Genomic DNA, 288358 nt, shown 5'->3' on the forward strand with positions numbered 1-288358 from the left:
GTGTACCTACCCTGGCAACCACTCTCCTGTGCCCCCAGGTCACCGTTACACGAACCAGTTCTAGGCACCTCACTGTACACTTCCCTACTTCAGACTGCTCACTGTCCCCTCCCACCAGGCTGTCTAGTCCCCTGGACTGGCTCCGCCCTCTAGGTGGCCATCCCTTTGGTGTCTGACTAGCCAATTACCCCTGGTATGGAGTGTCAACTGGTATTTTGGCGTGTGCAAATGTCACTGGCACTGGTGTTCCAGGTCCCTGGGGGTAGGCTCTGCATCCTGATGAGGATGAAGTACCTAATAGTGCCCTGAGTGGCTCAGGGGCGCTACAGTAGTATCTCCTTTGCAAAGTATCACAGCTTGTAAATGCTTTTTATAGCCAACCATTTTTTGTTTGAAGGATTTTTAGCCATTCTTCCTTGGAAAAGTCATCCATTTCTGTGAGATTCCTGGTTCGTCTTGCATGTACTGCTTTTTTGAGGTCTAGCCACATATTTTCAAATCAGGATATCAGGACACTGTGAGAATCATTGTAAAACTTTGAGCTTGCACCTTTTGAGGTAGTCTATTGTGGGTTTTGACGTGTGTTTAGGATCATTATCCATTTGTAGAAGCCAACCTCTTTTCAACTAAAGTTTGGGTTTTTTTTGTTTTTATACAGCTGGTGTTATGTTTGCATCTTGAATTTATTGAAGTTGAATTTAATCCATTTTTTCCCCCTACCCATGAAATGTTCCCAGTGTCGTTTGCTGCAACACAACCCCAAAGCATGATTGATCCATTTCCATGCCTAATGGATGGCAACTAGTGATGGACTAACCCGCAGATATCTGGAATCTGTGGGCCCAACCAGATTATAAAAAAAAAAAAAGTCTAAGTGTAAGGGGACTCAAATATTGTATTTTAAAATGGTTTTAAAATGGGATAGGGGGATTGCGCCAGGTGCATTATACTTACTGAGTCTTCCGCACGTCGATAACACTACTTTCAGGGCTACTCATTACCCTCATACATAGTCACTGCTTCCAAGGCCCACCGGCAGGCCCGGTGTCTGTTTGCAGTCAGAATGTGCCACCACCCAGTGTGACAATGTGTCTGACTGCCTAGAAACATACACGCTGTCTGCAGACCTATAGGGGTGTAAAAATAAATGAAAAAATTGGCGGAGGGTACCCATGATACCCATGCACAGATAAAGCATATGGCTACAGGCTGGAGCCCCCAGCCGTGTGCTTAGCTTGGCTGTGTATCGAAATAAGAGGGAACCCATACGGCTTTTCTTTAATTAAATAATTAACAAAAATAGTGTGCGGTCCCCCCCCAATTTTGATACTTAGCCATGATGAAGCCAACAGCTGGGGGCTGATATTCTCAGGCTAAAGTGACCTATGGTTATTGCGCCCCACCAGCCTAAAAATAGCAACATGCAGCCTCCTAGATTGTCGAATCTATTAGATGCGACAATGCCAGCATTTTTGTCATGCTCACGCTGATTGCCCTGGTGCGTGGATAATCAGAGTAATTATAAGGGTTTAATGACAACTCCCAGATGCCACTAAACCCTAGATCAGAAATGGGAGGAGTCGGAGATCCCCCCCCCATTGCTAATACTATAAGTGAACAGAAATAAACACAAATATAGAAGAACTCTCCCTTTATTTGAAATAATATGCAGAAAAACACCATCTTTCTCCAATTTATTCACCCCAAACATCCAGTTCTGATGTAGTACAAGCAAGGACCTACTACGATCCAGGCTTTACTACATACTGTGGTCACATTGCACGTGCACATTAGAAAACATGACCGCTCTCTGTTGCTTCAGGCAGAGACTGACTGAGCCGCAGCTGTGAGCGGTGACATCACTCAGTTTATCTGTGGCTGTGGTGACAGCTGTAAAATCCCACAGTAGTTCAACTGTGACCGCAAGTAAACTGACCCCAAGTAACCTCATTGAACTCAATGACCTTACCTTAAGTGACCGGAGTTCACAGCACTGCACCTCCTGGGAGAAAACGGTGGGGGTTTTTTTACCAAGAGATGCAGATTTGGTACTGAAATTTATACTCCATATTCCTAATCTGCATCTGTGCCGCCCCCATGCTAGCAGTCGAGCTGCTCGGATCCGGGTTCTCAGTGGCTCGAGGGTCTCCAGACCCGGGGGTTGTGCGGCCACTCAAATGAAGGGGGTTATTTACAAGGGATTTTATAGAGTTCGTTACGCCACCCGTGGTATGTGGTAATTAGGAGTATCACCGCTGCAGTTGGGAGTACCCGGTGATGATGGAATGGGGCAGCCAGGTGTTGTGACCCTCCACGGGTAGGGGGGATACCACGGGGCTCGGTGATCGAAGGTGAGTGCGTTGGATTCAAGGGGGTCACTGTGGTACTCACTCAGTCCATTAAGCTGACACCGACAACTGGTTAACAAGTCTCTGGACACCGCTGCCACTGAGGGGAGCTTAATTCGGGTCCCGTCCCCAATGGTGCTGCCTGGTGATACGTGACCTGCCTCCAGGGACTGTTTACTTCTTTGGTGGTCCTGGTAGTGTGAAACTTGCAGGTCTCGCTCCCCACTAAGGCTAAGTGTTGGAGCTTGCTCTCAGAGCTCACGCTTGGGATTTTCTGGACCGTTTTGAATTGGAAAGTCCTATCACCCTCGTTGCGCTAATGCCCTAATTTTGGAGCAGGTGGGAATGGATCTTAAAGACTCCGTTCTCCTCAGGTGAATTATCGGGTTGCCTGAAGATACTCCCCGACCTAGGGTCCACGTACCTCGTCGTGCCTTGGTCCCAGCCCGGTGATGGTGCAAGGCCACCGGCTGTCCTTCTCGACAGATCCGTGCCCCTTGCCACGATCCCCTGCGACCGGGAGTCCAGTTCCTCTAGGCCCATACCACCGTCTGCCACCTAGATTGCTTCCCAGGAGCCCAGCTCATGACCTCCTCTTACTTTCACTTCTCAGACCCAACTCTCTTCTCTTGACACTCCTGACCTCCCCTCTCCAACACTCCCAGGTGGGCGACTCTATTCCACTCAAGCTGTCCACTGGTGTGTTTGGTGGGTGTGGTGCAGGGTGTATCTAGGGTTTGATTAGCTGATGTAGGCAACACCATGTAGTTAGGTGTTATGATCCGGAACCATGAAAGACCACCATAATTCATTAGTAAAAGGTGACAAGAGCATTGGCAACTAATCTGGCCGCCATCCCCTTACTAACCATCAACACTAGAAGTAGCCGAGGGGTGAACTAACATCCTATGCACCGCGAACCCAGCCGGAGAACTAGCTATCCTGAAGGAGGGAAAGATGAATAACTCTCTGCCTCAGAAAATAAACAAAGAATAGCAAGCCCCCCCACATTCAAAGACTGCAGTGATATAGGAAAACACAATACACAGATGATAGGATTAGCAAAAGGTGAGGCCCCCACTGACTAAAATAGGAAAGGACAGGAAAGGGGCTGATGGTGGCTAGAGAAAAACCCTGCAAAATTCCAAATTCCTGATAGTACAAAAAGGCCCTCAGATCGCACGATCTGCACTCCATCCTATACCAGGCGCTCTTGTCATACCAATGAACAGAAAACAAGAATCATTACAAATTCAAAAAGCCACAAACACATGGACTTATAGGAGCAATACTCCAAACATAACTGCAGGGAGTTTCCCAGCTGAGCAACTGCAAGGGAAGATCCCTGCATGCAAATAAACTGAAAACAACCACAGCAAAAGACAAACTCAGATAAGAGTAAAATAACCAAACAACAAATAAAGAGCAAAGCACTTATCTGGGATAGATGTGGTGTGGAGCAGAATGAAGCAGGCTGGTGAACAAAGAACAACTGACATGTGGCATAGCCTGCTATCAGACCAGGATTTAAATAAGCAGAGAGTTAGCAACGGAAACGCCCATTGCTCAACACACCTGGTCTATGTCCAAACCATTCCTGGCCACAAGAGGGAGCCTCCCAGCAGCCAAAGCATAACTAACATTCACAACAGTTAGGGACCCTAAACCAAGAAGGAGGTGGATACTGCACAGGAGGGCAGATTGTGCAATACCCTGTGACGACCTAATAGTCCAGGGGCGTCACACATCTTCTGGTCCAAATCTTAGTTTGGGACCACAGTATTGTCCTCAATAGTCCAACTCTGCCTCCATTTGAACCTATAGCCTTTTTAGACTTGAACAGACTATCATGGAAAGCTGCTTTTTTAGTAGACATTACAATAGCTAGGAAGGTCGGTGAACTTCAGGCCCTTTCTATCTAAAAATTCTGAAAGATAGAATTATTTTTCGCTTGGATCCATCATGATGATCATCCATCATTCCTGCTTAAAATGGCACCAAAATTCCACAGGTCTCTGGAAATTATTCTCCCTTTCTTTTGCCAAAATCCAGCAAATTACAAGAGAAAGAGACTTGGGGTACTTTACACGATGCGATATCTGTATCGATATCCCCGTCGGTTGTGCGTCACGTCAAATCGCTACCCGTGTCGCACAACATCGACAACACCCATCACACGCACTTACCTGCCTAGCGACGTCGCTGTGACCGGCGAACCGCCTCTTTTCTAAGGGGGTGGTTCATTCGTCATCATAGCGACGTCACTAAGTGGCCGCCCAATAGTAGACGAGGGGCGGAGATGAGCGGGCTGAACATCCCACCCACCTCCTTCCTTCCTCATTGCCGGTGGTTCGCAGGTGTGGTGAGTTTCCTCGTTCCTGCGGTGTCACACACAGCGATGTGTGCTGCCGCAGGAACGACGAATAACCTCGTTACTCACCAGACAACGATATTTGGTGTTTGGACGACCTCTCCAAAACCAATGATTTTTTATCACTTTTGATTTTTATTTTTTTATTTTTTTACCCTTTTTTATCTCTAAATTTGGGGTGCGTCTTATGAAGCGAAAAATACGGTATATGTTTTATTCTAGTTCTTTTCTTTTTAAATCTTTATTATTTGGTGTCCATTCTATTTTTTTAAGGATTTTTAATAAAGGTTACATTTTATCTACCCCTTAATTTTTCAGTCAATTGTAAATATAACTTAATACTATTCTCTGATACTATTGGGAAAAAATAGAATAGAAAATTGACCCAAATGCTAGTTGTTTGTTTGTTTTTTTATTTTACTACTCTCAAAAAAACCCTCTATTTTTGGGGGACTGGGTTCATCATCTTTCAAGTCAAAAAATATTGCATTAGCTGAGTACAGCTGCAACCTAAAACCAAAGTCCCTTGTCAGGGCTACATCTATTCTTTTCCCTAGTAATACTTTAAAGTTTGCAGGCATATATCATCTACCTAATTTAATATGCACAAGGTTTGCGGTAAGGGTGGGGGAAGTGATCATGCAGCTGATGGTGCATTCAGGGGCTGAGGTTGTGGGCCAGTTGAAACTGCGCCTTATGCGGAAGCACAAGAAACTCGCTTATCCACAAGACCGATCTTCCACAAGTTCTTCCTTCTAATTTTTGCCAGCCCTTAGGCTACGTGCGCACGTTGCGTACTAGCCCTGCAGAAATTTCTGCAGCGATCTGAAGAGCACACGTGCGCTTCAAATCGCTGCAGAAAATGTCCGTAGAAAAAAAAAAAAGCCGATTCCATGCGCTCTGCCTGCAGCTCCTGCCATAGACTGAGCAGGAGCTGCCGGCAAAGCGCACGGAAGAAGTGACATGTCACTTCTTAGAACGCAGCGCTTCGGGCAGCAGCCGAAGCGCTGCGCTCTAAGACGCCACGTGCGCACGTCTCCTGCATAATCTTCATAGATTATGCAGGGGACGCAGGACGCATGCAGTTACGCTGCGCTACAAAGCGCAGCGTAACTGCATGTATTTACGCAACGTGCGCACATAGCCTTACACACAGAGCATAGGCTGTACTTGTCTAGGAAGGAATCCGACTCTTTAATAATGGGAAAAAATTATTCTGAGCTTTTTTTCTACATGTCTTCCAAGGTGTATTGGAGTACCTCTTTCTAATTTTTGGCTGCCTCTGAACACAGTGCTTAGGCTTTAATAGTTTAGGAGTCCTACTCCTTAATAATTGAAACCTTTGTTTTTATTCTGAGGCTCTCCTCTGTGTCTCCTTCTAATTTTTGCCAGCCCTTCCACACAATGCATAAGCTTTAGGAGTCTAGGAGTCCCACTACCTAACAATTTTAATAGAATGTGTATGAGGCCCTTCTTTATGCCTAATATCGGGTGTATCGGAGTCCCTCATCCTTCTAATTTTTGGCATTTCAGAGTCACTTCTTCATAAATTGAACAGGATGTGTCTGACCATGTCCCACACACCACATGCCCAGATAAGGTAGTATAATGTTACACCCTTCAGGAGTCACCGGTAAATATAATTGTATTTTCATTTTCTCCTTTACTATATCATCTACTGTAGTCATAGGCAACGATTAAACATGGTGAGAGAAGTCTTATTAATGCTATGTTCACATTTCTTTGCAGTATTTTTTCATGAGTTTCATGCAAATTTAAAAGCTAAGCGATTTCTTAAATGTAATGCATACAGTTGTTTTTTATTTCTGACTGAAATGGATAACTGCTGGGCTTTTGAAGCAACTTGTTAATTCTTTCAGTGTTTTTGCAGCTATTTTGCACTTTTTTTTCACCATTGAAAGCAATGCGTGCGCAAAAAGGCAGCAAAAACGCTATGTGTGAACATAGCCTAAGGGGTGTAAGAGGCGGGAGTTTTTTTCTCTTTTTTTTATTTTGCCTTATATAAAAGTCATTATATAGTAAAGAATGTTTCCGAACATTTTTTTCCTGTAGCAGATTTTATCTTCGTTTATTTATATTTTATTGTAAGTCTGTAAAAGTGGTGTAATACTCTGGCAACATTGTTCCCAGCAGCAACCTGGGAGTCCGAGATGCATCCAGGTGTCTTCCCCATGCTGTTCCCATTCTAGTTGAGTGGTTTCCACTTATTTCAGTGTTTTTCCTGCTCCCTGAGCCCTCCTGGGGAGGGGGATCTTCCAGAAAAATGCTTGAGTTTCCCATTGACCTCCATTATTCTTGCTACTTAAATGGAGTCCATCCGAGCGTCCAACCTGCTCAATTTAAGTATCAAGCACTTGAACATTTTAGTGCTCACTCATCACTAATACATCTCTCCATTACTAGCCCCTGGGCTAGTTCCCTGCTGACATTTACAGTTGACATCAACCCCCCAAAATATTACCCCTATTGCCAGCGCACCAGGGCAATCAGAAAAATCCAGGGAAAGAAACCGAACTGGCACAAACTCCTGAATGTCCTTTTATAAAACATTGAGCTCAAAACTGGATCCCATATTCTAGATGTGGCATTACAATTAATGTATAGAGGGATAACAATACATTGGTATCGCAGGATTTTATCTCTGTTTCTGGTACAGGTGTCAGGGTGTTTTCTACAGGTGTCCTTGGAGACTATTTTTTGCCACTCTACCATAAAGGCTAGTAGTTGTCAAGTGTACAGATTCTCCCACCTAAATTGTGGATTTCTGCAGGGACATACTAAAAAGAATGATGAAAAGGAATAAATAAAAAGAATGAGGGTAATAACTTGTTAGGTGTATATTATGTAGATGTATAAAAGGTTTCTTAGGCAAGTTACACATGGAATGATCATGAAATATCTGTAGATAATAGGAAAATGAATGCATATGGCATATAACCAGGTGTATATTATGTTACCTGAGCATTATAGGTGTGGAATGATCATGAAATATCTGTAGATTACAGAAGAATGAACGCATATGGCATATAACCAGGTGTATATTAAGGTACCTGAGCATTATAGGTGTGGAATGATTATGAAATATCTGTAGAAAATAGGAGAATGAATGCATATGGCATATAACCAGGTGTATATTATGTTACCTGAGCATTATAGGTGTGGAATGATTATGAAATATCTGTAGAAAATAGGAGAATGAATGCATATGGCATATAACCAGGTGTATATTATGTTACCTGAGCATTATAGGTGTGGAATGATTATGAAATATCTGTAGATAATAGGAGAATGAACGCATATGGCATATAACCAGGTGTATATTAAGGTACCTGAGCATTATAGGTGTGGAATGATTATGAAATATCTGTAGAAAATAGGAGAATGAATGCATATGGCATATAACCAGGTGTATATTATGTTACCTGAGCATTATAGGTGTGGAATGATTATGAAATATCTGTAGATAATAGGAGAATGAACGCATATGGCATATAACCAGGTGTATATTAAGGTACCTGAGCATTATAGGTGTGGAATGATTATGAAATATCTGTAGATAATAGGAAAGTGAACGCATATGGCATATAACCAGGTGTATATTATGTTACCTGAGCATTATAGGTGTGGAATGATCATAAAATATCTGTAGATAATAGGAGAATGAATGCATATGGCATATAACCAGGTGTATATTATGTTACCTGAGCATTATAGGTGTGGAATGATCATGAAATATCTGTAGATTACAGGAGAATGAATGCATATGGCATATAACCAGGTGTATATTATGTTACCTGAGCATTATAGGTGTGCAATGATCTCGAAATATCTGTAGATAATAGGAGAATGAACGCATATGGCATATAACCAGGTGTATATTATGTTACCTGAGCATTATAGGTGTGGAATGATTATGAAATATATGTAGATAATAGGAGAATGAATGCATATGGCATATAACCAGGTGTATATTATGTTACCTGAGCATTATAGGTGTGGAATGATCTCGAAATATCTGCAGATAATAGGAAAATGAACGCATATGGCATATAACCAGGTGTATATTATGTTACCAGAGCATTATAGGTGTGGAATGATAATAAAATATCTGTAGATAATAGGAAAATGAACACATATGGCATATAACCAGGTGTATATTATGTTACCTGAGCATTATAGGTGTGGAATGATCATGAAATATCTGTAGATTACAGGAGAATGAACGCATATGGCATATAACCAGGTGTATATTAAGGTACCTGAGCATTATAGGTGTGGAATGATTATGAAATATCTGTAGAAAATAGGAGAATGAATGCATATGGCATATAACCAGGTGTATATTATGTTACCTGAGCATTATAGGTGTGGAATGATTATGAAATATCTGTAGATAATAGGAAAGTGAATGCATATGCCATATAACCAGGTGTATATTATGTTACCTGAGCATTATAGGTGTGGAATGATCATAAAATATCTGTAGATAATAGGAGAATGAATGCATATGGCATATAACCAGGTGTATATTATGTTACCTGAGCATTATAGGTGTGGAATGATCATGAAATATCTGTAGATTACAGGAGAATGAATGCATATGGCATATAACCAGGTGTATATTATGTTACCTGAGCATTATAGGTGTGGAATGATCATGAAATATGTGTAGATAATAGGAGAATGAACGCATATGGCATATAACCAGGTGTATATTATGTTACCTGAGCATTATAGGTGTGGAATGATTATGAAATATATGTAGATAATAAGAGAATGAATGCATATGGCATATAACCAGGTGTATATTATGTTACCTGAGCATTATAGGTGTGGAATGATCTCGAAATATCTGTAGATAATAGGAAAATGAACGCATATGGCATATAACCAGGTGTATATTATGTTACCTGAGCATTATAGGTGTGGAATGATCATGAAATATCTGTAGATTACAGGAGAATGAATGTATATGACTTATAACCAGGTGTATATTATGTTACCTGAGCATTATAGGTGTGGAATGATTATGAAATATATGTAGATAATAGGAGAATGAATGCATATGGCATATAACCAGGTGTATATTATGTTACCTGAGCATTATAGGTGTGGAATGATCTCGAAATATCTGTAGATAATAGGAAAATGAACGCATATGGCATATAACCAGGTGTATATTATGTTACCTGAGCATTATAGGTGTGGAATGATCATGAAATATCTGTAGATTACAGGAGAATGAATGTATATGACTTATAACCAGGTGTATATTATGTTACCTGAGCATTATAGGTGTGGAATGATTATGAAATATATGTAGATAATAGGAAAATAAACGCATATGGCATATAACCAGGTGTATATTATGTTACCTGAGCATTATAGGTGTGGAATGATTATGAAATATATGTAGATAATAGGAGAATGAATGCATATGGCATATAACCAGGTGTATATTATGTTACCTGAGCATTATAGGTGTGGAATGATCTCGAAATATCTGTAGATAATAGGAAAATGAACGCATATGGCATATAACCAGGTGTATATTATGTTACCTGAGCATTATAGGTGTGGAATGATCATGAAATATCTGTAGATTACAGGAGAATGAATGCATATGACTTATAACCAGGTGTATATTATGTTACCTGAGCATTATAGGTGTGGAATGATCATAAAATATCTGTAGATAATAGGAAAATGAACACATATGGCATATAACCAGGTGTATATTATGTTACCTGAGCATTATAGGTGTGGAATGATCTCGAAATATCTGTAGATAATAGGAAAATGAACGCATATGGCATATAACCAGGTGTATATTATGTTACCTGAGCATTATAGGTGTGGAATGATCATGAAATATCTGTAGATTACAGGAGAATGAATGCATATGACTTATAACCAGGTGTATATTATGTTACCTGAGCATTATAGGTGTGGAATGATTATGAAATATATGTAGATAATAGGAAAATAAACGCATATGGCATATAACCAGGTGTATATTATGTTACCTGAGCATTATAGGTGTGGAATGATTATGAAATATCTGTAGATAATAGGAGAATGAATGCATATGGCATATAACCAGGTGTATATTATGTTACCTGAGCATTATAGGTGTGGAATGATTATGAAATATATGTAGATAATAGGAAAATGAATGCTTATGGCATATAACCAGGTGTATATTATGTTACCTGAGCATTATAGGTGTGGAATGATTATGAAATATATGTAGATAATAGGAGAATGAATGCATATGGCATATAACCAGGCGTATATTATGTTACCTGAGCATTATAGGTGTGGAATGATCTAGAAATATCTGTAGATAATAGGAAAATGAACGCATATGGCATATAACCAGGTGTATATTATGTTACCTGAGCATTATAGGTGTGGAATGATCATAAAATATCTGTAGATAATAGGAAAATGAACACATATGGCATATAACCAGGTGTATATTATGTTACCTGAGCATTATAGGTGTGGAATGATTATGAAATATCTGTAGATAATAGGAGAATGAACGCATATGGCATATAACCAGGTGTATATTAAGGTACCTGAGCATTATAGGTGTGGAATGATTATGAAATATCTGTAGATAATAGGAAAGTGAATGCATATGCCATATAACCAGGTGTATATTATGTTACCTGAGCATTATAGGTGTGGAATGATCATAAAATATCTGTAGATAATAGGAGAATGAATGCATATGGCATATAACCAGGTGTATATTATGTTACCTGAGCATTATAGGTGTGGAATGATCATGAAATATCTGTAGATAATAGGAGAATGAATGCATATGGCATATAACCAGGTGTATATTATGTTACCTGAGCATTATAGGTGTGGAATGATCTCGAAATATCTGTAGATAATAGGAGAATGAACGCATATGGCATATAACCAGGTGTATATTATGTTACCTGAGCATTATAGGTGTGGAATGATCTCGAAATATCTGTAGATAATAGGAAAATGAACGCATATGGCATATAACCAGGTGTATATTATGTTACCTGAGCATTATATGTGTGGAATGATCATGAAATGTCTGTAGATAATAGGAGAATGAATGCATATAGCATATAACCAGGTGTATATTATATTACCTGAGCATTATAGGTGTGGAATGATCATGAAATATCTGTAGATAATAGGAGAATGAACGCATATGCCATATAGCCATGTGTATATTATGTTACCTGAGCATTATAGGTGTGGAATGATCATGAAATATTTGTAGATAATAGGAAAATGAATGCATATGGCATATAACCAGGTGTATATTAAGGTACCTGAGCATTATAGGTGTGGAATGATCATGAAATATCTGTAGATAATAGGAGAATGAACGCATATGCCATATAACCAGGTGTATATTATGTTACCTGAGCATTATAGGTGTGGAATGATCAGGAAATATTTGTAGATAATAGGAAAATGAATGCATATGGCATATAACCAGGTGTATATTAAGGTACCTGAGCATTATAGGTGTGGAATGATCATGAAATATCTGTAGATAATAGGAAAATGAATGCATATGGCATATAACCAGGTGTATATTATGTTACCTGAGCATTATAGGTGTGGAATAATCATGAAATATCTGTAGATAATACGAAAATGAATGCATATGGTATATAACCAGGTGTATATTATGTTACCTGAGCATTACAGGTGTGGAATGATCATGAAATATCTGTAGATAATAGGAGAATGAACCGGCTACGGAGGAGAGGGGGAGAGAAATCCCACCTTCTCCTCCTCCGTGCCAGCCCGCCCCTCCTGAGAGCCTGCCTGCCCCCTGCAGCTGTGGTCTGCTGGCACAGTCAGACCTCAGATGCATGCACACTAGCATGATACTCGGCTCCTGCTGTGCTGCCAGTGCGAGCCGAGTGTCATGCGAGCATCCCAGTAGTGCCCCGTGTGGCTCCAGCCTCTCTCTCTCACACTCACACTCACTGACTCTTTCACTCACTCTCACCCACTCACCGATCACCGGCGCTGCGCTGCACGGCTGTCACATTGCTGGAGGCTTCTCCTGATTTGAAAATGCCGGCCGCCCATTATTCAATCTCGTATTCCCTGCTTTCCCCGCCCACCGGCGCCTATTATTGGTTGCAGTCAGACACGCCCCCACGCTGAGTGACAGTTGTCTCACTGCAACCAAATCACAGCCGCCGGTGGGTCTATATCTTGCAGTAAAATAAATAAATAATTAAAAAAAAACTGCATGCGGTCCCCACCAATTTTGATACCAGTCAGGGTAAAGCCACATGGCTGAAGGCTGGTATTCTCAGGATGGGGAGCTCCACGTTATGGGGAGCCCCCCAGCCTAACAATATCAGCCAGCTGCCGCCCGCAATTGCCGCATCCATTAGATGCGACAGTCCCAGGACTCTACCCGGCTCATATCGAATTACCCTGGTGCACTGGTAATCGGGGTAATAAGAGGTTAATCATGGCAGGCAGCTATGAGACACTCCTAAAAATTAACCTGTAAGTGAAAGTAAATATACACATACACCCAAGAAAATACTTTATTTGGAATAAAGGACAAAAAAACACCCTCTTTCACCATTTTATTAAAATCCCCAAATACCCCTCCAGGTCCGACGTAATCCACAGAGGTCCCGCGACGCTTTCAGCTCTGCTACATGAAGCTGACAGGAGCAGCAGTAGGACACCGCCGCTCTTTATTAGCTCCACACAGCAACTGAGGGAGTCACGCTGTCACCGGTGACGTCACTGAGGTAGTGCCGGGGTGTGTGCGGGGATGATGCGTGCAGGAGTGCCGGGGTGTGTGCGGGGATGATGCGTGCGTGCTGGAGTGCCAGGGTGTGTGCGGGGATGATGCGTGCGGGAGTGCCGGGGTGTGTGCGGGGATGATGGGTGCGGGAGTGCCGGGGTGTGTGCGGGGATGATGCGTGCGTGCTGGAGTGCCAGGGTGTGTGCGGGGATGATGCGTGCGGGAGTGCCAGGGTGTGTGCGGGGATGATGGGTGCGGGAGTGCCGGGGTGTGTGCGGGGATGATGCGTGCGGGAGTGCCGGGGTGTGTGCGGGGATGATGCGTGCGGGAGTGCCAGGGTGTGTGCGGTGATGACGGGGTCTCTCCCTCTCTCTCAGCTTTAAAAAAAAAAAATACGGATCCGTTTTTTACTGGATCCGTCGCATCACTTTTTACACACTCTGACACGGATCCATTGCATCAGGCACAAACCAGATTGTGCCGGATTGCAAAAAACTGATGTGTGAAAGCAACCTAAGGGGTACTTTGCACACTACGACATCGCAAGCCGATGTTGCGATGCCGAGCGCGATAGTCCCCGCCCCCGTCGTAGCTGCAATATCATTGTGATAGCTGCCGTAGCGAATATTATCGCTACAGCTGCTTCACATGCACTCGCCTGCCGTGCGACGTCGCTCTGGCCGGTGAACCGCCTCCTTATTAAGGGGGCGGGTCGTGCGGCGTCACTGCGACGTCACACGGCAGGCGGCCAATAGGAGCGGAGGGGCGGAGATGAGCGGGATGTAAACATCCCGCCCACCTCCTTCCTTCCGCATAGCCGACGGGAGCCGCGGTGACGCAGGTAGATGTTCCTCGCTCTTGCGACTTCACACACAGCGATGTGTGCTGCCGCAGGAACGAGGAACAACATTGGACCGTCGCGTCACCGTAATTATGGAATTCGCCGACGCTGCACCGATGATACAATTACGACGCTTTTGCGCTTGTTAATCGTATCATCTAGGATTTACACATTACGATGTCGAGAGCGACGCAGGAAGTGCGTCACTTTCAACATTACCCCACCGACATCGCACCTGCGATGTCGTAGTGTGCAAAGCCCACCTAAGGCTGGTTTCACATCACAATTTTTTCCTGTCTGTGGGGATGCTATTTTTTGCAGGGCCCCATGGACAGGAAAGGACACCATCAGATGTGACCTCCAGATGCCATTTCTGTATCCGTGTTCGTGATTTTCTCGGATCGGGACACAGAAAGGCCGAGCCTACAAAGCGCAGGCAAGCGGGGCACTTTCACTCCCGCAATGTACATACATACACTATATACATACATTATATACATACATTGCAGGAGTGAAGCAAGTGATAAAAATAAAAAAAAGAAATCCTCACCTCTTCGGCGTGTGTCCTGCGATGCGCTACATCTATTCCGAGCTTAAGGACCTGGCGGGGCTACCCAATCAGCTGATCGGTCACATGAACGCATTTTGTGATCATTCCACACCTATAATAGTATCATAGTATCATAGTTTTAAGGTTGAAGGGGGACTCTAAGGGCGGCTTTGCACGTTGCGATATCGCAGGTGCGATGTAAGTGGGGTCAAATCGAAAGTGACGCACATCCGGCGTCACTTTCGACATCGTAGTGTGTAAATGCTAGATGATACGATGAACGAGCGCAAAAGCGTCGTTATCGTATCATCGGTGCAGGGTCCGACATTTCCATAATGCCGGTGCCGCGACAGGTACCATGTAGTTCCTCATTCCTGTGGCAGCACACATCGCTGTGTATGAAGCCGCAGGAGCGAGGAACATCTCCTTACCTGCCGCCGGCGGCTATGCGGAAGGAAGGAGGTGGTTGGCATGTTTACATCTTGCTCGTCTCCGCCCCTCTGCCGCTATTGGCCGCCTGCCGTGTGACGTCGCTATGACGCCGCACGACCCGCCCCCTTAGGAAGGAGGCGGGTCACCGGCCAGAGCGACGGTCGCAGGGCAGGTGAGTGCATGTGAAGCTGGCGTAGCGAAAATGTTCGCTACACCAGCTATCACAAGACATCGCACCTGCGATGGGGGCGGGGACTATCGCGTGCGACATCGCAGCATCGGCTTGCGATGTCGCAACGTGGAAAGCCCGTCTAAGGCGGGCTTTGCACGCTGCGACATCGGTAACAATGTGTTACCGATGCAGCAGCGATAGTCCCGCCCCCATCGCAGGTGCGATATCTAGTGATAGCTGCCGTAGTGAATATTATCGCTACGGCAGCGTCACATGCACTCACCTGCCCTGCGACTTCGCTCTGGCCGGCGACCCGCCTCCTTCCTAAGGGGGTGGGTCGTGCGGCGTCACAGCGACGTCACACGGCAGGCGACCAATAGAAGCGGAGGGGCGGAGATGAGCAGGATGTAAACATCCCGCCCACCTCCGTCCTTCTGCATTGCAGCCTGGACGCAGGTAGGAGATGTTCCTCGCTCCTGCGACGTCATACACAGCGATGTGTGCTGCTGCAGGAACGAGGAACAACATCGTACCTGTCGCTGCACCGGCATTATGGAAATGTAGGACACTGCACCGATGATACGATAACGATGCTTTTGCGCTCGTTAATCGTATCCAAAAGGATTTGCACACTGCGATATCGACTGCGATGCCGGATGTGCGTCACTTTCGATTTGACCCCATCGACATCGCACCTGCGATATCGTAACGTGCAAAGCCGCCCTAAGTCCATCTAGTTCAACCCGTAGCCTAACATATTGATCCAGAGGAAGGCAAAATAAACCCAATGTGGCAAACAAGTTCCAATGGGGAAAAAATTCCTTCCTTCGTCCACATCCGGCAATCAGACTAGTTCCCTGGATCAACACCCTGTCATAAAATCTAATATACATAACTGGTAATATTACATTACAAGAAAGGCGTCCAGGCTCTGCTTAAATGTTAGTAGTGAATCACTCATTACAACATCATGCGGCAGAGAGGTCCATAGTCTCACTGCTCGTACAGTAAAGAATCCTCGTCTGTGATTATGATTAAACCTTCTTTCCTCAAGACGTAGCGGATGCCCCCGTGTTCCAGTCGCAGGCCTAGGTGTAAAAAGATCTTTGGAAAGGTCTCTGTACTGTCCCCTCATATATTTATACATTGTGATTAGATCCCCCCTAAGCCTTCGTTTTTCCTGTCTTGGTATTGCAGCCCCCCCATTCCTCTAATAATCTTGGTGGTCTTCTCTGCACCCTCTCCAGTTCAGCTATGTCCTTCTTATATATCGGTGACCAGAATTGTACACAGTATATAAGTGCGGTCGCACTAGTGACTTGTACAGGGGTAGAAGTATATTTTTTTCATGAACACTTATACCTCTTTTAATACATTCCATTATTTTATTAGCCCTGGCAGCAGCTGCCTGACACTGGCCACTAAAGTAAAGTTTACCATCCCCCCATACACCCAAGTCTTTTTCTGTCTGTTTTACCCAGTGTGCTACAATTAAGTACATAATCATAAATGTTATTTCCTCTACCCAAGTGCATGACCTTACATTTATCTACATTAAACTTCAATTGCCACTTCTCAGCCCAATCCTCCAATTTACATAAATCTCCCTGTAATATCAAATTATCCTCCTCTGTATTGATTACCCTGCAGAGTTTAGTATCATCTGCAAATATTGAAATTCTACTCTGCATGCCCCCAACAAGGTCATTAATAAGTATGTTGAAAAGTGGGCCCAATACTGACCCTTGTGGTACCCCACTATGAACTGAGACACAGTCCGAGTACGTACCATTAATAACCACCCTTTATTTCCTATCACTGAGCCAGTTTTTAACCCAGTTACACATATTTTCCCCTATCCCCATTATTCTCATTTTATGTACCAACCTTTTGTGTGGCACCGTATCAAAAGCTTTTGAAAAGTCCATATACACAACATCCACTGCATTTCCCTGGTCCAGGCTTGAACTTACCTCTTCATAGAAGCTGATCAAATTAGTTTGACAGGATCGATCCCTCATAAACCCATGTTGATACTCTGTCATAAGGTTATTTTTCTTGAGATACTCCAGTATAGCATCTCTCAAGAAACCCTCAAGGATTTTACCAACCGTAGAGGTTAAACTTACCGGCCTATAGTTTCCCGGCTCAGTTTTTGTCCCCTTTTTGAATATTGGCACCACATTTGCTATGCGCCAGTCCTGCGGTACCGACCCGGTTATTAAGGAATCTGTGAAGATTAAAAATAATGGTCTATCTATCACAGAACTCAATTCCTGTAGTACTCTGGGGTGTATGCCATCCGGGCCCGGAGATTTGTCACCCTTAGTGATTTCGAGGCGGCGGCGTACTTCCTGCTGGGTTAAACAGGTAATACTCAAGGGTGAATTTATGGTACCACTGGTCATGTCATCTGCCATGGCATTTTCTTGTATAAAAACCGTAGAAAAAAGTCATTCAGCAGGTTGGCTTTACCCCCATCCCCCTCCACCATTTCACCAAGACTATTTTTAAGGGGGCCAAGACTATCGCTTTTCAGTTTTTTAATGCTCAGGTAACCTAATATACACATTGTTATATGCCATATGTGTTCATTTTCCTATTGTCTACAGATATTTCATGATTATTCCACACCTATAATGCTCAGGTAACATAATATACACCTGGTTATATACCATATGCATTCATTTTCCTATTTTCTACATATATTTCATGATCATTCCACACCTATGATGCTCAGGTAACATAATATACACCTGGTTATATGTCATATGCGTTCATTCTCCTATTATCTATAGATATTTCATAATCATTCCACACCTATAATGCTCAGGTAACATAAAATACACCTGGTTATATACCATATGCATTCATTCTCCTGTAATCTACAGATATTTCATAATCATTCCACACCTATAATGCTCAGGTAAAATAATATACACCTGGTTATATAACATATGCATTCATTCTCCTATTATCTACAGACATTTCATGATCATTCCACACCTATAATGCTCAGGTAACATAATATACACCTGGTTATATGGCATATGCGTTCATTTTCCTATTATCTATAGATATTTCATGATCATTCCACACCTATAATGCTCAGGTAACATAATATACACCTGGTTATATGCCATATGCGTTCATTCTCCTATTATCTACAGATATTTCATGATCATTCCACACCTATAATGCTCAGGTAACATAATATACACCTGGTTATATGCCATATGCATTCATTCTCCTATTATCTACAGATATTTCATAATCATTCCACACCTATAATGCTCAGGTAACATAATATACACCTGGTTATATGCCATATGCATTCATTCTCCTATTATCTACAGATATTTCATAATCATTCCACACCTATAATGCTCAGGTAACATAATATACACCTGGTTATATGCCATATGCGTTCATTCTCCTATTATCTACAGATATTTCATAATCATTCCACACCTATAATGCTCAGGTAACATAATATACACCTGGTTATATGCCATATGTGTTCATTCTCCTATTATCTACAGATATTTCATGATCATTCCAGACCTATAATGCTCAGGTAACATAATATACACCTTGTTATATGCCATATGCGTTCATTTTCCTATTATCTACAGACATTTCATGATCATTCCACACCTATAATGCTCAGGTAACATAATATACACCTTGTTATATGCCATATTTGTTCATTCTCCTATTATCTACAGATATTTCATGATCATTCCACACCTATAATGCTCAGGTAACATAATATACACCTGGTTATATGCCATATGCGTTCATTCTCCTATTATCTACAGATATTTCATGATCATTCCACACCTATAATGCTCAGGTAACATAATATACACCTGGTTATATGCCATATGCGTTCATTCTCCTATTATCTACAGATATTTCATGATCATTCCACACCTATAATGCTCAGGTAACATAATATACACCTGGTTATATGCCATATGCGTTCATTCTCCTATTATCTACAGATATTTCATGATCATTCCACACCTATAATGCTCAGGTAACATAATATACACCTGGTTATATGCCATATGCATTCATTCTCCTATTATCTACAGATATTTCATAATCATTCCACACCTATAATGCTCAGGTAACATAATATACACCTGGTTATATGCCATATGCATTCATTCTCCTATTATCTACAGATATTTCATAATCATTCCACACCTATAATGCTCAGGTAACATAATATACACCTGGTTATATGCCATATGCGTTCATTCTCCTATTATCTACAGATATTTCATAATCATTCCACACCTATAATGCTCAGGTAACATAATATACACCTGGTTATATGCCATATGTGTTCATTCTCCTATTATCTACAGATATTTCATGATCATTCCAGACCTATAATGCTCAGGTAACATAATATACACCTTGTTATATGCCATATGCGTTCATTTTCCTATTATCTACAGACATTTCATGATCATTCCACACCTATAATGCTCAGGTAACATAATATACACCTTGTTATATGCCATATTTGTTCATTCTCCTATTATCTACAGATATTTCATGATCATTCCACACCTATAATGCTCAGGTAACATAATACACACCTGGTTATATGCCATATGCGCTCATTTTCCTATTATCTACAGATATTTCATGATCATTCCACACCTATAATGCTCAGGTAACATAATATACACCTGGTTATATGCCATATGCGTTCATTCTCCTATTATCTACAGACATTTCATGATCATTCCACACCTATAATGCTCAGGTAACATAATATACACCTGGTTATATGCCATATTTGTTCATTCTCCTATTATCTACAGATATTTCATGATCATTCCACACCTATAATGCTCAGGTAACATAATATACACCTGGTTATATGCCATATGCGCTCATTTTCCTATTATCTACAGACATTTCATGATCATTCCACACCTATAATGCTCAGGTAATATAATATACACCTGGTTATATGCCATATGCGTTCATTCTCCTATTATCTACAGATATTTCATGATCATTCCACACCTATAATGCTCAGGTAACATAATATACACCTGGTTATATGCCATATGCGTTCATTCTCCTATTATCTACAGATATTTCATGATCATTCCACACCTATAATGCTCAGGTAACATAATATACACCTGGTTATATGCCATATGTGTTCACTCTATTATCTATAGATATTTCATAATCATTCCACACCTATAATGCTCAGGTAACATAATATACACCTGGTTATATGCCATATTTGTTCATTCTCCTATTATCTACAGATATTTCATGATCATTCCACACCTATAATGCTCAGGTAACATAATATACACCTGGTTATATGCCATATGCGCTCATTTTCCTATTATCTACAGACATTTCATGATCATTCCACACCTATAATGCTCAGGTAATATAATATACACCTGGTTATATGCCATATGCGTTCATTCTCCTATTATCTACAGATATTTCATGATCATTCCACACCTATAATGCTCAGGTAACATAATATACACCTGGTTATATGCCATATGCGTTCATTCTCCTATTATCTACAGATATTTCATGATCATTCCACACCTATAATGCTCAGGTAACATAATATACACCTGGTTATATGCCATATGTGTTCACTCTATTATCTATAGATATTTCATAATCATTCCACACCTATAATGCTCAGGTAACATAATATACACCTGGTTATATGCCATATGCGTTCATTCTCCTATTATCTACAGATATTTCATGATCATTCCACACCTATAATGCTCAGGTAACATAATATACACCTGGTTATATGCCATATGCGTTCATTCTCCTATTATCTACAGATATTTCATGATCATTCCACACCTATAATGCTCAGGTAACATAATATACACCTGGTTATATGCCATATGTGTTCATTCTCCTATTATCTACAGATATTTCATGATCATTCCACACCTATAATGCTCAGGTAACATAATATACACCTGGTTATATGCCATATGCGTTCATTCTCCTATTATCTACAGATATTTCATGATCATTCCATGTCTAATTTGCCCAAGAAACCTTTAATACAGCTACATAATATACACCTAATATGTTATTATCTTCATTCTTTTTATTTATTCCTTTTCATCATTCTTTTTAGTATGTCCCATTTCTGCAGGCAGCTCCTGCAGTGACCATGGGTCTCTTGGTTGCTTCTCTAATTAGTGCTCTTTTGCTTGATATGTCAGTTTAGGTGGAAGTCCATGTCTTGGCAGGCTTGAAGTTGTCATACTCCTTCTATTTGTGGATTAGGGATTGAACAGTGTTCCATGAAATGTTCAGTGCCTGGGCTATTTTTAAATTGTCTCTCCAGTAAAGGAGACAAACTCTAGCACAGCGCCACCTATTGGAAGTAGCGATCCTAAAAGTCACAAGTGGATTTTTAACAATCCTTTGCAATATGACTCAGGATATATAAGCCAGATCAGAATCCCAATTTGCAGACACGGTGTTTCGGGGTGCTTGCCCCTCGTCAGTGCAAAGTATGGGGGTTTCTGATCTGGCTCATGAGAACGCTATGTGGGGACCACGGGGAAACACTATTCTCCTTAAGGAGACTTTGCAAGCCAGTCTGGCTGCCAAGTAAGGGGACTTATAACTGCCACGCCCCTCTAAGAAATATTCAAATTGTCTCTCCAGTAAAGGAGACAAACTCTAGCACAGCGCCACCTATTGAAAGTAGCGATCCTTTTAATAACTTAAAGGGAACCTGTCACCTAGAATATGCATTCTGACCTATCAGCAGACGCATGTGTGCCCTAATTACACCTCCCTACCCTTCCTTGTGTTGTAAAATTGTATAATATGAAAGTAATAAACGTTTTATTACCTTCATATTTCATATGTAAATAGCAGGGAATGTGGTCACAGGGGCGGCACGGTGGCTCAGTGGTTAGCACTGCAGCCTTGCAGCGCTGGGATCCTGGGTTCAAATCCCACCAAGGACACCATCTGCAAGGAGTTTGTATGTTCTGCCCGTGTTTGCGTGGGTTTCCTCAGGGCACTCAGATTTCCTCCCACACTCCAAAGACATACAAATGGAATTTAGATTGTGAACCCCAATGGGACAGTGTTCCTGATGTATGTAAAGCGCTGCGGAATATGTTAGCGCTATATAAAAATAAAGATTTGATTTGATTTTTTGACAGGGGCGGCGCCTTGCCCTATGGACGTCTGCATACTGTCCGTGGTATCACGCCCCTGTGGGCGTGATTCCATGGAGCAAAGTCTCCGTCACTCATTCTATCCTGCGCTCATTGCAGCAGGCTTCTCTTCCGGGTCAGAACGCATATTCTAGGTGACAGGTTCCCTTTAACTCTGCTTTATTCTTTTCTACATCTTTATCCCTGACCTGCCTGCAGTGCTCCTTGGTTTTCATGATGGTGTTTAATCCATAATGTCCTCTAACAAACCTCTGAGACCTTAACAGAATAGTTGTAGTTATACTGAGAATAAATTATACGCAGATGGTCTCAAGTTACTAATTAGGTAATTTCTGGAGACAATTGCTCACTCGGGATTTTATTCAGGGGTATCAGACTACAGGGGGCTGAATATAAATGCACATCACAATTTTCAGATCTATATTTGTAAAATGTTTAGAAAACCACATCCAATTTTGCTTACACTTTGCAAAAACTTGCTACTTTGTGTTGAAAGATCACATAAAATTCCAATAAAATACCTTTTAAGTTTGTGGGTGTAACGTGGAAAAGTTAGAGGTATGAATATTTTTTCAAGGCACTACATGTGTTTGTAAAACGTATTGGGGAAACATATTAGAATCCGCATTTGTAACAGACGCACAACCAGCTGAAGTAGACGCTGTGATCGGCCTCTGCGACCATGATCGTTACGCTCCTACCTATGACCCACATGCCCATTTAGAGGACTGAGGAGGGTTGATCCTACTGACAGATTCTCTTTAATCAATATCTCACTGAATATATGAACAATTTCTAAAATTTTGACAAGACTTCGTTTCATAGAACATTCTTTTAATCTATAAAATGAAAGTAAAAATATAAATTTTTCATTACAAATATTTTTAGCGATGTTGCTGTGTGTGACATCCAGCAACAACCTGGCCCCTGCTGTGAGGTCGCTGGTTGTTGCTGAATGTCCTGGGCCATTTTTTAGTTGTTGCTGTCCCGCTGTGAAGCACACATCGCTGTGTGTGACAGCGACAGAGCAACAACTAAATGTGTCCGACTTCTGCGGACGCTGGTAACCACGGTAAACATCGGGTAACCAAGAAGCCCTTTCCTTGGTTACCCGATATTTACCTTCCTTACCAGCCTCTGCCGCTCTCACGCTGTCAGTGCCGGCTCCCTGCACACATAGCCAGACTACACATCGGGTAATTAACCCGATGTGTACTCTGGCTAGGAGTGCAGGGAGCCAGCGATAAGCGGTGTGCGCTAGTAACCAAGGTAAATATCGGGTTGGTTACCCGATATTTACCTTAGTTACTAAGCGCAGCATTGCTTCCACGCGTCGCTGCTGGCTGGGGGCTGGTCACTGGTTGCTGGTGAGATCTGTCTGTGTGACAGCTCACCAGCAACCCATGTAGCGATGCTCCAGCGATCCCTGCCAGGTCAGGTTGCTGGTGGGATCGCTGGACTGTCGCTTAGTGTGACGGTACTTTTAGATTCTGGATGCCTCTTCAGATTTCCAGAGTAGAATAAAGCAACTGGATATGGATATACCGTATGAAAATTGATATAACAGCTTGGTAATCCACCAAGTATTAAATACGCCTAAAATATAACTTTTAATAAATATGAGATAAAATGGAGGACCAGACATACATATATAGCGCGATTGCGCCTAAAAATTGTCACAGTTGTGATATCCTATATCATAAGTATTAGGAAAATACTATCACAGACAATAATAGCTAGTAGGCAATAGAATAATCGGCATTGAATAACCCTCATTTAAGTAATGGATGGAGGGAGAAAAAGGCAACAATCTCACCCGTCTTCACTTCATTAGGGGTGAGTGTTCCTCAGCCGCAGAAGGTATAGGAAACGGAGTTGCCACATTAATAAGATCCTGTGGCTTCCACATGTGTTCCACGGGTTCCCTTACAAACAACTCCGATGTCATAACATGGAAACTTTTTCCTTTTCTCAACGCGTTTCAATAAATCATCAGGAGAATTAGAAAAGAAATGTGGTGTCTTTTCAGTGAAACCGGCATATCCGCCGCAAGGTTCAGACACCCATCCAAAGCCACATTGATATGTCACTCATAGGACCGGCACATCAGCCACTATATGGGTCCAAAGAAAACCAAATGAGTCTCTAAGAGCAAAAGCAAACGGCCTCACAACATCAGATAATATCAGTTCGGATGGCCAAATACAGTTTGCGTACTTACCAAGGTCCCGACACGTGGCACTAACTGGTACTATGCCACCGTGCCGAGCGCCGGCGTAAGGTTTAAATAGCAGAGCATTACCGCTCTGAAAACAGGCGTGTGACGTCACATCCGTCCCACGGGTGCCCGCCCACTTCCTGCGGGTCATCCCGTATTGAGACGCATGTGACCCAGGATAGAGTCCTGGAACGCAGGACGCTCCGCGCATGCGCAGATGAACGGCCGCTGCCTCTTACAGTGCAGCAGGCGCATCAGCCTGCTGTCGTCATGTACGGGAATCTTGACAGAGCAAACATTCCACAAAATCATGCCCCGAGACACACTGTCCCAGGTTTAGCAGATGATCCAGATTAGATATGGCCATGCCATTATGGTAAAGCGGACAATTTTGAGACAACAATTTATGTATTGTGGTCCAGATGGACTAGGAAGGGGAGGGGGAGGGGGGGGGGGGGTGTTGATGGGAACTTAGCGACTTAGCGACTCTAGACATCCAACTAAAAGAGCAAACGGAGGTTACCAGAAAATTTGTAAACGAGAGTGAATTTGTGGCCAAAGAGACGGCTTTACAAAACACTATTGAGAAACACCAATACCATCTAAAAGAAAAAAAGCACAAATTTTATGTGAGGGACAAACAAGACTTCCGTGATAATAAAGCATATTTTTTCCCAATAAATAGATTCAATAAACCGAGTGATACTGAAGGGACCTCGACGGATACGGAAGCCTCAGATACAGAGGGTGGTAGCCGTAACCGTAAAAACAAAAATAGAGGTAGAGGGAGATATCAGAACAGAGGTGGCCATAACCCAGGTCATTTTTTAGATCAGGGCCACTACCTGCGGAGCAAAAAGACCCCCCCGAACCTGTTCCCACAAACAGATCAAACCAGATAATTAATCTGTCTAGTAAAACTTTGTCCGCCCCAGCTATGACGGTCCTAAGCAAAGGACTCTCGTTCGTTCCTACCACGGACTTTAATTTGTTTGAGGCGGTCAAAGACTTGAATCTATTTGTTAGAAAACTAAAATGGAAAAAACATTTTTCACTTGAAAATAAAAAAGTCGCTAGAGAAATGGGGATACCTGAGGATATTCTTGAGGATGTGAGGTTTCTATTTAATCTGTCCGACCTGGACCCGAATTCGGTGGGAAAAGGCCCCTTCACTGACCTTAAATTGAAAAGTAAAAAGATGCCACCTATCACCAGTGATGTCAATTCTATTGACATTTTTTCCAACCTAGTGACTAGGGATCTTGAATCCCTTATGAGGAAACATAGGAGAAAATTTAATCTCAGTAAGTCTGAAATGGACTCCCTGATGGATTTGGAAGGGGATGATGATATAGTCATTAAGGAATCTGACAAGGGGGGAAATGTTGTACTAATGGACACATGTAAATATAAGACCCTATGTTTAGATATACTTAAAGATACAGATAATTATGAAAAACTTAATGGCAACCCCACCATCAGCTACACAAAGCAACTACGAGTAATTCTTGATAGAGCATTGGAAAGCAACCTTATAGTCAAGTCTGAGTTTGAGTTTTTGTTACCAACTTCCCCAATTACTCCAACCTTCTATTGTCTCCCAAAAATTCATAAGGGTCTTCATCCCCTACGTGGGAGACCTATAGTTTCTGGAATCGGCAGCATTACCCAGAATGTGGGGATCTATGTTGATAGGGTATTGAGACCTTTTGTGCTAGCCCTTGGATCATACTTACGCGACGCCACGGACCTTTTGAAAAAACTGGAGGGCGTGGTGCTGGATGATGAGACTCTACTTGTGAGCATTGACAATAAGTTAAGTGAAGAGTACATAGTTACATATATACCATTATGATAAATATGGATTAGACAATTACTTGCTGGACATTCGCTGGAAGACACGAGAGAAAGAGAAGAAAAGAGGCGAACAAGGTCCAATATATGTATAAAAAATATTTATTTATAACAATTTAATCCGAACAAAAGTTCATTCTAGAGCAGCGAATGAGGGCACAAAGTAGAATTAAGTGGTGAACAAATGTCAAAAAAACCTGCAGAAATCACACCTATCATTATGAATAGAAGGAGGGATATAGCAAGGGACTACAATACACATATATAGCTATAGTGACAGTGTCATGTAGCATAACACATAGAGATAAGCCATATACCAAAACGATTGACAGTGGCCACTCACATGTGAAATATAATGTTATCCCAATTAGAAGTTACATATGCATCCCCCATGCACTTAAGCCGCTGAAACATAACAGGGAACCCAGTAAGGACTCACCCAAAAAGTGGGCAAATACCCGCAACCACACACATACACGGCATGCAGTGCAACTTCCATTGGAAAAATCAAATCCTTCATAAACTAAGCAGCCATACAGCTAAATAGTAGAAGGGAGCCCACTCAGGACTCACACACTAGTTAGTCCATACTAATATGATAGGTAGTCAAACGAGTAGCACCCATGCGTAATCTGATGTTATCCCAGTTGGAAGCTGCATACAACACTCCCATGTATTTTAAGCCACTGAGCAATAATAGGGAGCCAAATAAGGACTCACCAAAAAATAGGCCAAGTACCAACAATATTAATTATGGCAACCATACATATACGTGGCATATAATACAACTCACAATGGGAAACACACATATATATAAGCCTCGTGTGCTAGACAGCTAACCAGTGGTGAAAAGCCCAGTTAGGGACTAATCCGTAAGAAATAGAACATGGACTGACAATAGAAATTGCATATATAGCGTTACACAGAATATAAAGTGCACATATATCCCTCATATCCTTCATAAACTAGAACAGCAAAAGAGCTGAATAATAGTGGGGAGCACAACCAGGACTCACCCACTAATACATCCTCACTAATATGGTGGAAAATCCAGAATATGACATAGCAATGGACATATCAGAGCAGCTGACTAGACACGTAGCAGGATTGCTGCAGGAAACAGCCCGCAGCTGAATAGTAATGGGGAGCACAATCAGGACTCACCCACTAATACATCCTTACTCATATGGTGGAAATTCAAAATATGATATAGCGATGAACATACCAAAGCAGCTGACTGCCCCGTGACGAAGGTTTTCGAAACGGCCGTCGGGCTGTCTCCTGCAGCAAACCTGCCACGTGTCTAGTCAGCTGCTTTGGTATGTTCATCGCTATATCATATGTCATATGGACTAACTAGTGTGTGAGTCCTGAGTGGGCTCCCTTCTACTATTTAGCTGTATGGCTGCTTAGTTTATGAAGGATTTGATTTTTCCAATGGAAGTTGCACTGCATGCCGTGTATGTGTGTGGTTGCGGGTATTTGCCCACTTTTTGGGTGAGTCCTTACTGGGTTCCCTGTTATGTTTCAGCGGCTTAAATGCATGGGGGATGCATATGTAACTTCTAATTGGGATAACATTATATTTCACATGTGAGTGGCCACTGTCAATCGTTTTGGTATATGGCTTATCTCTATGTGTTATGCTACATGACACTGTCACTATAGCTATATATGTGTATTGTAGTCCCTTGCTATATCCCTCCTTCTATTCATAATGATAGGTGTGATTTCTGCAGGTTTTTTTGACATTTGTTCACCACTTAATTCTACTTTGTGCCCTCATTCGCTGCTCTAGAATGAACTTTTGTTCGGATTAAATTGTTATAAATAAATATTTTTTATACATATATTGGACCTTGTTCGCCTCTTTTCTTCTCTTTCTCTTGTGAGCATTGACGTTGAAGCACTCTATTCATCTATAAAACATCAAGATGGTTTGAGGGCAGTTGAATACTTCCTCAGAAGTAGAGGCAGACAGTATGATGGTCACAATGGCTTTATTTTGGAATTGTTGGAATTTGGCCTTAAATGTAACACCTTTACTTTTGGGGGCTCCTTCTTCCACCAGCTCAGGGGTACAGCGATGGGGAGCCCCAGTGCCCCGTCGTATGCTAATCTTACCCTGGGCTGGTGGGAGGAGACTATTATTTTTGGAGAGGACTCACCTGTCTCAACAGACAAGATACTCCTTTGGTGTCGTTTTATAGACGATGTGTTCCTATTGTGGAGGGGCAGTGAGTCCGAACTCAGGGACATGGTTGAAATGCTTAACATCAATGACCTTGGCCTCAAGTTCACATTCGAATGGAACAAAGATAGACTCCCGTTCCTCGATGTGCTGATTGAAAGGGGTATGGATGGTCAGATCAGGACCAGTACATACCGTAAACCGACAGCAACAAACTCTCTTTTGAGGTGGGAGAGTGGCCACCCCAAGAGTCAAAAGAAGGGGATTCCTAAGGGTCAATTTTTGAGACTCAGAAGGAATTGCTCAGAGACCCCCCTCTTCTTGGAACAGGCGGCAGACCTGAATGTGAGACTGAAACAGAGAGGGTACCCAGAGGGCGTCATCAACCAAGCCTTTTGTGAAGCTAGTACTAGAAATAGAACATCCCTGTTAAATCCGGCCCCACAAAACAGCTCGAAGGAAGAGGTAGTACGCTTCATCACTACCTATAATAATGGAGCTGAGGACTTCCGTAAAATTCTTAATAAACATTGGCCAATTCTTGGGATGGACAATGACATTGCACCCATTCTAACACCGCTCCCCACCATTACCTTTAAAAAGGCGCGTTCATTAGGCGATAGGTTGGTGCATAGCCATTTCATCCCCAAAAACTCCTCTTGGATCCGAAGTGACATAAAAGGCTGCTACAAATGCAGCGGTTGCATAGCATGTGGCTCAATAAAAACAGGGAAAAAATTCCATTCTGTTGTGACCGGCAGGGACTATACCATCAAGCACTTTATCAACTGTAGATCAAAAGGTGTTGTGTATAAAGCTACCTGCACATGCCCAAAAGAATATGTGGGAAAAACTAAAAGAGAGTTTAGGCGTAGAGTGGGGGAACACCTAAGGGACATTCGTCACAAAATTGATACTCCACTGGCAAGGCATATCGCTGAAAAACATAATGGTGACCCCAACTCCGTCTATTTCCAAGGAATTGATCTGGTACCACAACCCATGAGAGGGGGAGACTGGGACAATTTGATTCTGAAACAAGAGACGAGATGGATCTTCTGGCTCAGGACAGTGAGACCCCTGGGCCTAAATGAGATGCTATCCTTTGCACCCTTTGTGTAACTTAACAATAGGGTGAGCTTTCTGGTAGGGCTATACGACGGCCGAGTGGGGGCACCAACCACCGTACTCTTGAGGGTGCCGACCCCCACATGATAGGTAGGCGTAAGATCAGAAAATAGGGCTAAATGTACATGGTGATGGGTCTCTTTGTTTCCCATCCGTTTGGGTCCAGTTTTCTCCTCAATTGTTCCTGACCAGATCTCCCCTCTGGGTGCTCTAAATATTTCTCCAGGTCCCCTCTTCCCATCAACACCCCCCCCCCTCCCTCTCCCCTTCCTAGTCCATCTGGACCACAATACATAAATTGTTGTCTCAAAATTGTCCGCTTTACCATAATGGCATGGCCATATCTAATCTGGATCATCTGCTAAACCTGGGACAGTGTGTCTCGGGGCATGATTTTGTGGAATGTTTGCTCTGTCAAGATTCCCGTACATGACGACAGCAGGCTGATGCGCCTGCTGCACTGTAAGAGGCAGCGGCCGTTCATCTGCGCATGCGCGGAGCGTCCTGCGTTCCAGGACTCTATCCTGGGTCACATGCGTCTCAATACGGGATGACCCGCAGGAAGTGGGCGGGCACCCGTGGGACGGATGTGACGTCACACGCCTGTTTTCAGAGCGGTAATGCTCTGCTATTTAAACCTTACGCCGGCGCTCGGCACGGTGGCATAGTACCAGTTAGTGCCACGTGTCGGGACCTTGGTAAGTACGCAAACTGTATTTGGCCATCCGAACTGATATTATCTGATGTTGTGAGGCCGTTTGCTTTTGCTCTTAGAGACTCATTTGGTTTTCTTTGGACCCATATAGTGGCTGATGTGCCGGTCCTATGAGTGACATATCAATGTGGCTTTGGATGGGTGTCTGAACCTTGCGGCGGATATGCCGGTTTCACTGAAAAGACACCACATTTCTTTTCTAATTCTCCTGATGATTTATTGAAACGCGTTGAGAAAAGGAAAAAGTTTCCATGTTATGACATCGGAGTTGTTTGTAAGGGAACCCGTGGAACACATGTGGAAGCCACAGGATCTTATTAATGTGGCAACTCCGTTTCCTATACCTTCTGCGGCTGAGGAACACTCACCCCTAATGAAGTGAAGACGGGTGAGATTGTTGCCTTTTTCTCCCTCCATCCATTACTTAAATGAGGGTTATTCAATGCCGATTATTCTATTGCCTACTAGCTATTATTGTCTGTGATAGTATTTTCCTAATACTTATGATATAGGATATCACAACTGTGACAATTTTTAGGCGCAATCGCGCTATATATGTATGTCTGGTCCTCTTCAGATTTCCCCATTGGTGTTTTGAAATGTTTTCCTGAGTCTAGACTAACTTGATGGGCTCATTGTCAACATGTTCACATAGCCTTAAAGAACCCATAACCTTTCCATAGTCTGATGTGTATTTAGGTGTCTTAACAACTAACATTGGCCAAAACCCCTGATTATTGATGGCTTCAGACAACAGTTCAATGTGAATGGGTGGCCCTGACTCATAGTTGTCAGGGTAGATAAGGATTCGTCTTGTCTGATTTCAGACTACAGATTCTTTTATCTATAAGATCTAACCTGAGAATTCAAGCAGGGGTTGTCTCATAGTGAACAAGTGTATATCAGAATCGGGCAAGATAGTTGCCAACTGAACAAACAGACTGTTAAGGCCCAGTCACACTAAACAACTTACTAGCGACCCCAACAACGATACAACCTGATAGGGATCACTGGTAAGTTGCTAGGAGGTCGCTGGTGAGATGTCACACTAAGCGACACTCCAGCGATCCCACCAGCAACATGACCTGGCAGGGATCGCTGGAGCATCGCTACATGAGGAAGCATGCTGCGCTTGGTAACTAAGGTAAATATCAGGTAACCAACTCGATATTTACCTTGATTACCAGCGCACACCACTTAGCGCTGGCTCCCTGCACACCTTGCCACAGTACACATCGGGTTAATTACCCGATGTGTACTCTGCTACGTGTGCAGGCAGCAGGGAGCCGGCTTCTGTGGATGCTGGTAACCACGGTAAACATCAGGTGACCACGAAGCCCTTCCCTTGGTTACCTGATATTTACCTTCGTTACCAGAGTCCGCCACTCTCACACTGCCAGTGCCGGCTCCCTGTTCCCTGCACTCCTAGCCACAGTACACATCGGGTTAATTACCAGATGTGTAGTCTGGCTATGTGTGCAGGGAGCCGGCACTGACAGCGTGAGAGCGGCGGACGCTGGTAACGAAGGTAAATATCGGGTAACCAAGGAAAGGGCTTCTTGGTTACCCGATATTTACATTGGTTACCAGCGTCCGCAGAAGCCGGCTCCCTGCACATTCAGTTGTTGCTCTCTCGCTGTCACACACAGCGATGTGCGCTTCACAGCGGGAGAGCAACATTTAAAAAATGGTCCAGGACATTCAGCAACAACCAGAGATCTCACAGCAGGGGCCAGGTTGTTGCTGGATGTCACACACAGCAACATCGCTAGCAAGTTGTGCCTCAGCAGCGATGTTGCTAGCGATGTTGCTTAGTGTGACGTGGCCTTTATTTAAAGTATGTGGATGTTTTAGTCAAACATTTGTTCAGCTGGCACATATGAATTCTTCCAGTCTTTGAGTTGTCCATGTGTGCAACGGACAGCATACTGATCTCCCACCCTGAATTGCACATTCAACTATATTGGCATTGCAGATGACCATACAGTTGAAAACCATGATGAAAGAGGGAGCATTCCACTCCACCCTCTATCATTCTCCCTTGGCTCCTGAGATCTGATGTCTCAGCGCAGCGGGAGCGATGATGTCACTACTGCGTGCCCATTGTCCCTAGATGTGCAGAACTGCAGGATGGAGACCAGAGCAGTGGGGGACAGAGAAGAGGTACTTATTTATTTTTTTTTAAAAAATTAGCAAGTACACTGATGACTAAACGACTATAGGGTGTGCATTATAATATATGGACAACTATGCAATGCATTATAATATATGGAGGACTATGGAGGAGCAATAAACTATATGAAGGACTATAGGGTACCTTATATTATATGGAGGACTATGGGGTGTGCATTATAATATATGGAGGACTTTGCGGTACATTATAATACATGAAGGACTATCGGGGTGCATTATATGATGGTGAGAACTATGGGAGCTACCTTGTAGTATATTGAGCACTATGTGGTGCATTATAATATATGGAGGACTATGGGGAGTGCATTATAATATATGGAGGACTAGAAGGGTGCATTATAATATTTGAAGCACTATGGGGAGTGCATTATAATATATGGAGGACTATGGGGTTGCATTGTATCATATGGAGGACTATGGGGCTACCTTTTACGATATGGAGGACTTTGGGAACTACCTTATAATATATGGAAGACTATTTGATGCATTATAATATATGGAGGATTATAGGATGCATTATAATATGTGAAGGACTATGGGGAGAAAATGATAATATATGAAGGACTATACGATGCATGACAATATATGGAGGACTAAGGGGGTGCAGTATACTATATGTAAGATTATGGAGCTGAATTATAATATATGGAAAACTATAGGAATGCATTATACTATATGGAGGCCTATATGGAGTGCATTATAATATATGTAGGACTATGGGGTGTGCATTATAATAAATGTCGGACTTTGGAGAGTGCTTTATAATTGAGGACTATGGGGTGCATTGTAATATATGTTGGACAATTGGGGATGCATTATATGATATTGAGGACTATGGGGGTACATTCTACAATATGGAGGACTATTGGGGGTACATTTTATGATATGGAGGACTTTCCCTGCTTTCCAATATATGGAGGACTATGGCCATGCATTATAACATTTGGAAGACTATGGGGAGAGCTTTATAATATATGGAGGACTATAAGGAATATATAATAATATATGGAGGACCATGGAGGGTATATTATACTAGAAGGTGGCCCGATTCTACGCATCGGGTATTCTAGAATTTACGTATTGTGTAGTTAATGTATGATTTTTGTTATATTATATATAGATATATATATATAGATGTTGTGTGTAGTTAAGAAGTGTTTGTGTAGGGCGCTGTTCTGGGTGTTGTCTGGGTGTGGCGGGGGGTGAGAGCGGTGTTGTATGTGTGTTGCGTGTGTTGCGTTGTTTGTGGAGCGCTGTGTGTCTGTAGCGTTGTGTGTGTGTGTGTGTGTGTTGCGCGGTTTGTGTGGGTGTGGTGTGTTTTGGGGGGAGGTATGTTTTGTGCAATGTGTGTGTGTTGCGTGGTATGTGCGTATATTTATGTATGCCGCGGTGTTTGTGTGTTGGGTGTTGTGTGTGTGCAGCGTTGTCTGTGTGTGTGGGTGTCTGTGTAGGGCGGTGTTTGTGGTTCCCAGTGTGTGTGGTGTGTTGTGTGTGTGTTGGGGGGAGGTGTGCACCTCCCATCCTGCTCCATCCGCCATGCTGCGCACTCCCAAACGTACTCCATCCGCCATGCTGCGCACTCCCAAACGTGCTCCATCCGCCATGCTGTGCACTCCCAAACGTGGTCCATCCGCCATGCTGCACACTCCCAAACGTGCTCCATCCCCCATGCTGTGCACTCCCCATCGTGCTCCATCCCCCATGCTGCACCAGCATCAGCCGCTCTGCCCCCAGCATCAGCCTCTCTCCTCCCAGCATCAGCCTCTCTCCTCCCAGCATCAGCCTCTCTCCTCCCAGCATCAGCCTCTCTCCTCCCAGCATCAGCCTCTCTCCTCCCAGAATCAGCCTCTCTCCTCCCAGCATCAGCCTCTCTCCTCCCAGCATCAGCCTCTCTGTCCCCAGCATCAGCCTCTCTCCTCCCAGCCTCAGCCTCCCCCAGCATCAGCCTCTCTTCTCTCAGCCTCCCCCCTCCCAGCCTCCCTCCTCCCAGCCTCCCCCAGCATCAGCCTCTCTCCTCCCAGCCTCCCCCAGCATCAGCCTCCCCCAGCATCAGCCTCTCTCCTTCCAGCCTCCCCCAGCATCAGCCTCCCCCAGCATCAGCCTCTCTCCTCCCAGCCTCCCTCCTCCCAGCCTTCCCCAGCATCAGCCTCCACCTCCCAGACTCCCTCAGCATCAGCCTCCCCCAGCATCAGCCTCTCTCCTTCCAGCCTCCCCCAGCATCAGCCTCCCCCAGCATCAGCCTCTCTCCTTCCAGCCTCCCCCAGCATCAGCCTCACCCAGCATCAGCCTCTCTCCTCCCAGCCTCCCTCCTCCCAGCCTCCCCCAGCATCAGCCTCCCCCAGCATCAGCCTTTCTCCTTCCAGCCTCCCCCAGCATCAGCCTCCCCCAGCATCAGCCTCCCCCAGCATCAGCCTCCGCCTCCCAGCCTCCCCCAGCATCAGCCTCTCTCCTCCCAGCCTCCTCCAGCATCAGCCTCTCTCCTCCCAGCCTCCCCTAGCATCAGCCTCCCCCTCCCAGCCTCCCCCAGCATCAGCCTCCCCCAGCATCAGCCTCTCTCCTCCCAGCCTCCCCCAGCATGAGCCTCCCCCTCCCAGCCTCCCCCAGCATCAGCCTTTTTCCTTCCAGCCTCCCCCAGCATCAGCCTCCCCCAGCATCAGCCTCTCTCATCCCAGCCACCCCCAGCATCAGCCTCTCTCCTCCCAGCCTCCCCCAGCATCAGCCTCCCCCAGCATCAGCCTCTCTCCTCCCAGCCTCCCCCAGCATGAGCCTCCCCCAGCATCAGCCTTTTTCCTTCCAGCCTCCCCCAGCATCAGCCTCCCCCAGCATCAGCCTCTCTCATCCCAGCCACCCCCAGCATCAGCCTCTCTCCTCCCAGCCTCCCCCAGCATCAGCCTCCCCCAGCATCAGCCTACACCCTCCCAGCCTCCCCCAACATCAGCCTCCCCCAGCATCAGCCTCTCTCCTTCCAGCCTCCCCCAGCATCAGCCTCCCCCAGCATCAGCCTCTCTCATCCCAGCCACCCCCAGCATCAGCCTCCCCCAGCATCAGCCTCTCTCCTCCCAGCCTCCCCCAGCATCAGCCTCCCCCAGCATCAGCCTACACCCTCCCAGCCTCCCCCAACATCAGCCTCCCCCTCCCAGCCTTCCCCAGGATCAGGCTCTCTCCTCCCAGCCTCCTCCAGCACGCCCTGCTCCTCTGCCGACACTCACAGATCCGATCGCATACACTCACACACACACAAACACCCACCCGATCGCATACACTCACACCCACCCGATCGCATACACTCACACCCACCCGATCGCATACACTCACACCCACCCGATCGCATACACTCACACCCACCCGATCGCATACACTCACACCCACCCGATCGCATACACTCACACCCACCCGATCGCATACACTCACACACACACACATTGACGATATTGCACATACGCGCTCACTCACAACATCCGGAGATACCACATGCTTCTGGCCATGTGATCCTCCGGCAGGTCCTGGAAGCTCACAGCACAGTATCGCGGCCGAGAAGCAAGCGATATCTCCGGATGCTGTGAGTGTGTGGATGCGATCTGATGTGTGTGTGAGGTGTGTGTGAGAGTGAGTGTGATCTGATGTGTGTGTGTGTGTGTCTTTTGTTATGTGTGTGCGTGTGGATGTTCCGCCCCTGCAGGACCTTGATGCGCTGGTAACTATGCTACCATGGTTACCAGCGCATCCCGTCCCCCACTCGCACGGGAGCCCACACCAGCATACGGCGGCAAACCCCAGCAATGCGAGGGTTTCTGTCGGCTGGGTTGGCGGCGTATGCTGGTGTGGGCTCCCGGGGGTACAGTACTCACCTGGGAGTCGTGTCTTCGTGTCAGTTCGGGGGATGCGTGCGGGGGGTGGGGCCAGAGCCAGCGTGCATTGCGTGAGGGGGGCTGGGCGTGGCCGAGTTGCCAATACGTGCAGGGTGCCGGGGCGAGAGGCCAATCCGTGTGGGGGGCGGAGCCTGTGCGAGCGGCCGGCCAATCCATGTGGGGGGGAGCCAGGGCGAGCGACCAATCCATGCGGAGGGGCGGGGCCATAGCGAGGCCAGCGGCCAATCCGCTTTGTGTCACCGTAAGGACACAATTTTGGAGCAAGACAGACAGATAGAATAAGGCAATTATATATATAGATGATGTGGAGGACAATTGGGACTACCTTATAATATATGGGGTACTATGTGCTGTATTTTAATATTCGGAGGACTATGGGGTGCATTATAATATATGGAGCACTATGTGGGTACATAATATATGGAGCATTATGGGCTGTGCAGTATACGATATGAACAACTATGGGAGGGTGCATTATAATATTTAGAGGACTATGGGAGGGTGCATTATAATATAGGGAGGACTATAGTTAGTGCATTATAATATTTGGAGGACTATGGAGGTGCACTAGAAGATATGTAGGACTATGGGGGTGCATTATGATATATGGACGATTATGGGGAGTGCATTACTGTAACACCCATGCCAGCATCCCTGCACTGTCCTGACCCCCTCACCCGGTGAGAATGCCATCCGCTCAACTTCCTAGCTGCCAATCAGTGACTGCCCCATCCTTGGTCCACGCGGCTGTCTCTGAGCATGCACACACCACACAGGCTTCCTGGGACTGCCCAAAGGGTGCACATGCGGATGTGCCGCCCCCGTGTCAGCAGCCGGGCTGCTCGGATCCGGATCCGCGGTGGCTTGAGGGGTGTCCGGACCTGGGGTTCGTGCAGCCACTCAAATGAAGGGGGTATTTACAGGGGATAGTGTTTAGAGTTTGTGATGCCACCTGTGGTATGTGGTAATGTGGAGTACCACTACTGCAATTGGGAGTACCCGGGGGCGATGGAGTGGGCAGCCAGCTGTTAGAACCCTCCACGGGTAGGGAGAATGCCCCGGGACTCGGTGATGGTGTCTGGGAAGTGCCGTTGGGTGCGAAGTGGGTCACTTTTGTACTCTCTGTCCAGTAAACTGACACCGACAACTGGATAAACCAAAGTTCTGGATACCGCTGCCGCTGAGGTTAGTTAGTTTGGGTCCCGTCCCCAATGGTGCTGCCTGGTGATCTGTGACCTTCCTCCTGGCACTAAATTTACTTCTCTGTTGGTCCCGGTAGTATGGAACTAGTTGGGTCCCGCTCCTCAGTATGGCTAACTGTGGGAGCCTGCTCTCAGGGTTCACACTTGGGATTTTCTGGACCGGTTTTGTGGAAAGTCCTATCCCCCTCGTTGCACTAGTACCCCAATTTTGGAGCTGGTGGAGAGCGGATCTTGAAGGCTCCGTTCTCGTTGGGGAAATTGTCAGGTTGCCTGAAGCTACTCCCCGACCTAGGGTCCATGTACCCCGTCATGCCCTCGTCCCAGCCCGGTGATGGTACAAAGCCACCGGCTGTCCTCCTCGACAGTTCCGTGCCCCTTATCACGATCCCCTGCGACCGGGGGTCCAGCTCCTACTAGGTCCAGACCACCATCTGCTACCTAGGTGTCTCCAAGGAGCCCGGCTCCTGACCTCCTCTTTCCTTCACTTCCAACACTCTACTTTCCTTCTGCTGACACTTCTGACCTCCCCTTTACCAACCCCCTAAGTGGGCGACCCTATTCCACTCAGGTCAGCCACTGGTGTGTTTGGTGGGTGTGGTGTAGAGTGTACCTAGGATTTTATTTAATCAGCTGATGTAGGCAACACCATGTAGTTAGGGACCCACAACCAAAAAGGAGGCGGATATTGCATGGGAGGGCAGATTGTGCAATACCTTGTGACGACCCGATAGTCCAGGGCCGTCACACGGACACACCCCTATTCTGACATAGCCAGCACGCTCTGACCTGGAAGTGCCTCTCAGGTCAGCTGTGAGGTATAAGGTATTTAAGGCATCTTGCCCTTAAGGGACGTGTTTAGGCAACAACTTGGTTGCGTTGCTAGTTCTAAGGTCTTCAGTGTTGCTGTTGTTACTGAGCTATTTTCTGCTGCTAACACCTAAGCCACACAGCATGAAAATTGGTGCTAGTGGAGTGTGATAAAAAATCGCATTCCACTCGGACCAATATTAACCTATGTGTCAGCATGCTGCGACTGTAATGCGATCCTGTTTTCTCTCGCACCTATTCAAGTCTATGGGGCGAGAAAAAAAATCGCACTGCACTCGCCGTACACCGGTGTACCGTGAGTGCAGGGCGAGAATGGCAATAGTTGGCTACGGAGGAAAGAGGGAGATAAATCCTTCCCTCCCTGCCTCAGAGCCGGCCTACCCCCAGCAGCTGAGGTCCGCTTGCACTATAGGACCTCAGTCGCAGGAACATTTGCATGACCCTCGGCTCTGCTGTACTGCCAGCGTGAGCCAAGTGTCATGCGAGGGAATCGCAGCAATCCCCGTGTGGCCCCAGCCTAATAGATTAGCTTCATACAGGTATCTTCTAACTGTCACAGTACTCACAGGTAACTTGAGACTGTCTTTGATCATCCTGGAGCTGATCATTGGCTGAGCCTTTGCCATTCTGGCTATTCTTCTATCCATTCGAATGGTCGACTTCCGTTTTCTTCCATGTCTCTGTTTTTGCTTTCCATTTTAAAGCATAATGCTATGTGCGCACTAAAAAGTGCCTTTTTCTTAAGAAAAAAACAGACCCTCTTAAAGAATCCCACACCCGCAGTAAAAAACCGCAACAAAATCCGCATTTTGCCGCGGATTTTGTGCGGATTTACCGGAGATTTTTCGCAAGTTGGTGCCTGCGGATTTTTACCATTTATCTATGGCAAAAACCACAGGTAAGGAAAAGAAGTGACATGCTCATTAATTCCACAGTGGAAAATCTGCGGGTAAATCGATAAGATTTGCTGGGGGATGACTGCAGCAATGTTAGACACATTTTCTACAGCAAATCAGCGGCAAAATCCTTGGTAAATCCGCAGCGTGAGCACAGGGCCTGAGGAGTCATTTTAACTGAACAGCACATCATTGGCTTCACTTCTTTTATAAGTTTTACCCCTCCAATCAACTTTTTGATCAAAGTACGCTGTTCTTCTGAACAACGGCTTGAATGACCCATATTTCTCAAGCTTTCAAGGAGAAATGCATGTACAACATGTGCTGGCTTCACCCTTAAATAAGGGCCAACTGATTCACCCATGATTCGTCACAGAATGACTGATCTCACTCCTTTTAACTCCACACTACTATTATATTGAACACCCCCACTTTCAATTAATTATTCAAATATACAGAGACTCAAAAACCTGCAGCTCATGAATGCCGAGTCTGGTGATTTTCTAAGAATCTTTTACACCAATTGGTAAATTGTTTGACATGTGGAAATATAAGCTATACCAAAATCAGTGAATAATCTGGTTAGTCATATTGGACTGCTATTATTTTGAACACTTTTGTACAAGTAAAGAGGTGTGGGGGCCATTATACTGTATGTAGGCCCATTATACTGCATGGAGGTCTGTGTGGGGCTCCCAGTTGAGGATCATACTGTGTTGGGGGGGTCACCATAATACCATAATTTATCACAGTAGTTGAAGGGGGAGAGTAAGGTCTTCATACTGTGCATTTACAGGGCATTGTAGAGGAATTCACTGTGGGGGTATCATACAGTGTGGCACTTTTCTTGGCATCATACTTTATGGGTGCAATTAACGGGGAATCTAGGGGCTTCAATAGGAGAAAAAGTACTTTGTAAGTGCTGCACAATTGTGACATATGCTGCTCTTATGTGACCCAGCTGAATATTGTGGGGTTTTTTATTTTTATTTTTTTTTTTGGGGGCTATTAGAAATGTTCCTATGAAACTCTATGATTTCTATGTTTCTATGTGCGCCACTGAACAGGACTACTCCTCCTATTATCCTCCTCTCCCCCAGGACTCCTCCTCTTCTTATCCTCCTCTCCCCCCAGGACTACTCCACCTAATATCCTCCTCTCCCCCCAGGACTACTTCTATTGTACTCCTCTCACCCCACGACTACTCCACCTATTATCCTCCTCTCCCCCCAGGACTACTCCTCCTATTATACTCCTCTCACCCCAGGACTACTCCACCTATTATCCTCCTCTCACCCCAGGACTACTCCTCCTATTATACTCCTCTCCCCCCAGGACTACTCCTCCTATTATACTCCTCTCCCCCCAGGACTACTCCTCTTATTATCCTCCTCTCCCCCCAGGACTACTCCTCCTATTATACTCCTCTCCCCCAGGACTACTCCTCCTATTATACTCCTCTCCCCCCAGGACTACTCCTCCTATTATACTCCTCTCCCCCCAGGACTACTTCTATTATACTCCTCTCACCCCAGGACTACTCCTCCTATTATCCTGCTCTCCCCACAGGACTACTCCTCCTATTGTCCTCCTCTCCCCCCAGGACTACTCCTCCTATTATCCTCCTCTCCCCCCAGGACTACTCCTCCTATTAGACTACTCTCCCCCCAGGACTACTCCTCCTATTATCCTCCTCTCCCCCCAGGACTACTCCACCTATTATCCTCCTCTCCCCCCAGGACTACTCCTCCTATTATACTCCTCTCCCCCCAGGACTACTCCTCCTATTATCCTCCTCTCCCCCCAGGACTACTCCTCCTATTATACTCCTCACCTCCAGGACTACTCCTCCTATTATACTCCTCTCCCCCAGGACTACTCCTCCTATTATACTCCTCTCCCCCAGGACTACTCCTCCTATTATACTCCTCTCCCCCCAGGACTACTCCTCCTATTATACTCCTCTCCCCCCAGGACGACTACTCCTATTATCCTCCTCTCCCCCCAGGACTACTCCCCCTATTATACTCCTCTCCCCAGGACTACTCCCCCTATTATACTCCTCACCTCCAGGAGTATTCCTACTATTATACTCCTCTCCCTCCAAGACTATTCCTCCTATTATACTCCTCTCCCTCCAAGACTACTCCTCCAACACACACACACTGCACAAAACATACCTCCCCCAAAAACACACACACACCCACACAAACCGTGCACCACATACAGCACCCCACACACACACAATGCTGCAGACACACAGCGCTTTACAAACAATACAACACACAAACAACACCGCTCTCACACACCCCCACCCAGACAACACCCAGAACATTTACAGCGCCCTACACAAATACTTGGCAACTACAGACAACATCTATATATATATCTATATCTATATCTATTATACTCCTCTCCCCCCAGGACTACTTCTATTATACTCCTCTCACCCCAGGACTACTCCTCCTCCTATTATCCTTCTTTCTCCCCAGGACTACTCCTCCTATTATCCTGCTCTCCCCACAGGACTACTCCTCCTATTGTCCTCCTCTCCCCCCAGGACTACTCCTCCTATTATCCTGCTCTCCCCACAGGACTACTCCTCCTATTGTCCTCCTCTCCCCCCAGGACTACTCCTCCTATTATCCTCCTCTCCCCCAGGACTACTCCTCCTATTAGACTACTCTCCCCCCAGGACTACTCCTCCTATTATCCTCCTCTCCCCCCAGGACTACTCCACCTATTATCCTCCTCTCCCCCCAGGACTACTCCTCCTATTATACTCCTCTCCCCCCAGGACTACTCCTCCTATTATCCTCCTCTCCCCCCAGGACTACTCCTCCTATTATACTCCTCATCTCCAGGACTACTCCTCCTATTATACTCCTCTCCCCCAGGACTACTCCTCCTATTATACTCCCCTCCCCCCAGGACTCCTCCTCCTATTATCCTGCTCTCCCCCCAGGACTACTCTTCCTATTATACTCCTCACCTCCAGGACTACTCCTCTTATTATCCTCCTCTCCCCCCAGGACTACTCCTCCTATTATACTCCTCTCCCCCAGGACTACTCCTCCTATTATACTCCTCTCCCCCCAGGACTACTCCTCCTATTATACTCCTCTCCCCCCAGGACTACTTCTATTATACTCCTCTCACCCCAGGACTACTCCTCCTATTATCCTCCTTTCTCCCCAGGACTACTACTCCTATTATCCTGCTCTCCCCACAGGACTACTCCTCCTATTGTCCTCCTCTCCCCCCAGGACTACTCCTCCTATTATCCTCCTCTCCCCCCAGGACTACTCCTCCTATTAGACTACTCTCCCCCCCAGGACTACTCCTCCTATTATACTCCTCTCCCCCCAGGACTACTCCTATTATACTCCTCTCCCCCCAGGACTACTCCTATTATCCTCCTCTCCCCCCAGGACTACTCCTCCTATTATCCTCCTCTCCCCCCAGGACTACTCCTCCTATTATACTCCTCACCTCCAGGACTACTCCTCCTATTATACTCCTCTCCCCCAGGACTACTCCTCCTATTATACTCCCCTCCCCCCAGGACTCCTCCTCCTATTATCCTGCTCTCCCCCCAGGACTACTCTTCCTATTATACTCCTCACCTCCAGGACTACTCCTCCTATTATACTCCTCTCCCCCCAGGACTACTCCTCCTATTATACTCCTCACCTCCAGGACTACTCCTATTATACTCCTCTCCCCCAGGACTACTCCTCCTATTATACTCCTCTCCCCCAGGACTACTCCTCCTATTATACTCCTCTCCCCCCAGGACTACTCCTCCTATTATACTCCTCTCCCCCCAAGACGACTACTCCTATTATCCTCCTCTCCCCCCAGGACTACTCCCCCTATTATACTCCTCTCCCCAGGACTACTCCCCCTATTATACTCCTCACCTCCAAGACTATTCCTCCTATTATACTCCTCTCCCTCCAAGACTACTCCTCCAACACACACACACTGCACAAAACATACCTCCCCCAAAAACACACACACACCCACACAAACCGTGCACCACATACAGCACCCCACACACACACAATGCTGCAGACCCACAGCGCTTTACAAACAATACAACACACAAACAACACCGCTCTCACACACCCCCACCCAGACAACACCCAGAACATTTACAGCGCCCTACACAAATACTTGGCAACTACAGACAACATCTATATATATATCTATATATCTATATATCTATATATATATATATATATATATATAATGTATATATATCTATATATATATATATGTATATATATCTATATATATATATATATGTATATATATGTATATATATATATATATATATATATATATATATATATATATATATATATAGATATATATATATATATAAAACAAAAATCATACATTAACTACACAATAAATTCTAGAATACCCAATGCGTTAGAATCGGGCCACCTTCTAGTATATAATAATATATATACAATAATATATATAAACCTTGGTTTAAGAGTAACTTGGTTTGAGAGCGTTTTGCAAGACAAGCAGAGCTTTTTAAAAATTTGTAACTTAGTTTAAGAGCAATGCTTTGCAATAAGAGCAAATTCCCACTGTGTACACTTCCGATTCCATCCTTTCACTGCGCTCTGACCCACTCTGGAGGTAACCGTCTGTACATATGTACATATATAACCGAGTCTCTGGCGCGGCTGTAACTGCTTCCAGGCCGCTGTATACTGTATACAGTATACCATTGCACAGTACAGTATCTACTATATAGCATATCTATCAATTTGCATTTGTGGATACAATATTGTACTCTTTTTTCGGCTGACCAGCACAGCACATTATTTGTACTGTACCTCTCGCACACCAACAATTCTATTGGAAGCTAATCTGCAGTTTAATTTGTTTTATATGTTTTTTACTGTCCATTATTTTGTATTAGTGTACTGTAATATTTTTATATTAATACAGTGCATTATTTTGTTTTACTGTAATAAGTTTGTTTAAATACTGTAAATATTTTTGGATTGTGGAACGAATTGTCTGCGTTTCAATTATTTCCTATGGGAAAATTTGATATAAGAGTAACTTGGTTTAAGAGCACACTCCCGGAACCAATTATACTCGTAATCCAAGGTTCCACTGTATATATATATATATAATATAAAATGTGTGTGGAGGGGTAGGGGGTTGCAGGATTTCATATATATTTTTGGGAACTGAGACACCAATAGGTTTTATTCAAAAAGTCACCTAACCCCCCCCCAAAAAAACCAAAAGACCCCTAATATTTCAGAATTTCTGAGGATTAAGTGTGAGTATCTGCGCCCCCTTAATGAACAACACATGGAGAGTACAAGACTGCTGCGAACAGTTTTAATCACGCCTGCAAAAGTGTCAAATAAAGGAAATAGTCTGCAAATAATACTTCTGCGTAAACAAATAGCTCTGCCACTTGGGTCAAAACACAGGTAAATTAAAACTATTAAGCACTTCAGGAAAAGTGCCAAGGTAAAATATATATATATATATATATATATATATATATAATATTATATTATATATATATATATATATATATATATATATATATATATATATATATATATAATATTATAGAATTATACTTCAACCAAGGGGGGCACTCACTGTGACCATACATACCCTATAGTTATATCCAATGAAAACCAGAGGTTAGAAGCAGGGAGACTCTGTCTTGGGGTAGGTTACAGATAGTTTGCTTGAAAAAAATCAGTTATGGAGTGCTCAGAGATTAGTAGGTCCACTTTATGTTGCGCCAACCTCTGCAACCATTCCTTGGTGCAGGCGGGCTACTGTAAGGGTCTATCCCAGCACAGCAGAGCGGTCCCCCAGCTGAAAAAGAAACAAGCCGTTTCGATACTCGTTGGATTGGCCCCTGGAGGCCATCATAATCGGTGGTGACGTCACCCATCCTGCTCTTGTGCGATCTGTCCAGCGCCTTGCTGTGTTTGGGATGCCGACGGCCGAGGTGTCCAGCAGTAGCAGCAGCATCGCACCTAACAGACCGGGGGACCGCTCTGCTGTGCTGGGATAGTGAACAATCTGTAACTAGCCCAAGTCTGAGTCTCCCTGCTTCTAACCTCCGGTTTTCATTGGATATAACTATAGGTTACGTATGGTCACAGTGAGTGCCCCCCTTGGTTGAAGTATATACAGTTAGGTCCAGAAATATTTGGACAGTGACACAAGTTTTGTTATTTTAGCTGATACAAAAACATGTTCAGAAATACAATTATATATATAATATGGGCTGAAAGTGCACACTCCCAGCTGCAATATGAGAGTTTTCACATCCAAATCGGAGAAAGGGTTTAGGAATCATAGCTCTGTAATGCATAGCCTCCTCTTTTTAAAGGGACCAAAAGTAATTGGACAAGGGACTCTAAGGGCTGCAATTAACTCTGAAGGCGTCTCCCTCGTTAACCTGTAATCAATGAAAGTAGTTAAAAGGTCTGGGGTTGATTACAGGTGTGTGGTTTTGCATTTGGAAGCTGTTGCTGTGACCAGACAACATGCGGTCTAAGGAACTCTCAGTTGAGGTGAAGCAGAACATCCTGAGGCTGAAAAAAAAGAAAAAATCCATCAGAGAGATAGCAGACATGCTTGGAGTAGCAAAATCAACAGTCGGGTACATTCTGAGAAAAAAGGAATTGACTGGTGAGCTTGGGAACTCAAAAAGGCCTGGGCGTCCACGGATGACAACAGTGGTGGATGATCGCCGCATACTTTCTTTGGTGAAGAAGAACCCGTTCACAACATCAACTGAAGTCCAGAACACTCTCAGTGAAGTAGGTGTATCTGTCTCTAAGTCAACAGTAAAGAGAAGACTCCATGAAAGTAAATACAATGGGTTCACATCTAGATGCAAACCATTCATCAATTCCAAAAATAGACAGGCCAGAGTTAAATTTGCTGAAAAACACCTCATGAAGCCAGCTCAGTTCTGGAATAGTATTCTATGGACAGATGAGACAAAGATCAACCTGTACCAGAATGATGGGAAGAAAAAAGTTTGGAGAAGAAAGGAACGGCACATGATCCAACGCACACCACATCCTCTGTAAAACATGGTGGAGGCAACGTGATGGCATGGGCATGCATGGCTTTCAATGGCACTGGGTCACTTGTGTTTATTGATGACATAACAGCAGACAAGAGTAGCCGGATGAATTCTGAAGTGTACCGGGATATACTTTCAGCCCAGATTCAGCCAAATGCCGCAAAGTTGATCGGACGGCGCTTCATAGTACAGATGGACAATGACCCCAAGCATACAACCAAAGCTACCCAGGAGTTCATGAGTGCTAAAAAGTGGAACATTCTGCAATGGCCAAGTCAATCACCAGATCTTAACCCAATTGAGCATGCATTTCACTTGCTCAAATCCAGACTTAAGACGGAAAGACCCACAAACAAGCAAGACCTGAAGGCTGCGGCTGTAAAGGCCTGGCAAAGCATTAAGAAGGAGGAAACCCAGCGTTTGGTGATGTCCATGGGTTCCAGACTTAAGGCAGTGATTGCCTCCAAAGGATTCACAACAAAATATTGAAAATAAAAATATTTTGTTTTGGGTTTGGTTTATTTGTCCAATTACTTTTGACCTCCTAAAATGTGGAGTGTTTGTAAAGAAATGTGTACAATTCCTACAATTTCTATCAGATATTTTTGTTCAAACCTTCAAATTAAACGTTACAATCTGCACTTGAATTCTGTTGTAGAGGTTTCATTTCAAATCCAATGTGGTGGCATGCAGAGCCCAACTCGCGAAAATTGTGTCACTGTCCAAATATTTCTGGACCTAACTGTACTGTATGTTACCTTGGCACTTTTACTGTCGTGCTTAATTGTTTTAATTTACCTGTGTTTTGACCCCAGTGGCAGAGTTATTTGCGCAGCAGTATTAATCTTACTGCTCCCTAATATTTCAGACTCCGATTGAAGTTTGCTGCAATAGAAAACACCGCTATGTAATGACATAACGTGACTTTTTGCAATGAAGAATCATTTTTACATTGCTCTAGTTTGTAATAGTTGTAACACAGGATCATTATAATTGATTTTCAAAAAAATGTACTAAAACATTATTAACTAGTATATCTATAACCAATTCAGCCACTTTAAGTTTTCTTTGCATGGAGATAGGTGAGTACGGAGCAGTGGGGGAATGGAGGAGAGAGGTGAGCACAGAGCAGCAGTGGAATGAGGAGAGAGAAATGAGTACTTTTTGTTTTATTTGTGTTTTTTTTTTATAAATCAGTGAGTACATAGTGGCCAGAGACCAGGCGGCGCTGCATGATACATGGAGGCCTGGGGGGTTGCATGATACAAGGAGGCCTGGGGGGCTGGCTACATTATACATGGCGGCCTGGTTATACATGGAGGTCTGTGGGGCTGCATTATACATGGAGGCCTGGAGGGACTGCATTATACATGGAGGCCTAGGGGACTGCATTATATATGAAGGCCTAAGGGGCTGCATTATACATGGAGGTCTATGGGGCTGCATAATAAACAGGACGCGGACACCCTATACATGGACTATAGGGGTGCATTATACATAGAGGCCTGGAGGGGCTGCATTATACATGGAGGCCTGGGGGGGCTGCATTATACACGGAGGTCTATGGGATGCATTACACAACTTGAAGGACACCTTATACATGGAATATAGGAGTGCATTATACATGGAGGTGTATGGGGCTGCATAATACAATATGAAGGTTTATGGGGCTGCATTATAATACATATAGGACTATGGGGGCTTCATTATAATATATGGAGGACTATAGAGGCTACCTTATACATGGACTATGGGGTTGAATTCTAAAACATGGGGTGCATTACAATATATGGAGTACTATGGGGCGCATTATAATATATGGAGAACTATGGGAAATTCATTATAATAATTGGTGGGCTATTAGGGCTACTTTATACATGGAGGACTATGGGGTGAATTATAATACATGGAGAACTATGGAGGTGCATTCCAATATATGTAGGGTTATGTGGGACCCTTTACACTATATGTAAGGCTATGCGGTGGCCATTATAGTATTTGGAGAACTATATACGAGGGGGGACAAAGATACAAGCATGGGATGGGAATGTTTTGTGCTGAGGGGAAAAAGGCTCTTTCCCTCAGCACCCAGCTTTCCCATGTTTTGCTATACATCTCTCAGCACCCAGCTTTCCCATGCTCTGATATGGGGAAGCTGGGTGCTGAGGACAAGATGGATATCAGAACATAGGAAAGCTGGGTGCTGATTTCAGATCATGGGAAACCTGGGTTATGTGGGTAAGAGCCAAGTGTCCGCGTCATTATCCCGTACCCAGGGCCGGCGTCAGCACGCGGCATACCTGGGCAAATGCCGGGGCCCTGGAGAGCCGGGGGGCCCACTCGGCCTCGTCAGTTCTGGTGCCCCTTGGCCGGGGCCCCCTCGCCTTAGTTCTGCTGCCCCCGGGCCGAGTTCCGGGGTTACGCAGTCCTCGCCAGGAATCTGCAGCACCGTCCCTTTAAGGCGCGCAGACTTCCTGGTTTGAACTTCATCTGTGGGCGGAGCTACCGACCGGCCTGCTCAGTCCCACAGATGAAGGAGTTGCAGTGCCAGCCAGCGACCCCCAGCACAGCTCTTCTCTCCGGCGCTGTGTGGGCCCCCTCTCCACCATGACCTGAGCGGTATGTGCCCTCCCCGCCCCTGATTTATGTGCCCTGGTGAGCTGTATGGGCTTCTCCCCCCTGGAGCTGTGTGTGGGCCCCCCAGAGCCGCGCGTGTGGGCCCCTCAGAGCCACGTGTGTGTCTGTATGTAGCAGAGCTATGTGTGTATGTATGTAGCAGAGCTATGTGTATGTATGTAGCAGATTCATGTATGTATGTAGCAGAGCTATGTATGTAACAGAGCTATGTGTGCATGTATGTAGCAGAGCTATGCGTGTATGTAGCAGAGCTATGTGTGTATGTATGCAGCAGAGCTATGTGTATGTATGTAGCAGATTCATGTATGTATGTAGCAGAGCTGTGTGTGTGTGTATGTATGTAGCAGAGCTATGTATGTAACAGAGCTATGTGTGCATGTATGTAGCAGAGCTATGCGTGTATGTAGCAGAGCTATGTGTGTATGTATGTAGCAGAGCTCTGTGTATGTATGTAGCAGATTTATGTATGTAGCAGAGCTATGTGTGTATGTATGTAGCAGAGCTATGTATGTAGCAGAGCTATGTATGTAACAGAGCTATGTGTGTATGTATGTAGCAGAGCTATGCATGTATGTAGCAGAGCTATGCGTGTATGTAGCAGAGCTATGTGTGTATGTATGTAGCAGAGCTATGTGTATGTATGTAGCAGATTTATGTATGTAGCAGAGCTATGTGTGTATGTATGTAGCAGAGCTATGTATGTAGCAGAGCTATGTATGTAGCAGAGCTATGTATGTAGCAGAGCTATGTGTGTATGTATGCAGCAGAGCTATGTATGTAACAGAGCTATGTGTGTATGTATGTAGCAGAGCTATGCGTGTATGTAGCAGACCTATGCGTGTATGTAGCAGAGCTATGCGTGTATGTAGCAGAGCTATGTGTGTATGTATGCAGCAGAGCTATGTGTTTGTATGTAGCAGATTCATGTATGTATGTAGCAGAGCTATGTGTGTATGTATGTAGCAGACCTATGCGTGTATGTAGCAGAGCTATGTGTGTATGTATGCAGCAGAGCTATGTGTTTGTATGTAGCAGATTCATGTATGTATGTAGCAGAGCTATGTGTGCATGTATGTAGCAGAGCTATGCGTGTATGTAGCAGAGTTATGTGTGTATGTATGTAGCAGAGCTATGTGTGTATGTATGCAGCAGAGCTATGTATGTAACAGAGCTATGTGTGTATGTATGTAGCAGAGCTATGCATGTATGTAGCAGAGCTATGCGTGTATGTAGCAGAGCTATGTGTGTATGTATGTAGCAGAGCTATGCATGTAGCAGAGCTATGTATGTAGCAGAGCTATGTGTGTATGTATGCAGCAGAGCTATATATGTAACAGAGCTATGTGTGTATGTATGTAGCAGAGCTATGCGTGTATGTAGCAGAGCTATGCGTGTATGTAGCAGAGCTATGCATGTATGTAGCAGAGCTATGTGTGTATGTAGCAGAGCTATGTGTGTATGTATGTAGCAGAGCTATGTGTATGTATGTAGCAGATTCATGTATGTATGTAGCAGAGCTATGTGTGTATGTATGTAGCAGAGCTATGTGTGTATGTATGTAGTAGATTTATGTATGTATGTAGCAGAGCTATGTGTGTATGTATGTAGCAGAGCTATGTGTGTATGTATGCAGCAGAGCTATGTGTGTATGTATGCAGCAGAGCTATGTGTGTATGTATGCAGCAGAGCTGTGTGTGCCTGTATGTATGTATCTAGCAGAGTTGTGTTGTGTGTGTCTGTATGCATGTATGATGTGTATCTATGTATGTCAGTGTATATGACTGTATAGATGTGTCAGTTCTATATGTATTTTTGTGAGTTTGTCTTTAAATATGTATATGTATGTGTACGTATGTGTGTGTCTGCGTGTGGATGGGGCCCACTGGGACTCTTCCGCCCGGGGCCCACAAAAACCTGGAGCCGGCCCTGCCCGTACCCCAAGTGTCGGTGTACGTGGGGCAGGTCCAAACTTTGCACCGGGCCCATCAAACTCTAGTGACTCCATTGTATGAATCCCTAAGGCACAAATAAAATCAGCCCCAAAATTTGGGGATATGTAAACTTTGGAACATGGCAATCTGTGTTATTCCACCCACTTTGATCACTAAAGTTAATGTGCAATATTCCAAAGTAACAATTGGCGTTTTGCAGGACTACTAATGTTTTACTAAAACTATTTATGCCTTACAAATACTACTGGGGTAGGGAAAATTTAAGAGAACAACTCAGTCTCGAGCTTTCCCTTCTAACTCACACATTGCAGGGCCTGAAGTGTCATGTGTTACGTCTCTGTTTTGTGTCCCTAGTATCCCTGTATTATACATTTGTGTAGAGACATGACAGTCCATACAAGACGTCTTGGCCTTCCCTTATGGTCTCAACAGGCCACATTCCTAGCCTGATGTCCATGAGGAGAAGATGCACTTTATCTATGCGGAGTGGAGTGGTTCTACAGAGCATGCAGTGAGAATGAGTGGGAGGTCTGAGTGCTGCCTGGAAAACCAAGGCTGGCATAATGGAACCTGGAGACCAGGAAATTGACAAAATGTAACAAAATATAAAACTATATTTGTTGGACCAACAGCATGCCGTACTGCACACAGGCCTTTCTCAAGTGGTAGAAGCAGAAGTACAGAAAAGGTACTTGGGGAACATTTGGGGGCAAGGGGGTCATTTAGAATGAGATTAAAAAAAAACTTATTTTTTTTAATAAAAAAAAGAAATCAATTTGTGAACACCCTTTAACTCTATTGAGCCCAGATTGATACAAATCAGTAAGTAGGTATATTTGCTGTCAATGCATCTATGCTGCGTAGGCCAAACAACGACTTAAAGATTTGGAGCTATGGCTGCCGCTGGTTGCTTTCATATTTGTGGCTGGCTTTAGACATGATGCTTTAATACAAGCCAAAGCTCCCGTACAGACGCCGTAAAATGGTTTTCTATTCTCTTGTAAACTAAAGTGCTTCAGAGAAATCCCATTTGCCTTATGAAGAATGTCTTCTACTTTAGCATTATCAATCAGACAAGGAATACGTAGTCTCCGGAGCTCTGCAGCAATTCTGTGCCGAGACATTTCATCAGCCTGGGATATATGTAGACGTATAAAACTATATATGTATATAAATATTTTTAGCATCCACAACATCGGATGAAATTATTCATGGAAGTTCCATTTTGTTCCCTATCATTTTATGTTTTAATTTCCTTTCTTATGCGTATAAAATCTACAGTGTGCAATATCCCTGCATAAAGAAGACTACAATGGCTTCCTAACGTCATTTCTATGGTATTGAGGATATAAAATGCAGGATTTAAGCACATGATCCCCTTAGTGTATCTGTTTAACGGTTAACACTTTCCTTTGTTCGTAAACTTAAGGATTTGGTTAAAAGCATAATTGCATTCTTCCGTCCTCCCTGTGAAGTTGGAAATCGGTTTGAGTGCTGTTCGTGTCATTTATCCATCAGCACTCAGTCCATTTAATCCAGGCCTCTCAGCTGTACAGACCACAGCCCCTGTTGTGAGTGATCGGCCTGCTTCACTGCTCCCAGCTTCTCCTGTCACATCACATTTGCATAAAAGAGGACGGATAACCAAATTTGAGCACACAAATGAAAATGCTAAGCGCTGAGCCTGTCACAGTTGTTGTTCAACTAATTGTGAAAAATTTGATTTGCTGGCTCTTCGCTGTTTATCATGTAGACCCCTTTTCAAATTTGCCTTGGTTTCTGCTTCCGAACATGTAGCTTTTAAACTCTATGCCGTAGCAGCCCACCCAGGGGATTACTTACCTCACCTACCAGCTTTTAATGTTGGCTCGTCTACTTGACTAAATTAGGCCACCATGGCAAACAAACACATAATTAAAACTCGAAAAAAGGCAAGTGCACTTGCACATTGTAAATTGATTTTCCTGTTTTCACTCCTATGCGCTGTCATATTTTACAATTTGATAATGTAACGTTCGCATGAACCATCTGTGTGGGTTACATAGCACACAATAAAATTGTCATTTCCATATTCCTTTCCATTGCACAAATTAGTATTTTCAGAGGTGCACTAAAGTCTAAGTTCACAGCGCAGCACAATGGAGTTTTGCTGTGTTAAATTTCCGCTGTAATGAGGCCCATAGATTATATATACTTTGTTGTTTTTTTTTTTCCTTCTGTGTGACGGCTTTAGAAACCACGTCGTATTGCCAGCTAGTTAAATATTTATGGCTTCTAATCTAAAGGATAGATTGAAAGGTTTACATTGTTTTCATGATTATCGTTAATTGATCCCTGATTATGTGCTCTGTCTATTGTATGTATGAATTGTGGAATTAAGGACTGCACAATGTATTTTGTAGGATATCATTCACTTGCAGTAATTTAAAGGAGATGTTTGTGGCCAGTACTGAATAATGCAGAATATCCGCTCACATGCTAATAAAAGGAGGCATTTGGTGATTTACCACGTGTTTAGTATGCTGTTCATACTGTATTTAAGGGTGGACTGGACCCAGCCTTGGACTTGTGACTCATTGTAACCTGAACAATAATGTGACTTAACTTGTCCCTCCCATGCTTCTTCCCAGTCCTTTTTTAAAACATAATTTAGCAGCTTTCTCCACATTTTGGTAGTTGCTTGTCATTGAACTTGGCTTTTTTTCTTCAGTACCATACACCCTCTTAATTCATTGTAATGTAGGAGTGACCCACCACTTCATTCAACTCCATCTGGCCATGATGTTACAGCCAGATCGTGACACTTCATCCTATGGTTTCTCTGGTTCTTCTGAGCTACAGAGGCAAGTTCGGGCATCGACGAGCTGTGGGCTCATTCATGATCAGGGTAGCAAGAGTTAACCTCTGCTAGACTGCTTGTTACATCTGGTAACACATGTTGTTGTAAACCTATCACATTGCCTCCCGTCCTACTTAAGATGGTGGAATCTGTCCTCTCACGCTGGCTATAGCTTATTGCTGTGTTGCTCTCTGTGCTGTTGTGTCCCAGTCCTACTGTTGAAAATATTGCTTTTTGGTTGGTGGTGTTGTGGAATTCTCCCATTGTCTTGTAGTTTCCCCCCGGCTCTTATTTTCCTCCGAGCTCTTATTGTCTAATACCTCAGTGTGTGTGTATGTGTATATGTGTGTGTATGTGTGTGTGGAGGGATAGAGTTCTGGTTTTCACTGTTTGTGTGCCGCCCCTACAGTGGTAGAACTGCTCGGATCTGGGGGTCGCTGTGGCTCGAGGGTCTCCGGACCCAGGGGGCTTGCGCTAACTCAAATGTAAAGGGGACTATTTACAGGGGATAACAGTTCGTGACGCCACCCGTGGTTCGCGGTAAGGGGAGTACCCCCGCTGCCGATGGGAGTGCTCTGGGGAGATGGAGTGGGGCAGCCAGATGATGTTCCATCCACAGGTAAGGGAGGCCCCGGGACTCTGGATGGTGAGGCAGGTTTGAGAGGTTGGGAGGAAGGGAGCAGGATACTCACTGCTGGTAGTCGTTGTGCTGGATGATGTTTTGTAAAGTCATTACACACACACGCTGCAGGTGAACCAAAAGTCCCAGTGCACCACTGCTGCTTGGCAAGGGGGAGCACGTCCAGTTATCCGCTCCCAATAGTATTGCTTTGCTGTGTCCCAAACTATGAGGGATACTACTTCACTTTTCCTGGGAGCTCCAACCCCCAGTTTCCTCTCCCTTTGAGAGTTTCTACTCCACTTCCTCTCCCTTTGCTTCCCTAGAGCCGACTGCTCTGTCACCTCCCACCAGTCTGCCTGACCCCTAGGTGGGCGGCCCTTTCTCCGCTAGACCTACCCACTGGTTTGTCTGTCCAGTCCTGGTGTGAGTGTGGATTGGGATTTGAATGCAGTTGGTAGCAATGCCATAGGGTGGAACCTGGAACCAAGGGAGGGTAGGCCCTGCATCCCTTGGACGGGGTGCAGTTCCCTGTGGCACCCTGACATGCTCAGGGGCGCCACATTTGTCTATATCTGTTGGCTTTTTCACTCTTGTCCCAACCCTCCCCTGGGGTTAAGGGGACGGGGGGTATAAGATCAAGGCTGGTCAGGAGCAATGCCAGGAAGGCAGCTCAGACATCCTCACCTTCAGTGGTAACTCTGAGACCAGGGACAGCTAGGGTTTCCTAGCCTGAGAGCCATTCTCGGAGCCCCTATGCCCCACTTTCTCCCCATTCACCGTGACATCCTAGCATTGGAAATCTTGTTTCTCTTGACAAGAATATACTTTTTCTAAATTTAATTTGAGCATTACTCATTGATTAGTTAATGGTTGCTAAAACTAAAAAAAAAACTGATTGTAACACCAACCAAAGACCATGCAAGAGTAGCTCTGTGTCTGATAAAAAAAAAACCCCAGCCCGTCATCACCATATATGAGGTTGTAAACAGGCGGCCATGTAACCAATAGTATGCAACATGCATATTTTCAATCACATTTCAATTAGACTGTATCTGGCCTAGCTCAACACACACTTGCATTGAGCAAGGCCATGCTCATCTAGTTGGCCTATGACCGTATGTATGCAAATCCCATACTTGCAGTCATACGTCCTCCTGGTGGAAGCACAGCATTCAGTGTCAGTGATTTGAGGTTTCACAAGTCTGCAGTCACATAAAGTGACTTGAAGTGGAGGGCCAGACAGCCCCTTTAAATCCATGCTCATTCTAGGCTTTTCATTAAAGTGGGTGGTCCTAATCAGTGATTAACAGCTTTTACTGTATAAGTATGACATACAGAGATAATGGTTGATCACTGAGTAGGACCACCCACTTGACTCCAAAGCCTAGAATGAACAGAGATTTACAAGAATAAAATACATGTTATACTGAATATTTTCCAATAAGCCTATATACTGTATATTAATGTGCTCATCTTCTCCTCCTCTGTAATGTACTGCCTGTAGATTGGACTGCGTTTTTGATGTCACCAGTTTTCTTTAAAAATAAGTGTATCTCCATGCAATACATTTTAAATGACTAGTAAAGCACTAAATTACTGTAGCTACTGTTAAACCATGTGATTGACAGTGTTGGTCAGATGACTGATGGATGTGACATCAGATGAGCAAGCGTGCTAGCTACTGCACATTACTTGATCAAGCATCAGGGTGTTTGGGCACGACTCAAATACTGGGTATAATAGAAGTCAATGGAAAATTTGAGCATTTTAAAACTCTGAATGCTCTGAATGCTGAAGAGTGGGGGTATTTATAGGGGATAGTGTTAGAGTTCGTGACGCCACCTGTGGTATGTGGTAATGTGGAGAACCACCGCTGCATTTGGGAGTACCCGGAGGTGCTGGAGTGGGGAAGCCAGGTGTTAGAACCCTCCACGGGTACAGGGAATGCTCCGAGACTCTGTGATGGTGTCCGGGAAGTGCCGTGGGGAGTGAAGGGGTCACTTGCATACTCAGTCAGTCAGTCCATAAAGCTGACACCGACAACCAGATAAACCAAAGCTCTGGATACCGCTGCCGCTGAGGAGATCTAGTTCGGGTCCCGTCCCCAATAGTGCTGCCTGGTGATCCGTGACCTGCCTCCTGGCACTAAATTTTTTTCTCTGTTGGTCCCGGTAGTATGGAACTTGCCGGGTCCTGCTCCCCACTAAGGGTAAGTGTGGGAGCTTGCTCTCAGGGTTCACGCTTGGGATTTTCTGGACCGTTTGAGTGGAAAGTCCTATCCCCCTCGTTGCGCTAGTACCCCCATTTTGGAGCGGATGGAGAGCGGATCTTGAAGGCTCCGTTCTCGTCGGGTAAATTGTCAGGTTGCCTGAAGCTACTCCCTGACCTAGGGTCCACGTACTCCATCGTGTCCTGGTCCTACCTAGATAGCTTCCTAGGAGCCCTGCTCCTGACCTCCTCTCTCCTTCGCTGCCAACACACTCTCTCTCCTGACACTCCTGACCTCCCCTAACAAACACCCCAAGTAGGTGACCCTATTCCACTCAGGCCGTCCACTGGTGTGCTTGGTGGGTGTGGTGCAGAGTGACCTAGGATTTAATTAGCTGATGGAGGCAACACCATGTAGTTGGGGACCCATAACCAAGAAGGAGGTGAATATTGCATGGGAGGGCAGATTGTGCAATACCCTGTGATGACCTGGTAGTCCAGGGGCACCACAATGGCGTCTGTGTTCTGGGATAAGGAGGGCATACTGCTAGTGGACTACCTTCAAAAGGGTTGCACCATCAATGCAAGGTATTACATTACACTTTTGGACCAATTGAAGGCAGCTCTAAAGGCCAAAAGGTGCGGCAAGCTGTCCAAAGGAATTTTGTTCCTGCAAGACAACGCCTCCGCTCACACTGCACAAGCGACCATGGCAAAACTGCAGAGTTGGGCTTCCAGCTGGTTGACCACCCACCTTATTCACCAGATCTCCCTCCGACTATCATCTGTTTCCAAACTTGAAGAATCACCTCAAGTTTACCAAATTTCACACTATTTTTAATGCAATGGCTGCTACAGATACCTGCTTTGAGGCACAATCGAAATCCTTCTTGTTGCTAGGCTTGAACTTGGAATACCTATGTAAGAAGTGTTTTGACATCAGTGGAGAGTGTGTGGAATAAATGTAAAGTTTCATCATCCTATCTCGTTTCTTTCTGGGTAAAGCCAAAGACTCATCAGCAGTCCCTCGTATTAACTGGTGTTTTCCTGTATTGCATTTGTATATAATTTATTATATGCTTCCATCTTCATTACATGTGCTAGTATTATGTAGTGTATTACGCATAGTTTTGTTAGTGAATAATAAACTTATATTTTATTAGTACAACAAAGTGTCTTGAGTCTGTGTGTATATGGGATACATCAGGTAGATAGGACAAAATAGTACAAAGCAGTAATAGTAACAGAGAAATTATACCCTTTGTATACTGTATTTTTCGGACTATAAGACGCACTTTTTCCCCAAAACATTTTGGGGGAAAGTGGGGGGTGCATCTTATAGTCCGATGGCTGCGGTGCGGTGGTGGAGGAGCAGGTCATCAGAGACAAGAGCAGGCTGTAGCAGCACTACCCTGACCACGTGGGCCCGCTCATTTGATATGCACGCCCATCATCCCGCGCATCATCTCTCAGCCCTGAAGCCGGCGCTGACAGGTGACCGGGATGATGGGTGGGGAATGCGCGCATACTAAAGAGCTGGCCCGCGTGATCACCCCTGGCAACTACAGCCTGGAGTGATCATGTGCGGCTGTATTCACTGCTCCCCGCGCATCATCATCAGCGCAGGGGGCAGGGAATAAGTACGGTATACTCATCATTTCCCTGCAGCATCGCGGTGTTCTCCTGTCTGTGTGCCAGCTGATATGTGTAGAGAGCGGTGAGCACAGGGATGACGGCATCGCTGTACACACGGCTCCACACAGGTCAGCTGGCACAGAGAGGAAGCGAGCGATGCTGCGTGGAGTGAGGAGAGGTGAGTATACAGCAAGAGTCCTCCAGCTGTTACCGCAAATCCGGCCGCGGCTGAAGTGACCGCGAGATCCGTGGTGACTTCAGTCAGGTGATGTGCAGTGACAGCCGGAGTCACCGCTGATCCCGGAGGCTCACTTCACTTGTAGCCTGACCCTCACAGAGAGCGGTCATGTTCTATGGCTGCTCTCTGTGATTATCAGATGTAGCAGAGCTGGATGCGTTTTGGGACATCGTGTGGATTACATCGGACCTGGGTGTTTTAGGGGTTAATAAAGTGGTGAAAAAGGGTTTTTTTTGTCTTTTAGTTCAAATAAAGGATTTATTTATGTGTTTGTGTTTATTTACTTTTACTACAGTTTAGTAGTGAGGGGATCTAAGCTAGGACTTAGGGCCGCGTCACACGCTGTGATATATCGGGCGATATGTCGTCGGGGTCACGGATTCCGTGACGCACATCCGGCATCGTTAGAGATATCATCGTGTGTGACAGCTACGAACGACTGTAAACGAGCAAAAATACTCACCTTATCGTTGCTCATTGACACGTCGTTCATTTTCATAAAGTCGTTCCTCTTTCTGCGCGCCGGTTGTTCGTCGTTCCCGTGGCAGCACACATCACTCCTTGTGACACCCCGGGAACAACACACAGCTTACCTGCGTCCCGCCGGCAATGTGGAAGGAAGGAGGTGGGCGGGATGTTAAGTCCTGCTCATCTCTGCCCCTCCGCTTCTATTGGGCGGCCGCTGTGTGACGTCGCAGTGACGCCGAACGTCTCTCCCCCTTCAGGAAGAGGATGTTCGCCGCCCACAGCGAGGTCGTTCGGGACGTAAGTACGTGTGACTGGGGTAAACGACTTGGTGCACCACGGGCAACAGATTGCCTGTGACTCACAAATGATGGGGGCGGGTGCGATTGCTCATGTGATCGCACGATATATCGTCCCGTGTAACGCCGCCCTTAGTGGCAGCTATGGGCTGCTGCCATTAACTCCTTATTACCCCAATTGCCACCGTATCAGGGCAATCTGGATGAGCTGGGAAAAGTCCCAGTACTGTCGCATCTAATGGATGTGGCAATTCTGGGCGACTGCTGGCTGATATTTTTAGGCTTGGGGGGCTCCCAATAACGTGAGTCTCTCCAGCCTGAGAATAACAGCCCCCAGCTGTGAGACTTTATCTTGGCTGGTTATCAAAATTGGGGAACCGCACACCGTTTTTTTTTTTTCACATTACCCCCATACCGTGTCAGCAGCAGATCCTTGTCCCATAACAGTGTGTCATGACCACATTTTTTGCTTAAAAATTTTATTTTCCTCCTCTAAAACCAGGGTGCGTCTTATTGTCCGGTGCGTCTTATAGTCCTAAAAATACGGTAGTATTTTTGTTGTGTGGGAATTGCCTGTCGTTTTACCCAAGGCAGGTTGGTTATTCCCCCTGTATAAAAAAAAAGAGATATTTCCTTATAACCCTTTTACAGTAAGTAATTATTTTTTATTTCCCTACCAATACAATTTCATATAATGTCAGGAAACCCTTTTAATTCATTACAAATGATTGCTATAATGCTTTAAAGTCTAACCAGCCCTTATTGTGTTTTGTACCTAATTGTATGTTTAAAAAAAGCAATTATAAGCCCTGTTTTTAATATGCTATTTAACCTTTTGACTAGTTGATGGGGTATTAGTTCCACGGACTAGTGGGTTCTCTGATCCTGTTATCATGCCTCTGTTGGAGTAATATGATTTGCAAAAGTCAGCATCATCAACAGCTCTTGGTAAATATTGCACATGCGCATGGCTTTCTTCATAACATCATTGTGCCTCTGAAGCCATGTGTAAGCGTCCCGATTTCATAGAGGTGCACTGCACATGTCCTTTTGCTTGTCCATAGGTTGGGTGTACTATTGAAGCTCAGCCTCATTTATTTCAACATGTCTGACCTTCAGTTCTCATCTAGGGGAACACCATTATGGGTCTACATAGCACAATATACAAGTGCATCTCAATAAATTAGAATATCATCAAAAAGTTAATTTCAGTAATTCAATACAAAAAGGAAACGCATATATTATATAGAGTCATTAAAAACAGAGTGATCAATTTCAAGTGTTTATTTCTGTTAATGTTGTTGTTTATGGCTTACAGCCAATGAAAACCCAAAAGTCATTATCTCAGAAAATTAGTAAAATTAACCACAGCACACTTACAAAGGCTTCCTAAGCATTTAACCCCTTCACGACCATGGACGGATCTTTCCGTCATGGATCGTGTCCCGGTAATCCCCGCCCCCTGCCGCGGGCAGGCGGCGTGGATCGGCACACATATCAGCTGTTTTCAACAGCTGACATGTGTGCCTACATGTTCCGAGTGGAATCGCATTCCACCCGGAACATTAACCCCTTAGATCTCGCTGCCAAAGTCTGGCAGCGAGATCTATATGCGCGCGGCCATCTTTTTTTCTTACCGCCGCCCCCTCCGGACGTCACGTGAGTGATCACGTGACGTTCGGTGGTTGCCATCGTAGCACAGGGTCATGTGATGACGCCTGGTGCTAAGAAGTTTCACTTTCATTCTTCCTCGGCACGGAGCAGAGGAAGAAAGAAAGTGACTGAATCTGCTGATTACAGCGGTATAGCTGTGATCAGCAGATAGCGATCAGCAATCGGATTGCTGATCGCTATAGCCCCCTAGGGGGACTAGTAAAATAAAATAAAAAAAGTAAAAAAAAGTTTTAAAAAATTAAAAAAAAAACAAAAAACCTAAAAGTTCAAATCACCCCCCTTTCCCCCCATTGAAAATTAAAGGGTTAAAAAATAAATAAATATACACATATTTGGTATCGCCGCGTTCAGAAATGCCCGATCTATCAAAATATAAAATCAATTAATCTGATTGGTAAACGGCGTAGTGGCAAAAAAATTCCAAACGCCAAAATTACGTTTTTTGGTCGCCGCAAGTTTTACGCAAAATGCAATAACAGGCGATCAAAACGTAGCATCTGCGCAAAAATGCTACCATTAGAAACATCAGCTCGAGACGCAAAAAATAAGCCGTCACTGAGCCATAGATCCCAAAAAATAAGAACGCTACGTGTTTTGGAAAATGGCGCAAAATGTGCACCACTTTTATTGGACAAACTTGTGAATTGTTTTTAACCCCTTAGATACAAGTAAACCTATACATGTTTGGTGTCTACAAACTCGTACCGACCTCAGGTATCATACCCACACATCAGTTTTACCATATAGTGAACACCGTGAATAAAACATCCCAAAAACTATTGTGCCATCACACTTTTTTTGCAATTTTTCCACACTTGGAATTTTTTTGCTGCTTTCCAGTACACCATATGGTAAAACTTATGGTTTCATTTAAAAGTACAACTTGTCCCGCAAAAAACAAGCCCTCATATGGCAAGATTGACGGAAAAATAAATAAGTTACGGCTCTCGGAAGAAGGGGAGCAAAAAACAAAAACGCAAAAACGGAAAGTGCCCCGGGGCTGAAGGGGTTAAAATGGTCCCTTAGTCTTGTTCAGTAGGCTACACAATCATGGGGAAGACTGCTGACTTGACAGATGTCCAGAAGGCAGTCATTGACACACTCCACAAGGAGAATAAGCCACAAATGTCAATGCTAAAGAAGCTGGCTTTTCACAGAGTACTGTATCCAAGCATATTAATGGAAAGTTTAGTGGAAGGAAAAAGTCTGGTAGAAAAAGGAGCACAAGCAACCGGGATAACCACAGCCTTGATAGGATTGTTAAGAAAAGGCCATTCAAAAATTGGGGGAGATTCTCAAGGAGTGGACTGCTGCTGGAGTCAGTGCTTCAAGAGCCAGCACACACAGACGTATCCAGGACATGGGCTACAACTGTCTCCTTCCTTGTGTCAAGCCACTCATGACCAATATACAATGCCACAAGCGTCTTACCTGGACCAAGGAGACAAAAAACTGAACTATTGTCCAAGGTGTTGTTTTCAGATGAAAGTCAATTTTGCATTTCATTTGGAAATCAAGGTCCTAGAGTCTGGAGGAAGAGTGGAGAGGCCACAATCCAAGCTGCTTGAGGTCTAGTGTGAAGTTTCCATAATCAGTGATGGTTTGAAAAACCATGTCATCTGCTGGTGTAGGTCCACTGTGTTTTATCAAGACCAAAGTCAGCACAGCTGTCTGCCAGGAAATTTTAGAGCACTTCATGCTTCACTCTGCTGACAAGCTTTTTTGAGGTGAAAATTTCATTTTCCAGCAGGACTTGGCACCTTGCCACACTGCCAAAAGTACCAATACCTGGTCTAATGACCACAGTATGACTGTGCTTGATTGGACAGCAAACTCGCCTGACCTAAACCCCATAAAGAATCTATGGGGTATTGTCAAGACGAAGATGAGAGACCCCAGACCCAACAATACAGATGAGCTGAAGCCTGCTATCAAAGCAACCTGGGCTTCCATAACACCTCAGCAGTGCCACAGGCTGATCGCCTCCATGCCACGCCGCATTGATGCAGTAATTCATTAAGAGCCCCGACCAATTATTGAGTGCATATACTGTACATACATAGGCTAACATTTCTGAGGTTAAAATCATTTTTTCAGTTTGTCTTTTTTAATATTCTAATTTTCTGAGATAATGACTTTTGGGTTTTCATTGGCTGTAAGCCATAATCAACATTAACAGAAATAAACACATGAAATAGATCACTCTGTTTGTAATGACTCTATATAATATATGCATTTCCCTTTTTGTATTGAATTACTGAAATAAATTAACTTTTTGATGATATTTATATTGAGATACACTTGCATCTTTCAAGGAGGAACACTGACAAAGTTTTCAAATGAGATCTCACTGCTCTCCAGATATGAAACTATATTAAACATGGCAAAACAATGGCAGAACAATGAACAGGTCAGTGCAATGGGCTTAATATATTACTACAATACATACATACTTAAAAGTTTCCTTAGGGTTTGTGTAAAAAAAGAAAAAATATCAAGCCTGTTACATTACTGTTTTTAAAAGACTGTGACACAAGGGATCTATATAATTGTTTGATGTTTCATGTAAGAGTCGTCTTCAATTATTCACACTAAGTAGAAGTGAGGCTGGGTACACTGGCCGCATTTACTAACAAGTGGAGGCACCATAACGTGTCTTCTTCTGGGACTGCATTTTAAATGTGGGTCTTATTTCTCCTATTATTTTCCCATCTTTCCTCTCCCTGGTATTGAAAGTTACATCCAGTACAAATGTTCTTCGTTCGTACAGAGATGTACACATCTACCACTGATTGTAAGACAGTTCTTCTTTCTGCAGTGACACGATTCCTTACAATGGAGCACAGTATAATACTGACTGTACTAAAGACTGGCTCATGTCAAGCATGTATTTACAATGCTACTAGGATATGGGGAGCAGAATTCACCATTGTCGGTGCCAAATATAGAGCACGCAGTCATTACACATGGCTACAGTTCAAAGCTGCAGTTTACAGCACATTGCTTTCAAACTGTGGTGAGTTCATCATTCTTTTTGTGCTTTTTTAAGTGAAATTTGGATTTTAGCCATTTTTATTATTGCACTGACATTATTATGATTTTTGGTTTATTTTTTATTTTTTTTTAGTCTTCTGAACTTTTAGAATTTACTTCACAATGAGACATTGATTACGTTATACAGATGTCATGGGATAACTATTTATTTGTGACATCAAAATGTTGCAAAGTAATCTTTAGAAGACCGAATGTCCACACTGATTCACATTGGGCAGAACACTACTCAGACAACACAGGGTTAGGGAACCACACATTGATAAGACTTTATTGTTGTTGGGTAGTGAAGTTCTATAATCCTCCAGCTGGAATCATGGATCCTAAGCTGAAGTCCTGTAAAATGATAATCGTGACATAAGCAGCTGCTTTTATATCCCTCATTTCTCATTTCAGTGTATTGTGTCTTACAGGAATGGTGACAGCTGTTCCCTCATTGGTCACTAGTTCAATCTGACTGCACAATTGTCCTGTGAATGATGTAGTCAAAGGGGTCTGAGACAATCTGCAATTCTGCAAAACACTTAGAAGTTCAATGCTGAACACAGCTCTAGACAATTTCTTTGATTGGTCTAGTTTCCAAAATGGGATCACTTGTGTGGGAATTTCTGCTGTTTGGGCATTTTAGGATCTCTGCAAATGCGACATGGTGCTCCCAATCTATTTCAGACAAATTTGTGTTCCAAAATTCAAATGTTTCTCCCTCCCTTCCAAGCCTTTCCATTTGTGCAAACAGATGTTTCTGACCACATGTTGAGTATCAGGGTTCTCAGACAAAACTGGGTAACAAACTGTGGGGTACCTACAGGGTGAAAATCTTTCCTCACAGCAGTTTTGGAGTATTTGAGGGGTGCGGTTTTTAAAATCATATCACTTTTAAGGAATTTCCAATATATGGGCCCCTCAAATTCCATTTAAATTAGAATAGGTACCTAACTAAACAGGTTTTGTAAATTTCTTGAAAAAATGAGAAATTGCTGCTAAAAAAAGTTTGTTTAAAAGAACTTAGAGTGGTTGATACCTTTTAATGGCTAACTGAAAAGATGGTAACAATACCATCAGTTAGCCATTAAAAGGTGTCAACCACTGAGGACTCTCAGTTCTTTTAAACAAACTTTCTTTTATCTCTACTGGCTAAAGCTGGTGTCACACATAACGACGACGACAACGACGTCGCTGCAACGTCACCATATTCTGTGACGTAGCAGCGACCATAGATGATCGTTAGTAAGCTGTCAAACATGTTATAAAAAGCAGCGACGGAGCAGCGATCAAGCGACGTCGACGGTCGTTGTGTGGTTTCAGACGTAGCGTAGCGTCCCTGCTGCGGTGTCAAACACAAGGATTATCAGCTTATCAGCATGGCGCAGCGGGATAGCAGCGATCAAAAAATGACCTGGAGCATTCAGGAGCGAGCAGCGATTTCGCAGCAGGGGTCTGATCGTTGTTATGTGTCACACACAGCGACGTCGCTGTTGAGGTCGCTGCAACGTCACAGAATATGGTGACGTTGCAGCGACGTCGTTGTCGTCGTCGTTATGTGTGACACCAGCTTTACACGGTACAAAGATATATTTTACCTGTATCAAATTGCTGCTAAACATTTAACTCCTAGCATGCTAAAATGACATTTTAAAAACAATACAGAAGTAAAGAAGACGTATGGGAAATGTTATCTATGAAATATTTTATACAGCATGACTAACTGGTTTAAAGATATAAAAATTGAAAGTTTGAAAATGGCGAAATTGTTGCCCAAATTCCGATATTTTCAAAATAAACTTAAAAAATATCAACCTAAATTTACCACTACCATAAAGTACAAAGCGTCATGAAAAAAACATTCTCAAAATCACTGGGATTCATTGAAGCATTACAGAGTTATCACCATATAAAGTAATACTGATCAGATATAAAAAAAAATTGTATGGCCAAAGGCCAAATTTGTCTCAATCACTAAAGGGTTAAAATGTAATTATTTGAATTGTTTATTACTTTTTAGTAATTTTATTGGAATAAAAATAACCTATAGAGATACATTATATATAGCAGTGTATTTCTATGTACCAGCATATTCTGCTTGTGGAGCCAGAGGCTTCAAGTACACAAAATTCTTCCAGTGATTTCTCCAGAGCCTATGGCTCAAGATTAACCTCTTAACAACCGCAGGCAGTAATAGTATGTCCCTGCGGTCATCGCTGATATTGTTAGGCTGGGGGGCTCCCCATAACGTGGGGCTCCCCATCCTGAGAATACCAGCCTTCAGCCGTATGGCTTTATCTGGCTGGTATTAAAATTGGGGGGACCGCACGCCATTTTTTTTAATTATTTGTTTATTAATTTTACTGCACAGTATAGACACACCCACCGGCTGCTGTGATTGGGTGCAGTGAGACAGCTGTCACTCAGCGTGGGGGGCGTGTCTGTCTGCAACCAATCACAGGCGCCTGTGGGTGGGGAAAGCAGGGAATACGAGATTGATTAATGAGCGGCCAGCATATTCAAAGTAATTGTTGCCCCGTATTCTCTGCACAGCTGTTCCTCGCCGCGCTGGTGATCGGGGAGCGGTAAGTATGAGAGAGGTATGCTCACTTCAGTCACTCGGGGGATTAGCGGTCACTGGTAAATTCTTCACAGGTGACCGCTAATCAGTACGCGGCACACAGACAGAGCCGCGGCATGACAATGAAGTCGGGTGAAGTTCAACCGAGTTCATTCTCATCGCACAACTCTGTCTGCTGTCAGCCAACATGTATCAACGACATTGTGCGACACACAAACGGACATTCCACACGGACATTCCGCGTACACATACACGGGCATTTTACACACAAACACGGACATTTTACACGTACACACGGCTCGCATACGCCATCACACGGATACCATACGTACCGGAGAAACGCCCCAAAGAAACGGAACACGGACCCGAAAAACAGACCGTAAGACACGCACTTTTTTTTGCGGAAGTGTGTTTTAGGCCTCATATAGACTGCACGGGAAGTAGCGTCTTCCCCCATGCAGTGCTGCTGATGTAGCAGAGCTGCATGGGTTGAAGGAGAAAGAAGAGAGAAGAGCAGGATCAAGGAGGGATGATGGGGAGTAATAAACATGGAGTCTCTAAAGTGTCTGTGTATTTATTTCTATTAAAGTATTTTTTCTCTGTGTGGTGTGTTTTTTTTTAACCCTTTTATTGGAGATTCTTAATGGCCGGGTCAAACTTGCCTGACATTAAGAATCTCTGACTTAATACTAGCTTTGTTTTACTAGCTAGTATTAACTCATAATTACCCAGCGAGCCACCGTTACCAGGGCAGCTGGAAGAGTTGGATACAGCGCCAGATGATGGCGTTTCTATGAAAGTGCCATTTTCTGGGGCGGCTGCAGACTGCAATTCACAGCAGAGGCACCCAGAAAGCCCGGGCTAACCTGTGCTGTGAATTACAATCCCCAGCTGCCTAGTTGTACCCGGCTGGACACAAAAATGGAGCAAATTCATGAAATAATTAAAAAAAGGGCTTCCTTATATTTTTAGTTCCCAGCCGGGTACAAATAGGCAGCTGGGGGTTGGGGGCAGCCGTACCTGCCTGCTGTAGAAGGCTAACATACAAAAATATTGTGACGCTCACGTCATTTTTTTTAGTTTTTTGGCAAAAAAAATTAAAAATGCTCCCCTGGATTTTCCATTGCCAGTGAAGGTAACACCAAGCAGTGGTGGTTTGCAGCCAGTAGCTGCTTGGATTACTCTCAGCTAGCAATACAAAAAATGCAGCTGGAGCCCATATATATTTTTTCTGAATTATTTATCTAAATAACTAAAAAAAAAAAAAATGGGCTTCCCTGTATTTTGATTGCCTAACGTCACAGTACTGTAAAAATAAATCATTAAAAAAATGACGTAGCGCTGCGCGGTATTTTTGATTCTCAGCGCAGATAAAGCAGACAGCTACGGGATGCCACCCCCTTCTGCCTGGCATTACCTTGGCTGGCAATCAAAATACAGGGAAGCCCATTAATTTGTTTTATTTAAAAAAATAGTTTAAAAAAAATGACATGGGGTCCCCCCATTTTTGATAGCCAGCTAGGATAAAGCAGACGGCTGTAGCCTGAAAATCACAGCTGGCAGCTTTACCGTGGTTGGTGATCCAATGTGGAGGTCACAGTTTGTGATTTCATGGCATCTATCAGATACCCGACATCACAAACTGTCAGTACTAACAAAAGAAATAGACAAAAAAAAAGTGTATTTGAAAAAACACTCCCCAAAACATTCCCTCTTTCACCAATTAATTGTAAGAAAAAAAAATAAGGGGGTCCCACGATGACTCTGGACCATCTAGAATATGGGGGGGACACGCTCAGGGAACGTATCCCCCATTTTCTAGGCGTGCAGACCCTCCATGTGAGGAGTGTGGGTGCAATGAATCTGCACCCACTCGCCCTGGGTCCACAGCAGCAGAGTCCATGTCGTAACTGTTGCTACCAAAGCTGCAATGCCCTGCTCATGAGATAAGGGCATGCCTAATCAAGAGAACTATTCTACATTTCCAAATATTGGTATTTGCTGATATTATTGCTACTTCACCTACTATATATTGGGGATAGGATCTTGGAGATGGAATACCCCTTTAAGTCCAGTTATCCAGCTGAATGAATATTAAACAACCTCGTGAGCAGGGTACTGCAGTAGCTTACAGATGCATGGTTACCGCCACTCACTGGGACTGAAGACAGGAAGCTGAGCTGACAGCTGCTCTGTGCATGCAGCAGCGTCTATTGTGAAGGAGGGGGCTGCGGGGGATCAACGCTGGACAGGTACCGTGGGACACCGGGGAACACCGGTGTGGTTATAGGGGGTGACCTGGCAGGGCTTGGGGAGGAGTTTTCTGTCGCATGTGTCATGGCACATGCGACAGAAATCAGAGGAGTAGGGTGAATGCGGCTGGCGCTCTGCTGTGCGCGCGGCCATCTTAGATTTACGGGAGGGGGTAGGGGGGGGGCACTTTAGCGACACCGGGGGACCGGGGAGGAGATTTATCTCCCATCTGAGATGTTTTTTCATGCCAGATGGGAGATAAATAATTTTTTACTGGCACTGTCATTTACTGTAATGTGCTCATCGGTATACGGTGTATACCGGTGATCACGTGAGCGGGGACCGGAAAAACCGGCCTGAATCATGATCTCCAGGGTCTCAGCTACCCCCTGAAACCCTGGAGATTTTATGATGCTGGGGGGCACTATTCACTTATTTCTGCCTGCTGTTTATAAATGGCAGATCAGAATAAGGCTACATTCACTCGACCGATCCGTTTTTCGGTCCACAAAAAACGGTCTGTTTTTTTCACGGGTGCATCCGTGTGGCATCCGTTTCCTTTCCATATACCGTCCGTATGTCATCCGTTTGTCATCTGTGTGCCTTCCATTTTTTTGCGTACTGCAAAAAAACTGAAGGAGGGAAAATACATAAATTTACCCAGGATCCATAGCTTCAACCTACATGAGGCGGTCACATGTTCACTCCAGTGCCATTTTCTACTGCTTTTCACAGCGTAGAGTGCTCTGGTGATTTTCCTGTGCTTGTACACTACATATCAGTCTTTTCTGTCATTATAATGGCAGAAAGACACATAATGTCCCACTCTCCTGCATTTTGTAATTTTGCACCCTTTGGTGCCTTTCATGTGGCACTAAGGGGTGCTTACCCTTGCATTTAGCCAAAAAAAAAATACATTTAAAAAAAAAAAATGACGTGGGGTTCCCCCTATTGATAGCCAGCTAGGGTAAAGCAGACAGCTGCAGCCTGCAGACCACAGCTGGCAGCTTCACCTTGGCTGGTAATCTAAAACTGAGGGCACCCCACGCTGTTATTTTAAATTAAATAATTAAAAAAAAACCAAAAACACGTGGGGGTCCCCCCAAAATTGGATCACCAGCCAAGGTAAAGCGGACAGCTGGGGTCTGATATTCTCAGACTATGGAGGTCCATGGTTATTGGACTTACCCCAGCCTAAAAATAGCAGGCCGCAGCCGCCCCAGAAGTGGCGCATCCATTAGATGCGCCAATCCTGGTGCTTCGCTCCAGCTCATCCCGTTACCCTGGTGCGTTGGCAAACGAGGTAATATATGGGGTTAATACCAGATGTGTAATGTCACCTGGCATCAAGCCCTGGGATTCGCGATGTCAGGCGTCTATCAGATATGTGACATCACCAACCCAGTCAGTAATAAAAAAATTTATAAACATTTTTATTTGAAAGAACACTCCCCAAAACATTCCCTCTTTCACCAATTTATTAGAAAGAAAAACAAATCCAGGTCTGGTGTAATCCAAGGGGTTCCCATGACGATCCATACCATGGTCAATGTCCCAGACAATGAAGAACAGCATGTTCCATATTGGCTGGGAGAGCAATGCAGTGACCTGAGCTAACATCAATAGGTCAGCCCAGGTCACTGCAGGGCATGACAAGTGCTGCTGTCAGGAGGATAGCGAGGTACATTACCTGCGGTGATCGCTGCACTCCTGATAGCAGAGCTGTCACTGCAGGGCATGACAAGTGCTGCTGTCAGGAGGATAGCGAGGTACATTACCTGCGGTGATCGCTGCACTCCTGATAGCAGAGCTGTCACTGAGTTCAATGACCGCCGCCTTCACAACCGAGTATCGGGGGAGCTTGTGACGTCATCGCTAGTCACAGTCTCGGGTCGGCAGCGAGAGGAAATGTGACAAGTGGAGCCATGGAGGACAGTGACAGCGCTGACGTCGGGAGGGCAGAACTTCATCACTGCAGATAAGGCTAGGTTCACATTTCCATTGTTTTTCATCAGTCACATGCGTTGCTTGTGGGTGGGTGGAGCCGAGTGGGGCCATGTGTGTGGCCGGCGGAGTGTGAGGTGGGTGGAGCCAAGCGGGGCCATGTGTGCAGCAGGCGGAGTGCGAGGTGGGTGGAGCCGAGTGGGGCCATGTGTGCGGGCGGCGGAGTGCGAGGTGGGTGGAGCCGAGCGGGGCCATGTGGCGCTGAGGACGTCAGTGCCGGGGACTGCATGGCTGGGGACATGTGTGTGAGTGTGTGTGTGTACATGCCGAGTGCAGGAAGGGGTGGAGCCGAGCGGGGAAGTGTCGGCTCCCTGCCCACGTAGCCAGGGTAAATATTGGGTTACTAACCCTTGGTTACCAGCTTACCGCAGGCTGCCAGCGATGGCTCCCTGCACACTGTAGCTGTAAAAAGCCACGCTTTTGGTGATCGAACCATTCTCGAACGTAACTCGAGCTGTCGAGCTTTTAGCAAAAAGCTCAAGTTCGAGTTCGATCTCGAGCACCCCCCAAAATCACTCGAACATGAAACTGGCAACCCTCGCACAACTCTACTTGTAACGCTAAGGCTATGTTCACACTGGGCGTTTTTGCAGCATTTTTGCGGCGTTTTTTAGCTGCAGAGCAAATCCATGCTAATAAAACACTGCTTTTTACAGTCCCTGCAAAGTCTATGAGATTTCTGAAATCTCATGCACACATACACAAACACGTCAGGATTTTGTCCGGACGGTTTTGTGAAATACCTCCGGTTTTGCTGCATTCTGAAAAGAATGAGCATGTCAATTATTTTTAGCGCTTTTGCTACGGTTTTCACATTAGTGCCAGGTGGACTCACAGATACCCTGCGAGTCCACCTGTCACTAGATACCCAGAATTGATCCAAGGGATCTGGCCGGCACTTAGATGGTGCTGGGGATTGGGGGATTGGAGCAGGCGTGCTATATTTACTGAATCCCCGGCTCCCGCGGCTCCTCCACTTCCCCATTCATTCCATATTCACTGCTTTCATCTGTGATTGGTTGCAGTCAGACGCGCCCCCAGCATCTGACTGCAGCCAATCACGGGCCCGGTCTGCGGGTTTATACAGAGAATGAGTAAGCCGCTCATTCAGCGGGGACCTTACTCAGACTCTTACCAGTCACATGTATCGCCAGCTGTGACCGGGAATCACCTGAGTGCAGTGACCGCTGATCGTGCGGCTCATTCATTCTCTGGAGCTCATAGCAGGCGGTCCTGTTCTATGGCTGCTGGCTGCGATCTTCAGCGATGTATCTGCGATGTAGCAGAATTGAATCACTGTGGGACCTCATGTGGATTACTTCGGATCTGTAAGGGTGAATATGGGGTTAATAAAGTGGTGAAAGAGGTGGCTTTTTGTATTTCATGTCAAATAAAGATTTTTTTCAGTATTTGTGCTTATTCCTGTTCACATTACAGATTGGTGATAGGGGTGTCTCATAGACACCTGCCATTACCAATCTAGGGCTTATTCGCAGCTATGAGCTGCGAATAACCCCTTATTACCCCGATTGCTACCACAACAGGGCAATTCAGGAAGAGCTGGGTAAAGTTCTGGGATTGTCACATCTAATGCGACAATCCTGGGCGGCTGCAGGCTGATATTTTTAGGCTGTGTGTCTCTAGCCTGAGAATACCAGCCCCCAGCTGTGGACTTTATCTTGGCTGGGTATCAATATATGGGGGGGACTGCACACTGGTTTTTTTTTTTTAATTTATTTAAATAATTAACAACTAGCATGGAGTCCCACTTATTTTGATACCTAGCCAAGATAAAGCCCACAGCGGGGAGCTGCAGCCTGTAGCTGTAGGTTTCATCTGTCCTGGGTATCAAAATATGGGGGACCCTACATAATTTTTTATTTTTTTACTGTATGATAGACCGGCAGACTCCAATGGAGGGGGGGCAGGGGAAGCAATGAATATGCATGAGGCTAATGAGCGGCACCAGAAGTAGGAGGGTCCGTGGTAGTAGGTATGGATGAGCTTAGAATGTATGGGCTCCTTCCAGGTTAGTGGGTGTGACCAGCTGGGTTAGGGGGAGTGAACAGCTTGGCTAGTGAGTTTGGAGATGTTTTCTCCCTGCCACTACAATCGTGCTTTGCCTCCCTGCCCTCCATGTGATAGGGGCCTGTTGAAGACGTCACACCTGGAAGGAGCCCATACATTGCTTTAATTTTTTTTTCTTTATACCTTTCTGTTTTGACTACCCGAGTGCCAGATCCAGGTCAATCTCGGCCCTGCACTGCACTTGGGTACTCTTGAACCCTTGCTGGTGTGACACCCTGACAAAATCAGGGTGTCACAGATGACTGCACCCCTCTTCTAGGTGCAGGAGTCCCTCCTCTTTGGTCCTCCATCAAAATCCCCATCCTGGTGCACAACATCAGCCAGAACAGGCTAGTCACCCTCCCAAGACAATAGGGACACACCAGTGGGTGGGGCCAAGCGGATGGCAACGCCCACCTAGGGGTTATGAGGTGTAATGGGAGGGGTCAGAGTGAGTTTCAGTTAGTGTCAGTTGGAGTCAGAGAGTGACAGTTGACAGGGGTTGGAGCTCCTGTGCTGACAGAAGACTAGGTGGCAGTTAGTGGACAAGGCCACAGGCGACGGAGATCTGGTCGTGGGAGACCTTAAGTGGACCAGGGCAAGGTTGTAGCCCGCCGGTGCCGACAGCGGGAATCCGGTCCGGAGTCGTACACAGACAGGTTACCTGGACCCTAAGGCGAGGAGTAGCTGCAAGCCCCTTTCCAATTATCCAGCCGGTGACAAGATTTCAGGTCTTGTCCCACAGGAGGCCCAGATAGAGCGAGACGGAATCCCAACGAGGGGGATAGGGCTCCGCAATTGCCTGCTAAGATCCCACTGGTCAGTTCTCGCGAGCCACAGTTCCCAAAGGACATAAACACCGGGAGTGGACTTTCCCGTTCCACACGGAGTAGTCAAAATAACAATCTTAAACACAAGGTGCAGGAGGAAGGGTCCTTGTTCCACCATACTGGGGTGCGAGACTTGAATGCACCCTCCAAAGGCGACCGGCCACTGGCAGTTTGGTTTACCATCTGGACTCCGTGTGAAATCATTTCAGGAACTGTGAGTACACCAACACCATCTGGTCCATCCCTGCAGGTTGCACTCTGCCCCACTATCCCAACTGTACCGGGATCCCGGGTCAACACCTACCCTACCCTTAGAGGGGATAACATCCAGCTGCCCAACTCCATCAGGCCCGGGCACCATCTCCAGCGGCAGCGGCGGTGCTCCCAAAATCACCGCATACCACGGGTGGCGTCACTGACAAACCTTCCCTACAATTTTAAAATCCTTTTTCACTTGTGGGCGATGGATAGGTGCTCAGTCCTGGATCCGGCTTCCCCTCGAGCCACCGCAATGACCCCAGATCCGAGCGTCTTGAGCAGCCCCCCTGCCGCGGTCTGCCCCCTGCCCGCAACACTGGTCTTAACATCACATAAAAAAACGCTGTAAAATGCTACAAAAAACTGCAGCAAAGCCACACAAAGCCGCAGATGACTCCCAGGAGACATTCTGCCACAAAATTAGGTTTTGGTCAGGAAAAAAATGTCCTGTGTGAACATAGCCTTATTTCTTACAGTATAAGTCCCTGCTGGCTCCATAATGAATTGGGGGAAGCGGGAGAAGATGCTATCAGGGTCTAATTATGAATTGTGGGTGAGGGGAGGCTGCTATCAGGGCCATATAATGAATTGCGGAGTAGGGCAGGATGCTCTGAGTACCATATAAGGAATTTTGAGGTAAGAAAAGATGCTATCAGGGCCATATAATAAATCATGGGGTAGTAGGGATGCCATGAGGGTCCATATAATGAATTGTGGGGTGGGGAGGATGCTATTGAGGCCATACAAACACTTTTGGGAAGGGGAGGCTGCTATTAGGGCCGTAAAATGAAATATGGGGTGGGGAGGAATCTTTCAGGGCCTTATAATGAATTGTGGGGTTGGGAGGACACTATCGGAGCTGCCCCTCGCACTTAACATCATCCCCTTCCCCACATATGTGACATCATCTGCTTCCCAATGCAGCACCACTCCAGCACGCAGTGTCCTGGGTATAGCAGACCCCCCAAAATGTAACATCACCACCTTTTCACCGCAGTCCCCCAGCACAAAACACCACCCTCTTTTGCATGCAGCCTCCTCAGCTTGCAGACCCACACAAGAAACTCTAACCCTTACCCACACAGCCCCCCAGTACGCAGCCCCATGCGAGTAGCATCACCCCTTTCCCCACACAGATCCCCAGCATGCAGCACTATGTGAGTAACGTAACCCCCTATTTCCCCATGTAGGCCCCCAGCAGGCATCTCTGTGTGAGTAACATCTATCACTTCCCCACACAGCCTTCCAGAACAGAGCACCATGCACATGACATCACCCCCTCTTTCGCCACACAGCCCCTCACTTGAAGTGCCATGGAAATAACATCACCCCTTTCTCCACACAATCCCTCAGCAGGAAGCCCCCCCAGCATGCAGCCCCCCCATTGTTACAGCACCCCCTCCTTCCCCACGTAGCCTCTCCAGGAAGTAGCCCCATGCATGTAACATTACCTCCTTCTTCACCAAGCAAGTAACATCACCCCCTTTGCTGCATAGCCCCCAGCATGCAGCCCCACACATGCAAGATCACCCAGCCCTACATACGTAAAATCACCCCATTCCATCTCAAACCCCGCAATATGCAGCCCCTTCCCTGTGCAACCCTTCAACATGCAACCCCCATGTAGGAACATCCAGTTAGCCTGGGACCCAAAAAAAAACCCCAATCCCCCCTCAGATCACTCACACTTAGCCCTGTATATAGAGATCTTTGCTCCATGGGGCTGTTCCTCAGTGTGATCTCTGCACAGTCTCATCATCTCCTGCAGCCACAGCACAACATTGAGCATTTGTATCAGCTTAGCACTAGAGGAGGAAACCCTGACACTTCTGATGATGTCATCACCCCACAGGAGCAACTCCTTTCTAGATGCTACCAAGAACTATTTCTATGGCTCTGCTGCCCACACTGTGCAGAGGAGCAGCAGGATTGCTTCCTGCCTGGCGCACCACTTGTGATGAAGGCAATCTAGCCATAGGCCCTCCCAGAACCTGGGCTCTGAATAAAAGGCTATATTGCCCTAATTATTAATGGCCCTTCATAGGCCACTCTCCACCTCTGGATCCTGGTGCAGCTGCATCGGTGGTATGCCACCATTGTATCCGTCATTCCTCCTCATCTGTTTTTCTTTTGTTGTCCTCCATCCTTGCCTTGATTTCCGTGAATTAAACAAGATTGTTGTTAGGAATACTTACCCACTTCCACTTATCTTTGACCTATATCATCAGCCTACGGTGGCAAAATGGTTTTCTACGCTTCATCTTAGTGGGGCTTATAATTTGATATGTATCCAAAACGGTGAGAGTGGAAATATATTTTTAATGTCTGTAGGTCTATTTGAAAATCTTGTCACGGTTTTCAGGGTAGCCATTGTGCCAGCAATTTTTCAAATCTTTATGAATAATATCATTCTGATTTTATTGGAAGGTTTATTGTAGTATATCTTGATGATACCCTATTTTTTTTACCTGATCTGGATTCACTCAATGAACATGTCCGTTTTATTTTAGAAAAACTTAGAGAAAATTCTGTGATATATTAAAGAAATGTAATTTTTCAGTGCAAGGAATAGTGTTCCCAGGGTTCATTGTATTGGCTGAAGGGTTTAAGATGGAACCTTGGAAGGTCCAGGCCATAATAGATTGGGCTCAACCTTGTGACCTTAAAGCATTGCAATGGCTTTCTAGAATTCAGCAATTACTACAAAAAAGGGGTTTTCACAGATGATCAAACCTCTTACCAATCTCACAAGTGTAAAGGGATGGATCTTAGGGTTTGGTCGACCTTTAATAATTGAAAGAGTGTTTTATGGATGCTTCAGTTGTAATCCAACCTGATCATCAGAAGACGTTCATTGTGGAGGTAGATGCTTCAGAAATCGGGGAAGGGGCTATATTGTCTCAATTTACCAAAACACTGACCAACTTGAAGCCATGTGTGCCTGAGATTATGCCTGTTGCAGCAATTTCATGATTTTGTCTTGAGTGGGGTCAAGGCTACCCAGAAAAAAATTGCTTAGGTGGTTGTCCATGCTTAATGATATGAACCCCTTAATGACCACGGGCAGTAATATTACAGCCCTGCGGTCATACTGTTAATCCGCACTGGCTGTTACGGGCAGCCGCGGGGAATACGTGCACATGTCAGCTGATTTGTACAGCTGACATGTGTGCCTTGCAGGCATGAGTGGAATCGCTATCCACCCGTACCTGTAAACCCCTTAAATAGCCCTTTCAAAATGTGACAGCGCCATTTTAATGGCGTTCATGGTAGATCTGTACTCACTGGCCTCCACTGGAAATTACGTGATGTGATCACATGGATCTGATGGTTGTCATGGTCGCACAGGGTCATGTGATGACTCATGTAGCTCACATGACTTAGGTCCTATAACAAGCAGCCGAGTACTGCAGGTTACAAGAGATGAGCATTTCTCCCGATCTGAGCGGAGCTACTCTGATTGGGAAAAAAGAATGAGTGATCAGACTGCTGATACTTATAGCTCCCTAGGTGGACTAGTATAATAAAGTTTTAAAAAATTAAAAAAATGAAAAAACCTAAAGGTTCAAATCATCCCCCTTTTGCCCCATTGAAAATTAAATGGTTAAAAATATGCACACATTTGGTATCGCTGCATTCAGAAATGCTCAATCTATAAAAATGTAAAATCAATTAATCTGATTGGTAAATGGCGTAGCATCAAAAAAATTCCAAACACCAAAATAACGTTTTTTGGTTGCTGCGAATTTTGCGCAAAATGCAGTAACAGGCGATCAAAACGTAGCATCTGCACAAAAATGGTACCATCAAAAACATCAGCTTGAGACACAAAAAATAAGCCATCACTGAGCCATAGATCCCGAAAAATAAGAATGCTACAGATTGCGGAAAATGGCACAAAACATTCACCACTTTTTTTGGACAAACGTCTGATTTTTTTTAACCGCTTATATAAAAGTAAACCTATACATTTTTGGTGTCGCCGAACTCATACTGATCTGAGGCATCACCCTGACACATCAGTGTTACCATATAGTGAACACGGTGAATAAAATATCTCAAAAACAATCATCCAATCGCACTTTTTATACAATTTTTCCGCACTTGGAATTTTTTTGCTGTTTTCCAATAAACTATATGGTAAAACTTATGGTTTCATTTAAAAGTACAAAACATCCTCCAAAAAACAAGCCCTCACATGGCAAGATTGACTGAAAAATAAAAAAAAGTTACTGATCTTGGAAGAAGGGGAACAAAAAAACACCCCGAAAAAAGGAAAATTGGCCAGGGTTGAAGGAGTTAAAGAATTTATTTCCATTTGTGAAGTTTCCGCACACACCATAGTCTGTCATAACCGGCTGGCCGGAGAATTGGCTATATTGTGAATTCCAGAAATACCATGGACTCATTTGCCCATGGATTCTATCACAGATTTACCTTTTTCTGGTGGGAAAACTGTGATTTGGGTAGTAGTTGACTGATTCAGGAAACAGGCTCCTTTTATTCCATTAACAGGGTTGCCGAATGCATAGACACTTTTCAGGTTGTTTATCAATCATGTGGTGAGACTGTCTGGAGTCCCTCTGAACATTGTATCTGATAGGGAGTACAATTTGTCTCCAAATTCTAGAGAGTGTTTTGTAGGAAATTAGGAATTGAATTGTTATTTTCCTCAGCTTACCACCCTGAAAACAATGTTTAAACAGAAAGGACCAATCAATCGTTGCAACAAATTTTAAGATGTTTCATTGCAGCTCCTCAGGAGGACTGGTCCTCATATTTACCTCTTGCTGAGTTTGCCTTTAACAGTTGAGTCAATTATTCCACTGGAACTTTGCTTTTGTTTGCAATTATGGTGTTCATCCTAATTTTGGTGAATTCTCTTGGATGAGTTCTGAGTGTACTTGATAGCCCCTTTACGACCAAGGAGATACTGGTCCATCCTTGGTCACCTCCTTCCGAATACAGAAGACTCCCACAGCGAGCCCGCGGTAATCTCCGCACATGTCTGCTGATCTCATTATGTCAGCAGATCAGCAGATGTGTGGCTAACAGGCGCAGGTGAATCAGAGATCCGCCTGTGCCCGTTAACCCCTTAGATCGCACTGTCAGACAATGACAGCGCAACTTAAATGGCCACGGCCATGTGATCATGGGGCACCAATATGTTGTCATGGTAGTGTAAGGGGGTGTAAGGCTCAGTCACCCCGAACCTGTGTATATGATGTATATGTAAAATGTGTAATATCTAAACTCTGTTATAGTGTAATGTAATGTGTTCAAATGACCACTAGGTGGTCACAGTGTGAGGTCTGTTTCCCTGGTGCTCGCAGGCCAGAGGGGGGAGTCTAATTTGAAAAAGAGCGGTTAGAAATGGGTTGGTGAGGAGAGTCCCTGGGGAGAAGGCGTACACTGCGCCTGTGAGAGGCGTAGTGAAGAAAAAGCCCAATAAGATTAATTTGGCGAGGCCTTTTGGGCCGAATCCGGTTATTTTTTGGACACAAAGAGCGGTCCGGAGAAGGGTGGCTATTACCTGGTGAGATCTTACAATTTCTATCAGTGAGAAAGAGTCAGTGGGCCTCTAGAGGGAAAAGTGGTCCTGACTGACTGAAAAGATGGTCGAGTCTACCGTGGCTAGTGAAATTGGGTATGCGAGCCCGAATACCAGGGAAACAGACAGAAATAAATGTGTAACTAAAATGAAATTTTGTGGAGAAGATAGACATCCCCTGCAACGTTCAAGCAATGTGCCGCCTAAGGCGAGAAAAAGAAATGTACATAGTTTGACAAGTAAATAAAATTGGTTAAAAGAATGCTGATGCATGAAGAAAGGATGAGCTTGATGCTGTATTGTACTAAAGCGGCAGTTGGGGTGCAGTGGAAGAGCATGGGGCTGCGCGGCAGCCGAACAGAAAACTCTGCCACGACTATAATGGCCTCCGATCGCCCCTTTAACAGTAGCGTGACTCACTTCCTGTGAGAGCCGACAAAGTGGCGGCACTCACAGGAGATAAGCATTTCTACTGATCAGAGCAATGGTGATCATCAGAATTGCACAGGCGATCGAATAGTGCACGCATAAATGGCACTAGGGGAACTAGTAAAATCAATAAAAAAATGTAAAAAAAAAGGTTTAAAAATTTTGAAAAAATAAAAAAACTTAAAAGTTCAAATCACCCTCCTTTTGCCTCATTGAAAATAAAACAGTTAAATACACATATTTGGAATCACTGCATAAAGAAATTCCAAATCTAGCAAAATATAAAATCAATTAATCGGATTGGTATATGGCGTGGATCAAAAAAAATTCAAAATGCCAAAATTCTGTTTTTTGGTTGCCACAAGATTTTTTTAAAATGCAATAACAGGCGATCAAAACAGTGCATCCACACAAAAATTTAAAAATTAAAAATGCCAGCTAAAGACACAAAAAATCAGCCATCACTGAGCCTGAGCCTGAGCCTGAAAAATGAGAACGCTACAGGTCTCGGAAATTGGCAACAACATCGCTATTCTTTTTTTGGACAACCTTCTAAATTTTTTTTAACCCCTTAGATAAAAATAAAAGTATAAATGTTTGGTATCTATGAACTCGTATGAACATGAGGTATCATACTGACATGTCAGTTTTACCATATATTGAACATGGTGAATTAAACCTCCCAGAAGCAATTGTGCAATTGTAGTTTTTTCACTATTTCTCCACATACAGTACATCTTCCAGTACATGATATGGTAAAACTAATGGTTCAAATCAAAAGTACAACTCAACTTGCAAAAAATAAGCTCTCATATCATAATATTGACTGAAAAATAAAAAAGTTATGGCTCGACAGAATGGAAGGAAAAAATGAAAATGAAAAACAGAAAATCGCCTGGGGGTGAAGGGTATAGAGGATGCCATACAGAAACTTGGGAATGTCTGGAGGAACATTTGGAAGAATATTGAGATAGCTCAGCATTGTCAAGAATGGAAGGCCGATAGGAAACTCTGTATCCGGCATCCCTGCAGTACCCTGTCTCTCCCCAGCAGGGATGCCGGCTCATTCACTGCCCCTTCCAGACTGCGTCCTCGCCCGCATTCCCATGGTTGTCCATGTGCTCCTCTGGGGCCTGTGCACACCACACTGGTCTCCTGGGAATACGCTTAGGTCACACTCCTGCCCTTCTCTTAATGGACAGGCACACCATTTCCCAGAAGTGCTTCTCAGTTTATAGCTGAGAGGTACAAGATAATCCCAGTAGGTGAGGTGCCTGCGCAACACCTTGAGTTAATCAGTTTACCCATCTTCTAGCTAATTGTCAGATCCCGTGCTCTTGTCTCGTTACCTATACCTGCATCCCTTCCCATACCACTCAGACCCTATTGACAGCCTTCCCAGAGGCACCCACCAGCAATATAAACTGTATCTGCCTGCACTTGTGTCCATCCCTGTGTTTCCTGTGACACGCCCCACCGGGGCCTGGGGGCTCTCGTTACCGAGCCGGCTCTGTTCAGCTCAGAGGATGTCACGGCAACAGGACCCGGTTCCGTGACCCCGGAGGTGTTGTTTTAAATAAATGGTGGGGATTATTTAGAGGGGATGATAAGTTCGTGACGCCACCTGTGGTATGTGGCAAGATGGGTGCCGCCGCTGCTATTCAGTTCCCTGGGGGTCAGTGGTGATGCAGCGGAGTTGTTATAGCTCTCAACAGGTAGAGCTGGGCCCCAGGGCTGTTGGGAGTAGTAATCTTTACAACTGATAGAGATGTAATGACAAGGTGCAGGGCCAGAGGCACAGACAAATAACTGGGCAAAACAGGGATGCAATCTCAAAATTTTACTCACTGTTGAAAGTTCCTGGTTTACATGACCGGTCAAATGTCACCCCCGGGGTGCTGAGTCCTCCTGTGATGGGCTCCAGCTGATCCCCAGATAATTTGGAGGCACAACTCGATGCACCTTTCTGTGTTCCTTTCCTGGTCGTCTTTCTGTGCCGCACCTACACACACAAAATCCCGAGCCGGTGTCTGCAGACCCTGTCGAGTGGCTTGAAGCTTTATCCTTTGGCCCTATGTGGTCACTTTTTCACTGGATGTGTGCAGATGTGGCTTTGGTACTTGCAGTAACCTCAGCCTCCGGTTTGCTAGCTGAGCCTTGTAGTTCTCCACTAGTTGAGGGAACAGTCCCCTTCTGTGGCAACTCAGGTATGCCATTTGTGGAAAGAGACCACAGGTGTATGTCACACTTACTGTGGGCTCTAGGACCCCTTCTCTCCAGCTCCAGACCACAGGTCTTCACTCCTCCACTCCTACTTCCTGACTGACTAATATATTACAGTGTGCTCCCATTAACTAAACCCCACCTCCCAGCTGGCCGCCAAAACCCTGGTCTGATGGAGTGTTGCTAAATAAAGAGTGTATCTGTGTTTGTGTGCAATGACCTGTGACCTCCTCCTTACCCGGGAATGGGATACCACAGCTCTGGCTGAAGTGCAGTACCTCTGTGGCGACTGGAGCCTCAGGAGTGCCACACCTTCCCTAGGGGTCAGCTGCCACTATCTCAGACACTGCCCTGGGATTGACACCTGGTGTCTTCCTCGGTGTTTGCTTAGGTAAGCCTCTACCATGTCAGGGTAAGCCAGGATTCCCCCTGTGGTCCAGAGGGTCCAATCATACTACTGCTTGCCTCAACACCATTGAGTGTCACAAAAATGTTTGATGGATCCCATCTTCATTGTAGATGATAAGGTGCAGTTATCATCCAATAATATTAAGCTACTAATTCCATCAGTGAAGTTGGTTTCTAAATGTATTGGTCCTTTTGAGATTCTGGAGGTTGTTAATCCAGTGGCCTTTAGATTAAGAATTCCTCTGACACTTTGCATCAAGACTGTGTTCCACAAATCCTTGTTGAATATGTTTATTCCATCGGTGTTGTCTACCTCGTCTCTGCCTCCCCCTTTTTCTGTCAATGGAGGTTTGAAGTACGAGGTAGAGAGCATGGTGGATTCTCAAAGGTCTTTAATTATCTCCAATATCTAGTTCATTGGAAGGGATATGGATCCGGGGAAAAACCCTGGGTGATGGCTCATTCTGTGATGGCTGATCGTCTGGTCAGTGCCTTCCATTCGTAGGTTTCCTGGGAAACCTGGGAATCCAGTTGCCCCTCATAGAAGAAGTGGTATTGTCATGATTCCGCCTGATGATGCAGTGAATGACAGTTCAGCCGTCCAATCAGGGCTGGGGTGTGCAAGTTTTCCTCATGTGCCTCCTCTTTCAAGTGATTAAATTGCTATTTAGTTGCGTTTCTGCCTTCAATTATTGCCAGTCTTAGCTTATGCTCGGCAATGTTAGCCTGTCTTTGGTTTCTGTGGTCAGTTTTTGATCTATTGTTAACTAACCTTGGTCTTATCCATTTGCCTAGCCCATTTGTCTTGATTCACTATCTTCCTAGAATTTTGACCTCGGACCGTGACCTAAGCAAAGTCTCACCCCTTTTGTTTATTACTTGCTTGGTATCTGACCCCAGACGTTTGGACTACCCAGCCTCACGGCTAGCCCGTGAGTAGTGACTAGCGTCACTATATGTTTGTTTTTAAATTTACAGATCACAATGGGACTATTTTAAAAAAATAAATAATGGACAACTTCTTTATTAAATGTGTCTACTAGATAATTCTTTGTACTGCTGGTTTATAGTAAATACCCTATTCATCAGTTGGAATTTTGGTGACATAGGTTGTCCTGTAGCCTTAACAGCTCTATCTGTTCTTAATTATAAAAGGGGCACTGTATGGCAATGATATATTCATTGTCTATCCATTTGGGAGATCTTTTATTGTTTTAATTAACTTGAATTTCCTGATTCTCAGTGACTAATATAAAGTAATAACTGAATATAGATCTATTCACTCAAGTGAATACACGTGAAAGTACCAATTAGCCAATTTTTCTTGGCCGTTCCTATCCTAGAGACACTTTCTCTACAGCTCGCTGCTGTTGACATATTATTTTAATTTATCCCTCTATTTTGATTCCAGCAGACGGAGGTTAGCAAGTGTAATAATGCTTTCCAGTTTCTTTATCGTGTAAGACACATAATTTTAGGCATTTAATAAGGTAGATTTATTCCAGGCACTTTGGATCGCACGTTCATTCAAATGGGCCTCCCCAAAGACAACATTAAAAATGTGATTAGTTAGCTGCCATCAATAACACAAAATAAGAAAACACTCTCTGAAGGGACAGCTTTGTGGAGGACACAGCACAGTGTGTAGTAAAAATATATGGCCTAATAAGTTTACATTTGCAGGCTCATTTGTTAAAACTCTTGAATTTCTAATTTGTGTCGGAAAGATGAATGGAGGGAGCCTCGGTATAGTGCGAGATTAATACTGATGGATGGAGATACTGGTTTTTGCTTGCCTCCTACTTCAATACAACTCAGTAGGTATTTTATGTGAAAACCAAATGTAAGTAAAACGGAGGACATTATTTACTTTGGTCAAGGCCAATTACCAGCTATATTGCTCTTTTAAACCATACATGGTAGAGGTAAATCTGGACCATCTAATTATTGTTTAATGCTTTTTAGCAATAAACCCCCGGAAAGTGTAATAGGATGCTAATAAAGATGCACATCTATTCTTTGCAATCTAAATTTATGGCTGGTAACATCTCTACAGATAATAGTCTAATATAACGCTGTTCTTTCTATTTTCTTTCCCAATATTGGCATGTACACATGTATATCACTTGTACGTGACACTTTTTATTTTTATTTTATTTTGTTTGTCAACAATCAGGTCTGCAGCGAACAACTATATAGAAATAATTAAGTATCAAAGAGCGTTAGCGAAACCGCCAGCACTGCGTATATAGTCACATAGTGTTAGGTCTATGTTCCTTCTCAGTATTGGTAGACTCTACAAATACTGTATCAACCTCTTGATATACTATTTTTTAACTCCAATCATTTGGTCAGTAGCTGGAAGATGTATAGATGAGAATGTTATACAGGATAGTGTTAATTAGGCTCTGTTTACAACTTATTTTTGTGTATTTTTGCTTCAGATATGAGGAAATAGCATTGATATATACAGTGTCTTAAAGGAAACCTGTCACTACTTATATATTCCTGCTAAATATATGCACAAAAGAAATTATTTCGATTGCTATTTATTTTGCTTCCCACATATACAAAAAAATGACTTCAATAAGTGAAGTCATGAAATCTAGCCACATTTCGGCAAATGGACCCGCACCACTCCAGCTTTTTTTTCAGTGCTGTAGTGGTACTTAAAGTCTAAAGGGTACATTACACGCTGCGATCATACCTGCCCCCGTCGGTTGTGTGACACGGGCAAATCACTGCCCGTGCTGCACAACCTCGCTTACCCCTGTCACACGCACTTACCTGCCCTGCGACGTCGCTCTGGCCGGCGATCCGCCTCCTTTCTAAGGGGGCACTTCGTGCGGCGTCATAGCGACGTCACACGGCAGGCATCCAATAGAAGTGGAGGGGCAGAAATGAGCGGGATGTAACATTCCGCCCACCTCCTTCCTTTCGCATTGCCAGTGGAGGCAGGTAAGGAGATGGTCGTCGCTCCTGCGGTGTTACACACAGCGATGTGTGCTGCCGCAGGAATGAGGAACAACATCGCTTATAAGCAGAGAACGATTTTTAGTTTCAGGACGACCTCTCCGCGGCAAACGATTTTGACTGCTTTTGCGATCGTTTAAGGTCGCTCGTACTTGTCACACACTGCGATATTGTTAATGATGCCGGATGTGCGTCACAAACACCGTGACCCCGACGATAATTCATTAACGATATCGCAGCTTGTAAAGCCCCCTTAAATCCTCTACCACCAGTCTTATACTCACTCTGCAGCTTTTTCCTTTTTTTTTTTTTTTCAGCATCACTCCTGTCCCCAAGCACCAACTTGTACCCGTAACTTCTGTCACAAGCTATGTTACAAGCTCTCAGTACAAGTCTATGAATGTCAGAATGAGGCACTTATAGACTTGTATTGATTTGAGATCTCTGACGTGCTCCATTAAATGCTGGTGCAGCCTGCAGGTAACAAACTGCAGAAGGCCGACAGAAGTGACACTGAAAATACAGACGTCGTAGGGTGATTATAAGACCGGGGCAGGGGATTTAGATTTAAAGCACCAATCCAGCAGTGACATTCAAAAAAAGTTGGAGTTGTGCTTTAAACAATCCAATAATACATATTGGTAGTACTTACCAGACTTACCTGAGATACTTACCTTTAGAATATTCTTAGAGGTGTGTATGGTATCATTTGCATTTCATAATGGAGTTGACTCATCAAGACTGGTGTAGCGCGCACCCGTATTACACTGACCTTACTGAAGTAAGCGCTGCATGCCACTTAATGATTTTGGTGCTTTTTCTCAGTGGCAAAAAGATGTGGCAGAAATGCTTATCCAGTGACAGACTAGAGTATAATTGCTGATGTACAAATGCCAGCATGGTGCAGATCCACATTTAACCCCAAGGCATAATCTTTGGCACAAAAAATATCCCCCTTTTTTATTTTTTTAAATTTCCTGCCATCATGGATCCCATCTCCAGCCTGGAAAAACAAATGCAGGCACTCACCATACAGGTGGCCGAGCTGAGGGGGGCTGTTCAGCTGTAGGCCGAAACCTCATCTTCTGGGCCAGCAGGAGTGGCAACTGGGTCCTGGAGCCCAAACTGCCACTTTCTGAGCCGTTCACTGGGGATTGTAGTCAGTTTGTCTACTTCCGGGAATCCTGTAGATTGTACTTCCGACTGCATCCCCACTCTTCCGGAGATGAGGCTCAACATGTGGGGATTGTCGTATCCCTTCTTAATGGAGACCCGCATTCATAGGTTTTTTTACTTGCCCCCCAACTCCCCTGTGGTTGGTTTGGTGGACTTTTTTTTTTCTCATCACTCAGACTCATCTATGATGACCCCGACAAGACGTCGCTGGCCGAGTCCAAGATCCGAATGCTAAAATAGAGGAGTCAATCGGTGAAAGATTTTTGCGCCGAATTCAGGCATTGGTCTGTGGACACCTAGTGGAACGACCCTGATCTTAGGAGCCAGTTCCTACAGGGCGTTTCAGTGAGGGTCAAGGAAGCTCTACTCTTGTATGAGACCCCATCCTCACTGGAGTTCACTATGGTACTAGACGTCTGCATAGACTGCCAGTTTCACCAGATATCTCATGAGCTTCCATCCATTGGGGTGATGCCTGCCCTTTCAGCATCGCCTCCGTAGGTCTCTGGGGAACCCATGCAGGTTGGTGGTATCTACAAGGGGAGAAGAGCCTCCCGTTCTGGAAGGTCTGGGGGGGACATGTTTTTCTGTGGGAAAAAGGGCCACTATGTTAATGTGTGTCTGCACATTCTGAAAGGGGAATGGCCATCTGAAAACTGTTAGACCCAGAGAGGGTGGGGGATTCTTTCCTGGGCCTATGTTTATCATTCATATCTGCATTCAGTGTCTGTTGCCTGCTATGGTTATCACTGGGGATCGGGAGGTCTCCATAAAGGATTTCCTGGATAGTGGGGTGGGGGCCAACATTTTTGAAGAGAACTTTGCCCGTTCAGTGAGGTTAAGGGTGGTGAGCTTTACCACTCCGGTTCCTATTATAGCCATTGACTCATCCCCCCATTCCAGGGGGCCTTCAAGGAGTGTGTCCATTATGTTAAACTCCAGGTGGGGATCCTGCACCCCGAGTTGCTTATATGCCAGGTACTCAAAGACCTGCCAGCATTGATTGTGCTGGGATTCCCATGGCTCATGATTCACAACCCTGTTATAGATGTGAGGTCCCAGGATATCATCCAATGTAGGCCCACTGCCTGGGGTCCTGTGTCACTATGATCACGCTCTGTGTTTCCAAGTGCATTTCTGAGTTCCATGATGTATTCTTTGAGAAAGGTTGCATGGAATTACCTCCGCACAGATCATACGACTGCACTATTAGGTCGAAGCCAGGGGCTAGATTGTCTAAATGCAGATTGTATAATTATTCCAGACCTGAGAGGCAGGCTCTAAAGGAGTACATTTTGGAGAGTTTGTCCAAGACCCACATTAGATCTTCCAACTCACTGGTCGCAGTCGGTTTCTTTTTTGGTAAAAAGAAGGATGGTGGGCTGCGACCGTGTTTTACATTTGTTGGAGCTTAATCAGATTACTATTCGTGATCCATATCCCGTGCCTCGCATCCCAGACCACTTTAATCAGATCACGGGAGCTAGATGGTTCTCTAAGCTTGACCTCAGGAGGGCCTCCAACCTCATCAGGGTCCGGGAGGGGGAGGAATGGAAGACTGTCTTTAATACAACTGAAGAGCACTATGAGTACCTGGTTATGCCATTTGGAATAACCAAGGCATCGTCAATCTTCCAGCATTTCATTAATGATGTGTTTGCTCTTCTGTTAGGGAGGTTTGTGATAATATACCTTGATGACATCCTAATCTACTCTGAGGACCTTGAATCACACTGGTGACATGTTAGACAGGTGTTACAGATTCTCAGGGCTAACAAGCTCTATGCCAAGGTGGAAAAAGTGTGTGTTTGCAGTCCAAGAATTGCCATTTTTGGGGTACATTATTTCGGCTTTGGGATTTATGATGGACCCCTCTAAGGTGATGGCAATCTTGAATTGGGACCGTCCAGAGAACCTTAAGGCCTTACAACGTTTTTTAGGTTTTGCCAACTATTATAGGAAATTTATTAAGAACTTTTCGTCTATTGCCAGACATCTGATGGACATGACTAACAAGGGGACTGACATCTCTGACTGGTCTGACAGTGCGGTATGTGTGTTCCAGCGTCTTAAGAAGTGTTTCACATCTGCACCGGTGCTTGTTCAACTGGATGTATCCCTTCCTTTTATGTGGAGATTGACGCATGAGAGGTGGGGGTGGGTGCGGTGTTGTCGCAGTGTCCATCCTTGGGTAAGCTCTGCCCGTGTGCCTTCTTTTCCAGGAAGTTGGTACCCTCCAAATGCAATTTTGATATTGGGAACAGACAACTCTGGCCATCCAACTGGCTTTTGAAGAATGACAACACTTCCTGGAGGGCACCGCTCACCCAGTAACGGTGGTCACTGACCACAAAACTCTTCTTTTCTTGGAGACGGCTAAGAACCTTTTTCTTAGACAAGCTCAGTTGTCTCTGTTTTTTAATAGGTTTGATTTCTTTGTCACTTACCGCCCGGATTATAAAACCCCAAGGCGGACGCACTTTCTCTGTGTTTTCCTGGCGGAGTACCTCCGGAGAAACCGGTGCTCATCTTACAGAAGGGGGTGGTTATGTATGCATGGAGTTAGAATCTGACATTGCTGTGGCCGAGGATGAGGCACCAACAGGACTTCCTTGTAGAAATTCAAGGTTTTGGGCGCAACATCATGATTCGGTCTTAGCTGGGCACCCTTGGGTTACAGGCACATTAGACCTCATTCTGTGTCGTTTTTGGTGGCCTAAAGTTTTCAGAGATGTGCTCTCTTATGTGTCCACCTGTACCATTTTGCTCACTCCAAGTTATTGCACTCCCCTCCCTCTGGGTGTTTGCTTCCACTGGTGGTACCTACCAAACCCTGGATGGACATCTCCATGGATTTCATAACCAAACTGCCCTGCTCAGTGGTTAAAACTGTAATTTTGGTCGTTTTAGACAGGTTTTCTAAAATGTCCCCCTTTGAAGCTCTACCGGCGCTTCCTAATGCCAAGACGCTGGCTCAGGTTTTTATTCAGGAGGTGGTCATACTCCATGGAGTTTAATCTGGCATTGTTTCTGATTGGGATATGCAGTGCATTGCTAATTTTTGGAAGGCCTTTTGTACCCAAATGTCGATCAAATTGTCCCACTCCTCCACTTTTTATTCTCAGTCCAATGGTTAGACGGAACGCATAAATCAAAACCTTAAGCAGTATCTTTGTTGCTTCGTGGCAGATAATCAGGAGGAGTGGTCGACGTTCCTTCCAATGGCTGAGTTTGCTATCAACAATCACTGTCACGAGTTTTCTGGCGTTTCACCCTTTTTCTGTGTGAGTGGGCTTCATCCGCACTTCTCCACCTTAGGTAAAGGTCACTCCTCAGGGGTACCAGAGGAGGATCAGTATTCTGTCTCTTCCTCATAGCAATGAATCCAACCGCTCTAATTATCAGTCCCTTAGATAACTGTATGGTTTTACTCACTCTACGGCTTCCACAGATAGCTCAACTCAGCACAACGATGACTTGTAGGAAGACAAGGAGAAACGCTGTAGTTTTCTTCTAGAATCTTGTATTAAGTACAAAGTAAATGCAGGTGAAAAGGAATAATCTGTACAGGGTTGCAGACATGTCTCTTCAGCAATGGTTTCTCTAGACTAAACTGAAGGAGAAGGGAGGAGCATTCTATACAGAAGCCAACTAAGGGAGGTACATAGGGACAAACTTCATACAGTCTAATCTACCTAGTAACAATAAAGGAATTTCCTGATAGGAGGAAAAATATGCAATGCAAGAATTATATACAACAGGTTGTTCCCATTCATGGGACACAACACTCCCCGTCTGAAATCATATGATTTCACAAGTCCTTCTACGATGTAAGGAGTAGATCCTGTCCCTCGATGTCACGAAACCTGTAACGAGATAAGAGACAACACAAAAAATGCAACGTAATGCACTGAATTCAAGTCCATGCTTTGTTGATGACGCATTGTCCTTGCGTAAAAAATGAAAAAGTAGAAAAATGTTAAACATGAATTCAAGTTCAACAAACCCATCTTCAGATTGGGGAAGCCGCAAACATGCCAACTCTTCCTCCAACCCAATAATCCAACGGAAAAGTTTTAATCCAAAGGAAAAGTTCAAGGTTCATTAGACACGGACAGTTGTGTCTCCGTACAGCAGGGGTAAGGAAAGGTACGCTCCCCGCCGTGGCAGTGTCCAACGACAAAGTTAGTTCATGTAACGTCCTCCTTTGGTAAAAATAGCACGAGTTCGGTGACTGGACGAATCACACACATGTGCCAGCCGTGGCACGTTGAAGACTTGTAGTTGGTGAAACAGTGAGCAGTGTGAACAAGACAAGCTACAGCTCGTACCTCAGATGACCAACTTGAGAAGCACTTGAAGCGATGAGATCTCAACTTCTGTTTTGATGTCACTGAAGTGTAGCGAGCGGAGACCACCGGTCTAATTTCCTTGTCGGATTCTGGTTCCACCAGCTCGTACATGTTGCCGGCGTAGTTATCGCAGGTCTCCTCGTATACGATACTTGGAGGTGTCAGCCACATGTTGTCGCCGAGTTTGGATGCAGCAGTGAGTCTCGTTCCTCGGTCGGCTGGGTTTTGTTCGGTGGGAATGTGGTGCCACTGTTCAGCATGATCTCTGTCGAGGATATTTGGCGTAATCTCGACAAAGCATTTCTCCATCTCCGGTTGTCTTTCCAAAGTGCGTTTTAGAGAGGAGGACCTTGCGGTTGCTTGCTGGGAGTTGTTTGGCAACCTTGGCCTTGGAGACCAAAAGGGTAATGGGGCTACCCAACTGTTAGAGTCGTTTTGAGAGAACTCTTTATCCATAATCTTTATGAATTCTTTGTCTTCTCTCATCGAAGCCAATTTGTTGTCTTCATTTGTAGACTCGAACGCTGTTGACCCGAAGTCGTCATCCCAGAGATGATATGTGTTCGCGCAGTCGGGAGGCTGCTGTCGCCACCTGGTGTCGCTCAGCCTCTCTTTCACCCCGTAGTGATGCGGACATGATTGAAAGTGAGTGCCGCGACCGTTTGGGAGGATGTGCGTCTTGTAGGAGGAGATCGCGTCGGGACTCTTTACTTTGCCTACGCAGACGTTTCCTATGATCACCCAGCCTAAGTCGTAGCGCTGAGCGAATGGCGCATCGTGTGGCCCGTTGATGTGTTGGCGTACTTTGTGTAGCCGGAGGATGTCCCTTCCAATCAGAATCAGGATTTTTGCACTATGATCAAGAGGTGGGATCTTGCTGGCGATAGTTCTCAGGTGAGGGTGGTGAAGAGCTGCCTCTGGCGTTGGAATCTCTTCCCGGTTAGCCGGTATCTGGTTGCACTCGACGAGTGTCGGTAGAGGTATCTCTACGGTATTTTCAAGAGATGTTACCACGAGACCACTGGCTCTTCTTCCGCAAGCTTCTGAGATGCCGCTGCAAGTACCTAGTGTATAAGGGTAGGCATTTCCTTTTAAGCCGAACAAGTCGAAGAGTTCAGACCTGGCAAGTGACCTGTTACTCTGGTCGTCCAGGATGCTGTACACCTTCACGGCCCTTTCTGGGTGACCTTTGGGATATACCCTCACTAAGCATATTTTCGCACAAGACTTGTCCCAGAGATCTTCTCCGCAGACTGCGGTGCATGAGGAGGATACTGTGAGGTGGTTTGCAGCTTGGCCTGTACTCTCCCCGCCATGACTTGTGGTAGGAGAAGGTGTAGGTGCAGGATCAGGCTGAGATGGGTGCAGCGCTTGTACGTGATCTGTGCTGTCACACTCCATGCACTTAATTGTAACCTTACAGTCCTTGGCAAGGTGTTCTGTAGAGGCACAACACCTGAAACATACCCCAAACCTTTTCAAGAGTTCCTTTCGTTCTTGAAGGGGTTTCTTCCTGAAGCCAATGCACTTCTTCAGGGGGTGTGGCAGTTTGTGAATAGGACATTGGCGGTTCGGATTTTCCGCCTTCCCGCCTTCACTGCCATTGTCTGGTGCTGATGGTGTAGGTGGTAGAACGTCGGTCTTCTTGACTGATACTGGGCCCCTACGTTTTCTGTCATTTTGATGAGGGCTCTCATATCCGGGAGCTGGTGAAGTGGAGCCGGTTGGTTCTCCACAGGTGAAGCTGGGGTCTGCCTTACGTTCCGCGATGCCGTTGATGAACTCGCAGAAGTAGGAGAATGGAGGGAAGGAGACTTGGTGCTCTTTTTTATAGTTTGTTCCTACCGTAGTCCACCTTTCCTGCACGTTGTAAGGTAACTTGGCGACTATGGGTTTCACCCCACGAGCGGTGTCCAGGTAGCTGAGGCCAAGTAGGTGTGTGTCTGTTTTGGCCAGCTGGAGCTCGGACAGCAGGTCGCTGAGTTCCTGGTACTTTTAAGCATCCTTGCTAGATATTTTGGGAAGGTCGTATAGTTGTTTCAGCAATGCATCTTCAATTGCTTCAGGACTGCCGAAGCCTTTCTCTAGCCTGTCCCATGCGGTTGCGAGACCAGTTGTTGGGTCGCTGATGTAGACTGATCTGAGTCTCTTGATTCTCTCAGTAGACCGTGGCCCTAGCCACCTGATTAGCAAGTCCAGCTCTTCAGCAGCCGTAATGCCAAGGTCACGCGTTACGGTTTTGAAGGCACACTTCCACCCTCTGTAGTTTTCAGGCTGGTCGTCATACTTTGTGAGACCGGTGTTGGTGAGTTCTCGGCGGATCATGTACCTCGCAAAGTCAGACATGTCTGATCTTTCCGATAGTTGGGGCACATTTGCTGACTGCGTGATGCTGGTTGCGTTGTTCGTAGCTTCGTGGTTCGGGAACATGGGAAAGTACGGAGTGGCGTAGGCGTTTAGACCAGTGACCGCCGGTTTGGTGTGTACAGTCTCTGTTGTATGCGGGTCTGGAACTACACGGTTGTTGGGAGTGTAGCGCCTTGCCGGCATGTTAGGTTGCATGTAGACATGGGCATACGGAGGTTGCTGATGCGCAGGGTGTGGCTGTGCATTGGAATATGAAGCTGGTTCAGGCTTGAAAGTCTGAGGTGCATTGGACTGACCTGGAAGGCTGGAAGCTGTAGGTGGATCAGTGTCTTGAGGCTCTGGAGAAGTGTTAGCACTGACGGGAATGTTGATGGTAGTTGGCAGTTCGTCGGCTTGGCTCAGCACGTAATCTCTTGTACGCTTAAGTGAGTCTTCTGTGTCGAGATCACGCAAACTGGCGCTGCCTTCCTGGCTCCCACCCAGAGCTTGCTCGAAGACTTTTAGCCTTGCCATGGCCGCCACATGTTCACATTCCTTCTGAAGGGCTTCAATTTCTGCTTCCTTGCGTGCAGATTCTGCTTTAATCTCTGGTTCTTTGCGTGCAGATTCTGTTCTCATCTCTGCTTCTCTCTGGGCGAAGATGGCGTGTACTTTTGTTGTTTCTGCTTCAGCGCGCGCCTTTATGAGCTGCTCGCTGAGGGTTGAGTACCTTGATGAGCCTGATTTGAGTAAGTGCCTTGAGCTCTTAATGGACCTGGATTTGTAAGATGCCGCTCCAGACATTTGCGCAATTTTTGCTTCAGTCTTGCTCACAATGTCGCGCACGGTGCGGTCTCGTTCAGCATTAAGCTGTTGGAAGTCCTGTAGTTCTTTTTCAGACTCAGACGTATTTGCTCTCAGCAGGGTAGAGGAATATTTTTTACAAATCTCTTTGTAGGACTGGTATGCTGAGTACAGTTGTTCCAGGGCTCCCTTTGATGGTAGCTCATGAGCACCGGTCGCAGATAAAACAGTCACTTGTTTTTGCACTCTTTGCCACAATAATGCTGTCTGGGTAAACAGTTCACATCTGGCTGTTTCTAGGTTCTCTTTAACCTTCCATGTTGGTTTGGTCAACCGCTTAGATCTTTCACTGCAATGTAAGTGTGAGTCTATGTCTTCCTCTTGTTGCTTTAGAGCAGGTAGTGAGAGGGCTCTCTTTGACTCCATCAGGAATGGTGAATGCTGCTCTGCACTGGTTGTCAGGGAAACAATACAATGTTGCAATCTCTGCAGCCAGCAGTCTGTTTTGCAGGATGTATTTACTGAGTCTCTGGCTGCAATTTACAATTAGCTTATGGGGGATTCTTGGTTTATAGCTGCACACAGTTCTGATAACAGGTTAATACTTTACAGGGCACTTTGTAAGAAGCTGCTATAAAGTTTTATGCTGTGGCTTGTTATCAGCCCCTTGGGGTAATCCTTTCTCTGGATTGTGTGCAGTATAGCACTCCTGGAAACAGGTTATTTACTGATATATGTATACTAATCCCGGTCACAGCTAATCCTTTTCACTGTTCTGTCTCTTCCTCATAGCAATGAATCCAACCGCTCTAATTATCAGTCCCTTAGATAACTGTATGGTTTTACTCACTCTACGGCTTCCACAGATAGCTCAACTCAGCACAACGATGACTTGTAGGAAGACAAGGAGAAACGCTGTAGTTTTCTTCTAGAATCTTGTATTAAGTACAAAGTAAATGAAGGTGAAAAGGAATAATCTGTACAGGGTTGCAGACATGTCTCTTCAGCAATGGTTTCTCTAGACTAAACTGAAGGAGAAGGGAGGAGCATTCTATACAGAAGCCAACTAAGGGAGGTACATAGGGACAAACTTCATACAGTCTAATCTACCTAGTAACAATAAAGGAATTTCCTGATAGGAGGAAAAATATGCTATGCAAGAATTATATACAACAGGTTGTTCCCATTCATGGGACACAACAATCAGGGAAGCTCAGCCTTGTCTTCTACAAGGAGTAAAGTTCAGTGGAAGTTGCGCACCATGAGCTCCAGATATAAACGCGTGGCTGATTGTGGTCGTGTGTCTGGTCCAGACCTGTGTGTGGGTGATAGGGTGTGGTTGTCCACAAGGAATATCAAAATGAAAGTGCCGTCGCTTAAGTTGGGGCCCAGTTTTATCGATCTATTCAAGATCTTGGCCATTGTTAACACACTGGCCTATCGGTTATCTTTGCCAGCAGTATATAAAATGCATAACTTCTTCCACAAATCTCTGTTAAATAGGTTTCTAGAATATGGCACCCCACCGCTCGCCCCTTCCCCTGTAGTGGTCGACAGTGTTCTGGAGTTTGAGGTGTCCAAGATCTTAGATTCTCGATGGGTACGATGGTCTCTTCAGATTTTGGTGCATTGGCGTGGCTGTGGTCCTAAGAGAACCTGGGTGCCAGCATCTGATGTTCATGCAAATCGCCTTGTGAGGGCTTTTCATCGTGGTCACTGGGAGAAACTGGGTCCGAGAGCTCTAGTGGGTCCAGAGGCCCCTCGTAGAAGGAGGGGTAGTGTCATGCATGGTGCAGATCCATGTTTACGGAACACTACTTGTGTGGACTCTGTACACACTTCCAACAACCAACCTGGTTTCTGTAAGTAGTTCTGTTCTGTCGGGCATCGGTTATTTTATTCATCTCTGCTTGTGGCACTTTAGGAGTTAATGCCTCCTGGAACAGTGGCTGGCTTCTCAGTAAACCAGTTTTGCTAATCACCATTTCCAGCTGGTCTCCTCCTACTTAAGTCTGCAGAGTTTTCTGTACCATCGCCAAAGATATCCTCTGCTTGCAGTTGCAAAATCCCGGCGTACGTGGCATTCCTCTATTTGATTACCAGCAAATCATTGTTTGCTCGGTTTGATAGTTCCCTGGTGTGAATTACTCCTCTCTTTTTGGTTTATTTCCTCTGGTGTCATTTTGTCTCTCGCCTGTGGTTATTTGTGGTTTGAGTGTGTCTCTGTTCTATCCCCTTGTCTGTGTCTTTGAGAAGTTGTTACTTGGTGTCCTGGCCGTCCCAGGTTTGGTGGTTCGGGGAGAGGTATTAGGACAGGGCCGGACCGGGGACAGGACCTAGGGTGGTGACCTGGATCTCCCTACCATCAAGGGTACCTTGAGGATCAGGGTGAGCACATGGCCCACAGTCTTAGGGACAGCTTAGCACCCCTTGACACAGCCTCTTTGATGAATTTGATGGGTGGGCATCACTACACCCCTGTCCAGGTCCAATTCTGCTCATTTTGTCAGAACAGATTCAAACTGGTGTGAAAACATCCAAAAAGTCTTTATGCAATTCTAAATTTCGCAAAAATGTTCCCACTTTTTGTGGTAACACTTCTTGCTCTGTGGGAAAACTCTTCTAATCTTCGCTGTGTGGGCCAATTGGGAAAACAGGCTGTCTAGGGGCATTTTTTCAAATTATTTCTCTGTGGGCGAACTCTGAAATTATTCTCTTTGGGGTACTTTTAAAATTTTACTTTGTTCATTTGCTTCCTATGTAAACATGACTGCATTGGTGACAGAATCTCTAAAGCTGGTGTCACACACAGCGACAACGACAACGACGTCGCTGCTACATCACCATTTTCTGTGACGTTGCAGCGACGTCCCGTCGCTGTCGCTGTGTGTGACATCCAGCAACGACCTGGCCCCTGCTGTGAGGTCGCCGGTCGTTGCTGAATGTCCAGCTTCATTTTTTGGTCGTCACTCTCCCGCTGTGACACACACATCGCTGTGTGTGACAGTGAGAGAGCGACGAAATGAAGCGAGCAGGGAGCAGGAGCCGGCGTCTGGCAGCTGCGGTAAGCTGTAACCAGCGTAAACATCGGGTAACCAAGGGAAGGCCTTTCCCTGGTTACCCGATATTTACCTTCGTTACCAGCCTCCGCCCTTGCTGCCAGTGCCGGCTCCTGCTCTGTGCACATGTAGCTGCAGTACACATCGGGTAATTAACCCGATGTGTACTGTAGCAAGGAGAGCAAGGAGCCAGCGCTAAGCAGTGTGCGCGGCTCCCTGCTCTCTGCACTGTGACATGTAGCTGCAGTACACATTGGGTTAATTAACCCGATGTGTACTGTACCTAGGAGAGCAGGGAGCCAGCGCTAAGCGCGGCTCCCTGCTCTCTGCACATGTAGCACAGCGACGTTATAATCGCTGCTTCTGCTGTGTTTGACAGCTAAGCAGCGATCATAACAGCGACTTACAAGGTCGCTGTTACGTCACAGAAAATGGTGACGTAACAGCGACGTCGTTGTCGCTGTCGCTTAGTGTGAACCCAGCTTAAGTTAATTCCTTATCAAAATTTGTTTGCAGGGCAATTGTCCTGCTCTTACTCCCATTTTGCTTCTGTTTGCAGCCCTGCAGCCCTTACTACTACCATTTTTCAGCACAAACATTGTGGTCTCCATTGACTTGTATGGTGTCCGATGTCAAGTTCTGGTGAAGTATGAGGACTGAACTGAACTTTTATTTAAAGTCCGACCGAACCTGGTGAACCCGAACATCCACTGAATTGGACCTCTTATAGCATGCCATAAAAATATCTTTCTCATTTCTACTCTTCCATAAGGGCCTGATTTGTAGTGTATACAACTAATTGTTGTCCTGTAGACAGATTTTTCCACCTGAGCTGTGGATCTCTGCAGTATTTCCATATTGACCATGGGCTTTTTGGCTGCTTTTATTATGACTGCTCTCCTTGCTTGGGATATCAGTCTAGGTGGACAGGAATGTCTGACTCCTTCAATTTGTGAATGATGAATTGAACAGAGCTCTGTTAGCTGTTCAAAACTTGTGCTATATTTTATAATCCAAGCCTGCTATACTCTTCTCCACAACTTTATCCTTGACCTGTCTGGTGTGTTCTTTGGTTTCCATGATGTTGTTTAATTCCTAATGTGCTCAACAAACCTCTAAGGCCTTCTCAGAACAGCTGTAGTTATATTGAGAATAAATTACACACAAGTTGATTAAATTTACAAATTAGGTGACTTCTGGGGGCAATGTGTTACTCAGAATTTTATTTACAGGTATCAGACTACAAGAGGCTGCTCTTTCTTTCCTCCTACTGATTCTGGTAATTACACTTCATTAATGTTTCATGTTACACATTTGTGTTGTACCTTATTTAAAACATGTCTTACTATTTATTTGCTCCTTAAAGAAGCCACCAGTGTGTGGCAATATGTGTGGTTGTTTTGCCCTTTTTATGCTCTACCAACTGGTCCAGGTTATTTGTTAGCATAGTTCTTTATTTCTCCATTTTGTGGCTCGTACCAACTCACGTTATTTCTTTGTGGCACTTTGCCACATCTTTGTTATTTTTGCATTTACATTTCTAGCTATAAGCCACTCATATCTTGCACATGCACTTTATCATATTTCTCATTAATCTGAATTGGATTATAATCATGTTTATTGGTCTGTTGATATTGGTTATTTCTGCACTTTCCTACCATATATAAGACCATTTACTATACGTATTTGACTATATTGCTGAGGTTTTGTGTCATTGTTTTTCACTACCTAATTTTAGTCTCTCATATGTATTTCTTGCATTTGTAAATGTTTTTATTATTATTCTTTGTTTTGTTGTTAATAAACTATATACTTTTCTTTTATAATTGCCCCTATGTATGCATGCAACCTATCTTGCTATACAATTTTACTGACAAATATACATTGATGGACTCCATTTACTAATTAGATGACTTGGAGTCAATTGGTTTCTCAAGATTTTATTTAAGGGTATCAGACTACAAGGGGCTAAATACAAATGCACATCACAATTTTCAGATTTATATATTTTTAATTATTTAAAAAAGTAATGTATCATTTCCCTTCAACATCGTTTGGTTACAATTATGCAGCGAGGCTTTGACTGATGCTGCCTGTGGTTTGGGCACCATGAATCTAGTAACAGGCTCGTTTTAAACTTGTCTTTAGGGTAAAATGGGCCTGAAGTTGCCAAAAGAATGTCATTTTTATATGCCTGAGCAGTATATATTGGTAAATTTGTATAAATATTTTATACTTTGGCATGTTTTTTCATTGTAATCCATTTTTTTTTTCTTACCATGTGTGACAATGTCAGTGTATGATACATGCATCTGTATAGCACACTGTTATATACTTTGGGGCCATACAACGGGGCTGATTTAGCAATCTTGTTTCAATGGTTGCTATAATGTATTTTTTCAGAAGGTAACTGCTCCTCTGCCTCCCACCATCCTATTTCCTAGGTGATGGCCTACTAGAGGGTTACAGTTATGACCAGTGGCATAAAATGCCACTATTACAAGCTGAGTGCTTTTTCAGGCTATTAGCATGGGCAGCTCTGACTCTTCAGCATGGGGGAATTGCAATCCGGCTAGCTTCACAATCTCTAAAGCAGGGAAGGTCCAGCCCCAACAGATTTCTGGTGGGTTGCAGTCCTTTTGGCTGACAATCCTGTTTTGTTTGGCTGCCGTCCCCTTATTTTCATTTTGGATCTGACACTCATCATTCACGACTGAACCTGGTTGCAACGCACATAACACTTGATTAAATCTGATCTTGGCCAGTGCCAGGATGGTCTTTGTAGCCAGAGTTACCAAAGTCTGTGCTTTGGCCTATGTGATGTATACAGCAATCTCAGTGTCTCCTTTGTAATGTATACAGCAGACCTCCCATTGCTTGTGTTTTACAACAGTACATGAGCAGTGATTCATTTTCCACTTCGACGTGACATGCATTGAAATATGCATCTGTGAGCAGTTCTTTTCAAAACTTATCGCAAATAGTCAACTGTGCTCTAGACTGACAGATGCAAATCTAGAAAAGCAGTTGCAAGTAGCAATGTTATCAACCTAACATCACAAGTAGAGTTGAGCGCGGTTCGCGGTTCGAGGTTCTCCAGTTCTAGGCTCGAGTGATTTTGGGGCCTGTTCTAGATCGAACTAGAACTCGAGCTTTTTGCAAAAGCTCGATAGTTCTAGAAACGTTCGAGAACGGTTCTAGCAGCAAAAAAACAGCTAATTCCTAGCTGGCTTTCCGCTGTAATAGTGTAAGTCACTCTGTGACTCACACTATTATGACATTTCAGTGTATAGTGTGCGTGAACAGCGCCTTCAGATCACTGCTGTTTGTATAATGGCGATCGCCATTTTTTTTTTTTTTCCTTGTCTTCCTTCCCTAAGCGCGCGCGTCTTGTGGGGCGGGCCAGCATGTCAGCCAATCCCAGACACGCACACAGCTAAGTGGACTTTTAGCCAGAGAAGCAACGGCATGTGTGATAGGATGTCCATGTCACATGTCCCTGCATTATAAAAACGAGTATCTGCCCGTCCGGACGCCATTATCTCTTCTGCGTCCTTGGTGTCAGAGATCACTGGCGCAGCTCCGTCCTTTGTCCTATCGCCGATACTGGATACGCTGGACAGCATAGGGATAGCACTATCTATCAGTCCTTTTAAGGGCTCGTACCGGCAGGGTCAGAGCCATAGGTGACAGGTCCTGAAAACAGAGACAGCGTCTGTGTAGCTAAGGTCAGGGATTTCGTCGCTGCATTTCCCCATTAGGAGGGAATAGAAAGGCAGGCTTCCATTCCTCTACCCAGAGCCCCACAATCCTGGCACTGTACCCTCCTGTCCTCTGCACACTCCAACTCATTATAACTAAGCCATTATACTAGCAAACAGTCAGTGTACCTAGTGGCATCCTAAACGTGGCTATTGGACCTTTGTGTAGTCACACTAGTGGAAAGATATTTGCAGCACGTCTGCCTGCATTGCACACTCAAACTCTTTTTAACTAAGCCATTATACTAGCAAACAGTCAGTGTACCTAGTGGCATCCTAAACGTGGCTATTGTACTTTTGTCTAGTCACACTAGTGGAAAGATATTTGCAGCACGTCTGCCTGCATTGCAGACTCAAACTCTTTTTAACTAAGCCATTATACTAGCAAACAGTCAGTGTACCTAGTGGCATCCTAAACGTGGCTATTGGACTTTTGTGTAGTCACACTAGTGGAAAGATATTTGCAGCACGTCTGCCTGCATTGCACACTCAAACTCTTTTTAACTAAGCCATTATACTAGCAAACAGTCAGTGTACCTAGTGGCATCCTAAACGTGGCTATTGTACTTTTGTCTAGTCACACTAGTGGAAAGATATTTGCAGCACGTCTGCCTGCATTGCAGACTCAAACTCTTTTTAACTAAGCCATTATACTAGCAAACAGTCAGTGTACCTAGTGGCATCCTAAACGTGGCTATTGGACTTTTGTGTAGTCACACTAGTGCAAAGATATTTGCAGCACGTCTGCCTGCATTGCACACTCAAACTCTTTTTAACTAAGCCATTATACTAGTGTAGTGGGTGGGCAGACCCCTACAAAGGAAGCATAGCCATCCGGAAATGTTAATGTTGTTTTAATAAAAAGTGTTTAATTGATATTGTATTGTGTTAGGGCACCCCCTAGTGGCCAGGTGGGACGGCTGTCGCCACAGGGAATGAGGAGGAGCCGGCAGAAACCAGGGGAAGATAAAAAGTGTGTGTGTGAAGAAAGTGGCAGTTGGGTCCGGGAGGAGTGAGTGAACAACAAGGGGGCAGAGTGTGGGAGCTGAATAGATCGGGGACGCCGGAGAAGACAGGAGGGGACGAAACCTCAGCAAGTGAAGCAGCCGGTGTGGGTCCGGCCTGTGGGTAGCTGTTAGTGGGAGCCCGGCGAAGTGGAGTAACCGGTCACATCCCCACTGGAGGGAGCGTCAGGGCAGGTTGTCCCCCAGCTCAAGCAAGTGTACCCGGTATTCATAACTGCACTGTTTTTGGGAGAAGAAGTGTGAAAATAAAACATGTCGTTTATTTGCATTGAACCCTGCCTGAAGCGTGTTTTTGCACCGGATGATCGTTGCACCACCACACTCTGCCCCACCGAGTCATCTCCCGACCTTGAAGTAGTGATGGAGTCAGGGGAGAGCCTTGAATCTACAAAGGCCACGACTACAAGGCCGGAGGCCCCCCTGCCACTTCATTACATGTGGCGTAGTCGGCAGGATGAGAATTCCCTGCCAGGGACCCAAGAAGCCGGAGATCAAGTGGTGCCTAGGGCACAGGATCCGGACTATGAGAAAAGATTTCCAGTCCCATGGTGGGAAGAAGATACAGTGCCTGCAGCGTTGGACCGGGCACAAGATGGCGGCAAGATGGCCGTCGTCTGTGAAGATGAAGAAAGGGCGCGAAAAGTTGGCGCCAAAAGAAGAGCCTGGGGCTGGCCGGTGCCGAAAAAGAAGTTCGGAGTACTCCGCCCAAAGAGGGGAGGTGCCAGTCCCAGGGCACGCAGAAGAACATGTGCAGTGGGCGGTGTTCTGAAGGAAAAGAAGAACCGCCGCGGAGGGGTCGATATGATGTGGGAGACTGGGGGTGGAGTCTGTTCAAGAGCGGGAAAAATAGGCTCGCCTCCACCTTCTCGAGCTTCTCCACTGACCCCGCCGCCATTACTAGAGACGACGCAAGCTCATGAGATGGAGACCTCCGGACAACAGCAGGAAATAGTGACCGCTATGGCCCTCACTAACCTGGGCCGAGGGCGTCCCAAACATGCTGCAGCTACAGAAGTGTCCCCTCTCGATATCCCGGCCGCGTCAGGAGGATTAGAACGTCCGGCTAAGGTGACCTGGCTAACCACCTGGGACGCTGCGACCGGAGGCACTACCACCGAAGTACGGGCGACCTACGCCACCCAGTTACCAGTGGGGAATCGGCCCCTGGGGATCTCCTATCCCATCCTGGAGACACCCCTGCCCGTCGCCGCGGCCGCAGCACCATCCGTCCCCATACAGGCTCCGGCAGAAGAAGTCGCCCGGAAGCTGGAACAAGACCACTGGGGTTTTTTCTGGGACCCCGTCCAGCCGTCTACCATACCTCACTCAAGGGCTCCGTCCCCGGTACCAGACCCCGTCCGGGAGCGGCTGCTCGCAGAGACCATCGCCCGGGAGATGATGGACGGTCCCCGAGGTGAAGAGCTGGCGCTCCAGTTCACCACAGGTATAGTGGTGAAGTTTAACCAGCAGGAAGGCTACGGCTTTATCCGGGAAGAGACAACCGGAGACGACTACTTTTACAACCGGGTACATCTGGATGTAGAAGGGTTACCGCAGCGCCTCCACACACTCTATCCGGGCGAAAAAGTCCAGTTCCTACCGGAGGCGGGAAGCCGCGGCCTCTTCGCGGTCGGTGTGACCAGAATGCCGACCCCACGAGAAGCCGCTCAATGGCAACAGGAGCTGGAGTGGGAGGAAGATCAAAGCCGGCGGCGAGCCCAGTTAAGACCGGTGCTGGCTGAAGCCTCTCAACCCCGACGCACTTTAGCGGTGGCTCCGGAGATGATGCCCGGACCAACTCCTGGCCCGGAAAGGGAGACCCCGGCGGTGCTGGCGGTCAACCAGAGCATAACCAACCACCCGGTGATTGTTCTGGACGTGCCTCAGCCACCCCGAGGAGCGACACCATCACCCCCGCCAGGGAATGAGGAGATCACGACATCCGAGGCCGCCGTTGCTCCTGAACCTTTTCGAAGGTTACGTCGACAGCCCGGGCAGTCCCTGTCCGACTACATCCAGGCACAGAGGGCCGAATGGAAGCGGGCCTGGCCTCCGGCGTAGAGCGCCCTGATTGGCTCTTACAAAGACCGGTGTTGTTGTTTGACCGGCAGAAGTTGTGTTGATTCCGGAGAGAGCCTGCTTGCTGGACTGAGCCAGGGGCTCCTCCGCGTTGCCGAAAGGAAGAAGTTTTGTTTGAATGTTGTGGTCCTCTTGTTTGAACGACCAAGGCCGGGAGTGCCACGTTGGCCTCCGGGCGCACCAAAGACCGGGAGCGCTGCCAAGCCTCCGGACACATCAAAGACCGGGAGCGCTGCCAAGCCTCCGGGAACTCCAAAGACCGGGAGCGCTGCCAAGCCTCCGGGCGCTGGACTGGGGTCTTTTATTTGAGTACCCTACGATGGACAGGTGCACAGTTTATTGTAACATGTTTGTCTAATTTTATTACTGTGATTTTTAGAAAGGGCATTGCCGGGAGGCTCGGGATTTAAGAGGGGAGGTGTGTAGTCGGTGGGCAGACCCCTACAAAGGAAACATAGCCATCCGGAAATGTTAATGTTGTTTTAATAAAAAGTGTTTTATTGATATTGTATTGTGTTAGGGCACCCCCTAGTGGCCGGGTGGGACGGCTGTCGCCACAGGGAATGAGGAGGAGCCGGCAGAAACCAGGGGAAGATAAAAAGTGTGTGTGTGAAGAAAGTGGCAGTTGGGTCCGGGAGGAGTGAGTGAACAACAAGGGGGCAGAGTGTGGGAGCTGAATAGATCGGGGACGCCGGAGAAGACAGGAGGGGACGAAACCTCAGCAAGTGAAGCAGCCGGTGTGGGTCCGGCCTGTGGGTAGCTGTTAGTGGGAGCCCGGCGAAGTGGAGTAACCGGTCACATCCCCACTGGAGGGAGCGTCAGGGCAGGTTGTCCCCCAGCTCAAGCAAGTGTACCCGGTATTCATAACTGCACTGTTTTTGGGAGAAGTGTGAAAATAAAACATGTCGTTTATTTGCATTGAACCCTGCCTGAAGCGTGTTTTTGCACCGGATGATCGTTGCACCACCACACTCTGCCCCACCGAGTCATCTCCCGACCTTGAAGTAGTGATGGAGTCAGGGGAGAGCCTTGAATCTACAAAGGCCACGACTACAAGGCCGGAGGCCCCCCTGCCACCTCATTACATTAGCAAACAGTCAGTGTACCTAGTGGCATCCTAAACGTGGCTATTGGACTTTTGTGTAGTCACACTAGTGCAAAGATATTTGCAGCACGTCTGCCTGCATTGCACACTCAAACTCATTGTTACTAATACATTATAATACCAAAAATTGAGTAAACTTAGTGGCATACAAGAAGTGGCTGTTGTAGTCCATTAATGCCCCACTGGTGCAAATCTATGTGCAGCACCTCTGCATGACACCCTCCTGCTCTGTTTTTAATAAGCTATAATGATAGCAAAAAATACTGCCATTTAGTGGCATCATAGAACTGGCTGTTGTATTCCATTAGTGCCCCACTGGTGCCAAGCTATTTCTAGCACCTCTGCATGACACCCTCCTGCTCTGTTTTTAATAAGCTATAATTATAGCACAAAATACTGCCATTTAGTGGCATCATAGAACTGGCTGTTGTATTCCATTAGTGCCCCACTGGTGCCAAGCTATTTCTAGCACCTCTGCATGACACCCTCCTGCTCTGTTTTTAATAAGCTATAATTATAGCAAAAAATACTGCCACTTAGTGGTATACAAAAAATGCCTGTAGGACTCCTTTATTGTGCCACTGGTGCCAAGCAATCTCAAGCACCTCTGCATTCTACACTCATGCCCATTTTGCTATGCTAATTTTATAGCAAACTCAGGGAATTCCTTGCTGCATTTGATCATTACGAGGGATAGAAAGTGAAGCTTCTTTTACTGTCCTGGTACCCACAGAACACGGCCACTGTACCCATCTGTCCACTTTTGCCACGCTATTTAATTTGCACAAAGAGCTGACTCTTTTTCTGCCTTCCTAAAATTGTCTGGAATACTAAGTTAGTGTTCCTTTGCTGCCAAGCAAGGTACAACACATGTGCATTCTACACTCCTTTCCATTTCTGGAATGCAATTATTAACTGCAGGTAGTCCAGGCAATCTGTGACGAAGGTGCAGGCGTGGATATAATGTAGCCTGCATCCAATGATGGTTCTCTCGATGTCTGACAGCTCAACAATACCTTCTGTTTCCACTTCCAAAACAAGTGATGACCTGCCAATCACACTCCCTGTTGCGGGTTAAGGAGTGGAAGTTCAGTGTGAAAAACCATGTGTGACTGCTGTCCCCACAGTCACAGAGGATGAAGAGCACGCAGATGCACTTGATGGGGCAGGCGGTGGTTGCACAGGCACGCTAGTCCGCATTGTAGCACAGTGAAATTCACATTGCGACTTATGCTTCATTTTAAGTCGTGTACAGGGTGGGCTCCCCAGTATGCAGCAAAACCAGGCAAAAGGAAAAGGACTCTAGCCAGTTGGGTTGATAAATGATTGTTTAACTTTACCAAAACAAACAATAAGAACCATGCATACAATTAAAATAATTGAACAATCTATTCTGTTGCCTACTACCTGCTAATCCCTCTGTGTAGCAGTAATTGTGTGTTTGTGCGTGTGTGTGTGTGTGTGCGAACACGACTTACCAGTGGCGCATCACAAGAGCTTCCAAGTTATCTACCTAAACATAGACAAAACACATGACCCCCCCTGAATACCCTTGTTAGCTGAAGCCTCACAGATATTGCAGATGATAACAGTGTGAATGCAAACCACACAGCTCTGCAACACAGTCATGGAAATCTTGAAAAGCAACAGTCAATGCAAACATGTGTTGCTGTCCCTCTATGATTTAAACTGTACGTGACAATTTGACAGTGCAGAGGCAGCAAGTCTTATTGTCTATATAGTCGGCCTACCCAGAACAGATATGTGTTTTGCTAATAAAACAAAGTGTTTTGTGCCCGCATTATTGTCTGGGCACAGCCTACCGTACCCGGGTACTGTGATGTCCAGTTGCCAGAAATACAGACTTTACGCTCCTCTCACGGTAAACAGTATAGACAGCACTGTAAGAATGTTGGTCTGTGGCACAGGATGCTGCTCACTGACGTTACAGTGCTCATCATCAAAGTACAACACAACTCCCCTCACAATTGAACAAAGTGTTTCCGCGGTGGCTCCTTGCTGTAACACACACCTTTAGCTTTTCATTCTGTTAATAGACAGCATCTCCAAGTCCACCCCCGAAGAGCAATTTTCTATTGCTATAGTGACCAAAGGCAGATCCAAAAAAGTAGCAGCCCCTTGTGTGTAGTCTGCAACAATGCATGCAATGAACGGCAAATAAGCATATTGCGTTGACAGTTGCTAAAGCTGAGCAATACACCTTCACGCTGTCAATTCATATCCATGTGATACTTCATGGAGGAAGTACTCAAAAGTGTGAGTTTTTGCCTTCTACTTACAGATTGTTGACAAATCTTACAGATTCCATGACTTGGGTGATCCTTTGCGATGTCCAAAAATTCACAGGCTAGGAAAGGCTTACAGCCCATGCGACCTGCATAGCCAACACGACATCTGCTCAGAGTCCAAGTTGTGGTCCAGGATTCAGTTGTTGACGTGCTTCCAGTACTTTGTCTCTTGCCAGGAAGACGCAACGTAACCTCGTCGTCAGTAGCATCCTCCTCCACCTCCTCTGCTGACCTCATCGACTGGCTGACTTTGGTTTGACAGTAAGTGTTGTCTCCAACCTCATCAATAACCCTGTGTGTTTTCATTCCCCTCGTCCTGAGTCCTACGAGACAACCTCTTCCTGCCCTGACCGAATAGTAAAGTTGTCCTTCCAATCAGGTATCTGTGCTCCTCATCATGTTCCCCATTGTCTCCAACAGGAGGATTTACTATTTGGAAATGAGGGTGTAGATTAGGCTCAGCACCTTCTTCATCGGGGCCTGGATCCCAGTCACAAAGCTTCAGGCTATCTGCGCAGATCATTTCCCCTGTCTCATGGAACTCGCTACCTCAACACATTAGATTATCTGCTACACGTGCAAGCTTCAAACTGAATCTGAAAACTCATCTGTTCAGAAATGACTATAACCTTCAATGACACCACCACCATACGTACTTGACGCTCAACCTAAACAACTCCTACTGTCTCCTCCCAAAAATCCTTTAGAATGTAATCCCGCAAGGGCAGGGCCCTCTTCCCTCTGTACCAGTCTGTCTATAGTTACTTGTATATGTATTCTGTATGTAACCCCCTTCTCATGTACAGCACCATGGAATCAATGGTGCTCTATAAATCAATAATGATAAAAATAATAATAACTTCCTTGTCTGTACTCATTGCAGCTTTAGAGCAGACCTCTGATTCCCAGGCTATAGTGCGACTGAACAGCTATGCAAACTCAACCATCTCTGTCACCCCATACTCAGCAGGGCTGGTGGAAACTTGAGAGCTGTTAGGAAGCAAGTGCGATTGGATTGACACCACAGAGGAATGGAGTATTTGGGATCTTGAAATTGGGGTGGAGGAGAGGCCACTTTATGGAGCAATTCAGATCCATTGAAGCAGCTGCTGATTTGGCCTCATCTACATTTGTTAGCGATGGTCGTGTCCATGAAAAAAGGGATCATATCAGATTATCCATGGGAAGAAGTACACCTGTTCTTTTGGATGTTATTTGTTGTTACAAAACGGTGACGCCTTAAACGCAAGCAGCCTGCTGCGGTTTCAGTTGCGCCCAGGCATCAGCTGCCATTTAGGCCTGTGCCTCGGGTTGTCCAGCTGGCTGCTTTCTCCTCCACGTGTAAGTGTGGAGAGGCAGCTAGTGCACATGCGTTTGACGAATTACCCCAGCCGCAGCCTAACTCCAGTGTTTCGCCTAGTGAGTATGCTCAGCCTGACTGTGCCATTCCTGAGGCTAAGTCTTCATTTCTGGCTACAGCGCATGCTCCCACACTTAGTGCGAAAAGCCTCTTTGCACAGGTACTTGCACTCCGTGACGGGTCTAAGTCCTGTGTTGTGCATAGACACCATGCTAAAGCTGATAGTCTTTTTTCAGAGACTGTATTTCATGCAACTGACTATGGTCAGGCACTTACTGCATCAGAAACTAGGTCCGGTAATGAACTCTTTGGCCCTGCCCGTGATGTGGGGGGCCCATTTAGACCACAGGGCATCAGGTGTCCTGACGATGTGGCCAGGCCACTCCCAAATGGCTTGCAGAGGCCCGCCCCTATGACTTGTCACCTCATTATTGATGGTCAGACGATGACTGGTGAGGTGTTTGGGTCATGACAGCCATGAGGTCATCATTGAAGTTGCGGTTCCAAATAGGACGCTAGTTATGCCACTCATGACGTGTCACTCTGCTTTTGTCTCCAGGAGGTGCATTGTGGTCCACCCTGGTTTGGGGCGGACCCAGGTTATAGAAGGTGCTGGAGACAACAAGGAGGTGCGCAGTCTTCTATTATGCTCCGAAAGAGCACACCTCCATGTGTTGAACCCATTGTGGCTTTAGGCCAGAGGTAGGCAGGGATAGGGCGTTGATGCAGGCCGCCACCACAGTTGGTAACGCAGAATGGTTAAGACCAGCTCCTGTCCTACAAGTCCTGCTTGTGCAGCCCAGTGGCATTAACAGGCCTGCTGCTGCTGATGCGCCTGCTGTTCACAGGTGTGGCCCCAATGCACACGGTCAGCGTACTGAATGGCCCCTGTGATGTTAACAGGGAGTTCCTGGGCTGGGTGGGCGTGTGGACCCTGTGACGCTAACAGGGCTCCCAGTCTCAAGATCCGAGTGGCGTCTAACTTGGTTCAGGCTACTATTAGTTTCATAGCCACACAGCTCTGTATCCTCCACCGAACCTTCCAGTTGCCAACCTCTCCTTTTCCATCTGGGAGCACGGTGGACACTGACTGCTGATGGGGATATATACCTTTCTCTTTCTTTTCTTATTAATTTTCGTTATATAGCGGTAACATAGTATATACCACCTTATCCAAATCTGCCAGTCCCACCGTAACAGATGGTGTTTCTTCATCAAATGTTACTTTTGCTTAACCACCAAACCCACGGACCAAAACTTTTTTCCCCTTTCCAACACACCTGTTCCCCTTTTCACCCGCATCTGTCCTTTTTCAACTCATTTTGTATATGACCAAAAGTGCAACTCTGCAGGGACACCGTACTCAATGGCATCTCAGCACAACAGCCACCCCTCGGTCCCTCAGATGTGGACAAGTAAAAGACCATTTCCTCCTATCCATGACAAACCGTTGAGATTCACTCTGTGCAGCACTGGTGTTTAGTGGAAAAGCAGATCGAAGATTGCATAACACCTTCTGAAGATACTCCTGTACACGTGCGTCCCTTTATATGGCAGGAATTATTTTGCCAAATTTTGTCTTGTACCGGGGATCTAACAGTGTGGCAACCCAGTAGTTAGCATTACTTCGAATTCGTACAATCCGAGGGTCATGTTGTAGGTAGTGCAGCAAGAAGACGCTCATGTGTCTTGTGCATCCAGGAGGACCAAGTCCTTGGTGTGTTGGTGGCAGAGAGGTGAGAATCGTGCCTCCTTCCTCTGCCCTCTCCCCCCAACCTCGCACAACCGAAATGTGAGCAAGCTCTCACTCATCTGCTGAGTCTTCCATGCCCATCGCAAGTTCGTCCTCCATTTCTTCATGGCTCCTGCACCTTCCTCAACAATTTTTGCTGATACTATGCACCCTTGTTAATCCCTATCCCCCACCATAACTGCTGCCTAGGTGCCGCTTACCGTATGGACCTTGTAGATCTTATTATCCCTTCTGCATATGACTCCTCCTGTACTTCCTCACCTTCCTCTTGGACCAATACCTGACTTCGAATAATGCTTACAGTGTGCTCCATCATGTAGGTGACCAGAATTGTCACGCTGAGAATGGCATTGCCAGTGCTAAACATCTTCGTCGACATTTGGAAACTGTGTAGAAGGGTGCATAGGTCTTTGATCTGACACCACTCCAGCAGCGTGATCTGCACCACCTCTGGATCAAGTTAGCCCAGGGTATACGTCATACCGTATTTCAGCAGGGCTCTGCGGTGCTGCCACACACGCTGCAACATGTGCAGATTCCAACTCCTGCGTGTCGGAACATCGCATTTCCGGCGTTTAACTGCCAGACCCTAAGACTTCCGGAGCGATGAAAGTTGTTGAGCTGCTGGGTGCGAAGGATGAAAGTGACCACATAGCAGCGTGCCCGCTGCACAAGGCCATGTAGGCCAGGATGGTATTTTAAAAATTGCTGGAGAATCAGATTCAACACGTGAGCCATACAAGGCCCGTGTGTCACATTGCCCTGACGAAGGGCCGCAGACAGGTTTGCATCATTGCCGCACACGGCTTTTAAGTCACCAACGTAGTCCACTCAATCAATTTGTACTCTGGTCCCAATGGGAAGACACCACACCCTTTTTTAGGCCCCTCCTGTCTGCAGACCACTGCCAGACAAAGCTATGAACCTCTTGTTACTGTTACCCCCAGTTCAGTTTTATGATTTTTTGTGCTTGTTACCTGTGACTACTTTTCCTGCTTGCTGTTTATGTACCTCGTTGGCCGATCCGCATTTCACCTCTGCTTGTTTTCTGATTAAGTCCTGGCCATCCCATTCTGTTCCTCTTCCTCAATTAATGTTTTTGAACCTGCATGACTACTATTCTCTGGAACTGCAGCCTTCCACAGGTATTGATCAACGTGGGCCCTGTGTAATTCCAAATCACTGTATAGGGGTTAAAGGGTTTCAGGGTTCTGGGTGTCCAGCTTGGTGAGTGGCTTGCCTCTACCCTATCCTTTACAGCCCATCTGAGTGTGTCGATCCAGGCAGGCGTTACACCGTGCCCTCTGCAGAAGGCCATGTAGGCAGGGATAGTGTTTTAAAAATTGCTGGACAACCAGGTTCAACACGTGAGCCATACAAGGCACGTGTGTCACATTGCCCTGAAGAAGGGTCGCAGACTGGTTTGCATCATTGTCGCACCCGACCTTCCCTGACTGTTGGTTGACTGTAGACAACCATTGATGAAACTCGGTCTCACTCTCCAGAGCTAACCGTCCACAATTCCTCAGCGGTGTCTCACATTTCCCCTACATTTCAAAGTAAACATTTGACCGCATGATGGCCTTGAGCTCTGCTGCCAGCATAGTAAGGAGGTGTGTGAGATTCCTTGGGCGCAGTTACAAGGAAGGGTGGCCTGACCACACAGGGTTTGGGCCGAGGTGGAGGACCCACACGAGGTTGAGGAGGCAGAAGCAGTGGAGGAACTTGTACATACAGAGGAAGGATTGACACACAAGTCGTGGGGACGGCAAGACTTGTACAGCAAACCCTTCTCCATCTCTCACCATAGTTACCCAGTGCCCAGTCAGCAACATGTAACTCCCCTGTCCATGCTTACTGGTCCAAGTATCTGTGTTGAAATGCACCCTGTCACACACAGAGTTTCTCAAGGAATCGGTGAGGTTGTGTGGGACCTACTGTGGTAGCGCGGGCACGCCTTTCTTGGAGAAGGAGTGACGACTGGCCATCGGCTCTTGGGGCACTGCAATGGGCATAAGGTCTCGAAAATCCTCGGTCTCAAAAGGGTGTAAAGGCAGCCTTTCTGTTGCCAACAAGTTGCAGATGATGAAACTCAACCTCTTAGGCATGTCATGCCCTTCGAAAATCATGTAAAACACAGCGAGGGGACTCCAACCACAGTCTCCCTCGTTTCCACTAATTGAGCCACACACACCCCACTTGACTGGCATCAGTTGACCCCCATTTTCAAGATGAAAAAGATGCTTTGCATGAAGCACTCTCAAAAATACGCGTGCCTTTCCCGTCCCCTGGCTGACCCAGGGGAAGAAAAGTCCTCTGAGAGCCATGACTTGTTCATCTTGGTTCTTTTAGAAACACAGCGAGGGGACTCCAACCACAGTCTCCCTCATTTCCACTAATTGGGCCACACACACCCCACTTGACTGGCATCAGTTGACCCCCATTTTCAAGATGAAAAAGATGCTTTGCATGAAGCACTCTCAAAAATACGCGTGCCTTTGCCGTCCCCTGGCTGACCCAGGGGAAGAAAAGTCCTCTGAGAGCCATGACTTGTTCATCTTGGTTCTTTTAGAAACACAGCGAGGGGACTCCAACCACAGTCTCCCTCGTTTCCACTAATTGGGCCACACACACCCCACTTGACTGGCATCAGTTGACCCCCATTTTCAAGATGAAAAAGATGCTTTGCATGAAGCACTCTCAAAAATACGCGTGCCTTTGCCGTCCCCTGGCTGACCCAGGGGAAGAAAAGTCCTCTGAGAGCCATGACTTGTTCATCTTGGTTCTTTTAGAAACACAGCGAGGGGACTCCAACCACAGTCTCCCTCGTTTCTACTAATTGGGCCACACACACCCCACTTGACTGGCATCAGTTGACCCCTATTTTCAAGATGAAAAAGATGCTTTGCATGAAGCACTCTCAAAAATACGCGTGCCTTTGCCGTCCCCTGGCTGACCCAGGGGAAGAAAAGTCCTCTGAGAGCCATGACTTGTTCATCTTGGTTCTTTTAGAAATACAGCGAGGGGACTCCAACCACAGTCTCCCTCGTTTCCACTAATTGGGCCACACACACCCCACTTGACTGGCATCAGTTGACCCCCATTTTCAAGATGAAAAAGATGCTTTGCATGAAGCACTCTCAAAAATACGCGTGCCTTTCCCGTCCCCTGGCTGACCCAGGGGAAGAAAAGTCCTCTGAGAGCCATGACTTGTTCATCTTGGTTCTTTTAGAAACACAGCGAGGGGACTCCAACCACAGTCTCCCTCGTTTCCACTAATTGGGCCACACACACCCCACTTGACTGGCATCAGTTGACCCCCATTTTCAAGATGAAAAAGATGCTTTGCATGAAGCACTCTCAAAAATACGCGTGCCTTTCCCGTCCCCTGGCTGACCCAGGGGAAGAAAAGTCCTCTGAGAGCCATGACTTGTTCATCTTGGTTCTTTTAGAAACACAGCGAGGGGACTCCAACCACAGTCTCCCTCGTTTCCACTAATTGGGCCACACACACCCCACTTGACTGGCATCAGTTGACCCCCATTTTCAAGATGAAAAAGATGCTTTGCATGAAGCACTCTCAAAAATACGCGTGCCTTTGCCGTCCCCTGGCTGACCCAGGGGAAGAAAAGTCCTCTGAGAGCCATGACTTGTTCATCTTGGTTCTTTTAGAAACACAGCGAGGGGACTCCAACCACAGTCTCCCTCGTTTCCACTAATTGGGCCACACACACCCCACTTGACTGGCATCAGTTGACCCCCATTTTCAAGATGAAAAAGATGCTTTGCATGAAGCACTCTCAAAAATACGCGTGCCTTTCGCCTCCCCTGGCTGACCCAGGGGAAGAAAAGTCCTCTGAGAGCCATGTCCACATTGTCAGTGGACAGACGCGTGTGCTTATCTGCCAGCAGACCCCCAGCAGCACTGAAGACAGGTTCTGAGAGAACGCTGGCTGCAGGACACGACAAGATCCCCAAGGCGTACGTGGCGAGCTCAGGCAATTTATCCAGATTGGAAGCCTAAAATGAGCAGGGCTCAAGTTGCACAATAATGGAATCGATGTTTCCTTGCATATACTCATATATCTGTGTGTCCTCCTCTTTTTCCTTGTCCAGCTGTTTTGTTTTCGCATGAGTATATGTCCTTGTCACTTTCCCATGTGTTTGTGTTGTGTTGTGAGTTGTTTGTCACCTTTTGGACACCTTTGAGGGTGTTTTCTAGGTGTTTTTATGTGTTTGTGATTGCCTGCCATTGTTTCCTATGCAGTTCGAGTTCGGTTCGTCGAACGTTCGACGAGCCGAACTCGAACGGGACCTCCGTTCGGCGAACCGACCTCGAGCCGAACCGGGACCGGTTCGCTCATCTCTAATCACAAGTCTCACCAAAGAAGTAGTGCCAGCCATCACATTAAGGTGAATTAATAAAGTGTTTGACCACAGGCTAAACTTTAAGTTGATAATTTTGTACGGCCCCCAAAAGATGTTCTAGATATCGATTTGGCCTTTGATAGAAATTGGTTTCCCACCCCTGCTCTAAAGCATACAGCCTACAAATGGTAAATATTCCTTATCTGGGTAACTGGGCACTGCGCGGTGGCTGTCATCCTTGGCAACAAGCTGTACACTGTAAAATTAAAAATCCCTCCATTCTTGTAAACAGATAGGATTTTTAATATGAGGTGAATTGCACAGTTTTTTACAAGGCCTTTGCAGTTGTAACAATTGAACAACTTAAGACAACACCTTTAAAAATCAATATGTTAGAATGCAAAGTTTGAAATTACACCAATTCAGCTCATGCCAAATAATCAATCTGGAGAATTTTCTCAAACATCAAGTATAAATTTACACGATCTGTTAGCTGATTTAGTTGTATACCCTTTTTAATCTAAAAAACTGGAGCACAGATCTAGCAAATTTTGTATTTAACAACTCCCTTAGCCACCCACCGTTTCCAAGGCACATTCTGAAATTATCTAGTAAGGTGCAAAAAGCTTCTAAAACTCTTATATGTGGCACATTGCATGTGTAGGGGGGTCAAGGCTACGCCACCACTGCAGAAGTGGCCGACACATTGAAAGGTTTATGATGGGTATTAATTTGTATTGTTCATTTTGGTAAAAAGCCACCAGGTGGCAATGGGGCTTATTGATGCTGTCCTGTCACCTAGTTAGGTAGAAAAAGGGTTAAGTGAAAGGAGGAGTATAGTGTATAAATAGGGTAAGATGCATAAGGAGGGTAGGAGAGTCCCCAGTAGGAGAAAGATAACAAGCCCAAAGATTTTATTGAAAAAGATCCTAAGAGTCAATCCTTCCACAGGAAAAATATGGCACTGCATTACTGCAAAAGAGAGATATTTAGGTTATGTATTGGCCAATGCATGTAAGCCCGGAGACCAACGGCAAGGTATATCTCTGTAATCCAGGAACCTAACTTAAATGCCACTATCTAGGTTAAAAAAATCCTTATCTGGGCAAAATGCCACTATTTGGACTACAAACCTCCATGTATGGGCAGCTAGGCTCCTGCTATAATGGTTATGAACACAGCCAGGTCTTAGGGCGGAGTGCTCAGTCAGAAAGAGACTCACTAGAAACATCAAAAAACTGACCCGCACATCCAACAAATGTGAACAAGTGCTAACTGAAAAAACATAGTAACTATAAATGCATACAGTCGCACACTGAAAAAGCCAAAAATGTACAAGGGAAAATATGGCACTGCATTACTGCAAAAGAGAGATATTTAGTTTATGTATTGGCCAATGCATGTAAGCCCGGAGACCAACGGCAAGGTATATCTCTGTAATCCAGGAACCTAACTTAAATGCCACTATCTAGGTTAAAAAAATCCTTATCTGAGCAAAATGCCACTATTTGGACTACAAACCTCCATGTATGGGCAGCTAGGCTCCTGCTATAGAGGTTATGAACACAGCCAGGTCTTAGGGCGGAGTGCTCAGTCAGAAAGAGACTCACTAGAAACATAAAAAAACTGACCCGCACATCCAACAAATGTGAACAGGTGCTAACTGAAAAAATATAGTAACTATAAATGCATACAGTCGCACACTGAAAAAGCCAAAAATGTACAAGTGAAAATATGGCACTGCATTACTGCAAAAGAGAGATATTTAGTTTATGTATTGGCCAATGCATGTAAGCCCGGAGACCAACGGCAAGGTATATCTCTGTAATCCGGGAACCTAACTTAAATGCCACTATCTAGGTTAAAAACATCCTTATCTGGGCAAAATGCCACTATTTGGACTACAAACCTCCATGTATGGGCAGCTAGGCTCCTGCTATAATGGTTATGAACACAGCCAGGTCTTAGGGTGGAGTGTCCAGTCAGAAAAAGACTCACTAGAAATATCAAAAAACTGACCCGCACATCCAACAATTGTGAACAGGTGCTAACTGAAAAAACATAGTAACTATAAATGCATACAGTCGCACACTGAAAAAGCCAAAATTGTACAAGGGAAAATATGGCACTGCATTACTGCAAAAGAGAGATATTTAGTTTATGTATTGGCCAATGCATGTAAGCCCGGAGACCAACGGCAAGGTATATCTCTGTAATCCGGGAACCTAACTTAAATGCCACTATCTAGGTTAAAAACATCCTTATCTGGGCAAAATGCCACTATTTGGACTACAAACCTCCATGTATGGGCAGCTAGGCTCCTGCTATAATGGTTATGAACACAGCCAGGTCTTAGGGCGGAGTGCTCATTCAGAAAGAGACTCACTAGAAATATCAAAAAACTGACCCGCACATCCAACAAATGTGAACAGGTGCTAACTGAAAAAACATAGTAACTATAAATGCATACAGTCGCACACTGAAAAAGCCAAAAATGTACAAGGGAAAATATGGCACTGCATTACTGCAAAAGAGAGATATTTAGTTTATCTATTGGCCAATGCATGTAAGCCCGGAGACCAACGGCAAGGTATATCTCTGTAATCCGGGAACCTAACTTAAATGCCACTATCTAGGTTAAAAACATCCTTATCTGGGCAAAATGCCACTATTTGGACTACAAACCTCCATGTATGGGCAGCTAGGCTCCTGCTATAATGGTTATGAACACAGCCAGGTCTTAGGGCGGAGTGCCCAGTCAGAAAAAGACTCACTAGAAATATCAAAAAACTGACCCGCACATCCAACAAATGTGAACAGGTGCTAACTGAAAAAACATAGTAACTATAAATGCATACAGTCGCACATTGAAAAAGCCAAAAATGTACAAGGGAAAATATGGCACTGCATTACTGCAAAAGAGAGATATTTAGTTTATGTATTGGCCAATGCATGTAAGCCCGGAGACCAACGGCAAGGTATATCTCTGTAATCCGGGAACCTAACTTAAATGCCACTATCTAGGTTAAAAACATCCTTATCTGGGCAAAATGCCACTATTTGGACTACAAACCTCCATGTATGGGCAGCTAGGCTCCTGCTATAATGGTTATGAACACAGCCAGGTCTTAGGGCGGAGTGCCCAGTCAGAAAAAGACTCACTAGAAATATCAAAAAACTGACCCGCACATCCAACAAATGTGAACAGGTGCTAACTGAAAAAACATAGTAACTATAAATGCATACAGTCGCACACTGAAAAAGCCAAAAATGTACAAGGGAAAATATGGCACTGCATTACTGCAAAAGAGAGATATTTAGTTTATGTATTGGCTAATGCATGTAAGCCCGGAGACCAACGGCAAGGTATATCTCTGTAATCCGGGAACCTAACTTAAATGCCACTATCTAGGTTAAAAACATCCTTATCTGGGCAAAATGCCCCTATTTGGACTACAAACCTCCATGTATGGGCAGCTAGGCTCCTGCTATAATGGTTATGAACACAGCCAGGTCTTAGGGCGGAGTGCCCAGTCAGAAAAAGACTCACTAGAAATATCAAAAAACTGACCCGCACATCCAACAAATGTGAACAGGTGCTAACTGAAAAAACATAGTAACTATAAATGCATACAGTCGCACACTGAAAAAGCCAAAAATGTACAAGGGAAAATATAGCACTGCATTACTGCAAAAGAGAGATATTTAGTTTATGTATTGGCTAATGCATGTAAGCCCGGAGACCAACGGCAAGGTATATCTCTGTAATCCGGGAACCTAACTTAAATGCCACTATCTAGGTTAAAAACATCCTTATCTGGGCAAAATGCCCCTATTTGGACTACAAACCTCCATGTATGGGCAGCTAGGCTCCTGCTATAATGGTTATGAACACAGCCAGGTCTTAGGGCGGAGTGCCCAGTCAGAAAAAGACTCACTAGAAATATCAAAAAACTGACCCACACATCCAACAAATGTGAACAGGTGCTAACTGAAAAAACATAGTAACTATAAATGCATACAGTCGCACACTGAAAAAGCCAAAAATGTACAAGGGAAAATATGGCACTGCATTACTGCAAAAGAGAGATATTTAGTTTATGTATTGGCCAATGCATGTAAGCCTGGAGACCAACGGCAAGGTATATCTCTGTAATCCGGGAACCTAACTTAAATGCCACTATCTAGGTTAAAAACATCCTTATCTGGGCAAAATGCCACTATTTGGACTACAAACCTCCATGTATGGGCAGCTAGGCTCCTGCTATAATGGTTATGAACACAGCCAGGTCTTAGGGCGGAGTGCCCAGTCAGAAAAAGACTCACTAGAAATATCAAAAAACTGACCCGCACATCCAACAAATGTGAACAGGTGCTAACTGAAAAAACATAGTAACTATAAATGCATACAGTCGCACACTGAAAAAGCCAAAAATGTACAAGGGAAAATATGGCACTGCATTACTGCAAAAGAGAGATATTTAGTTTATGTATTGGCCAATGCATGTAAGCCCGGAGACCAACGGCAAGGTATATCTCTGTAATCCGGGAACCTAACTTAAATGCCACTATCTAGGTTAAAAACATCCTTATCTGGGCAAAATGCCACTATTTGGACTACAAACCTCCATGTATGGGCTGCTAGGCTCCTGCTATAATGGTTATGAACACAGCCATGTCTTAGGGCGGAGTGCTCGGTCAGAAAAAGACTCACTAGAAATATCAAAAAACTGACCCGCACATCCAACAAATGTGAACAGGTGCTAACTGAAGAAACATAGTAACTATAAATGCATACAGTCGCACACTGTAAAAGCCAAAAATGTACAAGATTTTGATGTCTGAGGCTATGTGCGCAGGTGTGCGCTCTGCACCGCAGCTTAAAAAAGGTCCGCTTCAGAGCGCAGCTGAAAAGCTGCGTTCTGAAGCGCCTCACAATGTCTGTCATTCACTAATCTCTGTCAGTCCGTCACTATCTCTGTCCCTCTCTCTCTGTCCATGTCAGTCTATCCCTCTACCCCTCTCTCATACTCACCGATCTCCGATCCCCGGCCCGGCTCTGCACGGCATTCACACTGCTCCGGCGGCTTTTACTGTTTTGAAAAAGCCGGCCGCCCATTAAACAATCTCGTATTCCCTGCTTTCCCCGCCCACCGGCGCCTATGATTGGTTACAGTGAGACACGCCCCCACGCTGAGTGACAGGTGTCACACTGCACCCAATTACAGCAGCCGGTGGGCGTGTCTATACTGTGCAGTGAAATAAATAATTAAATAAATAAAAAAAACGGCGTGCGGTCCCCCCAATTTTAAAACCAGCCAGATAAAGCCATAGGGCTGAAGGCTGCTATTCTCAGGATGGGGAGCTCCACGTTATGGGGAGCCCCCCAGCCTAACAATATCAATCAGCAGCCGCCCAGAATTGCCGCATACATTATATGCGACAGTTCTGGGACTGTACCCGGCTCTTCCCGATTTGCCCTGGTGCGTTGGCAAATCGGGGTAATAAGGAGTTATTGGCAGCCCATAGCTGCCAATAAGTCCTAGATTAATCATGTCAGGCGTCTATGAGACACCTTCCATGATTAATCTGTAAATTACAGTAAATAAACACACACACCCGAAAAATCCTTTATTAGAAATAAAAAACACAAACATATACCCTGGTTAACCACTTTAATCAGCCCCAAAAAGCCCTCCATGTCCGGCGGAAGCCAGGATGGTGCAGCGTCGCATCCAGCGCTGCTGCATGGAGGTGACCGGAGCTGCAGCAGACACAGCCGCTCCGGTCACCTCCACACAGCAAATGAAGACAGCCGCACGATCAGCTGAGCTGTCACTGAGGTTACCCGCTGTCACTGGATCCAGCGGTGGATGCAGCGGTGGCCGCGGGTAACCTCAGTGACAGCTCAGCTGATCGCGCTACTCACCTCAGTTGCTGCGTGGAGGTGAGAGGAGCAGCGGTGAGTAGCGCGATCACCTGAGCTGTCACTGAGGTTACCCGCGGCCACCGCTGCATCCACCGCTGGATCCAGTGACAGCGGGTAACCTCAGTTACAGCTCAGCTGATCGCGCGGCTGTCTTCAGTTGCTGTGTGGAGGTGACCGGAGTGGCTGTGTCTGCTGCAGCTCCGGTCACCTCCATGCAGCAGTGCTGGATGCGACGCTGGACCATCCTGGAGTACGCCGGACAAGGAGGGCTTTTTGGGGCTGATTAAAGTGGTGAACCAGGGAATGTGTTTGTGTTTTTTATTTCTAATAAAGGATTTTTTCGGGCGTGTGTGTTTATTTACTGTAATTTACAGATTAATCATGGAAGGTATCTCATAGACGCCTGACATGATTAATCTAGGACTTATTGGCAGCTATGGGCTGCCAATAACTCCTTATTACCCCGATTTGCCAACGCACCAGGGCAAATCGGGAAGAGCCGGGTACAGTCCCAGAACTGTCGCATATAATGTATGCGGCAATTCTGGGCGGCTGCTGACTGATATTGTTAGGCTGGGGGGCTCCCCATAACGTGGAGCTCCCCATCCTGAGAATAGCAGCCTTCAGCCGTATGGCTTTATCTGGCTGGTTTTAAAATTGGGGGGGACCGCACGCCGTTTTTTTTTAATTATTTAATTATTTATTTCACTGCACAGTATAGACACGCCCACCGGCTGCTGTGATTGGGTGCAGTGTGACACCTGTCACTCAGCGTGGGGGCGTGTCTCACTGTAACCAATCATAGGCGCCGGTGGGCGGGGAAAGCAGGGAATACGAGATTGTTTAATGGGCGGCCGGCTTTTTCAAAACAGTAAAAGCCGCCGGAGCAGTGTGAACGCCGTGCAGAGCCGGGGATCGGGGATTGGTGAGTATGAGAGAGGGCTGCTAACTTCAGTAACTTAGGAGATTAGCGGTCACCGGTGAGTCCTTCACTGGTGACCGCTAATCAGGGCGCGACACAGACAGAGCCGCAGCATGACATTGAAGTCGGGTGAAGTTCACCCGAGTTCATTCTGACAGTGCGGCTCTGTCTGTGTCTGCTGTCATCTGCCATTCAGCTCTGCTACATGGCTGTCTGTGTCTGCTGTCAGCGGCCATGTAGCAGAGCTGAATGGCAGATGACATAGTAAAAACGCATCCCTACACATTACACACGCTTGGCAAGTCAATAAATAAAAAAAAAAAAAAAAAGGGTGCCCAATGCATACGTCACAGAACACATAATCTAAAGTAGGGGTCTCAAACTCAGCTGGGTGTATGGGCCGCATATAGAAAAAAAAAATGAGGGGGGCCGCATTATTTGCAGGACAAAGTGAACATTTTTAATGAATCCATGTTTTTTTTTCTATACATCTTGGATCACTTTTGTAAACATTTTTCGCTTGTTTATTATAACAAACGTGCACTTTTTTTGTTAAGTTTATATACAGAAAAGCATTTTTAATGTAAATAAAAAAAGTCATGCTTTAGGATTTTTTTTTTTTTTACATTTTATCACCTTCTTGTAATTGTTTTACAATTAGCAGCATCATTTAGTAATCTTAGCCAATATCTTGTAGTAATGTGCCCATCCGTGTGCCCTGTAGTAAGGTGCTCATCCTTGTGGTATTGTGCCCAGTAGTATAGTGCCCATCCTTGTGCCCTGTAGTATTGTGCCCAGTAATATTGTTCCAATCCTTGTAGTATTGTGCTCATCCTTGTAGTATTGTGCTCTGTAGTATTCTGCCAATTCCCGTAGTATTGTGGCCATCCCTGTAGTATTCAGCCCATCCCTGTAGTATTCAGCCCATCCCTGTAGTATTCAGCCCATCCCTGTAGTATTGTGGCCATCCCTGTAGTATTCTGGCCATCCCTGTAGTATTCTGCCCATCCCTGTAGTATTTTGCCCATCCCTGTAGTATTCTGCCCATCCCTGTAGTATTGTGGCCATCCCTGTAGTATTCTGCCCACCCTTGTAGTATTGTGGACATCCCTGTAATATTCTGCCCATCCTTGTAGTATTGTGGCCATCCCTGTAGTATTGTGGCCATCCTTGTAGTATTCTGCCCATCCCTGTAGTATTGTGGCCATCCCTGTAGTATTGTGGCCATCCCTGTAGTATTCTGCCCATCCCTGTAGTATTCTTTCCATCCCTGTAGTATTGTGGCCATCCCTGTAGTATTCTGCCCACCCTTGTAGTATTGTGGCCATGCCTGTAGTATTCTGCCCACCCTTGTAGTATTGTGGCCATCCCTGTAGTATTCTGCCCACCCTTGTAGTATTGTGGCCATCCCTGTAGTATTCTGCCCACCCTTGTAGTATTGTGGCCATCCCTGTAGTATTCTGCCCACCCTTGTAGTATTTTGGCCATCCCTGTAGTATTCTGCCCACCCTTGTAGTATTGTGGCCATCCCTGTAGTATTCTGCCCATCCTTTAGTAATACGCAAACAAAAAAAAAAAAATCTCCTCACCTTTCCTCCGTTCCCTGTGTGCCCACGATCAGTACTTGCAGAGTTTTTGATGCAGCATGCTTCAGCTGCGTCCAAAACCCTGCTATGTATGGTAAAAGCACAGTGGGCATGGGATTTCTAAAAATCCCATGCCCACTGTGCGTGTACGGCCCGCAGTGAAAACGGAACTGCGGTGTGGCTTCCAGAGGCCGCAGCATGTGAATTTATGCTGCGGCGTCTGAAGCGTCCTCCCTAGGCAGAGCACAGCGAGGAGCCCGCAGCGGCCCGAACCCCTGATCGCAGGCACGGGCAGCTGCGGTCTCCTAAGGAGTAGACTTGCGGGCCCGCCGATCAGGACGCGCTATGTCCAGCACGCAGCGGGTCCTAAACTTGAGCACGTACCTTACCTGCTTGTCACGGCCCGTGATGATCGCGGCTCTGTGCTGAGGGTTGGCGCCGGCAGGAACTTCACTGCATTTGAATCCATTTGCGGTGCAGCGCAGAGGAGCTGTGTCTGGACCAATGGCTGCTGCCTGCCAATCAGATGCAAGGAAGTGACGTCGCTGTATGACGTCACCTCCTTGCATCTGATTGGCAGACAGCAGCAGCAACCGGGATAGAACTGACAGCTCCTTGCGCGGCACCGTAGATGGATTCAAATGCAGTAAAGTTCCTGCCGGCGCCGACCCTCAGCATAGAGCCGTGATTTGTCACGGGGTCTGCGGGCCGCAACAAACAGCCTCAGGGGCCGCATGCGGCCCGCGGGCCGCATGTTTGAGACCCCTGATCTAAAGGATCGCACACAAAATTGATCAATTTAACATAGACTACTAACGCACGTGTGACAGCAAATGAACGACCTACGTGCAATCTCATTCAATCGCATATGCGACCTGGGCGTGTCACATCGCATACGAGATCGCACACCTAATTGTAAGGTGTAAAGCTGGCTTTAGGGGCACTTTGCACACTACGACATAGCAGGTGCAATGTCGGTGGGGTCAAATTGAAAGTGACGCACATCCGGCGTCGCAGGCGATATCGTAGTGTGTAAAGCCTTTTTGATACGATTAACGAGCGCAAAATCGTCGTAATCGTATCATCGGTGTAGCGTCGGTCATTTCCATAATGTGGAAATGACCAATGTTACGATGTTGTTCCTCATTCCAGCGGCATCACACATCGCTGTGTGTGAAGCCGCAGGAGCAAGGAACATCTCCTACCTGCGTCCTGTGGCTCACGCCAGCTATGCAGATGGAAGGAGGTGGGCGGGATGTTTACGTCCCGCTCATCTCCGCCCCTCCGCTTCTATAGGCCGCCTGCCGTGTGACGTCTGTATGACGCTGCACGACCCGCCCCCTTAATAAGGAGGCGGGTCGCCGGCCAGAGCGACGCCGCAGGGCAGGTGAGTGCATGTGAAGCTGGCGTAGCGATAATGTTCGCTACGCCAGCTATCACCATGATATCGCAGCTGCGACGGGGGCGGGGACTATCGCTCTCGGCATCGCAAGCATCAGCTTGCGATGTTGTAGTGTGCAAAGTGCCCTTTAGGCTATGTTCACATTTTCGTGGTTTAGGATCAGTCACGATCTGCCGCTCTGATAAACAACGCAATCCGTTTGGCGGATTTCGTTGTTTCCCATAGACTTGTATGAGCGGCGTATTGGGACTGAAGACCCTGCGTTGCATCCGCCACGTGGCGCATCAGTCATTTACTGATTGACCGGGCGACAGGGACGCAGCATGCAACGTTTTTGTTGCGGCAAAAAAACACACCCCGCAGGATTCCATTGGAATCCGTCAGGAGGCATAAAGTAAGTCTTTGGTGCAGGATTCCATTATCCTGTGTCACGCGATGGATTTCAGTGCAGGAATCCGTCACGTTTTACTGAGCATGTCCAGCAGAACGTCCGAAATCATGTCAAATCAGTTCCTCTCTCTCTCTCTCTCTTCCTCCCCACGCAGGTTTTAAACTGAAATCATTGCACCAATGGAATCCGTTCTTTGTGAACAATTCCATGCATTTCTTGTCACACGTTGTACAACGCCTCAGTGCCATGCGTCAAGCAACGCATGCGACTGATGCAAAACAACGAAAATGTGAACATAGCCTAAGCTGTATAAAGGCTGCGTTTTTTGCTTTGTTTTTGGTGTGTCATTTGTCTGCAGTACATGTTTAAATAAAGTAAGCTTCTTTCACCGTCATTGTTTTCACTCCAAGTTTTTTGTTGCAATGATGCTGAAAAAATTGACATGTTGCTTCTTTCAAAAACTGAGCAAAACGCAGCTATTTTCCATTTCGGTCAGGAAATAAAAAGATGCGCATCTGTGTGTGGATGAGTTTTCTGGAATCTCTTAGGTTTTGCTGGTACATGGTACTGTAAAAACAGCTTTTTATTACCATGGGTTTGCATAAAACCAATGAAAAACCTTGAAAAGAAGCACCAAAAACTCCCTGTGTGAACATAGCCCTATGTGTCAGAGGGACCTGTACTCTGACAAATTTCTGGCCAATCTGCTTCACTGTAATAGATCTCAAGACTTGTATTATATATCTGCAGCAGTACCGGGGTGACATTGTTTATTTCAATACTTAGCCTCATCATAGGAAAGCTAAGAGTTTGTCAGTCATTCTTCTGTTTCACCCTGTGAGAGAGATCCCCTCACAGCTAAAGCTGCCAAAGTACACTTCGTATGATTTATACTTTATAGAACAAGCATGTTTTCTTTTTCCTGTGCGCAAAACAGTGATGATTTTTTCACATTGAAAGTGCCTTGTGATGCTTTCTACTTTGCAACCTCCTACCTTCTCCACTGTTACCTTTAAATATTTTATTCAGAACTCTGAGTTTTCAGAAGAACTGCAAATTCCATGGAGGTCATTATTAATTTAAATCTGGCATTTTACCCTATATAGCATAGCAGTCCGTCCCTTCTCGGCCATTTTTATGCAGTGTTCTGAAGATCTTGTATAAAAGTCATATCTAAGAGTTGAATAGACAACATGAAACATTCACAATGAGCGTAGTAAAAATACCGGTCTAGTCTGTCAAGCAGGATGAAGAATATATCAGTCTATGTGACGATGTAGAGAATGAGTGCTAAATGAATTATTATTGTAAAGATGAGATAAAACATTCATCTTTATCCAGTTTTTTATTGTGCTCCATTACAATCATTAGTCTTCTTTGAGGAATCATGGCTGTCTGCCGGTTCTTCCCCGCCCCAGGGACTAGAACGTGCACAAAAGTCAAGCCCTGCACTATATCATTGTTCAATGACTGTCCATAAATCACCACTCAGACATCTTTTCATTTATTTTATGCTTTTAGAAAAATATAAACAAACACATGAACAAATGTATCAAATGCAGCGATACCATGACGGGGTATATATGTCAAGAACGGCTGAAGCCTTAAAGTACTTAGTTTCTTTGGAAATCTCACAAGCCATTTCTGAACTTTGCCAAAAATCCTTCACTTTTGCCAAAATAGGAATATTAAAATGAACAGCACAAATTTTAGGAATAGTAAAATATAAAATTCATGTTATCTCAGTAGTATACTTAAAGCAGGATTAAGAATCGGACAGAAATTCCAGGACAGCCTGTAAAATTGATCACTTTTTTCCCTTGTTCGTAAAAAAAAATAATTGATGCGTTCATGATCTTTTTCAAAGACATTTTTCATTCTGAAAACTTGAACAGATTTCTCTCACTTGTCATCCATGTGTCATCCATTCTATACAGCAGCATTTATTAAAAATGTACAAGATACAGTTTCCTATGTTAAAGATTTGCAATGTGTCTGTAAAAATGGATGCTATATTTTGGCTCTCTATGGCATCCAATTTATTTTTGCATACCCATTTACTTGAATGGGTGATTCTCATCCAACATATGAAAAAAACTGGTGCCTGCCTGCTCTTATTTTTTTCACACGCAGTCAGTCCTTAAAAAAATTGCGTCGAGTCTAAGGGTACTTTCACACTTGCGTTGGTTTTTTTTTTTGGCGCAATCCGCTGTCTTGGGAAACAGCGGAATCCGTTAACGGATTCCGCTTTTTCCCATAGACTTGCATTGATGACGGATTGTGCCAAAAGTACCTGCGTTGCTTCCATTGGCCGACGCTCCGTTGCTTCCGCCGAGCGGAAGCAACGCAGAATGTAACGTTAAATGCTTGCGTCAAAATGACGCCAACCAACGGATTCCGTTGGTTCCGTTAAAATTTATAATGGTTCCCTATGGTAGCGGATTCCGTTGCTAAGTGCTTAACAACGGAATCCGCTGCTGGATTCTGCTAATTTCTACTGAGCATGCCCAGAATGAAAAAAAAATGAAAAAAGAAAAAAAACAGCCAACGGATTCCGTTAGACGGACGCCTAACGTACGCCAAACGGATGCAACGGTCCGTTATTTCACAGGAATCAGCTAACGGATTACTGTGAAATAACGGATCCATTGCATCTGTTGACACCACAAAAATAACGGATGCCTCAAAACGACGCAGCAACTGACCCAGCGGATTTCGTTTAACGCAGGTGTGAAACTAGCCTAATGTAAGAGGTGAATAGCTGTAATTCACAGTCGCTGAAGCTGCATTCGAGGATAGTGGACTATGGTAGAACTTTTATAAGAATATTTTTGATAAATTGGTTGAATGAGGAAAAGTGTGGGGGAATCATTATTCAAATAAACATTTTTTTCCTGTGTGGGTGTTTTTTTTGGGGGTGGTTCCAGGGTTAGTAATAGGGGTATCTGATAGATACCCCTAGGGGTATCTGATAGATATCTCTTCATTATTAACCCATGGGCTTTATGCCATCTGACATTACACAGCTAACAACAACCCCCAAAAATATTACCCCGATTGCCACCACATGAGGGCAATTTGAAAGATGGGGTGAAGCTCCAGAATTGGTACAAATAATGTGATGCACCAATTCTGGGGCTGCTGCAAACTGGTATTTTTAGCCTGGAAAGAGACAAATAACCATGGACTTTCCCAGCCTGATAATATCAACCCCCAGCTTTACCTTGGCTGGTTATGAAAAATGGGATGGACCCCACATGATTTTTTTTAAATTATTTATTTTCAAGCACAGACCTGGGAGGCAGAGATACAGTGCCATGCGAAAGTATTCGGCCCCCTTGAATTTTTCAACCTTTTCCCACATTTCAGGCTTCAAACATAAAGATAAAAAAAAAATTATTTTATGCTGAAGAATCAACAAGTGGGACACAACTGTGAAGGGGAATGAAATTTATTACTTATTTTACACTTTTGTAAAATATAAAAAACTGAAAATTGGGGCATGCAATATTATTCGGCCCCTTTACTTTCAGTGCAGCAAACTCACTCCAGAAGTTCATTGAGGATCTCTGAATGATCCAATGTTGTCCTAAATGACTGATGATGATAAATATAAGCCAACTGTGTGTAATAAAATCTCCGTATAAATGCACCTGCTCTGTGATAGTCTCAGTGTTCTGTTTAAAGCGCAGATAACATCATGAAGACCACAGAACACAACAGGCAGGTTTGTGATACTGTTGTGGAGAAGTTTAAAGATGGATTTGGTTACAAAAAAATTTACCAAACTTTAAACATCCCAAGGTGCACTGTTGAAGCGATCATATTGAAATAGAAGGAGTATCATACCACTGCAAATCTACCAAGATCCGGCCGTCCATCCAAACTTTCATCTCAAACAAGGAGAAGACTGATCAGAGATGCACCCAAGAGACCCATGATCACTCTGGATGAACTGCAGAGATCTACAGTTGAGGTGGGAGAGTCTGTCCATAGGACAATAATCAGTTGTGCACTGCACAAATCTGACCTTTATGGCAGAGTGGCAAGAAGAAAGCCATTTCTCAAACATATCCATAAAAAGTGTCATTTAAAGTTTCCCACAAGCCACCTGGGAGACACACCAAATATGTGGAAGAAGGTGCTTTGGTCAGATGAAACCAAAATCGAACTTTAAGGCACAATGCCAAACGATATGTTTGGCGTAAAAGCAACACAGCTCATCACCCTGAACACACCATCCCCACTGTCAAACATGGTGGTGGCAGCATCATGGTTTGGCACTGCTTTGCTTCAGCAGGGACAGGGAAGATAGTTAAAATTGATGGTAAGATGGATGGAGCTAAATACAGGACCATTCTTGAAGAAAACCTGTTGGAGTCTGAAAAAGACATGAGACTGTGACAGAGATTTGTCTTTGAATAAGACAATGATCCAAAACATAAAGCAAAATCTACAATGAAATGGTTCACAAATAAACGTATCCAGGTGTTAGAATGGCCAAGTCAAAGTCCAGACCTGAATCCAATCGAGAATCTGTGGAAAGAGCTGAAATCTGCTGTTCACAAACGCTCTCCATCCAACCTCACTCAGCTCCAACTGTTTGCAAAGGAAGAATGGGCAAGAATTTCAGTCTCTCGATGTGCAAAACTGATAGACACATACCCCAAGTGACTTGCAGCTGTAATCACAGCAAAAGGTGGAGCTACAAAGTATTAACTTAAAGGGGCCAAATAATATTGCACGACCCAATTTTCAGTTTTTATTTTTTACAAAAAGTTAAAATAAGCAATAAATATCGTTCACCTTCACAATTGTTCCCACTTGTTGTTGATTCTTTACCATAACATTACATTTTTTTATCTTTATGTTTGAAGCCTGAAATGTGGGAAAAGGTCGAAAAATTCAAGGGGGCCAAATACTTTTGCAAGGCACTGTATGTCCAGGCATAATTCCTATGCTGTTTCCATACATTTCAGCGATTTTCCAGCCCTCCTATCACTCTTGTTAGGGTCTTCAGGAAAAATACTTGCGTTTCACATTGCCTTCCATTATACTTGTTACTCGATTCGAGTCCGTCCGAGCGTCCGATTTTATCAATTCGAGTAACAAGCACCTGAGTATTTTAGAGCTTGCTCATCACTACTTAAAATCATATATATCGCCTGTCTGTGGAATTGTGCTGGGCTTCACAGGAGAACACCACAATACTGCAGTATTGCAGAATGTAGTTTAAGTGATCTAATAATTGCATTTTGAAGTGCTTTAAAGAGAGTAAAGAATAAAGTAAAAATAAAAAAAGTTTTTAAAAAAAATTTAAAAAATATATAAGTTTAAAAAGCCACCTATTTCCCATTCAAAGATAAAGAAATGAAAAAATGAAAAATAATAGTAATCATATTTGGCATTCTCATGTCCATAAAAGTTTGATCTCTCAAAATATAACATTATTTAAACAATACATTAAATGCTGAAAAGAAAAAAATATGTAAATGCCAGCAATACAGATGTCACATACTGTACACTCAAAAATGGTAGCAATATACTTCAGCTTAGAGTTAAAAAACAAAACTCTCACATAGGTCCATCAGCAGAAAAGTGAAAAAGTTGCGTCTCAGAAACTAGTAATTTTTTTTTAAAAAGGTTCTGAATTTTTTGACCACTAAAATATATATAACAAAGTATAAGCTTAGTATCTATATAATTGTATTAAGCTGGAAAATATTGCCAAGTCATTTTTACTGAACTCCACAAAGAATAATCCCAATCCAATGGTAGTATTGCACTTTTAGTTCTATAATTTCACCTCACTTGGACTTTTTTCAGTTTTTTTTAAAGACATTATATAGTGAAATAATAGTTTTATACATATCTTCATCTCTTCTTGAATAAAACAAGCCCTTGTATTGCTATGTCAAAAGAACAGTAAAAAAGATATGGTTCTTGAAAGAAGGGGAGAAAAAATGATATGCTCAAAATTAAAAATCGCCGGGACATGTAAAGACTAAAAAACAATTCTGTAAAGATGATAATGATGTCATTGTTCCAGGTTGTGTCCAAAAATAGGGTTGGCACATGGACTGAGCAGAGCTGTCAATCACAGTGACAAACTACACAATAAGACCCATAAGCTTTGCGTGACACAGATTTTTTTTCCCTTATGTTCAGTGCTATATATAACAGCACTATACATAATAGAGGATACTATGCTATAAGAAACAGTGCTACAAATAAGGATTTTCTTCTACTACTTCCTCTTTAAAGATGCCTCATTTGAAAATCCCAGTGTATGCTGGTATACTCATGCAAAGCATCATCGGGGAAAGAGGCTGTGGTCACTGCCGCAGCCTCTGCCCCCTCCCTGGAATAAAGTGTCATCAGTGACGTGCATTTCAGAGGCTGGCCTACTCCTTGCTCTATTGAGTATGCCTTGATTGTCATTTCTTATGGATGCTCAAAATATTCCTATCTCTGTGCACTGTTCTTCTCGGTACACAGTGACAATGAACTCTCTTGCCGGCTGTGATCAGTAGTGATGACATTTGTTGCGGTGCTGGCCTCTGCTCACTGTTTTTTGTTTTTTTTTTACTAAAGGCCCCGTTGCATGGGCTGATATATCTAACGATATGTCAGCGGGGTCACAGAGTTTGTGACGCACATCCGGCATCATTAGAGATATCGTAGCATGTGACACCACTGAACGACTGTGAACGAGCAAAAATACTCACCTTATCGTTGCTCGTTGACGCGTCGTTCATTTCCATAATATCGTCCCTCCTTCTGTGCACCGGTTGTTCATCGTTCTTGGGGCAGCACACATCGCCGCTACGTGTGACACCCCGAGAACGACGAACACAGCTTGCCTGCATCTTGCCAGCAATGCGTAAGGAAGCAGGTGGGTGGGATGCTATGTCCCGCCCATCTCCGCCCCTCCACTTCTATTGGCCGGCGGCTGTGTGATGTTGCTGTGACGCCAAACGTCCCTCCCCCATCAGGAAGAGGATGTTCGCTGCCCACAGTGACGTCGTCCGGGAGGTAAGTACGTGTGACGGGTGTTACCGACTTTGTGCGCCACGGGTAACTAATTGCCCGTGATGCACAAACAATGGGGGCGGGTGCGATTGCTTTTGCGATCGCACGATATGTCATCCCGTGTAACGGGGCCTTTAAACTATGCAATGACAGTGCGCTCTGTGGCCGGCTTGTCAATTCTGATCACAGTCTTTGAGAGAGCAATTATGCAACTCACCATTAGAAATATCATTTGATATTCCACCACTTGGCCCGCTTTTAACTATAATTATCCACTTAACCACGGCCCAATAAATACATAAATTATTTATCCCCTGAACTCTTTCCCCCAATTCATAACCAGTCAATCTCCAGCATCCTCAATGCCTTACAACTGTGCATCATCCACTCCCCGAATCATTATTACATGTCCCCTCCAATTCATTATATTTACATTCTCACCTCCCTCTAATTCATTATAATCTTCCTTCTCACCTCCCCACTCTCTATTAATTATAATATAATGTTCTCTCTCCCAACCCCCCACCCTTAAATAATTATAGTTTCCTCTCTATCAACCCCCACATTTTACTCTTTATAATTTCCTCTCTACGACCCCCATTCTATTAAAAAAAAAAAAAAAAAAAAGTTTTTCATACTTTCCTCTCCATATGACGTCCTGCGGCTCCACATCTTCTTGACCAATATGTCACAGAACAGATCAGCTCTGCTGCCATTCTTTATTGCAAACATTGGAGCTTCAGGAAAGCTCCCTGGCTGGAGATGTGCACTGTCAAGCATTGTAATGAAGGCAATCCGGCCAGGGCGGTAGCCCAAATTGCCTTCTTAATAATCTGCATAAGGTCACATGCAGTTTCTTCTTTTATCATATTATCCAAGAAGTTAAAATTTATTATACATCTTTGGACTGATCACCAAAGCTTTTACTAGACAAAAGTTTGTGACATTTGACGTTTTTGCTACACTTTGGATTAGTTCTACAAAAAGGAGCAAAGCTATGGAGGAGCAAAGGAGGAATGGGGGTGTGCCCACGCCCCCCTTATCAGATTCATCTAATCTGCCAGAGTTTTCTACACCAAAGATGCTACTCCATTCTCTAACTGGGGTATAATTTCTGGCACAGCGCATGGAGGGGCACGCCACCTGCTTCAGCTTCAGGCAGACACTGACTGAGCTGCAGCTATGAGCAGTAATGTCACTGAGTTTACCTGCTGTCAAAGCTCGAGGTTTACATGGTACCTCACCTACGACCACAGGTAAATACACCTCAGGTGAACTCATTGAAATCAGTGACCTCACCTCAGGTGAACTTATTGAGTTCAATGAGACCTGCATCTCCTGGCAGAAGACCATGATTTTTTGCCAAGAGATGCAGATTTGGTGCTGGAATATATACAGCAAATTCCTGCACCAATACTGAATCTCCTGGCAAAAAAAACCATATCAAAACAACATCGCATTTTGATGCGTTTTTTTTCCAGGACATACAGATTTGATGTAAGGATTTGGTTTATAAATTTCAGCACCAAATCTGCAACTCCTGGCAAAAAAATGAACTTTCATTGAGTTCACCTGTGGGAACCTCCAGCTGTGATCACAGGTAAACTCAGTGATGTCGCTACTCACGGTTGCAGTTCAGTCAGTGTCTGCCTGCCATGTTCTCTAATGGGCCTGTGCACTGCGACTCCAGTATGTAGCAGAGTCGGGATCGTCATGAGACATTGTGGTGTGGATTATGTAGGACCTGTGTGTTTTGAGAGTTAATAAATTGATAAAAGAGGGTGATTTTTTAAATAAAGGATTTTTCTCTGTGTTTTGTGTTTATTTCTTTTTACATACAGGATTAGTAATGGGAGGGCTCATAGACCCCTACTATTACTAATTCAGGGCTTAGTGGCAGCTGTGATTATTGATAAATCACGGATATCATTAACCGCTTATATTATCCCGATTGCCACACCACCAGAGCAAACAGGATGAGCAGGGTAAAGTCCCAGAATTGTCGCATTTAATGGATGTGACAATTTTGGGTGGCTGCGGGCTGCTATTTTTAGGCTGGAGGTGGCCTAATAACCATGGGCCTCCCCAGCCTAAGAATACCCGTCCACAGCTGTCCTCTTTATCTTGGCTGGATATCAAAATTGGGTGGACGGCACTAGAGATGAGCTACCACCCTAGTGTTCGAGTTCAGTACGTCGAACGGCGGGTGTGTTCGTCGAACGTTTGACGAACGTTCGTCGAACACTTTCGAACACATTTGAACACCATTGAAAACAATGGCTGGCAAACACAAACAAATACAAACATGCACAAACACGAATGCACACACATACATTATGCTCACTTTACCTTCCGTTTCATCGCTGGCCTCCTGGGACTTACAGTTCACCGGTACAAAATGTGTATCGGGTAACCATTTGACCGATGCCCCGGAGCTTCCACTGCTAGTGCGCTGACATCAAAGGCAGAAGCCGCTTGATTCTGATTGACCAGCGCGCTGTCTTTGAGTAGCGTCTGACAGAGGAAGTTCCTCCCTCGTCGCGATGCACATCCTGTAGCGGCGATCTATGTGCATCGGGTAACCATCGCGACAAGGGAGGAACTTCTTCTGTCAGACGCTAATCAAAGGCAGTGCGCTGGCCAATCAGAGGCAAGTGGCTCCTGCCTTTGACGTCAGTGCTCCGGCAGTGGACGTTCCGGCATCGGTCGCGATGGTTACCCGATACACATCCTGTAGCGGTGAACTACGTGTATCAAGTAACCATCGTAACGAGGGATGAACATCCTCTCTCAGACGCTACTGAAAGGCAGGTTGCTGGCCAATCAGAGGAAAGCGGCTCCTGCCTTTGATGTCAGCGCGCTGGCAGTGGAAGCTCCGGGGCATCGGTCGCATGGTTACCCAATACACATCTTGTACCTGCGAACTGCAAGTCCAGGAGCCCAGCGATGAAACAGAAGGTAAGGTGAGCATAATATGTGTGTGTGCGTTCATGTTTCTGCATGTTTGTTTGTGTTTGTGTTTGCCTGCCATTGTGTTCAATGGTGTTCGAACGTTCGACGAACCGAACTCGAACACTAGGGTGGTGGCTCATCTCTAGTTAACAAGCCCACTCCCAGAACGGATTGTTCTCGTTAACCAAGGTTCCACTGTATTAACATTGAAGGACAGTATTTCTGTGAAAAGCCAGTTACGTTTTTGGTGATTGAACCGTTATCGAACATAACCTCGAACTGTCGAACTTGAAGCTAATTGTTCGAGTTTGTCGAATGACTCAAACATCGCCTAAAACAGGTCGAATTTGAGATTGGTGAACAGTTCGATTCGAACATCACTCATCTCTTGACGGCATACTGTTTTTTTTAAAATGATTTATTTAAATTAGTTTTAAAAAGCTGCATGGGGTTCCTCATAGTTTGATACACAGGCAAGATAACTCTCACAGCTGGGGGCTGCAGCCTGTAGCTGTCTGTTTTATATGCACTAGGTATCAATATAATAGATCTTGCACAATTTTTTTTCTTTTTTCTTACACTCCACAACCAATCACATGCCACCACTTAGATAAAAGTAAAACATTATATGTTTGGCATCTGTAAACTTGTACTGACCTAGAGAATCATAATGCCAAGTAAGTTTTTCAAAATAGTGAACACAGTAAATTAAAAATTCCCCCAAAAATCGTGCAATTGCACTTTTTTTGCAATTTCCCCACACTTGGATTTTTTTTCCAGTACAATATGTAGCAGAATGAATGATGTTGTTCAAATTTACAACTTGTCCTGCAAAAAACAAACCCTCAAATGACAATATTAACAGAAAACTAAAAAAAATTATGGCTTTTGGAAGAAGGGGAGGAAAAAATTAAAAACAGAAATTCGCCTGGGGTTGAAGGGGTTAACTTTTTTTTACATTTTTTTTATCTTGGCTGAACCCAAACGTTACAGTACAAGTTTTCCCATCTCCAGTGCTAGCTTTATTAAAACACCACTCCAAATGTTTTTTTTTTCTTTAGTGCTGGCATGGTACTTTAAATGTAAGCCCCCTGCTTTCTGTCAAATACTCAATTTCCGATGCCTTCATCGTTTTTCTGTGTGCCATATTGGGTCCATAACTTTTCACTGGCTGCAAGTCAGAAGTTATGACACAAGATCTTTATGCAACTCTATGAGAGCCAGAAGAAAGCTCTCATAGAGTTGAATTCATTTGTGACCTTTGGCATGCTTCATGAAACACTGGAGCTACCGGCAGGTCACCAATAACAGGAGACTGACTGGAGCACAGCAGGATAAAGATAAAGATGGCACATCAGACAGGGGAAGGGAACTAACATTTAAAACACCACTTCAGCGGTACAATAAAAGAAAACGTTGCAGTGGTGCTTTAAGTGACGTGCACATCTAAATATTAAGACGTGTACTGTGTCAAGATCAAGACTGGAGAGCAGCTAGAGTGTTTTATGGCAGTCTTAATGAATTGAACCTATTGGGTCTGATTCATCACTGCATATGCACCTGTTTTTTTTCTTGATTTTTTTAGTGTTTTGCGCCTTTTTTGTTTTAACCATTTTCATCTTTCCAATACCCCCTTTTCCTTTTTTGAAGTCTACAGTATGTTACGTGGTCACCTGTGTTTTTTTATGTTCTCTGTAGTGGGTATAGTTTAAGATTTCCACATATTGTCATCTGATTCGACATTTGTAACATTTCAACATATTGTTACATTTGTTACAAATATAATATAATTGCCCCTTGGAGAAATTTAATGCATGAAAGATAGTTGGGAGAACTTTTGCAAAACGTGACTTTGTGCTACAAAGTTGCAATTAAATTTAAAGATAAAAGAAAGGCAATTCTTCACTGCATAAAATTTATGAATTGTATATGCCATTTTGAAGAATTTAACAGCCACAAACACCCCAAGACAAAAAAGAAAAGTTGCATAAAAGAAACACAAATGATGAGTTGGGCCACTATTCTTAGTTATTTTCATTAGTTACAGTAAAAATAAAATATTTTATATAATTTGATATTTTTTTTCATCCAAAAAAATGTCACGTGTATTTTCACTAAAGATAGGGAGGGTAGTCTACCATCGATCATCATTTGTCAAGTTGGTCACTTTCCAATTCAAACTGAGTATTGATTAGTTTGGTACATACTGGGAAAGCTGTTCAGGGCTCCATCTCATTGACACAGTGGACTGTGACAGTGTTAGATAAGACAGGGGTGTGTGATCAAGTATTTTTAATGATATTACTCATATCAGTCCCTGTCCACAGTGGAGTTTAATGTCTAATTTTCCTACTAGGAGAAGTGGGAGATAGACTTTCTTGTACATCGCGCTGTTGTAAAGGAGGAGTAGTTCCACATGTTGTAATACTTCAAGTAGCTTTTATTTAAAGGGGTTTTCTGGCTTACTTTGCCTTTTTTTGTCATTTCACTATTGGGCTACATTAGGGCAGGTAAGTAGATAGCGACTACCTACCTACCCTGCTGTCAGCCCCTCTCACCGTCTCACAGCGGTCATGTGACAGCTCCTGCCGTGATTTTGCTGCTTCTTGTGACGTCACGTCGACAGGGGCAGGACCTTGTTGACGGGCAACTCAGCAGACTTCATTCTACCATGCGTGGAGTCCCCTTCCCCCGCACCCTCCCACACATTTCGTAGTGCAGTGGTCTCAAAGACACTGCCGGTAGGCTGCATGCGGCCCCTGATGCTGCTTGCGGCCGGCAAGCTTGTGCCCCCATTGCTGATCGCTGCCAGTGCTGGGGCCGCGCAGTCAGCGCTTTATATCAGATGACAGATTCCCAGGCACTGTACAGGACCGAGTTCTGTATACCACTACTGCAATGATCAGCCACCGGACAATCAGAGGCCAGCAGCGGATCATTGGAGAAGCTGCATAGAGAGCTCATTCCGGCACAGCACCCGGGAATCTGTCCTCTGATATAAGCGCTGTCAGCTGAGGCCCCTGCACCGGCAGCGTTCATCAAGGGCATGGCAGCTGCAGGAAGCAAGCAGGGCAGCGAGGGAACCAGGACAGGTGAGAAGAATTTTGTGTTTGTTTTCTTTTGCGTGTGTGAAGACTGGCACAATAGGGGACAATTCTACAGGACAGAGCATTGCTACAAGAAGAGGACCAGGAAAGGGGACATTACTACAGAATGAGCAGAAGGATGGGCGCAATACTATAGGATGGGCACATTTATTACAAGTTGGGCAGAAGGATTGGGCGCATTATTACATTATATGTGCCCATGTTGTCCTCTGCTAGAGGTCTGTGCTGGGAAGATGACTGACAGCCAATGAATGTGCAGAGGGCAGGGCTGAACAGTGAGTCTGGGCAGTGCCAGCTCTGACTGTGAGGTTTGGAAACCAAGGAAGGGAAAAAGTCAAGTTTGCTTGAGCTGCAGGTAAATAAAGTGTCTGCAGAGAATAAAGTGATAATTCAAGAGGAACAAAAGTCAGAAACAAAAACAAAAAAACAATGTAGGGATGTTTTATATGACAATACAGCACAGATTAGCGTAACAAAATTTTTAGAGTTTATGTCGGACAACTCCTTTTAAGTGTTTTAGGTTCGTACCGAACCTTTTCTCAAAACTGAGCTGTAGCTTTATTTTTGACTGCCAGAGCTATATGAGGACTTATTTTTTGTGAACAAGTTGAAGATTTTTTGGTACAATTTTGGGATACACAAATTTCTTTGTACCATTTTCTTCCATATAACTTTTTATTCATTTTTTTGTGTCAGTATGATGACAAAATGGCATTTTTTCAAGGATAACCTTGTATGCGCTTGATTCATATGTACTTCGCAAAGATTAACCTGGCCAATTCCAGCGTTGCTGAAGCATTCCCAGATTATCACCGATCCTCCAATAATTTCACAGTGGGTGCAAATTACTGTGGCTTGTATGCCTCTCCAGGTCTCTGTCTAACCTTTAGACAACCAGGTGTTGGCCAAAGCTGAAAATTAGAAAATTAGATAAAGAAAATTTAACAAACATCTTTACGAAGGACGTATGAATCAAAGCGCATACAAGGTTATCCTGGAAAAACAGTTGTTTCCTTCTGCTCAGGCAATGTTCCCCAACTCTGAGGACTGTTTTTTCCAGCAGGACAATGCGCCATGCCACACAGCTAGGTCAATCAATGTGTGGATGAAGGACCACCACATCAAAACCCTGTCATGGACAGCCCAATCTCCAGACCTGAACCCCATTGAAAACCTCTGGAATGTAATCAAGAGGAAGATGGATAGTCACAAGCCATCAAACAAAGAAGAACTGCTTACATTTTTGCACCAGGAGTGGCATAAGGTCACCCAAAAGCAGTGTGAAACACTGGTGGAAAGCATGCTAAGACGCATGAAAGCTGTGATTGAAAATCATGGTTATTCTACAAAATATTGATTTCTGGACTCCTCCTGAGTTAAAACATTATTAGTATTGTTGTTTCTAAATGATTATAAACTTGTTTTCTTTGCATTATTTGAGGTATGAAAGAAATGCATTTTTTTGTTATTTTGACCATTTCTCACTTTCAGAAAATAAATATACATTTTTTTGTTTGGAAATTTGGAGACATGCTGTCAGTAGTTTATAGAATAAAAGAACAATTTACATTTTACTCAAAAAATATACCTATAAATAAAAAAATCAGAAAAACTGAAAATTTAGAAGTGGTCTCTTAATTTTTGCCAGATATATGCCCATATAGTGGTAGGCAGAAGAAACTCTTTAGCAGTAGCAAGAGGCTAAAATGCTTTGCATTCTCGCTTTAATTTCTTAGTCCCTCTACCCTTTTTTCGCTAAAAATCTTATCTATTATTTTTGCAACTCCAACTACATAAATGAATTCAAAGCCCAAATTTAACGTGTTTTTTTAAAATAACTTTTCTTTTTCTTGCGGTATTTGCTGATGTTTATTGCACCAAATTAATAAAAAAATGGCACACACAGTTCATGAATTTGCACAACGAAAAAAAGGGCTTTTTTCCTGTCATTAACCATTTTTGCGATTCTTTGGAAAAAAAAAAAAAATCCCATCTTCAAAATGTCGTAAAAGATGCTACTTTTGAAAAAGATGCATAAAACTACACTGGGGGACTGGAATAAAGTGTTTAAAAGGTTCATGTATCAGGCGAAATCATCAGGAATCAAGACCAGGTGAGTACATTTAAAATAGACTTCATAAAAGGCGCAAATAGAATAATGAATTGTGTAAAAACTAAAAAAGGCAGGAAACATCCGTAAAGGCAATCATTAATTTGGGATGACATTTCTACTAAGAAACATTGCTTTAGGTGGAAAGAGTTGGTGTTGCATTTGGTAACCCTATCAGAATGCCCCTATCTAATGCTCCACATTTATCACCTAATTAGGCTATGTGCGCATGCTGCGTTGTTTTGACGCTGCGTTTTTGTGCGTATTTGGTCGCTAAAAATGCACAAAAACGCACCCGCGTCGAAAAAACGCATAAAAAAAGCATGCGTTTTTGCCGCGATTTGGTGCGTTTTTGGCTGCGTTTTGCTGCGTTTTGCTGCGTTTTTCAAATGCATTGCATGGGTGGAAAACGCAGAAAAACGCAGGAAAGAACTGACATGTCCATTTTTTTTTTTAACTCAAAAACGCAGGTAAAAAAACAGATGTGTGCGGACAGCAAAAGTGAAAACTCATATACTTTGCTGGGGAAGCAAAGTCCTGCAGTTTTGAGGCCAAAAACGCACCCGAAAAACGCCGCGAAAAACGCACTGTGCGCACATAGCCTAAGACTGTTCTTTCTACTTGAAATTTAACCAGTTAGTCAGTCAACTAATAAAGACCTAAAGTAGACAAAGGGGATTTAAACTTGTAACACACCTTCATACAAACCAGCAGTGCTCCGAGAATATGTGCTCTCTCTTTTTTTGAGGAGGTCAAAAATGATGAGTTTCCCAGTGGAAATCATTTTGGGGAGTTTTTTTTATTTCCTGAGGTGACTTTGAGTTTTGGTTGCATTCTGTGAGTGAGTTGTGGAGGCTACAACATTGAGAGCGAACAAGAGTAGCATGAGAGAACGAACAAAAACACAGAAGATTGTTGTAACACAGAATGAAGTACAGCAACTAAACTTGAGACTGGTAAAGAAACTGAATATAACCCTTGTGAGTAGGGTTTAGAGATTGATGCTTAGTACCAGGCCTTGATTAGCTACAGCTGAGAGGTAACGGGCCGAAAAGGTGTTGAATGCAAAATGAGAATACAGTCTGGTGAGCCAGATCCGAGAGTGTTGTAACTCCCTGTGGCTGAAATTGGTGGACAAGAATAACTTTCTCATGACGTTCTGTTATGCTAAACTGGATGGTGGTAGGAGGTCTGGGAACATCCAAGATAATAACTGCTGAGGGGAACTTGGAGGAAGTGTGTTTCTTAGTGCTCTGTGTAAAAGAAATGCATCCTCTACATCAGGGTTCCCCAACTCCAGTCCTCGAGGGCCGCCAACAGTGCATGTTTTCAGGATTTCCTTAGCATTGCATGGGTGTTGGAATCATCGTCTGTACAGGTGATTAAATTATCACATGTGCAATACTAAGGAAATCCTGAAAACATGCACTGTTGGCGGCCCTTGAGGACTGGAATTGGGGACCCATGCTCTACATCTTGTAAATTTTCAACCAGAGACTGTATAGTAAAGAACTGTTGATTAATAAGAACAATCACCCCCCATCTCCGTTGCCTCCATGATCTGGCCCTGGCCTGCCCCATACAGCAGCATCATGTGGCCTACTGAGAGGTGTGAACAGCACCGCACCTATCAATACACCCAGCCAGGAGGACCACAACGCTTTCTTGTGAAGTGAGGTTGGGGCGCCTCCAGGAGTGAATCCCTCAAGTGCAATTACCTTCCTGCGCTTTCACTTTACAACTATATATGCTATCAAGTACTATAAGTCAATGTCAAACATATATTGATAATCTTCGTGATAAATCTTTGCTTTTTTATGTTGCATTTTTTGTCATGTTCATTTTAATGAAGCAAATATTAAATTTTTATCCTATTGCGTGACAAATGCATGGAATATTTTGCAACTTCTCTAACTACATACCATTGCTGAAAATAAGTGGATACAGTGCACAGATATAGTGAAACATTTCTACTCATATGCTGCATGGATGAAACATGTTAGAAAACAATTTGCTTTATACCTGACCCATGGTAAAACATAAAGCCAGCCACATATAAATATTTTTAAAACTATGTAAGGGGATCACTTTTACTCCATATTTAAACCCCAAACGGATTGACATTACTAACATTTTAATGAATTGTAAATGAGTTATAATTAAAAGCAGACTTTCAACAATCACAAATTACCAGATAAAATTAGTAGTGACTTCAAATGGTAACAAAAATCTACTATATGGTAATTAGCGTCTACCTAATGAGCACAGCCTCAATTTATTCTGTAATCAGTCACTTTTACCTTAACAGATGCCATGTCCACTAATGAAGGTCTACAAATGACAATATTCTATAGATTGAAAATATTGAATGGAATCAATTTCCAAAATTAAAAGGGATATTACTTTCTTGCAAAGATGATGGAGCAGTGGACACTTGAGTGAAAATTTACTAAGCAAAGTATTGACACAAGCATTAATAAGATCTACACTCTTTTCTAGTATTTGTTTTAATTAATACATTTTTATTATATTTCATCCAAACTTAATAAAGCAAGTGTAAAATGAAAACGCACAGAATAAAAGCAAGCTCTGATACAAGATTTTTATTCAGATTTCCAAAGTTAAAGGGGTTTTACATTACTCGGACTACCCCTTTCTTAATTGCTATCTTCCCTCTTATAATCCAACCCCAAAAACAGCCTATACTCACCTCCAGTGACTGCACCATTCTAACAATGACAGAACTGCTGCTCCTGGGGATTGCATGACATTGCTTTCACTTCCTTTGGGCAAAACTGACGTGAAGGTTTGAGAACAGCTCCTGCTCTCTATCTTCCTCTGCGTGTCAGTTATGTTTGAAGGACAAGAGAGTGAAGCAGCTGATGAATGGCTGCATGGCTCATAATATATAACGTCATGCTAACCCTGGGAGCACAAGTGCTGCCATTGCTAGATCAGCGCCAGCACCAGAAGTTATGATAAGTTGTTATTTTAAAAAAAGGGAAATATTGCAATCAAGAAGGGGTTGTTCGTGTAGTGGAAAACTCCATTAACTCCTTCACCACCCGGGAATTTTCCGTTTTTTGTTTTTTCCTCCCTTTCTTCTAAGTGCCATAACTTTTTTATTTTTCCATCAATATAGCTATATGAGGGCTTTTGCGGGACAAATTGCACTGTTGAACTATGACATGAAAGGGGTCTTTAGTTGACCCTCAGCTGTCATAACAATCTATCAGTACCCCGTGATCATGTCACGGGGCCGAAGAATGATGCGCACACCACTGTTTCTTGATAAATTACGCTGTCAGAGATTGACAGTGGGATTTAACTATTTACCAGGCATGTTTGGATCTTCTATCCACCTGTGCTTGTTAGGTGCACATGTTGGCAGATTAGATCAACCGGCATGTGAGGGAAAACATGCAGGCTCATCACGTGAGCACGCATTCAATGAACAGACACGACCCATGCTATATTTATGCTATTGTGAAGGGGTTAAATACATTGCAACCCCAAATATAAATTTGGCTTTGGAGTCTGAAAATATCATGGCTTTACGTACCATTGGCAAAGGAGTGATGTAAATACAATTAAATTTGGTGATTTCTGGTGACAGGAGACTTCTGGCAATTTGCACATTCCCTTTATGCCAGGTGCTAGTAATGGCCCAATATTTACACATTTATTTACTGGAATCCTTGTACCCATTAAACAGCAGGTAATCTGCTACAGTGCACATTGTTCATGGCCTTAATATCTCAGCTTCTGTGGACAACAGAATTCTTAAAGCATTTTGTAACAAACTGAGGTGTGCTCAGTGCTGACGAGGAGGAGGCCGCTGTATCAGGGCTCAATGTTTGTGCTAGTGAAGGTCTCATGTCCATTGCAAAATTTGAGCTGTAGGAATTTCATGTGATGCCAAATGCTGCCATCATGATATTGTTTTCCTTAAAAAACAAGACTTCACGTTCATAAAATGCACAGCAGTTTATTTTGGGAATTTTTGTGTTATTTTGGGGGTTTGTGGCATATGTTTAACTGCATCACACTCTGAGGAGACTGTTTTTTTCTTACATTTCCCCCAGGACTTTTGTTCTTTTATCTCACGTCCCCAAAATGTGAACAAAACTTCATATCCATATACACCAGAAAATAATACCAATAAAGCCTACAAATCACCAAATGAAAAACAACCCGCACACAGTGACATCAACAGGAAAATATAATTGTGTCTCCCAAAATGGCAGGTTTTTCTTTTAAACAAAGTTCTACATTTCTTTAACCAGTAAAATAATAATAAAAATCTATACAACTATGCTACTGATCTGAAGACTTATATTGCCAAGTCATTTTTAGTGCTAAATGAATGGCGTACAAACAGGACACCCTCAAAAATCGATGTCGAAATTGCAATTTTATTACCATTTCACCCCACTTCAGTGCATTGTATGGTAAAATGAATGGGGTGATTCAAAATAACAACGCGTTTCGGCTATGTCTACAAGCTTGGTAAAAACAGGAAGCGCAAAAATGAAAATTGGCCCAGTCATGAAAGGGTTAAAAGGTTCCCTGTTATAAAATATCATTTTGAAATTTATTTTCTTAGCAAAATCTTCTGGTTTATTTAATTTTACATTCATCGCGGCCAGGAAATGTAGATGTTGTTATAGACCTGCCTGAATTCTGTGAAGTAGATGAGTACATGTAGCGTGCAATGCATTTATTTGTCATATGCAAATACCTTGCAGGTTTATTTTGTAATTTCCCTCTTTGTGGTGCTATGCAGAAATCATAAACCTGAGCAAAATTGTTAAGTATGCAGTTTAAAAGCACTAATACAATAGGTAATGAATCTTTGACATTTATTGTACATGGTAATTCTATACCACTACAAATGGCAAGTTGCAATGTGACCAAACAAAATTAGACCCATAAATCAGATTAGCCTTTTGCTTTTTTTCTCCCTACAAAACAACCAGTTCAATAAATCACTCGATGTGACCCACGCATTATTCTTAGTGCAATTGTTATGTCTGCATCAGCACAACGGTACACTGTAAAATGTGATTTGATGTATGCAAAGTGAATCAATGAGAAGAAAATGAAAAATGTGTCGTTACATAAGACACAGGAGGGTTCGGAGCCTTTATGTATGTGCTGAGAGGAGTCTGGTGCAAGTCGTGGGGTTATTATTGAGAGGACGCAGCGCTGTATATCTTTCACAAGCATGCACTGTCCCTTTAAGAGATGTCACAAGCGCTGAAGAACATAATTACTGTAGAAAAATATTATTTTCATATTCAGGGACAGGAGTCTGTTATTCATTTAATATCATGTGAAGATAATAAACTGCAAAGTCAATGTACGTTCATTGTAGAGCAGAATTAATTCCAAAGCATGAACGCGTTACTCCATAGATGACAGCTCACTCACATGTGCTATGCTAAAAGTTATTTTATAGCTTTCAATTAATAGGAATAAAGTGATGAAGCTAATTCCCATTGTTATTTTGGGAAACTGTTGTAGGATGGCAGTCTGGTAATTTACAATATACATTCAACATAAAATATATTATTCACAGATGTTATCATCGTAAATGTCTTCAGATTATTCAGATGTATTATCCTGGTGATTCAGACTATTTAGTCTTTCCTCTTCTTGTTTTATGTTATGGAATGGGAATATAACTTTTTTGTTATTTACATACTTGAACTATGCTATACTTTGACTTTTAGAATAATTATTCACATTTTGCAGAAGATGTGGAAGAATTAGTGGATGTGTCACCACTAGTGATGAGCGGACTCGCAAATAGATGATCTGATTTTTAAAATCCGGGTCTGGGCCGGATTTTGGTCCCCATATAAGTTTATGAGGAACAAAATCTGGTGATTAAAAATGTTAGTGGAAGAATTAGGGGCATGGATGCAGGTGTGCTGTACTTACTGAGGCTCTGGCATGGGTGTACACTGCTTCCAGGCCATGCATTCACTTCTGGTACCGTGCATTACATTCATTGCATATGCACTGCTTTCCCCACCCACCAGCACCTGTGATTGGTTGCAAACAGACGCGCCTCCACACTGAGTGACAGCGTGTGTGACGCTTCAAATCACAGGCGCTATGTGCATCTATTGTGGTATAAAAATATGATGCCCTTAATATGATACCCAGCATAGATGAAGCATACGGCTGCAGGCTGCAGCCCCCAGCCGCGCGTTTATCTTGGTTGTGTATTAAAATAGGAGGAATCGCAAGCGTTTTTTTTTTAAATATTTAAATAATTAATTTAAAAAAAAATGCCCTCTAATTTTGATACTTTGCCAGATTAAAACCTGACAGCTGGGGACTGGTATTCTCAGGCTGGGGAGACCATTGGGCTGCCCCCAACCTAAAAATAGCAGCCTGCAGCCGCCCAGGATTGTTGCACCATTAGATGCAACAAGCCCAGCGTTTTACCCACCTCTTCCCAATTGCCCTGGTGCAGGGGCAATGGGGTTATATCGTGAATAATGGCAACCTGCAGCTGCCACTAAGCCCTAGATTAGTAGTGGTAGGCATCTATGAGACCCCCCATTACTAATCTGTAAGTAAAAGTAAACAAGTGCAAACACCACAAAAATCCTTTATTTGGAATTAAATACAAAAAAAACCCTGTTTCTCCACTTTATTAACTGCAAAAACACCCCTGTAGGACCAACGTTATCCACACGAGGTCCCACGACGGTCCTTGCTCTGCTATATCCAAGCCTGGAGAGACCAAAAACATGTCCGATCTCTCAAGGCTCTGGGAAACACTGACAAGCTGGCAGCAGTGATGTCACCCAGATCACCTATGGTCATACCCATTTTCCCACGGTGACTCTGGTGACCCAAGTACCGCACTCTGGCTTAGAGTGTGGGACCATGCTCAGCACCCCGCCAGCCCTTTTAAAGTGAGAATGTTGGCCTCCTGGCTGGGGGTTGGGGAATGCTGGGCAGCCCCACACCCACCTCTCCCCAACCGACACTGTCACTGTTAAAGTGCAGGGCCATGCCCCGCACCCCACCATTTTGTTTTACACTGACAGTGCCAACCAGGAGGAGTAGAGTGCAGGCATGGCTCCACACTTTAAAGCAGAGTACTTCAATTCACCAGAGGTCATACAGTGGGAACCCGGGTAAGACGTCCAGTGAACTGAGTGATGTCCCCGCTGCCAGCCAAGCCCCCCTCGTCAGTGTTTCCTGAAGCCTGGAGAGATCAGATATATTTTCAGTTGCTCCAGGCTCATATGTAGCAGAGCTAGGACTGTCATGGGACGTCTGGTGGATTATGGCGGAACTTCAAGGTTTTTTTGGGGGTTAATAAAGAGGGGAAAGAGGGTGCTGTATTTTATTGAAATAAAAGATTTTTCTCTGTGTTTGTGTTTATTTCTTTTTACTTATAGCATTAGTGATGGGGTCTCATAGACCCCTACCTATCACTAATTTTGGGCTTGCTGACAGTTGTGCACTGTCATTATCCCCCTATTACCTCGATTGCTACCACACCAGGGCAATCGGGAAGAGCTGGGTAAAGCGCTGGGATTGTTGCATCTAATGGATGCGACAATCCTGGGTGGCTGCAGGCTGCTATTTTTAGGCTAGGGCGGCCCAATAAACATGAACATCCCCAGCCTGAGAAAGCCTGCCCCCCTATTGGGCTTTATGATGGCTGGGTATCAAAATTGGGGGGAACCGAATGCCATTTTTTTAAAATTATTTATTTAAATAATTAAAAAAAAAAAGTACCATATGTGGTTCCTCTTATTTTGATACACAGCCAAGATAGGCGCACGGCTGGTGGCTGCAGCCTGTAGTCGTAGGATTTATCTGTGCTGGGTATCATAATATAGGGGCCCTACACCAATTCTTTTATTTATTTATTTTTATATCACAATACTGACCTGCAGACAGAGTCTGTGATTGGTTGCATTCAGATGCTGTCACACAGGCTGGGGGCGCATCTGACTGCAACCAATCACAGACACCAGGATGGCCAGTGGGCGAGGAGAGCAGTGCATATGGATGAGCAATGATGAGCGGCCCAGGAAGTAAAGGAGAGTCTGTAGGAGAAGCTACAGCCCTGCTGGAGCTTTTGTAATTATGAAACGCTTGCTTCATTCTTATATTCTTTACTTTTCCTTTATTTTTTTTTTCATTTTCTGAATGCTGGATCTGGATCAATAACTGGAATCCCGGACCCGGGTCCAGCACTTGGGTACCTTTGAAACTGCACGTATCCATACTTTTACAGTCCGGGTCCACCCATCACTAGTCACCACTTCTGACATATCTGTTTTTAGTATATACTTGTGTTCTCCATTATAACTATTCTGAACAACCTTTCCGTAAACTCTTTATTGTACTGTTCCTCTGTATTCCACTTACAAATATATGAAAAAATTGGCAACTGGCTGTTACCATTTTCCTTAACAAATATATGTTTCCTTACGTAGTTGAATTTAGTCATTACTGATTGGGCACAATTGGGCATGAATTACACCCCTAAGCTGTTAATTTATTCATAGATTTCTCAAGAATAATGGGAGTAAAAGCACAAAGCAGAGATGTATGAAAAGATGCTCCAGAATTGCTGCTGTTTGGGGAATATATGCTAAAGCACATATGTCAGAAGAGTAGATATGAGCGTAAGGAGTAGATATCAGTGGAAGTTCGGTTCCACCGGGTTCGGACAAATTTTAAATAAAAGTTTGGTTGGGACCCCGCCTTAACCCGAACTTGACCTCAGGCATTTAGCTCTTTATAAGTCAATTGGGAATGGAACTTGTGTGCTGTAAAATGGTGATAGTAAAGGCTAAGGGGCTGCAAAAGCAAGCAAAATGGGGATAGTTGCGTTGGAAACAAATGTGGATAGGGAATAAAAAAAAAGATGTGTGCTTCCACCTATATTTGATAACCAGCACAGGTAAAGCAGCAGCTGTCAGCTTTACCTTGGTTGGTTATCAAAAATAGATTGGATCCCACGCTGTTTTTCTTAATTTTGTAAATAAATAATTTTAAAAAATGGCTTGAGCTCTGCCCTTTTTTTTACCATCCAATGGAAAGCAAACAGCTGGGGGCTGGTATTCTGAAGGTGGGAATGATCATGGATATTTACCCTGGTGCAGTGATAATCGGAGTAACATTTTCGGGTTCATATCAGCTGTGAATTGACCTTCAAGCCCAGGGGGTTAGTAATGTGTAGGCATCTATCAGACATCCCAATTACTAACCCAGCAAGCGTAGTGTTAAAAAAAAAAACAGATACAGAAAAAAAAAGTTTATATCAATAAACACTCTACCCACATACCCTCCTTCACCAATTTATTAAGTAAAAAAAATCCTTCTCTGTCCCGATGTAATCCAAATGGGGAATAAACACTACCCCACACTCCCTCATTTACCAATTTATTAATTAAAAATAAATCCTGGATGTTCCAGCATAATCCAAAGACTAATATGTCACTACGTCCATCGATTCCTATGGAGTGTCATGCTGAGATCTTTCTGTTCCGTAGATCACTGCCAGCCTGGAATTTCTCATGAGCGTGACAAATTTGGGTTCTGCTGCTGACCAGAAGTGACTTATGCAGCCTCGTTCTGAGAAGGTTCTAGTTGGTTACTGCTAGTCAGCAGCAGCTGAGAATTTCTTTGATCATCTATCAGTTGTTATCTGTGGAGAAACCCTGCATGTAATGGGTCAATTTTTATTACTGCAGAGTCCCTTAAAGGGCAGATATTACATAGTTTCCTGAAAAATCATCCAAAATATATAGTAACAACATAGAATTACCTTATAGCAGTAAATTGTGAAATATAGTAATCTATAGACTAGAGTGTAAATTATTTACTCAGTGGGAATAAAATAGGAGCAAAAATTAGTAACTAAATTCCCAGAGGAGCATTGCATGGCCTTAAGGTATCCCTATGTCAACTTGATACTCTCCAAATGAAGACTTAGGGGTACTTTGCACTCTACGATATCGCAGGTGCGATGCCGGTGGGGTCAAATCAAAAGTGACGCACATCCGGCATCGCTGTCGATATCATAGTGTGTAAATCCTTTATGATACGATTAACGAGCGCAAAAGCGTCGTAATCGTATCATCGGTGTAGTGTCCGACATTTCTATAATTTAGCTGCAGCGACGGTACGATGTTGTTCCTCGTTCCTGCGGCAGCACACATCGCTGTGTGAGAAGCCGCAGGAGTGAGGAACATCTCCTACCTGCGTCACCGCGGCTCACGCCGGCTATGCGGAAGGAAGGAGATGGGCAGGATGTTTATGTCCCGCTCATCTCCGCCACTCCGCTTCTATTGGCCGCCTGCCGTGTGACGTTGCTGTGACACCGCACGACCCGCCCCCCTTAGAAAGGAGGCGGGTCGCCAGCCAGAGCGACTCCGCAGGGCAGGTGAGTGCATGTGAAGCTGCCTTAGCGATAATGTTCGCTACGGCAACAATCACAAGATATCGCTGCTGCGACAGGGGCGGGGACTATCCCGCTCGGCCTTTGCAAAGTGTGCAAAGTACCCCTTAACGTGAACCTATCAGCAGGTTTTTACACCTCAAACTATGTATATATTCATCTAGCTTTTCAAAATCATGTCCAGTGACACCTCCACATGGCCGATTCTTTCCCTCATCATTGAAACACTGCCAAAGCAACCTCAAGGCATGGAAGCTCCTCCAAAGCCTCCGTCCTTCCCATCCCCATGCCCCATCCTGGTTCTGCCTTTTGCTTGACTAACAGCTCTTGTGCTTGAAGTCACACAGGAAAAGAACCAGTAGTAAAGTAGGAGGAGTAGTTAGTAACAGAGCAGCTGGAGTGATAGAAGCCTGAGATGAGCCCCTATGCACCAAAAGAACCTCAGCACAACCTGCACACTAACAATAAACTAGAGGCAGAAAAGACCCCCGCAGCTATGGTTAACAGAAGAGGCCCTAAAGATCATCAAAGAAAGGCGAATGGCAAAAGAAAAAGGTAACAAGCAGGATGCAGACAACATCCGTAAAAGACTAAAGAGAGCTATTCAAGCAAAGAACTTTATTACCAAAAGATATATTCAGAGATAGAAAATGAACATCTGAAGGGCAAGACCCGAAAGGCATACCAAAACATTAAAGAGATATGATGAAGGTTTCAACCAAGAATGGATCTATTGAAAGACGTCAACGTGAACAAACTGAGTTAAACCAGGGTCAGACATATCATTGGTGCAGCCTGTGAGGCCGCACGGGGGCCCAATGGGTTAGCAGGCCCATTTCTACCTCCAAAGTTGGTGGAATTTTGCATTTTGATAAACATTTGAACTGTTAAGGGCCCATATATTGTTCTTGCACAGGGGCCCTTTTTTTGTCTGTGTCTGCCAGTGGTTAGAAGAGATCAAGAAAAGAATATATGGAGCACTTTTACAATAATAACACACTGATACTGGAAGAAGCAGAGACTCGAAATGATTGCAAACCAAACATCGTGAAAGACAAAGATGTTGCTGCAATACAGACTCTGTTAAAAAACAAAGCACCTGTATGTGACAATACTCCAAAAGAGCTAATACAGTCTTTTGAAGCTTCACTTGATGTCATCAAACGCATGTGTCAACAGACATGGACAACTGGTGAATGGCCCAAAGACTGGACAAGATCAATGTTTATTCCTATTCCAAAGAAGGGAGATGCTACCGACTGTGAAACTATCAGAGCATTGCGCTCATACCTCATGCCAGCAAAATACTACTGAAATTCCTACATAGAAAGCTACAGCCTTATTTTGCCAAAAAGCTGCCAGAGGAAGAAGTAGGATTTAAGGGTACTTTACACGCTGCGATATCGGTACCGATATCGCTAGCGAGCGTACCCGCCCCCGTCGGTTGTGCGACACAGGCAAATCACTGCCCGTGGTGGACAACATCGCTAACACCCGTGACACGGAATTACCTTCCCTGCAACATTGCTCTGGCTGGCAATCCGCCTCCTTTCTAAGGGGGCGGTTCCTGCGGCGTCACAGCGGCGTCACCCGGCAGCCTTCCAATAGCAGAGGAGGGGCGGTCATGAGCAGCCAGAATATCTCGCCCACCTCCTTCCTTCCTCATTGCTGGTGGACGCAGGGAAGGAGATGTTCGTCGTTCCCGCGGTGTGTGTGCAGGAACGACGAATAACATCGTACCTGCAGCAGCAACGATATTAAGGAAATGAACGACGTGTCAACAAGCAACGATTTTTCACGTTTTTGCGCTCGTTGATCGTCGCTCATTGGTGTCACATGCTGCGATGTCGCTAACGGCGCCGGATGTTCATCACTAACGACGTGACCCCGACGATATATCATTAGTGATGTTGCAGCGTGTAAAACACCCTTTAGAAAAGCCAGAGGAGCAAGAGATGTATTTCCCAACATACAGTACATTAGATGGAAAAGATCAAACAATATAACAAGAAGGTTTTATTTTGCTTCATGCATTACAGCAAAGCCTTTGACTGTGTTGATCACCAGTAACTTTGGAATACCATGAATGATATGGCTGTGCCAAACCATCTGATCAGCCTCATTAGGAACTTTTACATCAACGAAGAAGCAACAGTCCAAATGAAACATGGTGACACATCATGGTTCAAAGTAGAACAAGGCATCAGACAAGGCTGCAACCTATCACCATTTCTCTTCAATTTATCTAAGGACTAAAGACAAAAGGAGTGTATTGCAGTAAAAAAGTTTTTTTTATATAGATTTTTTTTTAAATCTTTAAAACATTCATATATCAAATAGTTACTGAAAAGAGCAGGCTTACGCCCACCTATGAAAAAGATAATATATACGTACAGATAACACGGATAATATACTGCTACAATTGATGATGCAAATATTCCAGATTAATGTAATACACATAGATAATCACAAAATTTGCTAATTAGCCATATAAGGTAAAAGAGTAAAAGGTAAAAGTCCCAAAAACAAAACATGTGACACAATGTGATAAAGATAAATAGGAGTGGTAAAGCTAAGCAAATGTACCATTAAAAAAAAGTGCTAGAAGTTTGCTTGAAGCTCACTGGTAAAAACTCATATACTAATTATAGAGTACTAGTGTATCTACCTAAGATAAGGCATAAATATAAACAAATAGTTTAAGCAGTAAGAAGCTCTGTATGTACAAATACAAGTAGTGTATAGTGTGGGGAGTCCTGTCCCCTCGACGTACATTTCAAAACTTTCACACTCCTGAAGAAGTTTTGAAACATATGTCTTCAAAGTGAGGAACATTTCACTCGTGACGAAGGCACAGCCCATACATAGTCTGGTATTTCCTGTAGTAACATATGGATGCTAAACCTGGACGACAAAGGAACAAGAGAATAGAAGAATCAAGCCTTCAAAATGTGGTGCTGGAGAACGATAATATCAATACCATGGATGGCAAGAAGAACAAACAAGCAGGAACAAACAAGCAAGGAGCACCAAGCTGTGACTTGACTACTTTGGACACATCATATGAAGAGAGTAATCTCTGGAGCATTCATTCATCAAGGCGACATGGTTCGAGATAGAGATGCAGGCTGTGTTAAATAAAATTATAAAAATAGAGTGGAAAAGCTGGTAATTAGTGTCAAAACAGTCTAATTACACTGTTCTACATATTTTCAGGTTCAGCTATGAAATGAGCCATTTCTTAATGATTTTGACCTCCTGAATTCTGATGTGACAATGAAAAACTTTAGTTGGCTCTTGTTTCTATGGTATCAATGAGTTTTCCTACTACTGCTACATATAATTAATGCATAAAAGTTTATCCTTTCTCCATAGACTCAATATATTGGTGAAATCTCTCACCCTGCTCATCACTCACTGCTATGCAGTTTGATGGAAAGAGTCTAGATGCAAAAGTAAAAAAAATAATCTTTAAGGACATGTTGCAGCCAAAACTTACATGTTTTAAGGAGATTTTTCACCAACTCTTCATAGTTATCTGCTCTTGAGTTTCCCAAAAATTTAGTTACCACTAATGTGAATGCTACCCATGCAGCCTTTTCCTTACCCTGCAACAAACGGAAAAACTCGTTTTGAAGAAGCTTACAAATCTGAGGTCCAATAAAGACTCCTCCCTTTATATTTGCTTCTCTCAGCCTTGGAAATTTATGAATCAAATACTTGAATATTTTTGCATTTTTTTATCCATTGCCTTTAAAAAGTTCTTCATTGGGCCAACTTGATATTCAAAGACTTGTCTTTGAAAATTTACCAGATAAGTTTTTTTTACCTTCCATCTATTTAGATGGTGGTCTTTTATTTATTCTTTTGGTGTGATTTTTTGATCTGTGGAGGGCTGAACAGGGCTATATAGGGTTTCCCGTCGGTGAATGGGGGCGCCAGAACCCTTAGGGCGCCATACCCTCCATTGCTAGGTAGGGAGAGTTTTTATTATGGCTTACTTAGGGCCAGTTTATGTTCTAACTCTCCCACCTGGTTCTTTTTTGTGCTATTATACACTCTGCTGGATCCATTTTTTTTGTTTTTTGTGAACATTATGGTTTTTGACTTTTTAAGTTATTTATTAAAAGTTACATTTTAGTGGGACATCTTTCTATTTTTTTTCTAATTCTGTCCCTATTCTATCGTCTGCGGCCTGGTTATATCGCCAACTTGATATGTAATGGTGGTAACCAAATCTTATGTGGGTCAAATACATGTGCTAAATACAAGAGATTTTTACTTCCTAGCTGAAAAGAATGTCGGAGAGGTCAGTCTCTTTTATGGTAGTGATATTCTCTTGCACAACTATCCCACTCACACAGAAAACAGCAGCACTTGTGTATGTACCCTGGAGATCAAGTAAGAGGGCAACTACCTTTAAGTGACCACAGAGGGGTCTCAAATGTTGGTCACAGTTCAGACACCTTAATAGCTGTTTCATATTCTCATAGGTTTCTTTCATGTGAACTGCATAACTAACTGGAATTGAAGGTAGCACATTGCCATTATGCAGTGATTATAGTCTTGTTTTGGACAAATGAATGAAGAGTCTTCATTCCTCTGGATTATGACTTATCTTTAGAGCCTCCATTTAATTGTTGATGTTGCATGTCACAAGATCGCACTCCATGAAGAAGTATTGGACAAGGTCTTTTCACGGTTACGAAACAAAGAAATCCAAACATAAGATTCCACTGCTGCAGCCTGGAACATAAGAGCTGATACTTACTCTTGGTCAGATCCAAATTTCCAACAAGGCCATTCAGTTTACTTTGTGTTATAAGGTGTGGTTCAGTTGCAGTTGCTGAAAGAAAATCTAAGTCATGAGAGGAAGATGCTTCACGACACCAAGCCTCCTCTTATTCCTCACTTGACTCAACTGAAAATGTTTCTGGTGCTTTTTGGAACCGCCAGTTTTTCAGTATGTGGTGCTGGATGTATTGCAGACAGAATGTTTTGATACTATAAAGTCCACTTCTTCCTAACCATGTACAGCATGCATATGTAGAAATTGATAGTGTGATCAGTTGGCTCTCTTTAGATCATTGGGACTGCATAGATTGTCTCTTCCCAGGCAACCACTGGGTAAGATATGATGCACATATATTGCAGCATGTGTCTAGCCTAGCTCTCGTCCTGATCTCCTAGGCTTTCCTCATCATGGTAGTCTCCTGTGTGATGCAAAAATGATTTTTCCACATATGTTGCAAATACTATCCACTTTGTTAATTCAACAATGAGGCATATCTGAAAAAAACATATACAAACATGGCAATATGCTAAGAAACTAAGCTAAGAAGTCCTAAAACTGTATACCTTACACAGAGAGCATTTATAAAGTAGGTGATGCAACTGTAATTAGAATAACGTTATCAGAGCTAAGTTGTCGTTTTTGTTTGGTCACCCTAAGATGATCAAATATAGAAGTCTCAATAGACTAGATGATGTAATTATCTAGCTGCTAACAATGCAATAATGATGATGAAATAGTAAAAGCATAATTTTTCTGTAAGGTGCATGAAAGGTGTCATAAGTAAATTCAACCACCTCTGGATCTTGAAAATTAGAGCCTATCAGCAAATTTAAGCATCATATTTGTTTTCAGCACTGGGGCTGAGCGGATTGGCAAAAAAACGTTGAGCGGCGGATCACTGCTCAATTAAAAAAAATCCCGATCCGCTCTGGAATCTGGTGCCCATATAAGTCAATGGGGACCAGAATACGGAGATTAAAAATGTTTTTAGAGGGGATAGGAGGGTAGTAGAGTGCGCGGTATACTCACCAAGGCTGTGTCATGGTGGCAAACTCCTTCCGGGTCACACTTTTCCCTTCCAGAGCCGACAATTCAACATTCACTACTTTGCCCGCCCACCGTCACGTGTAAATGGTTGCAGTTAGACACGCCCCCACCCTGAGTGACAAGCATGTCAGCTGACTGCAACCAATCAAAGGCGCTAGGACTACCGGTGGGTGGGGAAATCAGTACAAGTGTCTGCAGGTCAGTATGGTGTTAAAAAATAAATAAAACAATCGTCACTGGGTCCCCGTATTTTGATGCCAGCACAGATAAAGCCCCCGGCTGTAGCCCCCAGCTGTCAGGCATTATCTGTGCTGTGTATCCAGTGCCCAAAGTCACACGTGCGAGGATTTTCAGGTTGATGCAACGGCAGACTTGCGCAAGTGCCAAGTGGCAAGTGTGATTCCGGCCTAAGAGAAACCGCATGCGTCTTTTTTTTTTTTTTGTATTATTATTATTATTATTATTATTTAAATAAATAATAAAAAAAACGATCTGCGGTCCCCCCCAAATACCCTGCCAAGATAAAGCCGGCTGGAGGCTGATATTCTCAGCTCGCAGCTGTCCAGAATTGCCGCACCTATTAGATGTGACAATCCCCGTGCTATACCGGATCTTCCTGTTGCTCTGGAGCAGTGGCAATCGGGGTAATAAGGGGTTAATAACAGCGCGCAGCTGCTACTAAGCCCTAGGTTAATGATGGCACAGGTGTCTATAAGATACCTCCATCATTAACCTGTACATGAAAGTAAATAAGTACAAATACAGAGAAAAATCCTTTACAAAATGCACCCTCCTTCACCACTTTATTAACCCCCAGCACACCCCTCCAGGTCCGGTGTAATCCACACGAGGTCCCTCGCAGCATCCAGCTTTGTTACATCTGAATATCACAGAGAGAGGCCATAGAGAACGAGCACTCGCTGTGAGCTTCAGAGAATGAAGAAGCTGTGCAATTAGCGGTGACATCACTCAGGTCATTTGCGATCATTGCTGGAGGTTCCCACGGTACTTCACCTGTGATCGCAGGTAACCTGACCTCAGATGGAAATCACTGAGTTCACAGACCTGCAACTTCTAGCAGAAAATCCTTTTTTTTTGGCCAAGAGATGCAGATTTGGTGCTGAAATTTTTACACCATATTCCTGCACCCAATCTTCACTTCCTGGCAAAAAAACGCATTTTTTTACGCATTTGATGTGACAATCCCGGAGCTTTACCGTCTCTTCCTGTTTCCCTGGTGCGGTGGCATTTGGGGTAATAAGGGGTTAATAACAGCGCACAGCTGCTACTAAACCCTAGGTTAATGATGGCACAGGCGTCTATGAGATCCACCCACGCCTGTTAAGCCCTTAGATCGTGCTTTCAAAATGTGACAGCACAATTTAAATGGCCGGGGCAGGGAAATCGCCTTTCCCTGCCAGCATCAGATGCCTGTGACGCAGGGAGCTGATGGCTGCTGTGGTAGTGACAGGTCATGTGATGACTCCTGTTGCTATCATGACATAGTTCCTGCAGCTGGGAAGCTCTGATCAACAGAAATGAATCAGCAATCAGACTGCTGATCCTTAAAAGTAAAATAATTTTTTTTAAAAAAAAAAATAAAAAAAATCTAAAAATTCAAATCACCCCCATTCGCCCCCTTGAAAATTAAAGGGTTAAAAACACATATTTGGTATCACCACCTTCAGAAATGCCCAATCTATTAACACGTAAAATCAACTAATCTGATCAGTAAACGGAGTAGCGGCAAAAAAAATCCAAATGCCAAAATTACGTTATTGGTCATCAAAAATTTTGCGCAACATGCAATAATAGGTGATCAAACCTTAGCATCTGCACAAAAATGGTATAATTAAAAATGTCAGCTCAAGACACAAAAAAATAAGCCATCACTGAGCCCATATCTCAAAAAATGAGTCGTGGAAAATGGCACAAAAATGCACCACTATTTTTGGACAAACTTCTGAATTTTTGTAACCCCTTAGATCAAAGTAAACTTAGACATGTTTGATATCTACAAACTCGCACCAACCTGAGGCATCACACCAACACATCAGTTTTACCATATAGTGAACACAGTGAGTAAAATACCCCCCAAACTATTCTGCAATCGTACTTTTTTGCAATTTTTCCGCACTTGGAATTTTTTTGCTGTTTTCCAGTACACTATATGGTAAAACTCTTGGTTTTATTTAAAAGTACAACTTGTCTAGCAAAAAACAAGCCCTTATATGGCAAGATTGCTGGAAAAATAAAAAAATTATGGCTCTTGGAAGAAGGGAAGGAAAAAACAAAAATGAAAACCGGAAAATCGCTCGGGGGTGAAGGGGGTTAAAAGAGTATTATGAGCTTACTCATGCACAGAAAATGATGAGTTTCAAGTGGTGACATCTTGGGAAGCAATAAGATTAGTGGGATCTGTGTAGGGACTTTCCCTCCAAAGCAGAATACTGGATGGTGTAGGTGAGATTGTAAAAAAATAATGTGGATGCATTATTGGGTTCGTCCATTAAAATGTAAGTGTTGTTGTAATTGTTATTTAATTAATCAATTGTACATATGAAAATAAGAAAGGCAATCATAATAAACATATAAAGGTACTAGCACTAAGATAGTAGTAATACAGAGAGCAGTCTAGAAAGCCATGGAACCCCCTGGGGTGGAGGGGCGACATGACCAGGGGGGAGGTGAAGGAGTGATGGGGTTAATAGGGACAGTATGTGCAGGGATGCCAAATATGGCATTAGTGGGTGGTTTTGCTGGGGAGGAAGAGGAGGAGTAGGGAAAGGGTTAGTCTGGGTGCATTAAGGGGTTACCTCCTCTTGACGTCCGGACGCTGAAGGAACTACACGTGGACTCCAGATGGCAGACCTCCAGGAGATTGAGCGGCTGATCCGGGCAGCGGTAGCAGCACATGGGCCCCTGTCAGTGCAGTTCCACATCAGGGCTGCCGGAGTTAACCCGTCGGCGCTTTGCCCTCGCTCCACCAGCAGCAGCGGGCGGCAGTCACGGCCCCCCCGCAGGTATTCCCCGGGCGAGAAGGAGATGTCAGAGCCCCTCCAGGGACCCTCCGCGGCAGGCCGAGCAGCAGCAGAGTCTGGTGGCTGCTCCGGCCGGTGGGAGTAATCTGCGTTCCAGCCGCGGCGGCCGGGAGGTGGGAGTGGCCAGCATGGGGCCTACCTCCGGTCCCGGCCTCCGGGCTGGATTTCCAGTGATGGCAGCAGCTCCTGGTCGGGAGCGTGTTCGGCAGCAGAGAGAGGCCAGCATATCCCCATGCAGGCAGCGGGGGGACCGCGGGGCTGTAGACGGCGGGAGGTCCGGTGCCAGGAGGAGGTTGGGGGTGCCGGACCCTGGTGTGGTGGTGGGTGGGAGTGACGCCGGGAGCCCTGCGGCGACCGCCCGGTCACTCAGATCTGCTGTGCAGCCCCCGGTAGCATAGGTCTCCCTTGGGGGAGGGAGGACCCAGTGGCAGGAGGCCTGCGGTGGCCCTGGAGGGCCGGAGGCAGCGACGGCTGGGACCCAGAGCCAGGCGTATGTTCGACTGCGTGCGGAGCCCGCTGGCAATCGGTAAGGGGGAGGGCGCAGTCGGAAGAGGTCGAGACCCGGGGTGCCGGCATGGGGGACAGGACGGTCTCCTGGGCTGTAACCACGGGACAAGAGACGGAGCGGGGACGACTTTGCCCATGCGGCGGCCCGGACTGGTGGCCGTGGTGGGGAAGGTGCTGCGGAGGTGCCTCCCGGATCTCGGATGGAAGAGGAGGACGGCGGCGAGGGGGAGGAAGAGGATATTGGTCTCTCAGACGATTCGGACAGACGGAGGATGGAGGACAGCGAGGCGACAGTTCCAGGAGATGCCGAGCCATGGTTGGGTGAGACAGCTGCGGTGTCGGCAGGGGTTGCGCAGTTGTGTGGCTAGACGATAGGGCAAAACGCGAGGTTTATGTATGTTTTGAGGGCCCGTTGGGGGCACATTTAAAAAAGGAGGTGAGGGACAAGATTTGGAAAGGCGAATATGTGGAGATATTTTCACTGCTGCCCCTGGAAAAATTTAATCTAGATAGGGTCAAGCCGAGCGACTGCAAAAAGGAGAAGGATGAGGAGGAAAAACGCCGTTATAGGCTTATTCCTTGGACTTTTGCAAACTGGCTGCAGGTGTTTGCAAGTGTTATCGGAGAAAAGGAGCCGGAGCATTGTTCAGCTTTGTTTGGCTATATGGATGCGATAGGGGAGGCCTATCGGGTTTACGGCGGGTTGGCGTGTCTGCGCTATGACGAGCAATTTAGGCAGAGGAAGGCGTTGCGGCCGTTTATGCGTTGGGACCATAAGGATATCTCCTTATGGATGCGCTGATGTTGGCGCCGACTCAGCTCTTTTGGGGGGGTGCCGGGGGACCGGGCGCTGGATCCCCGGCAAGCCAGAAGAAAGGTTTCTGTTGGCAGTACAATGAAGGGCAGGACAGGTTTGGAGCTGCCTGTCGCTTTATGCATTAATGCTCGGGATGTGGAGGGGGACATAGTCTGTCCAAATGCTTTAAGAAAGGGAAAGGAAAGGCTGGAGACGCGGCTGGTAAGAGGGAGGATGGCAGTGAAGGTAGAAGTGATGGCTCCGTTTTTAAATAGGTATCCGGACGATGAGTCAGCAGCGTTGTTATGGTTTGTTTTTTCTGACGGTTTTCGTATCCCGTCGGTTGTTAGTTCATCGGTTCCGCCTTATCGAAATTTGCATTCTGCTACGGAACATGCGGAGGTGGTAGTTGAGAAGCTGGAAAAGGAGGTGGAGCTGGGTAGGATGGATGGCCCTTATGACACCCCGCCGTGTTTGGATTTGGTGGTTTCGCCGCTGGGGGTTGTGCCGAAGAAGGAGCGGAACAAAATTTCGGCTCATTCATCATTTGTCTTACCCGGAGCAGGTGTCGGTGAATGATGGCATTGTGCCAGAACTGTCGGCGGTGTATTATGTGTCGTTTGACAAGGCGTTGGACTTGGTCAGGGCAGCGGGTTGGGGAGCATTGATGGCGAAGGCAGATGTGGAGGCGGCGTTTCGGTTGTTACCGGTTCATCTGGATAATCAGCATTTGTTAGGTTGCTGGTGGGATGGCAGTTATTATGTTGATCGCTGTTTGCCAATGGGCTGTTCGATTTCGTGTTCTTATATTGAAGCGTTTAGTTCGTTTATATAGTGGGTGGTGCGGGATGTGTCCGGGCTTACGTCCATTATTCATTATTTGGACGATTTCTTTTGTGTCGGGCCGGCGGGTTTGTTGGTTTGTGCGGGGTTGATATTTTCATTGCATAAAGTTGCGAGCAGCTTCGGAATTCCATTGGCACCGGACAAGACGGAAGGCGTGGCGCCGGTAATGCGTTTTCTAGGGATTGAGATTGATTCCATTGCTATGGAATGTAGGTTGCCGGAGGAGAAGGTTCGTGATTTGAGGGCTGAAGTGGAAGGGGTGAAAGTGGCAAAGAAGGTGCGGCTTAAAGTGGTGCAGTCCTTGCTGGGTAAATTGAATTTTGCTTGCAGGATTATGCCGATGGGGAGAGTATTTGCGAGACGGTTGGCGACGGCTACAGCAGGTGTGAAGTCATCGGCTCATTTTGTGCGAATCACGAGGGCAATTAAAGAAGATCTTCTGGTATGGGATATTTTCTTGCAGTGTTTTAATGGCCGGGCGTTGGTGATGGAGAAAGTGGCGTCAAACGGGGCGTTGCAGCTGTACATGGATGCGGCTGGGTCGGCCGGGTTTGGGGCGGTCTTTTGGGGTCACTGGTGTGCGAGTGAATGGCCAGAGTCATGGCGTGAGAACGGGCTGGTTAGGAATTTTGCTCTGCTGGAATTGTTTCCCATCGTAGTCATGGTTGAGTTATGGGGGTCATAGTTTTCCGGGAGGAAGGTGTGCTTCCATTGTGATAACCAGGCAGTGGTGCATTCCATTAACAATTTGTCTGCGAAATCAGAGACGGTGGTGGTGTATTTGCGGCATTTGGTGTTGAGATGTCTGCAGCAGAATGTACAGAAAATACAAAAAAAACTGTTTGCACTCTGATAATGCTAAAGTATGGAAACCATGAATATGTGAACATGGACCTGCATTACTGCTAAGGAAAATCTGAGAAAAATGAGATATTTAGCATATATAAATGGCCATTTGTATATCTGCCCAGTTGTCCCTTCACGGCATATCTCGTAACTGGGTCCCTGACGCTATGCTGAAGCCTCTCTCTTGGTTAAAAACCAGGTGGTGGCGAGGCATGTTCCAGGAGTTGACAATGGGGTGGCTGCCGCTTTGTCTCATTTTCAGATCAGCAGGTTTCGGGCGCTGATGCCATGGGCAGATGAGGTCGGAGTGGAGTGTCCAGAAGAATTGTGGAATCTGGTGAGGCTGTGATCTCGGACTTGATCCAGAATTCGGTGACCGAAGTGACTTGGTGCCGTTACGCTAAGGTGTGGGCTGAATGGGAGGAGTTGTTGGAATCAATGTTTGAGGGTGAGAGGGGGGATCATTTGGTGGCGTTATTGACGGTGGTGAGTAATGATTTCTCGGCTGGACGATCGGCGTCGGCCGTGGCTCATCGGGTGGCGGCGGTTGCGTTTTGGTTAAAGATGAGAGGGGAGCGGGATGTTTCACAGGATTTTCGGGTTCGGCAGGCTTTGAAGGGTTTTCACCGCGGTGTACGGGAAAGGGATGAGAGGCGACCTATATCGTTTGGTTTGTTGAGCAGGTTGGTGGGTGGCCTGAGTGGCATTTGTGCATCGGCTTATGAGACAGTTTTGTTTACAACGGCTTTCAGCCTTGCTTTTTATGGGGCTTTCTGGATCGGAGAGCTGGTAAGCCTGTCCAGGGTGACGGGTGGTGGTCTGATGCTCGAGGAAGTGCGTGTGAGCAGTAGACAGGTGGAATACCGGATAAATGGTCAGTTGGGTCGCGGTAGGTTGGTTGTGTTGTACGCGGTTCCCGGGGAGGAGTTGTGCTCGGTGCGTTTAGTGGAGAGATTTTTGGCCGTGAGGGTGGGCCTACTGGGACCGTTTTTGTGGCATAGGGATGGGTCTTTCTTGTCGAGATATCAGTTTGTGGCGGTTCTGTGGAAAAGTTTACGTGGGGTGGGGGAGCGCCCGGAGGATTTCGGGTCGCATTCCTTCCGGATTGGTGCAGCTACGGAGGCCTCTCGGTGGGGGCTTGGAGATGAGGTGGTGAAGCGCATTGGCAGGTGGGAATCCTCTTGTTTTCGGCGATATGTGCGACCGCAGTTGTTGTAACAATACGGTAATTTGGGGTTAGGTGAATGTGGACTGACGGTTTTGAATAGTATGCATAAAAAAAAAAATAAAGAGGAGGAAAGTTCTGAGTTTTTGTTCTATTGATGTTATAATCTTGTTTTGTTTTGTTTCACTTTGTTATAGGGGTGTGCCTGATATGGATTTTGGGCATTCCTTCGTCTTTTGGGGTGCCCGTCGGGCTGAGGCTCGCCCAAACGGTCGGCAGCTGGGTGTGGATCGCGCGCAGGCAGCAGTTCACTGGATCGGCGTCCGGGGCATGGAGTGGTGCAGGGTGAACCCGGAATTTCGGTTTTATTGTAAGATGGAACGGCCTCTGGATGTGCTGGTGTTGCATGTGGGAGGTAACGATTTGGGTGTTCGGGCGTCGCGGGATTTGATACGGGATATCAAAATTGACTTGCTGCGGTTGTGGAAGCAGTACCCGGGATTGATTGTTGTGTGGTCCGACATAGTGGCCAGGTTTTCGTGGAGGGGGCTCGGTCGGTAGACAAGGTTAACAAGGCCAGGGCTCAGGTGAACCGGGTGGTGACGCGGTTTGTGACCAGGAATGGTGGGATTGTGGTGAGGCACAGGGAGTTGGAGTCTCCAAATTGGCAATTTCGGAGGGGTGATGGTGTGCATCTCAACGACATCGGTTCGGATTTATGGGTGTTGAGCTTGCAGGATGGTGTGGAGCGAGCTTTTGGTGTGTGGCGGGTCCAGGCCACGTAAGGTGTCACGTGGTCTGTCCTGTGGCGGAGGGTAGGTCTGGTCCAGAGGTTTGGAAGTGATTGGTAACTAGACCGGGAGTCATCGTCTTGGTATGGTGGCTCTCGGTTCCGGGATGTTGCAGGCACGGGGTTCTGCTAAAGTGTGGGGTATCAATCCGTGGGTGATTGGTAACTCATCCCTGGGTCGGTGTGTTGCGGCCAGGGATAGGGGGAGTAGTAGTTCATGGACTGGGCCTGCCCTGGGGGTTCATGTTGAATTGTATTGTCTATTGTTACCTCTATGTTGTTGGTTGGGGGTCGCCCGTTGGACGGCATCCCCAAGGTTTTAGTATGTAAATAATAGGCAATAAAAAGGCTGCTGTGGCCATTTGAACCAAGTCGCATGCAGTCCGTGTGTTTATTTACATATGTTAAGGGTTTGGTAACACAGACATCACGACTGGAGAATCCTCCCTCAGCTGGTCATTATAATAATGAGGCTGAAGGTCAGGAAGAAACAAAAAGCCGAGAGTATATGTCAACAAATATACATGAAAATTGCTGAGATATGCAGATATCAAAATAACAGTATTATAGCTACATCCCTACATGATCCTGCCCCTTTTGTCACCAAATCCCACTGTATTCGCAGTGGTGATTGTGAAGGAGGAGACAACCTAGTCAATACTACTGGGATGCATATGCCGTCTGGCCAGGAAAACTAGTGTGGTTTGGGCTTGTAATTCTTCCCAATTAGACTGTAATGCACGGGTAGTGATGAGATGACCAGACTTTAGGCCAGCAAACGCAGTATGCCAGGCACACTCGCGCTAGACGTCATGCCACCGTACACCCTTAAGGGCCGGGGTACTTTTCACTCACCTTCCAGTCCTGGAAGGAGGGACTTTGGCTGAGCCCTTCCCAGGTGACAGTCAGATCAAAGCATCAACACCAGCAAGGAGAGTAGTAACCACTACACAGGTAAAATGGGAGTCTAGGGACAAAACCAAAACACCAGAGCAGAGAGCAAACCAGCAGCAACACAAACTACTAACTTTCCTGCTCAGGCATAACTGAAAATAATCAGCATTGACCAGAGGGTGTGGTGGGTTTAAATATGGCTGTCGTGGGTCAGCTGACACTGCTGAGGTAACTCCCGGTCTCCACCTTCAATCCAGAGTGGCAAAGGAGGGGGATAGGAAGGTTGACTGGAAGGAACCTCCCACGACCTTGCTGAACCAAAACACATGGCATTATATATCCCCTGACAACAGCTGACAGATCTGAAACTAGAGGACCCGTTGTCCTGGGGCCCCTGTGTGACGGGGTATTTGACAGAGCAGTGAGGGACACCAGGCCAAGTAACAATCCAAAGGGCTTTATTGGAACCACAAAGATAAGCACCAAACATAAATATAAATCCTTAAAGTCTGCAAGGAGTCCACAACAAAACAAAAGATCCAGGGGTGCCTCCCGGTATTCCAACGCAAGGGAAAATATGGCAATGGTCCTTATATGAGTTCCTTGAGTCCAACAGGGTGAACAACAAAACATAATCCCACGTGGCCACTGATTTCCAATCTGTGACAGTCCATACACAGGCTCTAGGATCCAGCCTCAGCTATAGATCCAAGTCCTTTTCCAGCCGAGATCCAACTAACTGACCTAACATGGGTCTCATTGTTCTTCTCTCCTGGGATCAGCCCCTAAGGTGGGATCAACTCGGCCTGGACATTTGATGACATTTGATACCTGAATGGACTTTAGAGTCCTGGCTCTGTTCTGTTTACCAAGTTGTGGATTGGAGAAGTCCCATGCTGAGAAGAACAAACAATCCTCCACCAGTAGTACATACAGGACAGTCAAGGAGAGACAGACTATTACACCATGAGCACAGGCGGGGGAGGGACACACTGTTTCAACCCCTTCCCCCTTCAATTTGTGTACGGACTAGTGACCTCAACAGGTCGCTTGTCAAGTACACATAAACATGCCAACCCTGACTCAGGGCTCCTCCTGTCTAGACAATTCGTCTGCATTTTAGGTGTTGGCTCCAGGTTCTTTAGTGTATGGTGAAGATGTAGGGTTGAATGTTCGGCTCCAGTTTGTGTCTTCCTTCACTTAAACTCTGCTTCCTGCACCCACAAATTTTCATTGTATATCTCCCATATCATTGCCTAGGAGAATGTCTGCAGGAAGGCCGCTCATCACACCGATTATGCATTGTTTTGCCCCAAAGCCATAATCCAGGGTTACACTTGCTCTTGGAATATATCTCTGAGTACCTCAAGCCAATTCAATGGCAATTCCTGGTCCCTTTTGAATTACTTCTGGTTGAAGTACTCGGAGATCTGGTATGGTGAGAAAAGCCCCAGTGTCATGAAAGCCAACAACTTTTTGGCCATCCAGCACAACCTCCTGTAGATGTTTATGCTGAAGATCAGAAGAACGGGCGGCTGTGGCTTGCACCCCATAGACTCTTGGTAGGGAAGTCAACATATCAGAGCCTTTGTTGAATCATCAGGTAGTGAGTCCAGCTCTTCTCCTGTTGAGGTTGTCTGTAGATAATGGACAGGCAAAGGGGGTCTGTAACTGTTTTGCCTCCGAACACCTGGACAGTGAGCTTGCAGATGACCAGGCTGCCCACATCCATAACATCTACGTTCTATGAGTCTTTCTCCCCGTCGTACTCCCAAAGAGGAGGCAGGAGTAATAGGAGGCAAATTCACACGGGGTCCGCCATGTGTTGGTAGTCTAGTGGGACGGTGAACATTGGAGGCCAAAGGACAAGGGACCACTGGTGCTGGGGAGCTGGTAGTTTTTTCTCACTGACTAGTAGCCTTTTCCATTGAGGCTTGATGGTGAGAAGCTCATCAGCAAGAGCAGCAGCTTGTTCCACAGTTGACGGCTTTTTCTCACGCACCCATTCCCTGATTTCAGCAGGGCACCTGGCATAGAACTGCTCTTTCAGGATGACCTGGAGGAAGGTCTCCCAAGTTAAGGCCTCCTCTCCCTCCAGCCATCAATGGCATACTTGTTTCAGTCTGTGGGCATACATCTTGAAAGACACTTCCCCATCACAGGCTAATGTACGAAACTGAGTCCTATAAGTATCTGGGGTCACGGCATAATGTTCTAGAATGGTCTGTTTTATCTCCCCATACTCACAATTCCACTCAGAGTCCATAGCTCTATAGGCGTCGGCAGCTCCACCCTCCAAGAGGCCCACCAAGTGTCTGACTCGCTCTCTTTCTTGGACTTCCATTAATCGCCACTGATGCTCAAAGTCCTGGAAGAAGCCCTCAATGATGCCTGCAGCTTCATTAAATGGTTTAAAGTCCTTGCGGGACACTCTGGAGAATTCCCTCATAGTGGGTGCTATGGTTACAGTTTGTCTGGAGCCTCTAGCTGCTTCCACAGCAAACCTCCTCTCCAGCAATGCCCTCTCTTGAGCTCTGCGAATGGCATCATCTTATATTCAATGGTGACCTCATCTCCAAGCTGTGCCTTCTCCTCCTCATACCACACAACCCATTGACTTTTTTGAGTATTTACCTCCAGCTCCCATCTTTTCTCCCCTTGCTGTGGAAATTGTTCCTCGGTGCTATCTTGCAGGCAAGCATTTTCCAATGCCTCAATTAGTTGCTCCTTAGAGAGTCCTTTGTAGCTGACTCCTAATTCACGGGTCTTTGTTTGTAGGCTCACCACAGTCCAGTTCTTGTACTCTGAGGTTCTGATTCCAGATGTTAATGGGCCGTTGACCTCCATTCTTTCTGCTCTTATCCCACCGCTGCCACCAGTTTGTGACGGGGTATGCGACAGAGCAGTGAGGGATGCCAGGCCAATGAACAATCCAAAGGGCTTTATTGGAACCACAAAGATAAAGTACCAAACATAAATATAAATCCTTAAAGTTTGCAAGGAGTCCACAACAAAACAAAAGATCCAGGGGCGCCTCCCGGTATTCCAACGCCAGGGAAAATATGGCAATGGTCCTTATATGAGTTCCTTGAGTCCAACAGGGTGAACAACAAAAGATAATCCCACGTGGCCACTGACTTCCAATCTGTGACAGTCCATACACAGGCTCTAGGATCCAGCCTCAGCTATAGATCTGAGTCCTTCTCCAGCTGAGATCCAACTAACTGACCTAACATGGGTCTCATTGTTCTTCTCTCCTGGGATCAGCCCCTAAGGTGGGATCAACTCGGCCTGGACATTTGATGACATTTGATACATGAATGAACTTTAGAGTCCTGGCTCTGTTCTGTTTACCAAGTTGTGGATTGGAGAAGTCCCATGTTGAGAAGAACAAACAATCCCCCACCAGTAGTACATACAGGACAGTCAAGGAGAGACAGACTATTACACCAGGAGCACAGGCGGTGGAGGGACACACTGTTACAACCTGCACCACATGATTGCTGGGAGTGATGTCACCTTGCCTCCTAGCAATGCCACAACCTCAAGTGAGTTTCTTAGAATGCAAAACACAGCCAGAGCGAACACCTGCACTAGCTTCGCCCCCTGGAGGAAACACCCCAAACCAGGATTGCAAAGGATTTGCCTGGGTGCAGAGGCACAGAAAGGATTAACTCACCTAACCCACGGAAATCTGCCATGACGCCCATCACCATGCAGACTGCCAGACCTGATATAGACTATATAGATTTGTGAGCTGTCCAGCTTTTAATCATCTTTGCCATTGCCAGTGGTGCAGTACCACACCTATATAGGATGTCTGAAATATTTCCATCACAGTCCTACAAGTACGTTTAAAGGGTAATATGAATAGAAAAGGTCCCTGCTATCAGCTTCTTGGAGAAGAAATGGGAAGACCCAATTTGCCATAATGGGGGTTTCTTCTTCTCCATTGGGATATTCAGTATTTTAGACCATGCGAGCCCAAATTCAGGTTGGTTGCTTTATCTTTCAGAAGGGAGGGGCATTTGATAATCACAGTATTTGAGTAGGTTGGTAAATAAATTTCAAACTTCAATACATGTAAAGATATTTTTTGTTTACCTGGAGAACTCCTGTAATATATACGGATGGTATGATTGTATATCTGTGGAAAGACCTGATTCAACATTATCAATGAGAAACAATATAAACCGATCCATAATCTATTAAGCTTATTGAGTCGCTAGGGTGTGCTGGAGAAAAACATGTGGAACCCTTTAATACGGCAGGATGGAAAAATTGTATTTGTGTCAGTGATCGTATACTGTATAGACGTCCCTTTAATTCACTGGAAGATGGCAGGTATATGTATAAATAATTATGAGGGACAAGTAGTTATGGCCAGGTAATTGGTAATGATGAATAATTACCTAAAGTGAAGCACGCTCTATAGGAAAGTGAATAAAATGAATTGTAGGGATTTAGTTATATTAATATGGTTTAATCATTACTAAAACTGTAACTGGTTGTATCTAGGGAATGTCATTTATAGTCTGTCAGTGTCAAATGAATCTCAACATTTCTCTGACATGCAATTTTACACATAAATAAAAATCAATTGTGCAGAGAAAAGTCAAGAAATGACTTATGAATTCTCCTGTGAACTGTCGGGATTTGGAAAACAATAATATACTTAGATCACATTTGCTTTTTTATTGATTGACAAGATTAAAAAAAAAATCCAAATTGATTTAATTAACTTAACATAGTTATCATAATATGAATATGTAGGAATGAGAAAGGTAATAATTCATAGAATCTGAGAACTGCGTTCAGTTAAGTGATAGCGCTATCGAGTAAGAATGTATCTCATAAAACAGCTCCAAACCCAAATAAGAAAGTCTACAAATGATGATTCATTTCAAGCAGTTGACTCTTTTTAATTCCCTTTTCTGAATATCAGGGTTTCTACCTTAATGCAAATTTCAATGATCTAAGAACAACATATTAGAAATATGTACATCAAATCGGATTTGGACTGAAAACACATCCGGCCACACAAACCCCAAAAACTAAATGGTGCAATTCTCATATTCTTATTGTCAAAGGACTGTGCCTAGTGAGTCTGACATATTGCTGACAGGATTAATAGGGACATCTCATTTTGACAGCGCAAGGACTACATTATGAATTATAAGTTATAGTTAAACATTGCGACTGCAGCGTGTGAATGAAGCCTTAAGCGGGCTTTACATGCTGCGACATTGGTAGCGATGTCGAGAGCGATAGCACCCGCCCGCCTCATGGGGTGATCGCTGTCGTAGCGAACAATATCGCTACGGCAGCGTCACACGCAATTACCTCTCCACCGACGTCGCTGTGGCCGTCGAACAATCTCTCCTTTAAGGTGGAGGTTCGTTCGGCGTCACAGCGGCATCACTAACCGGCCACCCAATAGAAGCGGAGGGACGGAAATGAGCGGTCGGAACATCCCACCCACCTCCTTCCTTCCTCATTGCCGGCGGTTGCAGATACAATGTTGTTCCTCGTTCCTGCGGTCTCACACATAGCGATGTGTGCTGCCGCAGGAACGATGAACAACCTGCTTCCTGCAACAGCAGCGATATTTGGGATTAGAACGACGTGTCAACGATCAACGATTAGGTGAGTAATTTTGATCGTTAGCGGTCGTTCATGCGTTTCCCACGGAACGACGTCGCTATGAGGCCGGATGTGTGTCACGAATTCCGTGACCCCTACGACATCTCGTTAGCGATGTCGTTGCGTGTAAAGCCCCCTTTAGTGCTACTGATTGAAAGCTTCAGTCCATGCCATTAAGATCAATTCAAGTCTCTGTGAAGACCAGGCCTTACTCCTGTAAAGAAGCTCAGCAGCTTTTATACCATGGATAATACAAGGAGTTACAATACTGTAGCAGCCCTTCTATAAAACCAATGACTAAAAAGTGACATGTTTTGATTGATGTTCTATTTCATTGTTCTTTGTACAGCCCAGATTTCTTTGATGACTTCTTCAGACAACTGCAGAGTTTTCTACCTTTGCTCTTTAGCCATCTTCACTAGAGATGAGTGAACTTGTTCTAAAGAGGTTCGCCAATCTCAAATTCAGCATGAGCCTTGCCCATGCGGATTTGTGTTTGGATGCCAGAGCACTTTTCTCAAAAATCATCAATTTTTGGCTTTGTTCGGTAACTGTTCATGGTTGCACTGATGCTTTTCTTCTATGTTATTATGACTTTTGCTAGAATAGTGGTGCTGTATGATAAGCGGGGGAAGGTATTTAATCAGGGGATTACTTACCAGTCTTCGTGCGCGTGGCTGTCACACTGCTTCCAGGTCCGCTAATCACATCTCATACAGATTCACTGCTTCCTCAGCCCACCTTCTGTGACAGTGTCTGTGAATGGCTGCAGTCAGACTGCCGGTGGGCCAGTGTCTTTGATTGGTTGCCCTCACAGAGGCTGTCTGGGTCCCCTAATGAAGTGTAAAAATAAATAAGTTAATTAAAAAATGGCATAGGGTCCCCCATATATTGATACCAGAAGATAAAGCAGACAGTTACAGGCTGCAGCCCCCAGCCATGAGCATTATCTTGGCTGTGTATCAAAATAAAAAGGACCCCATGTGGCTTTTTAAAACTATTTAAATAAATCATTTTAAAAAATGACATGCGGTACCCCCACAATGTTGATACTCAGGGGGGGTGGCATGACCTTTTATAAAATTATTTATTTAAATAATTAAAAAAAAACAACATGGGGTCACTCGTATTTTGATACACAGTCAAGATAATGCGCACGGCTGATGGCTGCAGTCTGTAGCCATCTGCTTTATCTGTGCTGGGTATTTTTTTATTATTTATTTATTTATTTTTACACCACTGTAAGGATGCAGACAGTGTGTGTGATTCCAAACAATCAAAGACACTGTCACACAGTTTGGTGGGCGGTCTGACAGTAATCAATCACAGACACAGGGACTGATGGTGGGCAGGGGAAGTAGTCAATATGTATGAGTTTTAATGAGCAGACCCATAAATAGTGTTACAGCCGCGGGAAAGGTCAAAAGTATAACTGTCATGCTTTATTCATCATTTTTTTTTTGCAGCATCCCTAGCCCTTACTAACACCAACCCCCCTAGCCCTCCCTAACACGTTTTGTAACCATTGAATTCAATGGAGTCCAGTTATATTCAGCGAACACAGGTAAATTTGGCCAACACGAACTGAACCGAAACATGGGTGGTTCTATTATCTCTAATCTCCACCCCTATAGCAGTACAATACCCTAGACAAAACCCCAAATATATTTAGACCACAGACCTCTGGGACACTATGCATGGGATATATCACTTGACAGATTGGATCTGTTTACATGACTGAGAGGGGAGCCAGCACGATCTGAAAATGGCATGCATCATATAAAAAGTGCAAATTCACAGATTTATTCCAACTGTACTGTAATATAAATGAGATTTTTAGCAAATAATTGATCAATTCTTTGAGCCACCCCTGCCAACGTCACGGCAAATCTCAATAGGGGGGTCCTACTCTATATTCTGTATTTCATGTGCCATGCGGCCTCCTAGATAAAGTTAAAAGCAGAACCATAATGGAGCACACATACCTGTAACCTGTATATATAACCGCTTCTATGTTGCAAAAGAGGCAATTGTGGATAGAGGCCAGCCCAGGTCCCAGTATGTGGAGCAAGCTCTACACATACCAGGACTATATCAGAACAGACCCTCCCAGTGCCAGACAGCAACCATTGATAAAGGCGGACCAGATCCAAGTATGGTGCTTAATTAGCAATGCCTGTGGAAAGGGTGAGGCAACTGAATGTGTACAGCTACCAACAAGAGGAATATATTGAAAACCAAGATCAGGCGTGCATAGCATGGTGGTGACCAGCCACCAGACATTTGTAGCATAACTACAACCAAACAGAGAGAGAGGGGAGCCAGCACGATCTGAAAATGGCATGCATCATATAAAAAGTGCAAATTCACAGATTTATTCCAACTGTACTGTAATATAAATGAGATTTTTAGCAAATAATTGATCAATTCTTTGAGCCACCCCTGCCAACGTCACGGCAAATCTCAATAGGGGGGTCCTACTCTATATTCTGTATTTCATGTGCCATGCGGCCTCCTAAATAAAGTTAAAAGCAGAACCATAATGGAGCACACATACCTGTAACCTGTATATATAACCGCTTCTATGTTGCAAAAGAGGCAATTGTGGATAGAGGCCAGCCCAGGTCCCAGTATGTGGAGCAAGCTCTACACATACCAGGACTATATCAGAACTGACCCTCCCAGTGCCAGACAGCAACCATTGATAAAGGCGGACCAGATCCAAGTATGGTGCTTAATTAGCAATGCCTGTGGAAAGGGTGAGGCAACTGAATGTGTACAGCTACCAACAGGAGGAATATATTGCAAACCAAGATCAGGCGTGCATAGCATGGTGGTGACCAGCCACCAGACATTTGTAGCATAACTAACAAAAATCAAAAATCTGGTTTGATTTTGATTTTGGTTTGCAATGTATTCCTCCTGTTGGTAGCTGTTCAGATTCAGTTACCTACTTACCTGATATAGTCTGATATGCTGGGACCTGGGACCTGGGCTGGTCTCTATCCACAATTGCCTTTTTTGCAACATGGAAGTGGCTATATGCAGGTTACAGGTATGTGTGCTCCATTATGGTTCTGCTTTTAACTTTATCTAGGAGGCCGCATGGCACATGAAATACAGAATATAGAGTAGGACCCCCCTATTGAGATTTGCCGTGACGTTGGCAGGGGTGGCTCAAAAAATTGATCAATTATTTGCTAAAAATCTCATTTTTTTTTTTTATTATAGTACAGTTGGAATAAATCTGTGAATTTTCACTTTTTATATGATGCATGCCAATTTCAGATCGTGCTGGCTCCTTTTTCTCTGTTATGACTGTAGTTATGCTACAATTTCTGGTGACTGACCATCACCATACCATGCACGCCTGATTTTGGTTTGCAATGTATTTCTCCTGTTGGTAGCTGTTCAGATTCAGTTACGTCACCCCTTTCCACAGGCAATGCTAATTTAGCACCATTCTTGGATCTGGTCCGCCTTTATCAATGGTTGCTGTCTGGCACTGGGAGGGTCAGTTCTGATATAGTCCTGGTATGTGTAGAGCTTGCTCCACATGCTGGGACCTGGGCTGGTCTCTATCCACAATTGCCTTTTTTGCAACATGGAAGCGGCTATATACAGGTTACAGGTATGTGTGCTCCATTATGGTTGTGCTTTTAACTTTATCTAGGAGGCCGCATGGCACATGAAATACAGAATATAGAGTAGAACCCCCCTATTGAGATTTGCCGTGACGTTGGCAGGGGTGGCTCAAAAAATTGATCAATTATTTGCTAAAAATCTCATTTTTTTTTTTTATTATAGTACAGTTGGAATAAATCTGTGAATTTTCACTTTTTATATGATGCATGCCAATTTCAGATCGTGCTGGCTCCTTTTTCTCTGTTTACATGACTGCATAATCAGATAATTACCAGCTGACCATACAGCCTTCTCTCCTGGTACCCTTAAGATATACATGCTAGCTAGGCTCAGGCAAACATATGTATTCTGTATGTTGATAGAGGGTAAATCTTTCAGACACCTCTAAGGATAGTTTATCCTCTCTAAGAGCAAAAGGACTGGGTGCTGAAATTCAACATCTTATTCTTTTCCCTCCAAAATGATCTATTGGGGAAGAAGTTGAAAGCAAAGTATCGTGGGTGCTCGGCTGTGTCAACTGAGAAACAAAGGCCACAAAGCATAGGCTTGTTTCACTGCATGATGTGTGCAGGCAAACCGGGAAGACCCATTCGCAGTCTCTGAATGACTGTCACTGAGGTTGAAACAAATTTTCTGATGTAGGGTATGAAAAGAAAAAAAACCCTGCTCCCTTCCCCCAGAAAGGTTCTGTTTATGGCTAGATGTGTGTAGGTGGAGAGCCAAACAGCACAAATATTGACTTCCATTATACTCGTTACTCGAGTTGAGCACTTTCAGAGGTGTCTCATCTGCTCAACTCAAATACCAAGCACTCGAGCATTTTAGTGCTAGCCCAACTTTAGCCACCATTATTCTACTGTATATAACCAGCTTAAGACAGGTCAGGAAAAATAATCACTAGGAATGGTGGTTTAAACAGGATCTGTCCCCCAGATCACTTTTAATTTTTCCCCACTGCTGAGTATTTAATTTATGTTTACCTTTTTCAAATCCGCTGTATGTTCCCAAAGATACGGGGCTTTTTATTTAGTGCTTAAATTTATAGTCTTTACCTCAAAGGATTCTCTGGGGGCGTGTCTTTAAGTTGCTCTTATTATAATCCTACAAGCGATGCCATTGTTAATGACCATAAAAATAAGCAGTAAATAAAAAGGTCCATATCAAAATAAAAAATGCAGTACTCAGGGGAGCAGTGGGAATAACTTAGGAGAACAAAAAGCGGCCACTTTTGAGCACGTAACAGGTGTTCTTTAACGTAAGCTTAAGCAGCATATTATAGAGTAGCTTAGCAGAGTGATATAGAGAAACCTAGTATATCTACAGTTGAAACCAGACGTTTGCATACAATATATAAAAAGACACATATGCATGTTTTTCCCACTATCTGACATGAAATGAGAATAAACCTTTCCCATTTTAGGTCAATTAGGAACCAACATTATTTATATTTGCCAAATGCCAGAATAATGAGAGAGAGAATGTTTCTAGGCATTTATGTATGTTATGCAAAGTCAAGAGTTCACGTCACACGAGACGATATATCGAGCGATATGTCGGCGGGGTCACGTCGTAAGTGACGCACATCCGGCATCGTTTGATATATTGTAGCGTGTGACAGCTACGAGCGATGGTGAACGAGAAAAAATACTCACCTTATCGTTGCTAGTTGACACGTCGCTCATTTTCAAAAAGTCGTTTCTTCTTCTCTGCGCCGGTTGTTCATCGTACCCGGGGCAGCAAACATCGCTCCGTGTGACACCTCGGGAATGATGAACACAGCTTACCTGAGTTCCGCCGGCTATGCGGAAGGAAGGAGGTGGGCGGGATGTTTACGTCCTGCTCATCTCCGCCCCTCCGCTTCTATTGGCCGGCCACTGTGTGACGTCGCTGTGGCGCCGAACGTTCCAGCCCCTTCAGGAAGTGGATGTTCGCCGCCCACAGCGAGGTCGCTCAGCAGGTAAGTGCATGTGATGGGGGTTTAACGACTTTGTGCGCCACGGGCAACTAATTGCCCGTGACGCACAAATGACGGTGGCCGGTGCGATCGCTCGTGAGATCGCACGATAGATCGTCTTGTGTGACGCCCGCATAAGAGTACTATGCCATTTAACAATATGGAACAGCCCATATGATGATGTCATGCCTTTGGAAGCTTCTGATAGGTTTATTAGCAACATCTGAATTATTTAGAGACACACCTGTGGATATATTTTAGTGCACACCTGAAACACTACTTCTTTGTGTAGCATCATAGGAAAGTTAAAATAAATCAGCCAAGATCTCAGGAAGAGAATTGCAGACGTGCACAAGCACAAGTCTAGTTCACCCTTTGGTGCAATTTCCAGATATCTGAAGGGGCCTTGTTCATCTGTACAAACAATTATATGCAAGAACAAACAAGATGGGAATGTTCAGCCATCGTACCAATCATGAAGAAGACGGGTTCTGTGTACCTGAGATGAACGTGCTTTTGTCAGACTTATGCATATCAACCCAAGTACAAAAGCAAAAGACCTGGTGAAGATGCTGGCGGAAGTTAGTGAGATTGTGTCATTATCCACAGTTAAACAAGTATTGTATCAACATGGGATGAAAGGCCACTCTGCAAGGAAGAAGCCATTACTCCAAAAGAAACATAAAATAACAGATTAATGTTTGCAAATGCACACACAACAAAGACCTTAATTTTTGGAGACGTCCTTTGGTCTGCGGAAACTAAAGTTAAACTATTTGGCCATTTTGACCATCATTATGTTTGGAGGAAAAAGGGAGACGCTTTGAGGCCTAAGAACATCATCCCAAGTGTGAAACACGGGGGTGGCAGCATCATGTTGTGCGGTTGTGTCGCTAGACGAGGGACTGGTGCACTTCACAAACTAGATGGTGTGTCGCCTCAGGGATGTCGATCCAGCTTCAGGGACGCCACAGGGTTTCTTCAGTATGGCAAACAGGTATGTCAGTTTTGTATGTGTCGTGATGCCACTCACGGCTTGCGGTCAGGAATGTGGATGACCGCCACTGCAGTTTTCACGAGCGTCTGGGGCTGATGGGGTCCGCAATCAGATGATGTGGCCCCTCATGAGTGAGGCAGGCCCCAGGGGCTCGGGTGAGCAGAGTAGCGGGTCCGGAATAACACAGGCTGGGTCCAAAAGTCTTTAACTGGTTTTTACTCCCTTTTGATGTTATGGTGAGCTGACTCGGGCGTTGCTGTGATGAACCAGGTAGGACCAGGGGCTCCTTCAGGCCAGTTTGATGGTGACCTGTTAGCTCGCCTTCCTAGCACTCTGTGTTCGGATAATCCCCTGACCTGGAGTACCGTGGTGGGGTCTATCCAGGGAGTCGCAACTGCCTTTTCTCCCCTGTGTTTGGCCGATTTGCCGGCAGCGTGGACCAGGTGATATGGCTTCAGGCTCTGTCTCCTTATGGGTCCCTGCGTTGCTGCTGAGGCTCGGACTCTGTAGGTTGGTGAGGTACTTGTAGTTCCCCTCACCGGCAGGTTTAGCAGATAGTTAAACTGGAGTCTGCTCTGGGGACCTGTTCTCCGCACGTGCCTAGTCACCAGGAGCACCTCTTTTCTCTGACTGCCTGGGACCGTTCTCCCCCGCCAACTGTCACTACACGCGCAGGGTCTGACTAGTGTGAGCGCGTGCATCTGCCTAGCAACCGCCACGCTCCACTACCAGACTGGCTCCACTACTTTCTTCCAGACAACCTCTGCACTTTAGCTCCCAGCCCCTCCGCTCCACCTCTTGAAAAGAATTGAAAGCTAGCTCCCTCTGGAGACTACTCAAGGGTCCCCTCTAAAGGTGTGGGAGACCTGGTTGCTATGTGTCTGTGCGTACACACCTCATTCTGGCCTTTAGGATTACGTGGAAGTACTGTCCCAGCATGGGTGCAGTACTCAGTGGTTCCTGACCGGGTCAGGGGCGCCACATTCCCCCTTGGTTATCAAAAGCATGTCCTCGGGCTGCAAAGACAAGAAAATAAAATACAAATTTTCCCACACAGGGGAGATATTTACATATAAACATACCAGGTACCATACCACCACCACCCAACACCCACGAGTCCTTAACCGAAGACCCAAGTAATCACCAGTCCTTTTTGGTGACCTGGTCTCGGTCTGCAGACCAATTCCGGCAACAGTCCTTTTTGTCCTGGTGGCATTGGGTAGGCCCCATAAACAGGCATACCTGCTTCATCCTTGTTGGAGAGCAGGCCCCATAAACAGGCATGCCCCCTTGGTGGTGCAGAGCCATGCCCATCAACAGGCAGACTCTGGGGTTGGTAACACTGAGGTACCTATATACACTGCGAGAGTTTGTGGTTATAGCCAGTTCATAACCTATGGTCCATATAAAGTGCACATAACCAGGTGCTAAAAATATTAAAAAGAGTTCACGCAAAAGTCCTTGCGGGCACATTTTACTTAAACGTTACTAACTTGCAATAAACATTTTAAATTATACTTTTTCTATAAAGCAGTGGGAGCTGACCAAGATTACTGTGGTTTGACCTACGCAGTACTATGCTGTCATCTGTCTGAGGTTGTGCCCTCCCACCCGGTTTATGTGTCTCAATGTGAATGATGGGTGTACTGTGTGCTGATACCTGTATATGGTTTTCTGGTTCGGCTACACCCGGCTCTTCTAGGCTTTGAACAGGTTCTTCTGGTTCTCTAACTTCTTCTCTGGGTTGAGGGAAGGTGATCACTGGGATTACAACGGCTCCATTGTATTGAGGTCAACTTGCAGGGAAATCACCAAGCACAGTGTGGATCATCTTCTCCCTTTGTTCTTCAACTGGCGAAGAGTTGGGGACTTCCTCAGGGTCCTTAGCTGTTCCGGGCACCTCTTAAGGTGGTCTCTGGAAATCACAGCTGTCGTCTTTCCTCCATCTTTGCTGATGAGGCATTTCTTCTCATGGCTAAGTGTTGACGGTAACAATGTGAAGGGTTCTGCTTCCCAGTGGTTATCGAGTTTGTGTTTTCTCCTCTTCCTCTTGAGGACCACTTCTCCAGGCATCAAAGGAGCAGCAGGTGCATTTTGATTGTAGGCTTTTTCTTGTCTCTCCCGCTGCTGGGTCAAGCTTTGCTCCACACACTCTTGTACTCTCTTGTACTTGGCCTGGTGAGTGGAATCCCAGTCGGCACCTTGTAGGGTCTCAATTCCCATTTCCAGATCCACTGGCAGTCTTCCAGGTCTGACCCTCATTAGATACGCCGGTGTGCAGTTCGTGGAACTCACGGGGATATTGTTATACATGTCCACCAGGTCAGGCAGCTTCTCTGGCCACTGACACCTTTCTTCTAGTGGTAGAGTTTTCAGGAGGTCGAGAACAATGTGATTCATCTTCTCGCACATGCCATTGGTCTGAGGATGGTAGGGTGTGGTACGGATCTTCTTGCAGCCATAAAGGTTACAAAACTCCCGGATCACCTCAGCTTCAAAGGCCGAGCCCTGGTCAGTGAGCACTTGGTCTGGGTAGCCATGTGGTCTGCAGAAATGGGCTTGGAAAGTTCAGGCTGCAGTCTGGCCTGTCAAGTCCTTGACTGGTACTACTACCAAGAACCTGGAGTAATGATCAACCATGGTGACGGCATAGGTATAGCCCTGTCTGCTGGGCGCCAACTTTACATGGTTCAGGTCCACTAATTCCAGGGGTTGTTTGGCTTGGATTGGCTGGAGCGGTGCTCTCTGACTGTGATGGTCTTTTCTTCTGAGATTCCAGGGGCCGCAGTCTCTACACCACTTCTCCAGGGCAGCTCTCATGCCCACCCAGTAGAATCTCTCCTTGAGGAGTGCCTCCAACTTCTTCCAACTAAAGTGGCCTGCACCATTGTGATAGGCTTCTAGCACCATCTGAACATCCTTCTGTGGCACAATCACCTGCCACACCTTCTCATGTGTCTTCGAGTTGGTGATGCTCCTGTAGTGTTTGTCTTGGTGGATAAACAATCGACCCTTCTCTCTCCACAGGGGCTGTGCCTCAGGCAGGTTTCTGAATCAAGGCTGGTGCCAGGTTGAGTGATCAGCTTCTTCACCAAGCCAACTGCAGGATCATTCTCTTGAGCCTCCCCCCAGTTGTAGTGAGGTAGCGGATTTAGGATCACTTCTTGGTGGCTGGTGTGTTTCTGCTGGCACTGGTTGGCTCCATGGCGATGGATCGCTGGCACCTCGATCTCTTCAAGGTCATCCACATCTTCACCCTCATCTGCTAGGTGAGGCATCCTTGACAGAGCATCTGAATTGCCATTCTTGCGACCGGCCCGGTACTTGACAGTAGAGATGAGCGAACCGGTCCCGGTTCGGCTCGAGGCCGGTTCGCCGAACGGGGGTCCCGTTCGAGTTCGGTTCGTCGAACGTTCGACGAACCGAACTCGAACGTATAGGCTATAATGGGAGGCAATCACAAACACATAAAAATGCATTATAAATGTACACAAACAGTTAATAAACATTGCCATAACACTTACCGGTCCTCGCGATCCCTTCTGCACTCTGTCTCCTGCCGCTATTCCATCCGATGATCGCTGAATCCTCCCGGTGACCTGCACTGCCAGCAGAGAAGCAGGACCTATCGTGACGTCAAAATAGCCATGTGACCAGTCACGTGGCTATTATCTCATTGGCTACAGACTGGTCACATGACTATGACACGTCATGTAGGACCTGCGAGTGCATCTCTCCGGTACACGGTGCACATATGTGTATCGCCGTGTACCGGCGACATGCTCTAGCACACGGTCGACTCCCCGTTCCGTTAGGGACCGGCTGACACAGCCGGTCATTAACGGAGATCACCGTTGCCATAGCAACGCAGTTAGCGGTGACGTCACAGCTAACCGCGGCTCCGGGAGCACCGTTGCTATGGTAACGCGTCTGTCAGCGTTACCGCTAGCAGCCAGCAGTGATCACTCACGGAGTGAAGGCTGCACGCTGCTTCCCGATTGTAGTGAGCATTGTAGTTAGGATGGAGGTTCCCCAGCCCCAAGTGATGCCCCTCACTACAATCGTCACTACTACTACACTAGAAAGAAAGAAGACAGAAGAGCAGGATCGTGGAGGGCTGACAGGGGTAATAAAGATGGAGTCTCTAATGTGTCTGTGTATTTATTTCTATTAAAGTATTTTTTCTCTGTGTGGTGTCTTTTTTTAACCCTTTATTGGAGATTCTTAATGGCCGGGTCAAACGTGCCTGACATTAAGAATCTCTGGCTTAATACTGGCTGGTAAAACAAAGCCAGTATTAACTCATGATTACCCAACAAGCCACCCGGCTCCAGGGCTGTTGGAAGAGTTGGATACAGCGCCAGATGATGGCGCTTCTATGAGAGCGCCATTTTCTGGGACGGCTGCGGACTGAAATCCGCAGCAGAGGCGCCCACAAACCTCGGGCTAACCTGTGCTGCGGATTCCAATCCCCAGCTGCCTAGTTGTACCCGGCTGGACACAAAAATAGGGCGAAGCCCACGTCATTTGTTTTTTAATTATTTCATGAAATAAGTGAAATAATTAAAAAAAACGGGCTTCCCTATATTTTTGGTTCCCAGCCGGGTACAAATAGGCAACTGGGGGTTGGAGGCAGCCCGTGGCTGCCAGCTGTACCTGGCTAGCATACAAAAATATGGCGAAGCCCACGTCATTTTTTTGGTGGGCAAAAAACTTCTGCATACAGTCCTGGATGGAGTATGCTGAGCCTTGTAGTTCTGCAGCTGCTGTCTGCTCTTCTCCATACAGACAGACAGCAGCTGCAGAACTACAAGGCTCAGCATACTCCATCCAGGACTGTATGCAGAAGTTTTTTGCCCCCTGAAAAAATTATGTGGCTTCGCCATATTTTTGTATGCTAGCCAGGTACAGCAGGCAGGTACGGCTGCCCCCAACCCCCAGTTGCCTATTTGTACCCGGCTGGGAACCAAAAATAAAGGGAAGCCCTTTTTTTATTATTTCATGAATTTCATGAAATAATTAGAAAACAAATGACGTAGGCTTTGCCCCATTTTTGTGTCCAGCCAGGTACAACTAGGCAGCTGGGATTGGAATCCGCACCACCGGTTGGCCTGAGCTTTCTGGGCCCCACTGCTGCGAATTGCAGTCTGCAGCCACCTCAGAAAATGGCATTTTCATAGAAGCGCCATCTTCTGGCGCTGTATCCAACTCTTCCAGCACCTGCCTGCTATACCTGGCTAGCATACAAAAATATGGCGAAGCTCACGTCCTTTTTTTGTAGCTTTTTGGCAAAAAAAAAAAAAATGCTTCCCTGGATTTTCCATTGCCAGTGAAGGTAACACCAAGCAGTGGGGGTTAGCAGCCAGTAGCTGCTTGGATTACCCTTAGCTAGCAATACAAAAAATGCAGTGGGAGCTAACATATATTTTTTTTAATTATTTATTTAAATAACTAAAAATAAAATGGGCTTCCCTGTATTTTGATTGCTGGACATCACAGTGCTGTAAAAATAAATCTTTAAAAAAATGACGTAGCGCTCCGCGGTATTTTTGATTCTCAGCGCAGATAAAGCAGACAGCTATGGGTTGCCACCCCCATCTGCCTGCCGTTACCTTGGTTGGCAATCAAAATACAGGGAAGCCCATTAATTTTTTCTATTTAAAAAATAGTTAAAAAAAAAAAAAAATGACGTTGGGTCCCCCCATTTTTGATAGCCAGCTAGGGTAAAGCAGACGGCTGTAGCCTGAAAACCACAGCTGGCAGCTTTACCGTGGTTGGGGATCCAATGTGGAGGTCCCCTCAGGCTCTTTTTTATAATTATTTTATAAATATTAATAATTACACAATAAAAGTAGGGGACCCCCCAAATTGGATCACCAGCCAAGGTAAAGCGGACAGCTGTGGTCTGGTATTCTCAGGGTGGGAAGGTCCATAGTTATTGGGCCTTCACAGCCTAAAAATAGCAGGCCGCAGGCACCCCAGACGTGGCGCATCCACTAGATGCGCCAATCCTGGCGCTTCACCCCAGCTCATCCCGTGCCCTGGTGCAGTGGCAAACGGGGTAATAAATCGGGTTGATACTAGCTGTAAAGTCACCTGAGATCAAGCCCAGCAGTTTGTGATGTCATGGCGTCTATTAGATACCCAACATCATAAACTGTCAGTACTAACAAAAACAAAAAATCGACAAAAGAAATTTATTTGAAAAAACAGTCCCCAAAACATTTCCTCTTTCACCAATTTATTGTAAGAAAAAAAATAAAGGGGTCCCACGACGACTCTGGACCGTCTAGAATATGGGGGGGAGACACTCAGGGAACGTATCCCCCATTTTCTAGGAGTGCGGACCCTTCATGTGAGGAGTGTGGGTGCAATGAATCTGCACTCACTCTCCCCGGGTCCACAGCAGCAGAGTCCATGTCGTAATGGTTGCTACCAAAGCTGCAATGCCCTGCTCATGAGGTAAGGGCATGCCTAATCAGGAGAACTACTGTAGAGGAAGCTCTGCTCACTGGTATATAGGTGCTCAGAGGTAATAATAGATAAAATTAGTGAGTAACCTCGGCACTCTATATCTCCCAGACTAAGTCAGTAAGTCACAACGGATAGTAATGCAAAATCACTCTTTATTGGTCCGTATTAAGAAAATTTTTTTTTCATAAGCATATATGTTTTTGTCCAAAACAAGTTACAAATGACGTTTCGGCCTGAGCCTTCGTCAGATTGGACTTATCTGCATGTAATCATGAAAAATGACAATAATCAGTATCACATAAGAGTGAGAGAACAATAACATAAACTCGAACAATGTAGAGGTACAATTGGGATGCAGCAAAAAAATTGCAACACAGCAAGAAATGAAACACATGATACAAATGTCATAATACAGTACAAGGACAATATAGTAATGACAAATATGGGGTCAGAGTAGACTTAGACAGCTCTGGTACGAAAGAGATGTCAATCATAAAGTAACATGTGCAGTAGGTGTAGAGCTACACTATGCATGGCAGAGCTAATGGGTAGACCGACCATAGAAAAAGTAGAGAAAAAGTGGAGAAAAAGTGGAGAATAAGTGGAACATAAGAGGAGAAAAAGTGGAGAAAAAGTGGAGAAAAAAGTGGAGAAAAAGTGGAGAAAAAGTGGAGATTAAGAGGAGAAAAAGTGGAGAAAAAAGTGGAGAAAAAGTGGAGAAAAAGTGGAGCATAAGTGGAGAAAAAGTGGAGAAAAAGTGGAGAAAAAGTGGAGAAAAAGTGGAGCATAAGAGGAGAAAAAGTGGAGAAAAAAGTGGAGAAAAAGTGGAGAAAAAGTGGAGCATAAGAGGAGAAAAAGTGGAGCATAAGAGGAGAAAAAGTGGAGAAAAAGTGGAGAAAAAGTGGAGCATAAGAGGAGAAAAAGTGGAGATTAAGAGGAGAAAAAGTGGAGAAAAAGTGGAGCATAAGAGGAGAAAAAGTGGAGAAAAAGTGGAGAAAAAGTGGAGCATAAGAGGAGAAAAAGTGGAGAAAAAGTGGAGAAAAAGTGGAGAAAAAGTGGAGCATAAGAGGAGAAAAAGTGGAGAAAAAGTGGAGAAAAAAGTGGAGAAAAAGTGGAGAAAAAGTGGAGAAAAAGTGGAGATTAAGAGGAGAAAAAGTGGAGAAAAAGTGGAGCATAAGAGGAGAAAAAGTGGAGAAAAAAGTGGAGAAAACGTGGAGAAAACGTGGAGAAAAAGTGGAGAAAAAGTGGAGAAAAAGTGGAGAAAAAGTGGAGCATAAGAGGAGAAAAAGTGGAGAAAAAAGTGGAGAAAACGTGGAGAAAAAGTGGAGAAAAAGTGGAGCATAAGAGGAGAAAAAGTGGAGATTAAGAGGAGAAAAAGTGGAGAAAAAGTGGAGAAAAAGTGGAGAAAAAGTGGAGAAAAAGTGGAGCATAAGAGGAGAAAAAGTGGAGAAAAAAGTGGAGAAAAAGTGGAGAAAAAGTGGAGATTAAGAGGAGAAAAAGTGGAGCATAAGAGGAGAAAAAGTGGAGAAAAAAGTGGAGAAAAAGTGGAGAAAGTGGAGAAAAAAATGGAGAAAAAGTGGAGAAAAAGTGGAGAAAAAGTGGAGAATAAGAGGAGAAAAAGTGGAGAAAAAGTGGAGAAAAAGTGGAGAATAAGAGGAGAAAAAGTGGAGAATAAGTGGAGAAAAAAATGGAGAAAAAGTGGAGAAAAAGTGGAGAGAAAGTGGAGAAAAAAATGGAGAAAAAGTGGAACACCCTTTGGTACCTTTCATGTGGCACTAAGGGGTGCTTAGCTTTGTATTTAGCCAAAAAAATGAAAAAAAAATGACATAGGGTTCCCCCTAGTTTTGTAGCCAGCTAGGGTAAAGCAGACGGCTGCAGCCTGCAGACCACAGCTGGCAACCTCACCTTGGCTGGTAATCCAAAACTGAGGGCACCCCACGCTGTTATTTTAAATTAAATAAATAATTAAAAAAAAAAACACGTAGGGGTCCCCCAAAATTGGATCACCAGCCAAGGTAAAGCAGACAGCTGGGGCCTGATATTCTCAGACTAGGGAGGTCCATGGTTATTGGAATCTCCCCAGCCTAAAAATAGCAGGCCGCAGCCGCCCCAGAAGTGGCGCATCCATTAGATGCGCCAATCCTGGTGCTTCGCCCCAGCTCATCCCGCGCCCTGGTGCGGTGGCAAACGGGGTAATATTTGGGGTTAATACCAGATGTGTAATGTCACCTGGCATCAAGCCCTGGGGTTGGTGAGGTCAGGCGTCTATCAGATACCCGACATCACCAACCCAGTCAGTAATAAAAAAAAAATACACGACAAACACATTTTTATTTGAAAAAACACTCCCCAAAACATTCCCTCTTTAACCAATTTATTAGATTGAAAAACAAATCCAGGTCTGGTGTAATCCAAGGGGTTGCCATGACGATGCACACTGTCCCAGTCAATGAAGAGCAGGATGTTCCCCATTGGCTGGGAGAGCAGTGCAGTGACCTGAGCTAACATCAATGGGTCAGCCCAGGTCACTGCAGGGGGGTGACAAGTGCTGCTGTCAGTGAGGTACATTACCTGCGCTGATCTCCAGCACACTGACAGCCCCTGTCACTGAGGTCAATGACCGGCGCCTTCACATCAAGTATCGCGAGAGGTCCGTGACGTCACCGCCAGTGTCAGTCTCGGGTCAGAAGCGATAGGTGATGTGACAAGCGGCGGCCATGGAGGACAGTGACAGCGCTGAGGTCGGGATGGCGGGACTTCATCACCGCAGGTAAGCCGAGCGAGCGAGCGAGCGAGCGGGCGGGCGGGCGGGGGGGGTGGTGGATGTGTGTGTGTGTGTGTGTTTGTGTATGTGTATGTATGTGTACATGCCGCGGGCAGGAGGGGGTGGAGCGAGCTGAGCGGGAAAGTGTGGGCTTCCTGCACGTAACTAAGATAAACATCGGGTTACTAACCAAAGCGCTTTGCTTGGATACCCGATGTTTATCTTGGTTACCAGCTTGTGGCAGGCTGCCAGCGATGGCTCCTGCTCACTGTAGCTGTAAAAAGCCCTGCTTTTTGCTGCTAGAACCGTTCTCGAACGTATCTAGAACTATCGAGCTTTTAGCAAAAAGCTCGAGTTCTAGTTCGATCTCGAACAGCCCAAAAATCACTCGAGCCTAGAACTGGAGAACCACGAACCACGAACCGCGCTCAACTCTACTTGACAGTGAAATTATAGTTTGCTAGCTGGGCTACCCAATGTTGCTCCATGGCACCCAATTTAGCAGTGTCCAAGTGGGTTAGGGGGTTGTTGTCTGTAAATACGGTAAATTTGGTGGTTGTCAGGTAGGGCTTGAATTGTTCTGTGATATCCCAGACCATGGCCAGGTACTACAACTTAAATGAGCTATAGTTTTATGGGTTTCTTTCAGTAGGCTGGAGCTTCCTTCTGACGTAAGTGATCACACGTTCCTTGCCTTTCTGTACCTGTGAAAGCACTGCTCCCAGCCCCACATTACTGGCATCGGTGTACAGCACAAATGGTAGATTGTAGTCTAGGTAGGCTAGAATCTCTTCACCCGGGCCCCTTTCATTTGTCTGAAGTAGTGTTCTTCTGCTTCTCCCCAGTTGAACGGTGGGCCAGAGGTCTTCCCCTTCTTTGCTTGGCCTAGCAGGAGCTCTTGCAAAGGCACCGCCATCTTCGTATAACCCTTGATGAACCTCCTGTAGTAGCCCACCAGGCCAAGGAACTGACGTTCCTCCCGGACAGTGGTGGGTCTGTGCCAGTTCTGGATGACTGTGACCTTCTCTGGGTCCGGTGCTACTCCTTCCGCACTGACCACATGACCTAGGTATTGGACCTTCGGCTTTAGTAAATGGCACTTGGATGGCTTCAGCTTCATCCCATATCGGGATAGTGCTTCAAAGACTTCAGCCAGGTGTTTCTGGTGGTCCTCATAGGTCTTGGAGTACACGATGACGTCATCCAGGTAGAGCAGGACAGTCTCAAAGTTGAGGTGTCCCAGGCAGCACTCCATCAGCCTCTGGAAGGTCCCGGGAGCGTTACAAAGTCCAAATGGCATGCTGTTGAATTCACAGAGGCCCATGGAGGTGGTGAAGGCCATCTTCTCCCGATCTTCTTATGCTACAGACACTTGCCAGTAGCCACTAGTGAGATCTAGGGTAGAAAAGTAGTTAGAGGCTTTTAAGGCAGTGAGGGATTCTTCTATCTGTGGCAAGGGGTAGGCATCCTTGTATGTTATCTGGTTTATCCGTCTATAGTCCACACACATTCTCGTTGTGCCATCCTTCTTTTTCACCAGGACTAGGGGAGCTGCCAAGGACTGCAACTGTCCCTAATGACTCCTGCCTTTTTTATGTCCTCCAGCATATCTTTGGCGCACTGGTAATGGGCTGGTGGTATAGGCCTATGTCTTTCCTTAATGGGAGGGTGACTGCCTGTGGGTATGTGATTTTGCACCCCCTTGATTCTCCCAAAGTCTAGTGTGTTTTTACTAAAAACCTGCTTGTACTCCTGTATGACCCGGTGAACCCCTTGTTTTTGGTAGGTGGGGGTAGAGTCAGTCCCCACATGGAGTTTTTGACACCAGTCCTCTAATTGTTCTTGGGAGGTTTCATCCTCTTTTGAGTCAGCTTGCGTCAGGGGGCTCACGGGCTGTATTGAGTTGTTTGGGCAGGTAAGCAGTTTGGCAATGGTAGTGTATCTTGGTAGTCTAGCTTCCTCCTCCCCACAGTTCAGCACTCGTATGGGTACCCTTCCCTTGAGTACATCAACTACCCCTCTGGCTTTCAGGATCGTGGGCCAGTGTTCTGAATGAGTGGGTTCTACTACAGCCTGGTAATCTTGTCCCCCGAGACCTACTGCTGCCCTGCACCACAGCATCATCTCGCTCTGTGGGGGTATCACAATGGGGTTGGCATCTATCACCCGTACACTACCAATTTCACCGCCAATCTGGTGTACCTGTTGCTTCCGCAAGATGACTCTGATCTCTTTTTGCAGGACTCTCATTGTCCGCCCTCAACAACCTCAGCAATCTGTTGAAGCAAAAACAACAATTCTCCTAGGCAATTCTCAATGACATTAGTGCATAAAATCATTTGTGGGTTCCTTTCTTTAACATCACTATCTACAACAAGTAGTACTTGTCCTTTCAATTCCTGCCTCCCCCTTTTATGGTCACTTCCTTGACCCCAATCTGGTCTATAGGTTGTCCATTAGCTGCATAGATGGTGAGGTCAGGGTCCTGTTGTCGGAGAACGTCGTGCGACCAAAACCTACGATAAAGGACATGCGGGATTGACGTTACCTGAGAGCCAGTGTCCGATAATGCTGGGGTTGGGATCCCATCCAGAGTGATGGACAGGATAGGTCTTCCACCCACCTACTGGCCACGGCAGTCAGCTGGGCCAGGTTTTCTTAATCCTGGCGATTGGCCCTTGGCCCCAGGTTTAGCCCATTTAAAGGACAGACTCTTGCATAATGGCCTGCTTCATTGCAATGGCGGCAGATGGGTTGTCCGCACGAGTCATAGCGATCGCTGCTCCTCCCTCGGGATGAGGGACCTCTTCTCCCTAGCATCCAAGGGACGTCTTCTGGACTGTCAGCTAGCAGGATCCTGTGAGGGGTCTTGGATTCTGGTGGAAGTTTTATTGCTTTCAGGATTCGTGTGACGTATTTGCTGAGCTGTTGCACCTGGGAGGACAGAGTATCTGATGTTATAGGTCCTTTTTCTGCTATCAGGGCCTGCGAGAAGGATTCTACTCCGACAGTTGGGGTGCTGGCGGACCATGCTGGTTGGATGGGGTTCATGTCGATGGGGGGCTGGAGTGCTTTCACGGCCCAGTCTTTCAGAATGGCAAAGTCCACATCACTGTGTTCCAGGGACCACAGCCTCATCTGCTTTCTATCCTCAGAGGAGTTCAGGCCCTGCAAGAACTGTTCTGTCATCATACGGTTTCCCTCCTGATCACTGACAGGGTCCATGAGTTTGAGAGCCCGCAGTGCGGCTTGCAACCTGAGGGCATAGTCTCTAATACTATCTTGGGACTTCTGGTGGCAGTTATAGAAGCCCATTCTCAGCTCTGCCTCTGTGCGATTTTCAAAGGCAGCTTTCAGCTTGGTAAAAATGGTATCTACAGAGCCCCGCCCTCAGCCTCTAGTTCTGCTTTTCCAGTCAGTTGCCCCAGCACCACTGCGGCCCTCTGCTTGCCGGTCATTGCGAACAAATCAGGGTGCCAATCTTCTTTTTGAATGCGGTCAGTGTGTCCGCCTTGCCAGCATATTGGGGCAGCCAGATTGCCCCTGGGACATACGGTAGGGAGATCGGCATGAGTGGGGAGATTTCAGCTGGCACAGCTGCGGTCGCCGCACCGGAGCTAGGTGCTGCTGCACTCACCGCAATGGGGCCAGGCATCACTTGGGCTGCGGCGCCCTGGCTGGGGGCAGTAGTACTCACTCCCTCAGAGTTCCGCTTCCTTCCTCTAATCGGGGCACTTCCTGTCTTCCTTTGCAGGTCACCTCCTCCTCTCGCGGGGTCAAAGCGCTCTGGGGATTCTGGGATGGTCACTCCTCTCCGTAGGCGGTTACCTCTCCTGCACGAGCTGCAGCTTTCTGATGACGCACTTCCAGCGATAGCAAGGAAAATGGCGGCGGTTCAAATTTTTCAACTGGACTGCCAAGGCACACTGTCACCCGTCTGAACGGGTCTAGTCCAGGATCCTGTTCGTGACGCCAAAAAGGAAAAGATGTGTCACCCAAGGGATGTCGATCCAGCTTCAGGGACGCCACAGGGTTTCTTCAGTAAGGCAAACAGGTATGTCAGTTTTGTATGTGTCGTGACGCCACTCACGGCTTGCGGTCAGGGATGTGGATGACCACCACTGCAGATTTCACGAGCGTCTGGGGCTGATGGTGTCTGCAGTCAGATGTTGTGGCCTCCTGTGAGTGAGGCAGGCCCCAGGGGCTTAGGTGAGCAGAGTAGCGGGTCCGGAATAACACAGGTTGGGTCCAAAAGTCTTTAACTGGTTTTTACTTCCTTTTGATGTTATGGTGAGCTGACCCGGGCATTGCTGTGATGAACCAGGTAGGACCAGGGGCTCCTTCGGGCCAGTCTGAGGGTGACCTGTTAGCTCGCCTTCCTAGCACTCTGTGTTCAGATAACCCTCTGACCTGGAGTACTGTGGGGGTCTATCCAGGGAGTCGCAACTGCCTTTTCTCCCCTGTGTTTGGCCGATTAGCCAGCAGCGTAGACCAGGTGAGATGGCTTAGGGCTCTGTCTCCTTATGGGTCTCTGCGTTGCTGCTGAGGCTCGGACTCTGTAGGTTGGTGAGGTACTTGTAGTTCCCCTCACCGGCAGGTTTAGCAGATAGTTAAACTGGAGTCTGCTCTAGGGACCTGTACCCCGTATATGCCTAGTCACCAGGAGCACCTCTTTTCTCTGACTACCTGGGACCGTTCTCCCCCGCCAACTGTCACTACACGAGCAGGGTCTGACTAGTGTGAGCGCGCGCATCTGCCTAGCAACCACCACGCTCCAGTACCAGACTGGCTCCACTACTTTCTTCCTGACAACCTCTGCACTTTAGCTCCCAGCCCCTCCACTCCACCTCTTGAAAAGAATTGAAAGCTAGCTCCCTCTGGAGACTACCCAAAGGTCCCCTCTAAAGGTGTGGGAGACCTGGTTGCTATGTGTCTGTGCATACACACCTCATTCTGGCCTTTAGGATTACGTGGAAGTACTGTCCCACCATGGGTGCAGTACTCAGTGGTGCCTGACCGCGTCAGGGGCGCCACAATGGCATCATTAGTAAAGAAGATTATGTGGCAACACTGAAGCAAAATATCAAGACATCAGCCAGGAACTTAAAGCTGGGCGGAAATAGGTCTTCCAAAGGAAAAATGACCCAAAGCATACTGCTAAACTGGTTACTAAGTGGCTAAAGGATAACAAAGTCAATGTTTTGGAGTGTCCATCATAAAGCCCTGATCTCAATCCTATTGAAAATGTATGGGCAGAGCTGAAAAGGCCGGTACGAGCAAGGCGACCTACAAACATGGCTCAGTTACACCAGTTTTGTTAGGAGGAATGGGCCCAAATTCCTACCAACTATTGTGAGACGTCTGTGGAAGGATAACCAAAATGTTTGACCCAAGTCATACAATTTAAGGGCAATGGTACCAAATACTAATGAAATGAATGGAAACTATTGACTTTGCAGAGAGTAATAAAAATACCTTAAAACATTCTCTCTCTCTCATTATTCTGGCATTTGGCAAATATAAATAATTTTGGTTCCTAGTTGACCTAAAACGGGAAAGGTGTGTTCTGATTTCATGTCAGATAGTGAGATAAACACTTATATGTGTCTTTTTAGATAGTGTATGTAAGCTTCAGGTTTCAACTGTGTGTGTGTATGTATATATATATATATATATATATATATATATGTGTGTGTGTATAGTATATATAAGTTTATAGTAGTGAGGGAAGAGATTCAGTATAATCTGTAAATTAGCTAAATTACTATTCATTTCAGGCTTATGTCGAGTGGGAGGTCCAGTTCTGTGATTGATTACCTTCCTGGTATGATTGTGAATATAAACATGGAAGTCAATCACTAATTATATCCACCCATTGGTCTCCTAAGATTAGAATGAGCAAGAATTTATATCAATAAGTTGTTCCAAAACCTGGCCACACACATTACATAGCTGTTGTCTATCAGTCAAATATTCTTGTATTTTATACTGAACAAAAATATAAATACAACACTTTTTTTTCATATACCTATGACTTTTTATATGTACCCAAACGGCCTTATTTTCTCGAATATTGCTCACAAATTTGTTTAAATCTGTGTTATTGAGCATTTTTACTTTGTCAAGATAATCCATCCACCCTACAGGTATGGTATATCATGATGGGGATTAGACGGCATGATTATTGCACAGGTTGGCATAGGCTGACCATAATAAAGAGCCACTCTAAAATATCCAGTTATGGGAAGGGGGGCGGGTTGAAGGGTATCAGAAAACCGGCCAGTATGTGGTGTGACCACCACTTGCCAGGCTGCCATCTTCACTATACAGTTAATACTGGGATTCATCCATGAAGAGAACACTTCTTCAACATGCCAGATTACATAGAATGTGAGCATTTGTCCACTCAAGTCAGTTACGACTTCAAATTGTAGTCAGGTGAAACCCCAAGGAGAACGATGAGCATGGAGATGAGCTTCCTTGAGATGATTTCTGACAGTTTTTGCTGAATTTTTTGATTATGCAAGTATATTGTTACAGCAGCTGTCTTGGTGGCTGGTCTCAAATGATCTATGAGTGACTATGCTGAATGTTAAGGTCCTAGGCTGGTTTGGTTACACGTAGTCTGTGGTTGGAGGGTTGCTTACTGTCAAATATCATGACACACCTTTGGAGACAGCTTATGGTAGAGAAATGAACATTTAATTCACAGGCAACAGCTCTGGTGGACACTCCAGCAGTCATCATGCCAATTGCATGCTCCCTCAAAACTTGCAACATCTGTGGCATTGTGATGAGTGATAAAACTGAACATTTTATAGTGGCTAGTCTAAAGGGGGCTTTACACGATGCGACATCGCTAATGCAGAGTCGTTGGGGTCACGGAATTTGTGATGCAAATCCGGCCGCATTAGCGATGTTGCTGCGTGTGACACCGATGAGCGATTTTGCATCGTTGCAAAAACTTGCAAAATCGCTCATCGGTGACATGGGGGTCCATTCTTGATTATCGTTACTGCAGCAGTAACGATGTAGTTCGTCGCTCCTGCGGCAGCACACATCTCTATGTGTGACGCCGCAGGAACGAGGAACCTCTCCTTACCTGCCTCCCGGCCGCTATGAGGAAGGAAGGAGGTGGGCGGAATGTTCCGGCCACTCATCTCCGCCCCTCCGCTTCTATTGGGCGGCCGCTCAGTGACGTCGCTGTGACGCCGCATGGACCGCCCCCTTAGAAAGGAGGCGGTTCGCCGGTCACAGCGACGTCGCCGGGCAGGTAAGTATGTATGACGGGTCTGCGCGATGTTGTGCGGCACGGGCAGCGATTTGCCCGTGTCGCACAACAGATGGGGGCGGGTACCCACGCTAGCGATATCGGGACCGATATCGCAGCGTGTAAAGTAGCCTTTAGGCACACCTGTGCAATAATCCTGCTGTCTAATCTACATCTTTACAGTATATACCACACTTTTGAGATGGATAGATTATCTCAGCAAACGAGAAGTGCTCACTAACAGAGATTTAGTCAAATTTGTGAACAATAATTGCGAGAAAAAGGCCTTTGTACATAGAAAAAGTCTTGGATTTTTGAATTCAGCTCATGAAAAATAAGAGTAAAAAACAAAAGTGTTGTGGTTATATTTTTGTTCAATATATAATGAAAGTGGAGTAAGCTGGAACTAGACAAAATTTACTGATGGTTAGTGTCGCACCCCAGGGCTATGGGGTACTCGGTCCCGGGCCTGGTTACATTGGGAAGTGTCACGGGTGTAGTGGCCGGTGCCCAGTTCCGTGACCCTTGGGAGGGTCGCTTTTAAGAGGGGGAGTATTTACAAGGATAATAATAAAGTTTTGTCGTGACGCCACTTGCGGGTTGAGGCTAAAGAGATGGAGCCGCCGCTACACAGTCTCTCTCTCTACTGGGGCTGATGTTAACGGCAGCCGGGATGTTGCAGCCCTCCGCAAGTAGGCCCTGGCCCCAGGGGATAGATGATAGTGTGTAATTATTTAAGTCTGACGGTAATGCTGGGGTGCGGAAAGAAAGGTAGGCCACACACAGAGTGGTTGCAGTGTAACTGGAGACTCACAAGGTGTTGCTGGAAACCTGATGGCGGCTAGTCCTCCTCACCACTGATTACCTAAGTTCCAGTGCCGGTGTGGTGATCTGGTGACTTTCTTTCCCTGCACCTGTCTCCGGTTGGTGGGTCCCCGTGGCTTGGAGCATCTGGGGGTCCCCTCCTGGTTATCTTTCAGTCTTAGTCCGTATGACAGGTAGCTTGAACCCTGTGGGTTCGGTTTCTCTGTTCCTGTTCCCCGATTCTCCCATTGCTACTGTGTCCCGAACTTTACAGTCACGGTCGATGAGGTCCTGGATGGTCCCCTCACCATGCAGATTTTATCAGGTCTGCCTGGAGCGTCCTCCTGACGTAGGGCTCTGCACATGCACACCGTTGGTGCTGTGGTTCCGGGAGTACTAAATCGTACTCCACCGGCAACCACTCACCTAGGCCCATAGGTCACCGCTACACTCCCCGTCAGTACCGTTACATCCGTCTCCTTTCACTTCCACTTACTGACTGAATGGCCCCTCCTCCCTGGTCATCGTCTAGGTTGACTGGATCGGTTCCACCTCTAAGTGGCCATCCTTTGGGTCCAACCCTAGCCTGTCACCAGTTCTGGGGGGTAAGACAGGGATTAAAATGAATGTTTTGGTGTTACGGCACTAGTCTTCTGGGTCCCTGGGGTAGGACCTGCATCTTTGACAGGATGCAGTTCCCTGTATCTCCTGATGGCTTCAGGGGCGCTACATTAGCTCGCCTGAGAAAAAAAGGATCGAGCATGTTAAAATCCAGCTGTAATCTTTCAACAGGAAAGAGTCAGGAGTCCCCATAGACAATGAATGGTCAGCTGGTTCTAATGCTTCAGACAATTCGGGAAACATTCATTTTATGTACAGTATATTTCCAGATTTGGTTGGTAGCTAAACATAAATGATTCAGCACAAGTACAGATAGGGTATCATGAGCCACAAATGTATTGGTCTATTAATTGTTGCCATCAGATAGGTTCCCAGATACATTTGTATTACTGTTTATGTAGCGTACCATGGGGTCTTAGGGTACTAGTCACCTGGCCAGTGGTTCCTTGAGGTAGTTGGGACTGGCCTGACCCGGCTCTGTGACCCCCTTGGCTACATGTTAAACAAGAACAGCAAACAAACAGTACAGATGGGGATAGAAGGTGGGTGACGGGCCCCTGGGAAGTGTATCACCGTTTGCAGCGGTGACTGGGGTCTCGGCCTCCTCCACTGACGACCCTTCCTGTGACTAGTCATCTCCCAGGAGCAGTACTGGATGGGCAATGGGGATGCTTTGCAGCGCCACGCGTGGTATGCGGCCAGGGACTAGCCGCCTCTGCACAGTCTCTCTCCATGGCAGGTGTTATGTGCAGCCGGGATGGTATCGCTCCCCATGGGCGGCACGGAGTACCCCGGGAGGTTGGTGAGAACGGGGGCAGCAGTCCACGGGAGCGCCAGAGCGCAGGGCGGCGGCAGTTACTCACAGAGTCACCAGGTGCGGGTTCAAGTCACTTTTTTTTTGGCTCAGGTGGTATCGCACCCCGGGTGTTGGTCCTCGCCATCAGAGACTCTGGTCGCTTCCCAGGAAGATCAGAGGCTGAATCCGGTTTGGTAATCTGTTGCCTTTCTCCTTCATGCACAACTCTGTACTCTCCCCCGGTCTTGGCCCGTACAGGTCGGCAACCTGGGCCTCTCGTGGGTCGGACCTCTGTCCCATCTCCCCAGGCTCCCTCTCTGCTGCTGCGCAGTCACCCAAACTGGGGCGCTGTACCTCTTCTGTGCTCAGTCCCATGCTCTGGCGACTGCTCCCCTTTTAGTCCACGATTACAAGTGCCGGGTCCCATCTCTCTAGATGTTACTGGCCCCAGCTTGGTTGTGCTGTCTGTTCAGTGTTATATCCAAACAGCTCTGTTCTGCCTCCCTGAAGGCCTGACAGCCTCCATTCAGGGAGCTACACACCGTGTGTCTGCTCTGTCTCGTGTCCAAGCTTGTTCTGCCTGGCTAAAAGTGTCTCTACTCCTAACTGCCCATGCCCCCACCTTTGCAAGTTGTTATGGTGACCTGAGTCTGCTAGGAACTGGTTGAGTTACTTCCTGACTGTGTTTGTAGAAACATTATTAACCCTTTCCTAGTGACTGCTTCTCCCTGCTGTAAGGTGGTGTGAGGTGTGTGTAAACTTACCAGATTAACATCTTGACCTTCCCGGGAAGGATATAATGATATACCCTGTAGCGACCAGTTTTAGGGGCGCTACATTTACAGTGTGAAAATAAGATTTAAAACCATTTAAGTAAAAGTTCTATTTAACCTGAGCTGTGTTTCTTTTCTCCAAGGGCAATATAGCAGCTTCATTGACTGCCTCTAAGGTGTAAATGCACTCTACACTGACAATATCAGGAAGGAGTCTACTGCATTGCCGGATCCTGTCATCTACATGGAACTAAAGATGAGGCAATGTACCACCAAAAGCATGCACAAATTACACTTGGCCAATCTAGCATTTTTTGGTTTAATGGGAGATGGGCAGCAGCCGATGTCAGACCTTTGAGGCAGTGGCTTATAGCCCATGGAAACTAAGGATCAGATGTTGAAATTGAACTTACCATAGGCTTCTTACCTTTTTCATCTGTCAGGAGAGTCCTGAAAATCCCAAACAGTGACATGCAAAAGTTTATAAATATAAACCTACAAAAAAAAGTGAGGGGATACAAAAATGTTAGAAAAGTTTATACTTTATTAGTGAACATTAAACATAATAAATGGTCTGCACATAAAACTCCCCATAATGGGATAAGATGGATTGCTGTACAAAAAGGGTAATCTAATATATAAAGCTGAGTGTATGTGTGTGTGTGTATGTGTGTGTGTATGTCCGCTAAAGGAATCCGCACCGTCGCATTTAGAATCACAAAATTTTGCACAGACACCCCATGTGACTCAGGGAATGTCATAGACTATGTTTTGATGGGAAAACTTAAGCCCGCGCTTTACAGTTACTCTCCAAAAAACCTGGCTCCATTAAAGTCAATGGAGCTGCGAGCTACAAGTTATTAATAGCAGCTGTGAGTGGTTGCTATAGGAACAAAATAAATTGTTAGTATAAGAAGATTATGTGCGAGGTAGTAAGATGTTGGTGGGGAGACAGAGAGAGACAGAGACAGACAGACATAAACACAGACAGAGAAAGAGGCAGACAGGGAAAGAGACAGAAAGACAGAGACAGACAGGGAAAGTGACGGAGACAGAGAGACAGTCAAAGAGACAAAAACAGGCAGACAGACACAGACAGACAGGGAAAGAGACAGGGAAAGAGACAGGGAAAGAGACAGGTAAAGAGACAGGTAAAGAGACAGACAGAGGCAGACAGGGAGAGAGACAGGGAAAGAGACAGAGAAAGAGACAGACAGAGACAGAGACAGACAGACAGGGAAAGATACAGAGAGAGACAGACAGTCAAAGAGACAGAGGCAGACAGAGACAGACAGGGAAAGAGACAGTGTTACGGTTGCTGTGGCTCTGGAGTCTATGTCCGGATTTCTTGCTACTGCACATGTGCAAGCGCTGGAGACTAAGTCCTATCTTGGAGCCATTGCACATGTGCGGGTGACATCATCGCTGACACGAGGTCACATGTCTCTGACACCTTCTAAGCTAGGGGTCTCAAACTCGGCTGGGTGTATGGGCCGCACACAGGAAAAAAATAATTTGAGGGGCCGCATTCCTTTCAGGACAAAGTGACATTGGTAGTGGTACCATTTTTTCTTTCTATACACCCTTGAATCACTGTTTTTGAACATTTTTCATTTGTCCATTATAACAAATGTGTAGTGTGTGTGTGTGTGTGTGTGTGTGTGTGTGTGTGTGTGTTATATATATATATATATATATATATATATATATATATATATATACATACTTTTTTTTACATTTTTTCCCCTTTTTGTAAGTAATACAGTTTTACAATAACCACCGCATAGTAATTTTGGCCAACTTCTTGTAGTAATGTGCCCCATCTTGTTTCCCATTCTGCAAAAATGTGTGCATCCTTGTCCCCTTGTAGCAATGAGCCCCAGCCTCAGCTAACACACACACACACACACACACACACACACACCCACCCTGTGCAGCCTCAGCTAACACACACACACACACGCACCCCCACCCTGTGCAGCCTCAGCTAGTACACACACACACACACACACACACACCCTGTGCAGCCTCAGCTAACACACACACACACACACACACACCCTGTGCAGCCTCAGCTAACACACACACACACACACACACACACCCACCCTGTGCAGCCTCAGCTAACACACACACACTCCCCCCCACCCTGTGCAGCCTCAGCTAACACACACACCCAAACTGTGCAGCCTCAGCTAACACACACACACACCCCCACCCTGTGCAGCCTCAGCTAACACACACAAACACACCCCCCCACCCTGTGCACCCTCAGCTAACACACACACACACACCCACCCACCCTGTGCAGCCTCAGCTAACACACACACACACACACCCACCCTGTGCAGCCTCAGCTAACACACACACACACACACACACCCACCCTGTGCAGCCTCAGCTAACACACACACACACACACCCACCCTGTGCAGCCTCAGCTCACACACACACACACACACCCCCACCCTGTGCAGCCTCAGCTCACACACACACACACACACACACACACACACCCTGTGCAGCCTCAGCCAGCAACAGAAACACACACACACACACGAAAACATTCTTCTCACCTTCTGTCAGCGGCATGCAGGCACGTGGACTCGGTGAAGCCTCAGCTACCACACACACACACACACACACACACACCACACACACAGTGCAGCCTCAGCCAGCAACACAGAACCCCACACACACGAAAACATTCTTCTCACCTGCTGTCGGCAGCACGCAGGCACGTGGAACCGGAAATGATCACAGCTGCTGTCATCGCTGAACTTTCGGCCGGCGCGTGCAGAGCAGTTTTCACTGCACAACAGCCACTGGCCAATCACAGGCAATCATCTGAGGTCATATGCAGCAGGTGCTTGCCTCTGATTGGCAGGCGGCTGATATTGGGTTCTGCAGCGAGAACTTCACTGTGCGCGGCAAAGACAAAACTGTAGGCTGAAATAAATAACTGGCAGCTGCGGCCCCTGCACCGGTCGCCATCTTTACCAGGTCCACGGGCCTGCGGGCCACAAGAAGCCACCTGAAGGGCCGCATGCGGCCCGCGGGCCGCATGTTTGAGACCCCTGTTCTAAGCTGATTGGCCACTGGTCATGTGCTTGTGACACGTGGTCACATGTCTCTGACACCTTCTATGCTGATTGGTCGCTGGTCATGTGCTTGTGACGCTTTGCTCGGTGATAGGCCAGCGTGACATTCTGGCAGCGGATTGGCTCTGGTGTCCTCCATCTTGGATGAGGCACAGAGTCTATATAAGACCCTGATGCACGCCGCCCGGCGCTCAGACCTCTTGGTTCATGCATGCGAGTAGACGCTCTGTGCACGTTCCTCTAGGCATCTCTCTGTCTATGTTAGGTGAGCGCTACCGGCAGGGTAGCGTTCTTATACCTTACAGCTTTGGCTGCAGTCCGTATCCTTATCTCTTAGTGGAGCGGACATAGGCAGGTGCCTGAGGCACATGGTCCGGCTGGGCCTTGTGATTCTACTCGTAGGTGGACGTTGCCGCTAGGGTAACGTTCCTTATACTGCGTCTGGCAGTTGTTCGTATCCTCGCACACTAGGAAAGCGAAGAGAGGTAGGAGTTTTGTGCGGCTTATGCTGCTGTCCGTCTCTTTTGCACCACTAGAAGAGCGGACCTAGGCAGGTGCCATATCTAGTGGTTCGTGTCCTCGCACACTAGTGGAGCGAACGCAGGTAGGAGCTTTGTGCGGCTTACGCTGCTGTCCATCTCCTGGCACCACTAGAGGAACGGACCTAGGTAGGTGCCATTTCACACTCACTGCTTTCGTCTCTGTGATCTTTAACAGAGACCATTCCACACACCCTCCAAGTAAGGGAGGAATTGCTTTATTTTCTAATTATATTCCTCTGTGAGTATAACAGAGGTATTGCACTCTGCACTTGTGCTATCATTATTTACAGTGGCACACTTATATATCCTCTGCCATAGTCTGCAGCAGAGTCTTTGCACGGTGGACCCTGACTGTCTGACATTCCTTTAGGTTTTACTATCAGACAGCCCCCCGTAACATTAGGACTGAGCCAAGGGTCTGGCAGTTATGGCAGAATATCAGCAGTTACACCGTTACATACAAGTACTTGAGTCGCGGCTCAAGAGTATAGAGGATAAACCTCAGACCATGGTGACATCTGCAAATGATCCTCGACTTGCTCTGCCAAACAGATATTCTGGCAATGCCAGATCATGTCGTGGTTTCATTAGTCAGTCTCAGATACACCTAGAGGTCAATTCTTCTCGCTTCTCTACGGAGAGGTCCAGAGTAGGCTTTATCATCTCCTTACTTCAGGACAAAGCCTTAGAATGGGCGACTCCCTTCTGGGAGCGCTCTGATGTGGTTACTCTGAGACATCAAGACTTTCTTGATGCTCTTAAAGCGGTATTCATGGGTCCGCAGGTTACCCATGATGCGGCCCTGAGACTCTTAGATCTATCTCAGGGTTCGTTATCCACTAGTTCTTATGCCATTGCTTTTAGAACTCTGGTGGCAGAACTAGATTAGCCAGAGAAGGTGTTGATTCCTATCTTCTGGAGAGGGTTGGCAGGCTATTTCAAGGATGCCCTTGCTACTCGTGAGGTCCCTGCTTCTCTGGAGGACTTGATCACAGTAGCAACGAGGATCGACGTACGCCATAGGGAACGTAGACTCGAGGTCTCTTCCTCACGCCCTAAGCATCGGGCTATTCCAGTTGTTGAGGGTCCACTACCATCTTCCTCAGCATCTGAAACATCTCCCACTCCTATGGAGTTAGGTCATACGTCCTCCAGACTACGCAAGTCTTGTCCATCTATATGTTACGTATGTCGTCAGGCTGGGCACTATGCCAACAAGTGTTCTAGTCGTCAGGGAAACTCCCAGGCCTAGTAACCATTAGAGGGGGGTTACTAGAGACGTCTTCTGCACCCTCTAAGTGTAGTATCCCAGGTCAGCTCTCATTCTCTGAGAATACATGGCCTATTATGGGTTTTGTGGATTCCGGAGCTGACGGGACTTTTGTGTCCTCAGGATTTGTAAAGAGACACAATATTCCCTCTATCATGTTAGAGGCGCCTATTCCTGTCCGTGTTGTTAATGGGACTATGTTGTCTGACTCCATTACATTGAGGACAGTTCCCTTGCGCCTTTTCCTGTCTCATGGTCACATAGAGGAGATTTCTTTTCTTGTTTTGCCTGAGGGCATAGACGACGTCCTTCTGGGTCTCCCATGGCTTCGGACTCATGCTCCTCACATTGACTGGGAGTCCGACAGCATTATTAGTTGGGGTTCGAAATGTCAGTCCCGATGTCTTCCCTTACCACCTAAGGTCGTTGCGGTTGCATCAACTGATCTCTCTCCCATACCTACACCCTATTTGGATTTCGCTGACGTGTTCTCCAAACAGGGTGCTGAGGTTCTTCCACCCCATAGGCCGTATGACTGTGCCATAGACCTTATCCTAGGTTCGGTTCCACCTAAGGGCAGGGTTTACCCCCTGTCGATACCTGAGTCGGAGGCCATGTAGACCTATATAAGAGAGAGTTTAGAGAAGGGGTTCATTCGTAAGTCTGTCTCTCCCGCGGGAGGTGGGTTTTTCTTTGTTTGGAAGAATGAAGGTGATTTGCGTCCCTGCATAGATTACAGGGGTCTCAACGCAATCACAATAAAGAACAAATACCCGTTACCTTTAATTTCGGAGCTCTTTGACAGACTGAGGGGAGCTCAGGTTTTTACGAAGTTGGATCTGCGGGGTGTGTATAACTTGGTTCGAATTCGAGAGGGTGACGAATGGAAGACCGCTTTTAACACCCGAGACGGTCACTATGAATACCTCGTCATGCCTTTTGGGTTATGTAATGCACCCGCAGTATTTCAGGACCTCGTAAACGATGTGTTCAGGGATTTACTGTTATCCTCCGTCGTGGTGTATCTGGATGACATTCTGATTTTATCTCCTGATCTGGAGACTCATCGGCAGGATGTCGTTCGTGTCCTTTCCCGTTTAAGGGAGCACTCATTGTTTGCTAAACTCGATAAATGTGTATTCGAGCAGTCATCCTTGCCTTTTTTGGGCTACATTATCTCACAAGAGGGTCTGGCTATGGATCCTGCGAAGCTCTCTGCTGTCCTGGAACGCTTCTTAGGATTCATAAATTATTACAGGCAGTTCATACCCCATTTCTCTACTTTGGTGGCCCCTTTGGTGGCCTTGACTAAGAAAGGTGCTAATCCAAAAGTCTGGTCTACTGAGACATCTCAGGCTTTTGAGGCAGTAAAAAGACACTTTTCAACTGCTCCCGTTCTTCAAAGACCCGATGAGAATAAGTCCTTCCTCTTGGAGGTTGATGCCTCTTCAGTGGGTGCTGGTGCGGTCTTGTATCAAAAGAACGGTGCAGGTAGAAAAAGGCCGTGTTTCTTCTTTGCTAAAACCTTTTCCCCGGCAGAGAGAAATTATACCATTGGGGATAGGGAACTGCTCGCCCTGAGATTAGCCTTGGAGGAGTGGCGTCACTTGCTGGAAGGAGCGAAACATCCTTTCCAGGTCTATACAGACCATAAGAATCTGACGTACTTACAAACCGCTCAGCGTCTGAATCCTCGCCAAGCCCGCTGGTCCTTGTTTTTCTCCCGCTTTCACTTATCCATCAACTATCTGTCTGGGAGTAAGAATAACAAGGCAGACGCCCTGTCTCGCTCTATGGTTTCTACCCAGGAAGAGATTGACGAACCTCGTCTTATCCTTCCCTCCAGGGTTTGTCATACGCTCTCCCCTGTGACGTTAGACCAAATCCCACCGGGCAAGACCTTTGTGCCGCCTGATCGACAGAATGATATACTGTCGTGGGCCCACACCTCAAAGGTGGGTGGGCATTTTGGTATTAGGCGGACACGAGAGTTACTGGAGAGGTGGTATTGGTGGCCACACTTAGCCAGCCACGTCAAGAGATATGTCGGTTCCTGCTACTCGTGTGCTCGCAACCGTCCATTACGGCAGAGACTGGCTGTGCTCTTGCATCCTTTACCAGTGCCAGATAGACCATGGGAGGTGGTAGGCATGGAGTTTGTGGGTGATCTTCCGTGTTCACAGGGACATAGATTTGTGTGGGTCATTACAGACCATTTCTCCCGGATGGTTCATCTCGTACCGTTATCGAGAATCCCATCTTCCAGGGTACTAGCCAAACTATTCCTCAAGCATGTCTTTAGGCTTCACGGGATGCCAGATCGTATCATTTGTGATAGAGGCCCGCAATTTGCTTCCCGTTTCTGGCGAGATCTTTGTAGCCTTCTGCAAATTGAGTTGAATCTCTCTTCGGCATACCATCCGGAGACCAATGGTTTGGTTGAGCGTACCAATCAATCCATGATTATATACCTTCGACACTTTGTTGCTGGGAACCACGATAACTGGTCCTCCCTCCTACCCTGGACAGAATTTGCCCTTAACAATTCGCTGGCTGAGGCCACTGGGCAGACACCATTCGTACTCAATAATGGGCAACACCCTAGGGTACTGGTACCGTTTCCCGCTGCTGCACCTTCTCCTCTTGTGGCCGACTGGGCAACTAATGCCAGAGAGGTTTGGGATCAGACTCAAGAGTCGATCCAAGCAGCTAAGGACCATATGAAGATGGTGTCCGATCGGTTTCGTCGCCCGGCTCCTGTCTTTTCTCCAGGGGATTTTGTGTGGCTCTCTGCAAAACACGTGAAACTTAGAGTGAGCTCTGTCAAATTTGCTCCTCGCTTCCTGGGTCCGTATGAGGTTCTTCGACAGGTAAATCCTGTAGTCTACCAATTGAAGTTACCCGTCCATCTTAGGATCCATGACAAATTCCATGTTTCACTGCTAAAGCCGGCTATTTTACCTCATGCTCGTGAGGTGCACTCTCCTGCCTCTGATTCCTCTCACTCTAGCTATGAGGTACGAGCCATAGTTGGTTCTAAGATGGTTAGAGGGCGCAGGTTCTTCTTGATAGATTGGGAGGGCTATGGCCCGGAACATCGCTCTTGGGAGCCTGAGGAGGCTGTCCATGCTCCCGACTTAGTTGCCGATTACCTGCGTCACCGGGAGGGGGGCCCTTGAGGGGGAGGTACTGTTACGGTTGCTGTGGCTCTGGAGTCTATGTCCGGATTTCTTGCTACTGCACATGTGCAAGCGCTGGAGACTAAGTCCTATCTTGGAGCCATTGCACATGTGCGGGTGACATCATCGCTGACACGAGGTCACATGTCTCTGACACCTTCTAAGCTGATTGGCCACTGGTCATGTGCTTGTGACACGTGGTCACATGTCTCTGACACCTTCTATGCCGATTGGTCGCTGGTCATGTGCTTGTGACGCTTTGCTCGGTGGTAGGCCAGCGTGACGTCATTGCTGTCGTTCTGTCAGCGGATTGGCTCTGGTGTCCTCCATCTTGGATGAGGCACAGAGTCTATATAAGACCCTGACGCACGCCACCCGGTGCTCAGTCCTCTTGGTTCATGCAAGCGAGTAGACGCTTTGTGCACGTTCCTCTAGGCATCTCTCTGTCTATGTTAGGTGAGCGCTACCGGAAGGGTAGCGTTCTTATACCTTACAGCTTCGGCTGCAGTCCGTATCCTTACTTCTTAGTGGAGCGGACATAGGCAGGTGCCTGAGGCACATGGTCCGGCTGGGCCTTGTGATTCTACTCGTAGGTGGACGTTGCCGCTAGGGTAACGTTCCTTATACTGCGTCTGGCAGTTGTTCGTATCCTCGCACACTAGGAAAGCGAAGAGAGGTAGGAGCTTTGTGCGGCTTATGCTGCTGTCCATCTCTTTTGCACCACTAGAAGAGCGGACCTAGGCAGGTGCCATATCTAGTGGTTCGTGTCCTCGCACACTAGTGGAGCGAACGCAGGTAGGAGCTTTGTGCGGCTTACGCTGCTGTCCATCTCCTGGCACCACTAGAGGAATGAACCTAGGTAGGTGCCATTTCACACTCACTGCTTTTGTCTCTGTGATCTTTAACAGAGACCATTCCACACACCCTCCAAGTAAGGGAGGAATTGCTTTATTTTCTAATTATATTCCTCTGTGAGTATAACAGAGGTATTGCACTCTGCACTTGTGCTATCATTATTTACAGTGGCACACTTATATACCCCTTATCCTCTGCCATAGTCTGCAGCAGAGTCTTTGCACAGTGGACCCTGACTGTCTGACATTTTTATTTAGGTTTTACTATCAGACAGCCCCCCGTAACAGACAGAGAGAGAGAGAGACAGACAGAGAAAGAGACAGACAGACAGGGAAAGAGACAGGGAAAGAGACAGAGACAAAAAAATAGACAGACAGGGAAAGAGACAGAGACAAAAAAATAGACAGACAGGGAAAGAGACAGACAGGGATAGAGACAGACAGGGAAAGAGAAAAAACAGGGAAATAGACAAAAACATGAAAAGAGACCGAGACAAGGAAAAAGACAGGGAAAGAGACAGAGACAAGGAAGGAGACAGGGACAGACGGGGAAGAGACAGACGGGGAAAGAAACAGACACACAGAGACTATCCCAGGCAACGCCCGGGTACTACAGCTAGTATATATATATATATATATATATATATATATATAAAAATACAGTATATATTTACAGCACAGACCAAACGTTTGGATACACCTTCTTGTTCAAAGGGTTTTCTTTATTCTCATGACTCTGAAAATTGTAGATTCACATTGAAGGGACCAAAACTATGAATTAACACAGACACGGACGGACAGTCACGGACTTGATAAAGATACAGGAATAGGGTTGTGACAGATAAAACTGGCAATTTGGGGGCCATAGGGAACCTGACAGGTTTCCCTTTAAGTTGAGATGAGAATAGGTGGTTATGGGCGTGCTGACAACCAATGTTTTTTTTATTCCGCCAATGCATCTAAAATAAAACATAAGGCCATATATATATATATATATATATATATATATATATATATATATATATATATATATATATATTTATATATATACTGTGCATAAAGGAGGGTAAAATAACTTTGAACATGTCACCAATTTTCCAAGTAAATATATTTCTAAATGTGCTATTGACATGAACTTCTCACCGCATATTGATAACAATCCTTTATATCCACACAGGCAAAGACATCAAACCATATATAGACATATGTGTAATACTGAGAAATCACACAGGATTGGACACATGAAGAAAGAGAGTAGAAAGAGACATCGAAAGTCCTAACACCAGCTAAAATCTATCAGTAATTAAAAGCAATCGTGCCACTTAGTGAAAAATAGCATCAGCTGGTTCAGCTTATGGCCTATATAAAAGTGTCTCACTACAAAAGTTCCAGACAAGAAACATGTCAGGATGAGTAAAATTAGTGAGCTGTCTCAAGACCTTTGCTACCTTATTGTTGCAAAACATACTGATGGCATTGATTACAGAAGAATTGCTAAACTAATGAAGTGAGCATTCTTGGGGCCATAATCCAGAAGTGAAAAGAACATCATTTCACCATAAACAAGTCATAACCAGGTGCTCCTCGCAAGATTTCAGACAGCACAGTGAAATCAAATATCTGAAGAGTTGTGCAAGAGCCAAGAACCACCTGTGAAGAGCTACAGAAAGACCTGGAATCCGCAGGTACATAGAAAACAATAAGTAATGCACTCAACCTCCATGGCTGGTATGCACACTCACCAAGCAAAACTCCATTGCTGAACTGTTTGGATGCCATAACACTGTGTTTGGAGGCCAAAAGGCACTGTATATTACCTCAAAACACCATGCCAACAGTGACGTTTGGAGGTAGGAACATCATGGTGTGGGTCTGTTTTTCATCAAATGGCACAGGCAAACTTCATACAACTGAAGGAAGACTGATTGGACAAAGCTACCAGATCATTTTTGATAAAATCTGCTGCTATCTGACAGGATGATTGAATTGAAATGAGGACATTTCAGCAATACAATTATCCAAAACACACAGTCAAGGAAACTCTTATTTGGTTTCATAGAAGTAAATAAAGCTGCTAGAATGGCCTAGCCAATCACCTGACCTGAATCCAATAGAAAATTTATGGAAGGAACCGAAGCACAATATTAAGAAAAGAGCCCCATGGCACTTTCAGGATTTGAACAGTTGTTGTGTGGAAGAGTAGGCTGAAATCACACTCAGTCATGCATGTGACTAGTTTGTCCATACAGGCGGTGTCTTGAAGATTCCATCACCAGCAAAGGCTTTATACCAAGTATTAAATACATTTCAGTCATGGTGTAAAACACATTTTCCCTGTGTTATTTCTCATTTTTAAAGATCACTAAACTTTTGGACAACTATGGTGTAATTCCTTTGCTTGTGTGGATTGGATAGATTGTTATCGACTTCTTGTGAGAAATTCAAATCAATAGCACCTATAGAAATATATTTACTTGGAAAATTGGTGGTGTTCGATACTTAGCTCACCAGCTCTATATTTAATGTTCTTTGTGCATATGTTATCAAATAGTAGTCCCATGTGCTATTCTGTCTATGTTAGGGTGACCAATATCTCCAAAGTTCATATACTCCATTCCTGTTATCTAACCCTGAAAAGTCTCTAAATTGCCATGTGTTCATTACTATATACTCACCTCGCATTATTCTGGTAGGCACATTTGCAGAAACATAATATATTAATATGTATATTAATTTTCTAGCCCGATAAACTGATGCAATGTAATTGGAGACAGAATATGGACCAATAATGCGATTTGTGTTAATAACTTGTCTGTTCTGTTCCATACCATGTAATGGAGAGCTAATTCAAAGCTCAGGGTAATCTTTATTTCTCACATTTCATCAAGTTTTAGGGTATTTTCCTCAATTAGCTGTGCAGTGATTCTTCTTGCTAGCTAAGCACTTCTGGACAAACAGGGGATGGCAGAGTTCTACAATTAGATCAAAAGATCAATCGTAATGTACCATTTCCTCCTCACCCTGCTGCTGTAATAAAGTGGCTACAGTTCTCCAGGGGACAACTCAAAATCCTACTACTGATATTTCTAAATTAGCTGACTCTGTGACCTTGCTGGTAATTGCATTAGTTTATCAATGTTCAACACAATTTATTACTCTCCAATATGTACTAAAGTGTTTATCTCCCTGCTCTAACAATATTAAAACATTGAAACGCAACTCTATATGTCCTGCTGTAAGGAGCCGAGAAGCAAGGCCAGCGATACAAGGGAAAGAGCGAGGCGTTATAGGCTACTGAGTATATGAAGGAAAGGCGTTAAAATGAGCATAGATGACTTTCCTGTTGGTTTATTATAAATGTGGGTTATAATTGATCACTTTTTGGGAATTCTAAGAATGTATGGAATATTATAGATTGTCAGAAATTATCTTCTATTCATAAGACTTGGTGTGAAATCATACGTCGGCTCCAACCGTACTTTGCAAGAATTGAATACCATGACAGTATAAGACATTAAGATGAAAAGTGTCCGGAGAATGAATAGTATTGGAAAATAGTAAAAAATAATGATACTATTAAAAATCAGACACGGGCAGTTTCTGTAGTGATAACTAAAGTCCCAATTCACTAACTAAACATGATACTTTGGCCTATGACATTGTGAAATACTGTATGTTTAATCCACTGATTTTCCATGTAATTAAGATGCTTAGTTTTGTGTATGTTATGTCATACGAATACAGATTTACATCCATAAATCTCAGTTTTCTTTTACCCTCATAGTTGTATAATTTAGTAGCTGATTATATAGCTCTGGTTCCTCTACTCAAATTTAATATATTAACATAATATATATATATGTTTTTTATATATGTATGTGTATCTTCATTATTGAATAACTCTTTGATACATACATGTAAATGACAAACACTCTCGCACAGCAAATCCAGACTAGATTCTTCTCACAAACACTATATTATGTAGAGTACATGCACATCGCATTTCAGCTCTGCTATAAGCCAGAATCCAATCAGTATCATGATGCATAAGACACATATCTAAACACTGCTGCTTTTTAACATATATATATATATATATATATATATATATATATATTAAATGGTTAAAAGATTCGACTCATCTTTAAAATGCATCTATCCAACTCATGTGTTTCTGTTTAGGTATGTAGTCTAATTTGTCATAAACATGCATTAAATATTAACCCCTTCACGACCTAGAACATAACGGTATGTTTTAAATCATGAAGGGGTAATCACTGCCAGCTACTGCAGTGCACCGGCCAGCGATCCCCGCAATGTCTGCTGATTTGAACAGCAGACATGTTTGCATCGCATGCGCAGGTGGAGCAATCATCCACCCATGCCTGTTAACCCCTTAGATCGTGCTGTCAAAATGGTCGCGGCGGGGAACGCGTCTTTCCCTGCCGCCATCAGAGGCCCTGTGACATGATCTCATTCAATCATTGAACATGATGTTAATGATCATTGTCCTATTATCTGTAATCAAAGTGTATGGAAGATAGTATTGTCATCCTCAGCTCATCAGAAACAGCCAAAAAAGCAGCAAATAGAATATATTGTGTATACCATGGGTAATAAAGTAAATATATCTGCAAACTGAAAAAAATATAATTTTATAACTATATAACCAGTATACTTCCATCTAATATATTATACAGGATGTCACTAATGTCTGGATACATAGATAATCTCATTAACTATAATCTGATAGTAATTTGATAAATTACTTGAGATGCATTTGTTTCACCGAATACTCTCTGCTGTTCAGCAGCAAAGCTTTGTTTTATGTGACTGGTTATGTTAACAGTCAGAATATTTGATACTGGTCACTATACCTAGACACCACTTCTATGCCTATAGCTGCCGCCATTCTCAAGTTAATGGCGGTGGACAGGATATGGGTGGACACACTGTATGTCTCCATCTTGGTATATATGTCCCCTTCCTGGTATATGTGTCCCCATCCTGGGCTCTTCATGGTATATATGTCTTCCTCTTGGGCCCATCCTGGTATATATGTCCCCATCCTGGTTTATTTTTCCCTTTCCTGGTATATATGCGCTCCTCATGGGCCTCTCCTGGTATATTATTATTATTTATTATTATAGCGCCGTTTATTCCATGACGCTTTACAAGTGAAAGAGGGTATACGTACAACAATCATTAACACTACAAAACAGACTGGTATAGGAGGAGAGAGGACCCTGCCCGCGAGGGCTCACAGTCTACAGGGAATGGGTGATGGTACAATAGGTGAGGACAGAGCTGGTTGCACAGTGGTGTACTGGACTGAGGCCTATTGTAGGTTGTAGGCTTGTTGGAAGAGGTGGGTCTTGAGGTTCCTCTTGAAGCTTTCCACGGTAGGGGAGAGTCTGATATGCTGAGATAGAGCGTTCCAGAGTATGGGGGAGGCACGGGAGAAATCTTGTACGCGATTGTGAGAAGAGGAGATAAGAGAGGAGTAGAGAAGAAGATCTTGTGAGGATCTGAGGTTGCGTGCAGGTAGGTACCGGGAGACTAGGTCACAGATGTAGGGAGGAGACAGGTTGTGGATGGCTTTGTATGTCATGGTTAATGTTTTGAACTAGAATCGTTGGGCGAAGGGAAGCCAGTGAAGGGATTGGCAGAGTGGCAAGGCTGGGGAATAGCGAGGGGAGAGGTGGATTAAGCGGGCCGCAGAATTTAGGATTGATTGGAGGGGTGCAAAAGTGTTGGAAGGGAGGCCAGAGAGCAGGAGGTTGCAGTAGTCAAGATGGGAGATGATGAGGGCATGCACTAATGTTTTTGCTGATTCTTGGTTAAGGAAAGCACGGATCCGGGAGATATTTTTGAGTTGTAGTCTGCATGAGGTGAAGAGGGCTTGGATGTGTGGCTTGAAGGATAGAGCAGAGTTGAGGGTTACTCCAAGGCAACGAGCTTGTGAGACTGGGGAGAGTGAGAAACCATCAAGTTTGATGGAAAGGCTTGTTGAAGGAGATGAGTGAGGAGGAGGAAAGACAATGAATCTAAGTCCCATCCTGGTTAATTTGTCCCCATCCTGGTATATATGACTCATCATAGGCCCCCTCGTGGTATATATATATATATATATATATATATATATATATATATATATATATCCACCTCCTGGGCACATTTTGGTATTTATGTCCCCATCCTGATTTCTGTCCCCATCCTGATATACATGTCCTCATCCTGGTATATATGTCCCCTTCCTGGGCCACTCCTGGTATACTGTATATGTCCCCATCCTGGTTTATTTGTCCCCATCCTGGTATATATGTCAAACCCTGGGGGTCTCCTGACATATATATTCTCCCTCTGAGGCACATTCTGGTATGCATGTCCCCATCCTGGTTTCTGCCCCCCTTTTGGTATATGTGTCTCCTTCCTGGGCCCATCCTGTCATATTTGTGTCCTGCAAAAAGAAAAAAAAATTACTTACCCTCCCCACCTCCCACATCACATTGCGGTCTCTCTGAGCCACCATTCATTTCATCTAGATGTGCACCCTCTGACACACATCTAGCTGAAGCAAGGCAAGGGCTGGGATTAGCAGGCCCCCACCCCCCCCGGCGATCATCCCGCTCCTGTCTTTATCCTCACCGAGCACTTATCTATCCTTGCTAGCTGCCACATCCTCACCAACTCTGTGGCTCTATTATCTGCAGCAGTGTGATGAGGTCACAGGGTGATGACCTCATTCCGCTGCTGCACGCTGGGCGCTGGTGCTCTGCTCCACTGATCTTGTCTCCAGCACATGGCTGTTTTGCATGTGCTACACCTTCTCATGCAAATTATCCATGTATAGTGGCCGAAGCGACAAGGCTGGGACCCTCTGGGCAGTGACTATGACTGGAGCCTGGTAAAGAGAAGGGCCTGATGCAGGCCTCTGGCTTAATAAAGCTAAGTCATTATCTCGGACCCGGTTGGGTCTCACTCTTCACCATGCCCCATACACCAGTCAAGGTTATCATGCCCTTGTGGCGGCCCCGGTGACCAGTATATAATACTCTGACTGTTAACCTCACCAGTCACATAAAACAAGGCTTTGCTGCTGAACAGCATAGTTTTTGGCAAAACGAATGCATCTCAATTCATCAAAATACTACCAAATTATAGTTGAAGCGGTTTTTTTCTATGTATCCAGACAATAGTAATATCCTCTATAATAGATTAGATGGAAGTATACTGGTTGTATACAGTGTGGGCTATTAGTATGGATACACCCTGATAAAATGGAAGTGGTTACTGATATCACCTTACCATTTGTGGCATATTAGTACATGGCAGGGGCAAGACATTTGAGGATGGGTGATGCTCATGGCGGTCATCTTTTTTATCATGGTGTATCCATACTTATGGCCCACCCATGGTATATCCTTACTTATGGCCCACTCTGTAGTTATAAAATTCTATTTGTTTTTGTTTGCCGATATATTTACTTTATTATGTTTGTTGCCTTTTTGGCTGCTTCTGATGAGCTGAGGATGACATATACTTGCTTCAATACAGTTTCATTACAGATAATAGGACCATTATTGATAAGGCCAGGGGTCATATGACTTGAAGTCAATACCTAACACTTCTCTTAACAGAGTTTATGTGTGCTAATAATGGATATTCAGTAAAATGTTATGAGCAATGTCTTTATATGAGCTGAAGACCTTAGAGTCCTACCTTGGGAATCCTTAATATGGTGACAGAAGCTATCCCAGGAGGACATCTTCTAATGAAGATGTGAGCAGCCATTGCCAGACTGGTAACATATTAGCCATAATTAAGTCATTACCAGAAATGATGTCAGGTGAGTGATTTCATTCTCCAGAGATATTTTTAAATACATTTAATTGATAAAAGGCTTATCTGAATTATGGAAATCAAACACCTCCCAGAGATAAAACAATGATGATTTTGTAATACCACAGTAATGTCTGCCCGTGTTTTACAGACAAAGGTATAGAGACAAGAATGTCATCATTTTATGTATGGTGACATATTTGTATGCATGGCGGAGCTTGCATATTTTGTACCATGAAGCGTGAGCTGACAAGTTTCTCACATTAAAAGATTCATTGGAAAGGGAAAAGAAGAGTAAATTAAAGGTTCTCTGAAAGGGAGCTGATGGCAGTTCCTCATAAGAATGTGTACAAACAAACTTGTCTTTGAGTCAGTTCCAAAGCAATTTGTGAGAATATTGTTAGATATGTACAACAAAGATGGGAATACTAAGCATCGTATTCTGAACCATTAGAGAACAGCTCTTAAAGGTACGACAATACGATAGGAATAAAGACAAAAGCACAAAGATATATCAGCAAGGAATTAATACACCTAATCCTCCTAATCCTCCAAATACATAGGAATTAATACACCAAATTCCCCATATATTGTACATATTACATATTCAGTTCTTCAAATCGTCAAGTAACTAAAAGTAAAAATGAAGTAAAATTAAATTCCAGCAATAAAGAAATTTCTCAACAGCTCTGCTGAGTAGAGATGAGCCAACTTGGGGTTCGATGTTCGGAGTTCGGGTTCGGAAAACGGCTTCCAAAAAAACAAAGTTCAGGTTCAAAATTCAAGTGAATTACGAATGCAAACCACTCAAGTGAGCAGCGCTGTGCTTGGGTATGAGTGATGCTCAGCCCTGTGCGAGCCGCTTGCAGTGTTTGAACAGATCGCACTAGAGGTAAAATCATCATGATCAGATGTAATGTGCACACAAACAAAAACAAAATTGAAAAACCAAGCTCAGCCTACAGCTACAGTAAAAAGTAGTTAGGAGTGTTCAAATCAAGAAATTGATAAGGGTGCCCATACTTTTGCACCGATCAAATTTTGTTTAAATACGGATTGCACATTTTCTGTTAGTACAATAAACCTCACTTCAATCCAGAAATATTACTCAGTCCATCAGTTATTAGATATATGAAACTGAAATAGCTGTTGCAAAAACCCAAATTGTTATAAAGAGAAAAAGTTAACATTAATAGGGGTGCCCAAACTTTTTCATATGGGTGTACATATATATATATATATATATATATATATATAGATAACATCACGTGGGGGAGAGGGGAATGCGGGTGCGGCACCTGCATTCCCCTCTCCCCCATCTGATGTTATCTGTATGTACAGAATAAACATTGCTAATTCCCAGAGTGAGTAAGCTGCCGCTTTTACTTCTTTAGGCCCATTTCACACGTCAGTGAAAAACACAGACGTTTTTCACTGGCGTGTAAAACACGCACATGTCCCTGCGTGTGCCGAAAATCACGGCACACGTGGGTTGTCTAAGTGCAATCCGGGCTCCGTTCTCCGTGGCCCGTGATTGCACTTAGAGATTCACTCACCTGCGCCCGCTCCCGCTCTCCATGGTGCTCTCCTCCCGCGATGCAGCATCCGGCCGGCGGTGACCCCTGCAGGAGCTGCTTCCGGGTCGGCTGTGTCGCGCATAATGAATATGCGCGACAGTAATCAGCCGGCACAGAAGGAGCAGGGAGAACGGGCTGCAGAGGACATCGCTGGACGCCGGGTGAGTTAAAATGTTTTTTATTTTAAAAGTACGTTTTGATCTGGCACGTGTTTCACGGACCAACACCACTGCGTGGTCCGTGGAACATCAGTGATGCCAGAAAAAAATGGACATGTCTCCGTGCAGCAATCACGCACACGCGGGTACGCTGCACGGAGACACGTGCAGTGACAAATCACTGACGTGTGAGCAGACCCATTCATTATAATGGGTCTGTGTATGTCAGTGATTCTGGTACGTTTAAAAAAAGCACAAACATACCAGAATCACTGACGTGTGAAAGGGGCCTTACCTAGATTATTTGTATCTTGACCACGCTGCAAGCAGAGCACCACCTGGAGCAGCCGAGAAGTCCTGGAACAGCTGATCGCTGATACCTGTGAGTACGGCTCCACTACACAGCCCAGTGCTGCAGTGTCCAACTTTCTTGATTTTTATTACTCTGCTGTAGTTCAGCTGCCTTTCTGTTACAATGTGACTTTGTCTCTCCTTCACTACTTTGCTGCCACCTAGGGGGGAATACGCTGTACTACATCTTACTAGCCCTTTAAAGAGTGTGACAAAGGTGGTCACAGTGAAGCTAGTGCTGATTGGGTACAGGACTCCCATGACATATAAACCTCACGAGAGCCCCAGCAAATGCCAATACCGCTGGAACAGCCTGCATGGGAGGTGAGTATAATATTTGTCTATTTTAATAAGGGCAAACATGAGGGTATGTCTTATAGTCTGGATGTGCCTAGCTCACTGTAGGGGGGGTGGCAATGGTGAAGTGGGCCACAGGCAGCAGGGGCAGGGCCGCCACTGTAGGAAACTGGCGGTTGTGGTAAACACTCTTTGCCTGCTAATAAACAAAATAAATATTCAATGATCTCTACACCCATAATCCTAGTCATGGGAGCATTGAATATTAATTTTGAATTAGCCAACAGCTGATGTTGGCGTGTAAATTCGGGCTCATGGCATTGATGTCATGTGCTGCACGGCTTATGTGATGCCCTGGACTAGCCAGGTAGTCACAAACACAACATCACACACACCCCCTCCCCTGGATAGTTAACAACAGTCAAACAAAATCCTTGTTGCCTCCTCCAGGGTCTGATGTCCACACCAGGTGGGGCGGAGCCAGGCAGTTGGCCCCACCCACCAAGGAGTTCACAGGCCTGGAGGCGGGAAAAAGCAGTTAGTGGAGTTCAGTTTTGAAGTGGAGAGGACTTAAGTTTGGAATTCAAGTGCATTGGAGTAGAGAAACTGTTAGTGTCTGGGTTGGAGCCAAGGCACTGTCAGCAAGGTCGGCAGACGGTGGTGGCCGTCTGCAGGAGGTGGTGCAAGTCAGCGGAACCATAGGACCAGGGATGGGCGGTGGCCCGCCGGTACTGAGCCGGGGAGCAGATCTGCACCAAGCACAAAGGCAGGGCCATCAGACCCCAACCAGACTAGGAGCCGCCGACAATGGTCAAATCTGATAGTGACCGGAACCCTAGGGGTTACCTAACACCCAAGACCCGACAGAAGGCAACCAGTGAGGATAAAAAGCCACCGCCATAGGCTAGAAATCCAAGGGCCAGTGCCTGCGGGCAAAACGGGCTCCTTCGGTACATACAAGCCGGGGAGCAGACTACCAGTGGGAAACCATCGGAGTCAATTCATACACAGCGGTGCAGGGAAAGACAGCCACCATCAACCCGTCCATCCAGCTGTTTGGTTTACCAGAGACTCTGTGAATCTGTGCCTGAGTGAGTACAACAGTGCCATCCGGCACCGCGCCGCGCTGCCTCCGCAACCCTGCACCCCAGGATCCTGCCTCCCCGTTCCACCACCGGGCCCCGGGATCACCAACCCCTACCCACGGAGGGGGAACCAACATCCTAGCTGCTCCCTGCCATCGCTCCTGGGATCCCCGTCACCAGCAGCGGTGGTGCCCATTATCACCACGACCCGTGGGTGGCGTCACGGTCTATTCCCCCAAACAAACCACCCCTTTTCACTCGTGGGTGAGGAACGCTGCTCGAGTCACCGGGTCCGGCCCACTGTTCGAGCCACCGAGCAGCAGCAGCCCTGGACCCGAGCGTAGCGAGCGCCGCCCCTCCGCCCGCGACACTTACATGCCAACATCACTAGCTGGCATCAGAGGAGGACGCCGCATGCCTGGGGAGCGAATGGACGCTGAGTAGAATCATTTATTTTTTTATGTGTGCGGCATAATGGGAGGTCTATATGCCAGGATGGGCTCATGATGAGGAACATATATTCCAGGCTGGAGAAGATATATACCAGGATGGGCCCATAATAAATAATAATCATTTTTATTTATAGAGCACCAACATTTTTCATAGGACTTTACAATTAATGTGATGGTAGACATATACACTAGGATGGGGGACATATACAGTTAGGTCCAGAAATATTTGGACAGTGACACAATTTTCGCGAGTTGGGCTCTGCATGCCACCACATTGGATTTGAAATGAAACCTCTACAACAGAATTCAAGTGCAGATTGTAACGTTTAATTTGAAGGTTTGAACAAAAATATCTGATAGAAATTGTAGGAATTGTACACATTTCTTTACAAACACTCCACATTTTAGGAGGTCAAAAGTAATTGGACAAATAAACCAAACTCAAACAAAATATTTTTATTTTCAATATTTTGTTGCGAATCCTTTGGAGGCAATCACTGCCTTAAGTCTGGAACCCATGGACATCACCAAACGCTGGGTTTCCTCCTTCTTAATGCTTTGCCAGGCCTTTACAGCCGCAGCCTTCAGGTCTTGCTTGTTTGTGGGTCTTTCCGTCTTAAGTCTGGATTTGAGCAAGTGAAATGCATGCTCAATTGGGTTAAGATCTGGTGATTGACTTGGCCATTGCAGAATGTTCCACTTTTTTGCACTCATGAACTCCTGGGTAGCTTTGGCTGTATGCTTGGGGTCATTGTCCATCTGTACTATGAAGCGCCGTCCGATCAACTTTGCGGCATTTGGCTGAATCTGGGCTGAAAGTATATCCCGGTACACTTCAGAATTCATCCGGCTACTCTTGTCTGCTGTTATGTCATCAATAAACACAAATGACCCAGTGCCATTGAAAGCCATGCATGCCCATGCCATCACGTTGCCTCCACCATGTTTTACAGAGGATGTGGTGTGCCTTGGATCATGTGCCGTTCCCTTTCTTCTCCAAACTTTTTTCTTCCCATCATTCTGGTACAGGTTGATCTTTGTCTCATCTGTCCATACAATACTTTTCCAGAACTGAGCTGGCTTCATGAGGTGTTTTTCAGCAAATTTAACTCTGGCCTGTCTATTTTTGGAATTGATGAATGGTTTGCATCTAGATGTGAACCCTTTGTATTTACTTTCATGGAGTCTTCTCTTTACTGTTGACTTAGAGACAGATACACCTACTTCACTGAGAGTGTTCTGGACTTCAGTTGATGTTGTGAACGGGTTCTTCTTCACCAAAGAAAGTATGCAGCGATCATCCACCACTGTTGTCATCCGTGGACGCCCAGGCCTTTTTGAGTTCCCAAGCTCACCAGTCAATTCCTTTTTTCTCAGAATGTACCCGACTGTTGATTTTGCTACTCCAAGCATGTCTGCTATCTCTCTGATGGATTTTTTCTTTTTTTTCAGCCTCAGGATGTTCTGCTTCACCTCAATTGAGAGTTCCTTAGACCGCATGTTGTCTGGTCACAGCAACAGCTTCCAAATGCAAAACCACACACCTGTAATCAACCCCAGACCTTTTAACTACTTCATTGATTACAGGTTAACGAGGGAGACGCCTTCAGAGTTAGTTGCAGCCCTTAGAGTCACTTGTCCAATTACTTTTGGTCCCTTGAAAAAGAGGAGGCTATGCATTACAGAGCTATGATTCCTAAACCCTTTCTCCGATTTGGATGTGAAAACTCTCATATTGCAGCTGGGAGTGTGCACTTTCAGCCCATATTATATATATAATTGTATTTCTGAACATGTTTTTGTAAACAGCTAAAATAACTTGTGTCACTGTCCAAATATTTCTGGACCTAACTGTATTCCAGGATGGAGGACATATACACAAGGATTGGGGAAGTATATTATACACAAGGATTGGGGAAGTATATACCTGGAAGGGGCTCAAGATGGGAAAATAAGTACAGAATTGGGGGACATTACCCTCATAACAGTAGCACTCACCGTCATTGTGAATAAAAGTTTTTTTTCTTTATTTATAAATTCATCTTAAAAGAATGAATAAAGGGAGTAGCTGGAACATAAGGGACGACAGCTGTTTTGTGTGTCTGAACACACTTCAACAGGTCCCTCCTATCCATAGGAGGGACCTTTTGAAGTGTGTTCAGACACACTAAACATTCATTGTCCGTTATCTTCCAGATACTCCTTGTATTCATGCTTTTAAGCTGAATTTCTGAAAAATGAAAAAAACTTTCATTCACAAGGATGGTGAGTGCTACTCTTATTTTTCGTCTCTTTGGAATTTGAACTTTTACTACTGCCTGGAGTTTAGCACCTATAGTCCTGAAGAGTCTGTGGGTATGTCTTTCCATTACTGATTGCATGCATGTGAGTGTTGCCGGATTTTTTTCTGGTTGGACTTTTTACCCTCATAACAGTGTCAGCAACAGATCAAGCAATAGCAGTGCGTCATCATGACCACATTATTTGCTTGATTTTTTTTCCTATTTTCCTCCTCTCAAACATAGGTGTGTTTTATGGTCCGGAGCATCTTATAGTCCGAAAAATATGGTAATTTCATGATAAACTGCGCACGACTAGGTGCTTCCCACAAGATTTCAGATACAGGAGTGAAATTAATTACCAGAATGGTTGTCCAAGAGCCAAGAACCATCTGTGGAGGGCAACAGAAAGGCCTGGAATCAGCAGGTACAATTGTTTCAAAGAAAAGGATAAGTTATGCACTAAACCTCCATGGCCTTTATGTATGCTCATCATACAAGACTCCATTGCGGAACAAAACGCATGTTCAAGCGCATTTATAGTTTGCTCAACAACATGTTGACAAGCCTGTGAAATACTGGGAGAATAGTTTGGTTAGATGAGACCAAAATTGAACTCCTTGGATGCCATAACACACACCATGTTTAGAGTCCAAAAGGCACTGCATATTACCCCCAAAACAACATAGTAACAGTGAAGTTTGGAGGTGGGAACATAATTGTGTGGGACTGTTTTTCAGCATATGGTACTGGCAAACTTCATATAATTGAAGGAAGGGTGATTAGAAAAATGGACTGGGACATTTTTGATAAAAAATTGCTGTCATCTACCAGGATGATGAAGATGAAACAATAGTGAACATTATAGCAACACAATGATCCCAAACACACAGCCAAGGAAACTCTCAATTGGTTTCAGAGAAAGAAAATAAACTGCTAGAATGACCCAGCCAATCAACTGACGTGAATCCAATAAAAAATTTATAGCAGTAACTGAAGCTCAGAGTTCATAGAAAAAAAGCCACAGAACCTTTAGGATTTGAAGAGTATGTGGACAAATAGGCCAAACTCACACCTCTCATGGTGGTCTCCCTGTGTTTGGAGACTAGTGACAGCTTTAGGACTGGGGTCTCTCATCTCCATCTGGATTCTTCATTTAAACGTTTCATTTGTCTTGGTGCAGAAACAGTTAATGTCAGTTTTGCTTCTAGCAGCTCTCCTCTAGTTCAGGTCAGCTGTAGCTGTTCTGTAGCCATGACCCTTGGTGTTTAAATAGCAGGGCTTACCAGCAAATCTTGCTGATTATACAAAGCCAATTGTATGCTAGCCGCTTTGGGGGAAGGAGCTGCTGTGAATTTGTCTGGATATTGTATCTTCTCCATTTTGGTTGTTTTTCCCCAGTTTTGTCTCATGTACCCTACTGTTGTATTATGGTAGCGATGGGTCAAGTGTACCTTACCTCCCACACCCTAGCCAGGTCTATTGTAGGGATTTTTCAGGGCTTTAGGTATTCCTGCTCAGCGACAGGTGAGGAGCCTGTATAGGGTCTGGCTAGGAGTGCAGGATATAGCGCCAGGTAAGGGCAGTAGGTGTCTATTTACCCTCTCACTAGATCCAGGACCAACCCACCGTTGTAATTATATTCCTGGTGTCCCCTTTGTTTGGGGTGTTGTTGTGGTGTGTTTTTCTTGTGCATCAGACATCTGTTGGTCTAAACGCGCCCTCCACATTCAATAACATGACACTCCTGAGCAATGCATGCGACTAGTTTCTCCATACATGAGGTATCTTGAAGCTTTGATCACCAACAAAGGTTTTTGTACAAAGTATTAACTAAATTTCATTAAGCGTGTTCAATACTTTTTTCTTGTGTCGTTCCGCATTATTAAACATAATTTATGGACATAAGAAAATAAACCTCAGGTATCCAGAAATGCAAAGAAAACTGTGTTGCAGATGTAAAAACAGCTTTAATAATCAATGTAAGAATATTCAGACAGACCGTTGCATTAAAAATGGCCCCCATTTTTCCCAGACCAATGCATTCCAGTGATGCCTTATGGCTGTGCCTTAATCATGACTATGGACTAAAGGCCCACGCCTCACTAAACGACATCGCTAGTGACATCGCTGCTGAGTCACGTTCTTTGTGACGCAACAGCGATCTTGCTAGCGATGTCGCTGTGTGTGACATCCAGCAACAACTTGGCCCCTGTTGTGAGGTCGCTGGTCATTGCTGAATGTCCTGGACCATTTTTTGGTCATTGCTCTCCTGCTGTGGAATACACATCGCTGTGTTTGACAGCAGGAGCCAACGATCTGAATGTGCAAGGAGCAGGGAGCCGGCTTCTGGCAGCCTGCGGTAAGCTGGTAACTAATGTACATATCGGGTATCCAAGCAAGGCGCTTTGCTTAGTAACCCGATGTTTTCCATGGTTACGTGTGCAGGAAGCCAGCTTCTAACAGTTGCGGACACTGGTAACCAAGTGACATATCGGGTATCCAAGCAAAGCGCTTTGCTTAGTAACCCGATGTGTACCATGGTTACGAAGCACAGCGTCATTACACAGGTCGCTGGTGGCTGGTGGCTGATCTCTGATCGCTGTGTAGATCTGCTGATTGACAGCTCACCAGTGACAATGTAGCGACGCACCAACGACCCCTACCAGGTCAGATCGCTGGTGGGATCGCTGGTTGTGTCGCTTAGTGTGACGGTACCCTAAACCTTACAAACAGTGCTTTAGATACAAATAGTGTGAATCTTCCAAAGAAATTTTGGACTGCCCACAGCTGGTGTTCTATTGATGCTGATTAAGAACCTCCATTAGATGTTAACTCCAAGTTGAACAGATGAGTCAACAACTAGTTTTTCAATAAGAACTGCAATACAGATGTGTTACAATTCAGACTTGGAAAAAACCTGAAACATTGTACATGACATGAATGCTGATTTTGACAAATATAAACATGACTTACAGTAAATAAGATGAATAGTTGCAGTCAAATGTAAAAGGGAACAAAGTGCAAATAAAAAACATACAGTAAAAATGTTAGAAAAATAATTGTCACTAAATCACACCAAAAAACAAAACGGTGAAAAAATCTGACAATAAGCAATTGCAATTATACAGGCAGTATATCAGTATTTAAACAGTAAATTCCTAGAAACTTTGATATGCACAAAGAAAGCTTTATGTAGAAAAAATTGCAATCTGCAAAAAAACCAAAAAAAATAGAGCACAGAATATTTATTGTCCGATACAAAGAAGGAGCAAATACTGACCCTGATTTGACACATATATGTATATATTAACAAAGAAATGTTCTAAAATCAACAAGGCGTACTATACCGTAATTAAAATTTTAGTTCCCACCACTGACAAATTATGTAAGCGAGAAGAGACACAAAAAGTGGCTTAAAGATAGTTTGCCCGGTTTGAAGAAGTGGTACACGAAACGCGCGTCCCGGGCTGGGTGTCCTGCCTCCATCACCTTGTTAGGTCACCGGAATATGTATGCATCATTATTATCTGGTTGATAATTATCCTCCTTGTGTGTTTTTGTATATTATGAATGCCACCCTTTATAACTTATGAATGGTGGATTAATGGTTAGCCCTGTTTCTTTGTGGGCTAGTGTGCAATAGGGCATGGTAACTAATGATGTCAAACTTGAGCCAATATAATAAGGTAATTGCCGTGTATATTGCACACAACACTTTATGGGTAATTTTGAAATTTTCTAGTTGATATTTATTCAAATTGTGCGCTATGTAAAGTGTATTATGAACGCCACCTCATACAGCCTTTAAATGGTGGGCTAATAGACAACTCTGGTTCCTTGTGGGCTAGTGTGCAATAAGGCAATGTAACTAATGATTAGTGTTAAACTTGAGCCAACGGCTATGGCAAGCTAATTTTTGCACATATTACACGTTAATTTATGAGTACTCTTCACCCTACAGGGATGACTATAGCAAGTTTTGGATAATTGTGAAAAAAAAACACGCACATGAATTGTTTCTGATATGTATTTATGCATACGTGTACCAGATGTCCTATTTTCCCTCATCTTTGTGCAATATGGATATGTTCATATTTATGTAAAGCACTTGCTAATTAAATAAAATGTACTGTTGTTTCCCTTTAAGCCACTTTTTGTGTCTCTTCTTGCTTACACAAACACATATACATATTATATATATAGCCTTATGTTGTATTTTAGATAAAAAATTGGTTGTCTAAAGCGGGCTTTACACGCTACGATAAATCTAACGAGAAGTCGGCGGGGTCACGTCGTAAGTGACGCACATCCGGCATTGTTAGTGATATCGTAGCGTGTGACAGCTATGAATGAACAGAAATACTCACCTTCTCGTTCATCGTTGACACGTCGCTCATTTTCTAAAAATCGAACGTCCTGTTGTTTGTTGTTCCTGAGGCAGCCCACATCGCTCCGTGTGACATCCCGGGAACGATGAACTGCAGCTTACCTGCGGCCGCCGCCAATGCGGAAGGAAGGAGGTGGGCGGGATGTTTATGTCCCACTCATCTCCGCCCCTCCGCTTCTATTGGGCGGCCGCTGTGTGACATCGCTGTGACGCCGAACGTCCCTCCCCCTTCAGGAAGATGATGTTCGCTGCCCACAGCGAGGTCATTCAGGAGGTAAGTACATGTGACGGGGGTTACAGCATTGTGCGACACGGGCAAGAAATTGCCCGTGCCACACAAACGATGGGGCGGGTACGATCGCAAATGCGATTGCACGACAAATTGATAGGCGTAAAGCAGGCATTAGTGCACACAGCCTCCTTTTCTCATCTCAAATTGCAAGGAAACCTGTCAGGCTCATCAAGGCCCCCAAATTGTCAGTATTATCTGTCACAACCCTATTCTTGTATTCTAATCAAATCCTTGCTATACCAAAACTCGCTTGATATGCAAGGCAAAATCGCTTTTATAGTGCTCGCTACATACAAGTTTAACTAATCTTGACTTGGTTTCGTTAATTACATGATTGACATCTTCTTCACTTTCCCCCTGATTGCTTCAGTGCAGTAAAACTCACTTAGGCACCGTCCTGCACTGGTGATGTTGCAGGGAAAGTGAAGAAAACATCAGTTATGCCAAGGGGCACAATTACAGGACACATGGCTGAACCTATCTGAGGGAATAGACACTGCTGAACTAGTGCTGGCTAATTACCATATACCAAGCAGAGCTAAAAAAGTGATTTTACAATATGTGTCAACAGAATTTGAGACTGCAAAGATTTGATTAAAATACAGGAATAGATTTCTAAGAGAAAATAGTCACAATTTTGGGTTGTTTGGGGGAACCTTAAAGGACCCCTTTAAATGTGTGTAGACGCCTTAGTAATTTATGTAAATGCTATCCTGACTCTGGGATTTCCACCTATTTAAATAATAAGTGTCACAATATGACTGCACCTTTCATGCCAAGTCCAAGAATACACCTGGTGAGCAGCATTACACAGAGGAAACCCCAGGGTAACAATACAACAGAAGGCCCTGGTGCTAGGGACAATTGAACGGGGTCACCTAACACTCACCTGAGGATGATCACTGCACTCTCTAACATCTCTAGATGGGTACTCCCCCCCCATACACCAATCACGTGCCTAGGTCCTTGCTGGCCCTGAACACACTCTGACTAGTGAAAGCCAGCTACCGTAGTCTCACGACTGCAATGAGAGAACACGAGGTAGGAAAAAGAAACAGGTTGGAAAAGACACAACAAATAACACTGCAGCAGGAACATCTCAGCTGCAATTGAAGCAACACCTCAGCTTTCTCCAGAGTCTGGCTCTGTCCAAGTGGACAGCATAGGTATGAGTTAAGGCCGCTTTACACGCTGCGATATCGGTACCGATATCGCTAGTGTGGGTACCCGCCCCCATCTGTTGTGCGACACGGGCAAATCACTGCCCGTGCCGCACAACATCGCCCAGACCAGTCACACTACTTACCTGCCTGGCGACGTCGCTGTGACCGGCGTTCCGCCTCCTTTCTAAGGGGCGGTTCGTTCAGCGTCACAGCGACGTCACAGCTGCGTCACTGAACCGCCGCCCAATAGAAGCGTAGCGGCGGAGATGAGCAGGACGTAACATCCCGCCCACCTCCTTCCTTCCGCATAGCGGCCGGGAGGCAGGTAAGGAGAGCTTCCTCGTTCCTGCAGTGTCACACGGAGCGATGTGTGCTGCCGCAGGAACGAGGAACAACTTCGTTACTGGTGCAGTAACGATTTTTGAGAATGGACCCCCATGTCACCGATGAGTGATTTTGCACGTTTTTGCGACGATGCAAAATCGCTCATAGGTGTCACACGCAATGGCATCGCTAATGCGGCCGGATGTGTGTCACCAATTCCGTGACCCCAACGAGTTCACATTAGCGATGTCATAGCGTGTAAAGCCCCCTTTATAGTCGGCATAGGAATGAGTGAGGAGTGAATACTTTTAGCAGATGGGAGTGGATGCAACTGAGATTACTGCTGGTGGCGGGGGCCAATGCCGCTTCTCTTGGGGGCCTGCTCGGATCCGGGTTCGCTGCTACGGCTCGAGTGGTGACCGGATACGGGCTTGTATGGCCGCCCGTCCTCGCAACCGTTGGAAAGGGGATATTTACAAGGGAGTTGTTTGTGACCCCACCCATGGGTTGCGGTGAGGGATGGTGACACCGCCACTGCCTGGTGATGGGGCGCCCGGGGGTGATGGAATGGGGCAGCTAGATGGGATCCTCTCCACGGGTAGGGGAGGTGTAGTCTCGGGGCCCTGTGTCGGGACACGGGAGTGATGGCTGCTGGAGGTGGCGTGCCGGGCTCGACCGGGGGACAATGGTGTACTCACAGTTCAGTAATTTCACACACGTCCAGTAGTAAACCAAGTTGCCAGTGGCCGGTTGCCTTAGGAAGGTGCATTCGGGTCCCGCACCCAGGTTGATGAACAGGTATCCCTTCCTCCTGCACTTTGTGTTTTCCTTTCATTCTTGACGACTTTGCATGGAATGGAGAAGTCCACTCCCGGTTCTGTGTGTGTTGGGAGCTGTGGCCTGAGAAAGCTGACCCTTAGGATTTCAGTGGGTTTTGACGGACACCCTATCCCCCGCGTTGGGCTTCCGTTTCGCTCTATCTGGGAAGTTAATGGGACAAAGTCTGGAACCTTGTCCCCGGCTGGTTAATTGGAGAGGGGCTTACAACCTTCCTCGCCCTAGGGTACAGGCACCCCGACTGTGCATGGCCTCCGGACCGGATTCCCGCTGTCGGCATCGACGGGCTACAACCCTGCCCCGGTCTACTTAAGGTTTCCCTTGACCAGATCTCCGTCGCCTATGGCCCTGTTCATCATCTGCCACCTAGCCGAGTAGTCCAAGGACTCCTACCCCTGACTACACTGTCACAGTCTGCACTTGACTTCCACTTGACTCAACTCCAACTCTGAACTTGATTGTTGTCTCACTCAGACTGTTCTCAAAACTTAGACTGACGTGTTCCCGCCTCTGACATCTCAGGGCCCTAGGTGGCCGTTCTCATCTGCCTGATCTCGCCCACTGGTGTGTCCCTATTATCATGAGGGGGTGTCAAGGGTTTTATTTTTGTGTGTTATGCCTAAGTGTGGGTTTCTGGTGGTAACAAGGAGGATGTACACTTTTGTGACTACCTGGTTTTGCCAGGGTGTCACATTACAACTACATGGCTGCAGGATAGAAATTAACCTTACCCCTTTAGCACCTGAAGAAATTAAATACACTCCAACTCAGGGTAAATGACAGACACTGAAGCATATCTGCAATGAACAACATACTGTGACCTTCTGATCCCAGATTCCTCCGAGATCACATCAGGCCGTGACACACTCATGACAATAGGGACCGGCTAACCACCACATCTTTTGTGAGGCATTAAATGAATAAAGAGATGTATGCACAGTTACATTTGCATGTTTACTATACCCAAATGAGCTGGCCAATGGTTATTCACCATGGAATGACCCAAATCTATCAGACATTTATGCCATATGCAGCAGGGCTGTATTTTGCCTTCATGCTGCCCTAGGCACTTTAAGTGGTCGCGCCCCTTAGTGACAACGTAAAACTGAGCTTTTGCACACGACATCTGTTTAAGGCAGATCTACTCTGTAAAACACTTTAAAAACTATCAATGAGAAATGAAGGGCACTAACCCCCCCCCCCATGGGGATCACCACAGGCACATCAAAACATAGCATGAGTATAAAATATTCCCACCACACCGTCCCCACTTATATACTGTGACTGTGACACTGCCCCTAATAAACTACACACTACCCTCACTTATAAATTATATCCACAACACCTTCCTCGAAATATGATCTGCACATTGTCCTCACATCATGCTGCCCCCTCCTCACAGTGTCCCATGCATGCTGCCCCCTCCTCACAGTGTCCCATGCATGCTGCCCCCTCCTCACAGTGTCTCATGCATGCTGCCCCCTCCTCACAGTGTCCCATGCATGCTGCCCCCTCCTCACAGTGTCCCATGCATGCTGCCCCCTCCTCACAGTGTCCAATGCATGCTGCCCCCTCCTCACAGTGTCCCATGCATGCTGCCCCCTCCTCACAGTGTCCCATGCATGCTGCCCCCTCCTCACAGTGTCCCATGCATGCTGCCCCCTCCTCACAGTGTCGCATATATGCTGCCCCTCTCCATGAGCTCCTAATGCTGCTTCCTCTTTTCCATAATGACACCTCAATTTTTCCCCACTCATGCTAAGACCACCACACTAGAGCTTATGCTGAGACACCCCCCACACACACACTACCTCACTCTTGATATTGACTCCCCTACATTGCTCCACTCCATACTGAGCCCACACATGCTGCCCCTTCTCCATAATGAGCTCCCAATGCTGCCACCCTCTAATTCTGAGTACTTACACTCCCCCCACCCAATCGATTTTGTCATTGCACTATCCCTCAACCCCTGTCCCCTGTCTCTAGCATTAGCAACTATCTCCCACTCCCCCAGCAGCAGCCTCACTCCCCCAGCAGCAGCCTCTCTCCCCCCACCTCCAGCAGCAGCCTCTCCCCCAGCATCAGCCTCTCTCCCACCAGCCTCAGCCTCTCTTCCCTCAGCATCAGCCTCTCTCCCCCAGCTTCAGCCTCTCTCCCCCTAGCCTCCCCCAGCATCAGCCTCACTCCCCAGTCTTCGCCAGCATCAGCCTCACCCCCCCATCCTCCGCCAGCATCAGCCTCTCTCCCCCCAGCCTCCGCCAGCATCAGCCTCTTTCCACCCAGCCGCCGCCAGCATCAGCCTCTCTCCCCCCAGCCTCCGCCAGCATCAGCCTCTGCCTCCCCCCAGCTTCCCCCCAGTCTTAGCCTCTGCCTCCCCCCAGCCTCCGCCAGCATCAGCCTCTGCCTCCCCCCAGCCTCCACCAGCATCAGCCTCTGCCTCCCCCCAGCCTCCCCTCAGTCTCAGCCTCTGCCTCCAACCAGCCTCCCCCCAGTCTCAGCCTCTGCCTCTCTCCAGCCTCCCCTCAGTCTCAGCCTCTGCCTCCCCCCAGTCTCAGCCTCTGCCTCCAACCAGCGTCCCCCCAGTCTCAGCCTCTGCCTCCCTCCAGCCTCCCCCCAGTCTCAGCCTCTGCCTCCCTCCAGCCTCCCCCCAGTCTCAGCCTCTGCCTCCCTCCAGCCTCCCCCAGTCTCAGCCTCTGCCTCCCTCCAGCCTCCCCCCAGTCTCAGCCTCTGCCTCCCTCCAGCCTCCCCCAGTCTCAGCCTCTGGCTCCCTCCAGCCTCCCCCAGTCTCAGCCTCTGCCTCCAACCAGCCTCCCCCCAGCCTCAGCCTCTGCCTCCCTCCAGCCTCCCTCCAGTCTCAGCCTCTGCCTCCCTCCAGCCTCCCCCCAGTCTCAGCCTCTGCCTCCCTCCAGCCTCCCCCCAGTCTCAGCCTCTGCCTCCAACCAGCCTCCCCCAGTCTCAGCCTCTGCCTCCCTCCAGCCTCCCCCCAGTCTCAGCCTCTGCCTCCCTCCAGCCTCCCCTCAGTCTCACCCTCTGCCTCCAACCAGCCTCCCCCCAGTCTTAGCCTCTGCCTCCAACCAGCGTCCCCCAGTCTCAGCCTCTGCCTCCCTCCAGCCTCCCCCCAGTCTCAGCCTCTGCCTCCCTCCAGCCTCTCCCCAGTCTCAGCCTCTGCCTCCCTCCAGCCTCCCCCCAGTCTCAGCCTCTGCCTGCCCCTCGTCTACTATCCTCATATTGCAGCCTCTGCCTGTCCCTCGTCCACTATCCTCACATTGCAGCCTCTGCCTGCCCCTCGTCCACTATCCTCCCATTGCAGCCTCTGCCTCTGCCTGTCCCTCGTCCACTATACTCACATTGCAGCCTCTGCCTGTCCCTCGTCCACTATACTCACATTGTAGCCTGCCTGCCCCTCCCCCAGAATCCTCACTTCACAGCACTGGAACTCTGCCAGCGGTTACCTGCTCTTGTGCCTCCCACCTCCTCTTGCTGCTGCCGCTCCTACTATGGTGTCCGTCATCCTCCTGCTGCTGCTGGCTCTGGTGAGTGTTCTGTCCTCCGCGGCATCTGCAGCATTGGATGCCACAGCACGGAGCTGATTGGCGCTCCTCTGACCCCGGAAGTGCAGGCACTTCCAGGGGCAACCAGTTCTCTGTGCCCGGCGGCGCCCACAGTTTATCTGTATTCGTGTCTTAAAGACGCAGATACAGATAAATGGAAGTGCGTCTCTCACCCCCGCGCCCCCCCGGCCCCCTCCCGCTTCAAAAACACAGCGGATTTAATAGACTATCCGGAGGGGAAGAAGATGTAAAAAAGAAAAATTTAATTATTTTTTTTTGCAGCCAGAAAGTGCTGCCCCCCCGCAATGTGGCGCCCCAGGCACGGGACCACAGGTGCCTAATGGTAAATACGGCCCTGATATGCAGCATATATGCCATAAATGTGCCGCCCCCACGCCTGTAGCAGCCGGGCTGCTCAGATCCAGACGCGCTGTGTGGCTCGAGGGATCCTCCGGACCCGGGGGTCACACGGACACGCCAAATGAAAAAGGGGGGATGTAGTTGTATGGGCTTGTCCGTATTCAGTTCATGACACCACCCACAGTGTGTGGTGAAATGTGGCACCACGGCTGCCGTTGTGGGACACCCCGGGGAAGATGTAATGGCAGCTGAATGTTAACCCCTTCGTGGGTAGGGATGGTTGCCCCGAGACCCAGTGGCTCTGTGCAGGGGATGGCGATGGTAGGAGCCTGCGCACCCGGACATACCAGGGGGATGTTTGATTACTCACAGTTGAATAAATCACACGAGTCTTTTGGTAAACCAAGGTGCTGGTGGCCGGCCGCCGTGGCCGGTTGTACTCTGGTCCCCACCTGGGCTGGTGGTCACCGTCTGTTCCCTCTGCACTGTTTTTGCTTGTGTTAGGCTTCCCAGTATGGAACACAGGAGTCCACTCCCGGCTTGTTGTGCACCTGAGGAGCCGTGCTCGGTGACGCTGACCTGTGGGATCTACCGGGCCCTGGCGGTTGCCCTATCCCTCTCTGTGGGTGGTTGTCTGCGTTTGGGACTTTGGTTGGGACAGGACCTAAAATCCTGCCCTCAATTGCTTAATTAGCTAGGCTGTTGGTTCCGTCCTGGCTTCAGGTCCAAGTACCCCCTCTGTGCATGGTTTCCGGGTGGTACTCCGGTATCGGTACAGGCAGGCTGCAACCCTGTCCCGGTCCACCTCAGATCTCCGGCTGCCGTATTCTCGTCGCCTGCTAATGGGACCACTGTCTGCCACCTAGCCAAGGCACCAGGGCTCCAACCCTGGCGCCAGTCAACTTGAGCTTCACCTCCGCTGGAGCTACACCTAGCCCCAGCCTCCACTTCTCTCAACTTGAACTCTAGACTTTATCTATCTGTTTTCCTGCCCCAGGCTGTCTAGACCTGGTGGGCATTTCCTAACTGCCTGGTCCCGCCCACTGGTGTGTCTGTCTTGCCCTGAGGGGGGTGGCTAGGGTTTCAGGTCGACTGTGCGTAACCCTGTGAGGGATGGTGTTATGCGGGGGCCTCTTGTGTGACTACCTGGTTCTGCCAAGGCATCACATAAATATCTAAGAGCTTTAGGAATCAGTCTATTTTCTCATGTTTGAAGTTAAAGGATTTGTCCAGGACTACAGTACTGACCTAGTTTTACCCTATTATTAATATCAAATCAATGGGGGCTCACTCCCATTGGTCAGGTGTTAACTGCTCCCCCTGTCACTGGATGTACACAATGTAAAGAGGCAGAACACCACCACACTGTACTCTGTTGCCATTATTGAGTACTCCCATTAAAGTACATAGGATCTGTGCTGCATTATCTTAGGACAGCCACTACACAGCGTATAGAGCTTTTGCTTTTCAGCTCAATATAATGGGTACTTCTAGCAGCTCCAATACCTGCTGCTAACAAATGATTAGTGGGGGTTTTATGTGTCAGGCTCTGATTGGTTTGATATCAGTCGAAGAATAGGTTATAAATATCATAGTCCTGGAAAATTCTTTTAAAGAGAAGTTATTGAAACAGAAAAATAATCATCAGATTAACTTGTGATTATTGAAATATGTGCAGAGATATTACATCTTTTTTCAAAAGATAGCTTATTTCTTTTTTTAGTATAAAATACCTTAAGCACTACAAGTAGACAACACATAGCATAAACAGTGTAGGGACATGACCACCTGTACACAGGAACTGTAAGGCTAGTTTCACACTTGCGTTGGACGGGATCCGTTGCTATCCGCAGCCTTGAGGAATTACGGTAACCGTTACAGGAAACCGTTATATTCCTCATAGACTTCTATTAGCTACGGATAGCAACGGATGGTCTTGCATTGCATCCGCCCCACAGCGCATCAGTTGTTTTGACGCTGACCGTCAGTGAGCGTTGGGCGGATGGAACGCTGCATGTAACGTTTTTTTTGAGCAGCGGAAACCTTTATTTTTCACTGCGCATGCTCTTTTTTTTATCACAAACTTTATTTTATTTCTCGGTGGCCCGAACGTTCAACTGAGCGCTCGGCCGCCGGCATGTCAGGGCGCCCAGCTGAGCGATCGGCCTCCGGCATGTCTGTCCGCCCAGCTGAGCGCTCGGGCCGCCGGCATGTCTGTGCGCCCAGCTGAGCGCTCGGCTGCCGGCATGTCAGGGCACTCAGCTGAGCGCTCGGCCGCCGGCATGTCAGGGCACTCAGCTGCGCCCTCGGCCGCCGGCATGTCAGGGCACTCAGCTGAGCGCTTGGCCGCCGGCATGTCAGGGTGCCCAGCTGAGCGATCGGCCGCCGGCATGTCTGTGCGCCCAGCTAAGCGATCGGCCGCCGGCATGTCTGTGCGCCCAGCTGAGCGCTCGGCCGCCGGCATGTCTGTGCGCCCAGCTGAGCGCTCGGCCACCGGCATGTCAGGGCACTCAGCTGAGCGCTCGGCCGCCGGCATGTCAGGGCACTCAGCTGAGCGCTCGGCCGCCGGCATGTCAGGGCACTCAGCTGAGCGCTCGGCCGCCGGCATGTCTGTGTGCCCAGCTGAGCGCTCGGCCGCCGGCATGTCAGGGCGCTCAGCTGATCCGCCGGCATGTCAGGGCACTCAGCTGAGCGTCGGCCGCCGGCATGTCAGGGCACTCAGCTGAGCGCTCAGCCGCCGGCATGTCAGGGCGCCCAGCTGAGCGCTCGGCCGCCGGCATGTCAGGGCGCCCAGCTGAGGGCTCGGCCGCCGGCATGTCAGGGCGCCCAGCTGAGCGCTCGGCCGCCGGCATGTCAGGGTGCCCAGCTGAGCGCTTGGCCGCCGGCATGTGAGAGCGCTCGGCCGCCGGCTATTAAGAGCGATCAGCTGATCGTTCACAATAGTCGGCTGCCGGTAAACTGTAAGAAGAAAAGAAAAAAAAAAAAAAAGCTTTCCGTTATTTTGTACGATCCGTAGCATTGCGTTGTGCCACTATATGCAACGCATCCGTTGCATGCGTCACACAACGCAATGCTACGGATCCCGTCCAACGCAAGTGTGAAACTAGCCTAAGACTCGGGACCGCGCACAGAGGCAGGGAACTCTGGGAAATTGTCATGCATGGTGCGGATCCTTGTTTATGGATCACTACTTGTTTGGACTCTGTACACACTTCCAACAAGCAACCTGGTTTCTGTAAATAGATCTGTTCTGTCGGGCGTCGGTTGTTCTATTCATCTCTGCTTCTGGCACTTTAGGAGTTAATGCCTCCTGGAGCAGTGGCTGGCTTTTCAGTGAACCAGGTTTAATAATCACCATTTTCTGCTGGTCTCCTCCTATTTAAGGCCCCTTTCACATGTCAGTGATTCTGGTACGTTTGTGCTTTTTTTTTAAACGTACCAGAATCACTGACATACGCAGACCCATTCTAATGAATGGGTCTGCTCACACGTCAGTGATTTTTCACTGCACGTGTCTCCGTGCGGCGTACCCGCATGTGCGTGTTTGCCGCACGGAGACATGTCCATTTTTTTCTGGCATCACTGATGTCCCATGGACCACGCAGTGGTGTGGTCCGTGAAACACGTGCCAGAAAAAAACGTGCATATAAAATAAAAATCATTTTAACTCACCCGGCGTCCAGCGATGTCCTCTGCAGCCCGTTCTCCTTGCTGCTTCTAAGCCGGCTGATTACTGTCGCGCATATTCATTATGCGCGACACAGCCGACCCGGAAGCAGCTGCTGCAGGGGTCAGCGCCGGCCAGATGCTGCACTGCGGGAGGATTCAGCACCACGGAGAGCGGGAGCGGGCGCAGGTGAGTTGATTTCTAAGTGCAATCACGGGCCACGGAGAACGGAGCCCGGATTGCACTTAGATAACCCACGTGTGCCGAGATTCACGGCACACGCAGAGACATGTGCGTGTTTTACACGCCAGTGAAAAACGTCTGTGTTTTTCACTGACGTGTGAAACGGGCCTAAGACTGGGGAGTTTTCTGTAGCATTGCCGAAAATAGTTTCTGCTTGCAGTTGCGAAATCCCAGCCTCCATGGCATTCCTCTATTTGGTGACCAGCTATTTGTTGTTTGCATTGTTTGAGAGTTCCTTGGTGTGAATTACTCCTACTCCTTTTGGTTTATTCCCTCCGCTGTCATTTTGTCTCTCCTCTGTGGTTATTAGCAGTGTGAGTATGTCTCAGTTTTATCCCCTCGCTTGTGTTTTTGGGAGATTGTTACTTTGTGTCCTGCCCAGGGGTGAACCTAGCCTGTCTGCTACCTGAGGCAAACATCAAAACGACGCCCCCCTTTAGTAAATCCTTAAAATCGGTAGAAATAAATCTGATTTACTCTTTCCTAGCCTAACTTGACGCACTATATAATACACACACATTTAAATAGGAATATATTTGAAACATCAGCCTTTACACTTGTTAGGGTGCTGTATAAGCGCAAAATAAAATATTTTAAGTATACTATCTACTATACTGTTTCAGTTTCATAAATCAACAGTTGGGCCTTAACAAGGAAAATAGTTCAACAAACCCTCTTGCCAGGTAAAACTTCAAAGTCTTGGACAATAGAAAAACTATACAAAAGACCCAAATGAATACACCAATAAAAACCATGAGGTGCATATTTTAAGTGCATACTGTATATCATCCCAAGTCTTGAAGACTCTAACATCCACTCTACAGCTTCTCCGCTTTAGACAATCCATACTTGTGTTAGAAGGGTCCAATGATGCTCAGGAAAATAAAGTTACCCCCTGTCTTAATGGGTAACGGTCCTTTTAAATGTGCAGATTTATCAGCTGATAGATACCGTAGCATCAGTGGATAAATCTGCCCGTGGCACCCTTACTATTACCTGCCTCTGAGCCATGGATTTATCAGCTGGATAAATCTTTGGTAAAAGCGTGGAATCCTTCATGGGGGTGAGGTAGAGATCCTCACTCATGTGAAGGATACCACGTCCCCCCACCTACTCTTACCTGGCTTCGGCATCTGGATTCCACACCCCTACAATGGATGTTCACGCCCCTTCGCTCAATTCCACGCTGTGCCGCTGCCTTGATCCTGCATCTGATGTCCATGCCCCTCCGAAGGAGACAACGCCCAAAGGCACAGTGGAGTGGTGTGAAATCCAAGAACAGAAGCAAGGCAGTGCCTGAACAACCTGTGAGTAAAAAGAGCTAGAACCGCAGTCCCTGTTTTTGCCTCTCCTTTAACCGGCATCATCGCCCAGCGCTGCGGCACCAACAGGGACTACCACCACCCCCGTCCTCCATAATCCTCCCTGAGGTAATCCCACTCCACCTGTGGGCAGCAACATTATCCTGGCTGCACTCAACATCTGCCCCGCATACCTGGCCACATACCACAGGTGGCGTCATGAGCATCCTAAAAAGACTTTCCTAACCATCACTACCACCCCCATTCTCCATTCCTGCCTCCCATCCACCGCCATCCTTCCCTTCCTGTACGCCTCGGGGCAACGGAACCGGGCCAAGCCACCCGTGACGACACAGAGGATTTGCACCTACGGCCCGGCAACGAGTAGGTTAAAACACTTGCTCCATGAAGAGCTACACAATCACGGGAAGCTGATGGTTGCCATGGTAGCAGCGGGTCATGTAATAACCCCTGGTGCTATCATGACATGTTTTCTGTCAGAGTCGACAGAGCACCAACTCACACAGGAGTGCTGCATTTCTGCTGATCAGAGCTGTCAGCTCTGATCAACAGGGATGCACAAGCGATCAGACTTCTGATCCTTATAGCTCCCTAGGGAACTAGTAAAATAAATACAAAATGTAAAAAAATAAATAAAAAATTCAGTTCAAATCACGCCTCATTCGCCCCACTGAAACTAAAACTTACAAAAATATACACATATTTAGTATCGCCGAGTTCGGAAATCCCGATCAATAAAAATATAAAATCAATTAATCAGATCGGTACATGATGTAGCGATAAAAAATCCAAACACCAAAATTACGTTTTTTGATCGCCACAAAATTTTTGAAAAGATCCAATAACGGGCGATCAAAACGTAGCATCTGCATAAATATTGTATTATTGAAAACACCAGCTCAAGACGCAGAAAAATAAGCAGCCTCTGAGCCTCACATCCCAAAAAAAGAGAACGCTATGGGTTTCAGAAAATGGCGCCAAAAGCACAATTCTTTTTATTTTTTAACATACTTCTGATTTTTTTAACCCCTTAGATAAAAGTAAAAGTATATATGTTTGGTATCTACGAATTCATACTGATCTGAGGCATCATACTGATGTTAGTTTTACCATATAGTGAACACTGTGAATAAAATATCCCAAAAACAATCATGCAATGGCACTTTTTTTGCAATTTCACCGCACTTGGAATTTTGTTCCTGTTTCCTAATACAATATATGGTAAAACTAATGATTTCACTCAAAAGTACCTTTTGTCTCGCAATAAATAAGCCTTTATATGGCAAGATTGACAGAAAAACAAAAAGGGTACGGCTCTCGGAAGAATAAGTTAGTATATGAAAATCCTCAAAAAGGGGATAATGATTATAGTCAAAGGGATGGGGGACATTATTCTATGATTATACTCTATTCTAGGGAGGGGGCATTATTTTATGATTATACTCTGGGAGTGAGGTGCGTTACTCTATTATACTCCAGGGGAAGGGGGAGCGTAATTTTATGATTGCTCTCCAGGTGAGGGGAGTGTTATTCTATGATTTTAGTCTAGTGGGGGAGGGGTCATTATTCTATGATTATAATCTAGTGGGAGGGGTCATTATTCTATGATTATAATCTAGTGGGGGAGGAGTCATTATTCTATGATTATAATCTAGTGGGGGACATTATTCTATGATTATAATCTAGTGGGGCACATTATTCTATGATTATACTCCATTGAGGGTGGGGGACATTATTCTATGATTATACTCCAGGGGTGGGGGACATTATTCTATGATTATACTCCAGTGAGGGTGGGGGACATTATTCTATGATTATACTCCAGGGGTGGGAGACATTATTCTATGATTATACTCCAGGGGTGGGGGACATTAGTCTATGATTATACTCCAGTAGGGGTGGGGGACATTATTGTATGATTATACTCCAGTGGGGGAGGGGCATTATTATATGATTATAATCTACGGGGGGTATGTTATGCTATGATTATACATTAGTGTGGAGAGAGCGTTATTGTATGATTATACTCCAGTGGGGGAGGGGGCGTTTTTATATGATTATGCTCCAATGGAGAATGGGGCATTACTATATGACTATAATCTATTGGGGGTGCGTTATGCTATGATTATACATTAGTGTGGGGGGCATTATTATATGATTATAATCTAGGGAAGGGGTTTAAATTATGATTATATGAAAAGGGAATAGTGTAATCAAGGAGGTATAAGTAGTTGTAAACAATGAGTGTCAGTGACTATACTGCAATGTGGCTCCTATGTAGGTGATTCACACACACTTCACCCCTTGCAGTAAAATGAAGCCCCCGCCCGTCCCAACTCCAGGAACAAAATATACACCTTGCAATAAAATGTCCCTCTTTCCTCCTTTCATGTACAGGTATATACAGTTATTCCCCCTTACTAATAGCTATGTTCTGGAGTTATCTGGAGAGTAATAGAGCCCCGGCAAGGTCATCTCGGAGAGGATGAATTTTCCGCCCCCACAATCTTCTCCGGCAGAGAAGAAACAGGCAGTGAGGGAGCTGCAAATCAACATGATGTCTGTCTCCCTGCGGTGCCCCCTCTGGAGCCTGGCGGCTAGCGCCCTGTGCAACCGCACTACTCACATATAGGTAAAGCCGGTTATGATGATAGGGACAGACTCTGGCTGCCACCCTCTTTCTTCCAGCAGGTGGCACCGCCTGAGGCCAAAGGCTCAGGTCGCCTCATGATAGGTGGACCCCTGGTCCTGCACATCCCAGGGTTGGTGGTCTGGGAGAGGTATTAGGACAGGACGGGACAGGTGACAGGGCTAAGGTGGTGACCTGGACCTCCCTACCATCAAGGGTACCTCCAGGGTCAGGGTGAGCACAGGGCACACAGTCTTAGGGCCAGCTTAGCACCCCCTGACATTAATGAGGTCAGAACAGTCAGAAGGAAGTCATGTGATGCTGGGCTGTTAATCCGCCCACAGGCAAATACAGTGAACTTGACGGGAATCGTTTGCTGACAGATGTTGACTGATGTCCTGTAAAATAGATAGAATCCTTTGAAGTGCATATGGCTCCCATGTAGTCTGTTTTTTTTATCATTTTCCTGGAAAAAACCCTTAATATTTATGTGAAAGGAATGTTTGCATTTCTGGTAAAATTCTGTTTCCAAATTTCTGCTTGTGTAATACTATTGTATGTTTTGAGGATTTCGATAGCGTTAGGGCAATGACAGCCAGAGACGAGTTTGTGGTACAAGATGTTTATGATATGTAACCACGGTAGGTACACAACGGAAATACACAGTATAACAAACACATGAAAATACCTTTCCGAAACGGAGCGAAGGGGATTCCCGGGGCCACGCACCGGACTCCCCCAGGGAGACCACCAGAGCGAACCCCTATACAGGGACTGTCCGGCAATCAACCCCGGAAGGCCTAAATGCGCCGCAGCCGGGACACAAGGGGCAAGCGGTAAAGTCCAGAAGTGTCCGTACGGGATGAAAGTCCAGAATGGTTATGAACCGGAAGAAACCGGGCAGACGTGCTGACCAAAGACGGCAGACGGAGTCCGGGCACAGTTTGAAGAAACCGGGTATGGTCCAGAGTCGGTCGGTAGATTTTCAGGAGGATCCAAAGGTAATCAAGCAGCAGCAGCAAAGCAGGAGCACACAGCAAGCAGTATACTCAGGCACTGGACTAGGCTTAGAGGCGGCCTTTTAAGCAGCTGGACAGGAAGTAGGGCAACAGAACATAAAACTCCATGTTAACCAAGGGCAAGCTCTTTCAAAAGAGGACTGGAAAACCCGGAAACCTGACATTACTCCCCCCCCCAGAAACGGCCTCAGGACGGGTCAGGGCCCGGCTTGTCCGGGTACCGTCGATGAAACTGAGCGATCTTCCGGGGTGCTCGAATGTTACCCACCGGTTCCCAGGAATCGTCCTCGGGGGCGTACCCCTGCCAACGTACCAGATACTGAAGCCGACGACGATGGAGCCGGGAGTCAATAATGTCCTCAACCACGAACTGCTCCTCGCCGTCGACCATCACAGGCGGAGGAGGAGGCACGACACGACCATGAAACGTATTGGGAGAGACGGATTTGAGGAGAGAAACATGAAAGACCGGGTGTACCTTTAGATGGTGCGGTAACCGCAGCCGACAGGCCACAGGGCTCACGATCCCTGTGATCTTGAACGGACCGATGAATTTTTGTCCCAGCTTCTGCGAAGGGACACCCAATCTCAGGTTCTTGGTGGACAACCATACAGAGTCCCCTACCTTATACATGGGTGCCGGTTTCCGGTGAGCATCTGCCGACCTCTTGTAACGCTCCTGAGCTGTAGCCACAGTGTCCTTCAGAACCTCCAGATTTTGTCGTAGCTCTGTCAATCTGTCCTCCACCGCAGGCACTGAGACCGCAACCGGTGACCTAGGCAAAATAGTCGGATGGTAACCCAAGTTAGCAAAGAAGGGCGTTACCTTAGTGGAGCTGCTCTGAGTGTTGTTATACGAGAACTCCGCCAACGGAAGCATCTTCAGCCAATCGTCCTGCAGATGGCTGACATAACAGCGAAGGTATTGTTCCAGGGTTTGATTGGTCCGTTCGGTTTGCCCATTTGTCTGAGGATGGTATGCAGAAGACAAACAGACATCAATCTGGAGTGCCGTACAAAACCCCTTCCAGAACCTAGACGTGAACTGCACGCCCCGGTCAGAGATGATCTCGTCAGGTACCCCATGCAATCGGAATACGTTCTGGATAACCAGATCCACTGTCTCTGCGGCTGAGGGAAGACCGGCACACGGAATAAAGTGAGCAGCTTTAGTCAACCGATCCACCACCACTAAAATGGTATTGTGACCGTCTGAGACGGGCAACTCCACAATAAAATCCATTGAGATAGACCCCCAAGGGCGAGATGGCACGGGTAACGGTTGGAGGAGTCCTGTAGGAGCCACACGAGGGACCTTGCACCGGGCACAAACCACACATGAGTGGACATAGTCCTTTACATCCTTTAAACAGGTAGGCCACCAGAAAAAACGGTTCAGAAATTCCTGCGTCTTCTGTACCCCCCTATGACCAGCCAACACGGAGTCATGGACCAACTTGAGAACCCGAAGTCTTACGGCCTCCGGGACATAAATGCGTCGCTCTCTCAACCCCACACCATTCCGAAGAACAAGAGTTACATCATTCGGGGGGGCAGCAAGAAATACGTCACCATCATAGGCCAGCGTGATGTCCTTCCACAAGTCCTGGTCCTGGATTACTCCAACGAAATTGGCATCCGATAACACGGTCTGAGACGGGGTTCCAGGCACGGAGTCCACGGCGTGGATTCGGGACAAGGCATCGGCTTTCCCATTACGTGAACCTGGACGGTATGTAACGACAAAATTGAACTGGTTAAGGAATAGGCTCCAACGGGCTTGCCGTGGAGACAGGCACCTGGCAGACTTAAGAAATTCCAGATTACGATGATCTGTGAGTACTATCACTTGCTGCGCGGCTCCCTGTAAGTGGTGTCTCCATTCCTTGAAAGCGGAAATAATCGCTAACAATTCCTTGTCCGCAATGTCATAGTTCCTTTCTGCAGGGGACAACCGGCGGGAAAAGAAAGCACACGGATGTAAGAGACTCTTGTCCCCAGTCCTTTGAGAAAGGATGGCCCCTAATGCGTAGTCGGAAGCGTCGACTTCCACGATAAAGGGAAGTGCGGGATTCGGATGTACCAATATAGGCGCTGAGGTAAAACAAACCTTGAGACGATGGAAAGCTTCCTGGGCCTGGGCGGACCACACAAACTTCTGTCCTTTCTTGGTTAACAGAGTGATGGGACGAACGATCTCTGAAAAATTACGGATAAAACGTCGGTAAAAGTTGGCAAAACCGACAAAGCGTTGTACCTCTTTGATGTTCCCCGGTTCCGGCCAGTCTAGAATTGCTTGTATCTTGCCAGACTCCATGTTCAGTCCCTGAGGAGAGATGACATAACCTAAGAATTGTATTTGTGAGGAATGGAATTCGCATTTCTCCAGTTTGATGTACAGGTGGTTTTCCCTCAGCCGGGTAAGTACGGTCTTGACGTGTTCCTGGTGTTCCTGCAGGGAATCAGAAAAGATTAGGATATCGTCCAGATAAATTACCATGAATTGGTCCATGATATCCCTAAAAATATCGTTAACTAGATGTTGGAAAGTCGCGGGAGCGTTACAAAGTCCAAAAGGCATCACTAGGTACTCAAAATGTCCATACCGACATCGGAACGCGGTCTTCCACTCGTCTCCGGGACGTATACGGAGTAGATTGTATGCCCCACGGAGATCCAATTTGGTGAATATTTTTGCCTGTTGGACCCTCTCCAATAGCTCAGGAATCAACGGTAACGGATACCGGTTCCGGATAGTTATTTTATTCAGTTCCCGGTAGTCAATACAGGGTCTCAGAGTCCCCTCTTTCTTTTTCACGAAAAAGATGGGTGCCCCTGCTGGTGAGGTAGACGGACGAATAAATCCCTTAGCTAGACTTTCATCAATGTATTCTTTTAGTGCTTCTATCTCAGGTGCCGCCAACGGGTAGACATGACCAAACGGGATCTCCGCCCCTGGGAGTAAGTCTATGGGGCAATCATACGGTCTATGCGGGGGAAGCCGATCGGCTTTTCTTTTGTCGCATATATCCGCAAAGTCATTATACACCGGGGGTAGAACAGGTACCTGTACAGTGCCCTCCGCATTCGGTGTTACTGGAACCGGAACAGTTGGACTAATGGTCGGAATACTCTGCGGTGGGAAGGATATTTCCTTAGTTTCCCAATCGATGACCGGATTTGTAGACCGTAGCCACGGAATACCTAGAATAATCGGAAAATGAGGAGAAGAAATTAACATGAAAACAAGGGTCTCCTGCTGACCTGGCTTCATGACGCATTCTAGCGGTACGGTTTCCCGATCAACTGGTCCAGAGATTAACGGAGATCCGTCAACCGTCTCCATGGTAACCGGTGAGGATCTTTGCTGAGTCCGGATACCGTGTTTCCTGGCAAAAGAGGAGTCCATGAAATTACCCCCTGCCCCAGAATCTATCATTGCAGAGGTAGGTATTAGCTGTCCCTCCCACCGGATCTGAATGGGGAGCGAGCAATGGGTATATTTCCCTTCCGAGTCCTTCGGTGAGGTTGACATTACAGTCAAGGGAAATACCGCATCCAAGTGTCCGCTTGCCTCAGAGATATCGGACTCTGCGTCCGTGTTGTCACACTCTGCCATGGCTGCCAATACCTTATTTGGGCGATTCGGACGTTTCGGGCAGTCGATCAAGAAATGGTCCGATTGACCGCAATAGAAACACAAACGCTCACGGAGCCGGTGTTCGCGACGTTCATTGGTCTCTCGCTTTTGCAGAGAGCCAACTTGCATAGGAACGTCCTCGGCCTCCCGTGGCGTCCTGAGAGCGGGTTCTCTGGAAGGAAATGCAAAGTTGTTCACACGGTTTACAGCTGCCCATTTTTCCTGTCTACGTTCCGTCAAGCGGGTATCAATACGCACACAGTGCTGGAGAAACAGTTCAAAATCCCCTGGAGATTCGGAACGGGCTAACTCGTCCTTGATGGTACCGGACAAACCCTTTCTGAAAACAGACAATAATGCATTGTTTCCCCAATCGGTGTCTACCACTAACCTCTTGAACTCAGTGGCGTATTCAACGACAGAACGCTTTCCCTGACGTAAGGAAAGGAGAGCCGATTCAGCGGTAGCACGGCGATTCGGATCATCAAACATCTGCGCCATTGCGGTCAGAAAGTCCTCCAGGTGATTTAAACGGATGTCCCGGTTCTCTATCATAGGATTAGCCCAAGCCAGTGCTCGTGAGGTTAATAACATAATTATACATAACACTTTGGACCGGTCAGAACGGTAATAATCAGCATGTACATCAAAAAACAGTATACATTGGTTCACAAATCCACGAAACTGACTACGGTCACCATTGAAACGGAATGGGGGTAACCTAGGCATACCGGCAGCTGATACGGACGTAGTGGGGCCGGCTTCCTGAGCCTCCACTCTGACTTGCAAATCCTGTATAGCCGGACCCAGTACCTGGTGATCATGGCCCAGCTGTGTCTCCACATCTCTAAGTTTAGTCTGCACCACCTCCATCTCCTGCTGCAAGGAGTTAATCATAGAAAAGAGCTGATCTACTCGTGTCTCAGTCATTGCCCCAGCGAAATCCTCTTAGTGGCCTGAGTATAATGTAATACTATTGTATGTTTTGAGGATTTCGATAGCGTTAGGGCAATGACAGCCAGAGACGAGTTTGTGGTACAAGATGTTTATGATATGTAACCACGGTAGGTACACAACGGAAATACACAGTATAACAAACACATGAAAATACCTTTCCGAAACGGAGCGAAGGGGATTCCCGGGGCCACGCACCGGACTCCCCCAGGGAGACCACCAGAGCGAACCCCTATACAGGGACTGTCCGGCAATCAACCCCGGAAGGCCTATATGCGCCGCAGCCGGGACACAAGGGGCAAGCGGTAAAGTCCAGAAGTGTCCGTACGGGATGAAAGTCCAGAATGGTTATGAACCGGAAGAAACCGGGCAGACGTGCTGACCAAAGACGGCAGACGGAGTCCGGGCACAGTTTGAAGAAACCGGGTATGGTCCAGAGTCGGTCGGTAGATTTTCAGGAGGATCCAAAGGTAATCAAGCAGCATCAGCAAAGCAGGAGCACACAGCAAGCAGTATACTCAGGCACTGGACTAGGCTTAGAGGCGGCCTTTTAAGCAGCTGGACAGGAAGTAGGGCAACAGAACATAAAACTCCATGTTAACCAAGGGCAAGCTCTTTCAAAAGAGGACTGGGAAAACCCGGAAACCTGACAGCTTGTTTTTTTGTATAACTATAAAGGGGGCTTTACACGCTGCGACATCGCTAGCATCGACTAGCGATGTCGAGCATGATAGCACCAACCCCCGTCGTACGTACGATAGTGTGATCGCTGCCGTAGCGAACATTATCGCTACGGCAGCGTCACACGCACATACCTGTGCAGCGACGTCGCTATGATCGCCGAACAATACCTCCATCAAAGGGGCGGTGCGTTTGGCATCATAGCGACGTCACTGCGGCGTCACTAAGTGGCCGGCCAATAGAAGCGGAGGGGCGGAGATGAGCGGGACGTAATATCCCGCCCACCTCCTTCCTTATGCATTGCCGGTGGACGGAGGTAAGGAGATGTTCGTCGCTTCTTCGGTGTCACACATAGTGATGTGTGATGCCACAGGAACGAGGAACAACATCGCTAATAAGCAATTAACGATTTTTTGATTCCGGACGACCTCTCCGTGGCGAACGATTTTGGCCACTTTTGCGATCGACTAAGGTCGCTCGTACGTGTCACATGCTGCCATATTGTTAACGTCGCCGGATGTACGTCACAAACACCGTGACCCCAACAATAATACATTAACCATATCGTAGCGTGTAAAGCCCACTTAATACTAACAAGCTTAGGTTTACTTTGGAATTGTTACAAAACAAAATTTATTTCCAAAAGTGAAAATGCTAATGAAATCTCCCTTGGGTAGATAAACACCCCTGGAGATGAAGCTATTACGAGGTTGTATTGTAAACCATTGAAAACCCATTTATGTCAAGAAGTCTTGCGGCACATATCAAAAGATCATAATGCCAAACCACTAACTGAAATACACACTGAATATTACCCAGCAAAACAGTTATTAAACTTTCGGCTGGATTCTCCCAGATTCTCTTCTTGCTGAGTTATGAGATTTTAGACCTTGATAGATGATACTAAATTTAATGTTCGATTTAGTTTTTCTCTTTATGAATATTTTTTAAATATCTTGGGAGCAATACCGTGGCAGCAATATATTAAATAAAAAGTGCAAACACCGGCTTTCTAAGGCAATATAATATACAGAAAAAATGCCATAATGATTGTTGATGCTGTGAAATGTTGAAGTCAATGAAGAATTGAGAATTTATTGACAGCTTATGTTTTTATGCTGCCGTTATTTGTTGATCTAGGTATCTATGTACTTCATCCTGTTTTGCGTACTTGTCTTGAAATAAATTGCATTGATTTGAATTAGTTTGTACTGACGCTTTATGGTTTTATATTTAGAAAAAAATATTTAGCAGTGTTAAGATTTAGAACTTTAGCTAATATGGTAATGTAAATATACTATTATTATAGAGATCGTCCAGTGGCAGAAAAATATATTTGATTGTTTAATAAAATATAAAATTACTTAACTTTCTAAAATACTTTATTGCTGAAATCTGCTTCAATTCTTCTATATCAGACTGTCGTTTTTTGTCCTAAAAATTCTACATCCACATTGGTTTCCACGGGCTGTATCAGTGAAAGAATGAAGGGATGTGGCTTTTTTGACTAGTTCATATAATGAAGGAAATAAGTATTTGATCCCTTGCTGATTTTGTAAGTTTGCCCACTGACAAAGACATGAACAGTCTATAATTTTAAGAGTAGGTTAATTTTAACAGTGAGAGATAGAATATCCAAAATAAAATCAAGAAAATCACATTCTATAAATTCTATGTATTTATTCATATTTTGCAGAGAGATATAAGTATTTGATCCCCTACCAACCATTAAGAGCTCTGGCTCCTACAGACCAATTAGATACTCCTAATCAACTTGTTACCTGTATTAAAGATAGCTGTCTTAACTTGTCACCTGTATAAAACACTCCTGTCCACAGTCTCAATCAGTCAGATTCTAGCTGCTACAACATGGGCAAGATCAAGCTTTCAAGGATGTCAGGGACAAGATCATAGACCCGCACAAGGCTGGAATGGGCTACAAAACCATAAGTAAGACGCTGGGTGAGAAGGAGACAACTGTTGGTGCAATAGTAAGAAAATGGAAGAAACACAAAATGAGTGTCAATCGACATTGATCAAGGGCATCATGCAACATCTCACCTTGTGGGGTATCCAGGATCATAATTAAGCTGAGAAATCAGCATAAAACTACATGGGAAGAACTTCTTAATGATCTCAAGGCAGCTGGGACCACTGTCACCAAAAAAACCATTGGTAACATATTACGCTGTAATGGCTTAAAATCCTTCAGTGCCCGCAAAGTCCCACTACTCAAGAAGGCACATGTGCAGACCCATCTGAAGATTGCCAATGTACACCTGGATGATTCTGAGAGTGATTTGGAAAAGGTGCTGTGGTCAGATGAGACAAAAATTGAACTCTTGGGCCTTAACTCAACTGACCGTGCTTGGAGGAAGAGAAATGCTGCCGGTGACTCAAAGAACACTGCCCCACTGTCAAACATGGATGTGGAAACATTATGTTTTGGGGGTGTTTCTCTGCTAAGGGCACAGGATTACTTAACTGTATCATTAGGACAATGGATGAAGCCATGTAAAATCCTGAGTGACAACCTTCTTCCCTCAGCCAGGACATTAAAAATGAGTCGTGGCTGGGTCTTCCCACACAACAATGACCAAAAACACACAGCCAAGGCAACAAAGGAGTGCTTCAAAAAGAAGCACATTAAGGTCATGGAGTGGCCTAGCTAATCTCCAGACCTTAATCCCATAGAAAACTTATGGAGGGAGCTGAACCTCAGAGTTGCCAAGCAACAGCCTCAAAATTTTAATAATTTAGAGATGATCTGCAAAGAGGAGTGAACAAAAATTCGTCCTGACGTGTGCAAACCTCATCATCAACTACAAAAAACTGCTGTGCTTGCAAACAAGGGTTTTGCTACCAAATATTAAGTCTTGTTTGCCAGAAAGATCAAATACCGTATTTTTTGCTTTATAAGATGCACTTTTGTTCCCCCAAATTTTGGGGGAAGGTAGGGGGTGCGTCTTATAAGCCGAATATACGGGGGGGAGGGGGTGTATATATATATATACACTGCAGGGTCCGCTCTGGAGCGCTGCTGGGGGCAGGTGAACACTGCGGGCGGCAGCGTTAGATCTCCTGCTCCCGCTCATATAATATGCACAGCCGCTGTCCATCACCATGGTGCTGAAACCGCACCGCAGTGACGGGCTGGGGGAGCGGTGCATATTATATCAGCCTGTGCCCCCCTGTGATTGCACATGCCCCACGTGTTAGATATGGCCCCCATACTGCTGCTCATCTTAAAATAAAACAGCTTTACTTACCCCCTCCAGCGTTTCTCCCCGGTGTCCCTGCTTCCACTATGATCAGGCACGCAGAGATGAAGTCACTCTGTTGTGCCGATCACATGACCGGCACCAAGAACCAGGAAGTGGAGGAACAGAAGCACGGAGGGAGACAGGAGGAAGATCAGCGCTGGAGGAGGTAAGGAAAGAGTGTTTTATTTTACTATGGGCAGCAGCATGGGAGCGATATCTAACACAGGGGAACGTGTGCAATCCATAGGGGGCCATAGGCCGCACAGGGGAATGTATGAAATCCATAGGGGGCTATAGACAGCAAAGGGGAATGTGTGCATTCCATAGAGGGCCATAGGCAACACAGGGGAACGTGTACAATCCATAGGGGGCCATAGGCAGCACAGGGGAATGTGTGCAATCCATAGGGGGCCATAGGAAGCAAAGGGGAATGTGTGCAATCCATAGGGGGCCATAGGCAGCACAGGGGAACGTGTGCAATCCATAGGGGGCCATAGGCAGCACAGGGGAATGTATGCAATCCATAGGGGGCCATAGGCAGCACAGGGGAATGTGTTCAATCCATAGGGGGCCATAGGCAGCACAGGGGAACGTATTCAATCCATAGGGGGCCATAGGCAGCACAGGGGAACATGTGCAATCCATAGGGGGCCATAGGCAGCACAGAGGGACGTGTGCAATCCATAGGGGGCCATAGGCAGCACAGGGAATGCGTGCAATCCATAGGGGGTTATAGGCAGCACAGGGGAATGTGTGCCAGCACAAAGGGCCATAGGCAGCACAGAGGGACGTGTGCAATCCATAGGGGGCCATAGGCAGCACAGAGGAACGTGTGCAATCCATAGGGGGCCATAGGCAGCACAGGGGAATGTGTGCCAGCACAAGGGGGCTATATTCAATATAAGGGGGCCATATCCAGATTAAGGGGGCTAATTTTAAGATGGGGGGCTATGAGGGACATATACCCTATATGATTTGTTAGACGGACACTGGCATTATAAGATGGACCCCATTTAACATTAAAAAAAAATTCTCTTTTCCTTCACCAAATTTGGGGGTGCGTCTTAAAATCAGGTGCGTCTTATAAAGCGAAAATACGGTACTTATCTCTCTGCAAAATGCAAATACATTTATATAATTTATACAGTGTGATTTTCTGGATTTTTTTGTGGATATTCTATCTCTAACTGATAAAATTAACCTACTCTTAAAATTATAGACTGTTCATGTCTTAGTCAGTGGGCAAACTTACAAAATCAGCAAGGGATCAAATAATTATTTCCTTCACTGTAAGTTAAGCCAGTCCCCTTCTGTGTCTCTGAATTAATCATTACAAAGAAATGAGTTCCAGCAGTAAATGGAGATTTAGTTGAGCACGGACATTACCACTACATTCACATATGGGGACAAAAGTACCCCCTTCTGGTGATTAATGGTGCTCTTAGTGGTTGAATCCCACTGTTCTAGAAATTATAGGTGATAACTTCCTATTATTGTAACAACTGTCCATCAAGTACACTTGCAGCAGCATGTATACTATCATCTGTCTCGCTTACTCCCTACTCATCCACCTTATTCTCTTTATAACTTTTAAGAGCAGCAAGTCTATTCAGATCCCTTGTGTTACAAATTCTGCATTCAATAAAGACAGATTTGAGCAGTGAATTCAGATGACTGTGATAAGTGAGGAAAAAGTAATTTTTATTTAACACCTTGGCAACATCCTCAATTACTGTAAATATGTATGCATTTACTGAGCCTGCTCCATATAATATAGGTGCTGGCTGTGCTATACAGCCAGCATCCAAGTCTAAGGGGTACTTTGCATGCTGCGACATCGCTAGCCAATGGTAGTGATGCCGAGCGTGATAGTACCTGCCCCCGTCGCACATGCAATATCTTGTGATAGCTGCCGTAGCGAACATTATCGCTACGGCAGCTTCACACGCACTTACCTGCCCTGTGATGTCGCTCTGGCCAGCGACCCGCCTCCTTCCTAAGGGGGCGGGTCGTGCAGCGTCACAGCGATGTCACACGGCAGGTGGCCAATAGAAGCAGAGGGACGGAGATGAGCGGGACATAAACATCCCGCCCACCTCCTTCTTCCGCATAGCCGGTGGAGGCAGGTAAAGAGAAGTTCCTCGCTCCTGCGGCTTTATACACAGTGTCTGTTATGGTTCCTGTTCTTTGTATCTGCATGTCTCCTTTGCCTTTGCTGTGCCACTGGAGACTATGTTCGGATTTCTTGCTACTGCACATGTGCGAGTGACATCATCACTGACACGAGGTCACATGTCTCTGACACCTTCTAAGCTGATTGGCCACTGGTCATGTGCTTGTGACACGAGGTCACATCTCTGACACCTTCTAAGCCGATTGGTCGCTGGTCATGTGCTTGTGATGCCTTACTCGGTGATAGGCCAGCGTGACGTCATTGCTGTCGTTCTGTCAGCGGATTGGCTCTGGTGTCCTCCATCTTGGATGAGGCACAGAGTCTATATAAGACCCTGACGCACGCTGCTCGGCGCTCAGTCCTCTTGGTTCCTGCATAGGAGTAGACACTCTGTGCATGTCCCTTGCGGCACCTATTCTATCTAGGTGAGCGTTATCGGTAGGGTAACGCTCTTGTACCTTGCAGCTTATGCTGTGGTCCGTATCCTCGCACCTTAGTGGAGCGGACATAGGCAGGTGCTTGCTGCACATGGTCTGACTGGGCCTTGTGGTTCTACTCTGAGGTGAGCGCTATCGGTAGGGTAGCACTCCTGTACCTTTCAGCCGTACTGTTGTCCGTGTCCTCGCACCTTAGTGGAGCGGACATAGGTAGGTTAGGTGGTCGTTGCCTTCTAGGGTAACGTTCCACTACGCTGCCTCCTGCAGCAGTCCGTATCCTCGCACACTAGGGGAGCGGTCATAGGCAGGAGTTTCAAGCTAGCAGCCTTGCTGCTGTCCGTATCCTTGCACCACAAGTGGAGCGGACATAGGTAGGTGCCATATTGCACACACTACACCTAGTCTCTGTGACTGTTAACTGAGACAGGTGCTTTCACGCTCACAGACTGTGAGACTTCTATGTACTTTTATGTTGTATTCCTCACTCTTTTGCATTTCCACTCCTATGTTATTCTAATAAGGTAGTCGCTGTGACTTAAACAGTATACGCCGCTATTGGTCTTGGTGACACTGTGACGCAACAGTGTCAGTACCGCTTTGGTGGTACAGGTTTCCCCTATCCTCTGCCATACTCTGCAGCAGAGCTCTGCACGGTGGACCCGACTGTCGGATAGCCTTCCATTCCCTTATTATCTGACAGCCCCCATAACAACGTCGTTACTGGCGCCGGATGTGCATCACTTTCGATTTGACCCCGACGACATCGCAGTAGCGATGTCACAATGTGCAAATTACCCCTTAACTGTGGTGATCAGAGGTATCTTTAACAACAACAGTTTAATCTTTTAGTTACCTCTGTCATTCTTTAAATCAGCTTTAACAGATTGGAAAGTGTGTGAGAAAATCTTCCGATGCCAAATTCCACTGCAATTTGACTATATTGCGCAGACAAGTTTTCTTCACAGTCGGGGACTACTGAAAGCTCAATGTGTGCCATGTTACTAATACTATGCCTTGGAAAAAATCAAATTTACAATACACTGCAATACTTTAATATTATAGAGTGGCAATAATGCAATCACAGGTTCAAATCACCTAAGGTGACTAACTAGGTGAAAGAAGAAATAAGTATTGAACAAGCCACCATTTTTTAAGTAAATATATTTCTGTTGCTGCAATTGGCATGGATTTCTCACTAGATGTCAGTGTCAGTAACAACTAGTGATGGGCAGACCTGGACTGTAAAAACCCGAATACGCGTGGTTTCAAAGGTACCCAAGTTCAGAGCCCGGGGCCAGAATTCCGGGTATTGATTCAAAACCGGCAACTCGGGCATTAAAAATAAATAAATAAATAAAACAAAGGAAAAATAAAGTAAATAAGAATGAAACAGGAGGGCTATACTTATCAAGGCTCTGGCGCGGCTATAGCTACTCCGGCAGCTGCTCATTCATTTCCGGGGCTGCTCATTATCGCACATTGATATGCATTGTTTTTCCCGCCCACCTCCAGTCCTGGCGTCTGCGATTGGTTCCAGTCAGACGTGCCCCCAGCCTGTGTGACAGCATCTGAATGCAACCAATTACAAGCGCTGTCTGTGGGTCTATCGTACAGTAAAAATAAATAAATAAGTAAATTGGCATAGGGTCCCCCCATATTATCAGACCAGCACAGTTAAAGCATACAGCAACAGGCTGCAGCTCCCAGCTGTGTACTTATCTTGGTTGTGTATCAAAATAGGAGGAACAACATGCAGCTTTTTTTAAAACATTATTTAAATAAATAATTTTAAAAACCAGCATGCAGTCCCCCAAATTTTGATATTTAGTCATAATAAAGTCCGACTGCTGGGGCTGGTATACTCAGGCTGGGGAGACCCATGCTTATTAGACCCCCAGAATAAAAATAGCAGCCTGCAGCTCCCCAGGATTGTCGCATCCATTAGATGTGAAAGTCCTGGAATTTTACCTGGCTTTTCCCGATTGTCCTGGTGCAGGGTAATAAGGTAGCAATGGGGAGGGTCTATGAGACCCTCATTATTAATCTATACAGTGCTGGCCAAAAGTATTGGCACCCCTGCAATTCTGTCAGATAATACTCAGTTTCTTCTTGAAAATGATTACATTCACAATTTCTTTGGTATTATTATCTCCATTTATTTTACTTGCAATGAAAAAACACAAAAGAGAATGAAACAAAAATCAAATCATTGATCATTTCACACAAAACTCCAAAAATGGGCCAGACAAAAGTATTGGCACCCTTAGCCTAATGCGGGCATCACACGGTACGATCTATCGTGAAATCGCATGAGCGATCGTACCCGCTCCCGTCGTTTGTGCGTCACGGGCAAATCGCTGCCCGTGTCGCACAAAGTCGTTAAACCGCCGTCACACGTACTTACCTGCTGAGTGACCTCGCTGTGGGCGACGAACATCCTTTTCCTGAAGGGGGGGGGACGTTCGGTGTCACATCGACGTCACACAGCGGCCGGCCAATAGAAGCGGAGGGGCGGAGATGAGCGGGACGTAAACATCCCGCCCACCTCCTTCTTCTGCTTTGCCGGTGGGTGCCGCGGGACGCAGGTAAGCTGTGTTCATTGTTCCCGGGGTGTCACAAGGAGCAATGTGTGCTGCCCCGGGTACGATGAACAACCGGCGCCATTAAAATTAAAAGATTTTTTTAAATTAAACGACGAGTACATGACTTGCGATTTGTGAACGAGTCAGCATCGCTTGGAGGTGTCACACGAGACGACGTCGCAAGCGATGCCGGATGTGCGTCACGAAAACCGTGACCCCGACGATGCATCGCACGATAGATCGTCTCGTGTGACGCCCGCATAATACTTGGTTGCACAACCTTTAGCCAAAATAACGGCGAACAACTGTTTCCGGTAACCATCAATGAGTTTCTTACAATGCTCTGCTGGAATTTTAGACCATTCTTCTTTGGCAAACTGCTCCAGGTCCCTGAGATTTGAAGGGTGCCTTCTCCAAACTGCCATTTTGAGATCTCTCGACAGGTGTTCTATGGGATTCAGGTCTGGACTCATTGCTGGCCACTTTAGTAGTCTCCAGTGCTTTCTATCAAATCATTTTCTAGTGCTTTTTGAAGTGTGTTTTGGGTCATTGTCCTGCTGGAAGACCCATGACCTCTGAGGAAGACCCAGCTTTCTCACACTGGGCCCTACATTATGCTGCAAAATTTGTTGGTAGTCTTCAGACTTCATAAAACCATGCACACGGTCAAGCAGTCCAGTGCCAGAGGCAGCAAAGCAACCCCAAAACATCAGGGAATCTCCGCCATGTTTGACTGTAGGGACCGTGTTCTTTTCTTTGAATGCCTCTTTTTTTTTCCTGTAAACTCTCTGTTGATGGCTTTTCCCAAAAAGCTCTACTTTTGTTTCATCTGACCAGAGAACATTCTTCCAAAACGTTTTAGGCTTTCTCAGGTAAGTTTTGGCAAACTCCAGCTTGGCTTTTTTATGTCGCGGGGTAAGAAGTGGGGTCTTCCTGGGTATCCTACCATACAGTCCCTTTTTATTCAGACGCCGACGGATAGTACGGGTTGACACTGTTGCACCCTCGGACTGCAGGGCAGCTTGAACTTGTTTGGATGTTAGTCGAGGTTCTTTATCCACCATCCGCACAATCTTGCGTTGAAATCTCTCATCAATTTTTCTTTTCCTTCCACATCTAGGGAGGTTAGCCACAGTGCCATGGGCTTTACACTTCTTGATGACACTGCGCACCATAGACACAGGAACTTTCAGGTCTTTGGAGATGGACTTGTAGTCTTGAGATTGCTCATGCTTCCTCACAATTTGATTTCTCAAGTCCTCAGACAGTTCTTTGGTATTCTTTCTTTTCTCCATGCTCAATGTGGTACACATAAGGACACAAGACAGAGGTTGAGTCAACTTTAATCCATGTCAACTGGCTGCAAGGGTGATTTAGTTATTGCCAATACCTGTTAGGTGCCACAGGTAAGTTACAGGTGGTGTTAATTACACAAATTAGAGAAACATCACATGATTTTTCAAACAGTGCCAATACTTTTGTCCAATCCCTTTTTTATGTTTGGTGTGGAATTATATTCAATTTGGCTTTATGACAATTTTTTTTTTTTCATTGAAGACAAATGAAATGAAGATAATAATACCAAAGAATTTGTAATTGCAATCATTTTCAAGAAGAAACTGAGTATTATCTGACAGAATTGCAGGGGTGCCAATACTTTTGGCCAGCACTGTAAGCGAAAGAAAATGAACACAAACACCAAAAAAATTCTTTATTTGAAATAAAATACAAAAAATACCCTCTTTCACATGTTTATTAACTCCCAAATCACCCTGCAGGTCTGATGTAATCCACACGAGGTCCCAAGATGATTTTAGCTCTGCTATATATCTGAAGTCACAGAGTTCAATAATGGAACATTACCACCCACTGTGGACTTCAGGCAGAGAATGAATGAGCCGTGCGATGAGTGGTGACATCACTCAGGTTAGTTGCAGGCACAGATGGAGGTTTCCACAGCCCTCCACCTTTGACTGCAGGTTTTTTGGATTTTTTGCCAGGAGGTGTAGATTGGGTATATGAATAGGGTGTAAAAAAATTCATGAACAAATTTGCATATCTTGGCCCAAAAATTCAAAGATACAATTTTTCTGCCAGGAGGTCCAAATTTGGTGCTAAAATCTGGTGCAGACATTTTAGCACCAAATTTGCACCTCCTGGCAGAAAACTGCATCCATTTGTCTTCAAAACTTTTTTTGCATTCTTGGGCCAAGAAATGCAAATTTGGTGATGGCATTTTTATACCCTATTCATGCACCCAATCTAAACCTTCTGGCAAAAAAAATTTTTTGATGCGTTTTTCTTTTTTTTCCAATGAGATGTAGATTTGGTGCAGGAATATGGTGTAAAATTTTCAGCACCAAATCTGCATCTCTTGGCGACACAATGTGTTTTTTTGCCGAGAGATGCAGGTCACTGAGAGATGAGGTCACTGAGTTTGCTAAGGTCAGGCTATCTGCAGTCACAGGTGGAGGACCGTGAGAACCTCTAGCTGTAAGCACAACTAACCTGAGTGACCGCTGATCGTGTGTCTCATTCAGTCTCTGCCTGAAGCCCAAAGGGGGCGGTAATGTTCTATGATCGTGCTCTGTGACTTCAGATATAGCAGAGCTGGCATCTTTGTAGGACCTCTTGTGGATTACGTTGGACCTGCAGGGGTGTTTTGGGGGGTTAATAAAGTCGTGAAACAGGGTTTTGTATTGTATTTTATTTCAAATAAAGGATTTTTTGAGTGCTTTTGTTTATTTACTTTCACTTACAGATTAGTAATGGGGGTTTCATAGATGCCTCCCATTACTAATCTAGCACTTAAGGGGGCTTTACACGCAGCAATATCGCTAGCGATATCGCTGGTGAAAGCACCCGCCCCCGTCGGTTGTGCGTCATGGGCAAATTGCTGCCCGTGGCGCGTAATATCGTTAGGAGCCGTCACACGGACTTACCTGCCTAGCGACACCGCTGTTGCCGGCAAACTGCCTCCTTTCTAAGGGGGTTGTTCGTGCAACGTCACAGCGGCGTCACTAAGCGGCTGCCCAATAGAAGCGGAGGGGTGGAGTTGAGTGGCCGTGACATGCCGCCCACCTGCTTCCTTCCTCATTGCCGGTGGCCGCAGGTAAGCTGTAGTTCGTCGTTCCCGAGGTGTCACACATAGCGATGTGTGCTGCCTCGGAAACGACAAACAACCTGCGTCCTCTACAATCAACAATTTTATGAAAATAAACGATGTGTCAACGATAAGGTGAGTATTTTTGATCGTTAATGGCCGATGGTTGGTGTCATATGCAATGACGTCGCTAACGATGCTGGATGTGCGTCACGGAATCTGTGACCCCGGCGATATATCGTTAGATACGTCGTTGCGTGCAACAGGACCTTTAGTAGCAGCTGTTAACTCATATTAACCTCTTATTACCCCGATTGCCACCACACCAGGGCAATCGGAAAGAGCCCGGTAAAGTGTTGAGATTGTTACTGTACATCTAATGACTGTGACAATTCTGGGTGGCTGCAGGCTGCTATTTTTAGGCTGGGGTGGCCAAATAAGCATGTGCCTCCCTGTGAGTGTTAGCCTGAGAATACCAGCCCCCAGCTGTTGGGATTTATTTTGGCTGGGTCTCAAAATTGAGGTGAACCAATTGCCAGTTTTTAAAAATTATTTATCTAAATAATAAGAATTTTTAAAAAAAACCCATGCAATGCCTCTTATTTTGATACACAGCCAAGATAAGTGCATGGCTGGGAACTGCAGCCTGTAGCCATATGCTTTATCTGTGCTGGGTATCATAATAAGGGGGAACCCTATGACAATTTTTCATTCATTTATTTATTTTTGTACCATGAAAGACGCACATGGCACCTGTGATTGGAAGCAGTCAACTGACACGCTGCCATTCAGGGTGAGGGCGCATCTGACTGCAACCACTCACAGATGCTTATGGGCAGGGAAAGCAGTGCATATACAATGAAGGTAAATAAGTGGCCCCGTAAGTGAATCTGTGGTTGTGGGATCAGTTACAGTCACGACGGATCCCCAGTAAGTACAGCCTGCAGGATTCTGGTCCCTATAGACTTATATGGGGACTGGCATTAAGCCTGGTACCAGATTTTTTTTTTAATCTGGTTGGATCCGCCTGGTCCCAGTTATCTGCCAGTCCACCTTTCACTCGTAACAACCTATCTAATCCACACAGGCAAAGAAATCAAACCATAGATGTCCATAAATTTAGTTATGTATAATAATGAGAAATGACACTGGGAAAAAGTATTGAACACATGAAGAAAGAGAGGTGCAAGAAGCCAAAGAAAGTCATGACACCAGCTGAAATCTATCAGTCATTAGAAAGCAAACTTGCCACTTAATGAAAAATAAAATCAGCTGGTTCAACTGATAGCCAATAAAAAAAGTGTCTCATTACCATGGTGGCCCACACGAATCATCTCATGAAGGGTAAAACCAGTGAGCTGTTTTATGACCTTTACAAACATACTGATGGAATTACCGTATTTTTCGGACTATAAGACGCACCGGACTATAAGACGCACCCTGGTTTTAGAGGAGGAAAATAGGAAAATAAAACTTTAAGCAAAAAAATGTGGTCAAGACACACTGTTATGGGGCGAGGATCTGCTGCTGACACTGTTATGGGGGTAATGTCCCCAAATTCTCTACTAAGGTACCCCATCCTGGTAATGATCCTCCTGCCTTGTATATGATCCTGCTATAAACCTCGATCCTGCTCATATACCCCATCCTGCTTATATACCAGCATCCTGCTCATATTCCCCCATCCTATTCATATACTCCCATCCTGCTCATATACTCCCATCCTGTTCATATACTCCCATCCTGTTCATATACCCCCATCCTGTTCATATACCCCCATCCTGTTCATATACCCCCATCCTGTTCATATACTCCCATCCTGCTATATGCCCCCATCCTGTTCATATACCCCCATCCTGTTCATATACCCCCATTCTGTTCATATACTTCCATCCTGATCATATACCTCCCATCCCTCCTGCTCATATACTCCCATCCTGCTATATGCCCCCATCATGCTCATATACCATCCTGGTATATGGTCTGTATCCTATAGCACAGAGAAAAAAAACCAAACGTTTATACTCACCTTTTCCTCAGTCCCTCCAGCACCGATCATCTTCCTCTCTGCACCACTGACCTGTGTGTGTGTGTGTGTGTGTGTGGAGCCGTTCCGCTGCAGCACGCAATGTCTTCCTGTCTGTGCCGATCAGCTGACCGGCACAGATCAGCTGACCGGCACAGACATCGCGTGCTGCAGGGAGACGGCTCCACACACGGGGACGGGTGAGTGTACTGATTCACTGCACCACGCGCTGATAATGACGCGCGGGGAGTAGTGAATACAGCCGCACATGATCCCTCCAGGCTGTAATTGCCAGGGGTGATCATGTGGACCGGCTCTTTACTATGCGCGCATCCCCGCTCGTCCTCCCGCTCACCTGTCAGCGCCGGCTTCTGCGTTGAGAAATGTGCGGGAGGATGGGCGTGCATATGTAATGAGCGGGCACACGTGGTCACAGCAGGCTGCTACAGCCTGCTTGTGCCCCCGATGACCCACCACAGCACCTCATTCCCCGCAGCCACAGTCAGACCATAAGATGCACCCCCAACTTTCCCCCAACATTTGGGGGAAAAAAAGTGCGTCTTATAGTCCGAAAAATACGGTAGTTAGAGAATAATTTCTAAACTACTGAAGGTTCCAATGAGCACTGTTGGTGCCATAATCCGTAAGTTGAAAGAACATCATTACACCATAAACTGGCCATAAACAGGTGCTCCCCAAAAGATTTCAGACAAATAAGTGACAAAAATTATCAGAAGATTTGTCCAAGAGCCAAGAACCATTTGTGGAGAGCTACAGAAAACCTGGAATTGGCAGGTACTATTGTTTCTAAGAAAACAATAAGTTATGCACTCTAGCTCTATAACCTGTATACACGCTCACCATGCAAGACTCCATTGCTGAACAAACAGTATGTTCAAGCGCATTTAAATGGTGCTCAACACAACTTTGATAAGCCTGTGAAATACTGGGAGAATATAGTGTAATCCCCACAGCCATGGTTAACAGAAGAGGCCCTGAAGATCATCGAAGACAGACTAATAGTAAAAGATAACAATCAGGGCACAGACAACATCTGTAAAAGACTAAAGAAAGCCATTCAAGCCAAGAACTTTATTACCAAAAGATATGTAGAGAGAGAGAAAACAAACATGTGAAGGGCAAGACCAGTAAAGGCCCCGTCACACTAAGCAACATCGCTAGCAACATCGCTGCTAACAAACAACTTTTGGGACGTTGCTAGCGATGTTGCTGTGTGTGACATCCAGCAACAACCCGGCCCCTGCTGTGAGGTAGTTGGTTGTTGGTTGTTGCTGAATGTCCTGGGCCATTTTTTAGTTGTTGCTGTCCCGCTGTGAAGCACAGATCGCTGTGTGTGACAGCGACAGAGCAACAACTAAATGTGCAGGCAGCAGGAGCCGGCTTCTGCGGAGGCTGGTAACCACAGTAAACATCGGGTAACCAAGAAGCCCTGTCCTTGGTTACCCGATATTTACCTTTGTTACCAGCCTCCGTCGCTCTCACTGTCAGTGCTGGCTCCTGCTCTGTGCACATGTAGCTGCAGGACACATCGGGTTAATTAACCCGATGTGTGCTGTAGCTAGGAGAGCAAGGAGCCAGCGCTAAGCATTGTGCGCTGCTCCCTGCTCTGTGCACATTTAGCTGCAGCACACATCGGGTAATTAACCCGATGTGTGCTGTAACTAGGAGAGCAGGGAGCCAGCGCTCAGTGTACGCTGCTCCCTGTTCTCTGCACGTGTAGCTCCGTGCGCTGGTAACCAAGGTAAATATCGGGTTGGTTACCCGATATTTACCTTAGTTACCAAGCGCAGCATCTTCCACGCGGCGTTGGGGGCTGGTCACTGGTTGCTGGTGAGCTCACCAGCAACTCGTGTAGCCACGCTCCAGCGATCCCTGCCAGGTCAGGTTGCTGGTGGGATCGCTGGAGCGTCGCAGTGTGACATCTCACCAGCAACCTCCTAGCAACTTACCAGCGATCCCTATCGTTGTTGGGATCGCTGGTAAGTTGCTTAGTGTGACTGGACCTTTAGGCATACCAAAAGGTCAAAGAGATATGACAAAAGTTTCAACCAATAGTGGGACTGTTGTAAGATGCTAATGGGAACAAACTAACTTATCCATAACAGATCAAGGAAAGATGAAAAGAGTCCAGTGAGCATGTCTACAAGAATGATTCAGTGATATGAGAAGAAATTGAGACCTGAAATGATAGCGAACCGAACATCTTGAAAGATGAAATCGTTGCTGTGATAAAGCTTCTGTCAAAAAACAAAACACCTGCATGTGACAATATTCCAATAGAGCTAATAAAGTCTTGTGAAGCAGCAGTTGATGTAATCAAATGCCTGCATCAGCAGCTTTGGCCAACTGATAAATGGTCCAAAGACTGGACAAGATCAGTGTTTATTCTTATTTTGAAGAAGGGAGATGCTACCAACTATGGAATCTATCAGACTATTGGGCTCATACCTCATTTCAGCAAAATGCTACTGAAGATCTTACAGTGATGATGCAACACCCTGGGGTCGAGAGGGTTAATCTGACTCATCGTCGGGCCGGAGATGCAGATCCTCTGCGCTGTCACGGAGTTGCCTGACCTTGTTTTGTGACCCCGAGATGTATAGGGATGGGAAGGTGAGGGTGATGGGAAGGATGGAGGTGGTGGAGGATGGGGTTGACGGTGAGGAAAGTCTCTTTAGATCTTGACGCCAAGTGACCAAGTAATAGCCACTGCTGCTGTCGCTGTCCTCTGTGGTAGATGTCACTGTAGCTAGGGAGTTCTTACTTTACGCAGGTGAAGCTAAGCCCCAGGGATATGATGATAGTAGAATGGAGTAATACGGTGAGGGTGCAGGGCTGAGGGCGACGGCAGGAACTGGATGACACAGGTTGGAGTCTCCTTTTACCTTTTACTTGTACTCGGTATAGTCCAGGAGGTAGTGGCCCGGTCAGCCTGGAAGCAGCAGGGGGGCGTTTCTCTCTGCCTGGTAGTTGTAAGCCTCCTTCTGTGCGCAGGTGTAGGTTGCTGTGGCCTAAAGCTGCACAGCGTCCCTCTTCTATGTGTGTTTGTTTCTTCCGTCTGACGGGTAGCGCGAGCCGGTACTGGGCCCACTCTGTAGCAGCGACCCCAGGCTCTATCTTGCCACTTCGCCTCTAGATTTCAGATGGTCCAGAAGAGGAAGAATCTTCTGCCCTCCGGCGGTACTACTGGGCCGTTAGCACCCAGTAGTCTAGGATGCCAGTATCCTGCTCTATGCTCTTGGTCCTGGAGAGCAGCTCTCAGACAGCGACCGTTCTTTTTGCTCCATACTACTGTTCTGAGGTCTGGTCTCCTGTTCCTCCCTAATCGCTCCTCTAAGTCAGAACTTCCAGAGAGGCTCCCTTCAACACAGGTTATGAGCTCCCCCTACTGGTCCGGAGAAGTAAGTGGTGTTGCATGTTAGTGTACCTGGCAGAGATTTGCCCACTGTTTCCAAGCATGGCATTGCTCCCAGTGATGAGAAAAATGCAACTGTGGCTCCCATGACCACTGGGGTGCCACAATGGCTATAGCCTTACTTTGACAAAGAGCTGCTGCCAGAGGAACAAGCAGGATTCAAAAAAGGTAGAGGAACAGGAGATGTAATACCTAACATTATATGGATAATGGAAAAGGCCAAAGAATACAACACGGAGATCTATTTTTGCTTCTTTGAATACAGCAAATCCTTCCACTGTGTTGAACACCAGAAACTTAAGAATACTGTGAAGGATATGCATGTGCTGAACCATCTAATCGGCCTTGTTAAGAAACTTTACATAGACGAAGAAGCAACAGTCCAAACAGAACACGGTGACACAGCATGGTTCAAATAGAACGGGCGTCAGACAAGTCTTCATCCTGTCACCAGTTCCCATCAATTTATATGTAGAAGAGTTCATAGAAGGAACTTATTAGGATTTAAAGAGTGATTGTGTGGAAGAATAGGCAACTAGTTACTCCATACAAGAGGGGTCTTGAAGCTGTTATAACCAGCAAAGGATTTTATACGAAATATTAAATAAATTTCAGTTAGCGTGTTCAATACTTTTTCCCTGTGTCAGTTCTCATTATTGGTCATCATTTTATTTAAGAACATTTGTGGTTCGATTTATTTGCCTGTGGGGATTGGATGGGTTGTTACTGACATGTGGTGAAAAATTCCTTTCAATAGCACCTTTACAAATACATTTGCTTAGAAAATTGGTGACGTGTTCAATACTTATTTTACTTGCTGTGTATATCTATCTACACCAGATGAAAAAAGTATTGAGCACGTCTTTAATTTTCTCAGTTAATATATTTTTAAAGGTGTTATTGACATAACATTTTTAACCAGATGTGGGTAACAACTCATCCAATCCACAAAGGCAAAGAAATTAAGCCATAGATATTCATAAATTACGTTATGTGTAATAATTAGAAATGAAACAGGGAAAAAAGATTGAACACATGAATAAAGAGATGCAAAAAGCGAAGGAAAGTCATAATTATAGATGAGCAAACCGGTCGCGGTTCGGCTCGAGGTCGGTTCACCGAACGGAGGTCCCGTTCGAGTTCGGTTCGTCGAACGTTCGACGAACCGAACTCGAACCGCATAGGAAACTATGGCAGGCAATCACAAACACATAAAAACACCTAGAAACCTAGAAAACACCCTCAAAGGTGTCCAAAAGGTGACAAAACAACTCACAACACAACACAAACACATGGGAAAGTGACAAGGACATATACTCATGCGAAAACAAAAGAGCTGGACAAGGAAAAAGAGGAGGAGACACTGATATATGAGTATATGCAAGGAAACATTGATGCCATTACTGTGCAACTTGAGCCCTGCTCATTTTAGGCTTCCAATCTGGATAAATTGCCTGAGCTTGCCACGTACGCCTTGGGGATCTTGTCGTGTCCTGCAGCCAGCGTTCTCTCGGAACCTGTCTTCAGTGCTTCTGGGGGTCTGCTGGCAGATAAGCACACGTGTCTGTCCACTGACAATGTGGACATGGCTCTCAGAGGACTTTTCTTCCCCTGGGTCAGCCAGGGGAGGCGAAAGGCACGCGTATTTTTGAGAGTGCTTCATGCGAAGCATCTTTTTCATTTTGAAAAGGGGGGTCAAGTGATGCCAGTCAAGTGGGGTGTGTGTGGCCCAATTAGTGGCAACGAGGAACACTGTGGTTGGAGTCCCCACGCTTTTGAAAAAAGAACCAAGATGAAAAAGTCATGGCTCTCAGAGGACTTTTCTTCCCCTAGGTCATCCAGGGGACGGGAAAGGCACGCGTATTTTTGAGAGTGCTTCATGCAAAGCATCTGTTTCATTTTGAAAAGGGGGATCAAGTGATGCCAGTCAAGTGGGGTGTGTGTGGCCCAATTAGTGGAAACGAGGGAGACTGTGGTTGGAGTCCCCTCGCTGTGTTTCTAAAAGAACCAAGATGAACAAGTCATGGCTCTCAGAGGACTTTTCTTCCCCTGGGTCATCCAGGGGACGGGAAAGGCACGCGTATTTTTGAGAGTGCTTCATGCAAAGCATCTTTTTCTTTTTCAAAAGGGGGGTCAACTGATGCCAATCAAGTGGGGTGTGTCTGGCCAAATTAGTGGAAACGAGGGAGACTGTGGTTGGAGTCCCCTCGCTTTTGAAAAAAGAACCAAGATGAACAAGTCATGGCTCTCAGAGGAATTTTCTTCCCCTGGGTCATCCAGGGGACGGGAAAGACACGCGTATTTTTGAGAGTGCTTCATGCAAAGCATCTTTTTCTTTTTCAAAAGGGGGGTCAACTGATGCCAGTCAAGTGGGGTGTGTGTGGCCCAATTAGTGGCAACGAGGGAGACTGTGGTTGGAGTCCCCTCGCTGTGTTTCTAAAAGAACCAAGATGAACAAGTCATGGCTCTCAGAGGACTTTTCTTCCCCTGGGTCATCCAGGGGACGGGAAAGACACGCGTATTTTTGAGTGCTTCATGCAAAGCATCTTTTTCTTTTTCAAAAGGGGGGTCAACTGATGCCAGTCAAGTGGGGTGTGTGTGGCCCAATTAGTGGCAACGAGGGAGACTGTGGTTGGAGTCCCCTCGCTGTGTTTCTAAAAGAACCAAGATGAACAAGTCATGGCTCTCAGAGGACTTTTCTTTCCCTGGGTCATCCAGGGGACGGGAAAGGCACGCGTATTTTTGCGAGTGCTTCATGCAAAGCATCTTTTTCTTTTTCAAAAGGGGGGTCAACTGATGCCAATCAAGTGGGGTGTGTGTGGCCAAATTAGTGGAAACGAGGGAGACTGTGGTTGGAGTCCCCTCGCTGTGTTTTACATGATTTTCGAAGGGCATGACATGCCTAAGAGGTTGAGTTTCATCATCTGCAACTTGTTGGCAACAGAAAGGCTGCCTTTACACCCTTTTGAGACCGAGGATTTTCGAGACCTTATGCCCATTTCAGTGCCCCAAGAGCCGATGGCCAGTCGTCACTCCTTCTCCAAGAAAGGCGTGCCAGCGCTACCACAGCAGGTCGCACACAACCTCACCGATTCCTTGAGAAACTCTGTTTGTGACAGGGTGCATTTCACCACAGATACTTGGACCAGTAAGCATGGACAGGAGAGTTACATGTTGCTGACTGGGCACTGGGTAACTATGGTGAGAGATGGAGAAGGGTTTGCTGTACAAGTCTTGCCGTCCCCACGACTTGTGTGTCAATCCTTCCTCTGTATGTACAAGTTCCTCCACTGCTTCTGCCTCCTTAACCTCGTGTGGGTCCTCCACCTCGGCCCAAACCCTGTGTGGTCAGGCCACCCGCGTTGTAACTGCGCCCAAGGAATCCCACACACCTCCTTACTATGCTGGCAGCAGAGCTCAAGGCCATCAGGCGGTCAAATGTTTACTTTGAAATGTAGGGGAAATGTGAGACACCGCTGAGTAATTGTGGATGGTTAGCTCTTGAGAGTGAGACCGAGTTTCATCAATGGTTGTCTCCACTCAACCAGCAGCCAGGGAAGGTCGGGTGCGACAATGATGCAAACCAGTCTGCGACCCTTCTTCAGGGCAATGTGGCACACGTGCCTTGTATGGCTCACATGTTGAACCTGGTTGTCCAGCAATTTTTAAAACACTATCCCGGCCTACATGGCCTTCTGCAGAGGGCACGGTGTAACGCCTGCCTGGATCGACACACTCAGATGGGCTGTAAAGGATAGGCTAGAGGCAAGCCACTCACCAAGCTGGACACTCAGAACCCTGAAACCCTTTAACCCCTTGTGAGGTAGCGTCGTCGGCTGCGCTGCAGAAGACACGGGATCCAGGCACCAAGGTTCACAGCACACGGTTTATTCCAAAGAAAAAGTCCACAATAGTACATATGTGCCTTTCCGGCAGAGAACTCAGGGAGATGTGATCACTCCCTCACACCCGGCACACCTGCCCTTGTTCCTGAATCTATTTAACCCTCCCTTCAGCCTGTATGGAAACAGCATTAACCCTATAGTGGATTATCATGGAGTGAGCACAACCGGGGCGAGACATACCGGCCGTCATAGATAACCCCGGTCACAGTCTCACACCCTATACAGTGATTTGGAATTACACAGGGCCCAAGTTGATCAATACCTGTGGAAGGCTGCAGTTCCAGAGAACAGTAGTCATGCAGGGTCAAAAACATTAATTGAGGAAGAGGAATAGAATGGGATGGCCAGGACTTAATCAGAAAACAAGCAGAGGTGAAATGCGGATCGGCCAACAAGGTACATAAACAGCAAGCAGGAAAAGTAGTCAGGTGACAAGCACACAAACTCATAAAACTGAACTGGGGGTAACAGTAACAAGAGGTTCATAGCTTTGTCTGGCAGTGATCTGCAGACAGGAGGGGCCTAAAAAAGGGTGTGGTGTCTTCCCATTGGTTGTAGCTGAATGATGGTACTTCATCTGTGAGATACCCACCACCTACATTCAGCCTTTGGTTCTGTATCTGTCAAGGTAACGCAACCCAGTGGTTGACCATAACCTGCGTCCACCTGCGCCACAGGCATCGACTCCTTTCCCATCATCAGCACTATGCACGAAAGGAACACGTTGTCACCTGGCGACCGGAGTACAAATTGATTGAGTGGACTGGTATTGGTGACTTAACAGCCGTGTGCGGCAATGATGCAAACCTGTCTGCGGCCCTTCGTCAGGGCAATGTCACACACGTGCCTTGTATGGCTCACGTGTTGAATCTGATTCTCCAGCAATTTTTAAAATACCATCCCGGCCTCCATGGCCTTGTGCAGCGGGCACGCTGCTATGTGCTCACTTTCATCCTTCGCACCCAGCAGCTCAACAACATTCATCGCTCCTGAAGTCTTAGGGTCTGGCGGTTAAACGCCTGAAATGCGATGTTCCGACATGCAGGAATTTGAATCTGCACATGTTTCAGCGTCTGTGGCAGCACCGCAGAGCCCTGCTGAAATACGGTATGATGTATACCTTGGGCTAACTTGATCCAGAGGTGGTGCAGATCACGCTGCTGGAGTGGTGTCAGATCAAGGACCTATGCACCCTTCTACACAGTTTACAAATATCGACGAAGATCTTTAGCACTGGCGATGCCATTCTCAGCGTGACAATTCTGGTCATCTACAAGATGGAGCACACTGTAAGCATTATTCGGAGTCAGGTGTTGGTCCAAGAGGAAGGGGAGGAAGTACAGGAGGAGTCATATGCAGAAGGGATAATAAGATCTACAAGGTCCAGACGGTGAGCGGCACCTAGGCGGCAGTCATGGTGGGGAGAGGGATTAACAAGGGCGCATAGTATCAGCAAAAATTGTTGAGGAAGGTGCAGGAGCCCATGAAAAAATGGAGGACGAACTGGCGATGGGCATGGAAGACTCAGCAGATGAGTGAGAGCTTGCTCACATTTCGGTTGTGCGAGGTTGTGGGGAGAGGGCAGAGGAAGGAGGCACAATTCTCACCTCTCTGCCACCAACACACCAAGGACTTGGTCCTCCTGGATGCACAAGACACATGAGTGCCTTCTTGCTGCACTACCTACAACATGACCCTCGGATTGTACGAATTCGAAGTAATGCTAACTACTGGGTTGCCACACTGTTAGATCCCCGGTACAAGACAAAATTTGGCGAAATAATTCCTGCCATAGAAAGGGACGCACGTATACAGGAGTATCTGCAGAAGGTGGTACGGATTCTTAGATCTGCTTTTCCAGTAAACACCAGTGCTGCACAGAGTGAATCTCAACGCTTTGTCATGGATAGGAGGAAATGGTCTTTTACTTGTCCACATCTGAGGGACCGAGGGCTGGCTGCTGTGCTGAGATGGCATTGAGTACGGTGTCCCTGCAGAGTTGCACTTTTGGCCATATACCAAATGAGTTGAAAAAGGACAAATGCTGGTGGAAAGGGGAACAGGTATGTTGGAAAGGGGAAAAAAGTTTTTGTCCGTGGGTTTGTTGGTTAAGCAAGAGTAACATTTGATGAAGAAACACCATATGTACGGTGGGACTGGCAGATTTGGATAAGGTGGTATATACTATGTTACCGCTATATAACGAAAATTAATAAGGAAAGAAAGAGAAAGGTATATATCCTCATCAGCAGTCAATGTCCACCGTGCTCCCAGATGGAAAAGGAGAGGTTGGCAACTGGAAGGTTAGGTGGAGGATACAGATCTGTGTGGCTATGAAACTAATAGTTGCCTGGACCGAGTTAGACGCCACTCGGATCTTGAGACTGGGAGCCCTGTTAGCGTCACAGGGTCCACACGCCCACCCAGCCCAGGAACTCCCTGTTAACATCACAGGGGCCATTCAGTACGCTGACCGTGTGCATTGGGGCCACACCTGTGGACAGCAGGCGCATCAGCAGCAGGCCTGTTAATGCCACTGGGCTGCAGAAGCAAGACTTGTAGGACAGGAGCTGGTCTTAACCGTTCTGCGTTACCAACTGTGGTGGCAGCCTGCATCGACACCCTATCCCTGCCTACCTCTGGCCTAAAGCCGCAATGGGTTCAACACATGGAGGTGTGCTCTTTCGGAGCATAATAGAAGACTGTGCACCTCCTTGTTGGCTCCAGCCCGTTTTATAACCTGGGTCCGCCCCAAACCAGGGTGGACCACAATGCACCTCCTGGAGACAAAAGCAGAGTGACACGTCATGAGTGGCATAACTAGCGTCCTATTTGGAACCGCAACTTCAATAATGACCTCATGGCTGCCATGACACAAACACCTCACCAGTCATCGTCTGACCATCAATAATGAGGTGACAAGTCATAGGGGCGGGCCTCTGCAAGCAATTTGGGAGTGGCCTGGCCACATCGTCAGGACACCTGATGCCCTGTGGTCTATATGGGCCCCCCACATCAGGGGCAGGGCCAAAGAGTTCATTACCGGACCTAGTTTCTGATGCAGTAAGTGCCTGAGCATGGTCAGTTGCATGAAATAGAGTCTCTGAAAAAAGACTATCAGCTTTAGCATGGTGTCTATGCACAACACAGGACTTAGACCCGGCACGGAATGCAAGTACCTGTGCAAAGAGGCTTTTCACACTAAGTGTGGGAGCATGCTCTGTATCCCGAAATGAAGACTTAGCCTCAGGAATGGCACAGTCAGGCTGAGCATACTCACTAGGCGAAACACTGTAGTTAGGCTGCAGCTGGGGTAAATCGGCACACGCATGCGCACTAGCTGCCTCTCCACACTTAGACGTGGAGGAGAAATTGCTCTTCGGGTGTGGACTTGGAGATGCTGTCTATAAACAGAAGGAAAAGCTAAAGGAAGCCTCACTTTCTATCCCTCCGAATTATCAAATGCAGCAATGAATTCCCTGAGTTTGCTATAACATTAGCGTAGCAAAATGTGCATGAGGGTGTCCTGCACAGGTGCAAGAAATAGCTTGGCACCAGTGGGACAATAATGAAATACAACATCCAGTTCTATGATGCCACTAAATGGCAGTATTTTTTGCTATCATTATAGCTTATTAAAAACAGAGCAGGAGGGTGTCCTGCACAGGTGCTGCACATAGATTTGCACCAGTGGGGCACTAATGGAATACAACATCCAGTTCTATGATGCCACTAAATGGCAGTATTTTTTGCTATCATTATAGCTTATTAAAAACAGGGCAGGTGGGTGTCATGCAGAGGTGCTGCACATAGATTTGCACCAGTGGGGCACTAATGGAGTACAACAACCACTTCTTGTATGCCACTAAGTTTACTCAATTTTTGGTATTATAATGTCTTAGTAAGTAACAATGAGTTTGAGTGTGCAATGCAGGCAGACGTGCTGCAAATATCTTTGCACTTGTGGGACGATACAGAAGTCCAACAGCCACGTTTAGGATGCCACTAAGTTCACTCAGTGTTTGCTAGTATAATGGCTTAGTAACAATGAGTTTGAGTGTGCAATGCAGTCAGAGGTGCTGCAAATATCTTTGCACTTGTGGGACGATACAGAAGTCCAACAGCCACGTTTAGGATGCCACTAAGTTCACTCAGTGTTTGCTAGTATAATGGTTTAGTAACAATGAGTTTGAGTGTGCAAAGGGCAGGAGGGTACAGTGGCAGGGTTGTGGGTCTCTGGGTAGAGGAAAGGGAGCCTGCCTTTCTATCCCTCCTAATGGGGAAATGCAGCGAGGAAATCCCTGACCTTAGCTACACAGACGCTGTCATCTTGTGTAGCTGTTAAACTCTGTTTTAAACTCTGTCACCTATGGCTCTGACCCTGCCGGTATGAGCCCTTAAAAGGACTGATAGAAAGTGCTCTCCCTAAGCTGTCCAGCGCTGTGTATGGAGCGTATACAGCAGTATCGGCGATAGGAGCTGCGCCAGTGATGTCTGACACCAAGGACGCAGAAGGCAGATAATAGCGTGCTGGAGGAAAATGTCCGGTTTTATAATGCAGGGACATGTGACATGGACATCCTATCACACATGCCATTGCTTCTCTGGCTAAAAGTCCACTTAGCTGTGTGTGTGTCTGGGATTGGCTGACATGCTGGCCCGCCCCACTACACGCGCGCACTTAGGGAAGGAAGACAAGGAAAAAAAAAAAAAATGGCGATCGCCATTATACATACAGCAGTGATCTGAATGCGCTGTTCCCGCACACTATACACTGAAATGTCATAATAGTGTGAGTCACAGAGTGACTTACACTATTACAGCGGAAAGCCAGCTAGGAATTAGCTGTTTTTTTTGCTGCTAGAACCGTTCTCGAACGTATCTAGAACTATCGAGCTTTAGCAAAAAAGCTCGAGTTCTAGTTCGATCTAGAACAGCCCCCAAAATCACTCGAGCCGCGAACTGGAGAACCTCGAACCGCGAACCGCGCTCAACTCTAGTCATAATACCACATGAAATCTTACAGTAATCAGAAACAGTCCTGCCACATAGTGAAAAATAATATTAATTGTGTCAACTGTTAGCCTATGAAAAGGTGTTTCATTGCTAAGGTGCCATACAAGAAATATCTTATGAAGGGTATAACCAGTGAGCTGTTTCAAGACCTTTGCAACATTAATATGAACATATATCCTGTTGTGAATAAAAAAGTAAAAATAAATAAATAACATGGGTGGTAGAACTCAGCATTTGACCACTTGTGTGGGGGTGAACTATTATTATTAGGCCATACATATGTTTCCTTTGTTTCTTAAATCAAGAGAAGTTAGGTATTATCTTATGCAAGACTGATCAGCGCTCTATTCTCTGTATATGTGGATTGCCTCAGCCCTTCTGACTACATAGTGCAGAGGAAAATTATGCAGTCAGATTGAACTTGCAACAAATGAGAGAGCAGCCACCTTCACCTATCGTGTAAGAGAACTGAGTGGTATAAAAGGGCCTTGCTTCTGTCATCAGAATATTTTCTACATAACCTCAGCTAAGGGGTACTCTGCACGTTGCGACATCGCTAGCATCGGCTAGCAATGCCGAGCGCGATAGTACCCGCCCCCATCGAACATGCGATATCTTGTGATAGCTGTCATAGCGAATATTATCACTACGGCAGCTTCACACGCACTAACCTGCCCTGTGATGTCGCTCTGGCCGGCAACCCGCCTCCTTCCTAAGGGGGCGGGTCGTGCGGCGTCACAGCGACATCACACGGCAGGCGGCCAATAGAAGCGGACAGGCGGAGATGAGCGGGACGTAAACATCCCGCCCACCTCTTTCCTTACGCATAGCCGGTGGAGGCAGGTAAGGAGATGTTCCCCGCTCCTGCGGCTTCACACACAGCGATGTGTGCTGCCGCAGGAACGAGGAACAACATCGTATCTCCTATTGGTGCGACATTATGAAAATGACCGACGCTACACAAATCGCCAATTTACGACGCTTTTGCGATCGTTTATCGGCGCATCTAGGCTTTACACGTTGCGACGTCGTTACCGGTGCCGGATGTGCGTCACTTTCGATTTGACCCCGACGATATCGCAGTAGCGATGTCGCAACGTGCAAAGTACCCTTAAGGAGCTACGGTTCCCGTTGTGGGTGATCACAGAACTACTTAAAAATTCATTCTACAGGATTTCAGCCCATGATCCACAGTTCTAGCTGAAGGTTCACGGAACTGTTTCACTGCTCAACACTGAGCCCACAAATTCACTTGGAGAACCCAGATTTGAACTACTCGATCACCTGGCTACATATCTTACTGTGCTCAATCAGCTTCCTAAGCTTGACACTCTCAGTTGGTGCTTGCTAAAAGCAGGGTGCTGCTGGACTTAGATAGTGAGCCCTGGAAGCCCCAAAGTCACAAAGATTCTAATCTCTGGTGGGCTAGCAGAAGGGTGAGACCCTGTTGCTTCTACCATCTTGTGTTCTTCCAGGGAATGTACAATAGGTTTATGACTGTTGGCGAACCAATATAGTCTTACCAATGTGTGCTTCCCTCATCCTGTGTGTCTAAGTAGTGTTTTGCCTAGGTGGATGAGTGCAAGCATTCAGTGGAATGGGCCCCAGTCCATCCGCTCTTCCTGAAGATATTCAGGCCAGCGGATGAGAGCACCATCTGACCCGCCTGTCTCTACAGTGGGGTACTTAGCGCTATTTTTGATAAAAAATTAAAAAAGCCATCCCACAGCAACAAGATATGTTTCAATTGGGATGGTCCTACACTCTCTAATATTAAAATCTTACCATGTGTTATAACCGACCTCAAACTGAAAAAGGACAGAGAAACACCAGGGCCTAACTATGCACACACAACCATGGGAAACTATATAAATGGAATGCTTAGCTTAAAAAAAGTCAGCCACGCTCTGTTTGTACTGAATACAAGCAACTAAAGCAAGTCAGAACTTTTTGAATGCCATAATACACATCATTTTTCAAAGCGAAAAAGCACTTCACATCACAGCAAAAAGCCCATACGAACAGTAAAGTTTGGACGTGGGAACATCATGGCGTGGAACCATGCATACAGCATACAGCATTGGCCAACTTAATTTAGTTAGTTAATTTAGTTAGTTAGTCAACTTAGTTTAGTTTAGTTCAGCATACAGCATTGGCCAACTTAATTTAATCGAAGAAAGTATGAATAGAGAAGTGTACCGAAACATTATTGATAAAAATCTGCTGCCATCTACCAAGATGATGAAGATGAAACAAGGGTGGACATTTCAGGAGGACAATGATCCCAAACACACAGCTCAGGAAATTGTCAATTAGTTTCAGCCAATCAACTGACCTAAATCCAAAAGAAATTTTAAGGAAGGAACTAAAGCTCAGAGTTCATAGATGGAGCACACAGAAGATATGATTCTGTGTAAGAATGGGCCAAAATTCCATCTGAGCAATGCATACCACTAATTTTTCCATTCAGGAGGCATCTTGAAGCTGTCATCACCAACAAAAGGCTTTTGTGCTTAGAATTACATAAATTTAAGTAAACATGTTCAATACTTTTACCCTGTGTCATTTCTCATTATTACACATCACTAAATTTGAAGACATCTATGGTTTGATTTCTTTGACTGTGTAGATTGGATGGGTTGTTACTAGTCATGAATGGGTGTGCGTGGCACTGCTCATTATTCAATCAAGCATCCGAGTGCTTGTGAAGCTCAGCCGAGCATCACAGGTGCTCACATGTTTCATCCATGAAACCACAACCATAACGCATAGGCTTGCTTCAGTTCATGATGTCTCTGAATGGCTCTGACTGGGTATAAAGCAACATTTTCAAATGTAGTGTGTCAAAAGGAAAAAAAAAAAACACCCTTCTTAACCCTGAAATGTTCTTTTTATGGCTGGCTGTGACTACCATTATACACGTTACTCGAGTTGAGCACTTTTATAGCACCTGACCTGCATTTTTCACCACTTTATTAACCCCCAAAACACCCCTGCAATTGCAACATAATCCACACAAAGTCCCACAATGCTTCCAGCAGTGCTGCATCTGAAGCTCACAGCGAGCACCATAGAACATCACTGCCCACTGTGAGCTCCACGCAGCGACTGAAGTGAACTGCACGATCAGCGGTTATGTCACTTTATGTGGATTACTTCTGACCTGCAGGGGTGTTTTGAGGGTTAATAAAGTGATGAAAGAGGTTTTTTTTGTCTTTTATTCCAAATAAAGAATTATTTTGGTGTTTGTGTTTATTTCATTTCACTTACAGATTAGTGATAGGGGGTCTCATAGATGCCTCCCATTACTAATCTAGGACTTAGTGGCAGTTATGGGCTGCCATTAACTCCTTATTACCCCAATTGCCACCACACTAGGGTAATTGGGAAGAGCCGGGTAAAGTGCCAGGACTGTTGAATCTAATGGATGCGGCAATACCAGGTGGCTGCAGACTGATATTTTTAGGCTGGTGGGTGCCCAATAACCATCGTATCCCCAGCCTGAGAACACCAACCCCAGCTGTTGGGCTTTATCTGTGCTGGGTATCATAATATGGGGGATACTTTCCCAATTTTTTTTAATTTATTTATTTATTTTACTGTATGATATAGACCTTCCCACCAGCGTCTGTGATCGGTTGCAATCACAGATGCCAGTGGATGGGGGAAGCAGTGCATATTCAGTGAAGGCAATGAGCGGCCCAGGAAGTAAATGAGCGGCTGCGGGAGCAGTGTGACAGCTGCCCCGGTGAATAGGTAAGTATGAAGCGCTTGCTCTTACCCCTTTGCCCCGGATTCTGGTCTTCGTAGATTATATGGGGGACTGGCATCCAGCTAGATACCAAGGATCAATCTCCCACAGACCCTGAGTTGGCGGAGGATTGATCTGTCCTCCCATGACTAGGGAAAAACGCAGGGACAAAACGCAAAAAGAATTGACATTTTGCCTCTTTGTGGTAACCAAAGTAAAAATTACTTTGTGCGCAAAGTAATAATTAAATCTCATAGACTTTGCTTGAGAAGGAAACGCATGCAATTTTTGGTACCAAAACTCTACCCGAAAAACGTGGTAAAAGCACATATAAAACCGCAGCGTGCACATGAGGCCTTAATCTTATCTCAGGTGCCGCTAGTTTGTGACCATTCCTATTCTTTTTAAATAGTCACATGTTCCATCACACAATTCATTGTGAACTGACCACCTTGGAGGGATGAAGCTTCTTGTAGCTGCTGAAGCCCTGTTGCTAGAAGCCCTGGTGCTTGGTTGCAACTGTGGATGTTGGAGTATATACTATTTTGTCTTCCTTCTTCTATGTTTTACTACTGCAGGGGTGTAGTCTAGTGAACTCACTGGCCAGGAACTAGTCACGTGACAGTGGCAGGGGGAAGAACCCACTTAGTGACGTTAGGTAGCTAACGGTGCAGACACAGGTTAGTCTCAGGTGGTGACCTGTGTCCCCTTTCCTTACCATAAGGGCCTTCCTATCTTTTTCCATCCCCATTGTAAGCTCTATTTTGCGCTATGCGCTGGGCGATCCCTTGCCCGACCGTGACACAGGGACTGTGTCAGGGCAGGTAACAGAACGGGGACTCAAGCATTTAGTTCAAGGACCCGTGGTACTCAATCAAACACCAAGTGTGCCCGAGCATCCAGATGCTTGATCAAGTACCGAGCAGTCCTGAGCATTCATATTTTTTATATATTGCATCATGAACAGATATGCACCTATTCACATTGGGAGGTGCTGCCAGTCCAGTTTGAAGTCAGGCAAGTACCGACATGGGAGACAGTCAAGGGATCCCTGGTTTCATTCTTTTTCTTTATATTTAATGTGGAGTGATGTCCTGTAAATACTAGCTTTGCACTCCAACCCCGCCATGTTCATTAGCCTCTTCTGGTCACCTGTTGATCCTGTGTAGGTTTTTAAGAAGCCCAAAAAAAGATGCAGTGTAGAATAGGACCCAGCAAAGCAGGGTGTCGTGAAGTTGCGCTGGGCTAATATTACAATGCATTCTAATGTTCTAAATACCTCCAATTTATTTATTAGGTAGTATATTACTGTGTTATTGCAGAGTGCGACTGTTTTTATATATATATATATATATATATATTTTATATATATATATATATATATATATATATATATATATATATATATATATATATATATAGTACTGTGTATATATATATATATAGTGTACTGTATATATATATATATATATATATATATATAGACAGTATATATATCTAGTATACTGTATATATATATATATATATATATTTTATTTTATTTTTTTACACAATGAATCTTTAGAAATATGAATCTGAGGGGCAAACACTTTAGTCACTTTCCCAACTGCTTTATTATAATACATTGTTCATAATTTTAATATATTGATATTTGATGTGTAATAAAAAGTAACCTTGACAGATCCTATAATAATATATTAAAATGGTAAATTACTGTATCCATAGTTATTGTGGCAGTAGGAATTTCCAAGAATTAATGAATGAAAACACTAATGAAGGTAATCATCTCATTAGCAACATACAATTTGCCTGAGGACAGTAGAGGATTCCAATGAGATCAAGATCTGTACTTGCACTGAATTAGTACAAAAGGGAACGCTTGCACTTTTTCCAAAAATTAATAGGTGACAATCGTAATGTGAGACAATTTATATTATTTAGCTTTAGATTAAAGGAGAAATCAATGCAAATTAATAGGTAATTAATTCGGATCTTATTCTTGACTGCCTCATCTTCAGATTGGTTCTTTTTGAGACTTATTGAAAGTGTAAGGAAACACATACACAAAAAGCTTATTTTATTCATTTTTTTTCTTAAGAATTGTCTAAACTTAAATGTTAAGCTGTTGGAATATCCAGCTTTTATATTATTCTCTGGGTAAACATGGCAGCATATATTGAATTTCCCAGCAGCGCCACCAGCAAGAAAAGAGACATCCATGAAATACATAGTTGTGCCAGGTCCTCAATATTGACAGAGGCACGTCATAGCTGCTCTCTGCTCTAGATATATGCAGGGCTGTTTTTTAGAAAAAGTGGGACCATGGGCAAAAGTTTAAAGTAGAGCTCTGAATACTCACCAATTACACCATCACACTGGTAAATGAGACTGATCAGACTGGTAAATGAGCATAATATTGAAGACGTTCAGCACTTGTTTCCCGGCCTCTTTACACAGAATGACAAAGAATGATGGGTTCAGAACAACAATTAGTAAATCAATCTGTCCCTTATACTATCATTTTATCAGCAGCACATTTCCAGTTTGCACCGGCCAATGTGCTGCCGAGAACAATAATTACTGTTCTGCCATGAACAATCCAATCACCCAATGAATGAGCAGCTTTTTGCTCGTCCATTGTGTGATTACTGATATGTTTATACCTATGAACTCTCATCTGCACTGTTGGGGTTTATAAATGTGGATGCTACATATACACTGTATGTAATACAAGCACTTTATGCTACACACATATCTATACACAAACATAGCACACATGCATATATACACCGAGCACATACACACATATGTATACACACATTGTACACACAACCATGTACTGTATATACCAAGCACACACACACATATACACACAGATGTATAGATCAATCACGTACACATATGTTTACACACACACACACATACACACACACACACACACACACACACACGTATACAGAGCACATACATACACATACACAGAACTTGAAGAAAGAGAAGGGATCCAACATCCAAGTTCCAATTGAATTAAAAAAAAATTCTTTATTCAACAAAGATAAAAGGGTTCTTCCATAATAATAAAATCCAGTTTACATGGCAGGGTAGAAAAATAATACAAATATAACCTGTTCTCACATTCCCTAATAGCTCAATGTGTTATTAGGTTGATTCCTAAGTAAAAGGTCACTGGTTCAAATCGAGGAGCAGCCGTGAAGAAGAATTCCTAAGAAAAGAGAAACAGCATCATCCAGTTCATCGAAAACGCTTTTTCGACCAAGAAAGTTGGCAAACTGCATCATGTTAGTGTGGTGCCCCTGTGGCTTCAGTCGCCACAGGGTACTGCACCTCACTTAAGGTGCAGTATTCATCTTGGTTAAGGAGGTTAACCACCGGTGTTTTCACATTTCACCTTACATATAGCTTAGGTACCCTCTCACCAGGAGTTGGACTAGGGTAGGAAGGAGGTTAGCCATCCTGATGCATGGGACTTTCCCGGTCACTAGGACATCCACCTGGGGGGCGGGCACCACTTAGGGTAGAAGTAGGAGCAACTCTTACACAAACTTCAGTCAAGTCGGGAGTCGGGACTTCAGTTCAGACAACATCACTTTTCTTCTTCTTTTTCTTCATGGAGCCTGACGCTTGGAGCGGGAAGCTCAGCCCCAGGTTCCTCACTTCTGGAGGGACATCCCTTGGGAGAGGACAGTTTCAAATACTGGTGGCTACCTCTAACTTTTCCGGGATCGGCTAGAGCCCATCACAGCAGAGACCAATACTCCTGGGCAACCAAAGGACAGTGAGTAAAGACCTAGTACCGCAACTGCCATGTCCGTCCTTCATTGCCGGCACTGTCACCCCGCGCTTCGGCGCCAATGGATATTACATTCCTCATTGTCTTCCCTGGGGCCCACTCCACCTGTGGGGAGTAGAACCATCTTTGCTGCGACACCATCAGCCCTGGAGGACATCACCCGCAGAAGCGGCTAATCCTTGGCCGCATACCACAGGTGGCGACATTAGGCAAACTACTATTCCATCTTCTTCCCTTCTTTTATTGTACACCTTGGGGCCACAAAGCCAGTCAGGGCCACCCGTGACATCCTCCTGACCCAACATCACCGACCCAGCAACGAGTAAATTTAACCCCTTGCCCCGTGGGTGCCACATTAGCACCATGACAGTTGGAAGAATACGTAATGTACTCCATCCATCCATTCAAAATCCAAGAGGTGGACAAAATATAATTTATGAATTTAGGGACCCACTGTAAAGTTTTCCGTGATGTGACAATGCTCTTCATTCATTCTGATCATAAAGTTAAACTAAGAACTAAGAACCTCATTGATTAAATTTTTGCCTAGCGGCAGTAGATCAGCTTACCATTTTTGGATGTGCAGTCCATGTCTTTTTCTACAGTTATGGTATATTATCTATCTATATCTATCTATCTCTATCTATCTATCTATCTATCTATCTATCTATCTATCTATCTATTTCTTGTGCTACATTTTTCCAATTCTTCATCTAAGTAATAACTGATTAGCCCCAGTATTACTATGTAGCTTATGCAATTACATTTATGAGATAACAATGAATAATTATGAGGCTACTATGTTTATTGTACTAATGATTTCCTGTGACACAGATCTGTATTAGCTAAAAGAGATTCATTAGTTTGATTTTTTTTTATCCCGGCAGCTTTTTATTATGTCTTTGTGCCTTGCTAGACTTCCTTCTTTTAGATAAAAACATGCATATCAGCTTTGCAGTTTGATTGCCTTATGGGCATAAAGCTTTGCATATTTACTGCCCATGAATCATACCAGTATGTGAAATCGAGTGAAGATTCAATTTTTCCTGCTAGATGCACCTCTACCCGTTTAATTAAAATATGTATTATTAATAAAACTATATTTAAGTCATATTTTTCATAGATATGACTGAAACATTAAGTGCAAATTGTTTCATACATTCATAGTAATTTGCTCTTAACATTTTGAGCCTTAATCACGGTAACGCTATCAGCAACACTGTGCCATATAAGCTTGAAGCCTGGTGTGGGTTATGAGCGTAGGGCAGGTGTGGGGCCCTCGCTCTGTATAGGTGTTGTAAAAAGCTTCTGAGCAAAAATATATGGATAAAATGGCAGTTTTCACTGCAGTCATTTATAAGTTCTAAAATCTACAATTCTTACCTACATACTGCTTTATATGAAATGTGCATTCATGCTTCAGAATGCCTGTGCCTGGTATACAGTGGGTGAAATAAGTACTTTCCATTGCTTTTTGCGCCTCTCTTTTTTCATCTGTTCAATACTTTTGCCCGGTATCATTTCTCATTATTACAAATTAATTTATGGACATGTATGGTTTGACTTCTTTCCCTGTGTGGATTGGATGGGTTGCTACAGACATCTGGTGAAAAATTCATGTCAATACTACCTTTAAAAATATTCTCATGTAGAAGAAAATTGATAAGGTATTCAATACTTATTTTACATGCTGTATACAGTTGAAACCAGAAGTTTACATACACTATCTAAAAAGACACATATGCATGTTTTTCTCACTATCTGACATGAAATCAGAATAAACCTTTCTAATTTTAGGTCAATTGGGAACCAAACTTATTTGCCAAATGCAAGAGAGAGAGAGAGAGAGAGAGAGAGAGAATGTTTTAAGGCATTTTTATTACTTTCTACAAAATCAAAAGTTTACATACGCTAAGTTTACTATGTCTTTATACAATATGGGCCAGCCCATATGATGAGATCATGTCTTTGGAAGCTTGTGATAGGTTTATTGGCAACATCTGAGTTAATTAGAGACACACCTGTGGATGTATTTTAATGCACACCTGAAACACACAAAATAGCATCATAATGAAAGAAGATTATGTGGCAATACTGAAGCAACATCTCAAAACATCAGCTAGGAACTTAAAGCTTGAGCGTAAATGAGTCTTACAAATGGACAATGACCTGAAGCATACTGCCAAACGGGTTACAAAGTGGCTCAAGAATAACAAAGTCAATGTTTTGGAGTGGTCATCACAAAGCCCTGATCTGAATCCTATTGAAATTTTATGGGCAAAACTGAAAGGTAGGTGTGAGCAAGGCAACCTACATACTTGGCTCAGTTATACCAGATCTGTCAGTAGGAATGGGTCCACTTTCTTACCAACTATTGTGAGAAGCTTGTTGAAGGATATCTAAAATATTTGACCCAAGCCATACAGTTTAAGCCCAATGCTACCAAATAGTAATGAAATGTATGTAAACTGCATGTAAAGTAATAAAAATGCCTTAAAACATTCTCTCTCTCACTATTCTGGCATTTGGCAAATATAAATAATTTTGGTAATCCTAATCGACCTAAACCAGGAAAGGCTTATTCTGATCTCATGTTGAATAGTGAGAAAAACATGCAGATGTGTCTTTTTAGATTGTGTATGTAACCTTCTGATTTCAACTGGATATATTTATATATATATATATATATATATATATATATATATATATATATATATATATATATATATATATATATATATATATATATATACGCACACACACACAGTAGGTAAAATTACATGAACATGTGACCAATTTTCTAAGTAAATATATTTGTAAAGGTGCTATTGACATGTATTTTTTACGAATTGTCGGTAACAACCCATCCAATTCACGCAAAGTAATCAAGTAATTGATTTCTATAACTTTAGTGATCTGTAACAATGATAATTGATACAGTGAAAAGAATTGAACATGCTTACTGAAATGTATTTAATACTTTTTACAAAATCCTTTGTTGGTGATGAGAGCTTTGAGACTCCCCCTGCATGGAGAAACTAGTCACATGCATTTTGGTCTCTTCTTCTACACAAACACTCTTCAAATCCTGAAGGTTTTTTGGGCTCCTTTATTGAACTCTGAGTTTAGTTCCTTCCATACGAAGGTCCTGAAACAGCTTACTGATTTTACACCTCATGAGATTTTTCTTGTGTGGCACCTTGCTAATGAGACAACGTTTTACAGGCTATCAGTTGAACCAGGTGACATTATTTGTCATTAAGTGGTGGGATTGCTTTCTAATTACTGATAGACTTCGGCTGGTGTCATGACTTTGTGGTCAAATATATTTCTCCCTTTGTCATTTCTGATTATTACACATAATTTATGGACATCCATGGTTTGATTTATTTGTTTGCGTGGAGTGGATGGGTTGTTACAGACATCTGGTGAGCAATTCATGTCAATAGCACTTTTAGAAATATGTTGTCTTAGAAATTTGGTGACGTGTTCATTACTTATTTCACCTGTTGTATGTCGAATGGTCATGAACAGGGTAAACATAGTTTAGGGCTTATGTGGCAATTAGCAATTTATTACTATTCTTAACCTGTATTCCTTTAATTCAAATTTACAAAATACTTTCACTTGGATACAGTAGAAATATTGGCATCATATATTATGCATTTATATTAACCCCTTGATGACCGATGACATCATAAGTTGTGTCTCTTGTTTTCATGCGGGCTTGGATGTCAAACCCCACCCAGTATCTTTCACTTCACGTTGGCTGAGTTTATGAGCTAACTTGTGGCTCTAACCCAATAAATCCTGCTGATCCAATTGGTGCTTCTGTAACATCATCATGGGGCAAAGATGTCATAACAGCTAGGGTCAGCTGTGGCTGTCATAATGCTCTTCATGGGAATGCCGGCTGCAAGCCAGCATTCTCAGGAGATCGTGATTTTTGTTGTACAGGGCAGTGCTGATGCCCTGCTGTGTACAGCACAGGTGATCCGATGACTTCTGCTTAAAGTCCTTAAAGGGACTAGTAAATAAAATAAAAAAGTTTAAAAAAAAAAAAAAGTTCAAGTCTTCTTTTTTGTCCCATTAAAAATGAAACAATTAAAAATAAATTAAAAATACATATTTTGTTTTAGCTTCATTCAGAAATGTTCGCTCAAAATGTAAAGTAAATTAATCCAATCAGTAAACAGTGTAATGCTCCTCCCTTGATAAAGCATCTAGCGTAATGCGCGTCGGGTAATGTGTTGGGGACTTCCTCATGGGTGAGTTGTGCACTATATGATCGTATTAGGCGATGTACTTGCAAAATTCTTGTGCTTATGACAACAAATTGGCTTACTATTAAGATTTAATTTTCTGTCTAGTGACTTGTAAAATCTCCTGACCTGCACTGCATGTTATTACCCTACCCTTTTTTGGTTGTTCCCTCATCTTGGGTATATCTATGTATTAACTCCTTGTGACCTCTATTTATTTGTCTGATATATGTGTTTTTAATATGTCCCAATAAAATGTAATATTTTTAAATTATTTCTTGGTTTTTTTTTATCTGGTTGTTCTGGCCACACATGTTGTTTAATTTTTATTGTTTTCTACATGTTCTTATTATATGGAATAAAAGTTATTTTTTACTGAATATTGGAACCTCTGAGGTTTCCCTGGACATTGTGTCCTTTCCATTTACTCTGTATGTATGGTAGATTTCTAGTGAAGGGTAATTGATACAGAATATATTGTGATTTCTTTTACAGAGATATTGTGAGATTTTACTATCTAATGCAGTCAAAAGTTTTAAAAATATTCTTGGTGGGCAATATACAGTAATATGAGTTATACCAAAATTGTCTTTCCTACCCTACATAATGTGATGGCCAGCACTGTACTCTAAAGTAAGGAAGGACTGTTGAGAGAATGAGGTGGGATTTGGTCCCTAATTCAGATCTTTCTTGCTCATCTCCGCCACAGTCAATATGTCCACTCTTTGTTTTTTGTCTCATAAGCTTCTGCTAATCGCACCTTTGGGTAGCACCAAAATATCCCACACTTAAAGTATATATGATGACACTTTAGCCATAATGTTTAGTACTGGATATTCCAGTAATCCATTGTATTCTTTATTATGGTCAATTAGCCAAATATAATTTTTGGGGCCTCTTCAGCTCTTAGTAGCGTAGACCTGTTCTCATATAATGTTGTCCTTACACAGGTCAGAGTAATAAAAACAGATCCTCTTAAAATAGATAAAAAGATGTCATGCTCAAAGAATAGTTAGATATTTCTGTAAGCTGTGTGCAAATACATGTAAAGACTGTTCTTTAATGTCAGTACATCATTCTCCTTCTCGGTTAAGTACATGTATTGGTTTGCATGCACTTTTTAAGCTGACTCCATAAGCATAGTGCCGCATATTGCTTCTAGCCCTTTTAAATAACAATTGAGCCCACAGAGTGTATCAATAATATGTAATTTATTTGTTTCTACTGTTGAGAAAGGCAGTGATTGATTTTATTGGTGTAATTTGTTCAAAATGATTTTTTTTGAATGTTAGATTTATTACTAGGGGATTTCATTGTCAGCTAATTGAAGTCAATTGTATTTTTAACAAGGAAAATGAAAGACCTCCAGAAAACAGATGTTATTTAACACTGTGTCAATCATTTAGGGAAACAAATCACAAGATGTTGGAAAATTCTATAGGAACAGTTATTATATAATGTCATTTATATACAAATTTCTTCATATCTCATTCATGAAGTGCCATTGGCATTGCAGTTTCAAATGTGGATAATACAAAGAATTCCATATAAATTAGCAAATAACTTATGGCTATATCATTTAGAAACACTGAGCACGTTTTATTAATGCCAGTGAATGGTAGGAGTAGAGAGCCACTCCATGTACTCTTTATATTGGATATAAGACATCGGGAGGTTGCACTTGGCATTTGTTTTTCCGTCATGTTTTAATGTGGCAAAAATACAGGTTTTCAGCTGCAATTTTGATGTTGAATATAAACGTTGTGGAACTCATCATTTTTTGGTATGTTTTTTCCCATCACTTTCTGTGGGGATCCAAAAAAAAAAAAGCATCTAAAATTTATTATTGCATTTTTTGAGCACAAACTAACTGTTCAAACCAAACGTGTGCTCGGTGCACCCTTGGTGTGGCTAACCAGTCGAGTGTACCTTCCAACTACTTAATTTACATCTATCTCTGAACTCCTATTATTTGTTTGACAGTTATGGCTTCACAGAAGCCAGAGGCGAGGATAGATAGATGGATAACAAGTAAGTGGGAAGGTGCACTGAACTCTTGGGTCATGCCAGGATTACATTGGAATTATTTTATATTGACAGTCTTCCGTTAATCACTTAATAACCAGACCAAAAAGAGCCTTAGAGGGGTTTTCCATTTACAGGCAAGTAGACCCCAAACAATTTAAAATACCTAAAATAACAAACAGACCAGCTCTAACTCCCCGCTACAACTCTGGTCTCAGTGTTTTCAATGTAGCTCTGTTGCCTCGTTGATTATGTGCATCACTGTTGTAGCCAATGATTGAGATGACTTAGTTGTAATAAAATTAAGTGCAGTTCTGTAAAAAATGGCTGTAACTGCTCCCGCAGCCGGTCACTCTTCTTCCGGGGCCAATCATTATTGCTCATCCATATTCTCTGCTTCCCCCACCCATTGGCATCTGTGATTGGTGCAGTAAGACATGCCCCCAGCCTGTGTGACAGCGTCTGACTGCTTGCAATCACAGTCCCTGTCTGCAAGTCACTATAATGGTATAAAAATAAATAAATAAATAAATTGGCATATGGTCCCTCCAGTATTATGATACCCAGCAAATATAAAGCATATGGCTTAAGACTGCAGGCCCCAGCCGTGCACTTATTTTCGCTGTGTATCAAATTAACAGGAACTACATGCAGCTTTTTTAAAAAAAATGTTTAAAAAAATAATTTAAAAATAAATGGTGTGCAGTCCTCCCCAATTTTGATACCTATCCATGATGAAGCATTTAAAGCCAAAGCATCCATTGTATGTGTCAATCCTGGTACTTTGCCTGGCTCTTCCCGATTGCCCTGGTGTAGTGGCAATTATAATAATAAGCTAATAAGGAGTTAATAACAGTCTACAGCTGCCACTAAGTTCTTGATTAGTAATGGGAGGCATCTGTGAGATCCCCCATTACTAATCTGTAAGTGAAAAGAAATAAACACAAACACCCAAAAAATCTTTTATTTGAAACAAATTGCAAAAAAACCCTCTTTCACCAATTTATTAATCCACAAAACACCCCTGTCCTACATTATCCACACGAGATCCCACGGCAATTCCAGCTCTGCTACATCTGAGGTGACAGTGGACGACAATAGAACATGAAGACGAGAATGAATGAGCCGTGCGATGTGCAGTAGTGTCACTCAGGTTGGTTGCCTTCACAGCTGGAGGTTTCCACAGCCCTCCCCCTGTGATCACAGGTAACCTGACCTCAGGTGACCTCAGTAAAGTCAGTTCACAGACCTGCATCTCCTGGCAGAAAACCTCTTTTTTTTGCCAAGAGATGCAGATTTGGTGCTGAAATTTTGACAGCACATTCCTGCATCCAATCTACACCTCCTGGCAAAAACACTCATCACTACCACATTCTTTATGATGTGATAGTGATGCAATTTATTGCCAGGACATGTAGATTGTGTGCATGAGTTGGTGTAAAAGTTTCATCACTAAATTTGCATCTCTTGGGCCAAAAATGCATATAAACGGTTTTCACACCATTTCAAAGTGGTTTTCTGCGAGGAGGTGCAAATTTGGTGCTGAAGAAATTTTGTGCAGACATTTCAGCACCAAATTTGCACCTCCTGGCAGAAAACCGCACTAAAGTGGCGTCAAAACAATTTATTTGCATTTTTGGCCCAAGAGACGCAAATTTGATAATGACATTTTTAGACCATTTTCATACACCCCATCTACACCTACTGGCAAAAAAAATCCATCAAACCCTTATGTGGTATGATGTGGTACTGATGCAATTTTTTATTTACCAGGAGGTGTCGATTGGGTGCAGGAATATACTATTAAAAGGTCAGCACCAAATCTGCAGTTCTTGACAAATAAAACCAGTGTTCTGCCAGGAGATGCACATCTGTGACTTTACTGAGGTCTCCTGAGGTCAGGTTACCTGTGATCATAGGTGGAGTACCCTGTGAACCTCTAGCTGTGATTGCAAATAAACTGAGTGACTTCAATACTAATCACATGTCTTATTCTTTCTCTGCCTGAAGCTCACAGTGGGTGGTCATTGTTATATAGCCTCCCCATCCCTCCAAATGTAGCAGAGCTGGAATTGTCATGAAACCTTATGTGGATTACATAAGACCTGGGTACTTTTAGGGTTTATAAATTTGTGAAAGAGGGTGTGTTTTTGTATTTTATTTCTAGCCCCCAGCTGTCTGGCTTATCATAGCTGGGTATCAAAATTGTGGGGAATAGGGACCGCAAGTCGGGTTTTTTAATTATTTATTTAAAAAATAATAATTAAATGATGTATTTAAATAATACCAATAATTTTATAATAATTAAATAATGTATTTAAAGTATTTATTTAAAAAAATAATTATTAAAAAGCTGCATATAGTTTCTTATTTTGATACACAGCCAAGAAAAGCACACTGCTGGGGGCTGCAGCCTGAAGCCGTATGCTTTATCTGTGCTGTGTATTATAATACGGGGGGACCCTACGACAATTTTATTTATTTTTATATGACGATATAGACCTGCAGACAGGGTCTGTGATCGCAAGCAGTC

The sequence above is a fragment of the Anomaloglossus baeobatrachus genome, chromosome 2, assembly GCF_048569485.1.
Source record: "Anomaloglossus baeobatrachus isolate aAnoBae1 chromosome 2, aAnoBae1.hap1, whole genome shotgun sequence".
Lineage (NCBI taxonomy): Eukaryota > Metazoa > Chordata > Amphibia > Anura > Aromobatidae > Anomaloglossus > Anomaloglossus baeobatrachus.